Source organism: Gadus morhua, chromosome 12 (assembly GCF_902167405.1).
Source record: "Gadus morhua chromosome 12, gadMor3.0, whole genome shotgun sequence".
Lineage (NCBI taxonomy): Eukaryota > Metazoa > Chordata > Actinopteri > Gadiformes > Gadidae > Gadus > Gadus morhua.
Window position 1 is genome coordinate 13,783,581 of NC_044059.1, and position 285,471 is coordinate 14,069,051.

The following is a 285,471-nucleotide window of genomic DNA, read 5'->3' on the forward strand; positions in this document are numbered from 1 at the left end:
CCATTGATCTCACTCAGGCTCAGCTCCCATACTGCCTGCTGGCTGATGTCACTGTCACACTTCCCCTCCACCAACAGCCTCCACTTCTCAAAAGTGCTTTGAGACTCACAGATACTGATAATGTTCTCTCCTTCTGTGTTTTTATAGAAGGCATTGTACGCATCGAAGATGGGGTCTTTCTCACTCAACACGGGGGAAAGGAGAAGAAAGATAATGAGAGTTCTGGCCTGTAAGAGAACTTCTGGTTTACAAACAAATGAAACCAATTGCTCCATATCTCTGCATGCTTTTCTGAACCAAGTCTTGTAGTCAAACACCTTGCAGGACTCACTGTCAACGTCCTGTCGTCCATTGCAGAACACCCAGCTGGTCTGTTTGTAAAGGTTCAGTTTCTTAATCACATCCCCGGCCTCTCCCACATAGAGAGCTGGCTCATGCTTATTGGCCACCCGTGATTCTCCGTAGGAAAAGCAGAGTCTGTCGATAGCTGCCGAGTTTGGGTCGAAGTCTAGAACACAGAACAGTTTCAACGTCTTCAAAAACTCGAGATACTCCAACTGTTGTGGAGCACTCTTATTCACAACAACAACATATTCATTATAGTAGCCAAGAGAGTTCCCTCCACAAGTTAGCAAGTTCTTCAGCTTCTCCCCCTGGTTAGCTTCTCAATCCTCAAACCTTCCTTTGGGCCACACTGCTGGTTCAGTCGACCTATGTTCATATCAAAACATAAAGGCATGAGTCAATCAACAGTTGCCATGATTTGGGGATAAAGAGCAAAAAGTTCTTAACGATTAAATAAATGAATTGCTGAACCTATTGGTGTAGTTTTGTTCTCTGCGATACATTGCCATATGAAAAGCTACATGAATGCCGTTTGGGGTTATTAACAATCCTTATTTTCTGACTACAGTGGCTTGCAACTTACTTGTGTTGTCAATCAAGGGTTGGGAAACATTTATGCCAGAAAAACATTAGGCTGTACGAACTATTAATAAAGTATTTAATAAGATATAACACAACAGGGTGGCATTAAGATTTTTCTTTTTATCATAATTAATCCACATTGATGCACTCAAGAAAATCTTGAGACTACTAATTTCAAATTTAGTTACTGGTTGCTCCATCTCTGCTCATTCACCATGTGGCACAAACCTGAAACATTCATGTGATCATCACTTTGTTATTTTTCCTTTACTACGCGATACTCAAAGTGTCACAATTTGTGTAAATTGATGAGATGACCTTTATTGAACATGTACCTGTGATTTAGTCATGGTCTTATTTTCTGCCAGCTAATCAGTTAGCCAATTTATTAGATTCAAATTTACCAGAAAATGTACAATTTAACAGCCATATGAAATACAGTTGATTGGCGCATGTAGAAAGAGCCTACATGTTTAATATACGCATCGTGTTTTTTCACCTTCTTCCTCCTCTGAGTCTCCTCCGAGTTGGTATTTGGGGTTTTAAACTATTTTTTAAGGGCCGTCTGTTTCACCATTAGGGCTCCTTCACAACTATAGTTGGCTAGACTCTGTACCAGGCCAAGTCCACACAAAGACGATCTTTGGTGAAACCGCATCTTGTGCAAGTTTGAGTCTTGCGCAGTCTTGTGCATTTCGGCCGACCGTCCAGACGGAGGCGGCGGATCCTGAAACCGCACATTTCTGAGACCACCCTCGGAGGTGGTTTCAAATCTATCCGGACCTATGCGGTTTCGCGTTAGGATTCGAGCCGTCTTTAGCAACGGTGAATTGCATTGGCTTCTACGAGCAGTCGGCTTTCAGCCGCGAGCTTAGCGACCGTATGCAAAGTGCAAAACTGAAAACGACCACAATGGTAAAATTTCAATAGCGTCGCCATTATTGACTCTAGAGCCACAAAACTTGTTCCATAGAGGCATGGCCTCTTCATCGTCCTACTACAACCTTTAATTTTGAAAAATATATCTCTTATTTTTTAAGATTTTCATTTAGGAACAATTTCAATAGCGTTGCCATCGGTGGCGAAGCTAGACCTTTTTGAAAAAAAACTTGCCTTAGCCCACCCTATCGTTTCGTCCTCAAATCTAATATTCTACTGTTTTTTTTTACACAAGCAATGAGAGGATGGATGCTGTACACTAATGAACAGGCTCAAATGGGCTAGTGAAATCGAGTGCAACCTTCCTTCAGGAATCTCTAACCTCGGATTGGTGGGTGGGCGTCTCCTGTTTGACAAAACCAAAAATGCAGCACGAGCGCAACTAACATCGTTTCTGCTGTTTTGCCTGTCAAAGAGGCTAGCTAGTCTTTATTAGAAAATCCACGATTTCCAGCTGTGTTATAACGTGACCTGGTAATAATAATACTATAATTTTAAAACCTTGACATAATCTGTCAGATGTCTATTAAATGACAGTTGACCACAAGACGATTCTATATATGCCTCTTCTTGAATTGATTCATGTTTTAGTCAGCAGAGCCTTGTAATGCTGCGTAGCATGATAAGCATGATTAGGTGCAAGGAGCAGAAAATATCAAATATATGTTGATATGGGTGATAATTTTCTGTTGAAAAAAAAAGCTGGCATTAGTTTATCAGCTGAGGGCGTATTCATTGCCATAACAACGTGAGCTAATAAACAAGTACAACATGTTCTAATACTATGAGACTCAGGCAAACGCCCTCAGCTGATTAAAAGTGTCAGGGGGGTGTGAGCGGCAGAGGGGACTTAGTGCCTTATGCAGGGGTTGACACTAAGGTTTCAAAAGCACTTGCCCATCGGGCAAGTACAGGTCAGGTTCAACTTGCCTGAATGTAATGTTCACTTGCCCAAATTATAATCAGAATCGTGAACGGGCCTCTTTTTGCCAGGCACCCGGCCTGGTTTTGGGGGGGCTCAGAAAAATTCTCCTAGCTCAGACTGAAGCTGAATGTTAGCTTCAGCACATAAAAAATAACAAACTTCTCTTTGTTAACTTATTTATCGAGCGCTCACATCGTGCCATGAAGTGATTTCAGTCCGCCGTTCCAACCTATTAAAGCTATCGCCAAGTTATATGTAGACCTGCATGATTTTATGCAAATGTACATGACTAAATGTCAGAGGTAGTAGCAAAGATATGTCTTTTTAACTTTTAAGTTTCTTGTAGCTCTAACTGAATAATCACAATCGCGTTTCTAGTAGGGTTGTCAGTCACGATACTGGATTTTCTAACTTCAATACTATTCCTGGAAAAAGATCGATATTCTATACCATTTTTGATATCAGGGGAAAAGTTTTGTTCAGGAAAGAACATAACAAAAGTAAATAGATTATATCTCCACAACTGCAAGGGCGATAATGTCATCTTTGGGCCAAAAGAAAGATTGTTGTGCAAGTGAAATATTCAATGGGGATAATACTTGGTTAAAGTGAATAAAGCCATGGAACACAGCATAAGTGGAAGATAACATTTCCACCTGAAATAATTATCAGTATCAGTTGGTCGTTATCAGTTGGGAGCGCTGTCTTACTATGAGACACAAATAAAGGTAGATATCTTACAATTTTGACACTTGACACCTCTATTTAAAGTTCAGGGCAATTGAATGCACCAAGCCAAACACTCGCAAATAAATATATGGCCACTAGATTGCGCTGAAGAATATGTTTTCTGATTGAAGGCAATTTACCTATTTCCTAAGAAACCTTCTCTTATTCATTGATTGAAAACACCATGTTAAGTTGCAAAATTTGGCCGAGATACTGGATAATCTGTTTATGGTGGTTTTATTAGATCAGAATCAACTTTGTGGACAAAAATCACAAAGGTAATACTTCATTTTTGGTTGTTAAAAGAAAAGGGGACGTTTCTTCTTAAGTTGTTATTTGCGAGTTTTAGTCGCAGAATGATATGGTTTGGACTGTTGGAATAAGTGGAGGCTCAGCTTTCATGTAATATATAGTTTGTGAGGGTCCAATTTCGTGAAAAAGATCGCTATTGCTGTGTGCATGTGCACAGTTATGAAACCCAAAACCGTGTTCTTGACTTTCCTTGATAATTTGCCTCAATCCAAAGTACTTCCAAACTGCACTCCTCCATCACTACTCCATTTAACTTCTACCTAAACCGTTCGCGGAGGTGCTGCACTTGAGATGCTAGCTGTGTTGGCTAACCTTTAGCGAATCACTGCCAGAGACCGCACTGCGAGTGAGTGACAGAAGGCGGGGCTATATTCGCACTGAAGCGATGTGTGTCTGTTAACTCGCTTTTCCGAGAGAAGAGAAGACAGCGCGCTGATCAATTGCAAATACTTCTATTTTGTGTGGTTTTGAGGAACAAAAGGTTGTTCTGCCGTTTCTAAAAACATTTGAAAAAATAGCTTTTATATTAACATCCACCCAAAATCCACTTGCCCGTTCGGGCAACCAGAAAAAATCTCAACTTGTCCAAACATTTTTTTTTACTTGCCCCGGGCAAGCGGGCAACCGTTAAGGCCTATTTAGGGTCATTTTAGACGCAAAAACGTAAGCACGTAATTTACACAAGGGACTTGTTTTAGACAAGTTTTGATTTACGGTTCCCGTAAGGTTCCTTAAGGATTGCGCGTATTGCAAGGGGATTCTCCGCCAGAACAGTAGGGGGAGCAACGAACGAATCTGTGGGCGTGGAAGTGGAAATCGCTGGCTTGTTTATATTTATAATCATAGCCTCGGAAACGTATTCTCAGCAGGGGGTGCTGGAAAAAAAACTCAGCCTGGACTAGACTCGCAACTCGCAACATTGATAAAAAAAGATATATAGCAGCGCAGCTCAATTACACCAGTGCATGCGCGCACAGTCGAAAATCGATCGTTGTGTTCACACCATGGTTCACATTCAGCTGCTCACAGAACAAGTTTAGCGCGCCACCGCTCCCCTCACACTTTTTCATATAACTTTTTTTCAGCACTAGGTCATATGAGCATTAAATAAATGCTGCGTCTCAAAATGCCTTGGACAGCAGCGACGATGACCCGCTTTGCCACGGGCCGAAACAGTGCGGAGCGACCACAGCCAGAGCGAACACAGCGGGGCAGAGGAGTGTCAGGAATAGTCTTTTGTGTACACATCAGTACGGCCTATTTGCACTACTGTTTAGTGGCAATGCAGTGTTTTATTCTATGCCTTTTAATTTTCGTATATTATTTCATTGAATACAATTTATTTATTTATAAAAACAAGATCTGGTCTTCAAATCTTTTTTCCAAACATAGGTCGGGTTTGTGTTTATATTCGGACCAATACGGTACAGCGGGCGCTCACATGACGTTAAGCATTTCCTGGTGCATAATGTGACGCTTCAGAACCTAAAATCCCGTTTCTCCCCGTTGACACAACACATAACCGGCGTTTTCAGAAATCTCCACTTTGGCCGGAGTTTTTAGAAATAATCGTTTTCTGTGATAAGACAGGGCCTCAGACAGCCCAGCACCCCTACTTCCCGCGGTACTGTTTATAATTATCATAATTCGTTCTTGTGTTTTCTTCTTCTCCTTCTTCAAAAATCTTCATTCGCTTCTGTCACGGCCTTTTAAAAATGGCGCTATTATGCTGTAAAACCGGAAATGTGAGACTCCTGAAAGGATGTGGTTGGCTGGCCAATCACAGTCTTTGCGAGCTGCGTAGGGCCGTAGTGTTTTAGTCGCATAGTCAGGAATTTGGGCCGACGCACTTAAGCACGTAAGGGGGGATATTTTACCGCGCAAGGGGGGGTTATGTATCTTACGTGCTTACGCGTTACGTCTAAAACAGAGCATATATCGGCCTTTAGTGTCAACCCCTGTCTTATGTATTTATTTTAATAGGTTACTTATTTTATTTTAAATAAACATAAGACCAAGGGTCAGAAGTTTTACAAGAATTTTGATCTTACAAAGTTATGACAGAGGGACTTGGTGTCTTTATTCATGCTTGAAAGATGAACATATATTATTTTTTTTTGAAAGGGAATAAGCTGATGAAGCTGACAAGTGACCAATGTTTACTTTTTAAAAATATTATAATTAAATGCAAACCCCAGTGAATCATTTGCTCTTGTTTCTCTGTTTTGAGATTCACACATGCCCCTTTCACACCGCCGCAAAATCGGGGCCGGTTCCGGGCCAGTTCGGAGCTAGGGCCAGGGCTTTGGTTTCACACCGCCAAAGAACCGGCTCCGGCCCCTAAAAACCGGTTCAACTCTGGCCCCACTTTAGAGCTGGGCTAGAACTAGAACCGCTTTTACTCCGGGGGCAGGGGGCGGAGTTATCCGTACCTTCATAAACAGGAAGACAAACGAAGACCGGCATTTTTTAAAACACCGAAGTAAACAATGGACGTGAATCCGTGTATGGTTCTTTTTTTTCTGATTTTGTTTTAAATCGGAATATTCAAAGAACGAACCATACACGGATTGAATCGAAGACGAAATTGTTGTTGTTGTGTTTGAAACTGGCGCGAGGGTTCTTCTGCGCGCATTGTGTGGTGGTTCAACGCGCCAACGCAGCTAGATGAGTCCATGTCCATGCAAGTGAACGGAGCGTTCCCTCTTCGTCATAACTATCAAACCAAACATCCTTCACATTCACCGAGCGAACATTATGAAAGTAAAATGCACATTTCTCGCTAAAAATGTTTCCATAAACGCATTTGATGGCGTAACTATGTTACTATTTCCACCCAGAATAAAGAAAGATGTCGGCCGTATGCTTCTGTCCAAGCTCACTAGCCGATACGTTTGCAGTGACGTCATGACGTTGCTCACGCCGGCTCCATGGCTGGCTCTGGCCGGTGTGAAACCAACCGGTTCTTAACTGGGGTAAGGCTGGAACCAGTTTGGAACTGGCCCTAGCACCAGCCCGGAACTGGCTCTCGGTTCTTTTTGGTGTGAAAGCGGCAATAGACTTAGCAGTCTTGCTTAAATGTTAAAAATTGAGTTAATAAACTGAAGTTGGAAATAGTTTTAAGTTGTTGCAGATGTTATCTCCGTTAATTGTATTAATCTAAATAAATACATATTAGCCGGTTCTCAATAGTAGGCTATTTCAATTCAGGGAGGGCGTGATAAAATGTCTGTCTCCTAGGGGGGGAATAAAAGAAAAATGATTGAGAACCACTGGTCTAGAACATGTTGTACTTGTTGATTAGCTCACGTTGTTATGGCAATGAAAACGCCCTCAGCTGATAAAATAATGCCAGCAGTTATTTTTAAACTGAATATTAACACCCTTTTCTTTTGCTTCAGAACAACAAGATTTTTTGGCATCAGAAGTTTTATAAAATTGTATGGATCCATGAAAGTGAGGCGACATCATTTTGTACCAATGTGTTTCAGTAACATATTCAGGAAAATATGGTATTTTTTGAGTGAAACTTACACAAAATAAATTTAATATACCTCAATTTTGTTAATCAAGTTCACAACCATTGATTATTCCTTCATCCAAACAGTCTTTTTTCATTTGTTCAGAACTGCATTATTTACAGCAAATTAACTAAGGAAATAAAGGTTATGGAAATCTTGCACAGGACTTTATATACTTCATATACCCCTGTGGCTGAACCTAGACATAACCTAGACTCGCCCCTGGTTGCCATTATTGACTCTAGATCCCTAAAACGTTTTCCATATGCATGGGCTCTTTATGGTCTTACTGCAACCTTATGTTTTGAAAAATATATATCTACTTATTTCTAAGAAATTTATTTTTAGCAAAAATGTCAATATACATTTTTTTTAGCAACATTTTCAGTAGCGTCGCCATTATTGACTCTAGAGCCCCAAAACTTGTTCGATAGAGGCATGGCCTATTTGTGCTCCTACTACAACCTTTGTGATGGGGAGAGGGGAGGGAGTGGGAAGATGCATTGGTTTGAGGCACAGACCTTTTCGATTGTTGTAGTATTTGGGTTATGGGATTTTAATGTATAGGGTGGTTGTTAGGGCTGTAACCATACAAAAACTCACGATTCGGTTTGTATCACGATTTTTGACCCACGGTTCAATACATCCCACGATTTTTTGAAATTTAAAAAGCATTTTATTTAAACAACACTTATATACCAATTAACTTAATGTAACATTTAATAACAAATAATTTGGAACACTGACCAGATTTGAACAGAAAGAATAATATTAAAGTATAGCTAAATGAATAAAGAAATAACCAAGGATTGCAGTTGGAGGATGCTTTTTGCTGGTAGGCAAAAACCCTCAACTGTTTGGTTGGTTTAGTCAAATATCCTTATTAGCGCTTCTTATTAGGCTGTGTAGCTTAAATAATGACATAATCAGGCCGTATAGAATGCAACATGATTAAAAGCCTAACTTTCAATAGATGGGCAAAAACCTGAACGTCATGAATGTCGCAATAACGAGGCATAATGTTACGAATATATGTGTGTGCGCGAGAATGGCAGTGTGCGTATGCGTGCGTGATTGACGTCAGCGAGTGAGTGGACGAGCGAGGAGAGCGAGCGGTAGCGCGTGTGTCTAGTGAAGAAGCGAACGAGTCCGGTAGAATAAAGTACCCATCCTGTCAATAATCGGTGGCCGCTTCATTCCGACCTAAGCAGACAAACTGCCAGTCAAATCACACAAAACAATAGAGACAGGCAGGGCCGACGGACTGCGGGGACTGCGGGGACAGTTGTGGGGGGGCCCAACAATCGCTCCATACCCCCCCCCCCCGTCAACAACTTAGCGCAGGGGGGTCCATCAGTACCTATAGTATAGGGGCCCAGGATTTGGTGCAACGGCCCTGAAGACAGGATCACACAGGCAATTTTTTTCGCGTTTGGCCCACTCTGGATAAATGTTGTTCATATCGCATATGAGGACTTCGACGGCTGTGGAGAAATGCAATCCTCCGTAGCCACCAGGGCTGTAGTGGTCAAATTAGAGGTGGGTAAACTATCAATTTTGTGATCAGACCGACCTCGACACAACGCAACGTAAAGTGTTGCGACTCTGTAAGGCTAGCCTGGCTTTATATTCCATTATGTTATCAATTATAGTCATATTAAAATCAATCAATGACAGTCAATGAATGTGTTTGTAGTTATTCAAATTTCAACAGTAAAGAAAAGTATGTGTAGATTAAGAACTATCTATCTATGGCATGTGTGTGTATTAGTATGCATGCTTTTCACAGTAGTGCCCAGAGGGCCTCCCTGTCCTCCACGTCAGGTCCTGACTTGCAGGGGCGTGTTCTGGGGTTCATGGCTCCCCTGTGCTTCACCAGCCAGGACTTCACATACGTGTTGGATTGAACTTTGTGAGTGGTGGGCCATTCAGTTGAATAAACATCAAGGACGACACTGTGACCAAGTGCAGACTGCATCTCAGGGGGCACACTATGATGTTCATTAAGCTGAACCCCCTCTCACACTCAGCAGTGCTAACTGGAATGAGATGGTCGATATTCAGGAGTGGTGCAAGGTTTTCTGGAATGATGCTTGAGTTATCCTTAAAATCCCTATAGCCTTCAAGAATTTTTCTGCCATCAAGTCTGAACCTTTGGGCAAGTTGTTTCAACTTGGATTCCCCATACGGTTCCTAGGGTAACAGGCCAGTTTGCTGGGAAAATAACTTTAAAGAAAATAAATAATAAAATCAAAATATTTATAATAGGCCTATATCAAATAAAAATATTTATAAATATTTTTATTTTTATTGGTTTAACCGCCAACCGCCCGAATTTAATGAAAATATTTATTTTTTTCGCGTCATCCGCCCGATCCACAGTTCAGCCGCGGAGTCCACGGCTGCAACCGCCAACCTCGCATCTCCAAATTGAGGCTTTAACATAGCTACCGAGCTATAGCGAAGTTGATACGCCAAAACCGAAGTTTGATATGGATAGTAAAACTCTGACTGACTTTCGCTCATTTTGACATTTTGACATGGGCAGTACACGGATAGCATGACTACGCATTGGCCAATCTGAATGCTCGTAGTCATTTAATAGTTCTCAAGTAAAATTGATTTATAAATCACAAAAACAACTCATGTGAATTGATCATCTTAGTCTTACTTTGTAGTTGAGGCCTTTTTCGGGCATCTGTTGGAGTGGGAGCACTCGAAGGTCTCTTAAAAAATCGCCTGATATCCATGGCTAATTAATGACAGGTAGGCACTGGCAGGCATGATAATCCACAACGCGTAGGGCCATGTGTTTACATACTTCCTGTTTACATATTTTCCTGGATCCTGATTGGTGTCGCCGCCGCAGCCGCAAGGCACTGATTGGAGGGCCATAGACCATAATAGCATAGGCCTACAGCGCAGATGAAAATGATTCAGATTACAGCGTTTATTTGTTCAACAATATGAAACTTTGTTTCATATTGTGTTTTAAAATGATACCAGTGCCCTATACCACGAAGCTCGCTGAACATACCCAGGCTTTCTTGGGAAAACCTGGCTCGACAGAGCCGCAACTCGCAATCAGAGTTAAATGGTACCACGAAGCTCACTTTAGATTCAATTAGTTGAACCAGGTTTTCCGCTTTAGGTTCAGTGCGCGTTCAAGTGAAAGGGGCGTTTTTTGCGTCATTTTTCTCACCTTTACGATAGATCAAGCAGTCTATATGCGTATAAGTGAAAAGATTCTGCATATTGTCTGTAAAATAACTATGCCAAATGCAGAATTGTTCGCCATTAATCCAAATAGAATGATGATGATTTAAAAATGCATAAGCAACTTCCATCCTGCCTTATTCTATCATTTAGGGAATTCACTTTAAATACACCCTATTTAAGAAATGTATAGCATGTTTTCGACTGCTGAGAGGTAGCGGCTGTAGCGTAGTGGATTAGTATAAGACCCGAACGCCAGCGACCGGGGTTCAAATTCGCCGGTCTATCATCATGCATTTTACCCCCATAGATGTGATGCCAGCCCGGCCTTGAAAATATGGGTTCAAGTTCGAAATAAGCACAAAAATATAATTCCATAAGCTTTAGTGAATAAGTATTCCATATGCATGAGAATTAGGACTTTTTTAAGCTTCACATAAATTCGCGTCACTTGGGAGTCGAACCCCCCGCGCAGAAAATCAAGACTGACGCGCTACCTCCACTCTAGCACTCTGTCACTGAGACACAATGCGCAACAGTAATCATTGTCTACATAAGGTCCAAAAGGACGATCAAATAACGAACACCCTCTGATGAGAATCTGTATCTCTCATGAAGAACCCCAATTTCGTTGTTTGCACAATGACAATAAAGTCTGAAATCTGAATATCGTCAGACAATGCCAAGGGATCGGTTCTGTCCCGTAAAACCCTTGTCTCCGGAGAGACGCCTGTACGAGAAATGCGCCGGGGTCCACGGGAACACCCACAAATGGTGACGCCATTGTCAGAGGAGGGGCTAGGAAGCTGCGCACGCCGATTTAAGTAGCCGATCTCCGGCTAGACTAAGCCGAAAAACTGCTCCCGACCAGGTTTGGTTGCGAGCATAAGTCACCATGGTGATACAACGACGCTAAAAGAGATCGACTTTCGTGGTACAACTAAGCCAGGCTTGGAGCTCAACATACCTCGCTAACCCTCTAAGCGAGCTTCGTGGTACAGGGCCCAGGTGTTTTAAAATGATACCAAATTTATTTTCGATTATTCCAACGGCAGAATACAAGGCACAGGGAACTTTGAGGTGCGTAACCGCTATTTAGAGGTGCGTAAACGCTATTTCCTAAATTCCAGAGGTGCGTAAACGGCGTTTACGTGCGTTTACCCTCCACTACAGCCCTGGTAGCCACGGAGAGCTGGCATCTCGTCGCATACTTACGGCATCGATAGGAGGGGGCGCTGTCAGCAGACTATTATTTAGACAAATTATTAGCAAATTTCAATCTGACAATTTGACCGGAGAGTTAGAAAGGGCGTATCGCGCTTCTGCCTTCTCACACCGCGAGACAGGTTTGTGGCTTTGAGTGTCGCAATTTCGGTTTCGATAAGCGTATAGTTACAGCCCTAGTGGTTGTTGATATAAATATTTTTTGTTAAATAAATGTAAATAATGTTTTTAAAGATTATACTTGTAATATGTTCAATCTCTCCTTATTTCCCCTGCTCATTAATGTGCACAAATGTACTGTATGTATGTTGCCAGTAGACACCAAGAAACCTCCCGGCAGGGTGCGCTTTGCGAGCACACAAAAAAACATAACATTTCACCTCCGCTGCTGTAACTCCATCCTAGGGGAAACACTGTTCATTATTTTATTAGGGGTCCAAGCCAACAGGTTGGATCCCTATTGTTTTTGTAAGGATTTTTAGGGGTCCAAGCCAACAGGTTGGATCCCTATTGTTTTTGTAAGGATTATTATTAGGGGTCCAAGCCAACAGGTTGGATCCCTATTGTTTTTGTAAGGATTTTTCTTTTTATTATACTACCTCCCCCTAGAAGTTGTACCACAGCCCAAACCATAAATGGTGCCGACACGCCAATTGCATGACTAGATCCAGGTCCGGCACCGCTACTCAGATAACCAAATCCAGACACGTCGGTCACTAGGTGGCGCTATACCAAGGAATACGCGTTTGGGGCTCTAACTCCCACACCGAACCTCCCACAGTCAAAAACTTGTACCCACATATTCACTGGAGTCTGCTGCATCTTTTGGCATAGGCCACGCCCATTTGCGTCTATGAATATTTTTCGCAAAATCGCGAAAACCGCAAAACTGTTTTTTCGCTACTCCTCCCACATTTCTCGACCAATCAACACCAAACTTTGCACACGGCATCTTCAGACGCACACGCAAAGAAACCCTCTGACAGTTTTTTGATCCGACTTTCGACGACGAAACGGTAGCGTTTTGAATATTGATTTATTAGCTAAATTTGACGTGGAAAATCCAAAATCCAAAAAAATCCAAAATTAGACATCGGATCGAGTCCACATTTAACACACATGTCGGGGCTAGCCTTTATTTCGTTCGATAAAAAAATCGGAAAATTTCGCCATTAGGGGGCGCAATAAACAAGGAAATTGTATATCTTCTACAAAATTTAGCCGCGAAAACGCTACACTGACTTCTCGCTACTCCTACCACAGTCAAATCCTTTGTATCCACAAGTTCAGGGTAGCGTTTTGAACACATGCTTCGCGTTGTGCCGGCGAAACGCACATTTCTTGTCGCGTTGTGCCGGCGAAATGCACACTTCTTGGACCCCTGCATAACTGCTTGCAGTTCTAGTTATTATTATTAGGGGTCCAAGCCAACAGGTTGGATCCCTATTGTTTTTGTAAGGATTTTTATTATACTTCCCGCGCTAAAAGTGGGCCCACAGCCCAAACCGTAAATGGTGCCGACACGCCAATTGCATGACTAGATCCAGGTCCGGCACCGCTACTCAGATAACAAAATCCAGACACGCCGGCCACTAGGTGGCGCTATACCAAGGAAAGACGCGTTTGGGGCTATAACTCCCACACCGAACCTCCCACATTCAAAACCTTGTACACACATGTTCACTGGAGTCTGCTGCATCTTTTGGCATAGGCCACGCCCATTTGCGTCTAGAATTTTTTTTCGCAAAATCGCGAAAACCGCAAAACTGTTTTTTCGCTACTCCTCCCACATTTCTCGACCAATCAACACCAAACTTTGCACACGACATCTTCAGACGCACACGCAAAGAATGCACGAAACACTCTTTTGATGCGACCTTTGACGACGAAACGGTAGCGTTTTGAATATTGGTATATTAGCTAAATTAGACGTGGAATATCAAAAATCCAAAGAAATCCAAAATTAGACATCGGATCGAGTCCAAATTTTACACACATGTCGGTGCTAACCTTAATGTCGTTCGATAAAAATTTCGGAAAATTTCGCCATTAGGGGGCGCAATAAACGAGGAAATTGTATATCTTCTAATTGGCTGAAGGAATGTTCTTCAAACTCAAGGGAAACCATCAAGGGGCAAACCCGAGTCTATATAGAAAATATGGCCAAGAATTATTAATGTGGGCGGGAGTTATTTGGCAAAGGAAAATTGTCTTTGGAAGATTTCGCCACAGGGCGGCGCCAGAAAACTACGACATTGTCTATCTCCTATTTGGCCAATGTTCTGAAAACGCGTTTTAGGCTATAACTCCCACACCGAAGCTCCCACAGTCAAAACCTTTATATCCACATGTTGTTCACGGTAGCGTTTTGAATACTTGCTTCGCGTTGTGCCGGCGAAACGCACATTTCTTGTCGCGTTGTGCCGGCGAAATGCACACTTCTTGTTAGGGGTCCAAGCCAACAGGATTGGATCCCTATTGTTTTTGTAAGGATTTTTTTTATTATTATTATTATTCCCCCCTAGAAGTGGGCCCACAGCCCAAACCGTAAATGGTGACGACACGCCAATTGCATGACTAGATCCAGGTCCCTGAGTTCTAGGCAGACGACAAAATCCAGACACGCCGGCCACTAGGTGGCGCTATACCAAGGAATACGCGTTTGGGGCTATAACTCCCACACCGAACCTCCCACATTCAAAACCTTGTACACACATATTCACTGGAGTCTGCTGCATCTTTTGGCATAGGCCACGCCCATTTGCGTCTAGAATTTTTTTTCGCAAAATCGCGAAAACCGCAAAACTGTTTTTTCCCTAGTCCTCCCACATTTCTTGACCAATCGACACCAAACTTTGCACACAACATCTTTAGACGCACACGCAAAGAATGCATGAAACACTTTTTTGATGCGACCTTTGACGACGAAACTGTAGCGTTTTGAATATTGGTTTATTAGCTAAATTAGACGTGGAATATCAAAAATCCAAAGAAATCCAAAATTAGACGTCGGAACGAGTCCAAATTGTACACACATGTTGGTGCTAACCTTAATGCCGTACGATAAAAATTTCGGAAAATTTCGCCATTAGGGGGCGCCATAAACGAGGAAATTGTATATCTTCTACAAAATTTAGCCGCGAAAACGCTACACTGACTTCTCGCTACTCCTACCACAGTCAAATCCTTTGTATCCACAGGTTCAGGGTAGCGTTTTGAACACATGCTTCGCGTTGTGCCGGCGAAACGCACATTTCTTGTCGCGTTGTGCCGGCGAAATGCACACTTCTTGGACCCCTGCATAACTGCTTGCAGTTCTAGTTCTTATACTTCCTACCAAGAAAGTGGTACTACAGCCCAAACCGTAAATGGTGCACACACGCCAATTACATGACTAGATCCAGGTACGTGAAGACTATGCAGACGACCAAATCCAGACATGCCGGCCACTAGGTGGCGCTATACCAGGGAATACGCGTTTGGGGCTATAACTCCCACACCGAACGTCCCAGAGTCCAAAAACTTGTACACACAGATGCACTGGAGTCTGCTGCATCTTTTGGCATAGGCCACGCCCATTTGCGTCTAGAATTTTTTTTCGCAAAATCGCGAAAACCGCAAAACTCTTTTTTCGCTACTCCTCCAGCATTTCTCGACCAATCAACACCAAACTTTGCTCACGGCATCTTCAGACGCACACGCAAAGAAACCCTCAGACAGTTTTTTGATCCGACTTTCGACGACGAAACGGTAGCGTTTTGAATATTGGTTTATTACCTAAATTTGACGTGGAAAATCAAAAATCCAAAAAAACCAAAATTAGACATCGGATCGAGTCCAAATTTTACACACATGTCGGGGCTAGCCTTAATGTCGTTCGATAAAAAATTCGGAAAATTTCGCCATTATGGGGCGCAATAAACGAGGAAATTGTATATCTTCTAAAAAATTTCGCCGCGAAAACGCTACACTGACTTCTCGCTACTCCTACCACAGTCAAATCCTTTGTATCCACAGGTTCAGGGTAACGTTTTGAACACATGCGTTGTGCCGGCGAAACGCACATTTCTTGTCGCGTTGTGCCGGCGAAATGCACACTTCTTGGACCCCTGCATAACTGCTTGCAGTTCTAGTTAGGGGTCCAAGCCAACAGGTTGGATCCCTATTGTTTTTGTAAGGATTTTTATACTTCCCGCGGTGAAAGTGATACTACAGCCCAAACCGTAAATGGTGCACACGCGCCAATTGCATGACTAGATCCAGAATCGGCACCGCTACTCAGATAACCAAATCCAGACACGCCGGTCCCTAGGTGGCGCTATACCAAGGAATACGCGTTTGGGGCTATAACTCCCACACCGAACCTCCCACATTCAAAAACTTGTACCCAAATATTCACTGGAGTCTGCTGCATCTTTTGACATAGGCCACGCCCATTTGCGTCCACAATTTTTTTTCGCAAAATCGCGAAAACCGCAAAACAGTTTTTTCCCTACTCCTCCCACATTTCTTGACCAATCGACACCAAACTTTGCACACGACATCTTCAGACGCACAAGCAAAGAATGCATGAAACACTTTTTTGATGCGACCTTTGACGACGAAACTGTAGCGTTTTGAATATTGGTTTATGAGCTAAATTAGACGTGGAAAATCAAAAATCCAAAGAAATCCAAAATTAGACATCGGAACGAGTCCAAATTGTGCACACATGTTGGTGCTAACCTTAATGTCGTACGATAAAAATTTCGGAAAATTTCGCCATTAGGGGGCGCAATAAACGAGGAAATTGTATATCTTCTACAAAATTTCGCCGCGAAAACGCCACACTGACTTCTCGCTACTCCTACCACAGTCAAATCCTTTGAATCCACAGGTTCAGGGTAGCGTTTCGAACACATGCTTCGCGTTGTGCCGGCGAAACGCACATTTCTTGTCGCGTTGTGCCGGCGAAATGCACACTTCTTGGACCCCTGCATAACTGCTTGCAGTTCTAGTTCCTATTATACTTACCTCCCTAAAAGTGGGACCACAGCCCAAACCGTAAATGGTGCCGACACGCCAATTGCATGACTAGATCCAGATCTCTTCGGACTATGCAGACGACAAAATCCAGACACGCCGGTCACTAGGTGGCGCTATACCAAGGAATACGCGTTTGGGGCTATAACTCCCACACCGAACCTCCCACATTCAAAACCTTGTACACACAGATTCACTGGAGTCTGCTGCATCTTTTGGCATAGGCCACGCCCATTTGCGTCTAGAATTTTTTTTCGCAAAATCGCGAAAACCGCAAAACTGTTTTTTCGCTTCTCCTCCCACATTTCTCGACCAATCAACACCAAACTTTGCACACGGCATCTTCAGACGCACACGCAAAGAAACCCTCAGACAGTTTTTTGATCCGACTTTCGACGACGAAACGGTAGCGTTTTGAATATTGGTTTATTAGCTAAATTTGACGTGGAAAATCAAAAATCAAAAAAAAAAAAAAATTAGACATCGGATCGAGTCCACATTTTACACACATGTCGGGGCTAGCCTTAATGTCATTCGATAAAAAATTCGGAAGATTTCGCCATTAGGGGGCGCAATAAACGAGGAAATTGTATATCTTCTACAAAATTTCGCCGCGAAAACGCGTCACCGACTTCTCGCTACTCCTACCACAGTCAAATCCTTTGTATCCACAGGTTCAGGGTAGCGTTTTGAACACATGCTTCGCGTTGTGCCGGCGAAATGCACATTTCTTGTCGCGTTGTGCCGGCGAAATGCACACTTCTTGGACCCCTGCATAACTGCTTGCAGTTCTAGTTTGTATTCTTTTTGTAGCTTTAAATAAAGCCCCTTGATCAATTTAATTACTAACTACATTAAAAAGTATTTCTGCTCAATTTAAAAGGTTGAATCTCCTCGTGACTGAATGTTTATATACAGTGCGCAGGCTGTATGTGCGCAGGCTTGATGCGCTACACTTTTTTCTTTGCAGAACCAGCGCCTTGAATATTTACTACAGCGTTTCTACAACTCAATGCGGTTTCGGACCCCCGTACAGATCAGTAGCTTTACAGTTTGTTTGTTTGTTTGTTTAAACTATTCACGTCCTGTTTACCTCTGCTTCTGTCCCGGAGTAACTATCACCTGGCTGAATATAACTATTTCGAGTTTGTGGCAAAAGTGAACTTTCTAAAGTTGGGTCGGAGCACACCGAAGCGAACAGAACCAGAGTTCACTCTGAAGCAGACCGGGTTTGGTGGATTGGTCATCAGGCTTCGGATGAGCATTCACAACGCTCTAAAATAACCGTACTATCGGGGAAATCCCCCAGGGTTTGATTAATACACACCAAATAGGTGTGAGAGCACCAGTAGACTTTCAGGAGACCAAGAGCTAACACATATTCTCTGACAAGTTAATGTATACTCATAAATAATTTAATTTTGTGTTGTGTGATGCCTGCCAAGCTTTATATTAATCGGCCAAATAAAATTCCACTTGGCAAATGGTCTGTAAACACTAGTGGAAACCCTGGCCCAGGTCAACAGATTATTCAGGGGAATTCTAAGTTCAGCCTTTACAAGGGAGGTTCTCAGATCAGATCTCTTTATCCATTTTCTGTTTCAGGTCAACCTTAAGATCCTGGCGAGGGATCATCGGTTAAACCCGCAGCATGGCCTGCAGCGCCGTGTCCGGTCCGTAGTGTTGTAGCATGACGTCAGCCAGGTCTGTGGGGTCCTTGTCTTCCAGCCGGCTCTGGGGGATGGCATCATTGGAGCACATCCTTAGCTCTCTTAGATGGAATCTGAACTTCTTCAGATCACCCTTCCCCAGATCTTCCAGGATTCCCAGGAGCAAAGGTAGCGCAGGGTCCAGTTGGACAGGGTCCGGTGGCCCCGGATCTCTAGTGGGCAATGGGGCTGTCTGCAGAGACACAAAGACACGCAGTCACCATACCAGCCTGCTTCCTGAGGAGAGACGTGAGAATAAGGATCTGTATAACCTGAACGCAGCACAACGGGGCATAATAGTGCTCTCATAAACTGTCACTATGAAAATATCATCCATCCTTGTGCCGTGTGGAGATTACAAAATCCGGCTTTACTACAATTATACAATCTATTAAATTAAAGTGGTAATCTTGTTTGTTCTCTTCGCTATGGCGATAAATAAGCACTAGTCCTTAAGAGGGTAGACTGAAGCCGTAGACTGACTTTGTGCACCATTGTGAACAGTTAATTCTTTGCTACCGTTACCACAATTTTGTTCAAGAGTTCGAGGCGTTACATTTTCTTGAGCTATCACCGTCCTTGTGTGTGAATGTTATAATGAGAGGGTGGGCGGAGCTACAGCATCAGATAGGGTGGGCGGAGCTACAGCATCAGATAGGGTGGGCGGAGCTACAGCATCAGAGAGGGTGGGCGGAGCTACAGCAGCAGAGAGGGTGGGCGGAGCTACCGCAGCAGGGTGGGTGCTCGGTGTTGATTCTGTGGCGCTGCGCCACACATTGGTCTATGTATGGGAAACACTGCTTCCTGTAAATTTTACTCCAAAGGAGGAATGAAAACGAGATCTTGAGGAGAACCACTTTAAAATATACAATATGACCAGCTTCAGAAAAAAGTGAATTTTTTTAACTAATTACATGAAAAAGTGAGATTAATTTGTTCGAATCCAACTGATCTAGAGACCGAAATTATTAACATGAAAACGTTTGTGATGATTAATTCAAATCTAAATTGTGATGCAAGGACTAGGCAGTCTTACGGTCGTTGTCCTGTGGGCCTCTCTCCTGGGGGCCTCTCTCATGGGGGCCTCTCTCATGGGGGCCTCTCTCATGGGGGCCTCTCTCCTGGGGGTCTCTGTCTTCTGCAGAGTTGGGATCGCCGCCTCGCTGGCCTTCTTGCCCTTTTTATGGGGTTTCTTCCTTGAGCGAGGCTGTGAGGATGTAGCAGCCTCTTCTTGGGATGTACTGGTGTTCACGACGGCATTCAGGACAGGTTCAGGATTGTTCTTCAAACCTCGAAGCATTGCCAGAATCTTCACAGCAGGACCAGTGGGTACTTTTAGGTCTAGAAAGTCCTGCTTCTGGAAACACACAAGACAGTCCCCAGAGACGTGTCCCTCTAGGAGCTGATCTGCGTGTTTGCCATCTATCTGTGCGTACTCTGTTATCCACTGGTAAACCTGCTCTCTGCTCCATCGCTCCACGTACTCTGGAAACGGAGACTGAAAGGTGCGGCCTTGCTTCAACAGTTCCAGGTGTGCTGTAACTTTAACAGCGTGTTCTTCGGTCAGATCCAAAATGTCGCCCTTGTCAAAGTACTTGATATACTCTCCTAATACCTCTCCCTCAAAGAACCTGTGAGCGACAGTCGGGCTGACTTTTACCCGAGTTGTCAACCACTGACAAACCTCCTCCTTCGTCCATTTCTCAATCTCCGGTTCCAGCTCAGTTACAGCGTTGTCCATTTTGGATCACCTAGAGTGAATAAGAGTTGACAGTGAGAACACCTCTCTCGCTCTCATTTTAGATAAAATTCTTCCATGTTTCATAAAAGGGCTGTCAATTGATTGCAACAAATATTGACATTAAATCAGATCAACCTTTTCTGGGAAAGGGCCCCAAATTATTTATCTATTTAATTACAGTTTAAAATTATGTAATTGTTGCTTCATCAGTATCAATAAAATAGATTAGTTGTATTTTGCAGTCTATGCATGTATTATATATTATATATATAGCCTATTTGTTTTGTTAAATGTCATGAAGCCTAATAAGATACATTATGTACAAAGTTATAGCGTAATATAGTTTGGGGTGTAACACGGGTGAACACAGATGCCACAGTGGCTGACACGATAGTGACGCTAGCTCTAAAATCAAGAGGTTTCCAGTTCGATTCCGTCCATGGTCTGATTCATTTTTGCTCTTATAGTCCAGCTTATTGATTCAATCAGCCCCTTTTGAACATTTTAGTATGATTTAGTACGATAGTATGATAATTAAAGAACGTAATGACGGGCTGCGACACCTGGCTGGCTGCGGCTGGCTAAAGCGTCGCAACCGTCAAATCGCCAGCCACCGTCACCACCATGGCTGCTACCAAACCAGCTGTAGCTGGCTGCTTTCGGTCGCAACCAAAAGCCTATTTAATCAAATAACATCTTATTAAACAGAACAAATATATAGGGGGTGCTTTATTACACTGACGCACCCACCTGAATATTTGTTCTGTTCAATAAGATTATGTTTAGGGGCGGGACCATAGTTTCCGTTGTCCGGTAATTACTGGTCATTGACCGGATTTACATGAGTAGGACCAAAAATTCTAAATGTCTCCGGCCAGAATGACCAATGGAAATAATTCTCTCAGCACAATTTGAATTGTGTTTAAATATGGTACATTGGTCATTTGTTTAGCCAATTCATGTAAAACAATGCGGGTCGGGCCGATATTTCCCACCACTATCCTCGAGCCGGGTCAGGCCGGGCCTTTGATCGAGCGTTTGTGGGGTTTTTTTAATCATTACTTTATTGGCCTAATCTGAGGAGAAATCAATGCCATAAACAGAAATATTATAGGCCTTTATTACTCGGGTCTTCTCAATGCCGTGGAACGCTCCATTCACTTGCATGGGTAGTAGTCCGGTAACTTGTCAACCCCAGCATCTTCGGTTGCTAAGCGACGTCAACGTCTTATAGCGGACTATTTCACTGCTGATCAACACTACGAATGCTGCTTATGAATAAATTGTAAAAAGATACACCATGTGAAGTTATTTTTTCGTTTCAGCAAGTAGTCGTGTAATAAGCGGGATAATGTATAGAACGTCGCCGGTCATTATCGAAAAAAAGCTTATTTCCCGATAATGACCGGCGTTGTATACATTATCCCTTACATATATATTTAGCAGAGTAGGCCCAAATAACAAATGTGTACAAAGTTACACATGTATTAAAAAAAATTTGGGTTGAAATCGGGCACGGACTCATCATCAGATGCCAAATATCGAAAGAAGTAAAAAAAAAAAAAAGTAAAAATGAAACCTTCCAGGTCACATGATGATTCTTTCTAGCGGAGACACTGGGCGGGACAGAAGCTGAAATTCAGTTCAATTTATGCAAATGAGCGCGTCATGCAGACTGCGGTCGGCCATGTGATTGGACAATCGACCCTCAGTGAGTGTCGGCGGCGAATGTATGTCAATTTCGCCTTCATGCCAGGGATGGGCGATATGGCCTAAAATCCATATTGCGATATACATTGCAACCTATTGCGATAACGATATATATCAAGATATATAAATCATAATAGAACCATTTCAGAACAGGTTACATAGACTCTAAGGAAAGCCAAACTGCTAAATGTATAAAACAAAAGTAAGAAACTTAGTATGTCGTTTTGAGAACATTTATTGTGCAAAACTGTAATCATACAACATAATGTTGTTGCTGCAGAGACTTTAACAAAGAAAAAAATCTTCTGTGTAATGACGTATACTTCTCTTAATGAAATTAAAACTGGTGGTGTCTTGTTAATAAGGAAACGGATACTGTGAATTGGGGAAATACGTCCAGTATTAGGCATGGCTATTTTAAATAAAGAAAAATCTTCCAAGAGTGTGCACAGATACTAGATATTAAAACATAAAAGTGCAAAATGAACGCATACAATTTTGAAATGAACATGAAATGAGCGCAATCACCAGCTCCTCCGTTTCGCTTTCAGCCATATTTACTTAGATGACGACGATGCGTTGAAGCCGGTTGCAGCTCATGGCTCTTTAAATTTCGCGGGTCGCGGACGATGCGTTGGAGACGGTTGCAGCTCATGGCTCTTTATATTTCGCGGGTCATGGATAGATCGCGTCAAACATGCATTATCGTGATCGAGCAATATAACTAAAATCTCTATCGTAGGCCATTTTTTATCGTTTACATCGTATATCGTTTATATCGCGCATTCCTACTTCACGCTATGACTCTTTCCACGCAATCCTGAACACATTCCTCAAATTGAGACAAATTAAAGCCAATTCTAATTCACCAAACAGCTGTAATGTTAGAGATCGTGAGATCCCCAAAATTGACGTTAGACGTAACACCTAAGACGAAATTGTGATGCTATCGTTTGCCTTTGTAATCTTGGATATTTCCTATTTATTTTGTTTGATCATTAGGCTGTGTTAATAGGCCATCACTGTAAATAGTTAATCCTTCTTAATAATGCAATTAGGCCTACTCTATGCAACGACGCAATAGCCATCCCTCTCCAGTGTCTCCACTCAGCGCTGAGTCACCTGGAGAAAGAGGGGAGCTACGTCAGGATGCTCTTCATTGATTTCAGCTCAGCTTTTAACACCATAATGCCAGACATTCTGATCCCCAAATTAATCAACCTGGGGCTCCCACCACCCACCTGCTCCTGGATTAAAGACTTTCTGGTCAACCGACCCCAGCAGGTGAAACTGGGTCCTCACCTCTCCTCCTCCCGCACACTCAGCACTGGCTCTCCCCAGGGCTTTGTGCTGAGCCCACTACTCTACTCCCTCTACACATCAGACTGCAGTCCCACCCACCCAGAGAACATCTTTGTCAAATTTGCTGATGACACAACGGTGGTGGGCCTTAATCGTTTTTAACGGGGGAAAACAAGGCGGCCTACAGAGATGAGGTCCTGAAACTTGGTGAGTGGTGTGTTCACCACCAAGACCAAGGAACTCATCCTGGACTTCCGACGGAACAGAGCCCCCCCTGCCCCCCTGTACATCAACGGTGAAGGTGTGGAGCGAGTGCAGTCATTCAAATTCCTCAGAGTCCACATCTCTGCTGATCTCTCCTGGTCGGTCAACACCTCAGCGCTGGTCAAGAAGGCCCAGCAGCGGCTACACTTTCTGAGGGTGCTCAGGAGAGAGCATCTAAACGCACATCTGCTGGTGACCTTCTACCGTTCCACCATCGAGAGCCTGCTGACCTACGCTGTGTCAGTGTGGCACTCCAGCTGCACGGAGGCCGACAGGAAGAGACTGCAGAGGGTGGCAAAAGTCGCGCAAAAAATCATTGGCTTCCCTCTGCCTTCCTTAAAGATCCCATGCCATGCTATTTATGGATGCTTTAATATAGGTATTAGTGGGCTACAAACACAGTATTCAAAGACGTCCCCGAAATTCAGCCGTGGTGCAGAGTTACAGCCACTCCAAACCAGTCGCACATTGAGCTTCCCCCAAACGCGCTGTTTCGGTGGGCGTGTCAAGGCAGGTCAAGGAGGGGGGTGGGGGTGTGGCCCTGAGCAGCTTGTAGCCACAGTACAATGCGCTCTGGTTACGGTGGGCGTGTCAAGGCAGGTCAAGGAGGGGGGTGGGGGTGTGGCCCTGAGCAGCTTGTAGCCACAGTACCATGCGCTCGCCGCTCTGTTGACGGTGGATGTATCGCAATGGCTCGTAGAAACCCATATTATACATAGATATCTATATAATATAATATAATATAATATATGATGTATATTATCACCTGGCCCTGCATGCGCTCTGTTTACGGTGGATGTATCGCAATGGCTCTTATAAACCCATATTATACATAGATATCTATATCATATAATCTATAATATATATTATCACCTGGCCCTGAGCAGCTTGTAGCCACGGTACCATGCGCTCTGTTTACGGTGGATGTATCGCAATGGCTCTTAGAAACCCATTTTATACATAGATATCTATTTCATAATATATATTATCACGGCCAAAAGCTGTGTGAGCCTCCAGACGATCAAACGACCGCGTCTTCTTCAGATTGATGTGGAAGTGGAAGAACCAGAGACGTCGGAGAACCCGACGAAGTCCTTTGCGATTCATTATATCGTCTGCACACTGGTTTTGGCCGTGATAATATGTATTATTTGATATAGATATCTATGTATTATATGATATTATTTAGATGTAGAGCCCCAGGACTGTAACGCTGCTGGAGTTGTTATTAGGATCTAAACAACACGTCGGACTCTCGTCTCTGGTATTTCTACAACGAGACTCGTAGTGGGGGTTATCTCAGCCATGGTTGAGAATGAATTGGGGGAAAGGAACTTTGGCTTTGACTCCCTGAAGTACATGAACCACGACATGGAGGAGAAGGGGATTGTTGGCCGCGAATGTATCCCGCTTGAGCCCTGCTTCCCGCCGCCTCGGCAGCGGTCAGCGCTAATCCCCGCCTCCTGAAGCGGTGGTCCATCGGCAGCGAGGCTCCGGCGGGAGACGACCGCGGTCAACAATCCCTTTCTCCTCCATGTTGTGGTTCATGCCTACTTCAGGGAGTCAAAGCCAATGTTCCTTTCCCCCAATTCATTCTCAACCATGGCTGAGATAACCCCCACTACGAGTCTCGTTGTAGAAATACCAGAGACGAGAGTCCGACGTGTTATGCGCCATCACACCAACAGCAGAACGGTTATCCAAATAACAAGGGGGTGTACAACACTTGCGTTACAGTCCTGGAGCTCTATATCTAAATAATATCATATAATACATAGATATCTATATCAAATAATACATATTATCACGGCCAAAAGCTGTGTGCACGTCCAGACGATATAATGAATCACAAAGGACTTCGTCGGGTTCTCCGACGTCTCTGGTTCTTCCACTTCCACATCAATCTGTAGTAGACAGAACCGCGCGCTGCCTGCTGCCTGCTGCCGGCGCAAGGCACCACCGCCCGGCTGCCCGCTGCCGGGCGGTGGTGCTTCGCGGCGGTGGTGCCTCGCGCCGCGGCAACCGGCGGCAGGCAGCATGTCGCAGTTCATGTACTTCAATGTCGTTCTGCCATTGCATTCAAAATTCTGTAACTAGCCTGTTACTACTAACTAAGCAACTACCATACACGTATTAGCATTTAGCACTAGCTCAATCACGACTCCTTCAGAATTCTTGTGGGTGGTTACGAACCAACCAAGTGGGCAGGGCCATGAATAATAGTTTGACAACGCTACGTCACAGTGTCACCTTATCCAGATTGGCTCATTTCTTCTGCCTTTTTCCTTTCATTGCCTATTGCATTCAGCAGACACACTGCATAGATTTCAAACTTACCACAGCTCACAAACTTATTCAGACCTATGTTATTTAACAAACAACAGGAAAAATGTGATTTTAATGGCATGGGCTCTTTAAGCACGATCTACGGCTCCCGCTGTCTCAGCAGGGCCAGAGGCATCCTGAAGGACCCCCCCACCCCGGCTACCATCTCTTCAACCTGTTGCCCTCTGGCAGGCGCTTCAGGTCCATATAGGCCAGAACAAATAGACTCAGGAATAGCTTCTTTCCGAAAGCTGTCACCTTACTGAACTCAGATCTGCACTGATCTTTGTTGTCTGTTTGCAATGACGCAATAGCCATCGCTCTCCACTCAGCGCTGAGTCACCTGGAGGAAGAGGAACTGTATATTTAAATTTTCATTTATTTTTATTATATATTGCTTTTGTATATCATTATATATTCGATAACTATGTGTGCACTTTTAAGGAGCTTCTCGTTGCATTTTGTTGTACTTTGTAGAATGACAATAAAGCTTTCTATTCTATTCTATAGCTCCAAAACTAAACACCATACATTTGACAACATAATGAATAACACACACAGGCGAATCCGAGAAATACGTTTGACTAAAGTTAGTTTAATGTACATTACATTTTAAGTTACCTTCCCTGCGATCGCGCCGACAGATGCAGTCACGTAACCAATTTTGGCCTTTTTGGATTGGATCAGGGACTTAACCAACGTGATCGAATAATCTCTATGAAGGTCTTATTGTAGCAAGTCTTTAGCCTGCTACACTAAAGTCACAAATTGGTAACAGTAAATTTGAATCGCGTACCGTCGCACCGCATACTCGTGGTGAATCTCATATCCTGGTATGAAGCACTTCCATCGACAAAGTGGTGAACTCCCAAAAGCTGCCACTAGGGAGTGCGAAGCACGGCCAGGAGGTTGGTTGGGCGCGCCTAACCTTAACCGCGTTAAGGTTTCCACTCAAATCCAGTTAATTACATATAATGATAATATAATAATAATAATTATATTGTTATTCTATAATATTATAATGGTTCTTTCCTTAACTCTTACTCTATTCTAGAAGTTGTTTGAATCGCTGAAACACTGCACAAGTTAAACTAGTTGCCTACGCAAGCCTACCCCGACTTCCTGAATATAATGTAGGCCTAACATGGATAGATACATATATAATAATATGGACTAGGCCTACCTTTCTGCCTCCTCCTCGGACATCCGGAACCTAGAGGAACCCGCTGGGTCGGGATGAACCATGTTTTGCTAGGTTAAGGCTTCATGAACTCATCTGTCAGATCGACGCGTCCGCACCATGGTCCGCACACTTTGAACTTCCTAATCCATGAGAGGACTGAGTCACGTGGTTTTATCTCAGTCAAATAGAGCACAACAGTGACCCCGCCCCCTTTATGAACGGCTCTGGTTACTCCAGGCGAGGTCCCGGTCGGAGAGGTCCTGACAGGATAGGGCAAGAGGACATGGCCCGTGTGGAAACAATCAGGATTCAACAAATCACAAATGAGCAGGTATGTTTATTTCATGTCATACTTTAACAAAAGAAAATCAGGGGAGCCAATTGTCAGTATAAATGTGTAATAAGTAATTGTACATTTCCTGACCAGGTTCGAATCAGAAACCTGAACCTAGAAGCTTCCCACCATCTGATGGAGCTGTGTTTGGAACGGGAACCATCCCTCATCTTTGACCTCCTGGCCGCGTACATCCCTCATCCCACATCTGACCCACAACAGCAAGCCTGGTGCATTTGCACCAAATGCAAGGAGTTGCCTACGGATCTAGAGAGGAAATGCTGTGGACAACTCCTGGACTCCTGTGTCTCCATGCTGCCTCACATGGACGCATACATAATGCAGGGGGGGGGGTTCTGCGGCTGGCCAGGAGGATCTGGAATGATGTCCGTGCTGTGGCTGACCGTCCAGACCCAGGGGAGGACAACAAACAGTTTAGGTCTGCCCCTAGTGGCAGTTTGTTGTTTGGCAATACGGAGCACTGGCTCGGGGACACAGGGTCATCATCCCTAGTTGTTGTGTCTGGACAGCCGCGTGCCGTCCATATGTACGGAAGCCGAGAACGGCCATCGATTATTTTATTTTTTTATGCACTGTTATCTCGTGATAACGACTTATTATCTCGTTATCTCGATATAACAAAGATCGTTTTCTCGTGATAACGAGATATTTTTTCCCCTTCGTTTTCTCGTGATAACGAGATAGGACTCGAGGACTAATCTGAAAGCCATCTCTTACAGAAAGGCACAATGCAATTTCTGCCTGTGTTAGACCTTGGTTGAAGTAGGTCCTGATGCGTTGATCAATAATGTGATCTGCCATTTTCACCTCCCTGGGACACACCTGGATCAGACAGTGGAAGCTCTCGTAGGCTGAAATCAGCACGATCACATTAACCAGCGCCAAAAGTCTGTCTGTTATATCGAGATAACGAGATAATTAATTCGTTATCACGAGAAAACGACCTTTGTTATATCGAGAAAACAAGATAATTAATTTGTTATCACGAGAAAACGACCTTTGTTATATCGAGAAAACGAGATAATTAATTCGTTATCACGAGAAAACGACCTTTGTTATATCGAGAAAACGAGATAATAAGTCGTTATCACGAGATAACAGTGCATAAAAAAATAAATAATCGATGGCCGTTCTCGGCTTCCGTACATATGGGCAGGTGGGGCGGCGAACTCCCTGCAAAAGCATGCTCCCAAAAAAAATAGTTCCTCAGTAAATCATTGCTCCAAGTTTATTTTTAATAATGTCATTAGCACATTAACGATCTATAGTTTCTGTAGGCTTTCAGACTATTTTTGGTCTGTTGATATCAAATTGATGGTGGCGATTCTAGTTGAGTTTAACGTGTCATGCAATGTGGGGCGGCGGAGCTCAACGACCGCGTCCCTCCGTATGTTTCTCTCATAACCCTGCAGGCTTCAATAATAATTGCAATCAGCGCTATAAGACGCACATATGGTCGTAAAGTAGTCTGCCCCATGGTAATATTCTAGGACTGTTGTTGTTTAAAATCGAATTACTCCGCCTGTATCTTTCGGCATTGAAGACTATTTATTTATTTATTTCAGCAGGTATTCAAATTGCATACCTGATTTCCTCAGCTGTTATTGAGAAATATCTGATTTAAAAGTGTTGTTATTAAGAGATTTGCACACATCGTTGGGCCAAGTTCCAAATCTAAGGTCTGCTTGATTGATGACTTGTATTTCTATTTTTCATGTATTTGCAATGCACTGCGCTAAGCCTGTTGTTAAAATAAAATATGGAAGAAATAACTTCCCTATAAAGGGACATCATATGACGAGTGTTGCGGATGGCATTTCAAAAGCGTGCAGTAACATTAGGCTATTAGTTTATTTTTAATTCTTACTCACAATTAGTTTAGATAACATGTTTTAATGTAGCTCAAAATATGTAAAAAATATAGATAAATTGTGGGTGTGGTCATACGCCAGCAGTTTCTGCCACACCAAAATGAAGGGGCACCGCACGCTACTGGTATTGGATGTGTTTTAATAAAGCGCATCCAATACTAGGAATATCCGCTGGTGACGCCACTGAGGCTATAGTAGGCTAACGAAGCTCTACGAGTACCCCTGGAGTCCTCGCGTTTTCACGACGTTCGTTATCTGCTTTCGGTGAAAACTGTACGATGTTCATACGACGAACTTCACGATCCACTTACGCCCCGTGCCCACTACATGCGTCCGTTGCGTGATCCCCATTGACTTTAATGGGGACGGACGCGCAATGCATTGTGGATCCGTCCGTTCCGTTGGAGCCTTCGGCTCAGTCAAAAAGTTGAAAAATGTTCAACTTTTTCGGCAGCGACGGAACTGGAAAACGGGAAAACGGGTCATCTTGCATCGCAACAAGCAGGAAGTAGCGGGAAGAACACGGCGAAGCGATTTGATTGGCTGACGGATGCCTCTGCAAAGACTACTCCCCCATCAGTCAGCCACGCCTTCCCACGTCCGTTGACTGAAGGAGGTAGTGGGCACGGGGCGTTAAGGCCTATTTGGTTGGCGGTTGCCCGCTTGCCCGGGGCAAGTAAAAAAAAATGTTTGGACAAGTTGAGATTTTTTCTGGTTGCCCGAACGGGCAAGTGGATTTTGGGTGGATGTTAATATAAAAGCTATTTTTTCAAATGTTTTTAGAAACGGCAGAACAACCTTTTGTTCCTCAAAACCACACAAAATAGAAGTATTTGCAATTGATCAGCGCGCTGTCTTCTCTTCTCTCGGAAAAGCGAGTTAACAGACACGCATCGCTTCAGTGCGAATATAGCCCCGCCTTCTGTCACTCACTCGCAGTGCGGTCTCTGGCAGTGATTCGCTAAAGGTTAGCCAACACAGCTAGCATCTCAAGTGCAGCACCTCCGCGAACGGTTTAGGTAGAAGTTAAATGGAGTAGTGATGGAGGAGTGCAGTTTGGAAGTACTTTGGATTGAGGCAAATTATCAAGGAAAGTCAAGAACACGGTTTTGGGTTTCATAACTGTGCACATGCACACAGCAATAGCGATCTTTTTCACGAAATTGGACCCTCACAAACTATATATTACATGAAAGCTGAGCCTCCACTTATTCCAACAGTCCAAACCATATCATTCTGCGACTAAAACTCGCAAATAACAACTTAAGAAGAAACGTCCCCTTTTCTTTTAACAACCAAAAATGAAGTATTACCTTTGTGATTTTTGTCCACAAAGTTGATTCTGATCTAATAAAACCACCATAAACAGATTATCCAGTATCTCGGCCAAATTTTGCAACTTAACATGGTGTTTTCAATCAATGAATAAGAGAAGGTTTCTTAGGAAATAGGTAAATTGCCTTCAATCAGAAAACATATTCTTCAGCGCAATCTAGTGGCCATATATTTATTTGCGAGTGTTTGGCTTGGTGCATTCAATTGCCCTGAACTTTAAATAGAGGTGTCAAGTGTCAAAATTGTAAGATATCTACCTTTATTTGTGTCTCATAGTAAGACAGCGCTCCCAACTGATAACGACCAACTGATACTGATAATTATTTCAGGTGGAAATGTTATCTTCCACTTATGCTGTGTTCCATGGCTTTATTCACTTTAACCAAGTATTATCCCCATTGAATATTTCACTTGCACAACAATCTTTCTTTTGGCCCAAAGATGACATTATCGCCCTTGCAGTTGTGGAGATATAATCTATTTACTTTTGTTATGTTCTTTCCTGAACAAAACTTTTCCCCTGATATCAAAAATGGTATAGAATATCGATCTTTTTCCAGGAATAGTATTGAAGTTAGAAAATCCAGTATCGTGACTGACAACCCTACTAGAAACGCGATTGTGATTATTCAGTTAGAGCTACAAGAAACTTAAAAGTTAAAAAGACATATCTTTGCTACTACCTCTGACATTTAGTCATGTACATTTGCATAAAATCATGCAGGTCTACATATAACTTGGCGATAGCTTTAATAGGTTGGAACGGCGGACTGAAATCACTTCATGGCACGATGTGAGCGCTCGATAAATAAGTTAACAAAGAGAAGTTTGTTATTTTTTATGTGCTGAAGCTAACATTCAGCTTCAGTCTGAGCTAGGAGAATTTTTCTGAGCCCCCCCAAAACCAGGCCGGGTGCCTGGCAAAAAGAGGCCCGTTCACGATTCTGATTATAATTTGGGCAAGTGAACATTACATTCAGGCAAGTTGAACCTGACCTGTACTTGCCCGATGGGCAAGTGCTTTTGAAACCTTAGTGTCAACCCCTGCATAAGGCACTAAGTCCCCTCTGCCGCTCACACCCCCCTGACACTTTTAATCAGCTGAGGGCGTTTGCCTGAGTCTCATAGTATTAGAACATGTTGTACTTGTTTATTAGCTCACGTTGTTATGGCAATGAATACGCCCTCAGCTGATAAACTAATGCCAGCTTTTTTTTTCAACAGAAAATTATCACCCATATCAACATATATTTGATATTTTCTGCTCCTTGCACCTAATCATGCTTATCATGCTACGCAGCATTACAAGGCTCTGCTGACTAAAACATGAATCAATTCAAGAAGAGGCATATATAGAATCGTCTTGTGGTCAACTGTCATTTAATAGACATCTGACAGATTATGTCAAGGTTTTAAAATTATAGTATTATTATTACCAGGTCACGTTATAACACAGCTGGAAATCGTGGATTTTCTAATAAAGACTAGCTAGCCTCTTTGACAGGCAAAACAGCAGAAACGATGTTAGTTGCGCTCGTGCTTCATTTTTGGTTTTGTCAAACAGGAGACGCCCACCCACCAATCCGAGGTTAGAGATTCCTGAAGGAAGGTTGCACTCGATTTCACTAGCCCATTTGAGCCTGTTCATTAGTGTACAGCATCCATCCTCTCATTGCTTGTGTAAAAAAAAACAGTAGAATATTAGATTTGAGGACGAAACGATAGGGTGGGCTAAGGCAAGTTTTTTTTCAAAAAGGTCTAGCTTCGCCACCGATGGCAACGCTATTGAAATTGTTCCTAAATGAAAATCTTAAAAAATAAGAGATATATTTTTCAAAATTAAAGGTTGTAGTAGGACGATGAAGAGGCCATGCCTCTATGGAACAAGTTTTGTGGCTCTAGAGTCAATAATGGCGACGCTATTGAAATTTTACCATTGTGGTCGTTTTCAGTTTTGCACTTTGCATACGGTCGCTAAGCTCGCGGCTGAAAGCCGACTGCTCGTAGAAGCCAATGCAATTCACCGTTGCTAAAGACGGCTCGAATCCTAACGCGAAACCGCATAGGTCCGGATAGATTTGAAACCACCTCCGAGGGTGGTCTCAGAAATGTGCGGTTTCGGGATCCGCCGCCTCCGTCTGGACGGTCGGCCGAAATGCACAAGACTGCGCAAGACTCAAACTTGCACAAGATGCGGTTTCACCAAAGATCGTCTTTGTGTGGACTTGGCCTGGTACAGAGTCTAGCCAACTATAGTTGTGAAGGAGCCCTAATGGTGAAACAGACGGCCCTTAAAAAATAGTTTAAAACCCCAAATACCAACTCGGAGGAGACTCAGAGGAGGAAGAAGGTGAAAAAACACGATGCGTATATTAAACATGTAGGCTCTTTCTACATGCGCCAATCAACTGTATTTCATATGGCTGTTAAATTGTACATTTTCTGGTAAATTTGAATCTAATAAATTGGCTAACTGATTAGCTGGCAGAAAATAAGACCATGACTAAATCACAGGTACATGTTCAATAAAGGTCATCTCATCAATTTACACAAATTGTGACACTTTGAGTATCGCGTAGTAAAGGAAAAATAACAAAGTGATGATCACATGAATGTTTCAGGTTTGTGCCACATGGTGAATGAGCAGAGATGGAGCAACCAGTAACTAAATTTGAAATTAGTAGTCTCAAGATTTTCTTGAGTGCATCAATGTGGATTAATTATGATAAAAAGAAAAATCTTAATGCCACCCTGTTGTGTTATATCTTATTAAATACTTTATTAATAGTTCGTACAGCCTAATGTTTTTCTGGCATAAATGTTTCCCAACCCTTGATTGACAACACAAGTAAGTTGCAAGCCACTGTAGTCAGAAAATAAGGATTGTTAATAACCCCAAACGGCATTCATGTAGCTTTTCATATGGCAATGTATCGCAGAGAACAAAACTACACCAATAGGTTCAGCAATTCATTTATTTAATCGTTAAGAACTTTTTGCTCTTTATCCCCAAATCATGGCAACTGTTGATTGACTCATGCCTTTATGTTTTGATATGAACATAGGTCGACTGAACCAGCAGTGTGGCCCAAAGGAAGGTTTGAGGATTGAGAAGCTAACCAGGGGGAGAAGCTGAAGAACTTGCTAACTTGTGGAGGGAACTCTCTTGGCTACTATAATGAATATGTTGTTGTTGTGAATAAGAGTGCTCCACAACAGTTGGAGTATCTCGAGTTTTTGAAGACGTTGAAACTGTTCTGTGTTCTAGACTTCGACCCAAACTCGGCAGCTATCGACGGACTCTGCTTTTCCTACGGAGAATCACGGGTGGCCAATAAGCATGAGCCAGCTCTCTATGTGGGAGAGGCCGGGGATGTGATTAAGAAACTGAACCTTTACAAACAGACCAGCTGGGTGTTCTGCAATGGACGACAGGACGTTGACAGTGAGTCCTGCAAGGTGTTTGACTACAAGACTTGGTTCAGAAAAGCATGCAGAGATATGGAGCAATTCGTTTCATTTGTTTGTAAACCAGAAGTTCTCTTACAGGCCAGAACTCTCATTATCTTTCTTCTCCTTTCCCCCGTGTTGAGTGAGAAAGACCCCATCTTCGATGCGTACAATGCCTTCTATAAAAACACAGAAGGAGAGAACATTATCAGTATCTGTGAGTCTCAAAGCACTTTTGAGAAGTGGAGGCTGTTGGTGGAGGGGAAGTGTGACAGTGACATCAGCCAGCAGGCAGTATGGGAGCTGAGCCTGAGTGAGATCAATGGCACCGTGAAGGCTCTGGGACCCTTGGATCAGTCATCTGATACTTGGCTACTTCCCTCGTCTGACTCTTCCGTCATTGTTCTGACGCGGAAGCAGAAAGACCTGATGACTGCTCTTGATATTTTGTGTCTAAATCAATGTGAGAAAAGGGACGAGGAACACAGCGAATTGTTAGACGATTTTAAACTCAGAGTTGAAGAAGAATTTTTCAGAGGTGGTAAAGTGAAATGGTGGAACTTCTATCTTTGTGAGAAACCCAAAGCAAAGCCGTTCATCAAAAGAGACAAATATGAAAAGCTGGAGAAAATGATCAAAACTCATTCAGAAAATTCAGCAGACGTGTGTAAACTGCTGAACCTCTTTCACCATCCCGGGTGTGGTGGCACCACCCTAGCCATGCATGTAATGTGGGGCCTCCGTCAGCAATTCAGATGTGCTGTTTTAAAAGACAACACTTTGCCACAGACAGAAATCGCCATTCAGGTCAGAAAGTTAGTTATGTTGAATGAGAAACCATCTCCAGTTCTGTTGCTGGTTGATGATTCAAAGGACAATGTGAATGCCCAAAATCTTGTGACGTGCATCAAAGTTGCCATTGAGGAGAGCTGCTTAAGCCGAACTGCTGACGCACCGACCTGCCACGTTATCATACTTAACTGTGTTTGTTCTCAAAACCCACAGGACCTCTACCATCAACACTCTACACCAAGTGTGGTTATTACTAGTTCCATTACACCCAAAGAACAGGTGGAATTTGAGGAAAAGCTTCTAGAGCTCAGAGAAACTCATACAAAACCTGAAAACTTCTACAGCTTCATGATCATGAAGAGTAACTTTGACCCTAAATATGTTGAAGGTCTTGTTCATAATACCCTGGAAAACTTTGACTTCAGCACAAAGAAGGCCCAACTTTTTGGCTTTCTTTCATTATTAAAAACGTATGTGTTTGCATCTGAAATCTCTATCTCACTCTCCGAAGAGTATCTGGGACTTAAAATGTTCAACTGGAATGAAGACAATGTTCTGGAGAGAATGAAGCCATATTCAAATTTTCTCATCATAGACCGAGAGGAATGTGGAGGGTATAAATTTTTGCGCATCCTGCATCACTCCATTGCATCTGCCTGCATTGAAGAGCTGGAGAGGACATACCACTTGAAAGTGAGTCACATAATTATGTCAATACTTCATTGTGATCTGTTTTTCACGACCAAACCCAAAATCGGCAAAGGAAATCTAGAACGATCCATTCAACGTATTCTGATTGAACGGCAAAGCAGAAAATATGGGGATGAAAGAGATACATTTTCTCCCCTCATAGAGAAAATTCATAAACAGCAGGGTAAAGAAATGATCCAAGAAATCTTTACTAAAGCATCTTCCCGGTTGGTTGAAAGTGCTTCAATTCCACAGGCGCTGGCAAGGTACTTGTACCTCAACGAGCGTGATTTTCCGGAGGCGTTGAATTGGGCAGAAAAGGCGAAGAACATCAGAGAAAATTCCTATACCGTAAATACGATTGGACAAGTGTACAAGAACCAACTAAAATCCAACATACCAAGTAAAAAGAATGGTCCACCTTGTAATCCAGAAGACTTGGACGCAAATATTAATTCATCAAAGAAGGCTGTCACTGCTTTTAAAAGAGCCCAAGAGCTGGCAAACACAGAGGATGAACTGAATGAGGCACCGTGGGATGATGATGAATCTGAAGACAACGCTGCCAAATCATCGTACAACTTTGTTGGCTATATGGGGGTGCTGGAGGTGGCTTTTATGGTATATGAAATGTTGAGCAGATTGCCCTTCTTTGAGGAGAGTGACCCATCGAGAAAAAAGTACCTGCAGAATTTTCTAAAAGAAAGTCTCCCAATCACTAGTGTGCACATGGAAGATAATGAAGTCAATAACCGTTACATTCAAGTCATCAAAGCCCATCAGCTGTTTCTCATTAACCTCAAACCCGAGGTCAAAGAAATATTTGATATCCTTGATTGCTACTTCACATACACAAAGGGAAACAATTCAGGAAAATATTATTCAAAAAATCGGCAGCACATTTCTGATCACCATAACAAGTTTGTAAAGCTTTTTTGTGCTTCACCTGAGGAAAGACAACGAGAAAGAGACTGCAATCCAAACCTCAATGTTAAGATGCTGATTGAGGAACGGAGAACAGTGCTTGAGGAGATGCATGCTGACACTTTCGCTGGGATACTGCAGCACTTGGACAAGAGTGCTGACGCGGTGGAGAAAATTGTAAAATGCTACGCCTACATCCAAGAAAATGAGCAGCTTTCTCACCACAGACAAAAGACGAAGGAAAGAATCAACTTCATTTGGTCAAGCGTTATACTCTACCTGCTGGAACCCAAAAGTAAATGTGTGAAAAGTTACACTCAACTCTGCAACCTTCTTTTGGAAACTCTGCAGCAAGTTTCATTGGATTATCCCTTCCCTGACCCATACTACCTGGCACTGCTGTTGTTCTGGCCTGTTTCACCACAAGAAACAGAAATCAGGACCTATGTGACTGCAATCCAAAAGTCCTCTCGCAAGCATCTATCTATATTGTTTCGAAAGAGGAGTACTGTTTCCCACTTTTACTTGGGGAAGGAGAATGGGCTTGCAAGACTCGTTTCCAAACCGAAACTTGATGAATGTTTCACTATACCTCGCAATGCCTTGGTAAAACTTTGGCTAACCGGGGACATATTTAGGGAAACGGAAATAACAAGCCGTCTGCAGCGTGTCACTGGACTGATTGAGAAAGGAGAGGTGTATGCCATTTACGGAAAACTACAAATCCCAGTGCGACCAGCATACATTGGTACAACAAGGAGCGGATTAAGCACAGAAAAGGTTTCCTTCTACATTGGATTTGCTATCAATGGCCCCCTTGCTTATGATATCCAGTTTGAAAACTAGCACCAGAAGGTCCCTCAAAAATGCTCATGTAAAGACCAAAACCTTTCAAGAAGCTTTACAGACTTTACATGTCTGGTTTGCAGCTCCTCTGAGTCTGAAAAGAAATAAAATAAACTTCTTGTTCTCCTTCATTTTAAATCATTCATCCACTTCTATAAAATTAGTCAGGGGAAAAAAACCCTCTATTTTATATTTTATGATATTTTAAAGAGTAATCTTTTATTTTGGTAAAATAGTATTATTGTATTTTAAGATATTTTAAATAGTAACATTTGTATTTTAGGATATTTTCAAGGCTTCCATTTAAGCCCCACCCCTAAATATGCAATCAGAAATATGGGGATGCCATCGATGCTACGTCCATATTGTTTAGTCTGTTCTTGCTATCATTTATTTTGAATGACATAACTGGTTCACTCATTTGTACGTTGAACGTTAGTATTGTGTACTCATTATTTTAAGTTGATCTTGTACTTTTCTTAAGATATTTTATGTATGAATTCTTCTTGAATACATGTCTGGTTACTTCTTATTTAGTTTATTTTTTAGCTGCAATAAACGAGGAAATTGTATATCTTCTACAAAATTTCGCCGCGAAAACGCTACACTGACTTCTCGCTACTCCTACCACAGTCAAATCCTTTGTATCCACAGGTTCAGGGTAGCGTTTTGAACACATGCTTCGCTTTGTGCCGGCGAAACGCACATTTCTTGTCGCGTTGTGCCGGCGAAATGCACACTTCTTGGACCCCTGCATAACTGCTTGCAGTTCTAGTTTATTATTATTATTTGTTAGTCATTGTTAAATCATATCTAGACACTATTTTTTTATGTTGAATTATCTTTTTATGAATTTATATTTATTTTCATGACTTTAGTCTTCAAAATACACGTTATCGTTTGTACATTTTGTGTATCGTGCTTTACCTCCCCCAGAGCCCCTAGACTGTGAGATTGTAACAGGCCCCATGGGGAGGAATCATTGTGACCAACAGCGAGTGTACACTCTTTGTGTCCAGACATGTAAACATGAAAATATGAATAAAACTTGATATAACGTCCCTCAGCGTCCGTCCATCTCGCCTCAGAGCAGCAGGTTAAACGACACGCATACCGGCATGCATCCATTTTGTATTCTTTCCTGTATTTTCAGGTGTGGCACCAGACTCGTAGTCCTCTCCTGCCACCTAGAGGCCATAGTTTGTTACTACCGGCACTACCTTTCCTGGTCGTTGGGGGCTCCAACCAGAACCAGTCTGAGAAGAGAGAATTTGTTTATGTGTCTAAAGTTTAAATCCAGTTAATATTAAATTATTACATTGGATACACATGTTAGAAGAACACCTGGTTACAATGTTATATTTTAGTAGAACTGAGTGAGACTTGTGAAGTCTTTTGGGGCTGAAGGTAAACCCTTTGTGATGGGACTGGATCCCACAATAAGGCCCAATCCCGTTTCTTTGCTCACTGTCTCAACCCTACATCTCAACCCTAACCCTCATTGCTCATGCTCATTGCTACCCCTAACCGATCCCCTACCAAATGGGACAACCCTACCCTTTGACGTCATCATGGCCTCCCCGTGCCCCCTAGCAGATAACCAGACCCCTGGTAATGTTACAAGAGACAGACTGGCTGCCATTGTCTCGGGCAACGAGCAAGACCCATTGTAAAGATGTTTAACCTGAAATGGTATTTATATTTTGGCCTAGTGTGAGTGCACCCTTAGATAATAATCAGTTATGAACAAGAACACTTAAGAAGAAACACTTTATTTAAATAAGAAACACTGAACAACACATCTAAAAATACACACACAAGCATCTAAAAATACACACACACGCACACCTAAAAATACACACACACACACACACACACTCTCTCTCAGCTTTTGAGAGAATGGTGGAGAATCACATCTTCTCCACCATTCCGCCAACTTTGCCTCGCTCTCCTCATGCCTCGCCTGCTCCCTGGCACTCTCCTCTTGGAAGGGGTGTCTGGGGTGGTGGAAGAGGTGCCTGGGGTTGAGGAGCATGAGGGAGAGGTGGGGGGGCTGGTGGCAGTGGACTCAACGAAGTCCTGAAAGAAAACGAATAAGAAGGAATTAGGAATTATATGCCAGAACTGGGTGATATGGCCATATGTTATGTACAATATATAATAGCTATGTACACAATATAGTACTGCCAAAAAATACATTGATTAAGCATGTAATATTACTAATATAATATAATATATTAGTATATATAATATTACTTATAGAATGTTACTAATATAATATAATATATTAGTATAAAGCTTATTTTTAACCTGGAGTCACTAGAACATGGAAGACCTGGATATCATACGACATGATATCCAGCCCTGTCTTGCAGCCCGGCCGAGAACCCCGGTTCTCGGCCGGGCTGCAGAGCACGATCACGGGCTGCCGCCCGGCCGAGAACCGGTGTCGGGCGGCCCGCGAAAGTCCGACGGCCGGGCTGCAGAGTGGGCCGCCCGACCCCGGTTCTCGGCCGATCTGCAGAGCACGATCACGGGCTGCAGCCCGGCCGAGAACCAGGGTCGGGCGGCCCGCGAAAGTCCGACGGCCGGGCTGCAGCCCGTGATCGGACTTTCGCGATCTTCCAAGAGTCCGCGGCCGGGCTTCGAAGACCGCGGCCGGGCTGCAGAGTATAATCAATAAAATAATGAATAGTTAATTACAGAGAAAACACTTACATTTGTGTTTTTTCCAATCCTGTCGCATCTTTTCGCCCTCCATCTTGTCTAGGATATTTCTTGATTTTCCGTTTCCTCGTAAGGTATTGTGGGAGCAAGTCAGAACTGAAGCGCTTTGAGGGTGCCCATCGAAAATCTCAATTTTGAGGGGATGTTAGCCCTCCCCCTTACCCCTTAAGCTACATTTAAACAGTATTGGGACATGACTCCACGGCACGTGAACGCGCAACAGCGAGGGCTAGGGTTGAGATTTTCTATGTAGCAAAGGAATGAGATTGGGCCTAAGGCGTCAGTTTGGTACAGATTTCTAGCCTGGCTGTTGCCAGAACTAGCCTGGCTCCGTCCGCCCAAGTACTTCCGCTCGATTTTCCTTTCCCTTAAAGGAGCATATTCCTGACTATGCGACTAAAACACTACGGCCCTACGCAGCTCGCAAAGACTGTGATTGGCCAGCCAACCACATCCTTTCAGGAGTCTCACATTTCCGGTTTTACAGCATAATAGCGCCATTTTTAAAAGGCCGTGACAGAAGCGAATGAAGAATTTTGAAGAAGGAGAAGAAGAAAACACAAGAACGAATTATGATAATTATAAACAGTACCGCAGGAAGTAGGGGTGCTGCCGCACCCCCTGTCTGAGGCCCTGTCTTATCACAGAAAACGATTATTTCTAAAAACTCCGGCCAAAGTGGAGATTTCTGAAAACGCCGGTTATGTGTTGTGTCAACGGGGAGAAACGGGAATTTAGGTTCTGAAGCGTCACATTATGCACCAGGAAATGCTTAACGTCATGTGAGCGCCCGCTGTACCGTATTGGTCCGAATATAAACACAAACCCGACCTATGTTTGGAAAAAAGATTTGAAGACCAGATCTTGTTTTTATAAATAAATATATTGTATTCATTGAAATAATATACGAAAATAAAAAGGCATAGAATAAAACACTGCATTGCCACTAAACAGTAGTGCAAATAGGCAGTACTGATGTGTACACCAAAGACTATTCCTGACACTCCTCTGCCCCGCTGTGTTCGCTCTGGCTGTGGTCGCTCCGAACTGTTTCGGCCCGTGGCAAACGAGTCATCGTCGCTGCTGTCCAAGGCATTTTGAGACGCAGCATTTATTTATAGTAGGGCAGATAACATCCATTTTTCATTGAAATTGTGCAAAATGTGATACAAGCACCAAATTTGGCATAGTGGTTCCCAAGGGTCTACTTAGAAAATCTGCCTGACGTGCCATTCAAAAATCCAAGATGGCGGCCATTTTTCAATATGGACGCCAAATGTGTCTGCCGAAAATGTTTTTTCTCATATAAATCCATGTACTTTATGGATTTGAATGATCTTGTTGTGGATTTCTATGTTTTCTTGCATGCTGATTCAAATTTTTTCTAGAGAAAAAAAATAAGTGAATAACTTCACACTTTTTGGCTATTTAGATCAGCCTTTTTCTGCATTTTCGCTTGCCTAATGAGTGTTTTGCTATTTTTTACTATGTGCATGATGATAATTTCTAAATGTATAGAACAGTATTTACATTTAGTGCATAGGGTGTAGGGTGTTGTAGTAGAGGTAGGACCTTTGTTTCATCAGTCAGCCACATTCTCCTGATGGAATCCAGGCACTGATCCTCAGTACTTACCTAACTCTATGGCTCCAAGAAGTTGCTAGTGCCGACATGGCACTGCTCTGTGTTTGAGGGAGTATGCCATGCATTAATATATACATATATCTGACACACAGCAAATAATTTATGACAATAAATAGTGGTGATTATACCGCCATCTAGTGGTCATTTAAATTCGCTTTAGTAATCTAATTATAGCAGACTCTTCTGGTGTTTTGCCGCAAACTAACTCAAACACAAGAGGTTGCTGGGCAACGGATCTCTGCGCGTGCACAATCTGCTAAAGTCTCTGGCCTTTCTAACATACAGGTTGGTAAAAGGATAAACACTCGGCCCTGGTCATCAGAATGGCTTTAAATACCAAAGGTGAGACTGCATCATGGCAGACCAACTGGACCAAGTGTTGCCTCTGTCAAACAGAGAAAAGTGAATGCCTCACATCTCCACTTGCAAATCCTGCCCGAAGGGTAGAGGATGGATACAGCCTCTTAGGGAGGAATATTCCTCTATTTCATGCAGTGAATGCACTACCAATCAAGATGGACCCACGAAGGCTTGATGACGGCAGTGGGATAGAGGCAACCCTGAGGAAAAATCAAGCACAGTACCATGCTAGTTGCAGGCTTCTGTTCAGCAACAGTAAGTTACAAAGGGCAGAAAAGAAAACGTCTCCTGCGATGGATGAGAACAGCAGCAGCGGCAGCAACAAAATACCACGGAGATTGTCAGACCCCAAACGGATAGAATGTTTTATATGTGAGGAGGAGGGAGATCTGGATGACTTTAGACAAGCTATGACCATGAAACTGAACAAGAGGGTCAACAAGTGTGCAAAGACTCTCAATGATGGAAAGCTGCTTGCCAAACTGAGTGCTGGAGATGTGGTGGCGCAGGTACTGAAGTACCACAGTGCATGCTTGGCTGGTCTTTACAACCGAGAACGAGCTCACCTGCGTGCTGAAGAGCTGAGGGAAGCAGAAAACTCTGAGGTAGGAAAGAGGGATGCATATCCAATTGCCTTCTCTGAACTGGTAACATACATCATTGAGACAAAATCTGCAAGTGAGAGTTCAGCTCCATCAGCCTTCCGACTTGCCAACCTATGTATGCTCTACAGGCAGAGGCTGGAGCAGCTTGGCATCAACAGTCATGATGTTCATGCTACCCGACTGAAGGACCAGCTGCTTCAACACATCCCCGATCTACAAGCTGAACATCATGGACTTGATGTCCTACTGGCCTTTAAGAAGGATGTAGGGTCAATTCTTGCACAAGCAAGCAAATATGGAGAAGCTGTTCATCTTGCAAAGGCTGCTGGGATGATCAGACGTGAAATGCTTCAACACAAATCACAGTGGAATGGCACGTTCCATGATGGGTGCCTAGAAGATGCTGTCCCATCATCACTGCTTCAGTTTATTTGTATGATTGAGCATGGAGCAGACATCAAGTCACAACTCCAACATGGAGCCTCAAAGTCTGACCTTGCAATGGCTCAGCTCTTACAGTACAATTGTTTTGCCAAATACAAGGCCGGATCTCACGTCCACAGACATTCCAAGGACCGGGAGACACCATTTGTTGTGTACTTGGGCATGTCTGTGTTTGCAAAAACAAGGAAGAGGCAGTTCATAGACATGCTCCATGACAATGGACTCAGCATCACCTATGATAGAGTCTTAGAAATCTCAGCCCAGCTTGGAGAAGCTGTTGTAGCTCAGTACGTGGATGATGGAGTTGTCTGTCCACCAGTGTTGAGGAAGCAGGTGTTCACAACGTCCGCGGTGGACAACATCGACCACAACCCAACAGCAACTACAGCTCAAACTTATTTTCATGGTACCAGTATGTCTCTGTTCCAACACCCAAGCCCTGAACATCCTGGTGAGGAACAAGAGCCCGTGAAGCTCAGTGGAGATTACAGGGTGAAGAAAGTTCCTGAGCTTCCTGAAGCATTCACCAATGTTAAACCAGCGTACCTTACTAAGAACCCAAAACCTCCAGCTGTGCCAAGAAAATTATACCAAGCACTACATTCAATCCAGCCACACCTGAAGGAAGAGTACAGGTGGCTTGATGAGGTGTCTGTCACTGAGAGAGTGGGTGATACTCTCAGTATCACATGGGCAGCCCACCATGCAGCACAGAAGAGGAGCCAACCTTTTGAGCATGACATCACTGTTGCCTTTGATACGAGACCAGGCTCACTCGGTTGCAACAATCAAACATGCCATGGGGAAGATTCGAGATACAGTTGCTTTCCTCAACCAAGGGCAGACGCCGGTCATAGCTGCTGACCAACCACTATTTGCACTAGCAAAACAAATTCAGTGGCAGTGGCCTGAGTATGGAGAGGACCAATTTGTTATCATGTTTGGGGGACTTCACATAGAGAAGGCTGCTCTTGGTTCCCTTGGAAAACTACTGGAACAAAGTGGCTGGACCAGTGCTATCGCTGAAGCAGGGGTGGCCTCATCTGGTACAGCTGAGTCATTCCTGACTGTGTCAAGTATCACCAGGACAAGATTGGCCCACCAGATCACAGCATGCAGCCTGTATAAACTGAAGAAAGAAGCCTACCAAGACTACTGCTCTGAGGAGACTGACAGACCTACGCTCTCCTTTGAAGACTGGTGTGAGCAGCGGAGGCCTCAGAGTCCACAATTCCAGTTCTGGGATCTGGTTTTGGACATGGAGCTGGTTCTGCTCCTGTTGATACGCTCCTTCAGGGAAGGAAACTTTAACCTGTACCGTGAAGCACTCTCAGAACTGATCCCCTACTTCTTTGCAAATAACAACGTGAATTATGCTCGGTGGCTTCCAGTTCATTTCAGAGACATGATGTCTCTTGAGAAGCAGCATCAAGAAGTAGCCAGAGAGTTTCACAAAGGAAACTTTGTTGTCCACAAGTCCAGGAGAGATTTCTCTGCCATGGCCATTGACCAAGCCCATGAACAGAACAACGCAGCCATCAAGGGTGATGGAGGAGCTATTGGACTAACAGAGGACCCAGGGGCACTTCGGAGATGGATGGTGGCTGGACCTGAAGTGAGCCATCTAGTCTTTGCATATGAGGCTATTTCTGGTGTGAAAGACGCAACCATCAGCACCAAACACCATGAACAGACCTTAAGTGCCCAGACATCTTTCCTTGAGAGGGTGGAGGCACTGTTCAGTGTGATAAAAGAGATGGGCAACCCTTTCCAAGAAGAGTCTGCTGATTTGCTGGCACTTGACACAAAGAACATTGCAGATCCAGCACTAGCTGAACTGGTTGGTAGTCATCATGAGAGAGGCAAGGAGAAGTTCCAGTCATTTATGGAGGCCTTGGAGAATGAAGAAGAATGCACATTTTATCAGCCAATCAAAAAGAACAAGGCTTCTTTCTTTAAGCACGAGCAGGCAGCCAGCAGCTCCAAGGAGAAAGTGCTTAAAGATGACTGTCACTTGTTCTCCCAGCTCTTCATATCCTGCCAAAACAGACAGTGTGACTTGCAAGAATTCTTCAAGTATGAGAACCAGTCAGCACCTGGATCTCTCAGTGACAACGGCAGGCTTCGTATGTGCCAGAAGTCACAGCTAACTGAAATTCTTCAGGCCCTGGTGACATTGCCTGATGGCGAACCAAAGGCTGACACCATCATCATTGATGGATCAGCGCTCATCAATTCCCTACCTCCACGCAGCCCGAAGACTTTCAATGACTATGCAAAAGAAGACATCCTTCCAAAAGTGGAATCCTTTGGCACCAAATTCAAGCGAGTCGATGTCATCTTTGATGTGTACAAGAAGTCTAGTCTGAAATCTGAAACCAGGTCAAAAACAGGTCAAGGGATCAGAAGAAGAGTGACTGGAACCAAGCAGGACCCCAACAAACTGGAGAAGCTTCCTGTGGGATGACGACAACAAAACTGAGCTCTTCCACTTTCTCGCAGAGAAAATATGTCAGGCTGGAACCACAAGTATGGTCATCGTAACAAAAGGAGAAGATGTCATCAGCAACAAAATCAAATCCTTAGATGCTGCGGCCCCATGCTGTCATGAAGAAGCTGATACCCGGATATTTGTACATGGAAGAGATGCAACTGCAGAGGGTAGCAAGTCACTTGTCATCAAAGCCAATGATACTGACGTGCTCGTCATAGCAGTGTCTAAGCTGCCATCCCTGCAGAGGCTTGGTCTTGAAAAAAATGTGGATTGCCTTTGGGCAGGGAGCCAATGCTCGATGGATACCAGTCCATGAGGTAGTTTCCGCAATAGGACCTGAGAAAGCCAGTGGGATCCTGTATTTCCATGCATTCACAGGCTGTGACGTGGTCTCGTCTTTCCATGGGAAGGGAAAGAAATCTGCATGGCTGACTTGGGAAGTCTGTGATGAGGTTTCTAAAACCTTTACAAAACTCAGCAACTGTCCAACAGAGGTTTCTGAAGATGACCTGCAAAGCTGGAGAATTTTGTTGTCGTCATGTATGACAGATCAAGTGCAGCTACCGGTGTTGACGAGGCAAGGCTGAATCTCTTTGCCCGTAAGCAGAGGTCCTATGATGCGATCCCACCAACCAGTGCAGCCCTCATGGAACACGCAAAATGCGCTGCTTACCAGGCTGGTATCATATGGGGTCAAGCAAAAGTAACCAATCCAGAAGTCGTCAGTCCTGCCGACTGGGGATGGAATCAGAAGGGAGACATATGGCAGATCTGTTGGACAATGCTTCCACCTATTGCAGCCAGCTGTCAGGAACTGACCCAGTGTTCCTGCAAGAAAGGCTGCAACCGGAGATGCAAATGCTTTCGTTCAGGGCTCGCCTGCACTGCACTCTGCAGCTGTGTGTGTCAGCTGTAGTGCTACATATACAGCGGTGTACGTTGGTTTCAGTGTTTGGGCCACTGTAATAGTTTGCTTTGGAAGGACGATTTTTACAGTATTAAGGATTTTTATTATTATTTTCAAATTTTGTTTCCGTCCTGAATAACATGATCCAAATGCTAAATACCTTAATGCAAAATGGGTATATTTAATTTTTATATTTGTGTAAATAAAGTATTAGGAGTATTATTTGATGTGTTATGTTGCTTTTTTATATAAAGTGTTCATTTTCTACCATTTACAGTATTATAATGCTAGTGAAGGTAAAATAATTAGGTTCAGCATGGAAGAAAACATACAATTCAACACCAAGATCACTCAAATCCATCAAGTACATGCATATCTATGAGCAAAACCATTTTCGGCAGACACATTTGGCGTCCATCTTGAAAAATGACCGCCATCTTGGATTTTTGAATGGCACGTCAGGCAGATTTGTTAAGTAGACCCTTGGGAACCACCATGCCAAATTTGGTGCTTGTATCACATTTTGCACAATTTTTTTTTTTATCACATTCTGCCCCACTATTAATGCTCATATGACCTAGTGCTGAAAAAAAGTTATATGAAAAAGTGTGAGGGGAGCGGTGGTGCGCTAAACTTGTTCTGTGAGCAGCTGGATGTGAACCATGGTGTGAACACAACGATCGATTTTCGACTGTGCGCGCATGCACTGGTGTAATTGAGCTGCGCTGCTATATCTTTTTTATCAATGTAGCGAGTTGCGAGTCTAGTGCAGGCTGAGTTTTTTTTTTCCAGCACCCCCTGCTGAGAATACGTTCCCGCGGCTATGGTGACGCGACTCGGGCTCTGACGATACTGGAAAGCGGGAAAGCGGGTCATCTTGCATCGCAACAAGCAGGAAGTAGCGGGAAGAACCCGGCGAAGCGATTTGATTGGCTGACGGATGCCTCTGCAAAGACTACTCCCCCATCAGTCAGCCACGCCTTCCCACGTGCGTTGACTGACGGAGGTAGTGGGCACGGGAGGCTAACGATGCTTTCGGGAAACTGGGCCCTGATGCCCATGATCCTCTGTTTGTGTTTACAATGATAGTCACATTAATTCATAGTTACTTTATGTAGCCTACTGTCAGGCACTTTGTTTACGGTTTAGTCACCAAATTGCAATGTTCTTCATGGAAAGAGGGGTCGAATCCAAAGGAATAGCTTTAAAGAGACTTTCTTTGTATAAAGTATTTTCGGTATGGTAAACTGATGCTCTGAAGTAAAGAGAGATTGAAGATGTGTTCTAAGCACGTGCGAGAGTATTCTCCTAGCTGATCAAAGTCATAAACCCACGTATATCTAGTCGCTGCCTGGAGAGTTCTACCGGCCTCCACGATGTGAGGGCTTTTTATGGACTCAGCAGCGCGGACCGGAAGAATTGTGAGGAACCGGTGTGACGTAATCCTCGGCTTTCCTCGGCTTTCCTCGCCAGGTCTGTGGTGCTGCCCTCTGTGGCTAAAGTATCTATTGCAGCCTTCAGTAATGTCCTGCTCCCCTTGTGGCTATGTGTAGTATTTACGGCTAATATGTTTGGTCCTACCCCCTATTGGTTAAGTGAGGGAAATACAGCTTGTGTTCCTAAAATACGTAACACTTTACACACTTTATTTACTTTCATTGCTCATTCTTTTTGCATTGTTGAATAATGCTTCTAGTGCATCAACACTCTACATATATACAGACCTTGTAACAAGCCGGGATGTACCTAAAAGCTTTTAAAAAGCGCTTTTTCAGGGGCGGCGACGCTAGGGAATAGAACAGTGGCGTGAAGCCTAGTGGCCCGTTCTCCAGGCGCGTCTTCCATGGCAATAAGCGTCCCGTTCACACATGACTCATGACTCAGTGCAAGGAAGGCGGCTATACGTGTTGAAGGTAGGCTTTATTTTTTATTACACACTGAACCAAGAGAAGCAGAACACCAGTTGGTCCTCCTCTTCCTGCGGAGGACGCTGCAGTTCAGCGCCGCGGCCACAGGGGGGTGGCCGAGCTCAGCTGGACGAGACATGACGGCCTGAGAGACGTCTCTCACACGCTCTTATTCTCTCTCTCTGTCATCGGGTCTCTCTCCCCTAGTCTCTCCCTCCCTCTCGCCCCTAGTCTCTCTCCCCTAGTCTCTCCCTCCCTCCCCCCCTAGTCTCTCCCTCCCTCCCCCCCTAGTCTCTCTCCCCCCCCCCCAGTCTCTCCCTCCCTCTCTCCCCTAGTCTCTCTCCCCTAGTCTCCCTCCCCTAGTCTCTCTCCCCTAGTCTCTCTCCCCTAGTCTCTCCCTCCCCCCCCCCTAGTCTCTCCCCCCCCCCCCGCCTAGTCTCCCCCCCCCCCCCCGCCTAGTCTCTCCCCCCCCCCCCAGTCTCTCTCTCCCTCTCTCCCCTAGTCTCTCTCCCCTAGTCTCCCTCCCCTAGTCTCTCTCTCCTAGTCTCTCTCTCCCTCCCTCCCCTAGTCTCTCTCTCTCTCCCTCCCCTAGTCTCTCCCCCCCCCCCCCCCCCAGCCCGCTCTCCTCCAGCTCCTCTATCACCGCCATGTGCTGGAAGCCGGCGGGGGCGTGGTTAAAGCTCTCCACCAATCGGAACGTCTCCGGCCGCGGGCTCCCGTAGAACAGCTGCACCTGATTGGCCAGACACTGGGCCTGATGCACAGTCTGACACACACACACACACACACACACACACACACACACACACACACACACACACACACACACAGTTGTAACACAAAGCCGAGTTGTAAAAAAGACACACACAGACACACACACACACAGACACACACACAGAGACACGCAGGCACACACAGAGACACGCAGGCACACACAGAGACACGCACACATACATAGAGACACACACACACACACACACACACACACACACACCATCTTGGTTCTCGACGTTCAGAACCAAGATGGCGGCTGGGCGGGTCCAGAGGACGAGGAGGGCGTGTGATTGGCCGGACTCACCATGACCTTGGGGTCCCTCTCGGCGGTCATTAGGACGACGCCCCTTTCCTGCAGCTCAGGGAAGTGATAGAGGACCAGCTGGCTGGGGGCCCGCCCTCCCAGCACCTGGGGACCAATGGGAACACAGCCCGGAGTCAGCAGCCAATCAGAGCAGAGCACCTCTAGCCAGCTAGAGCAGGGCGTGAGGAGATGAGGAGGTAGAGGAGGTAGGACAGGAGGAGATAGGAGGAGGAGGGGGAGGGAGAGGAGGGAGAGGGGGAGGAGGAGGAGGAGACGAGGGGGAGGAGAAGGGGAGAGGGGGAGGAGGAGGAGGGGGGGGAGGAGGAGAGGAGGGGGGAAGGAGGAAGAGGAGGGGGAGGAGGAGGGGAGAGGGGGAGGAGGAGGGGGAGGAGGAGGGGAGAGGGGGAGGAGGGGGAGGAGGAGGAGGACGGAGAGGAGGGGAAAGGGGAGAGGGGGAGGAGGAGGAGGAGGAGGAGGAGGGGGAGGGGGAGGGGGGAGGAGGAAGAGGAGGTACCTGAGCATTGATCAGGGAGGTGAAGTGCAGCTGGTGACCGGACCACTCCCCCAGGAAGAACTCGTATCCCTCCGCCTGGGGCAGAGCGAACAGGAACTACAACCACACGGTGCTCTGTTAGAGTGTGTGTGTGTGTGTGTGTGTGTGTGTGTGTGTGTGTGTGTGTGTGTGTGTGTGTGTGTGTGTGTGTGTGTGTGTGTGTGTGTGTGTTACCCTGGGACAGGCCTCCGCTCTGCTGAACATGAGTCCAAACGTCTCCGTCTGGAAGACAGAGGAGGACATGAGTTCCAGAGAGGGTTGTAGAGAGGGTTCTAGAGAGAGGGTTCTAGAGAGGGTTGTAGAGAGGGTTCTAGAGAGGGTTGTAGAGAGGGTTCTAGAGAGGGTTGCAGAGAGGGTTCTAGAGAGAGGGTTCTAGAGAGGGTTGTAGAGAGGGTTCTAGAGAGAGGGTTGTAGAGAGGGTTCTAGAGAGGGTTGTAGAGAGGGTTCTAGAGAGGGTTGTAGAGAGGGTTCTAGAGAGAGGGTTCTAGAGAGGGTTGTAGAGAGGGTTCTAGAGAGGGTTCTAGAGAGGGTTGTAGAGAGGGTTCGAGAGAGGGTTGTAGAGAGGGTTCTAGAGAGAGGGTTGTAGAGAGGGTTCTAGAGAGGGTTGTAGAGAGGGTTCTAGAGAGGGTTATAGAGAGGGTTCAAGAGAGAGGGTTGTAGAGAGGGTTCTAGAGAGGGTTGTAGAGAGGGGGTTCTAGAGAGGGTTCTACAGGGAGGGTTCGAGAGAGGGTTCTAGAGAGAGGGTTCTAGAGAGGGTTCTAGAGAGGGGGTTCTAGAGAGGGTTCTAGAGAGGAGGTTCCAGAGAGGGGTTCTGCTGGCGGGGGACTCACCGATATGACGGCGCTGATGGTGTCCTTGGTGGAGTAGAACCTCATCCAGAGCTGGAACACATCAAGACCTTCTAGAACATCAACCCCTTCACAACAAGACATTCTAGAACCCTACCTAGCCAGTAGTACTGGTACTAGTAGAGAGGGTTAGTAATATAGGGTTAGTTGGGGTAGTACTGGTAGAGAGGGCTAGTTATAGTGTTAGTTAGGGTAGTACTGGTAGAGAGGGTTAGTTATAGTGTTAGTTGGGTAGTACTGGTAGAGAGGGCTAGTTAGGGTAGTACTGGTAGAGAGGGTTAGTTATAGAGGGTTAGTTAGGGTAGTACTGGTAGAGAGGGCTAGTTATAGAGGGTAAGTTAGGGTTAGTTATATAGGGTTAGTTATGGTAGTGCTGGTGGAGAGGGCTAGTTTTAGAGGGTTGGTTATAGAGGGCTAGTTATCGAGGGCTAGGTAGTACCTCTGAGATCTCCTTTCCGGTCTTGTCCTGGACCAGGTCCATGTCTAAGATGGACGCCAGCGTCTGGAACACGTGAGGCAGGTTGACGTTAGTTAAGGTTCATAGTCAATAAAGTTAAGGTTATACCACAGCTGGGACTAGTTATATAGTTTCTAGTACCAGCTGTGGTACTACTAGTTATACACAGTGTTGCGAACGCTACTTTTAAAAAGTAATTAGTTATAGTTACTCATTACTTGTTCGAAAAAGGTAACTGAGTTACAATATAATAATAAAACTAGATACCAGGGAAAGTAACTATTCGCGTTAATGTAAAAAATAATTGCTGTCAAAGAATTAAGAGAGAGAGAGAGAGAGAGAGAGAGAGAGAGAGAGAGAGAGAGAGAGAGAGAGAGAGAGAGAGAGAGAGACCCCTGGTGTCTCCTCACCTTGTCTTTAGTGAACCCTCCCGTCTCTCTTCCGCTAGCCGCCAGATGGTCTCTCTTCTCCAGCTGAAAAACACAAGATGGTGACCCTCACCTCCGCCTCCGTCACCCTCACCTACACCCTCACCGCCACCCTCACCTCCCTCCTCTACACCTCCACATCCTCCACCACCACCTCCTCCACCCTCACCTCCTCCACCCACACCTCCTCCACCCTCACCTCCTCCACCCTCACCCTCACCTCCTCGATCCTCACGTCCTCCACACTCACGTCCTCCACCCTCACCTCCATCCTCTACACCTCCACCCTCCTCCCACCGTCATCATCCTCCTCCCCCCGTCTCTCCACCCTGCACCACCACCCACCTCCTCCTCCATCCTCCTGACGAACTCCGCCTGGCTGGCGCCCAGCTGCTCCACCCTGGACTCATGTCTCTGCTCCACCCGCAGCTCCGCCCGCGTCTGGGACTCCTCCGGTTTGGCTCTGGAAAGATGAACGCCATATTAGAGTGAGACGGCTCCACCCCCTTTAGCTCCGCCCCCTGAGGTTCAGCCCCCGCTACAACCCCCCCCCCCCCCCCCCAAGTCTACTGGTGATGGAGAGGAAACCAGGGGATGAAACTAAGAAAGGAAATCAGGAGAGAGGAAACAAGGAGAGGAAACCAGGAGAGGAGACCAGGAGAAAATAAAACATAGTGTTATATTACTATGTATTAGTACTTTTTCATCGTCATGGCTACCAGAGAGGACGCTGGCGTTGTTTGTTCGCCGCTTCTCTGATCACGACTTTTTTCGATTTCTGTGACTGATAAAATAGTTTTCCTGTGCTTTTTTTTCACTTTTATTTTTTCATTTTTAACAAACTATTGTCACGAGCCTTTCCAGTTTTTCGGGACATTGATTTTTAGCCTCACCGACGTTGTTAGCTGGGTAGTTAGGCATCTAGCATTTTTTGACGTCTTCCAACTGTCAATATTGCCTCACCGGGAAAAGAGCCATCTGGTTCCAACAACAACCTATATCGCCTTGCCGGACAACTTTCAGCCACTCGCCTCCCGATCCCTGCTAGTGGGTCCCCCCTCTCTCATCTATCGAGTGGCGGCTGACGCTAGGCTGTTCCGTCGGTCCGTCGGTCAGACCTGATCACCTCGATCCTCCTCACTTTGTATGGTCTCCCCACAGTCAGTCTTTTCCCTGGTCCATCTCCTCCTGTCTTGTCGTGGGTAATCCTGGTCTACACTGCTGTCATCCATCTCTGTGCACCGGGCCCGCGGCTAGCCGCTATCGCTGAGCTGTTGCTCCCTTCGCCCGGCAGCATCATGCTCACCTATTCGCCTGCACAGCTGTTTGGTATGTTCAACTACTCCCTCCCATCATCCATCTCAGTCATCAAACAACTTGGACTCCTACGTCGTCGCCGTTACATCCACAGGAGCTCCCGCCGTAGATTTGTTTTGTCCCAGCACGGTCTCTGCGTCCCATTCACCCGGTCAACTGCACGCTCCGTCACGCCCCTACCACGTCATCAGGACTCAGCTGCTTCCGGACCTTTCAACGCTGCCGTTAGGCAGCAGCTCACCAGGCAGGTGAGCTCCCCTCTGTCCTCCCGCACAGCTATCCTGACTAATCTCAGACCTCTCCAACCTGCCCCGATCCCACCCCCCTCTGGCTGTGTCAACTTTGCCCTCCTCAACACTCGTTCACTCACCAATAAAGCCCCCATCATACATGAACTCATCCTTGATAATAACCTCGACCTCCTTCTACTTACTGAAACCTGGCAACAACCCAATGAATTTTTCTCCCTCAACCAAGCATCTCCCCCTGCTTTCAGCTACATCGCCAAACCCCGCCCCTCTCGCCGTGGAGGTGGTCTCGCCGTCATACATAAAGAGACCTATTTGATTAAAGAACTCACCCTCCCTTTAGTAATATCATCCTTTGAATTCATTGCTTTTAAAGCCCCCTCCGCCACAACAGTTATCCTCATCTACCGGCCACCCAAACCTAATCCCTCATTCCTCTCTGACTTCACTGAACTCCTCACACTAGCATCAACCCTCTCTCCACGTCTGCTGTTACTTGGTGATTTTAATATCCACATGGACTCCCCCACTTGCAAGCTCTCATTTGAATTCACCACTTTATTGGAAAATTTCTCTCTTGCCCAACATGTCACCTTCCCCACCCATGACAAAGGACACATCCTTGACCTTGTCTGCTCCATTAATCTCCCTGTACTCGACCTCCGGCCATGCCCCTTTCCCCTCTCTGATCACAACCTTTTACGGTTCTCCATCCTCTCCCCCATCTCCCGCACCCGCCCCCTTAGAGAAATCACCTTCTGTAACCTAAAATCCATTGACCCCCACCATCTCTCTGACCTGCTCTTCTCCACCCTCCCCCTGGACTCAACCCTCATCTCACCTGATGAGCTCACAAACCACCTTAATGCTACCCTGTCTTCCTCCCTCAACACCCTGGCCCCCCTCAAAACCAAAACTGTCTCCTTTAATACCTCCTCACCCTGGTTCACACCTGCACTCCGCAAATTGAAACAAACCGGCCGCCAACTCGAACGACTCTCCAAAAAAACCTCACTCACAGTCCACCATCAAGCCTACAAAATCCACCTCACTGCCTACAAAGACGCCCTTACCGCCGCCAAGTCTGCATACCTCTCCGCCATCTTTTCTGACCCCTGTCAAAACCCTCATCTCTGCCGACTCTGGTTCCCTCAACTTCCTCATCCTCCTTGACCTGAGGGCAGCCTTCGATACTGTAAACCACACCATCCAGCTCACCAGACTCAGCAACCTCGGAATCGAAGGAACTGCACTTAGCTGGCTTCACTCCTACCTCTCCGACAGATCTCACTTCATCTCCCTCCACAACCACACATCTGCCACAGCCACCGTCACACAAGGTGTTCCCCAAGGTTCTGTACTTGGCCCCCTCCTCTTCATCATCTACCTCCTCCCCCTTGGTCAGTTACTCCGCCATTTCTCCATGGACTTCCACTGCTACGCCGACGACACCCAGATTTACCTCAGCACCAAATCCCCCCACAACCCCCCCCTCTCCCACATTGAATCCTGCCTGTCTTCACTCACTCTCTGGATGCAAAATAACTTCCTGAAACTTAACAGCAACAAAACTGAACTCCTCCTCATTGGCTCCAAATCCACCCTCAGTAAACTCGCAAACCCCCCCCCCACTCACTATCGACGGCACCACGGTCTCCCCCTCCCCCCAGGCCCGCAACCTTGGCGTAATCTTTGATTCCACCCTCTCCCTTGAATCCCACATCCGCCACACTGTCAAAACCTCCTTCTATCACCTCCGTAATATTGCAAAGATCAGATCCTCCCTCACACCTCACGCTGCAGAAAGACTCATCCATGCCTTCATCTCCTCCCGCCTTGATTATTGCAATTCACTCCTCGCCGGCATCTCCACCACCTCCATCAACAGACTCCAACTGGTCCAGAATGCAGCAGCCCATCTCCTCACTCATACTAAAGCGTGGCACCACATCACCCCAGTCCTCAAGAATCTCCACTGGCTCCCCATCTCACATCGGATCCACTACAAACTCCTGGTCCTCACCTACAAAGCTCTCCACCATATGGCCCCCCCCATATCTCTCTGACCTTCTCTCCCTCTACCAACCCCCCCGGGCCCTCAGATCCTCCTCAGCCGGTCTCCTCTCCACCCACTAGGGCTTTGATTTTTGGCCAAAAATCATATTCGAAGTTTGTTTGTTTATTAATATTAGTATTCGAATATATTCGAATATTTATTAATAATATTTTGACCATTAAATGCCTTCAGTAATACCTGGGCTGAATCCGAATACTTAGTACATACTATTTATGTTCAGTGTCTACTACTTGACCGTACTACACTTGACAGTGTAGTACGGTCTACAGCTATGTGTAGAACGCCTAGAACGGTCTACGCGTTGAATGCCTCTGAACTCTTCCGAACACCGCCGTAACTCCACCGGATGTTTGGAGATGACGTGTCTCCCCTCAGATGCCGGCAAAATTACCTTGATAAGTTACCTGTTTTCCATCTTGTCATCGTTGCTATTAAATTAAAAATGTCTCTTTTTACTTAATTACTTACTTTACTTTTTTACTCTTTTTAATGTCTCTTTTTTTCGCCGCTTTCTATGACGTCTTTCTAAGCCGCTGTTGGTAGTGTCGGGTCAGCCATCTCTTCTTCGTTCGTTACCAGACTCGTAGTCTGGTAACGTAGTGACCTACCGTTGTATACTGTGGCGGTAGTACGCATTCGGAAACGTTTTCCGTGCTACACAATGCACACTGAGCATTCGGACGCGCTATATTTGTGGCGTACTACAAAATGCATACTATAAGTATGAGTATTCGGATTCAGCTCTGGATTGGGCTTTGCAAGGTTTGTTTACAGGCGTTGCTATGGTTACCGGTCTTGCGTGTTCCAACTGTTTCTGTTTCTAATAAATCGCTGTCTAATCAATACTTCATTCACTGCCTCTTCCGTGGTCATTACAATATTATGAATAGACTGCATGGGTTCTCCGACGCCTCTCCCTCTTGGCCTGCCCATAACAGGTTCGAATATTAAGGGCTGCCTAATATTCGTTCGAATTATTAGGGGTCCAAGCCAACAGGTTGGATCCCTATTGTTTTTGTAAGGATTTTTCCTATTATTAGGGGTCCAAGCCAACAGGTTGGATCCCTATTGTTTTTGTAAGGATTCTTCTTCTTTTTATACTTCCCGCGCTAAAAGTGGGCCCACAGCCCAAACCGTAAATGGTGCACACGCGCCAATTACATGACTAGAACCAGGTCCGGAACCGCTACTCAGATAACCAAATCCAGACATGCCGGCCACTAGGTGGCGCTATACCAAGGAGAAACACGTTTGGGGCTATAGCTCCCACAACGAACCTCCCAGAGTCCAAAAACTTGTACACACAGATGCACTGGAGTCTGCTGCATCTTTTGGCCTAGGCCACGCCCATTTGCGTCTAGGAATATCTTTCGCTAAATCGCGAAAACCGCAAAACTGTTTTTTCCCTACTCCTCCCACATTTCTTGACCAATCGACACCAAACTTTGCACACGACATCTTCAGACGCACACGCAAAGAATGCATGAAACACTTTTTTGATGCGACCTTTGACGACGAAACGGTAGCGTTTTGAATATTGGTTTATGAGCTAAATTAGAAGTGGAAAATCAAAAATCCAAAGAAATCCAAAATTAGACATCGGAACGAGTCCAAATTGTACACACATGTTGGTGCTAACCTTTATGTCGTACGATAAAAATTTCGGAAAATTTCGCCATTAGGGGGCGCCATAAACGAGGAAATTGTATATCTTCTACAAAATTTTGCCGCGAAAACGCTACACTGACTTCTCGCTACTCCTACCACAGTCAAATCCTTTGTATCCACAGGTTCAGGGTAGCGTTTTGAACACATGCTTCGTGTTGTGCCGGCGAAACGCACATTTCTTGTCGCGTTGTGCCGGCGAAATGCACACTTCTTGGACCCCTGCATAACTGCTTGCAGTTCTAGTTAGGGGTCCAAGCCAACAGGTTGGATCCCTATTGTTTTTGTAAGGATTTTTCTTATTAGGGGTCCAAGCCAACAGGTTGGATCCCTATTGTTTTTGTAAGGATTATTAGGGGTCCAAGCCAACAGGTTGGATCCCTATTGTTTTTGTAAGGATTTTTATTATTTTTAGGGGTCCAAGCCAACAGGTTGGATCCCTATTGTTTTTGTAAGGATTTTTATTATTAGGGGTCCAAGCCAACAGGTTGGATCCCTATTGTTTTTGTAAGGATTATTATTAGGGGTCCAAGCCAACAGGTTGGATCCCTATTGTTTTTGTAAGGATTTTTAGGGGTCCAAGCCAACAGGTTGGATCCCTATTGTTTTTGTAAGGATTTTTCTTCCTATTATTATTAGGGGTCCAAGCCAACAGGTTGGATCCCTATTGTTTTTGTAATGATTTTTTTAGGGGTCCAAGCCAACAGGTTGGATCCCTATTGTTTTTGTAAGGATTTTTAGGGGTCCAAGCCAACAGGTTGGATCCCTATTGTTTTTGTAAGGATTTTTATACTACCTCCCCGTGAAAGTGGAACCACAGCCCAAACCGTAAATGGTGCACACGCGCCAATTGCATGACTAGATCCAGAATCGGCACCGCTACTCAGATAACAAAATCCAGACACGCCGGTCCCTAGGTGGCGCTATACCAAGGAATACGCGTTTGGGGCTATAACTCCCACACCGAACCTCCCACAGTCAAAAACTTGTACGCACATATTCACTGGAGTCTGCTGCATCTTTTGACCTAGGCCACGCCCATTTGCGTCAATGAATATTTTTCGCTAAATCGCGAAAACCGCAAAAATGTTTTTTCGCTACTCCTCCCACATTTCTTGACCAATTGGCACAAAACTTTGCACACAACATCTTCAGACGCACACGCAAAGAATGCGTGAAACACTTTTTTGATGCGACCTTTGACGACGAAACGGTAGCGTTTTGAATATTGGTTTATTAGCTAAATTAGACGTGGAATATCAAAAATCAAAAGAAATCAAAAATTAGACATCGGATCGAGTCCAAATTTTACACACATGTTGGTGTTAACCTTAACGTCGTTCGATAAAAAATTCGGAAAAATTCGCCATTAGGGGGTGCAATAAACGAGGAAATTGTACATCTTCTACAAAATTTCGCCGCGAAAACGCCACACTGACTTCGCGCTACTCCTACCAAAGTCAAATCCTTTGTGTCCACAGGTTCAGGGTAGCGTTTTGAACACATGCTTCGCGTTGTGCCGGCGAAACGCACATTTCTTGTCGCGTTGTGCCGGCGAAATGCACACTTCTTGGACCCCTGCATAACTGCTTGCAGTTCTAGTTAGGGGTCCAAGCCAACAGGTTGGATCCCTATTGTTTTTGTAAGGATTATTATTATTAGGGGTCCAAGCCAACAGGTTGGATCCCTATTGTTTTTGCAAGGATTTTTCTTATTATTAGGGGTCCAAGCCAACAGGTTGGATCCCTATTGTTTTTGTAAGGATTTTTTAGGGGTCCAAGCCAACAGGTTGGATCCCTATTGTTTTTGTAAGGATTATTCCTATTATTATTAGGGGTCCAAGCCAACAGGTTGGATCCCTATTGTTTTTGTAAGGATTATTCCTATTATTATTCTTACCTCCCTCAAAGTGGGACCACAGCCCAAACCGTAAATGGTGCCGACACGCGAATTGCATGACTAGATCCAGATCTCTTCGGACTACGCAGACGACCAAATCCAGACATGCCGGCCACTAGGTGGCGCTATACCAAGGAATACGCGTTTGGGGCTATAACTCCCACACCGAACCTCCCACAGTCAAAAACTTGCGTCTACAATTTTTTTTCGCAAAATCGCGAAAACCGCAAAACTGTTTTTTCCCTACTCCTCCCACATTTCTTGACCAATCGACACCAAACTTTGCACACGACATCTTCAGACGCACACGCAAAGAATGCATGAAACACTTTTTTGATGCGACCTTTGACGACGAAACGGTAGCGTTTTGAATATTGGTTTATTAGCTAAATTAGACGTGGAATATCAAAAATCCAAAAAATACCAAAATTAGACATCGGATCAAGCCCACATTTTAGACACATGTCGGTGTTACCCTTAATGGCGTTCAATAAAAATAACGGAATTTTTCGCCATTAGGGGGCGCAATAAACGAGGGAATTGTATATCTTCTAATTGGCCAGAGGAATGTTCTTCAAACTATAAGGGAACCATCAAGGGGCAAACCCGAGTCTATATAGAAAATATGGCCAAGAATTATTAATGTTGGCGGGAGTTATTTGGCAAAGGAAAATTGTCTTTGGAAAATGTCGCCACAGGGCGGCGCCAAAAAACGACGACATTGTCTATCTCCTATTTGGCCAATGGAATGTTCTGAAAACGCGTTTTAGGCTATAACTCCCACACCGAAGCTCCCACAGTCAAAACCTTTATATCCACATGTTGTTCAGGGTAGCGTTTTGAACACTTGCTTCGCGTTGTGCCGGCGAAACGCACATTTCTTGTCGCGTTGTGCCGGCGAAATGCACACTTCTTGTTAGGGGTCCAAGCCAACAGGTTGGATCCCTATTGTTTTTGTAAGGATTTTTCTTCCTATTATTAGGGGTCCAAGCCAACAGGTTGGATCCCTATTGTTTTTGTAAGGATTATTATTATTATACTTCCCATCTAGAAGTGGTACCACAGCCCAAACAGTAAATGGTGCACGCGCGCCAATTGCATCACTAGATCCAGGTCCGTGAACACTACGCAGACGACAAAATCCAGACACGCCGGCCACTAGGTGGCGCTATACCAAGGAATACGCGTTTGGGGCTATAACTCCCACACCGAACCTCCCAGAGTCAAAAACTTGTACGCACATATTCACTGGAGTCTGCTGCATCTTTTGGCATAGGCCACGCCCATTTGCGTCCAGAATTTTTTTTCGCAAAATCGCGAAAACCGCAAAACTGTTTTTTCCCTACTCCTCCCACATTTCTCGACCAATCAACACCAAACTTTGCACACGACATCTTCAGACGCACACGAAAAGAAATACTCAAACACTTTTTGATCCGACCTTCGATTACGAAACGGTAGCATTTTTAATATTTGTTTATTAGCTACGTTTTATGTTGAAAATCAAAAATCCAGAAAAATACCAAAATTAGACATCGGATCAAGTCCAAATTTTACACACATGTCGGTGTTACCCTTAGTGACGTTCGAAAAAGATTTCGGAAAGTTTCGCCATTAGGGGGCGCAATAAAAGAGGAAATTGTATATCTTCTACAAAATTTCGCCGCAAAAACGCCACACTGACTTCTCGCTACTCCTACCACAGTCAAATCCTTTTTATCCACAGGTTCAGGGTAGCGTTTTGAACACATGCTTCGCGTTGTGCCGGCGAAATGCACATTTCTTGTCGCGTTGTGCCGGGGAAATGCACACTTCTTGTTATTAGGGGTCCAAGCCAACAGGTTGGATCCCTATTGTTTTTGTAAGGATTTTTATTAGGGGTCCAAGCCAACAGGTTGGATCCCTATTGTTTTTGTAAGGATTATTATTATACTTCCCCCCTAGAAGTGGTACTACAGCCCAAACCGTAAATGGTGCACACACGCCAATTGCATGACTAGATCCAGGTCCATGAACACTACGCAGACGACAAAATCCAGACATGCCGGCCACTAGGTGGCGCTATTCCAATGAATACGCGTTTGGGGCTATAACTCCCACACCGAATCTCCCACATTCAAAAACTTGTACGCACATATTCACTGGAGTCTGCTGCATCTTTTGGCATAGGCCACGCCCATTTGCGTCCATAATTTTTTTTCGCAAAATCGCGAAAACCGCAAAACTGTTTTTTCGCTACTCCTCCCACATTTCTTCACCAATCGACACCAAACTTTGCACACGGCATCTTCAGACGCACACGCATAGAATTGATAGACACTTTTTTGATCGGACCTTCGACGACGAAACGGTAGCGTTTTGAATATTGCTTTAAGAGCTAAATTAGACGTGGAAAATCAAAAATCCAAAGAAATCCAAAATTAGACATCGGAACGAGTCCAAATTGTACACACATGTTGGTGCTAACCTTAATGTCGTTCGATAAAAAATTCGGAAAATTTTGCCATTAGGGGGCGCAATAAATAGGAAATTGTATATCTTCTGCAAAATTTCGCCGCGAAAACGCTACACTGACTTCTCGCTACTCCTACCACAGTCAAATCCTTTGTATCCACAGGTTCAGGGTAGCGTTTTGAACACATGCTTCGCGTTGTGCCGGCGAAACGCACATTTCTTGTCGCGTTGTGCCGGCGAAATGCACACTTCTTGGACCACTGCATAACTGCTTGCAGTTCTAGTTAGGGGTCCAAGCCAACAGGTTGGATCCCTATTGTTTTTGTAAGGATTTTTCCTATTATTAGGGGTCCAAGCCAACAGGTTGGATCCCTATTGTTTTTGTAGTGTTTATTATTATTATTATACTTACCTCCCTGAAACTGTGCCCACAGCCCAAACCGTAAATGGTGCCGACACGCCAATTGCATGATTAGATCCAGATCCGTGGGGACTACGCAGACGACAAAATCCAGACATGCCGGCCACTAGGTGGCGCTATACCAAGGAATACGCGTTTGGGGCTATAACTCCCACACCGAACCTCCCACAGTCAAAAACTTGTACGCACATATTCACTGGAGTCTGCTGCATCTTTTGGCATAGGCCACGCCCATTTGCGTCTAGAATTTTTTTTCGCAAAATCGCGAAAACCGCAAAACAGTTTTTTCCCTACTCCTCCCACATTTCTTGACCAATCGACACCAAACTTTGCACACGGCATCTTCAGACGCACACGCAAAGAATGCTAGAACACTTTTTTGATCCGACCTTCGACGACGAAACGGTAGCGTTTTGAATATTGGTTTATGAGCTAAATTAGACGTGGAAAATCAAAAATCCAAAGAAATCCAAAATTAGACATCGGAACGAGTCCAAATTTTACACACATGTTGGTGCTAACCTTAATGTCGTACAATAAAAATTTCGGAAAATGTCGCCATTAGGGGGCGCCATAAACGAGGAAATTGTATATCTTCTAATTGGCCAAAGGAATGTTCTTCAAACTATGAGGGAACCATCACGGGGCAAACCCGAGTCTATATAAAAATTATGGTCAAGAATTATTAATGTGGGCGGGAGTTATTTGGAAAAGGAAAATTGTCTTTGCAAAATTTCGCCACAAGAGGGCGCAAAAAAACGACGAAATAATACATCTCCTAATCGCCAATGGAATGTTCTGAAAACGCGTTTTGGGCTAAAACTCCCACACCGAACCTCCCACAGTCAAAACCATTGTATCCACAGATTCACTGGAGTCAGCTGCATCTTTTGGCATACGCCGTTTCTCAGTTTCGAACACATGCTTCGCGTTGTGCCGGCGAAATGCACACTTCTTGGACCCCTGCATAACTGCTTGCAGTTCTAGTTATACTTCCCCCCGTACTTGTGGGACCACAGCCCAAACCGTAAATGGTGCGGACATGCCAATAGCATGACTGGATCCAGGTCCGGCACCGCTACTCAGATAACAAAATCCAGACACGCCGGTCACTAGGTGGCGCTATACCAAGGAATACGCGTTTGGGGCTATAACTCCCACACCGAACCTCCCAGAGTCCAAAAACTTGTACACACAGATGCACTGGAGTCTGCTGCATCTTTTGGCCTAGGCCACGCCCATTTGCGTCTAGAAATATTTTTCGCAAAATCGCGAAAACCGCAAAACTGTTTTTTCCCTACTCCTCCCACATTTCCTGACCAATCGACACCAAACTTTGCTCACGGCATCTTCAGACGCACACGCAAAGAAACCCTCAGACAGTTTTTTGATCCGACTTTCGACGATGAAACGGTAGCGTTTTGAATGTTGGTTTATTAGCTAAATTTGACGTGGAAAATCAAAAATCCAAAAAAAAACAAAATTAGACATCGGATCGAGTCCACATTTTACACACATGTCGGGGCTAGCCTTAATGTCGTTCGATAGAAAATTCGGAAAATTTCGCCATTAGGGGGCGCAATAAACGAGGAAATTGTATATCTTCTAAAAAATTTCGCCGCGAAAACGCTACACTGACTTCTCGCTACTCCTACCACAGTCAAATCCTTTGTATCCACAGGTTCAGGGTAGCGTTTTGAACACATGCTTCGCGTTGTGCCGCCGAAACGCACATTTCTTGTCGCGTTGTGCCGGCGAAATGCACACTTCTTGGACCCCTGCATAACTGCTTGCAGTTCTAGTTAGGGGTCCAAGCCAACAGGTTGGATCCCTATTGTTTTTGTAAGGATTTTTCCTATTATTATTATTATTATTATTATTATTATTATTCTTCCCCCCGTACTTGTGGGACTACAGCCCAAACCGTAAATGGTGCACACGCGCCAATTGCATGACTAGATCCAGGTCCGGCACCGCTACTCAGATAACCAAATCCTGACGCGCCGGCCACTAGGTGGCGCTATACCAAGGACAGACGCGTTTGGGGCTATAACTCCCACACCGAATCTCCCACATTCAAAAACTTGTACGCACAGATTCACTGGAGTCTGCTGCATCTTTTGGCATAGGCCACGCCCATTTGCGTCAATAATTTTTTTTCGCAAAATCGCGAAAACCGCAAAAATGCTTTTTCCCTACTCCTCCCACATTTCTTGACCAATCGATACCAAACTTTGCACACGACATCTTCAGACGCACGCGCAGAGAATGCAGGAAACACTTTTTTGATGCGACCTTTGACGACGAAACGGTAGCGTTTTGAATATTGGTTTATTAGCTAAATTAGACGTGGAATATCCAAAATCCCGAAAAATTCAAAATTACACATCGGATCGACTCCAAGTTTTACACACATGTTGGTGCTAACCTTAATGTCGTTCGATAAAAAATTCGGAAAAATTCGCCATTAGGGGGCGCAATAAACGAGGAAATTGTGTATCTTCTACAAAATTTCGCCGCGAAAACGCTACACTGACTTCTCGCTACTCCTACCACAGTCAAATCCTTTGTATCCACAGGTTCAGGGTAGCGTTTTGAACACATGCTTCGCTTTGTGCCGGCGAAACGCACATTTCTTGTCGCGTTGTGCCGGCGAAATGCACACTTCTTGGACCCCTGCATAACTGCTTGCAGTTCTAGTTATTATACTTCCCGCGCTAAAAGTGGGCCCACAGCCCAAACCGTAAATGGTGCCGACACGCCAATTGCATGACTAGATCCAGGTCCGGCACCGCTACTCAGATAACAAAATCCAGACACGCCGGCCACTAGGTGGCGCTATACCAAGGAAAGACGCGTTTGGGGCTATAACTCCCACACCGAACCTCCAACATTCAAAACCTTGTACACACATATTCACTGGAGTCTGCTGCATCTTTTGGCATAGGCCACGCCCATTTGCGTCTGGAATTTTTTTTCGCAAAATCGCGAAAACCGCAAAACTGTTTTTTCCCTACTCCTCCCACATTTCTTGACCAATCGACACCAAACTTTGCACACGACATCTTCAGACGCACACGCAAAGAATGCATGTAAACACTTTTTTGATCCGTCCTTCGATAACGAAACGGTAGCGTTTTGAATATTGGTTTATGAGCTAAATTAGACGTGGAATATCAAAAATCCAAAGAAATCCAAAATTAGACATCGGATCGAGTCCACATTTTACAGACATGTTGGTGCTAACCTTACTGTCGTTCGATAAAAATTTCGGAAAATTTCGCCATTAGGGGGCGCAATAAACGAGGAAATTGTATATCTTCTAATTGGCCAAAGGAATGTTCTTCAAACTCAAGGGAAACCATCAAGGGGCAAACCCGAGTCTATATAGAAAATATGGCCAAGAATTATTAATGTGGGCGGGAGTTATTTGGCAAAGGAAAATTGTCTTTGGAAAATGTCGCCACAGGGCGGCGCCAAAAAACGACGACATTGTCTATCTCCTATTTGGCCAATGGAATGTTCTGAAAACGCGTTTTAGGCTATAACTCCCACACCGAAGCTCCCGCAGTCAAAACCTTTATATCCCCAGGTTCAGGGTAGCGTTTTGAATACTTGCTTCGCGTTCTGCCGGCGAAACGCACATTTCTTGTCGCGTTGTGCCGGCGAAATGCACACTTCTTGGACCCCTGCATAACTGCTTGCAGTTCTAGTTATTATACTTCCCATCTAGAAGTGGTACCACAGCCCAAACCGTAAATGGTGCACACGCGCCAATTGCATCACTAGATCCAGGTCCGTGAACACTACGCAGACGACAAAATCCAGACATGCCGGCCACTAGGTGGCGCTATACCAAGGAATACGCGTTTTGGGCTATAACTCCCACACCGAACCTCCAAGAGTCCAAAAACTTGTACACACAGATGCACTGGAGTCTGCTGCATCTTTTGGCCTAGGCCACGCCCATTTGCGTCTAGAAATATTTTTCGCAAAATCGCGAAAACCGCAAAACTGTTTTTTCCCTACTCCTCCCACATTTCCTGACCAATCGACACCAAACTTCGCACACGACATCTTCAGACGCACACGCAAAGAATCCATGAATCACTTTTTTGATCCGACCTCCGACGACGAAACGGTAGCGTTTTGAATATTGGTTTATTAGCTAAATTAGACGTGGAATATCAAAAATCCAAAAAAATCCAAAATTAGGCATCGGATCGAGTCCACATTTTACACACATGTTGGTGCTAACCTTAATGTCGTTCGATAAAAATTTCGGAAAATTTCGCCATTAGGGGGCGCAATAAACGAGGAAATTGTATATCTTCTACAAAATTTCGCCGCGAAAACGCTACACTGACTTCTCGCTACTCCTACCACAGTCAAATCCTTTGTATCCACAGGTTCAGGGTAGCGTTTTCAACACATGCTTCGCTTTGTGCCGGCGAAACGCACATTTCTTGTCGCGTTGTGCCGGCGAAATGCACACTTCTTGGACCCCTGCATAACTGCTTGCAGTTCTAGTTATTATACTTCCTACCAAGAAAGTGGTACCACAGCCCAAACCGTAAATGGTGCCGACATGCCAATTGCATGACTAGATCCAGGTTCGTGAAGACTATTCAGACGACAAAATCCAGACACGCCGGTCACTAGGTGGCGCTATACCAAGGAATACGCGTTTGGGGCTATAACTCCCACACCGAACCTCCCACATTCAAAACCTTGTACACACATATTCACTGGAGTCTGCTGCATCTTTTGGCCTAGGCCACGCCCATTTGCGTCCATAATTTTTTTTCGCAAAATCGCGAAAACCGCTAAACAGTTTTTTCCCTACTCCTCCCACATTTCTTGACCAATCGACACCAAACTTTGCACACAAGATTTTCAGACGCACACGCATAGAATTGATACACACTTTTTTGATCGGACCTTCGACGACGAAACGGTAGCGTTTTGAATATTGGTTTATGAGCTAAATTAGACGTGGAAAATCAAAAATCCAAAGAAATCCAAAATTAGACATCGGAACGAGTCCAAATTTTACAGACATGTTGGTGCTAACCTTAATGACGTTCGATAAAAATTTCGGAAAATTTCGCCATTAGGGGGCGCAATAAACGAGGAAATTGTATATCTTCTAATTGGCCAAAGGAATGTTCTTCAAACTCAAGGGAAACCATCAAGGGGCAAACCCGAGTCTATATAGAAAATATGGCCAAGAATTATTAATATGGGCGGGAGTTATTTGGCAAAGGAAAATTGTCTTTGGAAAATTTCGCCACAGGGCGGCGCCAAAAAACGACGACATTGTCTATCTCCTATTTGGCCAATGGAATGTTCTGAAAACGCGTTTCAGGCTATAACTCCCACACCGAAGCTCCCACAGTCAAAACCCTTATATCCACATGTTGTTCACGGTAGCGTTTTGAATACTTGCTTCGCGTTGTGCCGGCGAAACGCACATTTCTTGTAGCGTTGGGCCGGCGAAATGCACACTTCTTGGACCCCTGCATAACTGCTTGCAGTTCTAGTTATTAGGGGTCCAAGCCAACAGGTTGGATCCCTATTGTTTTTGTAAGGATTTTTATTATTATACTTCCCGCGCTAAAAGTGGGCCCACAGCCCAAACCGTAAATGGTGCCGACACGCCAATTGCATGACTAGATCCAGGTCCGGCACCGCTACTCAGATAACAAAATCCAGACACGCCGGCCACTAGGTGGCGCTATACCAAGGAAAGACGCGTTTGGGGCTATAACTCCCACACCGAACCTCCCACATTCAAAAACTTGTACCCACATATTCACTGGAGTCTGCTGCATCTTTTGGCATAGGCCACGCCCATTTGCGTCTATAATTTTTTTTGCAAAATCGCGAAAACCGCAAAACTGTTTTTTTCCCTACTCCGCCCACATTTCTTGACCAATCGACACCAAACTTTGCACACGACATCTTCACATGGACACGCAAAGAATCGTAAGACAGTTTTTTGATCCGACCTTCGACGACGAAACGGTAGCGTTTTGAGTATTGGTTTATGAGCTAAATTAGACGTGGAAAATCAAAAATCCAAAGAAATCCAAATTAGACATCGGAACGAGTCCAAATTTTACACACATGTTGGTGCTAACCTTAATGTCGTTCGATAAAAATTCCGGAATTTTTCGCCATTAGGGGGCGCAATAAACGAGGAAATTGTATATCTTTTAATTGGCCCAAGGAATGTTCTTCAAACCCGAGGGAAACCATCAAGGGGCAATCCCGAGTTATATAGAAAATATGGCCAAGAAATATTAATGTGGGCGGGAGTTATTTGAAAAAGGAAAATTGTCTTTGGAAAATTTCGCCACAGGGCGGCGCCAAAAAACGACGACATTGTCTATCTCCTATTTGGCAAATGGAATGTTCTGAAAACGAGTTTTAGGCTATAACTCCCACACCGAAGCTCCCACAGTCAAAACCTTTATATCCACATGTTGTTCACGGTAGCGTTTTGAATACTTGCTTCGCGTTGTGCCGGCGAAACGCACATCTCTTGTCGCGTTGTGCCGGCGAAATGCACACTTCTTGGACCCCTGCATAACTGCTTGCAGTTCTAGTTATACTTCCCGCGCTAAAAGTGGGTCCACAGCCCAAACCGTAAATGGTGCCGACACGCCAATTGCATGACTAGATCCAGGTCCGGCACCGCTACTCAGATAACAAAATCCAGACACGCCGGCCACTAGGTGGCGCTATACCAAGGAAAGACGCGTTTGGGGCTATAACTCCCACACCGAACCTCCCACATTCAAAACCTTGTACACGCATATTCACTGGAGTCTGCTGCATCTTTTGGCATAGGCCACGCCCATTTGCGTCTAGAATTTTTTTTTCGCAAAATCGCGAAAACCGCAAAACTATTTTTTCCCTACTCCTCCCACATTTCTTGACCAATCGACACCAAACTTTGCCCACGACATCTTCAGACACACACGCAAAGAATGCATGAAACACTTTTTTGAACCGACCTTCGATGACGAAACGGTAGCGTTTTGAATATTGGTTTATTAGCTAAATTAGACGTGGAATATCAAAAATCCAAAGAAATCCAAAATTAGACATCGGATCGAGTCCAAATTTTACACACATGTTGGTGCTAACCTTATTGTCGTTCGATAAAAATTTCGGAAAATGTCGCCATTAGGGGGCGCAATAAACGAGGAAATTGTATATCTTTCTAATTGGCCGAAGGAATGTTCTTCAAACTCAAGGGAAACCATCAAGGGGCAAACCCGAGTCTATATAGAAAATATGGCCAAGAATTATTTAATGTGGGCGGGAGTTATTTGGCAAAGGAAAATTGTCTTTGGAAGATTTCGCCACAGGGCGGCGCCAGAAAACTACGACATTGTCTATCTCCTATTTGGCCAATGTTCTGAAAACGCGTTTTAGGCTATAACTCCCACACCGAAGCTCCCACAGTCAAAACCTTTATATCCACATGTTGTTCACGGTAGCGTTTTGAATACTTGCTTCGCGTTGTGCCGGCGAAACGCACATTTCTTGTCGCGTTGTGCCGGCGAAATGCACACTTCTTGGACCCCTGCATAACTGCTTGCAGTTCTAGTTATACTTCCTACCAAGAAAGTGGTACTACAGCCCAAACCGTAAATGGTGCACACACGCCAATTACATGACTAGATCCAGGTACGTGAAGACTATGCAGACGACAAAATCCAGACACGCCGGCCCACTAGGTGGCGCTATACCAAGGAATACGCGTTTGGGGCTATAACTCCCACACCGAACCTCCCACATTCAAAACCTTGTACACACAGATTCACTGGAGTCTGCTGCATCTTTGGCATAGGCCACGCCCATTTGCGTCTAGAATTTTTTTTCGCTAAATCGCGAAAACCGCAAAACTAGTTTTTTCGCTACTCCTCCCACATTTCTTGACCAATCGACACCAAACTTTGCACACGACATCTTCAGACGCACACGCAAAGAATGCATTAAACACTTTTTTGATGCGACCTTCGACGACGAAACGGTAGCGTTTTGAACTATTGGTTTATTAGCTACGTTTTACGTCGAAACGCAAAAATTCAAAAAATACCAAAATTAGACATCGGAATCGAAGTCCCACATTTTAGACACATGTCGGTGTTACCCTTAATGTCGTACGATAAAAAATTGGAAAATTTCGCCATTAGGGGGCGCCATAAACGAGAAATTGTATATCTTCTACAAAATTTCGCCGCGAAAACGCTAACACTGACTTCTCGCTACTCCAACCACAGCAAATCCTTTCTATCCACAGGTTCAGGGTAGCGTTTTGAACACATGTTTCGCGTTGTGCCGGCGAAACGCACATTTCTTGTCGCGTTGTGCCGGCGAAATGCACACTTCTTGGACCCCTGCATAACTGCTTGCAGTTCTAGTTAGGGGTCCAAGCCAACAGGTTGGATCCCTATTGTTTTTGTAGTGTTTATTATTATTCCCCCCTAGAAGTGGGTTCCACAGCCCAAACCGTAAATGGTGCCGACACGCCAATTGCATGACTAGATCCAGGTCCCTGAGTTCTAAGCATACGACCAAATCCAGACACGCCGGCCACTAGGTGGCGCTATAACAAGGAATACGCGTTTGGGGCTATAAACTCCCACACCGAACCTCCCACAGTCCAAAAACTTGTAGAATCGGAATCGTGAGACAGTTTTTTGATCCGACCTTCGACGACGAAACGGTAGAGTTTTTGAATATTTGTTTATTAGCTAAATTAGACGTGGAAAATTAAAAATCCAAAAAAATCCAAAATTAGACATCGGATCGAGTCCAAATTGTACACACATGTTGGTGCTAACCCTAATGACGTTTCGATAAAAATTTCGGAAAATTACGCCCTAAGGGGGCGCTATAACGAGGAAATTGTATATCTTCTAATTGGCCGAAGGAATGTTTCTTCAACTCAAGGGAAACCATCAAGGGGCAAACCCGAGTCTACATAGAAAATATGGCCAAGAATTATTAATATGGGCGGGAGTTATTTGGCAAAGGAAAATTGTCTTTGGAAATTTCGCCACAGGGCGGCGCCAAAAAACGACGACATTGTCTATCTCCTATTTGGCCAATGGAATGTTCTGAAAACGCGTTTAGGCTATAACTCCCACACCGAAGCTCCCACAGTCAAAACCTTTATATCCACATGTTGTTCACGGTAGCGTTTTGAATACTTGCTTCGCGTTGTGCCGGCGAAATGCACATTTCTTGTTCAGTTTCTACCCGTATAGCGTAGCTGTGACTCCGTCAATAATAAATCGTCTTCTGATTAGAACTAAACCTACATTCCGTTTGTGATCTGTCCATAGCTGAATGTGGTAGCCTACTATGCTGCTTTGACATAAAGCATGTTGGTGTTCAACAGGTCTGTTGTAGTGTAAAACATTCTAAAACTGGTGTAAAATGTTGCCGGCCATATTAATACGAAAACCATGAACATTGCCCAGCATTTATTATGACGTCATCATATACTTTCTTTCAGCACCCCCAACTCTGACTGACTTCCCGCGTCCCTGGCCGTCTTTCAGAACCTTTCATTACCGGTGTTACACCGAATTCTGCGACCCACCGAAAAGTGTGACCCCAGGGGGCGCTGTTGCACATTTTCTGCAACATGTGTGTGCATTATAACAAAAACATAAATAAAACATAAGATCTCCTGTGGGTCTATCTTTTCTTGATACCAACATTAATTCTTAACAGCATTTTACACAGCCTATAATAGGAAATGCTCAAAGGTAAATCAACGTAATTTAACACTGACTGTAGCTTTTTATGGGTAAAGAAGCCACGGTGAAGGACCTTACTAAACGCCCTATCCATTGTATGGGTCTGTAAAATGCTAATCAAATCATCAAATGCATTTATTAAGCACCTTTAATAAAAAGGTAAATGGTTGGGGGGGGAGATCTATGTTTTATGTATGTTTTTGTCATGCCTGTCTACGCTTCAAACTTGTGCATATTGCAGAAAATATACAACAGCGCCCTCTGGGGTCACACATTTCGGTGGGTCGCAGAATTCGGTGTAACACCGGCACTAAAGACAGAAAAAAGAGTTCATCCGCATTGTACCCAGCACTCAGGGGTGGGTAGTAACGTGTTACAAGTAACGCAAATGAGTAAAAAATTACTTTTTTCGGATAAAAAGTACTTTTCACGTTCCTTTTTTAAGTCTGTAATTTTACTCTTACTCGAGTAAATATTTGATTTAGAATTCTACTCTTTACTCAATTACATTTTCCATCGTGCCTTCATTAAAATGAGTATTTTGATAAACATATTATCTTCGTTGACTGTAATACAAGCGTACACGTTAGCGACGCCCCCTCCCTAGATTGCAATATTGTAGCGATTCCATTGCCGGGGAGACAGCTCACAATTACATTGGGGCTGAGGACTCGAGCCAGACCATGCTATGCGTAGGCTGAATCGCAATTGCGTCAAAACAAATCTGTGTGGAAATTGCAATAAGTGAAAGATACAATTTCGCACGTTGAGCACACATTGGTGTGACTCGTTTATTTAGTCAAAGAGAAAAGCCGGAAATCAAAACGTGCTGCAGGTAAACAAATCCCGCATGGGCTCTGACGTCATGAGACGCCGTAATCCTTAAAGGGACAGCGATCCCTGAACCACCAAAACAGTAAATGGCATGCAGTAAACGACAACACAATTGAAAGAACAACACATAACAAAACGCTGTAGTGTTTAATGTTTAATTGGTAACTGTTCCTACAATGCTTTTGTCAAAGCTGAAGTTAAATTACATGTTTAGTGTAAATTTGTTTGATGGCCTATGTTTGTTTAATGAACAATACACAATGAAGCAACTTGTGAAGAAATGTTTGAGAGTGCATCTTTCTTACACATACACACGTTAGGTCTTTTTCACTGATCCGAGCACTGCAATACAAAAATGTGAAGTAACTTGTAATTTGAGTAACTTTAAAACAAATTACTTTTTTACTCTTACTCAAGTAGGTTTTTACAATTGGAATATTTTCTTTTACTCAAGTACATTTGAAGGAAGTAATTGTACTTTTACTTGAGTATAGATTTTCAGCACTCTACCCACCTCTGGCAGCACTTCTGAAAATGTACTTCCGAATGCGTCTCTGTCCCCAGCACATTTCAAACCAAACTGACGCCAATGGGTTTGGCAAGTAGGACCAGCAAGCAAGGCCTACAGCACAGTAATTCCCTACCTATTATTGCGAGGCAGGAAGATTGTTCATGGCATTCCTGTGGCAAAGGCTGCACACGGTGACCCACTTGAGCTGTTATTCTGTCATTAAGCCCTCTCTGTAACTGTTTCAAGAGCCCTGATTGAGCAGGAAACCGTTGTGGTCTGGGTGTGTGAGAACTGTTTTACTATCTGTTTTACAGGCGTACAGTATGCAGTAGGGATGGGCAAAATGATTCTTTTCTGGGAACTAGTTCTTTCAGTTCAGTTCACTATAACGATTGTTTATTTGATTCGTTCGTTTTTGATTCGTTCGTTACGTCAGATTACGTCATTTGGTGTCTGCCGCCCCCCCCGCGAGACGGCCGTGAGCATAATTTAAACCACTTCTAGGCTCTAAACCCCGTGGAAATTGAGAAGATACACTATATAGTATAATCAAACGTCCCACCAATATTTATACCACTTGCTTACTCTCTATATTTCATTCATGGTTTTACATTTATAATTTTATTTTACCTTACATTTAATTCTTCATTGTTCAGGCATTACAGAACTTTCATGGTCATAAATAAAAAATACGAACTGCAGTTTAATTTCTTTGTTTGGTTCTTAAATTGACGTAGAATGGAGCAAAGACTCCTGGGATTGGGAAATGCGATTATCTCAATAAACAGATGGAGGTCAAGTCTATTTTCGAAAAATGTAGGGGGATATATGAGTGGCCCCACGTGGAATGGTATGACCCAAGATACGTCAGACAGAAAGCGCGCATATTTCGACGTACTGCCTTGTCATTGGTTTACCCAGGTGCCATTTCCAACACCATTGCTGCCTCTCATTGGCTGAATCTTTGAGAACGTTGTAGACTCAATCAATATAAGTCGCGGGGAGACGAAGCCCTGTTCGTTTGTATATTTTATTTACGTGACCATATTTTTGGTTTATGTTTAAAAAAAAGAATTCAAAGAACCAGTTCTTCTTGTTTTGGGGAACCAGTTCTTGTCGTTCACGTTCGGGATTCGTTCGTTGTAACGAATCGGTCGCGACCGACACATCCCTAGTATGCAGGCATATTGTCAGAACTCATTACAAAGCAGAATAAACGGGCCCAGTTCACATTGGTACCGCAAGGTTCGTAGCTTTCTATGTCTTCAAAGACCCAGCAGTATGTTAAGCATAGTATAGACCCAACAGTATATTATTACAACCAAGTGGGCGGAAAAATATACGTACTGTTGAGATATTTTGAAGTCATTTTTAAAAAGTTTGAGGAGTTCGAGTTTCATTTGTTTTTCTGCATTGGGAGAATTTTATATAACACACAATTACGTTCATTTAATCTTCACCATTCTTAATCTAATTAGTCATCCTCCTCCGTTAGGGTACAATCTGTTTTCGGTAATCCATCCAATTCACTTTTCATCTATCTCTTTCTCGTCAGCCGTACAGCACTTCCAGACGATCACACAGATACTGTCTGTACTTCTCTAGGCTTCCAAGATCACAGTAGTTTGCTAGCCCTTTTAACCCCAAGCACCCCTGCTTAATGATCCTCAGGCCTGCATCGTTAAAGGGAGGAAGTCCATGTAAGGCCTTTGGGGGTGGAGCCAGCTGGTTGCCATATATACCACTCCACTCGCTCCTCCCTGCAGTCTGCCACAATATATATAAATAATGAAAAGAGCAAATCAAAAGAGGCATTTATTTATTTTTGACCACTATATATACTATAGGACCACTTTATATACAGGATACTGCAGCAGCATTCAAGTAATCTTTGAAACAAACTGATGGATTAATATATTATCTTTTTAAGGGGATTTTGAAGTATGATTAAGACCATAGCTTTGAAAAACCTCCTGTTTTTTTTTTTTTATAAACCAGGGTCAGCTAGGCTTGATGGGACATGAGGGACTTGCTGGTCGTCCAGGAACCAGAGGAGAGGTTGGATTACCCGGGCTCTCTGGAGAGAGAGGATCAGAGGGGCAGAAGGTAAATCAATTAATATATGTATAAAAAGAAAAATGTTGGCTTCATCTTAATCTCTAGTTTCATTCCCGTTCCAGTTAGATGAATCAGAACACTAGTTTTCCTGAAGTTTCTGTCACACCTGAAGTCTTGTGATCCTGATAAATGTCTGGGTCCAGGGAAGTACCCGGCCTGATTGGGGAAAGGAACCTCTGGAATAAAAGGAATGGAGGGGAGCATGGGTGACCAGGGTAGAAAAGGAGATCCCGGACAAGAAGGTCAACTTGTAAGTATCACTGCAAGCTAAAAAACATTAAAAAACATCTTGCCAAATACCTTTGGTACTTAAGAAAAAATATTGTCCTCTGAGAAATGCCCTCTGTTTACATTTATGCTCATCTTTTAAAGGTCCCCTATTTTACCAAAAGGTGTGGGCGCCATTAATAAGTCATTACAAGCTGTTTCAAAATTCAAATCTTCTTACTTGGTGAAATCAAAGTAGTCAAATAGCGGCCTTTTAATATCATTATATAGTTGATCTCATACGAATGGGTGATGCCCATTGTTCTAAAATTCAGCAGAATGTGGTCCTCCTTGTTCGTTATGGACTTAAACTTGCCTCCCCTTATTCCTGATTGGTCCTGTCATTTTTATGACTTTTGGAGAGGCTTTCAACAGGCTCAAAGCCAGACTGATCTGCAGAGAGAAACAGAGTGTGACGATTATATCCACTTCAACATTTTTGTGATTACTCCTGAAGGAGTTGATTCTGTGATTCTTTGGAGGATTTTTTTATTTCCTCCTTGATATATGTTTCCTTGAACACGTTCTTCAAAAATTGTCTAAATTTGGCTGTGGGGGCTTAGTAAGCCATGCTGAAGTGAGCTTTCAAATTGCATGTCTCACATTTTTCCTACCAGAGTGGCTGGGCGGGACACAGTGATGGAAACATTCCACCGGGCAAGGCCAAGTTATGTAGGCTATGGTCCTTTCACTCCAGGGACCCACATAATGAGGTCCACCACCACTTTCATAACCGTAACCTTGATGGGAAAAACCAAACATGCCAACTTAATCGATTTCCTGCTTACCCACTCTCCATAACCAGCTGCCACTGCCATTTATCTGAGCCACTCATGGCCGTGGGTCAGATCTACCTTTTTTTTCTATGCCTTTTCAATTGCTTGGAAGATTAAGTATAAGCTAAACCCTGCAACCAGAAAGCAGAACTGGTGGGAGTATGTGAACAATTGGTTTTGCAAACATGGCGATTCTCGCCATTTTGGATGACAGAGTGATGCTGACACTAGATATCTGTCTTTGGGAATGTGTTGATTTGTGTTTTGTGGTCAGATGTGTGTAAGTCCGATGTACCTAGTGGTTTTAGCCCACCAGGTTTCCTAGTCTGAGGGTTGTGTTATGTGTTTCCTTTCTTTACTGACATGAGAGGAAAGGATCTGTCTGGGACATGAAACCATTTGGTGTCAAAGAGAACATTGAAAGAGAAAACATTAAATGAATGGTACGTTAGAATTTACGGAGGAAACAGATGAAGGTTGTTCATGTATCTCATACTTTTTCAATGTTACACGTTCAAGTTCAAGTTCAAAAAGTTGTATTTTCCAACATGTTGCCATATTAGATAATTGTCTTTAATTGAAGGCAGTCTGTTCTCCCTAATTGTGTGTATGTGGTGCTTGCGTAAGAAGTATGTTGTGTGTGTGTATTGTCTTGGGTATGAAGGATTTTGTATAGAGATTTTTTGGCCAGAGGCACTCTGTATCTTCTGCCTAATAGAAGCAGCTCAATACAGCCGTGGACGGGGTTGGAGGGATCCAGGATAATGGAATTGGTCTTCCTTTCCACTGCCTTAGTGTGCAAGTCTGAAATCTGTTTTTGTGGGATACTGGCTATCTTGCTTACCTTCTATTTGTAATTTGTTATCAAATATAGACATTGTAGACCAATCTATGTGTTTTCTTTTAACCCACATATTATTAAATATAATATATCAACAGATACTTTACATGAGCATATACCATTTTTTGCTTGCAGGGTGAAACAGGAAGATTTGGAATCATTGGTTTACAAGGGTTTCAAGGGCCAAAGGTAAGCGACTAAACAAGAAAAAAGAGTTTGAATAATCAGGTTCATTGGATACAAAGGATGACGATGTTTTATCCATAATATAAAAACTAAGATGGAGTAATTTTTTAAGTCATGTTGAATGAACAATGCACTTCTAATTATAGGTGAGGTTAGTAAATACAAATAATAAACGAAAGAAACAAGATGAATAAAAGATAACTAAAATGCAATATGGGTCCTCTTGTGATAACACATATTTTTTGGATCAGGGGGCCAACTGGTGATTTTGGATATAAAGGAATCCCCGGTCCCGAAAGGCCCAACGGGTATTCTGGTAAGTATAGTACATTTACAATGCATTACATTATTCATGAATTAATGATTTAGACACTGGCGGGCTGTGATTCTTATACCACCAGTGGCGTCTGTGTTGGGAATTTGGCCCACGTCAATCGTTTTCTGTCTAAACTGTGTAGGAATAAAGAGTCATCCGAATTTATGACAATTAGAGTCAAATATATTTCTCTACCAAGTAGGCGGAATGTTCTCTCCTCAAGCAGAAGTCCATTGACAAAGCAGTGTTGTCAGGATACTGAGAACAGCTCTGCCCCCAATAAAACGAATGTATTGGTTAACCAAACTATGGATGAACCTCCTCAGCATGTCATAAAAAGGGGTTGTAGCCGTGCCCTATCAGTTGGAACCCTGGCTTCTCAAACTTCCCAAGGGGGTTTGAAGAACAGGCGCAAAGAAACAGAATGTGAAAATCTTCCCATTACACGTCCTACCTATATCATTTTATATATTTTTAATAATTGTATAAATAAATAAGATACGACTAACAATACTTTTTGGGCCGAGTATATACAGAAACGCAGTAGAGCAGGCACCTTACAGACAGATAATGTATATAGCAAGAATAAATGCAATTGTTAAAGCAAGAAACCAATTAACACAATTCAACAGGTTTTCTTTCCCTTTGGTCAGAGCTGCACAGCACACATCTATATATATATATATATATAGCAGAATCATCAATATAAAGCTGATATGATGACAAAATGACAATATTTTTACACAAAATCCATCCTCCTCTCTTTCCTCAAGAAGAGCTCAATGACTGTTGAGGTTATCTGTGTGTTTCAACAACAACAATTAGCCCTTTTCGATTGCCATGGAGGCTGAGGCTGAAAGTCGTGTCGGTCATATTTCTGGAATAAGTTTTAATTCTCTTTAGTGCAAAGAATGTCCGCTCGTCCGCAGATGACACAGGGTTAGTCACCGCCAAATATGCCAATGTGTAGGCCTACAGCTCAGGTTTTTCTTTGTAGATCTGACCAAATTAGACCCTTTCCCACTCAATGGTGTCACAAAACTCCTTCACCCTTGTCAGACAGCATTGTACATCCAATGTTTTGTTCTATAGTATTGCAAAAAGTAAATCCGAGTACTCAAAAAAGTGGCGAAGCAAAAGACACACAAATCGAAATCATCCAGACGTGCATTGAATCCATCAGCACAACGCTCGTCAAACTCATCATGATGCTCCAGTATGTGGTTAAACAGTTCCTCTAGTCTAGGGCAACTCTCTTCTGAAAGACTGAACTGACTAATCTCAATGTGTATTGCCACCATGTTGGTGCCACACGAGGAAAACGCCGCGATCGTTAGTAGTTGTGTTTGCTGAGAGGATCCGGAGAAAATGCAGCTAGGCCACTGAGTTTGGCAAAAAAATATCTTGCATTCTTTTAACTTGTGGGCATTACAATGCACGTACATTGCCTCTTCTTGTATGTTCTTGACGCGCGGTTGTAAGCCCGACCTGCTCCGGACCCTGACATATTCGACCTGTCAATCATTTGGCACTCTGCCAACCATTGGTATGTCAGGGATGTTGCCAGCGATGCAACGATTGATGGGGGAGATTGTGGGGTAGGGTGGTGGTGGAGTGCTATCGCAGCGCAGCGCAGCATAGCGTTGTACGCCACAGCACAGCGTTCTAACCCACAGCGCAGCGTTCTACCGCACAGCGCAGCGTTCCATCACACAGCGCAGCTTTCTACCGCACAGCGCAGCGTCAGGCAGCACAGCGTTACCGCACAATACAGCGTTCTACCGCACAAGGCAGCGTTTATTGCTCAGCAAAGCATTCTATCACGCAGCACAGCATTCTATCGCTCTGCGCTGCTTTCTATCGCTCTAGTTTTAGTTAAAGGGACAGACAACGAAAACGTGCCGGTTCACTTTGTTTCAATATTGAGTTTTTTGCACCCCCAACCTTATCTTTCGCGGTGCAAGAAACCTTGTGCCCCCCAGAGATGGCACCAGTACTCACGTCTGTTGTCTCGTCCACCATTACAGCAACAAAGGGTGATTTTTTAATCACCCTTTTTATCTCTTCTCCCATCATTTCAGCAATAGCATACATCAGGTTATTTTGTATTTTGCCTGATGTCACAGAAAACACTTTGTTAGTGGACAGTTGATAATGTAAGTCGTCTTGTTCTCAGCAAGAAAAGAAAGAACCAAATAGTTGCATCTGTTTGTTGATCAGTGCGCCCGCACTGTTGATTCTGACAGACTCAAGGCAGATTTCTTTGACATGGCAAAAAATGATGAAAGAAATATGTTTGGATAAGAGCTTTATCTCAAACATACAATGCTGGAAGTAGAGTAAACGAGAGAAAAGCTACAAAAATACAAAAAAAAACATTTGGAAATAATACATAATCTCATGAAAATAAATATCATAAAATGCAAGTCAGTGATTCTAGTAGTGTTAAGTCAGCAGAGAAGGCCTTGCTGGCCCTGACGGCCCACCACTGGATTTAGACACATACTTTCAACGGGAATTCAAAATATCCCATCATAAGTTGGTAGTAGTGAAACCATTTGTACAATTCAGAAATTAAAGGACAATATTGGATTATAAGTGACGTTTTTGGACAAATAATTGAATTTAGCTGGTCAGAATTGGTATTATTTAGCATAATTATCACCAGCCAGTCCAATTGAATGAGAAAGGAATTGCAGGAAACTACAAAGTCCATGAAGTGACATTTACAGAGAAATAACATAAGTTGTGTGCAAGATAAGTTATCTGGTTTTCACAAGCACAACATTACTTCACATGCCCCAACTTCTGGTGGTCTCAACATGTCTTTAATGAATTTGAATGCAGGAAGGGCAACCATGTGTTTCTGGGATCTACTTTAATTGCCTTATCAGCACCTGCAAACTAATCAGTATCTAATGTTGCTGCAGTGAATTGAGGATCGTAATGGTTGTTAATTTACTTTTCACCACAACAAGATTAAATTGTCTGTTTGCTTTTTCTGTTGTCTTTGTCTGGACTTGTTTCAGGGATTCTCTGGACCTGTTGGACCTGAGGGAACCATTGGCCCCATGGGCAAACCTGTAGGTGTATGTTTAGCTTATATGTACAAAACATGCTAAAGTAATTACAAGCAAGTATAGGAATATAGTACATTCACTTACAGATCAACCGGTTTTAGGCGGTATCGTATGCACATTACATGTATAAGATAATTCCTTGTGTCAACTTTTTGAAATATATACATTTGTTGTTGCTAATTGGGCAACAGTAACAGTACTATTCAATAATTTTCATGCCATTTATTGTAACCACCTGTTTTAAATAAGAGAACCACAATTCCATTGTTAACCGTACAACAAAAGACAATGTTCGAATATTACCACTTATTGCCCAAGCTCGAGGGGGAAACGCATACACATTTCGGTCCAAACTGTTAACAGCAAAAGTTATGATATTATTTGAATGCGACTTTTTTTTTTCCCATAGGGATTAAGGGGTCACAAAGTAAACAATGGTGATATGGTGAGATATGAATGAATAGCGTATTTATATTTCTGGTGGGAAATGTTATTACCATTGCTTTCACAGCAGATATCTGCTGTGGTCTCAAATTCCTATTGAGAATATTTTACGTGAAAGATTCCATGAAACTCTCACAAGCACAGCGGGATGTATAAAGACGTGGAGGTGATGATGAACACGAATGTCTGTTTGGAGACACATGCAATCCGAGATAAATCCCGGTTACCTCTGTTTACATGACCTGATGTGCCTTAAGTGACAGCACATTTAGGGATGGCAGTAGTGGTCTCCACAATAAATTCTGTCAACCCCCATAAGCCCACAACCCTAAAACCCTTGTTATGTAAACCGTGTGATTAAAAAGAGACACACACACACACACACACTTTGAAACACACATGCACACAGACAAATACACACACATATTCACATTCACCCACACATAATGCACTGCTAGTACTCAGATAGGTTCCTGAACTGCCAGAAGGGGCGGTAAATTCCAGATTTTTAGAAGGAAGGATCTAACACACTGCAGAAGTTTGAGTTTGAGCCAAGCTCAAATCTTCATGTATAATACAGCTAACATGCATAAAGAGTAGCATAAAAGGCAACTCGGTAACTACACGTCGACCACAGAATGCACGCAACAGAGCGCATCAATTACAGACATTAAGCTGCTACACAAAGAAGGTATCTGCACCCGTGCGGCTCTACTCGATTAGAGCCTTTTCTATTTTTTCCTATCAACTAATCTAAATAAAATTAGATAAAAGTTCTCATTTTAACAGAGGCAATGCGATGCAGCAGCGAAACATTGTGGTTTTTTTTACATTGATTATTAAAATAAATAAATCAACTCAATGTGTTACCATGTTCCCGTAGTTAAAACGATCAAGTTTATGAATGCAATACCAGTTAATATAGGCTACACTTCCAAACTCTGCATAACCAACTGCATTTACGCTTGCCAAAACTCCATATGAACAAAGTGAAACCAATCTTCTATGTTGAAATCATACTTAGAATGCACCCAACTAAATGTTACAAATACAGAGTCTATAGGGGCCACTCACACCCGTGCCCGAGCTCATTTGCATACTAAAGTCTAGAACGTTTGGCTCGTGTGATCACGCCATCCGTATTCCAGCAGGGAACAGCCCCTTGGCCACGGCACACCTTGGGAGAGGTGTGCCTAGGCCAAAGTACAGATGCTAATGAGATGACACGCGTGGATACGCAACGTGAGCTGGATGACGTAGTCCTTGCGCGACCCTTCTTTCATTATAGGTCCATGCCCTTCTTCCCTACAACAATCATTTTAAACAATGGCGGCAAGCAGTTCAAGTTTACGTTGGTGAGATAGTGAAGTTGAGTGTTTACTTGAAATTTGGGCCGACGACAGCATTCACATTGTTGTTCTCCATTGTTGTTATGGCGGCGAGGACGCTTGGTGATGACGTATTTATCGTATTACGACGTGATGACGTGTCTATGAAGGAGCAATCGTGCCCAGGCCACGGCCTTTGGGAGTAGTGTGACCACGGGGAGGGAGGAGGGGGGGAATCGTGCTGAATCTTCCTACAGCACGGAACAGGCAAACTTGCCTAGTGTGAGTGCGCCCTATGTAAGAGGAAATAAACCCTGATCTAACCTACGTGAAAAGTGGGGTTTGTTTCCCTTTTATGTCGGCCTAAAATAAATAATTGAAATGGAGATTATTTATGTTCCTGATATACAGTATTCGAATTAGAATAACACAAGCATAACAACGGAAACAATTGCAAGAACCACAACACAACGGAAGTGAGTGTCAACGGACGTTGAACATGAAAAGGACCGTCGTAAATTGCACATGATGTTTGTAAATTTAATTTAACAGTTTGTTGCAAACAGTGAAGTATTTAGTTTTGCATGGAACCCCTAAGTGAACTGCATCTTTAGTCTGGCATGATATACGTCACTAACACCGACATGTACACCTGATGTGTTTTATCCAGCGTCCTCTGGTCCGTTTATTAGTTGGGAAGCGGAAGACCAATTGCTTCTGTGACTACATCCCGGGAGGAAAAGCATAGGCATCGCGTTAACCAGTGGCTAAGGGTACTTTTTGACATGTAATCTTTCTTATAATGTTTTTTCACAATCTTATGCCGCAACAGTTTGCAAACTGTGACTTTCTTGAATTGCAAAATTATATTTTTATCGACAAACATCATCGATATAATTCATTGCTCAAATAAAACAGGATTAAAAAAAAATGTCTCACGCCGTTGAATACCGATCGACCACAGTGGAAGGGGCTGGAGGCTCTCTGTTTTTGCCTGCACATGTAGATCAGGAAAGTTCTTGCCCATTTGAGAAATATGATTACAGATTACAATTCACCCTGCATTCTCAAACAGTATTCTGCAGTTTGGATAGAACAGCGGAACAACGATGAGTGAAGGTTACATTGGAAACAATTCCTTATCCAGACTATTTCAGTATATGTATATCATAACGGTCCACAGGCAATAATAATCGTCTCATTTCAATGCCAACGTCCGTGGCGCGCAATTTGGTCATGTTGTGGCTTTTGCATTTATGTTTTGGCTTTTCCATTTGTGTTTTCCACTAATGCACCTGTTTTGGAGTTGCAGTTTTGTTCAACATTTCTCGGTCAAGGTAAAGATGTGAAATTGAGGTTGTCAGAGCAGAAACTACTGGACAGTGATAGGAATTTAAAATATATACAACAAATAATCGAATAAAATTAGAATATGCAAATGGACAACATCCAACTATACAGAAAATAAATACACGCTGTATCCATAGCACAAATAAAAAAAATAGCACAAGGTTAATAATTTTTCTTATCGATTTTCATTTCAATTTTGCTTTGATTGCAGGGCCCTCAAGGTCCACATGGGAATCCAGGTCCCAGAGTAAGTATTTGAATCTTAACATATAGGGCCCTATTTTAGCAGCCCTGAAAGGCGAAAGGCAAGTAGCTTTGTGGGCGGATCTCTGGCTCTGTTGCTATTGTACCAGCGGATAATGACTTTTGCGCCCAACGCAAACTAAAATGGGTTTGGTTTGAAGTAATTAATTAATTACCTGTTGGTGTGATTTGGGCATAACATGCAATAAACCAATGAGAGTGCCATCTTCATCTCCTTTAAGAGACGGCTGATTTGAACTTGACAAGTTGATATTTTGACAGCGCGTTTGCAGTCTCCGCTGAGACAGATGATGACCACATGAATATCAAACTTCAAAAGGCTCCGTTTATGGCCAAATAATAGGCCTAATTCACATGTTTTCTTCTACAACTTCAGAAACATCATCATGTACATTTCCGCAAAGAGAACTTAATGCCGCGTTTCCACTGCAGGGTGCGGAAGGGATCGGATCGCAATTGTGCGGTAGGGAGGGGGCGGTATAGCCCAGCTCAGTTCCGAGGTCGCGTTTCCACTGCCGACAGTACCCTTGGTGGTAGGCCGGATGTCGATCGCCGCGGCAGCTACGTAAACATCGTAAACAACGTCTTCCTCCCAAGAATGCAGACGAACGTCTCCACCTCCTTGTTCGCCCAAGCAAGCTTTTTACGCGACATGTTAATTGTAATGAATAATACCTCGAGGCTACTGTTTGTTTGTTTTTATCCCCGCGTCACCCGGAAGTGACGATTCCTGTCGACCAATCAACGGAGGGGGGGGTGTAGCTAGAATTTCACGGGACCCTTTCAGGCGTCTGGTCTCGTTTTGGGTACCGCAACGGAGGAGTCCCCGAGAATGGGGCCGGAACGGGTACGGCAAAGTCCGGGTCACGCCCACTTTTGGCGGTGGAAACGCGACCCGACCCGCACCTTTGCGATCCGATCCGTTCCGCACCCTGCAGTGGAAACGTGCCATAATGGCGCATTTCCACTGCAGGGTGCGGAACGGATCGGATCGCAAAGGTGCGGGTCGGGTCGCGTTTCCACCGCCAAAAGTGGGCGTGACCCGGACTTTGCCGTACCCGTTCCGACCCCATTTTAGGGACTCCTCCGTTGCGGTACCCAAAACGAGATCAGACGCCTGAAAGGGTACCCTGGAATTCTAGCTACAACCCCCCTCCGTTGATTGGTCGACAGAATCGTCACTTCCGGGTGACGCGGGGATAAAAACAAACAAACAGTAGCCTCGAGGTATTATTCTTTACAATTAACATGTCGCGTAAAAAGCTTGCTTGGGCGAACAAGGAGGTGGAGACGTCGTCTGCATTCTTGCGGAGGAAGACGTTGTTTACGATGTTTACGTAGCTGCCGCGGCGATCGACATCCGGCCTACCACAAAGGGTACTGTCGGCGGTGGAAACGCGACCTCGGAACTGAGCTGGGCTATACCGCCCCCTCCCTACCGCCCCTTTGCGATCCGATGAGTTCCGCACCCTGCAGTGGAAACGCGGCAGTACACTTAGCCCATGATATGCGGTCCTGTGGCCGCAACTGTGGGTCTATTTAATGATATGCGTCAATACAATAACAAACATCGTTTGTTACCAGTATTGTATACATTATCATTATCGACTTGTGTTCATAATATGCATGTGTCCCCCCGTTAATATTGCCATGGACTGTATTATGTATTACGTGTTTAGTTTGCGTGTGTTTAAACAGATGGGTGCACACATATTGTTGAACTGCGCGCCAAACATCACCCGCATTCAATTCAATTCAATTCAATTTTATTTGTATAGCCCTTAATCACCATTGCAGTCTCAAAGGGCTTAACAGGCCAAATATTTATGACACCCCCCTTTACCCATGACCCCACACGGGCAAGAAAAAACTCCCTTGAAATCAGCAAGGAAGAAATCTTGAGAAGAAACGCATAGTAGGGGATCCCTTCTTCCAGGGATGGTCAGGAGTGCAATGGGTGCCACAATTGACATACAGGTAAATACATGCACATCATATTAAAATGGTGATTGGGTTCTGGCCGGTTATCCATGAGGAGAGTCCAGGCATCCAGTCCAGTACCCGCAACAAGCTAGAACAGACAGAATAGTGAATTAGAACGGAAAAGTACATAGTGGGAATGTATACTGTAATAAGAAAAGCACAAGCAAACAGAGTGGTGTTCACTTCGCTTTTTTCATCTGTCGTTTTCACACTCCTATGTTCCAAATGCAAGATTGTAGAGGTGCGTTTTGAGCTTTCCTTTGAATAGCTCCACAGAGTCAGCTTCCCTGATCGCTGATGGCAGCCTACTCCATAGGAAGGGGGTTCGATAGGCAAACGCTCTGTCCAGCTGATTTATTTTTAACCTTCGGCAATGAAAGAAGGCCAGCTACCGAAGACCGGAGGACCGAGAAGGACTATAAGGAATGATCAGGTCCTTAAGGTAGGATGGAGATAATCCAGGCAAGGCTTTATAGGTTAGCAGTAGCACCTTAAGTCTGATCTGAAAGTTATTGGTAGCCAGTGCAGAGAGGCGAGAATATGGTGTGATATGATCAAACCTTCTCGTTCGCATTGTGTACAAGCTGTAGACTTTTTGTGGTAGAGTTCGGTAATCCCGAGAACAGTGCATTGCAATAGTCCAGTCTTGACGAAACAAATGCATGAATCAGTGTCTCTGCATCCGCTGCGGATAACATTGGTCTGATTCTTGCAATGTTTCTCAGATGGAAAAAGGCAATTCTAGTTATACTTCTTATATGGGTTACCCTTCCTTTTACAGTCCCCTAATTACTAGGTACCCGGTACATACATGGTAAATTATAGTGTATTAGTGGGTAATTACCACTGGTAATAAGAAGGTAAATACAGAGGTAGTTACCCGGTAAATACATGGTAAATCATAGTGTATTACTGGGCAATTACCACTGGTAATAAGAAGGTAAATACAGAGGAATTATCCGGTAAATTATAGTGTATTAATGTGTAATTACCACTGGTAATAAGAAGGTAAATACAGAGGAATTGCAGCTGATGTTACCAAGTAAAACCTCCACTACTACCCATCAACTCAACTAAGTAGCGTGTAGTTGTAACTGTTTTAGGTTGGTAATAACTCCGATATTGTGTACTTCCTAGGAAATTAGGCAACCAATTCTTAGAAACACCTATGATCCAAGGTTTATGTTGGTAACAGCCCAAATTTAATGATGTACTATCTAGAAATTAGCATAGTACTTTCCAATGAAATACTTTTTCTTAGTTATTATTCATAGCTACACCCATTTAGAAAGGGTTTATTCAATTACCACTATGGAATTACTTACCTGGTAACAACCTCTGCAGGAAGTTTTCCTCTAGTGTCATGGTACCATCTTCTTAAATACTGGGTACGAAGCCGTTTGTTTCCATGGTATTACCAGGTTCTTACCATATAATTTATAATAGATACATTCCATTATCCATGCAGTCAACACAAACATGTACCATGTACGTTCTGCAACGTTACCAAGTAAAACACGACAATTTACCCAGTAAGTAAGCTGAAACTGTACTGTAAAAGGAAGCCTCGTTTGTTCCCTGGTATTACCAGGTTCATACCATATCATTTATAATAGATACATTCCATTGTCCATGCAGTCAACACAAACTTGTACCATGTACGTTCTGCGACGTTACCAAGTAAAACACGACAATTTACCCAGTAATTAAGCTGAAACTACTGTAAAAGGAAGCCTTGTTTGTTTCCATGGTATTACCAGGTTCTTACCATATTATTTGTATACATTATTCCCTTTTCCATGCAGTCAAACACAAACTTGTACCATGTACGTTCTGCGACGTTAACAAGTAAAACACGACAATTTACCCAGTAATTAAGCTGAAACTGTACTGTAAAAGGAAGCCTTGTTTGTTTCCATGGTATTACCAGGTTCTTACCATATAATTTGTAATACATTATTCCCTTTTCCATGCAGTCTAAACAAACTTGTACCATGTACGTTCTGCGACGTTACCAAGTAAAACACGACAATTTACCCAGTAAGTAAGCTGAAACTGTAACTGTAAAAGGAAGCCTCGTTTGTTTCCATGGTATTACCAGGCTCTTACCATATAAGTTGTAACTGGTTATTCCCTTTTCCATGCAATCAACACAAACCATATATGTTCTGCACCATCGTTCACCAGTAGTTAAGCAATTTAATTGTTGTTATAAAACCCCAAACCACTGTTGATGAAAGAAATATTAAAATTAAACAAAATCAAAGGCTTATCTTTCAAACAATGCATTATCTCACCAACAGGCACTGAACACTGAAGAAATCGGACAAAAAAAAAGAGCCGTCCACATCAACTCAATTTAAATGTTACTGATGGTGTTTTCATAAAACATACGACAGTGTTATGGCAAGTGACCACAAGGAAGACTGCTTCAACCTCTACAATTTGAATAAGTGGTGAATGCTATGCAGCAATCTGCCTATGGGAGCATCTTTGTGGTCATTCGCAAACCAATGAGTCCACTCGATGAATGAGAGATGACTCTTTAGTGTCTTCTCTGTGAGGGCATCCCTGCAGTCTCCACATCTGGGATTTGAAGGCTGACCAAGACCTGACCAGGTACCTCCAAATCTCCCCTTCAAGAATCAGAAGACAAGAAAATAAACATTCGGACTGTCAATTAATGAACATTTCTAGAACATGTAGAACTCAAAGATTATTTTGTTTATCAGTTAAGAAAGGATGCTGGTCCTCTGGCCATTGTGTTTGTCATATTGAAAAGAGAAAAAGGCATAGCCATAAATACAGTTAATAGGACGGGAGGGGACAGGCAGTTAGCTCCGGTTAGCCCTTTAGCATCGAGGCTAGCGGAGCTTCTGTCACCCAATTTATTAAAATATCCGGATTTAATCGGGCTCCTCTCCCATAAGTACAGTTAATAGGACGGAAGAGACAGGCTCTGTTAGCCCCGGTTAGCGCGATGCTAAAGAGCAGCTCTACCGGAGCATGCCACCTCAACAGGTGCAAGTTAGCCTCAAGTTTGATATCTGCCGGATATTCGGTTTACCACCCAATCGGATTCATCAACATAAGTGCAATACATTACGGGCTTAGTATGTTGAGGACGGTTTAGGACACCGTATCGCGAAAAATCACAAACACATGTTGTCGCCATCAATGTCTGTGCAACAACGTCATTTACGTGCTGGCTGCTACCTGTTTTAGGGACCGTCAACAAATAACACTCACCGACTGTTGGCAGAGACGTTACCATGGAATTGTTTCAGGAAATGAATCACACAAATATATTGCAATATAGTTCATCATAATGCAGTTAATAGTTTAATATTCGACAAAAATCGACCAAACTATATTTGAAATTATTAATTGCATCCCGTTTAACAATAATGCAATATATTAGCAAAGTTACCTGCAGTAAGTAGCAGCCCACCATTGGCAACTACTACTACAATCAGGTGACAAAATGTATTTTTTAGTGATTTTTATGTTATTTTATATGATTTATTTCCAGAAACAATTCCATGGTAACGTCTCTGCCACCAGTCGGTGAGTGTAACTTGTTGACGGTCCCTAAAAACAGGTAGCAGCCAGAGAACGTAAATGACGTTGTTGCACAGACATCGATGGCGACAACATGTGTTTGTGATTTTTCGCGATACGGTATCTTAAACCGTCCTCAACATACTAAGCCCGTAATGTATTGCACTTATGTTGATGAATCCGATTGGGTGGTAAACCGAATATCCGGCGAATATCAAACCGGAGGCTAACTTGCACCTGTTGAGGTGGCATGCTCCGGTAGAGCTGCTCTTTAGCATCGCGCTAACCGGGGCTAACAGAGCCTGTCTCTTCCCGTCCTATTAACTGTACTTATGGGAGAGAGCCCGATTAAATCCGGATATTTTAATAAATTGGGTGACAGAAGCTCCGCTAGCTCGATGCTAAAGGGCTAACCGGAGCTAACTGCCTGTCCCCTCCCGTCCTATTAACTGTATTTATGGCTATGCCTTTTTCTCTTTTCATATGACCAAACACAATGGCCAGAGGACCAGCATCCTTTCTTAACTGATAAACAAAATAATCTTTGAGTTCTACATGTTCTAGAAATGTTCATTAATTGACAGTCCGAATGTTTATTTTTCTTGTCTTCTGATTCTTGAAGGGGAGATTTGGAGGTACCTGGTCAGGTCTTGGTCAGCCTTCAAATCCCAGATGTGGAGACTGCAGGGATACCTCACAGAGAAGACACTAAAGAGTCATCGCTCATTCATCGAGTGGACTCATTGGTTTGCGAATGACCACAAAGATGCTCCCATAGGCAGATTGCTGCATGGCATTCACCACTTATTCAAATTGTAGAGGCTGAAGCAGTCTTCCTTGTGGTCACTTGCCATAACACTGTCATGTGTTTTATGAAAACACCATCAGTAACATTTAAATTGAGTTGATGTGGACGGCTCTTTTTTTTGTCCGATTTCTTCAGTGTTCAGTGCCTGTTTGTGAGATATGCATTGTTTGAAAGATAAGCCTTTGATTTTGTTTAATTTTAATATGTCTTTCATCAACAGTGGTTTGGGGTTTTATAACAACAATTAAATTGCTTAACTACTGGTGAACGATGTTGCAGAACATATATGGTTTGTGTTGATTGCATGGAAAAGGGAATAACCAGTTACAAATTATATGGTAAGAGCCTGGTAATACCATGGAAACAAACTAGGCTTCCTTTTACAGTACAGTTTCAGCTTACTTACTGGGTAAATTGTCGTGTTTTACTTGGTAATGTCGCAGAACGTACATGGTACAAGTTTGTGTAGACTGCATGGAAAGGGAATAATGTATTACAAATTATATGGTAAGAACCTGGTAATACCATGGAAACAAACGAGGCTTCCTTTTACAGTACAGTTTCAGCTTAATTACTGGGTAAATTGTCGTGTTTTACTTGTTAACGTCGCAGAACGTACATGGTACAAGTTTGTGTTGACTGCATGGAAAAGGGAATAATGTATTACAAATAATATGGTAAGAACCTGGTAATACCATGGAAACAAAACGAGGCTTCCTTTTACAGTACATTTTCAGCTTAATTACTACAGTTACAACTACACGCTACTTAGTTGAGTTGATGGGTAATAGTGGAGGTTTTACTTAGTACTTCAGCTGTAATTCCTCTGTATTTACCTTCTTATTACCAGTGGTAATTACACAGTAATGCACTATAATTTACCGGATAATTCCTCTGTATTTACCTTCTTATTACCAGTGGTAATTACCCAGTAATACACTATGATTTACCATGTATTTGCCGGGTAACTACCTCTGTATTTACCTTCTTATTACCAGTGGTAATTACCCAGTAATACACTATGATTTACCATGTATGTACCGGGTAAATACCTAGTAATTAGGGGACTGTAAAAGGAAGGGTTACCCTTATATGTTGGTCAAAGCATAGTTGAGGGTCAAACAGGATACCAAGATTTTTGACGGACGCACTCTGTGGGATGGCGAGACCATCCAACCACAGAGAGACATCCTCAAACTCTTTCCGGTCCCGCTTCGAGCCGATAATTATCAGCTCTGTCTTCCCTGTGTTAAGCTGTAGGAAGTTTTGTGACATCCAGCCCTTCACAGCAGCCAGACAGGACTCAACCCTTTGAATCTAGGCCGAGTCCCCGGAATCTACAGGAATGTAGAGCTGGGTGTCATCCGCGTAGCAGTGGAAACTAATTCCGAAGCTGCGGATAACGTCGCCCAGGGGAAGCATGTAGATTGCAAAAAGTAATGGACCAAGGACCGACCCTTGTGGTACGCCAAAGCGTAATTTACAGTGCTTTGATTCTGAACCCTCATGAAGCACAAATTGGGTTCTATCTGTGAGGTACGATTCAAGCCAACCAAGAGCCGTACCCCCGAAACCAACATAGTGCTCAAGACGGTGAAGAAGAGTGCTGTGGTCGATCGTGTCGAAACGCAGCGCTCAGGTCCAGCAGCACAAGCATTGAGCTTGTATTTTTATCCAAAGCAAGAAGGATGTCATTTACAACTCTTGTAATAGCAGTTTCAGTTGAGTGGAAATTCCTGAACCCCGACTGGAAAGGTTCGAAGAGATTGTTCCTCGTCAGATAATCAACGATTTGCTTTGCTACAATCCTTTCCTGTACCTTGGACAGGAAGGAAAGATTCGATATAGGCCGATAGTTTCCTGACAAATTCAGATCTAGGCCAGGCTTTTTGAGTAGCGGTTTTATCACCGCAGCCTTGAAATTGGAGGGAACAATTCCTGTTGAAAATGAGAGATTTATAAGCGAGAGGATTGCAGGCCCCACCGTGGGAAGAAGTTCCTTGAGAACCCTGGAAGGGAGAGGATCCAACATACAAGTTGTTGGCTTTGATGCCTTTATCACCCTTTCAAGTTCCACCAAAGGAATTGCCATGAACTCCAGGGAGAGTTGCGTCAGAGTTCCCCACCCTACTTGGCAGGACCCCATCCTGCCCCACAGGATCTGTAGGACAAGCCGCGCGGCAAGCATTAATTGAATCGATTGATTGAATCTTATTCTCAAAGAAATCCATGAATTCACCTGCCACAATCGAGGAGCCTACGGTCTGAGTCTGTTTCTGAGTGAGCCTCCTCACCGTGTCAAAAAGAAACTTGGGATTGTTTCTATTCAAGTTGATGATACTGGAAAAGTAGGCGTTCCTGGCAGTAGTCAGCGCACCCTTATAGGTGAGCAGACTGTTATGCCATGCAAGATGAAGACCTCAAGTTTAGTCGAGCGCCATTTGCGTTCAAGGATCCTGCAGCTACGCTTCAGAGTGCGCGTTTCTGCATTAAACCAGGGGGCTGGTTTTTTTCAATGTTCGCATTAATTCATTATTTTAAATATTCACTCGCGGTAAAACTATGTTTTCTCACGTTCAACTACTCATCAATCCTAAAAGTTATGTGCTTGTACACGATATCTGTCTCAAGAAAAGATGTGGTTGCTGTACGGTGTTTTTGTTTTTTTCCATTGTTTAAAGTACGAATTCTTACCGCTGTATCAGCTTTCCCAAATAATTTAACCAACGTTTTCATTTACCCTAAAATAAGATTTTGTTTTGGAAGGCTGGGATATACTTTGCACAAGTTTATTATTGTCATTATTATTATTTGAACGCATTGGCATTAGGCTACTAGTGTTCATTCATGCAGCCCTTATGGAAAAAAAAGAATCCACAATCCACATGCTATTTCTATGCAGTACAAACATATGAACATCTTTGATATCCTAATGTTTAAAATACGCTAATTGTTTGCATGTTGGTGTGTGTATAGCCTACGTGTGTGTAAGCTTATGTTGAAATTCCGACCTGCCATGGCACGTCAAAATAGCCACACCCACTGTGCTATCTGCTAGCTAGGGCATTTAGACCAGTGGGGTATACCACAAAGCTCGCTGAACATACCCAGGCTTTCTTGGGAAAACCTGGCTCGACAGAGCCGCAACTCGCAATCAGAGTTAAATGGTACCACGAAGCTCACTTTAGATTCAATTAGTTGAAACCAGGTTTTCCACTTTAGGTTCAGTGCGCGTTCACGTGAAAGGGGCGTTTTTTGCGTAATTTTTCTCACCTTTACGATAGATCAAGCAGTCTATATGAGTATAGGTGAAAAGATTCTGCATATTGGTCTGTAAAATAACTATGCCAAATGCAGAATTGTTCGCCATTAATCCAAATAGAATGATGATGATTTAAAAAATGCATAAGCAACGTCCATCCTGCCTTATTCTATCATTTAGGGAATTCACTTTAAATAGGCCTACACCCTATTTAAGAAATGTGTCGCATGTTTTCGACCGCTGAGAGGTAGCGGCTGTAGCGTAGTGGATTAGTAGGCCTATAAGACCCGAACGCCAGCGACCGGGGTTCAAATTCGCCGGTCTATCATCATGCATTTTACCCCCATAGATGTGGTGCCAGCACGGCCTTGAAAATATGGGTTCAAGTTCGAAATAAGCACATATAATTCCATAAGCTTTAGTGAATAAGTATTCCATATGCATGAGAATTAGGACTTTTTAAGCTTCACATAAATTCGCGTCACTTGGGAGTCGAACCCCCGCGCAGAAATTCAAGACTGACGCGCTACCTCGACTCTAGCACTCTGTCACTGAGACACAATGCGCAACAGTAATCATTGTCTATATAAGGTCCAAAAGGACGCACAAATAACAAACACCCTCTTATGAGAATCTGTATCTCATGAAGAACCCCAATTTCGTTGTTTGCACAATGACAATAAAGTCTGAAATCTGAATATCGTCAGACAATGCCAAGTGGATCGGTTCTGTCCCGTAAAACCCGAGAGACGCCTGTACCAGAAGTGCGCCGGGGTCCACGGGAACACCCACAAATGGTGACGCCATTGTCAGAGGAGGGGCTAGGAAGCTGCGCACGCCGATTTAAGTAGCCGATCTCCAGCTAGACTAAGCCGAAAAAACTGCTCCCGACCAGGTTGGTTGCGAGCATAAGTCACCATGGTGATACAGCGACGCTAAAAGAGATCGACTTTCGTGGTACAACTAACCCAGGCTTGGAGCTCAACATACCTCGCTAACCCTCTAAGCGAGCTTCGTGGTACAGGGCACTGGTATTTGCCGATCAGTGGTGCGATTGCTTTTTGGGACACAAAAATAGCACCATGTATCATTTGCGCCGGACTGCTTTTCGCCGACACGCCTCTCAAGGGCGCAAGTGTAGTGGCGCGGTAGAAACTAGCAACGATACATGCGTCAGTGTAGAAAGTTAATGGCGCTGCGTGCAAGATAGGGCCCATAATAAAGTCAAATTACAATTCTGTGGGAAAAAAAATTGGTCCCGCCGAAATGGTTTATACAAGGTAATGTGGAAACAAATGTGTTAATCACACGAGCATCGATTAAGGGATATTTTCTATCTGTTTTAGAATACCAGAGTACAATCATATCACACATTTGTCTATAACTAAGATTCCACCTTAAATGTTGGCATTTGCCTGCAATCCCAGTGGCATAATTTTTCTAATGCATCCCTCATGTTTGTGTGGTTTATTTTTCTTCATCCCAAGGGCCTCCTGGTCATCCCGGTGCCAAGGTAAGAACTTTGCGGCTTTAAATGTGTTTGTTGAACCATAAAAGACATGAAATAACATTTACACAATTGTGCTTAATAAAATAAAATGTCTGATTAGGCATTATCATATGACATGTACGGATTACGTTTGTGTTGGATCTCCCAATTCATGAAATTCTAGTTCTGCTATGCATTCAAGATACAGTATTTTATAATTTATTTTTTTTGATAATTTTTTTATTTGGAAATGTATATGAACGCAGAATACACTGAGCATACATTTTAACAGACATATCCATAGTTTTTTTTTTTTACATACACATACAAACAACATCCCACCCCCCCCACCCACTTGAACATGTAGTACACACACCTAGAATAGCAAAAAAAAAAAAAAAAAAAAAAAGATAGTAGGTAGAAAAAAAAAAAAAAAAAAAGTTTAAAAAAAAAAAAAAGCTGTACGCTACTTGTTATAGGGTCCTAGTGCAAGAAATATTGCTATGGGGTATCAGGTATAGTTTTGAGTTTCCCTATGTATTTCAAAACCAGATCCCAGGTGGAGTAGAATTTGTCCCTTGACCCCCTAAGTGAGTATTTAATTTTCTCTAATTGTATAAAGTGCATCAGGTCACACATCCACAAAGACGCTTTGGGAGGGTTTTTTGATTTCCAATGTAATAATATTCTTCTGCGTGCAAGCAGAGTCACAAAGGCCAAATGTTTTTATAACTTTCCTTTGTGAGTGTCTTCGGTCTGTGATACCAAATATAGCTACTGCTGCATTCGGTTGGAAATCAGTATTGAGCGCCTCAGATATTGTTTTAAAGATCATAGACCAGTAAGTGACCAGAGCAGGGCATGACCAAAACATATGGGTTAAGTTGGCAGGGGTGTGATGGCATCTGTTACAACTAGCATCTGAATTAGGATATATTTTAGCTAATTTTGCTTTGGAAAAGTGAGTCCGGTGTAGAACTTTAAATTGTATTATATTTAATTTTGCACAAGAAGTGCTGTCATTCACTCTTTGTAAAGCACAGTTCCACATGTCATCTTCCATGTCTTCCCCCAATTCATCTGCCCAGTCCGCCCTTATCTTTGCGATGGTTATGGTTTTAAAGAGAAGCTATACAATCATATATTCTAGATATTAGCCTTTTGAGTTAAACGGGGAATCTAGCATATCATCTAAGCCAGACATTGAAGAGAGAATTGGAAAGTTGGGGTCATGGCTCATAAGGAAGTGGCGTGCTTGAAAATATCGAAATAGGCTAGATCGAGGAAGGCCAAATTTTTGTGATAAGTCGTTAAAGCTGGCAAATACACAATTTATGTACATATCTTTAAATTTAGAAATGCCTTGTCTTCGCCAAAAAAGAGAATGTAGCGTCTATTTTAGCTGGGGGAAGAGGTGGTTATTGCATATAGGGCTTAAGCTAAGAATTTGTTTGAAACCAAAGTACCGTCTCAGTTGAAACCAGATCTTCAAAGTGTTGATGACAATTGGGTTGTTTGTGAACTGGGACATAGAAACGGGGAGACTGGAAGTGACCAGAGCCGTGAGAGATGTTGAGATGCATGATGTAGCCTCATAGTGGCACCAGTCTGTATCTGGAGTATGAAGCCAAAACATTATTTTTTGAACATTTGCAGCCCAGTAGTAGTAGAACAGATTAGGAAGAGCTAGGCCTCCCTGTAATTTAGGCCTCTGTAGAAGCTCTAAACGTACCCTAGGGTTCTTGCCATTCCAAATAAAGAAATAAAAGCGCTATCAATACCTTTAAAGAAAGACCTAGGAAGGTAAAGTGGGATACATTGAAACAGGTAGAGGAATTTGGGGAGCACACTCATCTTGATGCAATTCACTTTACCTGCCAAGGACAAGTGGAGTGTTCTCCATTTCTTTAGATCTAATTTGACTTTATCAAGTAGAGGAGCAAAATTTTCCCGATAGAGGTTTTTCATATCTCTAGTTATATTAATGCCCAGATATTTAAAGCCGTTTCTAGATGTTTTAAACGGTAGAACATTCTCCTGAATTTGAAGAGCCATGTTGTTAACAAGGTAGCATTCACTTTTACTAAAGTTCAGTTTATACCCGGAGAATTTACCAAATCTTAACAGAGCATGGAGGATATGAGGTACACTAAGAATAGGGTCCGAGACAAATAATAGTAAATCATCGGCATATAAGCTTAGTCTATGCTCTTCTCCTCCTCTAAAAATTCCACTTATTGATGGCAATGATTTGAGTGAGATGGATAAGGGCTCTATGGCCAAGGCAAATAACAGTGGACTAATTGGACATCCCTGACGGGTCGCTCTCGACAGGGTGAAGTACTGTGATTGCCTGCCGTTTGTAACCACAGAGGCCTTGGGTGAGCTGTAAAGAAGTTTAATCCATGAGATAAAATTTGGACCATACCCAAATTTCCTTAAACACGTGAATAAATATTCCCACTCAACCCTGTCAAAAGCTTTCTCTGCGTCCAGCGAGATGACCACCTCAGGTACCTCATTGGACGCAGGGGAGTGAATAATATTCAAAAGCCGTCTGATATTTGTAAATGAGTGTCGCCCCAAAATGAAACGGTTTGGTCAGCAGAGATCACATCAGTCATTGTGGTTTCTAGGCGTAGGGCAAGAGTTTTAGCTAGGATCTTCACGTCACTGTTTAGGAGGGAGATGGGGTCGATATGAACCACATTCTGTATTCTCTTTACCTGGCTTAAGCAGGAGAATAATCGATGCCTCAGTGAGTGTTTGTGGTAATGACCCACGGGATATAGAATCCATAAACATTTCAAAAAGAATTGGGGATAGTTTCTTAGAAAAAGTCTTAAAAAATTCTATTGGATAGCCGTCGGGGCCAGGTGTCTTACCACTTTGCATTGCCATTATTGCGTAATAATTTCAGACAGTTGCAATGGGAGTTCGGTCTTTTGTCTTATCCGTTACCTTTATGGAAGGAGCCTCGAGATCGCAAAAGAAATGTTCCATATCAGTTCTATCACTAACACAGTATTTTATAATTTAGATTTAATTTGTTCAATTTGCGTTTATAGCACCTTTTTTTTTTTTGCCAAGAACACAATAATGGAAATGAATGAATTAATCTGCATTACATTTTTCCTGAGCATTGCTGGGAAAGATCTGTGAAAGGGATTTAGCGCATCGTGTATCGCATGGTAACAGTTCACGTCCTGTTTTAGTAACCTTTTTCTTTTCATGCTAATGGTTTCCAGAAATAATAGTTAAACTGAGGGGATTTTGTCAGATTTCATTTGCTTGGCTCTGGGACATTTGCATCTTCAAAGTGTTAAGGAACAAGAATGAACAAGGTTTATTTCAATGGATTTCCTAATATTGTTTATATTTTCTTAAAGGCCCACTATGCAACTTTTTTGGCCAAAATTACATTAAGTATGCAGGTTGAGAGTTATGCTGATGGTTCTGCATCCATTTCTGGGTCGATTGGTGGGTGTGTCATTTACCCATGTCGCCTCTCCAGTGAAAAAGCGCATATGCAGCTTGATCTGTTCGGACCGACACAATCCAGATGTGACGCAGCGGAAGTATCCTCGAAAATGTAGTCAGATTGTAGTTTCGAAAATGCTTTACGGCACAGACACACACCCAAACATGGCACCGGCTAGATATAAACAGCCAGTTGCGAGGCAATTGTTGCATTCATCATGGATCAATCGACTAATGGTACGGCCACACCAACCGCGTTACTCGCGTTGGATAACGCGAGTAACGCGCCTAACCTGACGCTTGATCATTGTGTGTCACAAAAATGGTCAACGCGCCTGTGGCTTGCGCTAGAGTCCGAGGTAGGAAACCCAAACGCCGCCGTGTTTTGGGTGCATGATAGAGTTTAGATCGGGTTAGATTAAATAATCTCGGATATAAATAACGATCTCATCTCATCTCATCGTCATCCGTTTATCCGGGGTCGGGCCGCGGGGGGAGCAGCTCAAGCAGGGTGCTCCAGACTTCCCTTTCCCGGGCCACATTGACCAGCTCTGACGGGGGATCCCGGGGCGTTCCCAGGCCAGTGTTGAGATATAATCTCTCCACCTAGTCCTGGGTCTTCCCCGAGGTCTCCTCCCCAATGGACGTGCCTGAAACACCTCCAAAGGGAGGCGCCCAGTGGGCATCCTTGCCAGATGCCCGAACCACCTCAGCTGACTCCTTTCTAAGTAAAGGAGCAGCGGCTCTAATCCGAGTTCCTCACGGATGACTGAGCTTCTCACCCTATCCCGCGACCGCCAGCCACCCTTCTGAGAAAACTCATCTCGGCCGCTTTTACCCGCGATCTCGTCCTTTCGGTCATCACCCAACCCTCATGACCATAGGTGAGGATAGGAACGAAGATCGACCGGTAGATCGAGAGCTTTACCTTGCGGCTCAGCTCTCTTTTCGTAACAACGGTGCGGTAAAGCGAACGCAATACCGCCCCCGCTGCTCTGATTCTCGGCCAATCTCACGCTCCATAGTACCCTCACTCGCGAACAAGACCCCGAGGTACTTGAACTCCTTCACTTGGGCTAAGGACTCATAAATAACGATAATCGGGTTAAATAACTTCACATGTGTGTCTGGTGTGTTTCCAGCATTCGTAGTGTTGATCAGGAGAGAAATAGTCCGCCAAGACGTTGAGGTTGCTTAGCAACCAGAGACTCTGTCCATGCAAGTGAACGGAGCGTTCACTCTTCGTCATAACTATCAAACCGAACATCCTTCACATTCACCGAGCGAACATTATGAAAGTAAAATGCACATTTCTCGCTAAAAATGTTTCCATAAACGCATTTAATGGCGTAACTATGTTACTATTTCTACCCAGAATAAAGAAAGATGTCGGCCGTATGCTTCTGTGCAAGGGTCACTACAGTAACGAATTGCTTTACGGCACAGACCCCCAAACACGAACCCGGCTCGATATAAACACCAAGTAACTAAGGGATTGTTATATTCATCATAGATCAGCCGACTAAAAAGAGACAGAGAAACCCAATGTCGGAGGAACAGAAGAAGAGAAAAGGGAGACTGACCGACAGAGAGGCCAGACACGAGTTAAACGTTGGGCAAGCTTTTCAGGAATAGCGTGAACTGAAAGAAAAAGAAAACTGCAAATCAGACGCCGACTCGGCCGTGTTGCTTTTGAAATTGAAAGTACCCTTGGGTGAACTTTGTCTTCGTGGTATTCTTGATTCTGATAGTCTCTGTACAAATGTGTTTTGCTCAACCATTTAGTTGTGAGCCCTGTAAAAATTGTTTTCTCGACCGTTTTGTTGTGAGCCCTGTATGTTTCTAGCTTGCTTGCAACCATATAAACACCTTTGTTTCCATGGGTGTTTTGCTGTTCGTCTGTCCCCCAGATACAGACTGAATCCCCGAATCCAGGTTCTTGTTTATTTCGATTATTATGTTGGCCAAACCTCTTACACTGATTGTTCTGTTCCACCTAAGGATAAAACAAGTTATAACCTAGGGTATAAATTCTCCCGGGTGAACTATAAAAAAGGATGGATTTATGTTTGTTGCAATGCAAAATACACCCTTTTAAAAATGTATAACCTTGCCTACACTTTATGACATGTACTGTCGGACATGGCTCCACGCATTCGCCGGCTTCTTTGAAAACAAATGCACATGGCTCGCGTAGAAGTGCATGGGGAAGGGACGTCAACGAGTTGTTACGACAGTGTTGTGAAATATCTACTACGAAGCTGTAGGGGGCGCTGTGTAGAGTAATGTGCGTGCCAAAACCAAGAAAACAGCGAAGATATTCCCGAAGTTGCATAGTGGGCCTTTAAGAGCCTTGTGATAGCCCGCTTCTTCCATTTCAAACAATTACAATTAACTAATTTATTTTTTGTATTTAACTGTTGTTATACTGAACCTACAGCTTCGAAAATATGATGACTCACCAGTCCATACACTCTTCGACTCCAACGCTGATCAAAGTACAGAGGTAAAATACTGAAATATTGGTAATTTGCTGATTGAATGGATTTATTCATTTATGGAGAATTAGTTTGGCCTAATTATTTGATGAATAAAGAGATCCCATCAATTCTATTTTCCATCCTGAATGGAAGATACAGCTACCCTCTGGACATTACTTTGAGTTGATCCTTGTTGTCACTAATGCCTGGTTTCCACCGAGCGGTGCGGTACGGTGCGGCTCGGAGCGGGACAGCTCTTTTACGCTAAATCTGGCTCGCGTTTCCACCTCAAGGTTTTTCTGGACAACGGAAAAGTCGCGTTCTTCTTTTCTATAATGTCACGAGGCTTACGTGGCTGCCGTGGCTATCGCCATTCAGCTTAAACCCTGCCCTACCATATGTGTGGTCAAACAAAGTTAAGGCCATTGCCGATACTTATTGGTTGCCTCATGCGATGGGACACACACGTTGGGCATGTGACATCTCTTGTCATCGCTCAAAATCTATCACATCTATCACATCCCATGTCCTTCGTCCTCTTTCCACGCAGAGTTTCCAGAGCACAGAAAAGGCTCTGCCTGACCACAACTCAGACATCTTCAAGACACTGCACTACCTGAGTGATGTGATCGAGAGCATCAAGAAGCCACTGGGCACCCGCGAGAACCCTGCCCGCGTCTGCAAGGACCTGCTTGACTGTCAGCAAAAGATCTCTGATGGTGAGACAGTTCTGTTTTGGTTCTGTTAGTTTACGTATTACATTTTTGTTCATTTAACTATATACATATATACATATATACGTTATACTCCAAAGAAAAATAGATAATTTTATTTTAAACAATGTCGAATAATTTAGTTTATCAGAATAATGTATCTACTGTTTTTATGTAAAACTTTCTAAACACTCCTTTTACATGGTGGCATTAACGCTAATGGTCTCATTCTCTTTATCGCTTACCCTTTCCCCTTATCTCTACAGGGCGTTTCTGGATCGATCCAAACCTTGGCTGTACGTCGGACGCTATTGAGGTCTTCTGTAACTTCACTGCTGGGGGACAGACCTGTTTGACCCCTCTGGCTTCCAACAAGGTGTGTGTGTGTGTGTGTGTGTGTGTGTGTGTGTGTGTGTGTGTGTGTGTGTGTGTGTGTGTGTGTGTGTGTGTGTGTGTGTGTGTGTGTGTGTTGTGTGTGTGTGTGTGTGTGTGTGTGTGCATGACTTTGTTGATAACCCTATCAACAAAGTCATCGGTGAACCAAGTGCACAAATGACACCGGTATATAATCACATAGGACTCTAGACTCTGTTCCTGTGGATTCTTCTCACCCAGTTTCGCAGTGACAGAGAACTCTGAATACTGGCATACGTAACTCACATTCAATTTATCACATATTCAGATAATGCTCTGAACGTGGGCTGTTTGAGTGCTTCTACAAAATAATGTCTGGAGTTGAAAGCTGGCGATGCGCTGGCTCATCCAAAAAAATTGCATGAGCTTTGCGGACTGTGCATTCTAGAGCTTGCACTTCTGCATGGTCAAACAGCTGTACTGGGAGGGTGAGCCTTGTCTTCATACATCCCTTGAACAGAGAGGACGGTGTCGCCATATGGGTCTGCAAGCCAGGGTCAGTATAGACATGTACCTGCCTAGCTTTAGGGACATGAATGCAAAGGCCTTCAGCAAAAATAATAATTACAGGTAATGAGGTCTTCTCTGAACTGGCGAGCCCGAGGGCAGCTACCATTGTGCCTCAATACCTCATCGGGTGAGGGCACCAGTGAGGAATTTAGCTCTACCAACTCGGTTTTGATCTAGCCCAAAATTGCTGGTATCCTACATTTTCACCAAGGCCCTGCTACCATTGATGTGGTTGGAAAGGTTCCAGTTATTTTGTAACTGCCTAATGTCACATGGAAACAAGCGAACACTGCAAACAGAAGTCTGACTCCAGGCTACCCTACCAAAATCAATGCTAAATGTTCGAAGGACAACAATTTGGACACGATATCCTAAAACATGAGCTGTATGCAGTCTGCACTACATCAGTCTGGCCTTGAACCCATTGAAAGCCAAAAGAATTTTAAAAATTTAGCGGAAATTGCTTGGAGGAGGAACTTTCAGTTTATGACGAACAAGGAGCACAGCAGGTCCTGGGATTTTCAAAAACATTGTGGTGTCCAAGGAAAGGTTTGCCATTGGCACAAAATTCTATATGAAATAGACAGAATAACTATGAAAAACATGAACAGAGGTCCCTGTTGTGTGTGATTGGAGCTTGCAGCAGTGTGCATCAAAAAGAATAATGCATATAAAATGTGTGTTTTTAAAAGTTGTTTAACAATAATCAACTGAGGTTGCAAAATATTGAACTGAGGGGATAATGCACCCTATTGCCCCTCGTAGACCTTGGTCTGAGTGTAGGATATTGAAGCAGACCTGCTCACTTGTTCCAATCCACAATAAAACGCAAAGGAAAATTAAGCTGGTTCCCTGTTGTATTTCAAAAGTCGTTTCTTTCCAGATTACAGAACGGTAAGTCTCAGCCTCTGAGGGACGAGGTCTCACAGACGAGAGCCAACGCTCAATGAGTTGTGTTCCTAAATTTAACTGTTAACTGATATCTAATATAATGTGATTATCTAGGGTGGACGCATGGGCATTGGGGGTCACAAATAACTTTGTTGATTTCAATTGTCGAGTGCAAATGCATAAGGAAGATGAATTCAGTGTAAAGCAATGCCTCTGGCAATCAGTAAGAATGAAAATGAACAAAACATTTTGCCACTGGTTTGTCGTTTAACTCTTAATTTAAAATCTGTATTATTTTGTCCTGCAGAAGGTATTTGGTGTGGGGAAAGTCAAAATGAAGTTTCTTCATTTACTGAGCATGGAGGCCAGCCACGGCATCAACGGTCCACTGTCTCACAGAACCGCTGTATAACACTGCAGTCAACTCCAGTGCAAACAGGCACATCCCAATTGTCAGAAGCCACCTGAGGTTCCGCGGATGGAACGGACAGATATTTGAGAAAGACATTCTACTTGAACCTCATGTGCTACAAGACGGTTGCAAGGTAAAGAAGAGTACATTTCTTTCATACTAGGGTATGCGCTCCTCTCAGGCCCTGTCCACATATGGACGAAAACCATCTTTTCCCCCGTTTCCCTTGGAAGTGTTTCAGGAATTTCTCCGTAATGATGGACTCATTGTAAAACAAATCTAGCTGTAGAAACGCTGTAGAACATGTTCGAGGCCTATATGTGATGCTGTTTCTCCACCCAAAAAAAGAAGAAGACGAGGCGGAGCATGCGCATCAAGCATGCGCAATGTATACAAACATACTGTCGAGGAGGAGAAACCAAAGAACATCAACCACAGCAGTTGTGGGGCTGTATTAAAAGCAAAAACAATATATAAATCAAATCAACACACACGGTGGCGGAGTGGTAATCGGGAGAGTCTGGAGAATTCCCGTTGGGCCGTTAACGTTTCAGAGCTGTCGGGCTGATTACTGCGGGATAACAATATTGCGTTTATAAAAGTTCCTTGCAGCGCCGTCCGGCAGCCTGAGCTGTGCACCCGCAACATCTCACTCGCTCAACGAACTCGCTCAACTTCGCAACCAAGTCGATTTTGCCTAGAGGGGAGTAACTGAGCGGCCCCTCCAAAGTGGTACAGCCCAGGTGAGCCTTGAACTGCGATTGGTCAGAAAGACGTAACATTTAATGGCAACATTGAACTCTCCTGCAGCACATTTTCACCCGCTCCGTATCCTTGCTTGCCCCAACAAGTTTGTGCGGCGTGCTTGTTTTTTTCCGGTGTAGCTAAATCTGGTATGGTGTTGTATTTTTTCTAAACGTGACTTGTTGTTGCTAGACAGCAGGTGAAAAAAAGACAACGTTTGCGAAGCCAAAAGAGAAAAGTTAATCGCGCAATAAAAAAATTAACGCTGTTAAAATTGTTTGCGTTAACTGACCGCACTAATATATATATACTGTTTGCATTTCAACCATTTTCAAAATTCTATTGCATCTTGAATCGAAAACATCGCAGAGATTCCTTTTCCTTCAAGTTATTCTTTCCATATTTTGGATTTCATTGATTAATTCCTTCCATTTAGTTATTTGCGGTACGCCCGGTTTCAACAATTTTTTGTTATTTGTTTAATTGCTGTTACTCTCAATATCTTAAAAATATATTTATCTGTTGAAAGAGGCTGTGTAGAATAAACTGCTATTATCAGTCTATTTAGAATTATGATTTCTGACAACACCACAAATTATCCTTCCAGGTCCAAGATGGCAGCTGGCACCAGTCGCTATTCAGCTTCCAAACTCAGGACAGCCGTCAGCTGCCCATCACAGACATCCAGGAGCTCACCTCATCACAGCCCCCCAGCCAGCAGCATATAGAAGTTGGACTGGTCTGCTTCCTTTAGGGCCAACGTTTTCTTAGCATATTTACACAGATATTTAAAATTGGCCACTTTGATACGGCTAGCAACCAGAGAGGCTTGAAACACCAAGCCAGGAGGATGGGTTCCCGATCTGCATGGAACTCCCTCATCCAATGACCCGTGGACATCCATGGAGTTGCTTTGATGGAAGATCCACGCAAAGAAGGCCAAAAGGAGAACAGTGTATCTGATTTTTTTTAAGCAATTCAATTTGGTTTTGTATTGTTTTGGTGTGTGTCTGTGTCTGTGCGTCTGTGATGTTGGTGTGTCTGTGTCCGTGTGTGTCAGGTACATAAAGGTGCTTGGGTTGACTGCATTCTTGACTGAAATAACCCTATGAGAACTCGGGGTCGAGCCTGTCTTTGCAGCTACCTTAACAATCCCAATAACCCCAACGCCCCCACCCCCACACACACATATCCCCTGTCCCACCAAATCACCAATCAATCCTTAGCAGGGGTGTCTAGCCTAAAAGGACAGTTCCACACCTTTGAATAGGAGCGACATCTGTAACTATTAGTTCTCAAGAGTGCAATAAATAGCATGTCGAAGAAAAACGTGTGAACTTTTTAAATATTACATTTTAAATCAAAGGCTATTTTTGTCTTCATGGTTCTTTTAGTTATTGTTGTTGTCCTTAAAGACATGTTCATCTTCATAGATGGTGCTCTACCTCTACCCATTTATTTTTTTCTTCTAGGTTTTTATAGCTGTATCAAGTTAAGTATTTTTGCCTCTCCCCCCTTCATTTGTAATTACCGGTTATATCAAGTTATCTTTTCTGTTGTATACATAATTGTTTTGATTTGGTCATTTATAATTTATGAACCATTTTTGACAGCATTATTTCATTTTCCTGCTAATTGGTACTTTCAGCAGTGGAAACTTATCATTGGTGCAGCAGCAATAATGAAATCAACAGTGAGGTTTTCTCTTTTTTAGTATTGCCTCTGTATATATTGATAATCAAACATAGTTATGTATGTTTGATTATTTATATCCCAGTTGTTTCTGTTCACATTACTGCACCACAGTAAGTTATTTTCTCAGAGAACTATTTGACCAATGTTAACTTGTCCACACATATGTCATGTTATAATGGTTGGACTGGCAGCTACCGTAAGCCAGAACCAGAATCCAAAAAAGAAAAAGAGTCATCATTTTTGTAAGTTATATATCTATGGACAGAAGTGTAATTAAATCTAATGGTCTGGAGGATAAAGACAGATGGAAATATGTGAATATCAGTTATGTTGACATTAAATAAAGGAAAAATGTTATCCATCAATAGTTGAATAATCTTTGTGTTATCTGTATGACTTTTCCGGTAGCCTATTGCATAGCCTAACACAGAAAAATAGTTAAATATCACATATTAGTTCAATAAGGTAAATATAATGGGGTCTAATAATGTCCCTTTACTTCATGGGCCTTTTGCAAATTGCTTAAATCAAGTTACAATGTTAATCGAAAGCATCTAGACTAGTGGACTGGCTTCGCCTATTGTTTTTTCCTAGTTTGCTCCTCCATTCTCTGTTTGCGTTCTTTCTTGCCAAACATCAAACTAAACAGGAGCATGCAAGTCTTCTTTTAAACCGTCTCCCCCCCCTCTCCCACACACACTAGAAGGAAAACATCTTCACGCTTCTTTGTGTTATCCTTGACCGTTTTCTCTCATTAATATATGTGTTGGGTTGCAAATGTATTTACAAGTTCTATTATAATAATTATTAAATAAATCAATCAATCACTATGCACAACAGAGCATCATCATGTGTGATACAACTATTACTTTTGACCCTCTGTTGGCCATTGTTCAGCGTGACATGCATCTTGTATTCTTGAATGCTAAATGTTATATGCTGAGATCAAAGTTTCTTGATCTGACTTCTTCGTGCGTTTAAATGTGGTGTAAGACAATTGGCAAGGCAAGGGCCAAACAGGTATATTTGTGTGACATAATTTACATGAACACCAGGGGGCCCTATAGTATCGTGTCCAACCAGAAATCCCCCTAGCCAAGCGTTCTACAGCCAGGAGCGGAAATCGGGCGGAAGTACTGTTGTTAAAGGAGGTTGTTGCATTCTGATGTTGCTAACCATAACCACTATGTCTTCCTTAGAAATTCAAAACGAAAGAGGGGGTCTTGGAGAAAACACATCGGGAGCGAAAAGAAAAAATTCTCTATCAACGTATGTAACTTCTTTTGTGATTTTTTCGCAAACTGTTTGGTCTTAGCTATCGTGCTGCAAACGAATTCCCATTGCACGTTGCGAATGCAACGGCGTGGAAGGTAACACATGTGTTTGGATAGTGTCCATCTTTGTCAAATAAACGAAATGACAACTGAGGGACACAAACAACCACGTGTTATCTGCCACACCGTACTCTCCTCTCTGACATACAAATAGACCATATCCTAATTTAAAATAAGACTTATTACCAATGTGTCAAAGTCTCTAACTGTATGGACATGCTAAAATAATTGTAACGCTACAACATAAAAATAATGTAGTATTCGCAGCATTGTGACCCTTGTTGGTATAAACGGTCATGAATGATAGGAGTCGCAGCTGTTACAATCGATAGTACCTTATTTTTTCCATTCTTTTTTACAGTTGTGGCGTATGTGGAGCAGATGAGGCCAAGTATAAATGCCCAGCCTGTGTGAAACAGTCCTGCAGGTAAGTCTTATATTTTGATAGGAACAGTAACCAACGCACATTTCCTTGCCCACGTTCGTTGCCTGCATTTCGTTGCAATCTAGCCTGGCATATCATGTAAAATTATAATGGTGACCACTAATGAATAATCTAGGTCTGGACATAGTAAAAAGAGCCCCTACAACATGGTCAGAGCAGGCAAACAAATGAAGAAACCGATATATTTACTATTATCATTACTAAAATAAAAGGCAAACTCTTCTAATAATACATTAAGGGTAGACATTACTGCTAACTTCAACTTGCAAGATGTCTCTTTGAAAGAGAACAAAAGTTGATGGAGTACCATGGTTTTCCAAGGTATTTTTCAAATTACCTCACTGAAGATATATATAATTTTTTTTTTCCAAAATTATAGAATATTTATTGCTATTAAATTACCACAGTCATTTCCGGCGAATAGGCTGGTCAACTTTGTGAATCATTTTCTATGCATATACACTCTTGTGAAACGGGTTTTATTATTTTTTTTAAAGGGACACTAGAAATTTTATTTGCATTCAAACGAAATATTGCTCTAGGGCATCGCTTATTTCAAATGTGCGTTGCTACCTGTTTGCATCTACGGTAGCTGGTCCCAAGAAGCTATGACAACATGTCATCCAACAATAACTCATTGAGTTTCTTTCGGGTGATGAGGTACGTTAATTGAAACAAACGCGTTAATGCTACAAACAGTAACATTGACTTACCTGTCGAGATTAAAGCAGGCAACCTCCCCCTTTCTGGTCAACGAGCAATGAGTCTTTCAACCGAAATCAATGGATTTACAATATGACAAATAAAACACCCCAGTAACTTTATTTCGCTACAATACTTGATTTGGAACATCAAACGATCACCACTAACCACTCGCACCCACATTTCTGAAACAAACCTTTAAGGTGCGTTCACACCAAAAGACACATTTGTCACCTAAGTTTTGTCGTGCGATAAATCCTAAACTGTCGCTGTGCAAGTTTTGTCAGGCGAATTTGCTGCGGTTCACCCCGGACTGCACCTCATGGAAACGGTTGGCCTGTTGAACGCTGATTGGCTCTTACGTTACACATGTCACTCAGTGGCCACGCTGTGGAACGCTGATTTGGCTGTCATCATGCAAATGTCACGGCAAAGTTGAAATATTTCAACTCGAGCTAATTTGTCGCGCTACAAATCCTTGTGAACGCGCTCGCACTGTGTAGAGCGAAAGTTGTGGCGCGACAAGTCAAAACTTTTTGCCGGTTTTCTCTAGCGAATAATTCGCCCGATTCACGTCTCTACGGTATCTTTGTATGGGATTGTGTCGCCCCTTTGAATTTGTCGTGAGTGCTCCTTTTAAGGTTGTTTTAAAGACATGTTTGTGAATGCCCGTAGCCAGCCATTGTGAAGCAGGCAGGGGTGATTCAAAATTAGCCAATACCCGAGACGGGACCATTAGTCCAAATTTCGGTGTCAACCATTCTATTTCATCCTTGACAAACCAGAAAGGGGGCTCAATGTTCCAAATACCGCAATTGTCCTTTAAGGAAAAAGTAAGGATACCCTAATAGCTGGTATTGCCCCCTTTGGCTAAAATGACCTAAATTAGACATTTCATGTCATTGTCTACCAGTCCTCTGACATCGGTTGGGAGAAAGTCTATCCCACTCCTCCATGCAGAATTGTTTTAGCTGCTTGGTGTTTGAGGGGTGCTTGCATGCACAGCCAGTTTCAATTCACCCAACAGATTTTAGGATTAAGATTCAGACTTCGACTTGGTCATTCCAGAACTCTGACCTTCTGTCTTATGAGCCATTCCTTGGTGGATTAACTAGAATGTTTTGGATCATTGTCATGTTGCATGGTCCACATCTGCTTATATTTTCTGATAGATGGTCCTCAAGCACCCTCTGGTATAATAAATAATTCATGGTTGATTATATGTTGGTCAGCTGGGCAAGCCCTGCTTCTGCACAACCAGGGCATTTCCACCTCATGCTTCGCAGTTGATATGAGGTTGTTGTACTCATATGCTATCTATGGTTCGTGCCAAACATGCCTTCTGTTACTGTGCATGATAACTATATTTTGGATTCATCTGTCCAAAGTAGAGCGCTCCGATGATAATTTTTTGGCCTAGATTACTGTTTACCCGATCACCAAAATCATGATCTGACATTTGCCAAACACAGAATAGCAGGGGAATGGGAATCTTCCATATCGTTTATCTATAATCTGGATGGCGGCAAACTCCAGTTTCTGTTCCAATGCTCTCGTTGGATCCGCCATGACTGAAACAGGCCGCTAAATGCGTTCACCAAACCTATTTTTTGCCAATATTAACCGATCATGATCAGCATCCAATCAATCGGAGCAGCTGTAGTCTATAGCACATTGTTCCAGAATTCCTAGTCTTTCTCTAGGTGTTCTCTGGTAAACTTTACTCTTGCTTTGATGTTTCTTTTACTTCCTTGCACACCTCGTTCTTTCATTGCGGACCTCCCATGCAAGTCAAACGTATGCAGTCTTTCTAATGCATGTCCTTTGTAATCAACTGTGGATCCATGATGACATTTTAGGATTCTCAGACTTTTTTAAGCATCTTGTGGTCTGTTCTTGGGCTGAACTTGCTAGGACGGCCTGACCTTGGCATGTCGGGAATTGTCTTAAATGTCTTCCACTTGTAAATTATTTCACGGACTGTGGAATAGCTGATTTCTGATTGCTTGCTGGTCTTTTTCAATTCCTTCCCAGACTATGCATCTACTACCTTTTTCTGAAGGCCTCAGAGAGCTCCTTTGATCTCGCCATATTGCTACCACTCAATTTAACAATCAAGAGTAGAGCTGGGAAGATTAGTCCGACATATCAGCTTCAAACGTAATCGGCTTCAAAGACGTAATCGGCTTCTAAAATTCGTCGACATGAATAATTTCCGTTGACGCGTCGCCTCCCACCCCCCCCCCCCCCCCCCTCCCACACTCTCACTCCAGTCGTGGCGTTAAATATGCACCAGAACGCTAGTCGCCAATTGTGTAAATTCATAACAATGGCGGCGGCAAGCAGTAGCGGGAGCACAGAGGCTGGTGGTATAAAACTCGGCCAAAAGCCGAGCTCCGAGGGTTTGTTTACCAGCGTTGCTATGGTGACCGGTCTTGCGTGTTCCAACGGTTTATTAGGTATCTAATAAGCTGTCTAATCACTTCATTCACTGCCTCTTCCGTGGTCATTACGATATTATGAATAGACTTTGTCAGGTTCGGATTTTATACTCTGGTGAAAAGAGAACTTATGTTATGTAGTTCTAGTCTAGCTGTTGACTGTCGAAATTCCACGATCTAGCAACCAATTCTAAGTAGTAAGAGAACTTTTGTCATGTTATGTAGTTCTAGTCTAGCTGTTGACTGTTGAAATTCCACGATCTATCAACAAGTTCTAAGTAGTAAACACACACTACAAGTTGACAATTTAAATTACATAAATCCTTTTCGAAGTTGGGTCTCTGAGGTGGCAGTGCATTATTTTTCAGTTTGCACAATGAGGGAGGGAGGAAGGAGTAGAACAGTATTTTTATGTTTGGTATATTCCTCCTGATTGACTTATTTCGTTCATTTGTTGGATACTACATATGGCATCAAAATGCACTATTTTGCAGTTTGCACAATTTAAGTGCCGTGTTTGCACAATGTTATTGCACAAAAAAGTGGAATGTTTAAAGAAATGTTTAATAAATGTTGATATTTTAACAACAAATGTTTTGATATCCATATTGTGTGAAAAGTTACATTGATGAAGTAATGTGAAATAATCGGTAACTGAAAAAATAATAGTTAGATCAATGGTAAAATTAGTCGTTAGATTAGTCGGCCAATCGAAAAAAATAATCGCTAGAATAATCGTTTGAAAAATAATCGTTGGGACAGCTCTAATCAAGAGCAAACCTATAAAAACGGGGCTCCTCCAAAAATCCTCTCCAACGATGTTCATATAATTTGCACCTGATGTGGTGCAGTTCATTCTAATTTAAAGCATTTAAGTAAGAAAACATTTGGGTGTCCTAATCTTTTTAAATACCGATAAAAGGTTTTTTAAGGGTCAATACTAGGGCTGTGCAATTAATCGAATTTTTATCACGATTTCGATTCTTGGGCCAAACGATCTCCAAATTAATAAAATCGAGTTGGAACGATTCTTCTGGAATTTTTCGTTGTCTGAGGTTTTGTGAAAGAGATGCGCATGCGCAATTCAGTCCCTCCCCCAGGGAATTCAACGCGGCCCTGCGAGCTGTGTGTTTGTGGTGACCTTTTTCAGAAAACAGCGCGAGCGGAGATGGCAGAGGGGGGACAAGCGTTTACTCGATTAAAAGGGTAAAACGAGTTCTCTAATATGGCAACACTTCGGGTTCGAAGAACGATTCTTGGAACGATTCTTTTGGAATTTTTCGTTGTCTGAGGTTTTGTAAAAGAGATGCGCATGCGCAATTCAGTCCCTCCCCCAGGGAATTCAACGCGGCCCTGCGGGCTGTGTGTTTGTGGTGACCTTATTCAGAAAACAACGCGAAGCGAGATGGCAGAGGGAGGACAGCGTTTACTCGATTAAAAGGGTAAAACGAGTTCTCTAATATGGCAACACTTCGGGTTCGAAGATGCCGACGAGGCACAGGCCCACAAAATGTGCTACAATGTTATATCTGCACCCCTTGGAAACACGACAAACTTGTTTAATCACAGAAGGGCCCCGTCCACACTAACCCGGGTAAATCTACAAACGCTTAATTATTTATCCGCTGAGCCCTTCCGTCCACACTAAAACTGAGAATCCGACACTGAAACACGATGCTTTTCGATCGCTGAGGGGGATAAATGTGGAGGCTTTCAGAAACGATGACGTTCGGTCGCCATGACACTGTGCCATGACGCTGCCACAAGCTTGCGCTCGAGACCGAGACGCTCATCCCAAAAAAATGGCAGGTGAAATGAAAATGATCTCTCTGTACAATACACTAATTTATCTCCAGATACAACTCGAAATATTGGCTCAAAACTTATTCGTTGCTCCAATGCCGGAGGCAGCGCTGTACTTGTTGTTCTTAAGTGATGGTAAAAAAACCCGAAATACAGCAGTTGAAACCGTACTTGGAGCGGCGTTTCTGGACAAGACCGCTTCGAAAATGATTAACCAGCTGATGAACTGTAAATATCAGCTGATCGCGCGGCTGTGATCTAAACAGAGGCGTGGCGAAGTTGCGTACCATGACAACAACTGTTTATCAAAATAATTTCAGTATGGAACGTGGATGCAAAACATTCCGAAAAACGATAGTGTGGACGGCTATCTATTTCATTGCGGATGTAGGTTTTTACATTTACCCGGGTTAGTGTGGACGGGGCCTGCGACGCAATCACAAGGTCCCTTATGACGAATTGGCAAAGAAACAAAAACACAAGACCACAACCCGACGACAGCAGGACAGATGTTAATTACAACTTGTAAATAAGACATTGTTCTGTCTTATTTAATTTTCTAGCATATTTATTTATTCATTCAAAGTTTTATAGAAATTACAGAACAGCTGGATACATATTTATTTGTACATTATTTTCAATTTGCAAATTTTCTATTTCTTTATTCAGAAGTTTGTGTACTGTGTAGTTTAATTCATTTTGATATTATCACGGGTGACGGGGCGGATCTGGTGCTGGTCATCACGGGTGCGGGTCTCATAAAATGGACCCGTGCAGGACTCTTGCCTTGGCTATTGGAAATAACCAAAATATCGGAAAGCGGAGTTGGTTGGGTCGCATTTGCCATGTCAGCATCATGGACAGCATCGTAGCTCAGCTGACTCGGACAACCATCTGACCTACTAGATCTATGGATCTACCATGCGACTTTTTGGGCTAGTTTGTACATTAGCTGCAGAGACTTTAACAAAGAAAAAGCGTTGTATTTGGTTTCTTTCCTTTAGTCCTAAACCATTCTAAAAGGCACTACACTGAGTTTTAGTCCTTGGTTCTTAAATGCCACCCAAGATGCAGAGAACAGGAAAAACTGGTGTCTTTTTAGATAAGGAACAGACTAGGGCTGCACGATGTGGGCAAAATATGAAATCCTGATATTTTTTGGGCTGAATGGCGATATACGATATTTATCTATTTTTTCTATAGAGTGGGTTAGATGGCTTTGTCGCATTGTCCTGCGTACTACGGTGAGGGTTTCGGTGCGCCCTAACTTTAATCCCCCGACCCCTCCCTTCTCCATTCCATTTGGGAACATGTTTGGTTAAATTTCCCCTTGTTTCGTATATTTTTTATTAATTAATTAAGGGCGCCACCAGAGGTCGCCCCCAACACATTTGCCGCTCTAGGCGACGCCTAGGTCGCAGTATGCCGAGCGCCGGCCCTGGTTTCAGGGCACAAGAAGCTGTCGCGGCCGGTGATGCAGCAGCACAGCCACAGAGTTTTACGCATTCCTCATACTGCAACTTTGTGCCGCTGCTGTAAATGGTGGAACAGATTTGTCGTGCTTCCACTTTTAGCCGCAAAGGTTTTGCTAAACTCTCTACAGATGACCTGCAGCTGCTGCGCATATGTTTTTTTTAAACCCGAACCATTTCCATATTATGGAGCCGTTGTTTCTCCTCTTTGAAATTTTTTGTCTCATGCCGCCGTCTCGTTTTCTTTGCACACGGCACGTTCGGAAGGACAGAGTTGGAGGGGGAGGGGTCGCGCTCAGTCTCCAAGGCAAACGCACACGCTTGAGGCGGAAACTGGCCATTTTAACGCATATATCGATATAAACGATATTGTCAAATCTTGTATCCCCTTGGAAATTATATCGCTATATCTTACATAGCCGATATACCCTGCGGCCCTAGAACAGACACTGTACTGACAATTAGGGATGGGCTTGATTAATTGATGAGCCATCATTGATTGTTAAGAAATTTGTAGATCATGTAATATTTTTTTATCGATCAAAAGGAGGTTGTGTTCCTTAGTGTTAGAGCGAAACAGCCAGGCCGTTGCTTGTCTGATCAATACAGATTTTGTCTTTTTGAATTGATTCCCGTGTTTAGTGCGCAATAAACATGTTCGGATCCCTTGGTGCGGACCTTTTGGGCTGTTGCGAATACAAACCGTCGAACTCGGGAACAGACCAAACAGCCGGTCCCGAGACCCAGCCGGAGAGGTGGTCTCGGTTGCTTCAAAATTAACCCTGGTGCGGTTCGCTTGAGATGCTTAAGCGAACACACCTTGGTCCGATCAAGTACTATAAATCATACGCCTCTTTGGACGTAACAGGCACCCACTCAGCGACGCGCATTATGGGAATTAGTGTTTGATTAGCGGTAACTCCAAGATTAGCAGCACGTTGTCGGACCATCGGGTGAAAATGAGTCGTGGCTCAACATGGAGCAAAGAGGACATAAGAGTATGCTGGAGAAATGTACATAAAATGCTGATGCATTTAACACATTTCGAGTCAGGATGAGGGAGAAGGAGTTGGACCGGTCCGCAGATCAATCTATATCGTGCTGGATATCCTGATTGTTTTACTTTCACCGGCGCTTTCTCCCCCTTTTTTTTTTTTCTCTAATGCTTTTCCCCGCTCCAGACCTTTTGTCCAATGATTTAACTTTCTTTCAACACATGCGGGTTTGTTGACAAATTCTTGCACTGTTGCGAAAATTGCAATCTGAAATGGAAATGCACCAAACCAATATTGTAACATTTATTTTGGCGTCATCAAACATGCATTATCGCGATCGAGCGATAGAATTAGGATCTCTATCGTAGGCCATTTTTAATCGTTTATATCGCTCATTACTTATTGGCATGTATGCGCGCTTGTCTCTGTGTGCGTGTGCGAACGAGTGGACGTACTAATACTGTGGAACACACCCCTGCACACCTTCAGAAATGCGTATGATATCGCTGTTGTCGTTTATGTCCCATAGCTTTTTGTGTGTTAGAAAACACAAAGAAGAATCTGGATGCAGTGGATTTAGGGCCAAGACTGCGTTTGTGGCCCTCTCCAAGTTTGACGAGATGAACCTTCTTAATGGTGAGCTTACCCTTCACTTCTCATGGAAGTAAACTAACTACTAGAGCCCGACTGATATAGGAGTTTTTAAGGCCGATACGAATACTTTGTGATTTAAAAATATGATATGCCGATATATCGGCCGATATATATATATATATATATATATATATATATAATATATATATATATATATATATATATATTAAAAAAATCCAGAAACGAGCAACAAAAACCAACAGATTTCCCTAACATTGGTTATTTGTAGTTATCCTTTAAATCCTTTTCACTCTCAGCTAACACGTAACAACAGCAAAACTGGACATGGTAGTCATGAATTAAGTCATGCTTATCGACTTTAGAGAATTGATGGGGATGTTCTTTTAATTGTTATTCAAGCAATGTATGTCTCGTGACACTTGCCAACTTACCATGAACACACTTGCACACATGAACAACACCGATGATCTCCGTCGATCTCTGTCATTCAGTCTGCCTAACTCTGGCTGAATCAGCGGGTTTGGGGTCGGATACCGATAAACTATTCAATACCGAATAGTTTGAAAAAATGCCTAATATCGGCCGATAATATCGGCCTGCCGATATATCGGTCTGCCGATATATCGGTCGGGCTCTACTAACTACCTCCTAAATTCCTGCTCGATTCACAGAACTCAAATGTATTAACTGTGGAATATACAAGGTAGACCCTTTGTATGATGCATTTGGCTAGACGTAAAGAGATAAATAAATGAAATGAAACCAATGCTCTTGTCTTTTATGATGCATCCTTTGGTGTACCTCAGACTACCGGTTCCTGGAGGATACAACACGTTTGGCTGGAAGCTCCTCCAGAGACAACCCTGATCCGCACACCTCACATGACTTTTAAAGTAAGTCTCATCATTGGTTTTGACAACATTTCTTCATTCATTTGAATGATTTCCCTATACAACCTTATTGTGTGGGATGTTATATTTATTGTGTAGAACCTAAGTGAAGCACATTTTGGCATAGATTTTGTAAATTGAACTATTTAATTTATGAGGCAGATGGTTGTAATTCAACGTAAACATCACAGTAGGGGACACGCATCTTTATTAAAAATGTATCTTCAACAATCTCTTTGTTGATCAAGCTCAAAATGTCCTACCCTGTCATTAGATTGAGTTTGATTGTGATGAGTACACTAGGTATGCTACACCACTGTGTTTATGATACTTTGGATTACTTCTGTGCAAATTTAGCAAGAACAGCATGGTATATAGAACTGTTGATGAGAGAAATATATATATGCGTATGTAATGTATGTATGTGTGTGTGTATGCATTGACATTAAGCTTTTTAAGGCTGTTATGTTTAACTTGCCCAATAGCAAAACATAGTTGCCCAAAATGGAAAGGCCTATAAAGAAAATGAATAAAACCAACAAGTATTTTTTGAATTATAATAATTGTTTCAAATACAAAACTTAACAATTATGGCTATAAAGCTCTCAAACGAGCTAGCCCAACAGAAAGAAACACTAGGGCCTCAAATGTATCAATCAAAATATTTTTCGCTATAATGCAAAATTATCAGCAAATAATCACCTGTAGTAGGTAACGGCTCACCATTGGCAACTAATACAGCAATCAGAAGGACAACATTTATTTATTTTCTATTGATTTGTGGTGATTTCTTTCCTGAAACAATTCCATGTGAAGTCTGTGGGGTGTTATTTCTAGACGGTCCAGAAGAAACGGATGGCAGCCGGAACGTAGATTTAAGTGCTGTTCTCGCACTGATATCGATAGCATCACGTCGCTGTCATTTTTTTGTCCTTACCTGCCCTCAACATACTACACCCGTAATGTAATCATAACCGCCATCGGTTAACATTTAACCGTTTTCAAGACGGACCCACAGAACTTCCTTTGCCTTTTTTGTTTCATATCCTGGCAACGTCTCATTTTCAGGTGTCCTCATTTATTTATTTCCGTTACATTTACCTGGCACTTGGACAGTTTTCGGAGTCTGAAGGAACATAACGAAAGTGACTATTTTTCTTCTATTCCGTTTGTGGCGGTTGGTTATACGGAATTGACTGAACACAAATTATTGTTATGATTCTTATGCTGTATGAGGACGTTTATTTTGTAGGCATAGTTAGTGTATTTGATAAAAGAAATCACTTGCCCGATTTGGCATCTATCTATGTATCACATTTAAGTGGCCCAATCGGAGTTCACCTGCCGCGGGCAAGCGTTAATGTCGAGGCCGGTTATTCGGTCTTGCTCTCGCTCTCTCTCTCAGGCCAAGAAGCTGACCGCCTGCGCCAGGAAAATGAACATAACTCTGAAGTTCCTCCCCGTGGCCTTCACGAAGAGCAGGGACAACTCAACTATGTTTTTGACCAAGTAAGAGCGACTAAATACAAGGGTCTTCAGGTTTTAACTGCTACTTTTCATAATGCTGTTATGTTTTAGTTTTTTCACTTGCAAGGAGCTGACATGCGTGAGTAATGTATAATGGGATTTTATAATTCAGTAAGAGCATTATCCAATATTGATTTGGACGCTGGAAAATGCTTGATGTATGCATTTTATAGGGCTGGCCCGAATTATTCGAATACTCGTTCGGAAAATTTGTATTTGAAGCTTAAATCATTATTCTGAGCTTTGTTGTTGTTTTTTCACGTACGTGACGTTACCAGAGCGAGGGAGGCAAACTATAAGCGACACCAAGCAGAAGCGGGAGAGGTGGAGGAAGAATAGATATCTTGTTTTCCCTTTACTTTATAACACAACATCAGCGGGATCTCAGGAGGAAAAGTAATGCTTAGTGAAATGCTAACCTTAGCGTAGTTGTTTGTTTACGTTCGCTGTACAGCGCCGCGCCAATCAACTGTGACTGGCTTGCTGCAGAGCGTGAGCGTCTTGGGAATACCCGGTCAATATAATGGATATAATATGGATACGTAAGACAATCAATATTCGGTATTTGTTATGGATTTATTGTACAAATTCCCTGAAAAGATGCACGTTCCAGGATGAATTGAAAAGCTCCCGTAAAAACTGAGATGCTAGAGGACAGCTGATTTGGAACGGAACAGCTGTTCGCTTCCACAGGGAAAAACTAAGAAACTCCAACTTACTTAGGACTACTAATTAACATTCAAAAGCTATTAAATCTTCAACTAAATAGGGAGATACTGTCAAAATCGGTTCCAGGGAGTATATAGGGATTATTAACGTTGTTTTTTGATGGTGTGTTTTTCTGGAACGAGTATTCGAATATTCGCTCGGAAAAACCAACGAATATTCGAAGCCTGAAAAATGGCATTCGGGCCAGCCCTAGCATTTCAGCGATCCGATTGCCCAACACAATTGTTCATGCCAGGTAAAAGGAGGTCATACTTGTTTAAGCATTTAGTATTACTTATGATTGTGTAAACCAGGGTCGGCAACTGGCCCGCCAGGACATAATATCTGGCCCGCCAGATTATTCAAAAGTTATATGAATATATTAGATAATTGATTAATCGCATTAATGTCATAGTTAACTCGCGATTAATCGCAAATCTTTTTTCTATGCTAAATATCCCTTGATTTCTTTGTCCATTAATTGTTCTTATTGTAATGCTCTTATCAACATGGAGAAGTGCATCGGCTAGCCTTCTGCAAATGTTTTTTATTGCTAATACATTGGCATATACTGATCAAAACAGGACGATACAAAAAAAAAAGTGCAATTAAACGATGAACATACAAACATACTGCCTTGAACATAGCAGTCAGGCTACTGCTTCTTTCTTTTGAGCCAAAGAAAAAAAAAAAAAATAATAATAATAAATGGCGTTAATCGAGCGATAAAAAAATTAACGCCGTTAAAATTGTTTGCGTTAACGTGAATAACGCGTTTAACTGACAGTACTAGAATATATCGTCGCTGTCCGATGAAAACCGCGTATGTCCATTTTTGCAGATTTTGAGATTTTACGATGATAGTTATGTCCAGGTTCATTTCCGTATACAGTATGCGTCATGAACCTAATTGACCAATGAAAAGTTGTGAAACACGTCATCTAATTTTCAAGTATATCCATTTGGTGTCAAAGCTGTCAATCCCGCCGTGTATCTCCCGCCCTGTGGAGTCATCTCATTAGCGTCTCTGGAAGCGCATCATCGGGTAGCCGAATAACACTTTGAAGTTAAGGTATTTAGTTTATTTGTCAACTGTTCTCAAGTTTATTCTAGTTGCAATATAAGATGAAGTAAGTTTCACTGAATATTTTTTAATGTGAACCGTACTGACGAACGTAAATAAAGTAGGCTAAATAGGGCTGTAACGTAGCCTGGCTCTGCCCGCCTAAGTACTTCCGCTCAATTTGAATTTCCCTTCAGTACTCTCTGTACAACAGTACTCTCCTGGAACCGTCACCTTATCGTGGTGGAGAGGTTTGCGTGTCCCTGTGAACCTGAGAGCTGTGTTGTCTGGAGCCTTGTGCTCCTGGTAGGGTCTCTCATGGCAGAGTGGTCTCAGGTGAGGGGCCAGACTAAGAATGGTTCAAAGAGCTCCAATGAATAACGTAAAAAGAGGAGATGTGACCCGGCCCGGAGGAAGCCCGGGGCCCCCGTCTGGAGCCAGGCCCAGACGGAGGGCTCGATGGCGAGCGCCTGGTGGCCGGGTTTGCCACGGAGCCCGGTCGGGCACAGCCCGAACAAACTACGTGGCACCCCCCCTCTCTTCATCCCATGGGCCCACCACCTGTGGGAAGACCCGTTGGGGTCGGGTGCGCAGCCACATGGGTGGCAGCGAAGGTCAGGGGTCTCGACGGACCAGACCCGGGCGGCAGAAGCTGGCTCTGGGGACGTGGAACGTCACCTCGCTGTGGGGAAAGGAACCGGAGCTTGTGAGGGAGGTGGAGCGCTATCAGTTAGATCTGGTGGGGCTTACCTCCACGCACAGTCTCAGCTCTGGTACCGTACTCCTGGATAAGGGTTGGACTCTATTCTTCTCCGGAGTTGCCGAGGGCGTGAGGCGCCGGGCGGGTGTGGGGATACTCATAAATCCCCGGCTGAGCGCCGCGGTGTTGGAGTTTACCCCGGTAGACGAGAGGGTCGCCTCCCTGCGCCTAAGGGTTGTAGGGGGGAAAACTCTGACTGTTGTTTGTGCTTATGCACCAAACAGCAGCTCAGAGTACTCGGCCTTCTTGGAGACCCTGAATGGAGTCCTGTATGGGGCTCCAGTAGGGGACTCCGTAGTTCTGCTGGGAGACTTCAACGCCCACGTGGGCAACGATGGAGACACCTGGAGAGGCGTGGTGGGGAGGAACGGCCTCCCTGATCTAAACCCGAGCGGTCGTTTGTTATTGGACTTCTGTGCTAGTCATGGATTATCCATAACAAACACCATGTTCGAACATAAGGGTGCTCATAAGTGTACCTGGTACCAGAGTACCCTAGGCCGAAGATCGATGATCGATTTCGTGATCGTGTCATCTGATCTGAGGCCGCATGTTTTGGACACTCGGGTAAAGAGAGGGGCGGAACTGTCAACCGACCACCATCTGGTTGTGAGTTGGATCAGGGAATGGGGGAAATTTCCGGATAGACCTGGTAAGCCCAAACGAGTAGTGCGGGTGAACTGGGAACGTCTGGAGGAAGCCCCCGTCCTAGGTATCTTCAACTCACACCTCCGGCGGAGCTTTTCTGGCATTCCTGTGGAGGTTGGGGGCATTGAGCCATAGTGGGCGGTGTTCAAAGCCTCCATTGCTGAAGCTGCGGTGGCTAGCTGTGGCCTCAGGGTCTTAGGCTCCTCAAGGGGCGGTAACCCTCGGACACCGTGGTGGACACTGGTGGTCAGGGAAGCCGTCCGACTGAAGAAGGAGGCCTTCCGGGATATGATATCCTGGAGGACTCCTGACTCGGTTGCAAGGTACCGACAGGCTCGAAGGGCTGCAGCGGCTGCCGTGTCGGAGGCTAAGCAGCGGGTGTGGGAGAAGTTCGGAGAGGCCATGGAGAAGGACTTTCGGTCGGCACCAAAGTGTTTCTGGAAGACTATCTGGCACCTCAGGAGGGGGAAACGGGGAACCATCCAAGCTGTGTACAGTAAGGATGGGACTCTGTTGACCTCAACTGAGGAGGTCGTCGGACGTTGGAAGGAACACTTTGAGGAACTCCTGAATCCGAATAACACGCCCTCTATGTTGGAGACAGAGCTCGAGGTTGATGGTGTTTCGTCGTCAATTTCCCTGGTGGAGGTCACTGAGGTAGTCAAACATCTCCGCAGTGGCAAAGCCCCAGGGATTGATGAGATCCAGCCAGAAATGCTAAAGGCTCTGGGTGTTGAGGGGCTGTCATGGTTGACACGCCTATTCAACATCGCGTGGGAGTCGGGTACAGTGCCAAAGGAGTGGCAAACCGGGGTGGTGGTTCCCCTGTTCAAAAAGGGGGACCAGAGAGTGTGTGCCAATTACCGGGGTATCACACTTCTCAGCCTCCCTGGTAAAGTCTACTCCAAGGTGCTGGAAAGGAGGGTTCGGCCGATCGTCGAACCTCAGATTGAAGAGGAACAATGCGGTTTTCGCCCCGGACGTGGAACTACGGACCAGCTCTTCACTCTCGCAAGGATCCTGGAGGGGGCCTGGGAGTATGCCCTTCCGGTCTACATGTGTTTTGTGGATCTGGAGAAGGCGTATGACCGGGTCCCCCGGGAGAAACTGTGGGAGGTGCTGCGGGAGTATGGGGTAAGGGGGTCTATCCTCAGGGCCATCCAATCTTTGTACTCCCAAAGCGAGAGCTGTGTTCGTGTTCTCGGCAGCCAGTCAGTTTCGTTCTCAGTGGGTGCTGGTCTCCGCTAGGGCTGCGCCTTGTCACCAATCCTGTTTGTGATATACATGGACAGGATATCGAGGCGTAGTCGTGGTGGGGAGGGGTTGCAGTTCGGTGGTCTGAGGATCTCGTCACTGCTTTTTGCAGATGATGTGGTCCTCATTGGATCATCGGCCTGTGACCTTCAGCACTCACTGGATCGGCTGGCGGCCGAGTGTGAAGCGGCTGGGATGAGGATCAGCACCGCTAAATCTGAGGCCATGACTCTTAGCAGGAAACCGGTGGATTGCTTACTCCGGGTAGGAAATGAGTCCTTAGCCCAAGTGAAGGAGTTCAAGTACCTCGGGGTCTTGTTCGCGAGTGAGGGTACTATGGAGCGTGAGATTGGCCGGAGAATCGGAGCAGCGGGGGCGGTATTGCGTTCGCTTTACCGCACCGTTGTGACGAAAAGAGAGCTGAGCCGCAAGGCAAAGCTCTCGATCTACCGGTCGATCTTCGTTCCTATCCTCACCTATGGTCATGAGGGCTGGGTGATGACCGAAAGGACGAGATCGCGGGTACAAGCGGCCGAGATGAGTTTTCTCAGAAGGGTGGCTGGCGTCTCCCTTAGGGATAGGGTGAGAAGCTCAGCCATCCGTGAGGAACTCGGATTAGAGCCGCTGCTCCTTTACTTAGAAAGGAGTCAGCTGAGGTGGTTCGGGCATCTGGTAAGGATGCCCACTGGACGCCTTCCTTGGGAGGTGTTTCAGGCACGTCCAGTGGGGAGGAGACCTCGGGGAAGACCCAGGACTAGGTGGAGAGATTATATCTCAACACTGGCCTGGGAACGCCTTGGGATCCCCCCGTCAGAGCTGGTCAATGTGGCCCGGGAAAGGGAAGTCTGGGGCCCCCTGCTTGAGCTGCTCCCCCCGCGACCCGACCCCGGATAAGCGGATGACGATGAGGATGAGGGACTCTCTGTACAAATGAAATGAAATGAAGTGAAGAGTACGAGAGTCTGGTAGAACCAGGCTAGCTGTAACGTGTATCGAAACCGAAATCACGACACTCAAAGCCACGAACCTGTCTCGCGGTGTGAGAAGGCAGAAGCACGATACGCCCTTTCTAACTCTCTGGTAAAATTGTCGGATTGAAATTTGCTAATTTGTCTAATAATAGTCTGCTGACACCGCCCCCTCTTATTGATGCCTTAAGTTTGCGAAGAGATGCCCTCTCTGTGATGACAGCTTTCCGTGGATACGGAGGATTTCATTTCTCCACAGCCGTCAAAGTCCTCATATGCGATATGAACGACATTTATCCAGAGTGGGCCAACCGCGAAAAAAATTGCTTGTGTGATCCCTGTCTCTATTGTTTTGTGTGATTTGACCGGCAGTTGGTCTGCCGGAATCGTGAACGGAATCGTTCGCTTCTTCACTAGACACTGTCTAGTGAATAGGCGAACGATTCCGGTAGAATAAAGTACCCATCCTGTCAATAATCGGTGGCCGCTTCATTCCGACCTTCATAACGAGGCATAGTGTTACGAGTAGCGTATGTGTGTGCGTGAGAATGGCAGTGTGCGTATGTGTGTGTGTATGTGTGTGATTGACGTCAGCGAGTGAGTGGACGAGCGAGGAGAGCGAGCGGTAGCGCGTGTCTTTTTTTTTTAGTGAAATGGCAGCTTCATTTTTCCTTTTCTTTTCTGCAATACAGTGTTAAATAAATATTATTTTGATGATATGAGACAATAGCTTTCCTTTACAGTAGGCCTAACTTTATCGCTAGAAAAAGTTTCCCCCTTGTCGCCTGAGACGTAGGTCAAGGAGTGGAGGAGTGACACAATTACGGTAGGTCTAACGTTACAACCTCTGTATAGCTTGTTAGTGTACTGATTCATTATCGCTTCATAGTTGGCAGGAGATATAATTATGAAGGGACAATGAATCAGTACACTGATTTTCATACTGACAAGATTAATAGGCTATGCTCAGTTTATTAATAGCCTTAGGTTGGACGTAGGCAATTAATAAACTTAGCGTAGCCTATTCATCTGTCAGTATGAAACGCGACTTGCCCATTCATGATCGGAAGAACGCGTATCGACCACCGTTACTGTAAAATATACACGTATATATGTCCATTTAAACTCGATTTTGGTAAAATGTGAACTATACCATCACACTGGCAATATTGCGACTACATTTAAAGATGACGTACCAAGTATGACAACGCTACGTTCAACTGCTTTGAAATTAGGGTGTTTTTTTCATTTCCTGAAAAGTAACCGTTTTGGATGTACGCGAGTTTCATCGGACAGCGACGATATATATATATATATTTTTTTTTTAAGAATATCGAATATTGATATATTTTAGCTTTAATGTAAAGTGCTGGATGCAGTGAACTTTTTTTATTTTCACAACTGTTTTTGAATTTAATTTTAAGGGACACACTCGTCACAGTCACGCGTAAGCTGCGAGGGGCTGAGCGGGAGTTATTGGAAATTATGCAATATTAACTGAAACGGAACCACCCCCTTTATAGGCCTATATACAACAACCATGGCGACCCGACATTACGTATTTTTGTGTGATACTGCACGTAGAGAAAGGCAGGAGCTGTTGACAAAAGTCTACAAAATATTTTAGCTACTACTTCCATGTCTGCAGCTCTTCCACAGATATCTCTTCCGCAGGCATTTTCCAGCCAGTCCTTATGAACAAAAGTAGCCAGCTGTGGAACGAGATAACAAACATCGTCACTGTTTACCTTTGTAAAGACATGCTTCCCTTTCAAAATGTCGATGGAAAGGGCTTTAAAAAGATGGTCAAAACCCTCGATCCCAGGTACGCGTTACCTGCCCACACACACCAACCAAATTGAGATGCCCAAACTACAACTCTACTGTCTATGCCCCATATCATACTGTGATATACATTTAGTCCATACCTTACTACCCTACTCTGCGCTTCTCATTCAGCTGTCACTTCAGTTGTTTCCAACCATTTACAATTTTTTAAATGGTGTGCATGTTTACATTGTTAACTCAATTTACTCTTTTGAACTCTGTTCAAATCCCTTCACTTGTTTGAAGCCATTTAACTTTAATTTCTTTAAATCTTAAACTATGTGGCTTTATTAGGGCTGTAACGATACACCAACTCACGATTCGGTTTGTATCACGATTTTTGACCCACGGTTCGATACATCCCACGATTTCATCAACACTTGTGTAACAATTAACTTAATGTAACATTTATTAACAAATAATTTGGAACACTGAACAGATTTGAACAGAAAGAATACTATTAAAGTATAGCTAAATTAATTAATAAATAACCAAAGATTGTAGTTGGAGGTTGCTTGCAGGTAGGCAAAAACCCTCAACTACCGTTAGTTTGGTTGGTTTAGTCAAATATCCTATTAGCGCTTCTTATAAGGCTATGTAGCTTAAATAATGACATAATCAGGCCGTATAGAATGCAACATGTTTAATAGCCTAACTTTCAATAGATGGGAAAAAACATAAACGTCCAACATGAACGTCGCAATATGAGGCATAGTGTTACGAGTAACGTAGGCCTGTGTGTGTGCGCGAGAGTGCTAGTGTGCGTATTAGGTATGGGCATTCGATTAGGTTGTCTTAGTCAATCGTCGGGAGAATTAAAGTTCAATTAGTCGATTAATCGTTAATATTTTACATTAAAATTAAATAAAAATTATATACAAAATGAAATAAATACAAGTACAGCATGTTTTCCTCATTGGGATCTTTATTATTAGATAAACAACTCAGTTAAACCAGATCCGTTCAATAGTTATGCGCTACTCTGCTCTAAGCAACGGAGCATGCGGCTTGAAGCCGGTGCTCATAAACATAACTAAAAACAAACACAACCCTAGTTTCTTCCCAAAATAATAATAATATCAAAAAAAACAATCATATTATAACTTAACCAACCAGTCTACGGATTTTTGTTGAGAAAGATGAGCATGTTGACATGCTCTGGGGTCAGACGCGACCGCAGCCTGGTGACCGTCAGTCCAGCCGCCGAAAACACCCGCTCTGAGGGGACCGACGTTGCCGTGATGCACAAATACCTCCGTGCTAACTTGGCAAGGCGGGGGAACAACTTTCCACAATCCAGGGGCTCAGAAAGTTCTTTATTTCTGCTTCGATGCTAACCTCGCCTTGAGTGGTAGGCCTATAGTGCTCCCCAAGAAGTATTTTTTTATATCATAATGGTTCTACACCCGACTTCGCCGTGGCCTTGTCCGCTTCATGATTACATCGCCGTGTTCCAATATCCATACCATCCGTACTTACTAGTCTAAGTTTGAGTACGTAGGGCGTTCCGATTCAGATCGGGCGAAAATAAGTGTACTCAAAACGGTCAAATCGCGAAGTGTGTGGCGATGTACACTTTTCGTACTCAACGGCAGCCATCTTAGCTACGTAGCGGAAGAGGGCGGAGCCAGGCTGAGCCATAGTCGGCGCATTTTCCACATAGCCTGCATTAATAGTCATTTTGTAGTTTTTATAGCTTTTTATAGCTGCTAGGCGTAAAGGGTTCACCGTTCAAAGCGGGATGTTTATTGAGGGGTAGGAGCCGAAAATTTAAATATTGCCCCCCTGTGGTAAAATGTTTAATTGCACACTGCATTAGTTTAATCGATGAAAAATGTACGTAATCGACGAAATTCTTAACGATCAATTAGTCCATCGTCGATTAATTCGAGGTGTGTGTGTGTGTGTGTGTGTGTGTGTGTGTGTGTGTGTGTGTGTGTGTGTGTGTGTGTGTGTGTGTGTGTGTGTGTGTGTGTGTGTGGTGTGTGTGTGTGTGTGTGTGTGTGTGTGTGTCGTCAGCGAGCGAAGAGAGCGAGCGGTAGCGTGTGAAGAAGCGAACGAGTCTGGTAGAATAAAGTAGCCATCCTGACAATAATCCGTGGCTGCTTCATTCCGACCTATAAGCAGACAAACTGCCGGTCAAATCACACAAAACAAGAGACGGGGATCACACAGGCAATTTTTTTCGTGCTTGGCCAACTCTGGATAAATGTCGTTCATATCGCATATGAGGACTTCGACGGCTGTGGAGAAATGCAATCCCTCCGTAGCCACGGAGAGCTGTCATCACAGAGAGGGCATCTCGTCGCATACTTGCGGCATCGATTAGAGGGGGCGGTGTCAGCAGACTTATTTAGACAAATTATTAGCAAATTTCAATCTGACAATTTGACTGGAGGGTTAGAAAGGGCGACTCTCAAAGCCACGAACCTGTCTCGCGATGTGAGAAGGCGATCCGCCTTCTCACATCGCTGTCAGCATATTCTCATGTCTTCTGGATCCCAATGTGACCTTAGAACATATATTATCCTTATACAAACAGAGATGATGCACACGTGTAAATGTAAGCATTGTCTTCAGAGAGTACATCAAAATGGGAGTAGACTGGACTCTTACTGGTGTGACACATCAGATGGGAATGGACTGGACTCACTCACTGGTGCCACATGGCAAATAACATCTAGGCTAAAGGTGATCAGCTGTTTTCCACTATTAAAGTATCTATATGATATGTAGGCTTAATAATAATAATCATAGTTTAACATAAAATGTAAGGTTAATTTCTACCACATATCCCCCCTTTGAGGCTTGCCCAAGCCTCAATAAAAGAAAACAATAATAACATCTCTATTACTTAAATTTCCCCATGTCCCCTTTATCTATTAATTGGTCTATGAGATTATGGGCCGGCGATTGGATCAGAATAGCACCACATCTGGCTACATAGAAAAAACACAGCTAATCTAAAGCAGGAGTTTCAACCTGCATCCAGGGATCGCAACCTGGTGATGAAAAAGATTGCCAAATGTGGTGTATTATGTCCAATATTTTTGACTCCCGCAAAGTATTCATAAAAAGATCATAAAACCTTTCTAAACATAACACCACAATGTTTCCACATTTAGAATACAACCAAATCAAATGTGTACCTAAAATACCCTCATAAAAATCATAAAAATTATAACAATATGTTTTCAGCATGCATTGAAAATCATCATTCTCCAAAATATGTGACATAATAATAAACTAAAAATTAATAATTTTGAAAATATGCGTCATGGTAATGTACCCAAACATGGACATTTCAGCATTTGAAATCTTGAGATGGTCTGTAGGTTTGCACGGAACTGAAAGGCTCAGGTGATCTTCATGTATTGGTGCGCAGGATACAGGTGGGGGGTTTTGGACAAGGTCATAGATGTTGCTCCTGTTGGCTGAAATCAAGCCTTGTAGATCACGAGGCCGGCTCACATGAAGAGGTTACTAGCACATTTCATGAGCCTCCACCTGGTGTTTGAGATATCACAGTCCAATGTTCGTCCCTCCTTGGCAAGGGCATATGTTCCCAACCGTCCAGTAGGATTGGGTCGGGCCTCCTTTGGATCCTCATTTGTGCTCACAGGTTCAACTGGATCTCCATGTACTCTTGGATGACACCTGGTGCTCCTTTAGCGCTCACTGCTCACAGGCTCTCCATCCGTCCTGAGAAGGGGTTATTAATTCCAGAGTTCTCTGCCAACTCTAATCTGAGGCACTATAATCCATCCAGCGCCCTGGCCACCGACCCATCCAGAGCTGTGTTGTTGGGGATAAAAGCACAACATGTCGCCCCTATCATCCCACACACCCCTCTTGGTTCTGCCAATGCATAACCAAGACTAGCTTAATTTGATAGATCATTCGGGAGATGGCACCTAATTGTTCTGATAGTCCTTCTGCTGTATCCATGGTAAATTTGACAAAACGTTGCTGACTTTATATAGATTATACAATCAATATTTTTGTGAATGGTTGAACACAAAAACAGAATTCATTCAAACCCCTGCCACTATTTAATTGCATCATGTGGCTGTTACTCCTTGCTTGGCGGAGGTAGTTTGTAGGCTCCGGTGTGTCTGCATCTGGCTCTGGAACTTTGCGTTTCTATTGTAGAAATACAAACTCATGTGCAGCAGTTAGTTGTTCAAAAACATATTTCCTTTGATTCTATTTTTAATTGTTCTTATGGAAGTCCCTTATGGGGCCGTTGAAATGTAAATGAAAGCATTAATCTAACCGTAAGCATTATGTGCAAAGTTAGCTGTGTCATTCTATTTAGCTTTTATGTGATAACTCAGTATTGCTATAGATATTGATTGATGTCTAATTGATATCTCTCAGAGATATAAGGTACTCACCTTGCTTCTGGAAACATTGGACCCGAAATTTGTATGTGTTTTAAATATGTTTGTATCATAATTGATAATGCCTCAGTTGCATTCCTTCTTAAATGGTGTGTGTGTGTGTGTGTGTGTGTGTGTGTGTGTGTGTGTGTGTGTGTGTGTGTGTGTGTGTGTGTGTGTGTGTGTGTGTGTGTGTGTGTGTGTGTGTGTGTTGCAGGGGTTGACCCTAAGGTTTCAAAAGCATTTGCCCATCGGGCAAGTACAGGTCAGGTTCAACTTGCCCGAATGTAATGTTCACTTGCCCAAATTATAATCAGACGGAAGCTGAATGTTAGCTTCGACACATGTTGTATTTAAAAAATAACAAACTTCTCTTTGTTTACTGATTTATCGAGCGGTCACATCGTGCCATGAAGTGATTTCAGTCCACAGTTGCAACCTATTAAAGCTATCGCCAAGTTATATGTAGACCTGCATGATTTGATGCAAATGTACATAACTAAATGTCAGAGGTAGTAGCAAAGATATGTCTTTTTTATCTTTCAAGTTTCTTGTAGCTCTAACTGAATAATCACCATCGCGTTTCTAGTAGGGTTGTCAGTCACAATACTGGATTTTCTAACTTCAACACTATTCCTGGAAAAAGATCGATATTCTATACCATTTTCGATATCAGGGGAAAAGATTTTTTCAGGAAAGAACATACCCAAAGTAAATAGATTATATCTCCACAACTGCAAAGGCGATAATGTCATCTTTGGGCCAAAAGAAAGATTGTTGTGCAAGTGAAATATTCAATGGGGATGATACTTGGTTAAAGTGAATAAAGCCATGGAACACAGCATAAGTGGAAGATAACATTTCCACCTGAAATAATTATCAGTATCAGTTGGTCGTTATCAGTTGGGAGCGCTGTCTTACTATGAGACACAAATAAAGGTAGATATCTTACAATTTTGACACTTGACGCCTCTCTTTAAAGTTCAGGAAAATCAAATGCACCAAGCCAAAAACTCGCAAATAAATAAATGGCCACTAGATTGCGCTGAAGAATATGGTTTCTGATTGAAGGCAATTTACCTATTTCCTAAGAAACCTTCCCTTATTCATTGATTGAAAACACCATGTTAAGTTGCAAAATTTGGCCCAGATACTGGATAATCTGTTTATGGTGGTTTTATTCGATCAGAACCAACTTTGTGGACACAAATCACAAAGGTAATACTTCATTTTTGGTTGTTAAAAGAAAAGGGGACGTTTCTTCTTAAGTTGTTATTTGCGAGTTTTAGTCACAGAATGATATGGTTTGGACTGTTGGAATAAGTGGAGGCTCAGCTTTCATGTAATATATAGGCCTACAGTAGTTTGTGAGGGTCCAATTTCGTGAAAAAGATCGCTATTGCTGTGTGCATGTGCACAGTTATGAAACCCAAAACCGTGTTCTTGACTTTCCTTGATAATTTGCCTCAATCCAAAGTACTTCCAAACTGCACTCCTCCATCACCACTCCATTTAACTTCTACCTAAACCGTTCGCGGAGGTGCTGCACTTGAGATGCTAGCTGTGTTGGCTAACCTTTAGCAAATCACAAAAATTACAAATCAAAATCCAAAAGGGTCCATAGAGTACAACAGTAGCATGACTGCAAAATAAAAAGTCCATTGTTCTGTCATGAGTGACAGAAGGCGGGGCTATATTCGCACTGAAGCGATGCGTGTCTGTTAACTCGCTTTCCGAGAGAAGAGAAGACAGCGCGCTGATCAATTGCAAATACTTCTATTTTGTGTGGTTTTGCGGAACAAAAGGTTGTTCTGCAGCCTCATTCTTAAGAAAACAGGTTATTGGATAACCAAAAACAGAACAATATACATAGTGCATCTCTGGAAAGTGCAACTGTCATTAAAAGGTTCAATAAAATACTTTTTTAAACGAACAGAGCATGTAAACTGATAAAAGAAAGCAAGAGAATACAACTACAACAATGTATCTCTAATTTGTGCAAATCTCATGTGAACAAATTACAAAAGAACAAATCACATGACTGGGTCGGGCCAGGCCAGCAGTTAGCCTACTCCAGATTTCTGGCTAGGAAAACAAGCCTGTCCACGGTGTCAGGGTTTAGCGAGGCCCTATGACGGGTGACAATGTTCCCACTACAAATAAAAACCCTTTCAGAGGGGGATCTGGTGGCTGGCACACAGAGGTATTTTTTTGCCAGGCAACTCAGAGCTGGAAAGGCCACCTCATGGTCTTTCCACCACTGGAGAGGGTTGGCCTAAGTAGCAGGAGTGCTAATTTTCAACAGCCTCCCTTGTGACAGTGGTGTTTCAATATGGTGTGGTCTTCTTGAAGAAGCTGGACAGGGTTTTCCTCTTCTTGGCTGGTGGCTCATCAAGCTGAGGCTCAGCTGCTGAGCCATGCAGCTCATGTGAAGTGCCACCCTGATCACGGAGCAAAGCCTCTGCTTCTTGGACTGCTGTGCATTTCAGCCCTACAAGCTTCTCTTTGGCGACGTAACTCGCCCTGAATCGTGGATCCAGTAGGGAGGCAATGTCCAACAGGTCTCTGTTTTTTCGCTCTGAATATTTACTATTCAGGTACTCAAAAATGTGAGTCTTCATGGACTTGCACTACTCCGTCTCTTCCTCCTCAGGTGCCAGGAGACTTATATTCAGCAAGTGTAGCACTGGCCTCACATAGGAGAGGGTGACGTACTCCTCTCCAGACAGGGCATCAGTGAAGTCCTGAAGTGGACTCGGGGCCTTCTTCACTGACTCCATGATGTCCACATCTATGGGGGGGGGGGGCAGGCAGAGACTGTGTGTGAGCCGGAGGCAGGGCGGGAGAGACATAGGCAGTTACGAAGCAGGCGGGAGGCGTGGTTCAAAACTGCTGTTAGTTGGAACAAATGTGCTCTAATTTCAACGCAAATTAAATTATATCAATGTTGACGATATGGTCTCGTTCCATATCGCGTTTGAAAAAATATCGATATATTTTAAATATCGATATATCGCCCAGCCCTAGGTCCGATATGATAAGTCTACTTTCCTGATGGCCTGTTTTTTCATATATGGCTGTGAGCAGGGTGCGATTTGTGAAAAAACCAGAGGGGGGGATAATTTTGAGACATTTTCTTCAGGAAAAATAACCACACAACAGTGTGAAAACTTATGAAAACAGTTGATCTTGTGACCTTCTGTATCTAAACCTTACACTTAGGCTTCATAACGTAGGCGGTAGGCCTATTTTGAACGTGAACTTAACCACTGCATTTGCAGAAATATTTTCTCATAGCTAATATTGTTTTTAAATGTGCCAAATCAAAAAATATATATATTTTTCCCGATATCAGTTCAACAGAAAATATGAAATACCACAATGTGCTGTCAAGACGTTGTTTTTTTTTTTTATGGGTTAATCGGGTAGACTATAGGTCAGACTACGAAAACAGTCCGCTCTGATGACGCACTTCAGCCTCTTTTTTTAGCTTTCCTGTTGGCGGATCGATAACAGCGTGGTGACCCTGCTTCAACCACATCTCTGCAAATCTGCGGGCCGGGAAGGAGGCAACATCTGGTGCATTTACAGAGATGAAAAGCAGATTGTGCAGTGTGGACACATTCATTCTGTTTCTGCCATCTGTAAGAATGTGGTTCATGGCGCTGAAACCTCTTTCACACTCGGCTGTGGACACTAGGAGCGTGGAGACAGCGGTGAGAACTTTGCGCATGCTCTCTCCTGTGACACCGTGACATTTAAACTCATGGAACTCCTTCAGGAGTATGGGACTGGTTGCGGCCTCAACAGCAAGAGTTTTGTGTATGGCGAGAAGTTTTTCATCGCCGTAGAGGATGCGCTCGTCTTCATCAGATGGCCAGTTTGATGGATTTAGAGCGGCGGCGGCAGAGATTATCCCGTTGTCATCCAGCCTGCGCTCACGCGCGACGCCTCTGACTCGCTCCCGGTAGATCAAAATCACAGCACAATCAAAATGAAGACGGACCCTGTGTATTTTGGTTGTTAATTATTACGATGTAATGGTGAAAATACTTTGGGTGGGGGGGATAATTTTTATCCCCACCGAGGATAAAAATAATTCAGCAGAGGGTAGGACGTGTAAACCAGAGGGGGGGATAATCCCCACCATCCCCACCGGCAAATCGCACACTGGCTGTGAGTGGTCTGTGGCTGTCAATGATCTTACCACTCATCTTTATGATCCTGTTGAGGGGACATTTGTTCACCAAACTCAGTATTCTCTGTATTACTTTTGAAGGTGAACTTGTGATCAATGACGGAGCCGAGGTATTTTTATTCTTCCAGTCTCACGATTATCTGGCCATCTAACTGAAGAGCAGGGGGGCTGGTGGAGGAGCGCCTGAAATCTATGACCATCTCATTGGTTTTAGAGATGTTCAAGGTGAGATGGTTATCCCTGCACCAGAAAGAAGTTGTCGGTTGCTGCACTTGAGTTGGTTGTATGATGTCGTCAGAGAATTAAATGTATACCATGTCAGGATTCTCACTTTTGCTGTCGTTAGTGCAGAAGGTGAACAGGACTGGGGAGAACAGATCATTGAGGACATGTGGAGATGGTTCTGACTGAGCTGTAGTGGCTGTTGAATCTCACTAGCTGTTGTCTGTCTGTGAGGTAGGAAAGGACCCACAAAGTCAGGTGTGGACTGGCACCCAATTTCTGGAGCTTGTGGCCCAAGAGGTTAGCTTGAACAGTATTGAATAGGGGTTAACGTTACACAAAAGTCACACTTCGGTACGTACCTCGGTTTTGAAGTCACGGTACGGTTCATAGTTAAGGGGGAAATCCCTGTTTAACAACGGGGAATGGCCGTAGATCAGCAGCAATGTAAACACCAAAACGTGAGCTGGGTTTGCACTAGGGATGGGCAAAATGATTCTTTTCCGGGAACTAGTTCTTTCAGTTCAGTTCACTATAACGATTTGTTTGTTTGATTCGTTCGTTTTGATTTGTTGGTTACGTCAGATTACGTCATTTGGTGTCTGCCCCCCCCCCCCCCCCCGCGAGACGGCCCTGAGCATAATTTAAGCGACTTCTAGGCTCTACCCCCCGTGAAAATCGACAAGATATACTATAGTATAACCAAACGTCCCACCAATATTTATACCACTTGCTTACTCTCTATATGTCATTCATGGTTTTGTATTTATAATTTTATTTTACTTTACATTTAATTCTTCATTATTCAGGCATTACAGAACTTTCATGGTCATAAATAAAAAATACGATCTTTAGTTTAATTTCTTTATTTATATTTTTGTTTTATGTTAAAAAAAAAAAGAATCTAAGAACCAGTTCTTCTTGTTTTGGCGAACCAGTTCTTGTCGTTCACGTTCGGGATTCGTTCGTTGTGAACGAATCGGTCGCGACCGACTCATCCCTAGTTTGCACAGTTCGTTTTTTTTTCCACTGCAACGGTGATAGTAACACCTGGATGGTGCCTTTTCAAATGCGTGTGCTAGGATGTGCATTTCTGGCAAAAAATACTATTCAATATTCGCTGAGAAGTATTCGAATAATATTCGGAAATCTGTGAAAATCACGCGCACCTCAGATACACGCACACACAATGACAGAGCTTTCATGATTTGTATGAAATCAATCCGTTTATTTAACAGCGCCATCAACATCAAAAAATATATATATTTCAACGTGGGCTTAGGCAGATAGACCTACATGCGCCAGCCTGCATGACGGTGAACTCGACACGTCAAAGAAATAACTTCACACGGTGTGTCTTTTTACAATTTATTGTGAATTATCAAACAATAATTCACCAACGGAAGTTGTGAAGGCCCATGCAAGTGAACAGAATGTTCAACAGCATTGAGAAGAGCTGTTTAATAAATAACGATGGTCACATTCATTATTCGATATTCTACGTGACTGCTGACTTTTTGACCATTCGACGATCGTTGCCCATCCCTAGGGTGTGCATGTTAAAGTGCTGTACGTAGACACGGAGAGCCCTCTCCGTAGCTTACATGCGCATCCAATATTTTTTAACTATCCGTCAACGCCATGGTCCTATTGGTCGACGCAACAGAGACGGCAAGGGCTAAGATTGGTCCTCTAACAAAATCATTTCCGGAATCACTTCTCCGGTTTGACATTGCACCTTAATTACTTTGTACATTGTTTACTTTGCACCTTAAGGACCAATAAAACACCAAATAAGATTCGAAAAGCTTTAGAAGTTTATTTACAACACTGCTTACATGGTTTGTAGTCAACATATAAGATAGATCGGGCGGGGAATTGCATTGCGTATCCGACATCCCGACGGAGTCGGAGTAGTATACTTTGGCTAAATGGTCCGGGTGGAACTCCCGACTTCATTCGCCATATTAATGCTATGTAGCCTTTACAAGCCTTTACATTCGCCATATTAATGCTATGTACGCCACATTTACGTACCGCGGTACACCTCTGTAAACGCACCGATGTGCCTGTACCCAACCTGGTCTCACAGGAATCCGTGAAAATACTACGGTTGGACGCTTAACTCGAAATCCGTGGACACATCACGGCAACACGCCAATTTCCGTGATGTGGCCACGGAATTCGCTCCAATGCAAGTTAATGACGCTGATGTTCCATGGCTCACACACGGATCCCCGTTTCAACGAGCGAGTCGACCACGGGGGCTTAACTCAAAACCCGGGGTGGTCTCACTGAAACACTTAAATGGTCCTTGTTGTGTCCACGGAAGTTTCTCCAATGCAAGTAAATGACAATGATATTCCGTGGCACACACACAGATTCCCGTTTCAATCTGTGTGTGTGCCACATTTGACCACAGCGGGGGCTTAACTCAAAATCTGTGACGGTTCAGTACGAATACGTGTACCGTTACAACCCTAGTATTGAATGCACTTAAAGTCAATGAACACCAGCCTGGTGAAGTTCCCTGGTTTCTCCAGGTGCATTTGGACATTGTGCAGCAGTGTCAAAACTAAATCATCAACCCCTCTTCCTGTAGATAAATGTAATTGGGTCAGTAAAGCCACTCACCTCCATCTGCAGTTTAGTGAGAATGAGCCTTTCGAAGCTCTTAATCACTTTTGATATCAGGGCATCAGGGCGAAAGTCTTTTTTGCAGGTGGGGTTGCTGTGTTTGGGTACTGGAAAGATGATGGAGACTTCCAGATGGCAGGGATGGAGTGCTGTGGATGTTCAGTAATTCAAGACAAAATTGTCTCATTTAAAATAAAATGTCATAGATGAAACATACTTTGAAGTGTCAGTCACATTGGCCAACCGTCTTTGGCCCAGCTCTTTTTGGAGCCTTATGGAGTGGGTCATCTGTTCTAAGAGATGTAGGTTATTAAAAAATAGGGCCGTCTGAAACCAAAATTTTGTAATGGCCCTTTTGCTTGCTGCCAACAAGACCTTTAGGAGGCAAGTATCATCTTAACTTTGCCTGTCAAAGATATAGGGATGTGAATATAAAACTGATGCCAAAACCCAGGGTTTTTTAAACGATTGTCACTAGGGCTGGGTATCGTGGCCAATTTCCTAAATCGATTACATTTCGATTCATAAGGTTATGAATCGATGAATCACGATTCGACTCAATCTCAAAAATTCGAAATAATGAAAATGGCTCAACTGTGTTACAAAATACAAATGTACTTTATTTTTTCTCTTCATCTTAAACAACGGGTTTTAATTGCAAACTTGTAAATTGGACTGTTTAAACTTGAGCTGTAAACAAAACCGTCAAGTCTCCAAAGTGCATTTTTGAAATTAGAAGGGAATTGCAAGTGAAAGTGTACTTGAACTACAACATTCCATCACTGCAAATGGTATTAAGGTATTGTTTATTAAAGTGCGAAAATAATAATGGTTACAAAACAACACTTTTTTTTTAACTCTTTACACAATTAATCAAGTTCCTGTAAGTATCTGACTTTGAAAGATGGTGCAATCTACGAGAGAGACGCAGAGGAACTGTCCTTACGAGGCTTTTGTCTGGATAAAAAGTGGTCAGCAAAATAAAGAATATGTAGGCGTTTTTGCACTTAAATGCACTTTGCACGTAAATAGTTAATCGTGTTTGTAGCCTACATTCAGACGTGAACTTATTCTTGCATGCGGTTGTGTCTTTCATAAAAAATAAAAACATTCGGGAGTATGCAAATTATTATTATATATTAGACTATGTCATCCAGCTCAGGTTTCGTATCCGTGCGCGTGTCGGCTCATTAGCATCTTTACCGTGGCCTGAGCACACTTCGGAGAGGAATTGAACTGTACTTGAGTATGGTTGGCGTGCTCACACTAGCCAAACGATCTAGACTTCAGGGGCGCACTAGCTGTAAAACGGACTTGGGGATGGTACAGATGGCCTAGTGTGAGTGTGCCCTTAAAGATAACTCTATATTCTTCCACTTGGCTCCCTAAGAAGGGTTACATCAGTAAACAAGAGGTCTCAACTGGGCTGATAAATAATCATCTCTTAAAGAAGGGAGTTGTAGTGTAGAAAATTTAACCTGTGGTCTTTGTCCTAAATTAATTGTGATATATACTTATTCCATATACTTGTTCTATTCAAATTGTTTTGGAGGGATCGCTACTGGAAGAGATAGGAATAGGTATATTAACCGGGGGAGATTTTTCATTTGAACCAATCTGATTCTACTGGCAAAATCAAGAGGGAGCAAGCCCCACCCTTCCAGGGGTCATATATATATTTTTATTTATGCAGTTGTAGTTAATATCAAAATAAAGTGATCTTTGGGTAGGCTTACTCGTAGATACCTGATATGGGGCGAGTACCATTTGAAAATATATTTTGCAATGACTTCTTGCGTGGGGGTGTAATTGCATCGCATAACCTGAGTTTTCTGTACGTCATAGACATATCCTGAATATACCCTATATATTTCTAGCATTTTCAAGTAAAAGTAGGCCAGTACCTGGGTGAGTGATTGTGACCTGTACATCATCTGCGTACAAACTATATACGTGTAGAATAATTAGTGGGACACACGGTTCGGGACGCAAGTGATCGGCTGGCTATGCAAAAGAAAAAGAAAGTTGTGCATTCACATGATCGGCGCATGTTTAGAGGACAATTCCGGTATTTAGCACATTGAGCCCCCTTTCCGGTTTGTCTAGGATGAAATATAGTGGTTGACACCGAAATGTTGACTATTGGTCCTGTCTCGGGTATTTGGCTCATTTCGAATCGCCCCTGCCTGCTTCAGAAGGGCTGGCTATGGTCAACCACAATCCTGTCCTTAAAACAACCCTAAATGTTTTTTCAGAAATGTGCAACTCACCGAGTAGTTGGTGTTGTTCGTTGATGTTCCTAATTGAGTATCGTAGTGAAATACAGTTTCTGTCGTTTTTTTTTTTATTTGGCATTTTGTAAATCCCATTGAAACGGGGACCGGAAACGGAAAGGGGCCTTTGTTTGTTTGGTTGTAGTCCTTTCGCTCGGTTCTCCACATCAACAGTAGGGCTAGAACCAAGCTCATTGGTTTCCAGTCAACGAGCAATGAGTCTTCCAACAGAAATCAATGGATTTATAAAATGCCATATAAAACACGACAGAAATTGAAAATTTTCGCTACGATACTACTTTTGAAAAAAAGATGAGGATGTCTGCATTGCCTGGGGAGAGTGTAGACTCTCCCCAGGCAATGCAGACCTCCTGAATTTAAAGTTGTAAATCCAGGTCTGCTGTGCTTCCTTTAAACACATGTTTTTTATTAGGGGTCCAAGCCAACAGGTTGGATCCCTATTGTTTTTGTAAGGATTTTTAGGGGTCCAAGCCAACAGGTTGGATCCCTATTGTTTTTGTAAGGATTTTTATTAGGGGTCCAAGCCAACAGGTTGGATCCCTATTGTTTTTGTAGTGTTTATTATTAGGGGTCCAAGCCAACAGGTTGGATCCCTATTGTTTTTGTAAGGATTTTTATTATTATTATTATTCCCAACTAGAAGTGGTACCACAGCCCAGACCGTGAATGGTGCCGACACGCCAATTGCATGAATAGATCCAGGTCCCTGAAGACTATGCAGACGACAAAATCCAGGCATGCCGGCCACTAGGTGGCGCTATACCAAGGAATACGCGTTTGGGGCTATAACTCCCACACCGAACCTCCCACAGTCAAAAACTTGTACACACAGATGCACTGGAGTCTGCTGCATCTTTTGGCCTAGGCCACGCCCATTTGCGTCGATAATTTTTTTTCGCAAAATCGCGAAAACCGCAAAACAGTTTTTTCGCTACTCCTCCCACATTTCTTGACCAATCGACACCAAACTTTGCACACGGCATCTTCAGACGCACACGCAAAGAATGCTAGAACACTTTTTTGATCCGACCTTCGACGACGAAACGGTAGCGTTTTGAATATTGGTTTATGAGCTAAATTAGACGTGGAAAATCAAAAATCCAAAGAAATCCAAAATTAGACATCGGAACGAGTCCAAATTTTACACACATGTTGGTGCTAACCTTAATGTCGTACGATAAAAATTTCGGAAAATGTCGCCATTAGGGGGCGCCATAAACGAGGAAATTGTATATCTTCTAATTGGCCAAAGGAATGTTCTTCAAACTATGAGGGAACCATCACGGGGCAAACCCGAGTCTATATAAAAATTATGGTCAAGAATTATTAATGTGGGCGGGAGTTATTTGGAAAAGGAAAATTGTCTTTGCAAAATTTCGCCACAAGAGGGCGCAAAAAAACGACGAAATAATACATCTCCTAATCGCCAATGGAATGTTCTGAAAACGCGTTTTGGGCTAAAACTCCCACACCGAACCTCCCACAGTCAAAACCTTTATATCCACAGATTCACTGGAGTCAGCTGCATCTTTTGGCATACGCCGTTTCTCAATTTCGAACACATGCTTCGCGTTGTGCCGGCGAAATGCACACTTCTTGGACCCCTGCATAACTGCTTGCAGTTCTAGTTATTATACTTCCCGCGCTAAAAGTGGGCCCACAGCCCAAACCGTAAATGGTGCCGACACGCCAATTGCATGACTTGATCCAGGTCCGGCACCGCTACTCAGATAACAAAATCCAGACACGCCGGCCACTAGGTGGCGCTATACCAAGGAAAGACGCGTTTGGGGCTATAACTCCCACACCGAACCTCCCACATTCAAAACCTTGTACACACATATTCACTGGAGTCTGCTGCATCTTTTGGCATAGGCCACGCCCATTTGCGTCTGGAATTTTTTTTCGCAAAATCGCGAAAACCGCAAAACTGTTTTTTCCCTACTCCTCCCACATTTCTTGACCAATCGACACCAAACTTTGCACACGACATCTTCAGACGCACACGCAAAGAATGCAGGAAACACTTTTTTGATGCGACCTTTGACGACGAAACGGTAGCGTTTTGAATATTGGTTTATTAGCTAAATTAGACGTGGAATATCCAAAATCCCGAAAAATTCAAAATTACACATCGGATCGACTCCAAGTTTTACACACATGTTGGTGCTAACCTTAATGTCGTTCGATAAAAATTTCGGAAAATTTCGCCATTAGGGGGCGCAATAAACGAGGAAATTGTATATCTTCTACAAAATTTCGCCGCGAAAACGCTACACTAACTTCTCGCTACTCCTACCACAGTCAAATCCTTTGTATCCACAGGTTCAGGGTAGCGTTTTGAACACATGCTTCGCTTTGTGCCGGCGAAACGCACATTTCTTGTCGCGTTGTGCCGGCGAAATGCACACTTCTTGTTCCTATTATTAGGGGTCCAAGCCAACAGGTTGGATCCCTATTGTTTTTGTAAGGATTTTTAGGGGTCCAAGCCAACAGGTTGGATCCCTATTGTTTTTGTAAGGATTTTTATTAGGGGTCCAAGCCAACAGGTTGGATCCCTATTGTTTTTGTAAGGATTTTTATTATTATTATTATTATACTACCTCCCCGTGAAAATGGAACCACAGCCCAAACCGTAAATGGTGCACACGCGCCAATTGCATGACTAGAACCAGGTACGGCACCGCTACTCAGATAACCAAATTCAGACACGCCGGCCACTAGGTGGCGCTATACCAAGGAAAGATGCGTTTGGGGCTATAACTCCCACACCGAACCTCCCACAGTCAAAAACTTGTACGCACATATTCACTGGAGTCTGCTGCATCTTTTGGCATAGGCCACGCCCATTTGCGTCTAGAATTTTTTTTCGCAAAATCGCGAAAACCGCAAAATTGTTTTTTCCCTACTCCTCCCACATTTCTTGTCCAATCGACACCAAACTTTGCACACGGCATCTTCAGACGCACACACAAAGAAAGCTCGAACACTTTTTTGATCCGACCCTCGACGACGAAACGGTAGCGTTTTGAACATTGGTTTATTAGCTACGTTTTACGCCGAAACGCAAAAATTCTAAAAATACCAAAATTAGACATCGGATCAAGCCCAAATTTTAAACACATGTCGGTGTTACCCTTAATGGCGTTCAATAAAAAAAACGGAATTTTTCGCCATTAGGGGGCGCAAAAAACGAGGAAATTGTATATCTTCTAATTGGCCAGAGGAATGTTCTTCAAACTATAAGGGAACCATCAAGGGGCAAACCCGAGTCTATATAGAAAATATGGCCAAGAATTATTAATGTGGGCGGGAATTATTTGGCAAAGGAAAATTGTCTTTGCGAAATGTCGCCACAGGGCGGCGCCAAAAAACGACGACATTGTCTATCTCCTATTTGGCCAATGGAATGTTCTGAAAACAAGTTTTAGGCTATAACTCCCACACCGAAGCTCCCACAGTCAAAACCTTTATATCCACAGGTTCAGGGTAGCGTTTTGAATACTTGCTTCGCGTTGTGCCGGCGAAATGCACATTTCTTGTCGCGTTGTGCCGGCGAAATGCACACTTCTTGGACCCCTGCATAACTGCTTGCAGTTCTAGTTATTATTATACTTACCTCCCTGAAACTGTGCCCACAGCCCAAACCGTAAATGGTGCCGACACGCCAATTGCATGATTAGATCCAGATCCGTGGGGACTACGCAGACGACAAAATCCAGACATGCCGGCCACTAGGTGGCGCTATACCAAGGAATACGCGTTTGGGGCTATAACTCCCACACCGAACCTCCCACAGTCAAAAACTTGTACGCACATATTCACTGGAGTCTGCTGCATCTTTTGGCATAGGCCACGCCCATTTGCGTCTAGAATTTTTTTTCGCAAAATCGCGAAAACCGCAAAACAGTTTTTTCCCTACTCCTCCCACATTTCTTGACCAATCGACACCAAACTTTGCACACGGCATCTTCAGACGCACACGCAAAGAATGCTAGAACACTTTTTTGATCCGACCTTCGACGACGAAACGGTAGCGTTTTGAATATTGGTTTATGAGCTAAATTAGACGTGGAAAATCAAAAATCCAAAGAAATCCAAAATTAGACATCGGAACGAGTCCAAATTTTACACACATGTTGGTGCTAACCTTAATGTCGTACGATAAAAATTTCGGAAAATGTCGCCATTAGGGGGCGCCATAAACGAGGAAATTGTATATCTTCTAATTGGCCAAAGGAATGTTCTTCAAACTATGAGGGAACCATCACGGGGCAAACCCGAGTCTATATAAAAATTATGGTCAAGAATTATTAATGTGGGCGGGAGTTATTTGGAAAAGGAAAATTGTCTTTGCAAAATTTCGCCACAAGAGGGCGCAAAAAAACGACGAAATAATACATCTCCTAATCGCCAATGGAATGTTCTGAAAACGCGTTTTGGGCTAAAACTCCCACACCGAACCTCCCACAGTCAAAACCTTTGTATCCACAGATTCACTGGAGTCAGTTGCATCTTTTGGCATACGCCGTTTCTCAGTTTCGAACACATGCTTCGCGTTGTGCCGGCGAAATGCACACTTCTTGGACCCCTGCATAACTGCTTGCAGTTCTAGTTATTATTATTATTCCCAACTAGAAGTGGTACCACAGCCCAGACTGTAAATGGTGCCGACACGCCAATTGCATGAATAGATCCAGGTCCCTGAAGACTATGCAGACGACAAAATCCAGGCATGCCGGCCACTAGGTGGCGCTATACCAAGGAATACGCGTTTGGGGCTATAACTCCCACACCGAACCTCCCACAGTCAAAAACTTGTACGCTCATATTCACTGGAGTCTGCTGCATCTTTTGGCATAGGCCACGCCCATTTGCGTCGATAATTTTTTTTCGCAAAATCGCGAAAACCGTAAAACTCTTTTTTCCCTACTCCTCCCACATTTCTTGACCAATCGCCACCAAACTTTGCACACGGCATCTTCAGACGCACACGCAAAGAATACTGGAACACTTTTTTGATCCGACCTTCGACGACGAAACGGTAGCGTTTTGAATATTGGTTTATGAGCTAAATTAGACGTGGAAAATCAAAAATCCAAAGAAATCCAAAATTAGACATCGGAACGAGTCCAAATTTTACACACATGTTGGTGCTAACCTTAATGTCGTACGATAAAAAATTCGGAAAATGTCGCCATTAGGGGGCGCCATAAACGAGGAAATTGTATATCTTCTAATTGGCCAAAGGAATGTTCTTCAAACTGTGAGGGAACCATCAAGGGGCAAACCCGAGTCTATATAAAAATTATGGTCAAGAATTATTAATGTGGGCGGGAGTTATTTGGAAAAGGAAAATTGTCTTTGCAAAATTTCGCCACAAGAGGGCGCAAAAAAACGACGAAATAAAACATCTAATCGCCAATGGAATGTTCTGAAAACGCGTTTTGGGCTATAACTCCCACACCGAACCTCCCACAGTCAAAACCTTTATATCCACATGTTGTTCACGGTAGCGTTTTGAATACTTGCTTCGCGTTCTGCCGGTGAAACGCACATTTCTTGTCGCGTTGTGCCGGCGAAATGCACACTTCTTGGACCCCTGCATAACTGCTTGCAGTTCTAGTTATTAGGGGTCCAAGCCAACAGGTTGGATCCCTATTGTTTTTGTAAGGATTTTTCCTATTATACTTACCTCCCTAAAAGTGGGACCACAGCCCAAACCGTAAATGGTGCCGACACGCCAATTGCATGACTAGATCCAGATCTCTTCGGACTATGCAGACGACAAAATCCAGACCCGCCGGTCACTAGGTGGCGCTATACCAAGGAATACGCGTTTGGGGCTATAACTCCCACACCGAACCTCCCACATTCAAAACCTTGTACACACAGATTCACTGGAGTCTGCTGCATCTTTTGGCATAGGCCACGCCCATTTGCGTCTAGAATTTTTTTTCGCAAAATCGCGAAAACCGCAAAACTGTTTTTTCGCTACTCCTCCCACATTTCTCGACCAATCAACACCAAACTTTGCACTCCGCATCTTCAGACGCACACGCAAAGAAACCCTCAGACAGTTTTTTGATCCGACTTTCGACGACGAAACGGTAGCGTTTTGAATATTGGTTTATGAGCTAAATTAGACGTGAAATATCAAAAATCCAAAGAAATCCAAAATTAGACATCGGATCGAGTCCAAATTTTACAGACATGTTGGTGTTAACGTTAATGTCGTTCGATAAAAAATTCGGAAAATTCTATTGTTTTTGTAAGGATATTTTTTTATTATTATTCCCGCGCTAAAAGTGGGCCCACAGCCCAAACCGTAAATGGTGCCGACACGCCAATTGCATGACTTCATCCAGGTCCGGCACCGCTACTCAGATAACAAAATCCAGACACGCCGGCCACTAGGTGGCGCTATACCAAGGAAAGACGCGTTTGGGGCTATAACTCCCACACCGAACCTCCCACATTCAAAACCTTGTACACACATATTCACTGGAGTCTGCTGCATCTTTTGGCATAGGCCACGCCCATTTGCGTCCATAATTCTTTTTCGCAAAATCGCGAAAACCCCAAAACTGTTTTTTCCCTACTCCTCCCACATTTCTTGACCAATCGACACCAAACTTTGCACACGACATCTTCAGACGCACACGCAAAGAAAGCACGAAACACTTTTTTGATCCGTCCTTCGATAACGAAACGGTAGCGTTTTGAATATTGGTTTATTAGCTAAATTAGACGTGGAATATCAAAAATCCAAAGAAATCCAAAATTAGACATCGGATCGAGTCCAAATTTGACACACATGTTGGTGTTAACCTTAATGTCGTTCGATAAAAAATTCGGAAAAATTCGCCATCAGGGGGCGCAATAAACGAGGAAATTGTATATCGTCTGCAAAATTTCGCCGCGAAAACGCTACACTGACTTCTCGCTACTCCTACCACAGTCAAATCCTTTGTATCCACAGGTTCAGGGTAGCGTTTTGAACACATGCTTCGCTTTGTGCCGGCGAAACGCACATTTCTTGTCGCGTTGTGCCGGCGAAATGCACACTTCTTGGACCCCTGCATAACTGCCTGCAGTTCTAGTTATTAGGGGTCCAAGCCAACAGGTTGGATCCCTATTGTTTTTGTAGTGTTTATTATTATTATTATACTTACCTCCCTAAAAGTGTGCCCACAGCCCAAACCGTAAATGGTGCCGACACGCCAATTGCATGACTAGATCCAGATCCGTGGGGACTACGCAGCCGACAAAATCCAGACATGCCGGCCACTAGGTGGCGCTATACCAAGGAATACGCGTTTGGGGCTATAACTCCCACACCGAACCTCCCACAGTCAAAAACTTGTACGCGCATATGCACTGGAGTCTGCTGCATCTTTTGGCATAGGCCACGCCCATTTGCGTCTATAATTTTTTTTCGCAAAATCGCGAAAACCGCAAAATTGTTTTTTCCCTACTCCTCCCACATTTCTTGTCCAATCGACACCAAACTTTGCACACGGCATCTTCAGACGCACACGCAAAGAATGCTCGAACACTTTTTTGATCCGACCCTCGACGACGAAACGGTAGCGTTTTGAACATTGGTTTATTAGCTATGTTTTACGCCGAAACGCAAAAATTCTAAAAATACCAAAATTAGACATCGGATCAAGCCCAAATTTTAGACACATGTCGGTGTTACCCTTAATGGCGTTCAATAAAAAAAACGGAATTTTTCGCCATTAGGGGGCGCAATAAACGAGGAAATTGTATATCTTCTAATTGGCCAGAGGAATGTTCTTCAAACTATAAGGGAACCATCAAGGGGCAAACCCGAGTCTATATAGAAAATATGGCCAAGAATTATTAATGTGGGCGGGAATTATTTGGCAAAGGAAAATTGTCTTTGGAAAATGTCGCCACAGGGCGGCGCCAAAAAACGACGACATTGTCTATCTCCTATTTGGCCAATGGAATGTTCTGAAAACGAGTTTTAGGCTATAACTCCCACACCGAAGCTCCCACAGTCAAAACCTTTATATCCACAGGTTCAGGGTAGCGATTTGAATACTTGCTTCGCGTTCTGCCGGCGAAACGCACATTTCTTGTCGCGTTGTGCCAGCGAAATGCACACTTCTTGGACCCCTGCATAACTGCTTGCAGTTCTAGTTATTAGGGGTCCAAGCCAACAGGTTGGATCCCTATTGTTTTTGTAGTGTTTATTATTATTATACTTACCTCCCTAAAAGTGTGCCCACAGCCCAAACCGTAAATGGTGCCGACACGCCAATTGCATGACTAGATCCAGATCCGTGGGGACTACGCAGACGACAAAATCCAGACATGCCGGCCACTAGGTGGCGCTATACCAAGGAATACGCGTTTGGGGCTATAACTCCCACACCGAACCTCCCACAGTCAAAAACTTGTACGCACATATGCACTGGAGTCTGCTGCATCTTTTGGCATAGGCCACGCCCATTTGCGTCAATAATTTTTTTTCGCAAAATCGCAAAAACCGCAAAACTGTTTTTTCCCTACTCCTCCCACATTTCTTAACCAATCGACACCAAACTTTGCACACGGCATCTTCAGACGCACACGCAAAGAATGCTTGAACACTTTTTTGATCCGACCCTCGACGACGAAACGGTAGCGTTTTGAACATTGGTTTATTAGCTACGTTTTACGCCGAAACGCAAAAATTCAAAAAATACCAAAATTAGACATCGGATCAAGCCCAAATTTTAGACGCATGTCGGTGTTACCCTTAATGTCGTTCAATAAAAAAAACGGAATTTTTCGCCATTAGGGGGCGCAATAAACGAGGAAATTGTATATCTTCTAATTGGCCAGAGGAATGTTCTTCAAACTATAAGGGAACCATCAAGGGGCAAACCCGAGTCTATATAGCAAATATGGCCAAGAATTATTAATGTGGGCGGGAGTTATTTGGCAAAGGAAAATTGTCTTTGGAAAATGTCGCCACAGGGCGGCGCCAAAAAACGACGACATTGTCTATCTCCTATTTGGCCAATGGAATGTTCTGAAAACGAGTTTTAGGCTATAACTCCCACACCGAAGCTCCCACAGTCAAAACCTTTATATCCACAGGTTCAGGGTAGCGTTTTGAATACTTGCTTCGCGTTCTGCCGGCGAAACGCACATTTCTTGTCGCGTTGTGCCGGCGAAATGCACACTTCTTGGACCCCTGCATAACTGCTTGCAGTTCTAGTTATACTACCTCCCCGTGAAAATGGAACCACAGCCCAAACCGTAAATGGTGCACACGCGCCAATTGCATGACTAGAACCAGGTACGGCACCGCTACTCAGATAACCAAATTCAGACACGCCGGCCACTAGGTGGCGCTATACCAAGGAAAGATGCGTTTGGGGCTATAACTCCCACACCGAACCTCCCACAGTCAAAAACTTGTACGCACATATTCACTGGAGTCTGCTGCATCTTTTGGCATAGGCCACGCCCATTTGCGTCTATAATTTTTTTTCGCAAAATCGCGAAAACAGCAAAACTGTTTTTTCCCTACTCCTCCCACATTTCTTGACCAATCGACACCAAACTTTGCACACGGCATCTTCAGACGCACACGCAAAGAATGCTAGAACACTTTTTTGATCCGACCTTCGACGACGAAACGGTAGCGTTTTGAATATTGGTTTATGAGCTAAATTAGACGTGGAAAATCAAAAATCCAAAGAAATCCAAAATTAGACATCGGAACGAGTCCAAATTTTACACAGATGTTGGTGCTAACCTTAATGTCGTACGATAAAAATTTCGGAAAATGTCGCCATTAGGGGGCGCCATAAACGAGGAAATTGTATATCTTCTAATTGGCCAAAGGAATGTTCTTCAAACTATGAGGGAACCATCACGGGGCAAACCCGAGTCTATATAAAAATTATGGTCAAGAATTATTAATGTGGGCGGGAGTTATTTGGAAAAGGAAAATTGTCTTTGCAAAATTTCGCCACAGGGCGGCGCCAAAAAACCACGACATTGTCTATCTCCTATTTGGCCAATGTTCTGAAAACGCGTTTTAGGCTATAACTCCCACACCGAAGCTCCCACAGTCAAAACCTTTATATCCACATGTTGTTCACGGTAGCGTTTTGAATACTTGCTTCGCGTTGTGCCGGCGAAATGCACATTTCTTGTCGCGTTGTGCCGGCGAAATGCACACTTCTTGGACCCCTGCATAACTGCTTGCAGTTCTAGTTATTATACTTCCTTCCGTAAAAGTTGGCCCACACCCCAAACCGTAAATGGTACCGACACGCGAATTGCATGACTAGATCCAGGTCTGTGATGTGTACGCAGACGACAAAATCCAGCCACGCCGGTCACTAGGTGGCGCTATACCAAGGAATACGCGTTTGCGGGTATAACTCCCACACCGAACCTCCCACAGTCAAAAACTTGTACGCACATATTCACTGGAGTCTGCTGCATCTTTTGGCATAGGCCACGCCCATTTGCGTCCATAATTTTTTTTCGCAAAATTGCGAAAAACGCAAAACTGTTTTTTCCCTACTCCTCCCACATTTCTTGACCAATCGACACCAAACTTTGCACACGACATCTTCAGACGCACACGCAAAGATGCATTGATCACTTTTTGGATCCGACCCTCGACGATAAAACGGTAGCGTTTTGAATATTGGTTTATGAGCTAAAATAGACGTGGAAAATTAAAAATCCAAAAAAATCCAAAATTAGACATCGGATCGAGTCCAAATTGTACACACATGTTGGTGCTAACCTTAATGACGTTCGATAAAAATTTCGGAAAATTTCGCCATAAGGGGGCGCAATAAACGAGGAAATTGTATATCTTCTAATTGGCCAAAGGAATGTTCTTCAAACTCAAGGGAAACTATCAAGGGGCAAACCCGAGTCTATATAGAAAATATGTCCAACAATTATTAATATGGGCGGGAGTTATTTGGCAAAGGAAAATTGTCTTTGGAAAATTTCGCCACAGGGCGGCGCCAAAAAAAGACGACATTGTCTATCTCCTATTTGGCCAATGGAATGTTCTGAAAACGCGTTTTAGGCTATAACTCCCACACCGAAGCTCCCACAGTCAAAACCTTTATATCCACATGTTGTTCACGGTAGCGTTTTGAATACTTGCTTCGCGTTGTGCCGGCGAAATGCACATTTCTTGTCGCGTTGTGCCGGCGAAATGCACACTTCTTGTTATTATACTTACCTCCTTGAAAGTGGTACCGCAGCCCTAACCGTAAATGGTGCCGACACGCCAATTGCATGACTAGATCCAGATCCGTGGGGACTACGCAGACGCCAAAATCCAGACATGCCGGCCACTAGGTGGCGCTATACCTAGGAAAACACGTTCGGGGCTATAACTCCCACACCGAACCTTCCAGAGTCCAAAAACTTGTACCCACAGATGCACTGGAGTCTGCTGCATCTTTTGGCCTAGGCCACGCCCATTTGCGTCTAGAATTTTTTTTCGAAAAATCGCGAAAACCGCAAAACTGTTTTTACCCTACTCCTCCCACATTTCTTGACCAATCGACATCAAACTTTGCACACGGCATCTTCAGACGCACACGCAAAGAATGCATCGATCACTTTTTTGATCCGACCCTCGACGACGAAACGGTAATGTTTTGAATATTTGTTTATTAGCTAAATTTGACGTGGAAAATCAAAAATCCAAAAAAATCCAAAATTAGACATCGGATCCAGTCCAAATTCTACACACATGTTAGTGCTAACCTTAATGACGTTCGATAAAAATTTCGGAATATTTCGCCATTAGGGGGCGCAATAAACGAGGAAATTGTATATGTTCTAAAAAATTTCGCCGCGAAAACGCTACACTGACTTCTCGCTACTCCTACCACAGTCAAATCCTTTGTATCCACAGGTTCAGGGTAGCGTTTTGAACACATGCTTCGCGTTGTGCCGGCGAAACGCACATTTCTTGTCGCGTTGTGCCGGCGAAATGCACACTTCTTGGACCCCTGCATAACTGCTTGCAGTTCTAGTTATTAGGGGTCCAAGCCAACAGGTTGGATCCCTATTGTTTTTGTAAGGATTTTTCCTATTATTATTATTATTAGGGGTCCAAGCCAACAGGTTGGATCCCTATTGTTTTTGTAATGATTTTTAGGGGTCCAAGCCAACAGGTTGGATCCCTATTGTTTTTGTAAGGATTTTTTTTATTATTATTTTTCCCCCCTAGAAGTGGGTCCACAGCCCAAACCGTAAATGGTGCCGACACGCCAATTGCATGACTAGATCCAGGTCCCTGAGTTCTACGCAGACGACAAAATCTAGACACGCCGGCCACTAGGTGGCGCTATACCAAGGAAAGACGCGTTTGGGGCTATAACTCCCACACCGAACCTCCCACATTCAAAAACTTGTACCCACATATTCACTGGAGTCTGCTGCATCTTTTGGCATAGGCCACGCCCATTTGCGTCCATAAATTTTTTTCGCAAAATCGCGAAAACCGCAAAACTGTATTTTTGCTACTCCTCCCACATTTCTTGACCAATTGAAACAAAACTTTGCACACGGCATCTTCAGCCGCACACGCAAAGAAACCCTCGGACAGTTTTTTGATCCGACTTTCGACGACGAAACGGTAGCGTTTTGAATATTGGTGTATTAGCTAAATTGGACGTGAAAAATACAAAATCCAAAAAAATCCAAAATTACACATCGGATTGAGTCCACATTTTACACACATGTTGGTGCTAACCTTACTGTCGTTCGATAAAAATTTCGGAAAATTTCGCCATTAGGGGGCGCAATAAACGAGGAAATTGTATATCTTCTAATTGGCCAAAGGAATGTTCTTCAAACTCAAGGGAAACCATCAAGGGGCAAACCCGAGTCTATATAGAAAATATGGCCAAGAATTATTAATGTGGGCGGGAGTTATTTGGCAAAGGAAAATTGTCTTTGGAAAATGTCGCCACAGGGCGGCGCCAAAAAACGACGACATTGTCTATCTCCTATTTGGCCAATGGAATGTTCTGAAAACGCGTTTTAGGCTATAACTCCCACACCGAAGCTCCCTAAGTCAAAACCTTTATATCCACATGTAGTTCACGGTAGCGTTTTGAATACTTGCTTCGCGTTGTGCCGGCGAAACGCACATTTCTTGTCGCGTTGTGCCGGCGAAATGCACACTTCTTGGACCCCTGCATAACTGCTTGCAGTTCTAGTTATTATTATTAGGGGTCCAAGCCAACAGGTTGGATCCCTATTGTTTTTGTAAGGATTATTATTATTATTATTCCCCCCTAGAAGTGGTACCACAGCCCAAACCGTAAATGGTGCACACACGCCAATTGCATGACTAGATCCAGGTACGTGAGTTCTAGGCAGACGACCAAATCCAGACATGCCGGCCACTAGGTGGCGCTATACCAAGGAATACGCGTTTGCGGCTATAACTCCCACACCGAACCTCCCAGAGTCCAAAAACTTGTACACACAGATGCACTGGAGTCTGCTGCATCTTTTGGCATAGGCCACGCCCATTTGCGTCTATAATTTTTTTTCGCAAAATCGCGAAAACCGCAAAACTGTTTTTCCCCTACTCCTCCCACATTTCTTGACCAATCGACACCAAGCTTTGCACACGACATCTTCAGACGCACACGCAGAGGAATCGTGAGACAGTTTTTTGATCCGACCTTCGACGACGAAACGGTAGCGTTTTGAATATTGGTTTATGAGCTAAATTAGACGTGGAAAATCAAAATTCCAAAGAAATCCAAAATTAGACATCGGATCGAGTCCAAACTTTACACACATGTTGGTGCTAACCTTATCGGCGTTCGATAAAAAATTCGGAAAATTACGCCCTCAGGGGGCGCAATAAACGAGGAAATTGTATATCTTCTAATTGGCCAAAGGAATGTTCTTCAAACTCAAGGGAAACCATCAAGGGGCAAACCCGAGTCTATATAGAAAATATGTCCAACAATTATTAATATGGGCGGGAGTTATTTGGCAAAGGAAAATTGTCTTTGGAAAATTTCGCCACAGGGCGGCGCCAAAAAACGACGACATTGTCTATCTCCTATTTGGCCAATGGAATGTTCTGAAAACGCGTTTTAGGCTATAACTCCCACACCGAAGCTCCCACAGTCAAAACCTTTATATCCACATGTTGTTCACGGTAGCGTTTTGAATACTTGCTTCGCGTTGTGCCGGCGAAACGCACATTTCTTGTCGCGTTGTGCCGGCGAAATGCACACTTCTTGGACCCCTGCATAACTGCTTGCAGTTCTAGTTATTATTATTTCCTGCTAGAAGTGGGCCCACAGCCCAAACCGTAAATGGTGCCGACACGCCAATTGCATGACTAGATCCAGGTCCGTGAACATTACGCAGACCACAAAAATACAGACACGCCGGCCACTAGGTGGCGCTATACCAAGGGAAAACGCGTTTGGGACTATAACTCCCACACCGAACCTCCCACAGTCAAAAACTTGTACCCACTTATTCACTGGAGTCTGCTGCATCTTTTGGCATAGGCCACGCCCATTTGCGTCTATAATTTTTTTTCGCAAAATCGCGAAAACCGCAAAACTGTTTTTTCGCTACTCCTCCCACATTTCCTGACCAATCGACACCAAACTTTGCACACGGCATCTTCAGGCCTACACGAAAAGAAATGCTGCATTACTTTTTTGATCCGACCCTCGACGACGAAACGGTAGCGTTTTGAACATTGGTTTATTAGCTACGTTTTACGCCGAAACGCAAAAATTCAAAAAATACCAAAATTAGACATCGGATCTAGCCCACATTTTAGACACATGTCGGTGTTACCCTTAATGGCGTTCAATAAAAAAAACGGAATTTTTCGCCATTAGGGGGCGCAATAAACGAGGAAATTGTATATCTTCTAATTGGCCAGAGGAATGTTCTTCAAACTATAAGGGAACCATCAAGGGGCAAACCCGAGTCTATATAGAAAATATGGCCAAGAATTATTAATGTGGGCGGGAGTTATTTGGCAAAGGAAAATTGTCTTTGGAAAATGTCGCCACAGGGCGGCGCCAAAAAACGACGACATTGTCTATCTCCTATTTGGCCAATGGAATGTTCTGAAAACGCGTTTTAGGCTATAACTCCCACACCGAAGCTCCCACAGTCAAAACCTTTATATCCACATGTTGTTCACGGTAGCCTTATGAATACTTGCTTTGCGTTGTGCCGGCGAAATGCACATTTATTGTCGCGTTGTGCCGGCGAAATGCACACTTCTTGGACCCCTGCATAACTGCTTGCAGTTCTAGTTCTTATACTTCCTACCAAGAAAGTGGTACCACAGCCCAGACCGTAAATGTTGCCGACATGCCAATTGCATGACTAGATCCAGGTCCGTGAAGACTATTCAGACGACAAAATCCAGACACGCCGGCCACTAGGTGGCGCTATACCAAGGAAAGACGCGTTTGGGGCTATAACTCCCACACCGAACCTCCCACAGTCAAAAACTTGTACGCACATATTCACTGGAGTCTGCTGCATCTTTTGGCATAGGCCACGCCCATTTGCGTCTATAATTTTTTTGCGCAAAATCTCGAAAACCGCAAAACTGTTTTTTCCCTACTCCTCCCACATTTCTTGACCAATCGACACCAAACTTTGCACACGACATCTTCAGACACACACGCAAAGAATGCATGAAAACACTTTTTAGATCCGACCTTTGACGACGAAACTGTAGCATTTTGAATATTGGTTTATGAGCTAAATTAGACGTGGAAAATCAAAAATCCAAAGAAATCCAAAATTAGACATCGGAACGACTCCAAATTTTACACACATGTTGGTGCTAACCTTAATGTCGTTCGATAAAAATTTCGGAAAATTTCGCCATTAGGGGGCGCAATAAACGAGGAAATTGTATATCTTCTAATTGGCCAAAGGAATGTTCTTCAAACTCAAGGGAAACCATCAAGGGGCAAACCCGAGTCTATATAGAAAATATGGCCAAGAATTATTAATGTGGGCGGGAGTTATTTGGCAAAGGAAAATTGTCCTTGGAAAATTTCGCCACCGGGCGGCGCCAAAAAACGACGACATTGTCTATCTCCTATTTGGCCAATGTTCTGAAAACGCGTTTTAGGCTATAACTCCCACACCGAAGCTCCCACAGTCAAAACCTTTATATCCACAGGTTCAGGGTAGCGTTTTGAACACATGCTTCGCGTTGTGCCGGCGAAACGCACATTTCTTGTCGCGTTGTGCCGGCGAAATGCACACTTCTTGGACCCCTGCATAACTGCTTGCAGTTCTAGTTAGGGGTCCAAGCCAACAGGTTGGATCCCTATTGTTTTTGTAAGGATTTTTCTTCCTATTATTATTAGGGGTCCAAGCCAACAGGTTGGATCCCTATTGTTTTTGTAAGAATTTTTCCTATTATTAGGGGTCCAAGCCAACAGGTTGGATCCCTATTGTTTTTGTAGTGTTTATTATTATTAGGGGTCCAAGCCAACAGGTTGGATCCCTATTGTTTTTGTAAGGATTTTTCTTATTATTCCAGCAGCTAAAAGTGGTACTACAGCCCAAACCGTAAATGGTGCACGCACGCCAATTACTTGACTAGATCCAGGTCCGTGAGGTGACGGCAGACGACAAAAACCAGACACGCCGGCCACTAGGTGGCGCTATACCAAGGAATACGCGTTTGGGGCTATAACTCCCACACCGAAACTCCCACATTCAAAAACTTGTACACACAGATGCACTGGAGTCTGCTGCATCTTTTGGCCTAGGCCACGCCCATTTGCGTCTAGAATTTTTTTTCGCAAAATCGCGAAAACCGTAAAACTGTTTTTTCGCTACTCCTCCCACATTTCTCGCCCGATCAACACCAAACTTTGCACACAACATCGTCAGACGCACACGCAAAGAATGCATGAAACACTTTTTTGATCCGTCCTTCGACGACGAAACGGTAGCGTTTTGAATATTGGTTTATTAGCTAAATTAGACGTGGAATATCAAAAATCCAAAGAAATCCAAAATTAGACATCGGATCGAGTCCACATTTTACACACATGTTGGTGCTAACCTTAATGTCGTTCGATAAAAATTTCGGAAAATTTCGCCATTAGGGGGCGCAATAAACGAGGAAATTGTATATCTTCTACAAAATTTCGCCGCGAAAACGCTACACTGACTTCTCGCTACTCCTACCACGGTCAAATCCTTTGTATCCACAGGTTCAGGGTAGCGTTTTGAACACATGCTTCGCTTTGTGCCGGCGAAACGCACATTTCTTGTCGCGTTGTGCCGGCGAAATGCACACTTCTTGGACCCCTGCATAACTGCTTGCAGTTCTAGTTATTATACTTACCTCCCTAAAAGTGTGCCCACAGCCCAAACCGTAAATGGTGCCGACACGCCAATTGCATGACTAGATCCAGATCCGTGGGGACTACGCAGACGACAAAATCCAGACATGCCGGCCACTAGGTGGCGCTATACCAAGGAATACGCGTTTGGGGCTATAACTCCCACACCGAACCTCCCACAGTCAAAAACTTGTACGCACATATTCACTGGAGTCTGCTGCATCTTTTGGCATAGGCCACGCCCATTTGCGTCTAGAATTTTATTTCGCAAAATCGCGAAAACCGCAAAACTGTTTTTTCCCTACTCCTCCCACATTTCTTGACCAATCAACACCAAACTTTGCAAACGGCATCTTCAGACGCACACGCAAAGAATGCTCGAACACTTTTTTGATCCGACCTTCGACGACGAAACGGTAGCGTTTTGAATATTGGTTTATGAGCTAAATTAGACGTGGAAAATCAAAAATCCAAAAAAATCAAAAATTACACATCGGATCGAGTCCAAATTTAACACACATGTTAGCGCCACCCTTAACGACGTTCGAATAAAAATTCGGAAAATTACGCCCTAAGGGGGCGCTATAAACGAGGAAATTGTATATCTTCTAATTGGCCAAAGGAATGTTCTTCAAACTCAAGGGAAAACATCAAGGGGCAAACCCGAGTCTATATAGAAAATATGGCCAAGAATTATTAATGTTGGCGGGAGTTATTTGGCAAAGGAAAATTGTCTTTGGAAAATTTCGCCACAAGGCGGCGCCAAAAAACGACAACATTGTCTATCTCCTATTTGGCCAATGGAATGTTCTGAAAACGCGTTTTAGGCTGTAACTCCCACACCGAAGCTCCCACAGTCAAAACCTTTATATCCACAGGTTCAGGGTAGCGTTTTGAACACATGCTTCGCGTTGTGCCGGCGAAACGCACATTTCTTGTCGCGTTGTGCCGGCGAAGTGCACACTTCTTGGACCCCTGCATAACTGCTTGCAGTTCTAGTTAGGGGTCCAAGCCAACAGGTTGGATCCCTATTGTTTTTGTAAGGATTTTTCTTCCTATTATTATTATACTTACCCCCCTAAAAGTGGTACCACAGCCCAAACCGTAAATGGTGCACACACGCCAATTACATGACTAGATCCAGATCTCTTCGGACTACGCAGACGACAAAATCCAGACACGCCGGTCACTAGGTGGCGCTATACCAAGGAATACGCGTTTGGGGCTATAACTCCCACACCGAACCTCCCACATTCAAAACCTTGTACACACAGCTTCACTGGAGTCTGCTGCATCTTTTGGCATAGGCCACGCCCATTTGCGTCTATAATTTTTTTTCGCAAAATCACGAAAACCGCAAAACTGTTTTTTCCCTACTCCTCCCACATTTCTTGACCAATCGACACAAAACTTTGCACACGACATCTTCAGACGCACACGCAAAGAATGCATGAAACACTTTTTTGATGCGACCTTTGACGACGAAACGGTATCGTTTTTAATATTTGTTTATTAGCTAAATTAGACGTGAAAAATCCAAAATCCAAAAAAAACCAAAATTACACATCGGATCGAGTCCAAATTTAACACACATGTTAGCGCCACCCTTAACGACGTTCGAATAAAAATTCGGAAAATTACGCCCTAAGGGGGCGCTATAAACGAGGAAATTGTATATCTTCTAATTGGCCAAAGGAATGTTCTTCAAACTCAAGGGAAACCATCAAGGGGCAAACCCGAGTCTATATAGAAAATATGGCCAAGAATTATTAATGTGGGCGGGAGTTATTTGGCAAAGGATAATTCTCTTTGGAAAATTTCTCCACAGGGCGGCGCCAAAAAACGACGACATTGCCATCTCCTATTTGGCCATGGAATGTTCTGAAAACGCGTTTTAGGCTATAACTCCCACACCGAAGCTCCCACAGTCAAAACCTTTATATCCACATGTTGTTCACGGTAGCGTTTTGAATACTTGCTTCGCGTTGTGCCGGCAAAATGCACATTTATTGTCGCGTTGTGCCGGCGAAATGCACACTTCTTGGACCCCTGCATAACTGCTTGCAGTTCTAGTTAGGGGTCCAAGCCAACAGGTTGGATCCCTATTGTTTTTGTAAGGATTTTTCCTATTATTATTTTTCCCCCCTAGAAGTGGGTCCACAGCCCAAACCGTAAATGGTGCCGACACGCCAATTGCATGACTAGATCCAGGTCCCTGAGTTCTAGGCAGACGACAAAATCCAGACACCACGGCCACTAGGTGGCGCTATACCAAGGAAAGACGCGTTTGGGGCTATAACTCCCACACCGAACCTCCCACATTCAAAACCTTACACGCACAGATTCACTGGAGTCTGCTGCATCTTTTGGCATAGGCCACGCCCATTTGCGTCTATAATTTTTTTTCGCAAAATCACGAAAACCGCAAAACTGTTTTTTCCCTACTCCTCCCACATTTCTTGACCAATCGACACCAAACTTTGCACACGACATCTTCAGACGCACACGCAAAGAATGCATGAAACACTTTTTTTATGCGACCTTCGACGACGAAACGGTAGCGTTTTGAATATTGGTTTATTAGCTAAATCAGACGTGGAATATCAAAAATCCCCAAAAATCCAAAAGTAGACATCGGATCGAGTCCAAATTGTACACACATGTTGGTGCTAACCTTAATGGCGTTCAATAAAAAAATCGGAAAATATCGCCATTAGGGGGCGCCATAAACGAGGAAATTGTATATCTTCTACAAAATTTCGCCGCGAAAACGCTGCACTGACTTCTCGCTACTCCTACCACAGTCATATCCTTTGTATCCACAGGTTCAGGGTAGCGTTTTGAACACATGCTTCGCGTTGTGCCGGCGAAACGCACATTTCTTGTCGCGTTGTGCCGGCGAAATGCACACTTCTTGGACCCCTGCATAACTGCTTGCAGTTCTAGTTATTATACTTCCTACCAAGAAAGTGCTACTACAGCCCAAACCGTAAATGGTGCACACACGCCAATTACATGACTAGATCTAAGTACGTGAAGACTATGCAGACGACAAAATCCAGACACGCCGGCCACTAGGTGGCGCTATACCAAGGAATATGCGTTTGCGGCTATAACTCCCACACCGAACCTCCCAGAGTCCAAAAACTTGTACACACAGATGCACTGGAGTCTGCTGCATCTTTTGGCCTAGGCCACGCCCATTTGCGTCTAGGAATATTTTTCGCTAAATCGCGAAAACCGCAAAACAGTTTTTTCGCTACTCCTCCCACATTTCTTGACCAATCGACACCAAACTTTGCACACGACATATTCAGACACACACGCAAAGAATGCATGAAACACTTTTTTGATCCGACCTTCGACGACGAAACGGTAGCGTTTTGAATATTGGTTTATTAGCTAAATTAGACGTGGAATAGCAAAAATCCAAAGAAATCCAAAATGAGACATCGGATCGAGTCCAAATTTTACACACATGTTGGTGCTAACCTTAATGTCGTTCGATAAAAATTTCGGAAAATTTCGCCATTAGGGGGCGCAATAAACGAGGAAATTGTATATCTTCTAATTGGCCAAAGTAATGTTCTTCAAACTCAAGGGAAACCATCAAGGGGCAAACCCGAGTCTATATAGAAAATATGGCCAAGAATTATTAATGTGGGCGGGAGTTATTTGGCAAAGGAAAATTGTCCTTGGAAAATTTCGCCACAGGGCGGCGCCAAAAAACGACGACATTGTCTATCTCCTATTTGGCCAATGTTCTGAAAACGCGTTTTAGGCTATAACTCCCACACCGAAGCTCCCACAGTCAAAACCTTTATATCCACAGGTTCAGGGTAGCGTTTTGAACACATGCTTCGCGCTGTGCCGGCGAAACGCACATTTCTTGTCGCGTTGTGCCGGCGAAATGCACACTTCTTGGACCCCTGCATAACTGCTTGCAGTTCTAGTTATTATACTTCCCCCCGTACTTGTGGGACTACAGCCCAAACCGTAAATGGTGCACACGCGCCAATTACATGACTAGAACCAGGTCCGGCACCGCTACTCAGATAACAAAATCCAGACACGCCGGCCACTAGGTGGCGCTATACCAAGGAAAGACGCGTTTGGGGCTATAACTCCCACACCGAACCTCCCACAGTCAAAAACTTGTACGCACATATTCACTGGAGTCTGCTGGATCTTTTGGCATAGGCCACGCCCATTTGCGTCTATGAATATTTTTCGCTAAATCGCGTAAACCGCAAAACTGTATTTTCGCTACTCCTCCCACATTTTTTGACCAATCAACACCAAACTTTGCACACGACATCTTCAGACGCACACGCAAAGAATGCACGAAACACTTTTTTGATGCGACCTTTGACGACGAAACGGTAGCGTTTTGAATATTGGTTTATTAGCTAAATTAGACGTGGAATATCCAAAATCCAAAGAAATCCAAAATTAGGCATCGGATCGAGTCCAAATTGTACACACATGTTGGTGTTAACCTTAACGTCGTTCGATAAAAAATTCGGAAAAATCCGCCCTTTAGGGGGCGCAATAAACGAGGAAATTGTATATCGTCTACAGAATTTCGCCGCGAAAACGCTACACTGACTTCTCGCTACTCCTACCACAGTCAAATCCTTTGTATCCACAGGTTCAGGGTAGCGTTTTGAACACATGCTTCGCGTTGTGCCGGCGAAACGCACATTTCTTGTCGCGTTGTGCCGGCGAAATGCACACTTCTTGGACCCCTGCATAACTGCTTGCAGTTCTAGTTATACTTACCCCCCTAAAAGTGGTACCACAGCCCAAACCGTAAATGGTGCACACACGCCAATTACATGACTAGATCCCGATCTCTTCGGACTACGCAGACGACAAAATCCAGACACGCCGGTCACTAGGTGGCGCTATACCAAGGAATACGCGTTTGGGGCTATAACTCCCACACCGAACCTCCCACAGTCAAAAACTTGTACGCACATATTCACTGGAGTCTGCTGCATCTTTTGGCATAGGCCACGCCCATTTCCGTCTGTAATTTTTTTTCGCAAAATCGCGAAAACCGCAAAACTGTATTTTCCCTACTCCTCCCACATTTCTTGACCAATCGACACCAAACTTTGCACACGACATCTTCAGACACTCACGCAAAGAATGCATGAAACACTTTTTTGATCCGACCTTCGACGACGAAACGGTAGCATTTGGAATATTGGTTTATTAGCTAAATTAGACGTCGAATAGCAAAAATCCAAAGAAATCCAAAATGAGACATCGGATCGAGTCCAAATTTTACACACATGTTGGTGCTAACCTTAATGTCGTTCGATAAAAAATTCGGAAAAATTCGCCATTAGGGGGCGCAATAAACGAGGAAATTGTATATCTTCTAATTGGCCAAAGGAATGTTCTTCAAACTCAAGGGAAACCATCAAGGGGCAAACCCAAGTCTATATAGAAAATATGGCCAAGAATTATTAATGTGGGCGGGAGTTATTTGGCAAAGGAAAATTGTCTTTGGAAAATTAAAAATTTCGCCACAGGGCGGCGCCAAAAAACAACGACATTGTCTATCTCCTATTTGGCCAATGGAATGTTCTGAAAATGCGTTTTGGGCTTTAACTCCCACACCGAAGCTCCCACAGTCAAAACCTTTGTATCCACATGTTGTTCACGGTAGCGTTTTGAATACTTGCTTCGCGTTGTGCCGGCGAAATGCACATTTCTTGTCGCGTTGTGCCGGCAAAATGCACACTTCTTGGACCCCTGCATAACTGCTTGCAGTTCTAGTTATACTTCCCCCCGTACTTGTGGGACTACAGCCCAAACCGTAAATGGTGCACACGCGCCAATTACATGACTAGAACCAGGTCCGGCACCGCTACTCAGATAACCAAATCCAGACACGCCGGCCACTAGGTGGCGCTATACCAAGGAAAGACGCGTTTGGGGCTATAACTCCCACACCGAACCTCCCACAGTCAAAAACTTGTACGCACATATTCACTGGAGTCTGCTGCATCTTTTGGCATAGGCCACGCCCATTTGCGTCCATAATTTTTTTTCGCAAAATCGCGAAAACCGCTAAACTGTTTTTTCGCTACTCCTCCCACATTTCTTGACCAATCAACACCAAACTTTGCACACGACATCTTCCGACGCTCACGCAAAGAATGCACGAAACACTTTTTTGATCAGACCTTCGACGACGAAACGGTAGCGTTTTGAATATTGGTATGTTAGCTAAATTAGACGTGGAAAATCAAAAATCTAAAGAAATCCAAAATGAGACATCGGATCGAGTCCAAATTTTACACACATGTTGGTGCTAACCATAATGTCGTTCGATAAAAATTTCGGAAAAATTCGCCATTAGGGGGCGCAATAAACGAGGAAATTGTATATCTTCTACAAAATTTCGCCGCGAAAACGCTACACTGACTTTTCGCTACTCCTACCACAGTCAAATCCTTTGTATCCACAGGTTCAGGGTAGCGTTTTGAACACATGCTTCGCGTTGTGCCGGCGAAATGCACATTTCTTGTCGCGTTGTGCCGGCGAAATGCACGCTTCTTGGACCCCTGCATAACTGCTTGCAGTTCTAGTTAGGGGTCCAAGCCAACAGGTTGGATCCCTATTGTTTTTGTAAGGATTTTTATTATTATTATACTACCTCCCCTTGAAAGTGGAACCACAGCCCAAACCGTAAATGGTGCCGACATGCCAATTGCATGACTAGATCCAGGTCCGGCACCGCTACTCAGATAACAAAATCCAGACATGCCGGCCACTAGGTGGCGCTATACCAAGGAATACGCGTTTGGGGCTATAACTCCCACACCGAACCTCCCACATTCAAAACCTTGCACACACAGATTCACTGGAGTCTGATGCATCTTTTGGCATAGGCCACGCCCATTTGCGTCTAAATTTTTTTTTCGCAAAATCGCGAAAACCGCAAAAATGTTTTTGCCCTACTCCTCCCACATTTCTTGACCAATCGACAACAACCTTTGCACACGACATCTTCAGACGCACACGCAAAGGTATCGTGAGACAGTTTTTTGATCCGACCTTCGACGACGAAACGGTAGAATTTTGAATATTGGTTTATGAGCTAAATTAGACGTGGAAAATCAACAATCTAAAGAAATCCGAAATTAAATATCGGAACGAGTCCAAATTGTACACACATGTTAGTGCTAACCTTAATGTCGTACGATAAAAAATTCGGAAAATTTCGCTATTAGGGGGCGCAATAAACGAGGAAATTGTATATCTTCTAATTGGCCAAAGGAATGTTCTTCAAACTCAAGGGAAACCACCAAGGGGCAAACCCGAGTCTATATAGAAAATATGGCCAAGAATTATTAATGTGGGCGGGAGTTATTTGGCAAAGGATAATTCTCTTTGGAAAATTTCGCCACAGGGCGGCGCCAAAAAACGACGACATTGTCTATCTCCTATTTGGCCAATGTTCTGAAAACGCGTTTTAGGCTATAACTCCCACACCGAAGCTCCCACAGTCAAAACCTTTATATCCACATGTTGTTCACGGTAGCGTTTTCAATACTTGCTTCGCGTTGTGCTGGCGAAACGCACATTTCTTGTTTTTAGGGGTCCAAGCCAACAGGTTGGATCCCTATTGTTTTTGTAAGGATTTTTTTTATTAGGGGTCCAAGCCAACAGGTTGGATCCCTATTGTTTTTGTAAGGATTTTTCCTATTATTATTATTCTTCCCCCCGTACTTGTGGGACTACAGCCCAAACCGTAAATTGTGCACACGCGCCAATTGCATGACTAGATCCAGGTCCGGCACCGCTACTCAGATAACCAAATCCAGACGCGCCGGCCACTAGGTGGCGCTATACCAAGGACAGACGCGTTTGGGGCTATAACTCCCACACCGAATCTCCCACATTCAAAAACTTGTACGCACAGATTCACTGGAGTCTGCTGCATCTTTTGGCATAGGCCACGCCCATTTGCGTCTAGAATTTTTTTTCGCAAAATCGCGAAAACCGCAAAAATGCTTTTTCCCTACTCCTCCCACATTTCTTGACCAATCGACACCAAACTTTGCACACGACATCTTCAGACGCACGCGCAAAGAATGCAGGAAACACTTTTTTGATGCGACCTTTGACGACGAAACGGTAGCGTTTTGAATATTGTTTTATTAGCTAAATTAGACGTGGAATATCCAAAATCCCGAAAAATTCAAAATTACACATCGGATCGACTCCAAGTTTTACACACATGTTGGTGCTAACCTTTATGTCGTTCGATAAAAATTTCGGAAAATTTCGCCATTAGGGGGCGCAATAAACGAGGAAATTGTATATCTTCTACAAAATTTCGCCGCGAAAACGCTACACTAACTTCTCGCTACTCCTACCACAGTCAAATCCTTTGTATCCACAGGTTCAGGGTAGCGTTTTGAACACATGCTTCGCTTTGTGCCGGCGAAACGCACATTTCTTGTCGCGTTGTGCCGGCGAAATGCACACTTCTTGGACCCCTGCATAACTGCTTGCAGTTCTAGTTATTATTATTCCAGCACTCCTCCCTAGAAGTGATACTACAGCCCAAACCGTAAATGGTGCCGACACGCCAATTGCATGACTAGATCCAGATCCGTGGGGACTACGCAGACGACAAAATCCAGACATGCCGGCCACTAGGTGGCGCTATACCAAGGAATACGCGTTTGGGGCTATAACTCCCACACCGAACCTTCCACAGTCAAAAACTTGTACGCACATATGCACTGGAGTCTGCTGCATCTTTTGGCATAGGCCACGCCCATTTGCGTCCATAATTTTTTTTCGCAAAATCGCGAAAACCGCAAAACAGTTTTTTCCCTACTCCTCCCACATTTCTTGACCGATCGACACCAAACTTTGCTCACGGCATCTTCAGACACACACGCAAAGAATGCTTGAACACTTTTTCGATCCGACCCTCGACGACGAAACGGTAGCGTTTTGAACATTGGTTTATTAGCTACGTTTTACGCCGAAACGCAAAAATTCAAAAAATACCAAAATTAGACATCGGATCAAGTCCGAATTTTAGACACATGTCGGTGCTACCCTAAATGGCGGTCAATAAAGAATTCGGAATATTTCGCCATTAGGGGGCGCAATAAACAAGGAAATTGTATATCTTCTAATTGGCCAAAGGAATGTTCTTCAAACTCAAGGGAAACCATCAAGGGGCAAACCCGAGTCTATATAAAAATTATGGTCAAGAATTATTAATGTGGGCGGGAGTTATTTGGAAAAGGAAAATTGTCTTTGGAAAATTTCGCCACAAGAGGGCGCAAAAAAACGACGAAATAATACATCTCCTAATTGGCCAAAGGAATGTTCTGAAAACGCGTTTTGGGCTATAACTCCCACACCGAACCTCCCACAGTCAAAACCTTTCTATCCACAGATTCACTGGAGTCAGCTGCATCTTTTGGCATACACCGTTTCTCAATTTCGAACACATGCTTCGCGTTGTGCCGGCGAAATGCACACTTCTTGTTATTAGGGGTCCAAGCCAACAGGTTGGATCCCTATTGTTTTTGTAAGGATTTTTATTATTATTATTATTATACTACCTCCCCGTGAAAATGGAACCACAGCCCAAACCGTAAATGGTGCACACGCGCCAATTGCATGACTAGAACCAGGTACGGCACCGCTACTCAGATAACCAAATTCAGACATGCCGGCCACTAGGTGGCGCTATACCAAGGAAAGATGCGTTTGGGGCTATAACTCCCACACCGAACCTCCCACAGTCAAAAACTTGTACCCACATATTCACTGGAGTCTGCTGCATCTTTTGGCATAGGCCACGCCCATTTGCGTCTATAATTTTTTTTCGCAAAATCGCGAAAACCGCAAAACTCTTTTTTCCCTACTCCTCCCACATTTCTTGACCAATCGACACCAAACTTTGCACACGGCATCTTCAGACGCACACGCAAAGAATGCTGGAACACTTTTTTGATCCGACCTTCGACGACGAAACGGTAGCGTTTTGAATATTGGTTTATGAGCTAAATTAGACGTGGAAAATCAAAAATCCAAAGAAATCCAAAATTAGACATCGGAACGAGTCCAAATTTTACACACATGTTGGTGCTAACCTTAAGGTCGTACGATAAAAAATTCGGAAAATGTCGCCATTAGGGGGCGCCATAAACGAGGAAATTGTATATCTTCTAATTGGCCAAAGGAATGTTCTTCAAACTATGAGGGAACCATCAAGGGGCAAACCCGAGTCTATATAAAAATTATGGTCAAGAATTATTAATGTGGGCGGGAGTTATTTGGAAAAGGAAAATTGTCTTTGCAAAATTTCGCCACAAGAGGGCGCAAAAAAACGACGAAATAATACATCTCCTAATCGCCAATGGAATGTTCTGAAAACGCGTTTTGGGCTATAACTCCCACACCGAACCTCCCACAGTCAAAACCTTTATATCCACATGTTGTTCACGGTAGCGTTTTGAATACTTGCTTCGCGTTCTGCCGGTGAAACGCACATTTCTTGTCGCGTTGTGCCGGCGAAATGCACACTTCTTGGACCCCTGCATAACTGCTTGCAGTTCTAGTTAGGGGTCCAAGCCAACAGGTTGGATCCCTATTGTTTTTGTAGTGTTTATTAGGGGTCCAAGCCAACAGGTTGGATCCCTATTGTTTTTGTAGTGTTTATTATTAGGGGTCCAAGCCAACAGGATTGGATCCCTATTGTTTTTGTAAGGATTTTTAGGGGTCCAAGCCAACAGGTTGGATCCCTATTGTTTTTGTAAGGATTATTATTATTATACTTCCCATCTAGAAGTGGTACCACAGCCCAAACAGTAAATGGTGCACACGCGCCAATTGCATCACTAGATCCAGGTCCGTGAATACTACGCAGACGACCAAATCCAGACACGCCGGCCACTAGGTGGCGCTATACCAAGGAAAGACGCGTTTGGGGCTATAACTCCCACACCGAACCTCCCACAGTCAAAAACTTGTACCCACTTATTCACTGGAGTCTGCTGCATCTTTTGGCATAGGCCACGCCCATTTGCGTCTAGAATTTTTTTTCGCAAAATCGCGAAAACCGCAAAAGTGTTTTTTCCATACTCCTCCCACATTTCTCGACCAATCAACACCAAACTTTGCACACGACATCTTCAGACGCACACGAAAAGAAAAACTCAAACACTTTTTGATCCGACCTTCGATTACGAAACGGTAGCGTTTTGAATATTTGTTTATAAGCTAAATTAGACGTCGAATATCAAAAATCCAAAGAAATCCAAAATTAGACATCGGATCAAGTCCAATTTTTTGAGACATGTCGATGCTCCACTTAATGGCGTTCGATAAAAAAATCGGAAATTTTCGCCATAAGGGGGCGCAATAAACGAGGAAATTGTATATCTTCTCATTTGCCAGAGGAATGTTCTTCAAACTCAAGGGAAACCATCAAGGGGCAATCCCTAGTCTATATAGACAATATGGCCAAGAATTATTAATGTGGGCGGGAGTTATTTGGAAAAGGAAAATTGTCTTTGGAAAAATTCGCCACAAGGGGGTGCAAAAAAACGACGACATTGTCTATCTCCTATTTGGCCAATGGAATGTTCTGAAAACGCGTTTCAGGCTATAACTCCCACACCGAAGCTCCCACAGTCAAAACCTTTATATCCACATGTTGTTCACGGTAGCGTTTTGAATACTTGCTTCGCGTTGTGCCGGCGAAACGCACATTTCTTGTCGCGTTGTGCCGGCGAAATGCACACTTCTTGGACCCCTGCATAACTGCTTGCAGTTCTAGTTATACTTACCTCCCTAAAAGTGTGCCCACAGCCCAAACCGTAAATGGTGCCGACACGCCAATTGCATGACTAGATCCAGATCCGTGGGGACTACGCAGACGACAAAATCCAGACATGCCGGCCACTAGGTGGCGCTATACCAAGGAATACGCGTTTGGGGCTATAACTCCCACACCGAACCTCCCACAGTCAAAAACTTGTACGCACATATGCACTGGAGTCTGCTGCATCTTTTGGCATAGGCCACGCCCATTTGCGTCTATAATTTTTTTTCGCAAAATCGCAAAAACCGCAAAACTGTTTTTTCCCTACTCCTCCCACATTTCTTGACCAATCGACACCAAACTTTGCACACGGCATCTTCACACGCACACGCAAATAATGCTTGAACACTTTTTTGATCCGACCCTCGACGACGAAACGGTAGCGTTTTGAACATTGGTTTATTAGCTACGTTTTACGCCGAAACGCAAAAATTCAAAAAATACCAAAATTAGACATCGGATCAAGCCCAAATTTTAGACACATGTCGGTGTTACCCTTAATGGCGTTCAATAAAAAAAACGGAATTTTTCGCCATTAGGGGGCGCAATAAACGAGGAAATTGTATATCTTCTAATTGGCCAGAGGAATGTTCTTCAAACTATAAGGGAACCATCAAGGGGCAAACCCGAGTCTATATAGAAAATATGGCCAAGAATTATTAATGTGGGCGGGAGTTATTTGGCAAAGGAAAATTGTCTTTGGAAAATGTCGCCACAGGGCGGCGCCAAAAAACGACGACATTGTCTATCTCCTATTTGGCCAATGGAATGTTCTGAAAACGAGTTTTAGGCTATAACTCCCACACCGAAGCTCCCACAGTCAAAACCTTTATATCCACAGGTTCAGGGTAGCGTTTTGAATACTTGCTTCGCGTTCTGCCGGCGAAACGCACATTTCTTGTCGCGTTGTGCCGGCGAAATGCACACTTCTTGGACCCCTGCATAACTGCTTGCAGTTCTAGTTATACTTCCTTCCGTAAAAGTTGGCCCACACCCCAAACCGTAAATGGTACCGACACGCGAATTGCATGACTAGATCCAGGTCTGTGATGTGTACGTAGACGACAAAATCCAGCCACGCCGGTCACTAGGTGGCGCTATACCAAGGAATACGCGTTTGCGGGTATAACTCCCACACCGAACCTCCCACAGTCAAAAACTTGTACGCACATATTCACTGGAGTCTGCTGCATCTTTTGGCATAGGCCACGCCCATTTGCGTCCATAATTTTTTTTCGCAAAATCGCGAAAAACGCAAAACTGTTTTTTCCCTACTCCTCCCACATTTCTTGACCAATCGACACCAAACTTTGCACACGGGATCTTCAGACGCACACGCAAAGATGCATTGATCACTTTTTGGATCCGACCCTCGACGACAAAACGGTAGCGTTTTGAATATTGGTTTATGAGCTAAAATAGACGTGGAAAATTAAAAATCCCAAAAAATCCAAAATTAGACATCGGATCGAGTCCAAATTGTACACACATGTTGGTGCTAACCTTAATGACGTTCGATAAAAATATCGGAAAATTTCGCCATTAGGGGGCGCAATAAACGAGGAAATTGTATATCTTCTAATTGGCCAAAGGAATGTTCTTCAAACTCAAGGGAAACTATCAAGGGGCAAACCCGAGTCTATATAGAAAATATGTCCAACAATTATTAATATGGGCGGGAGTTATTTGGCAAAGGAAAATTGTCTTTGGAAAATTTCGCCACAGGGCGGCGCCAAAAAAAGACGACATTGTCTATCTCCTATTTGGCCAATGGAATGTTCTGAAAACGCGTTTTAGGCTATAACTCCCACACCGAAGCTCCCACAGTCAAAACCTTTATATCCACATGTTGTTCACGGTATGGTTTCGAATACTTGCTTCGCGTTGTGCCGGCGAAATGCACATTTCTTGTCGCGTTGTGCCGGCGAAATGCACACTTCTTGGACCCCTGCATAACTGCTTGCAGTTCTAGTTAGGGGTCCAAGCCAACAGGTTGGATCCCTATTGTTTTTGTAAGGATTTTTCTTATTATTATTCCCGGCTAGAAGTGGTACCACAGCCCAGACCGTAAATGGTGCATACGCGCCAATTGCATCACTAGATCCAGATCCGTGAACACTACGCAGACGACAAAATCCAGACATGCCGGCCACTAGGTGGCGCTATACCAAGGAATACGCGTTTTGGGCTATAACTCCCACACCGAACCTCCCAGAGTCCAAAAACTTGTACACACAGATGCACTGGAGTCTGCTGCATCTTTTGGCCTAGGCCACGCCCATTTGCGTCTAGAAATATTTTTCGCAAAATCGCGAAAACCGCAAAACTGTTTTTTCCCTACTCCTCCCACATTTCTTGACCAATCGACACCAAACTTTGCACACGGCATCTTCAGACGCACACGCAAAGAATGCATGAAACACTTTTTTGATGCGACCTTTGACGACGAAACGGTAGCGTTTTGAATATTGGTTTATGAGCTAAATTAGACGCGGAAAATCAAAAATCCAAAGAAATCCAAAATTAGACATCGGAACGAGTCCAAATTGTGCACACATGTTGGTGCTAACCTTAATGTCGTACGATAAAAATTTCGGAAAATTTCGCCATTAGGGGGCGCAATAAACGAGGAAATTGTATATCTTCTACAAAATGTCGCCGCGAAAACGCTACACTGACTTCTCGCTCCTCCTACCACAGTCAAATCCTTTGTATCCACAGGTTCAGGGTAGCGTTTTGAACACATGCTTCGCGTTGTGCCGGCGAAACGCACATTTCTTGTCGCGTTGTGCCGGCGAAATGCACACTTCTTGGACCCCTGCATAACTGCTTGCAGTTCTAGTTATACTTCCTTCGTTAGAAGTGGTACTACAGCCCAAACCGTAAATGGTGCACACCAGCCAATTACATGACTAGATCCAGGTCCGTGAGGTGACGGCAGACGACAAAATCCAGACATGCCGGCCACTAGGTGGCGCTATACCAAGGAATACGCGTTTGGGGCTATAACTCCCACACCGAACCTCCCACATTCAAAACCTTGTACCCACAGATTCACTGGAGTCTGCTGCATCTTTTGGCATAGGCCACGCCCATTTGCGTCTATAATTTTTTTTCGCAAAATCGCGAAAACCGCAAAACTGTTTTTTCCCTACTCCTCCCACATTTCTTGACCAATCGACACCAAACTTTGCAAACGACATCTTCAGACGCACACGCAAAGGAATCGTGAGACAGTTTTTTGATCCGACCTTCGACGATGAAACGGTAGCGTTTTGAATATTGGTTTATGAGCTAAATTAGACGTGGAAAATCAAAAATCCAAAGAAATCCAAAATTAGACGTCGGAACGAGTCCAAATTGTACACACATGTTGGTGCCAACCTTAATGTCGTACGATAAAAATTTCGGATAATTTCGCCATTAGGGGGCGCAATAAACGAGGAAATTGTATATCTTCTAATTGGCCAAAGGTATGTTCTTCAAACTCAAGGGAAACCATCAAGGGGCAAACCCGAGTCTATATAGAAAATATGGCCAAGAATTATTAATATGGGCGGGAGTTATTTGGCAAAGGAAAATTGTCTTTGGAAAATTTCGCCACAGGGCGGCGCCAAAAAACGACGACATTGTCTATCTCCTATTTGGCCAATGGAATGTTCTGAAAACGCGTTTTAGGCTATAACTCCCACACCGAAGCTCCCACATTCAAAACCTTTATATACACATGTTGTTCACGGTAGCGTTTTGAATACTTGCTTCACGTTGTGCCGGCAAAATGCACATTTCTTGTTGCGTTGTGCCGGCGAAATGCACACTTCTTGGACCCCTGCATAACTGCTTGCAGTTCTAGTTATTATTATTCCAGCACTAAAAGTGCTACTACAGCCCAAACCGTAAATGGTGCACACACGCCAATTACATGACTAGATCCAGGTACGTGAAGACTATGCAGACGACAAAATCCAGACATGCCGGCCACTAGGTGGCGCTATACCAAGGAATACGCGTTTGGGGCTATAACTCCCACACCGAACCTTCCACAGTCAAAAACTTGTACCCACATATTCACTGGAGTCTGCTGCATCTTTTGACATAGGCCACGCCCATTTGCGTCTATAATTTTTTTTCGCAAAATCGCGAAAACCGCAAAACTGTTTTTTCCCTACTCCTCCCACATTTCTTGACCAATCGACACCAAACTTTGCACACGGCATCTTCAGACGCACACGCAAAGAATGCATGAAACACTTTTTTGATGCGACCTTTGACGACGAAACGGTAGCGTTTTGAATATTGGTTTATGAGCTAAATTAGACGCGGAAAATCAAAAATCCAAAGAAATCCAAAATTAGACGTCGGAACGAGTCCAAATTGTACACACATGTTGGTGCCAACCTTAATGTCGTACGATAAAAATTTCGGATAATTTCGCCATTAGGGGGCGCAATAAACGAGGAAATTGTATATCTTCTAATTGGCCAAAGGTATGTTCTTCAAACTCAAGGGAAACCATCAAGGGGCAAACCCGAGTCTATATAGAAAATATGGCCAAGAATTATTAATATGGGCGGGAGTTATTTGGCAAAGGAAAATTGTCTTTGGAAAATTTCGCCACAGGGCGGCGCCAAAAAACGACGACATTGTCTATCTCCTATTTGGCCAATGGAATGTTCTGAAAACGCGTTTTAGGCTATAACTCCCACACCGAAGCTCCCACATTCAAAACCTTTATATACACATGTTGTTCACGGTAGCGTTTTGAATACTTGCTTCACGTTGTGCCGGCAAAATGCACATTTCTTGTTGCGTTGTGCCGGCGAAATGCACACTTCTTGGACCCCTGCATAACTGCTTGCAGTTCTAGTTATTATTATTCCAGCACTAAAAGTGCTACTACAGCCCAAACCGTAAATGGTGCACACACGCCAATTACATGACTAGATCCAGGTACGTGAAGACTATGCAGACGACAAAATCCAGACATGCCGGCCACTAGGTGGCGCTATACCAAGGAATACGCGTTTGGGGCTATAACTCCCACACCGAACCTTCCACAGTCAAAAACTTGTACCCACATATTCACTGGAGTCTGCTGCATCTTTTGACATAGGCCACGCCCATTTGCGTCTATAATTTTTTTTCGCAAAATCGCGAAAACCGCAAAACTGTTTTTTCCCTACTCCTCCCACATTTCTTGACCAATCGACACCAAACTTTGCACACGACATTGCCAGACGAACACGAAAAGAAAAACTCAAACACTTTTTTGATCCGACCTTCGACTACGAAACGGTAGAGTTTTGAATATTTGTTTATTAGCTACGTTTTACGTCGATACGCAAAAAATCAGAAAATACCAAAATTAGACATCGGATCAAGTCCAAATTTTAGACACATGTCGGTGCTACCCTTAGTGGCGTTCGAAAAAGATTTCGGAAAATTTTCGCCATAAGGGGGCGGAATAAACGAGGAAATTGTATATCTTCTACAAAATTTCGCCGCGAAAACGCTACACTGACTTCCCGCTACTCCTACCACAGTCAAATCCTTTGTATCCACAGGTTCATGGTAGCGTTTTGAACACATGCTTCGCGTTGTGCCGGCGAAACGCACATTTCTTGTCGCGTTGTGCCGGCGAAATGCACACTTCTTGGACCCCTGCATAACTGCTTGCAGTTCTAGTTTTGTTTACTATCCATGTAAGTGAATAATAGAAGAAGGAATAATGCCTCAGATTGCGCTATATTTTGTTTTTAAAATTTTTAAGATATTATTCATACATTGTGCAAGGATATCTTGAGTACATTTTTTATTTTATATGGAAATGAGCCCAGGGCTCTAAACTAACATTTTTCACTGGTTGCACTGGTGCGCCTAACTTTTTTTCTTAGGTGCACCAGCACAAAAGTTAGGTGCACCCAAATTGTCGACCATATCGCATTCAACACTGCAGTTTTACAGGTTCACGTTTTTTTAAAATAGCTGTCCATGTAGGCAATATTGACTTGTAAATGATGAACTAAGAATCTGGTCAACCTAATGTTCTTTATTTGAATATTTGCACAAGAAAGGTAATTTCACTGAAACATTTTGGTGCTGTAAGTGCTTCACTGAGCTGCAATTTAAACTTAAAACATCTGAAGATAAATTAAATAAAAAGAAAATCTAAATTAAAAGTGCAAGTGTTTTAAACTGAAACTTCAAACTGAACATCTCATGGCTCCAGGTCTTATGGACTATCCTCAATTGCAGTCACATGCCCCTCTGATGGCCAACTCATGTAGTTTGGCCTTCTTGATCTTTGGCAATAGCCCGGGCTATTATTTGTTTTCTATCACTGAACTTTCGAACAAAACTCTTGCTTAGCAACGATGGGAAATAGCCTACTATCAAATGCATTATTTAAACCAGTATGAATATTACCGTAGGCCTATATGTTTACCAGGCAATTGAATAACGCCTGCACACACACGCAGGCACGCACGCACGAACACGCAGAGTGGTAATCGGGAGAGTTGGGAGAATTCCCGGTGGCCCGTTAACGTTTCGGGCGGCGCCGCGTCAACGTCGCAACCAATTCCGTTTTGTCTAGAGGGGAGTAACTGTGCGCCCCCTCCCGAAGTGGAACAGCCCAGGTCGGCCTTGAACTGCGATTGGTCAGAAAGACGTAACAGCTAATGACAACATTGAACTCTCATGCAGGCTCGAACAGAGTGACACACAAACACACACACACACACACACATAGTTTTTCACCCACTCCGTATGCAGCTTATTCCATGCTTAAAGCACCCAGGCTACTATGCGGCGAGCTGGGGCTCTCATGTTCTCCCCTGCGGTGTATACCTTGTCCGCATCCCCTGCCATCCAGTTGTCATACGATTCATGCAGACTGGTTTTGAACGGCTGATTCCATGGATGTAGCTTACTTTGCGTGTGCCGTGTTTTCCCGCCGATGTGGCAAAGCTGTATGGTTATGCTGTTGAGAGCTTAAATAAATGCACGATATAAGTTGACTGAACAATTATTGAAGTTTAACATTTTGTTCAGCAAATTTGACAACTGACAGATGCAATATTGTAGCCAGTAGGGGTGCAACGGATCACAAAGCTCACGGATCGGATCGGTCACGGTTTTTGAGTCACGGGTCGGATCATTTTCGGATCAACAACAATAAAGATAACAAGACAAATGTGACTTTAAATAAAAAGTCACATTTAAAATAAAATAACTGTGTAAAAACAAAATAAAGTGAAAAATTAGGTAATAATCCTTCTTCCTTTAAGCATGGTCAATATTTAAAAAAATTGCAATTTGAGGCATTATTCCTTCTTCTTTTTAACATGGTTAGGATAGTAAATAATCCCTAACCCTGGATTTACAATTCAGGATGTCTGCATTGCCTTGGGAGTTTAGAGTCTACACTCTCCCAAGGCAATGCAGACATCCTTATCTTCTTTTTTTTAGTTTGGGGTTTTATTTGGCATTTTGTAAATCCATTGATTTCGGTTGGGAGACTCATGCTCATTGCAAGGGGGGTTGGTTGTAGTCTTTTCGCTCGGTTCTAGCCCTACTGTTGATACGCAAAAAGACTACAACCAAACCTAAAGACGTCCGGTTCCGGTTCCGGTTTACGTTTCAATGGGATTTACGGAACGCCAAATAAAACACAACAGAAACTGTATTTCGCTACGATACTTGATGATGTTGTTAATACCGGAATTGTCCTCTAAACATGCGCTGATCACGTCAACGCACAACTTTTTTTTTTAATCAGCCGATCCGCGGATCACTTGCGTCCCGAACCGTGATGGTTGATCCGTACGGATCACGGGAAACCCGTGAACCGTTGCACCACTAGTAGCCAGTGAAAATCGCAAAATTCTGACGAGCATTCTTAAATGAAGTAGAATAAACAGGAATATCTGGACCACGGCCAATCAGAGGGGGGTCCCGCTCTTCATTATCTCTGATTGGTTTGGACCATGATATGGGCCTTTCAGAGTCGCAGAGTTTTTTTCTTTTTGAACCGCTGGTTGCACCGGTGCGACCTCAGATTTTTTTTAGTCGCACCATTGAGAAATTAGGTCGCATGTGCGACCAAATTGGTCGCACTTTAGAGCCCTGGAGCCATTTCTATTTTATTCACTATCCATGTTTAATGGAAGGAATAATGCCTCAGTTTGAACTTTATATTTTAAAATATTTTAAGATTTAGTTTATACATTGAGTTAAGTTTTTATTTTAGCATTTTTTTAAATGATTTGCTATGCTTAAAGGCCCACTATGCAACTTTTTTAGCCAAAATTACATTAAGTATGCAGGTTGAGAGTTTGCTGATGGTTCTGCATCCATTTCTGGGTCGATTGGTGGGTGTGTCATTTACCCATGTCGCCTCTCCAGTGAAAAAGCGCATATGCAACTTGCTCTGTTCGGACCGACACAATCCGGATGTGACGCAACGGAAGTATCCTCGAAAATGTAGTCAGATTGTAGTTTTGAAAATGCTTTACGGCACAGACACACACCCAAACATGGCACCGGCTAGATATAAACAGCCAGTTGCGAGGCAATTGTTGCATTCATCATGGATCAATCGACTAATGGTACGGCCACACCAACCGCGTTACTCGCGTTGGATAACGCGAGTAACGCGCCTAACCTAACGCTTGATCATTGTGTGTCACAAAAATGGTTCAACGCGCCCAACGCGCCTGTGGCTGCGCTAGAGTCCGAGGTAGGAAACCCAAACGCCGCCGTGTTTGGGTGCATGATAGAGTTTAGATCGGGTTAGATTAAATAATCTCGGATATGAATAACGATCTCATCTCATCGTCATCCGTTTACCCGGGGTCGGGTCGCGGGGGGAGCAGCTCAAGCAGGGGGCTCCAGACTTCCCTTTCCCGGGCCACATTGACCAGTTCTGACGGGGGGATCCCGAGGCATTCCCAGGCCAGTGTTGAGATATAATCTATCCACCTAGTCCAGGGTCTTCCCCGAGGTCTCCACCTAGTCCAGGGTCTTCCCCGAGGTCTCTTCCCCACTGGACGTGCCTGAAACACCTCCCAATGGAGGCGCCCAGTGGGCATCCTTGCCAGATGCCCGAACCACCTCAGCTGACTCCTTTCTAAGTAAAGGAGCAGCGGCTCTAATCCGAGTTCCTCACGGATGACTGAGCTTCTCACCCTATCCCGAGACGCCAGCCACCCTTCTGAGAAAACTCATCTCGGCCGCTTGTACCCGCGATCTCGTCCTTTCGGCCATCACCCAACCCTCATGACCATAGGTGAGGATAGGAACGAAGATCGACCGGTAGATCGAGAGCTTTGCCTTGCGGCTCAGCTCTCTTTTCGTAACAACGGTGCGGTAAAGCGAACGCAATACCGCCCCCGCTGCTCCGATTCTCCGGCCAATCTCACGCTCCATAGTACCCTCACTCGAGAACAAGACCCCGAGGTACTTGAACTCCTTCACTTGGGCTAAGGACTCATAAATAACGATAATCGGGTTAAATAACTTCACATGGTGTGTCTGGTGTGTTTCCAGCATTCGTAGTGTTGATCAGCAGAGAAATAGTCCGCCAAGACGTTGAGGTTGCTTAGCAACCAGAGACTCTGTCCATGCAAGTGAACGGAGCGTTCACTCTTCGTCATAACTATCAAACCAAACATCCTTCACATTCACCGAGCGAACATTATGAAAGTAAAATGCACATTTCTCGCTAAAAATGTTTCCATAAACGCATTTAATGGCGTAACTATGTTACTATTTCCACCCCCAGAATAAAGAAAGATGTCGGCCGTATGCTTCTGTGCAAGGGTCACTACTCTCTGTCGGTGATGTCGGGTCAAGCTCCACGCTGATTGGCTATCGTGGCTAAGCGTCACGCGTTGGAGCGTTGAAAGTTCTGAACTCCGGGCGTTGGTGCTTTACGGCACAGACCCCCAAACGCGGAACCGGCTCGATATAAACACAAGTAACTAAGGGATTGTTATATTCATCATAGATCAGCCGACTAAAAAGAGACAGAGAAACCTGTCTCTTTTTAGATTTAGATTATTATGTTGGCCAAACCTCTTACACTGATTGTTCTGTTCAACCTAAGATATAACAATTATAATCTAGGATATACATTCTCCCCGTCAACTATAAAAAAGGATGGATTTATGTTTATTGCAATACAAATACACCTTTTTAAAAATGTATAACCTTGCCTACACTTTATGAACATCTACTTCGGACATGGCTCCACACATTCGCCGGCTTCTTTGAAAACAAATGCACATGGCTCGCGTAGAAGTGCATGGGGAAGGGTCGTCAACGAGTTGTTACGACAGTGTTGTGAAATATCTACTACGAAGCTGTAGGGGGCGCTGTGTAGAGAAATGTGCGTGCCAAAACCAAGAAAACAGCCAAGAAATGCCCGAAGTTGCATAGTGGGCCTTTAAAGGAAGCAGGATTATTACCAAATTGTTCACATTATTTAGTTTTTTTGCACATTTGAAGATTTTATTTAAAGTCACATTTGTCTTATCCTTTTTGTTGTTGATCCGAAAATTATCCGACCCGTGACTCAAAGAAACGTGACTCGAACCGTGAGTTTTGTGATCCGTTGCCCCCCTAATAATAATGTGTAGGGCTCTCCTTATATTGTCATGCGTTTGTCAGTTTTTTATGAATCCTGTTTGGTCCTCATCTATTAAGAAAGAACTCGCAACTTCCCTCCTTTGTGGAAGTTGGCATATTGTTTTTTTATTGGTATCATTACTATGTCGTAGTCAATGGCGCGCACAGACACAGCGGCTTACAGCTCTCCCTATTTGTGCCTTTTTTTGTGTTTTTTCTTGTGTTGTACGTTCGCTTACTTAATCTACTGAGCACTATAGTCGTCTGGTCTTACTGGACATCGGTTTCCAACTGAAGATGACCATCTCCAGCGACTTTCATCGCACTCACACTTTCTGTTGCATTTGAACGCATCAACCATATTACTGAGCCGACCTGAACACATCACATTTGACACTGTTTGTGACCATTGGTCAGTTTCTTTTTTTTAAGCTAACTAGCTCTATATCCTGCCAATTTTAACATGGATTTAAAAACTGCATTACTATTTTTAACTGACAGGACTTTCTACACCGTCCGGTTGTGTGATTACTACCGCTGCTTTGAATGACTGATGCACAACGTCTGCAGCAGCTGACAGTTTTCGGTTGGACTACTAGACGGATACTGAGTTTAAGGAGTTTTTTTAACCCAAAGACAGTGAAGGGGCAACACTTTTATGTAGGCCTACAGTCCAGTGTTAAGATATGACCAAAATACAAGCTGTGGTCGCTCACACTAAAGCTCGATGTGGGCGTGCATGAACCATGATCCAACCTGTCAGCGGCTGGCTGTAAAGGGAGCGTGTCTATGTTCCCCGGGTCCTATGTTCCCCTCTTTGTATGAGACTGGGGAAAAGAGGACCCTTTTTTTAAAAAAGGGTCCTATTTTCCCCGCTTTTCCCAAAAAGGGTCCTATGTTCCCCGGTCTGTTACTTTTTCCACCATTACTGTCAAATTCCGGCCGAGATAAATACCATTTGATGTCTTTACCTTTTGTGGAAGAGGGAGAGACGTCGGAGAACCTGACGCAGTCTATTCATACGCCGGTAAACAAACCCTGAGAAGCCCAAGCCCTAAGAGAGCTCCCATGGTATTATTGGCCGTGATATTATTATACAATTATATTATATTATATGCTATTATATAAAGAGCTCCAGGAGTCGCAAACGGCAACAATCACTTTCTCCTCCATGCTGCAGTTCACCCCGGACTGCGCTGCACTGAGTTGGCCGGTTGAACGCTGATTGGCTGTTACGTTACACATGTCACTCAGTGGTCAAGCTGTTGAACGCCGATTGGCTGTCATCACGCGAATGTCGCGTCAAAGTTTAAATATTTTTTAAGTTTGGTTGATTTTCCCAAAAAGGGTCCTATGCTCCCCGGTATGTATGGCTACAGGGGAACATAGGACCCTTTTTGGGAAAAACGGGGAACATAGAACCCGGGGAACATAGGACCCGGGGAACAAATAGGGATGACGCCGCTGTAAGCGGTGCTGCGCCTACGGGTAACTTATTAATCGCGCGACACAACGAATCGACGACCAAATTCGTTGCCAACGCATTTAGTAATCGATTGTTATCGATTTTATCGATTTGTTGTTGCAGCCCTACATGGATGTATTACTACATCATGGCTGCTGTAGCTAAATCAAACTATACATTTAAGTAATCTTAATTGGGCTTTATATTCAATCAGTTCATAAATGTAAGTACAACTCACTAGTATATCAGTTAAGTCAACTTATAAATTTAAGTAATCTTGATTGCATTCAGTTCATAAATGTAAGTACAACTCACTAGTTTTGTAGTTGCATCAACAAAAAAATGTATGTTACTTATAATGCTATTTATTTAAGTTTAATCAACTATTGAATTTATGTAGTATTGACTCGAGGTTAAGTTATGTCACCTAACGGTTTCAAGTAATATGGACTGAAGATGGAGTTGAGTCAAATAGCAACATCTATTTAAGTTAACTTATTGTCTTAGTTGTCTTGACATACCATTTCAAGGCAGCATGGACCTTCGCTTTTTTAAGTTGAAACAAGTTTGTGCCGTGTTCCAATACCCGTACTATCCGTACTTACTAGCCAAATTTTGAGTACGTAATACGTTCCAATTCAGATCCGGCGAAAAGAAGTATACTTCAAGGACCCGGATGTCGTACTCAAAACGGGCTAATCGTGAAGTGTGGATCGAAGGACACTTTCCGTACTCAACGGCAGCCATCTTGGATACATAGCGGAAGAGGCGGAGCAAGGCTGAGCCAAAGTCGGAGCATTTTCCACATAGCCTGCATTAAAGGGCAACTTCACCCATTTCACATAAGCTTTGTATTTTTAGAACCCCCCGCATATTTTTGAATGGTCTAGCATCATTCCCTTATTTTCTGGAGAGACTGGAGAGATCCGTATAGATCTCCAACACTTCCTGTTTTTAATGACGCAATATGACGATTTTTGCGTACAAGAAAACAGGAAGTGTAAGAGGGGATGATTCTTGTAAGACTACAACCACTAGTCCCACCCCCCTCTAGGGGGTGGGACCCACTGACGCTACAGACCTATTAGAGCAGTGCCAGTGGGTGGGACTTCACCAGCAGAAACTAACATCCACAGCGTCTGAAGCTAAGATAACAGGCTGTTGATAAAACTGAAGTACATTGGCGGAGGGTACTGGATCTGACATAGAAGTTCACCATTTCGAAAGAAATACAAATGAGGACTACCGTATTTTCCGCACTATAAGGCACACCGGATTATAAGGCGCACCTTTAATGAATGGCCTATTTTAGAACTGTTTTCATGTATAGGGCGCACCGGATTATAAAGGCGCATAGAATAGAAGATACTGCAGTCAAACGTTTGACTGGGGTTGCGTTATGCTTCGACTAGACCGAGCTGTGCTAAAGGGAATGTCCACAAAACAGTCAGATAAAGTCAAACTTTATTAAGCGTTCTGACAACTCCAGTCACTCCCATGGTAACGATGTTCAAACGTTAATGTGCATATTAACAATATCTCATCAATATCTGATCAATATCAATATCTCTTAACAATAAGCTCACTTTTTCAGTTCATTCCCCGTCTACGAATCCCTCGAATTCTTGTGTGTCCGAATTGAACAGTTAGGCGAGTACGGCATCCAACATGCCCGGATCCCTCTCGTCATTATCCGAGTCAGTGTCGCTGCTGTTGCCTGGCAGTTCAGTGATTATTCCTGCCTTCGTGAAAACTTAGACCACAGTTGAGACTGTTATATCAGCCCAGGCATCCACGATCCATTGGCAGATAGTGGCGTAAAACGCCTGGCGCTGTCTCCCCGTCTTGGTGACGTGTGTTCGCCTTCTTGGCCCCGTCCACACGAAGCCGATTTTTTGGGTGAAACCGCATAAATAAACGCTTTTGGTGGACACGGGCTACGGCCACACCAAACGCGTGTAACGTGCCTAACTTGAAGCTTGATCATTGTGTGTCACAAAAATGGTTCAACGCGCCAACGCGCCTGTGGCTGCGCTGGATTTAGGAGTCCCAGGAAGGAAACCCAAACGCCGCCGTATTTGGGTGCATGATAGAGTTTAGATCGGGTTAGATTAAATAGATTAAATAAATAACAATAATCGGGTTAAATAACTTCACATGGTGTGTCTGGTGTGTTTCCAGCATTCGTAGTGTTGATCAGCAGATAGTCCGCCAAGACGTTGAGGTTGCTTAGCAACCAGAGACGCTGTCCATGCAAGTGAATGGAGCGTTCCCTCTTCGTCATAACTATCAAACCAAACATCCTTCACATTCAAGGAGCGAACATTATGAAATTAAAATGCACATTTCTCGTTAAAAATGTTTACATAAACGCATTTAATTGCGTAACTATGTTACTATTTCCACCCAGAATAAAGAAAGATGTCGGCCGTATGCTTCTGTGCAAGCGTCACTACTCTCTGCCAGTGACGTCGGGTCAAGCTCCACGCTGATTTGTTCCATTAGTAGATGGAACAAGGAGGTGTCCGATAGGCGGAGATGATCAGCGGGAGTGGCCGCCAGCGAAGCTGTGCATGGTGGGAGTTGTTGTATTCAATCCACAAGCGCCAAAAAGTCACTTTCTGCCTTTTCTTGGTCAAGACTGCACCAAATTAGAATTTTATTTTATTATTCGACTACATATAGGACCCAATTTCAATACATATTCATGCCTCCACCGGTGAAATGCTCCTTTAAGAGTCATTTTGTAGTTGTTATAGTTTTTATAGCTTTTAATAGCTGCTAGGTGTAAAGAGTTCACCGTTCAAAGCGGGATGTTTATTGAGGGGGAGGAGCCGCGGTGGCAGTCGTGATCGTAATTTCCGGTTAGTGCACCACGGAGCACTCGATTTGGAACAGCACTCACATCTGAAAAATTAACGTACTCAGTGAGTACGGATAGTATACTTCCTTTAAGTATACTCATGGAAGTACGGGTATTGGAACACGGCATTGGTTGTGTGGTGTGATCTGGAAATTGTTAGACCTATTGTATGTTTATTTTTTTGCATGTGAATTTTTTATGGGCAAATTGTTGTTAGTTTCCTATTGTTCCGAGTTAATGAAATTGAAGAAAAGACAATATTTTTATTTGACGGCAATTGTTGTAATACAGTTAATGGGAATTTACTATGGTCAAAAAGTAGTCATGATTTCATACACGTCTTCTCAAATTAACTTGGAGAGCTATTCCTCGATGCTCGTTCCTTGTGTGGTGTGATATACAAGTAGTGAAAGACTTTTTTCTTTTCTTCTAGCATTTGTTATTGTCAAATTGAAGTCTATTGCAGACTATTGCATATCGTTAAATAAAAATTATGAAATGCAATTAAGTTGTATGACTTTATTATGGTCCAAAGATATGACGGGAGAGGCATTCGGCCCCCAAGGTATTTCAAATATGGCCCCCTTTGAAAAAAGTTTGAACACCCCTGCTATAGACCCTATAGTATCTGGTATAAAGGCTGGGACGAATCTCGACTCATAAATATGTACAATGCATAACGTTTGCTCTCTGGCTCATAGCTGAGCGGACTAGAATACCTCCTGTTGCCAAGTTGAAGCTAAGGGCTTTCCTATTTACTGGAGGGAACAACGTTTCCGTTGCATAAGAACCTTACTGGAGGGTAATGATTGTTCCAGCAATTAGTCGAACCCTCAGGCATTAACAGGGAAACAAAAGTTATGGCTTGTGAAAACTTTATATTTGTAAAACGCATGAAATTATAAATGAATGGTCTTAATTTATTTTCTTTGGCAAATGACCATGGTATAAGCGGGATAATGCCCTTTGAGGTGTCCAACATTAGTTCCATCTGTTAATTCTTGTATATTTGAATGGGAAATGTTAACGTTCCAAATGTTAAAAATCGACTGACCCTCGGGAACGAATAATCGGAGTGTGTTAGAGCCCGACCGATATAGCGGCAGGACGATATTATCGGCCAATATTAGGCATTTTTCAAACTATTCGATATCGGCATTTATAATGACCGATAAATTAATATTTAAAAAAAAAGTTTGTCCACCAGAGGATGGACAAACCCCCCAAACCCGCTGATTCAGCCAGAGTTAGGCAGAGTGAATGACGGAGATCGACGGAGATCATCGGTGTTGTTCATGTGTGCAAGTGTGTTCATGGTAAGTTGGCAACTGTCACGAGACGTACATTGCTTGAATAACAATTAAAAGAACATCCCCATGAATTCTCTAAAGTCGATGAGCATGACTTAATTCATGACTACCATGTCCAGTTTTGCTGTTACGCGTTAGCTGAGAGTGAAAAGGATTTAAAGGATAACTACAAATAACCAATGTTAGGGAAATCTGTTTGTTATGTTGCGCGTTTCTGGATTTTTTTTAATATATATATATATCGGCCGATATATCGGCATATCAGATTTTTAAATCACAAAATATTCGTATCGGTATCGGCCTTAAAAATCCTATATCGGTCGGGCTGTTGTGTGTGTGTGTGAGATAGAGGGCAGGGATGTGGATGTGTGTATTTCAGAATTACAGAGAATGTGAGGGTAGATAGCCTTGTATCACAAAACTCCAATTGTGTAAACTACTTTTTTACTACATTTCCGCAGCCCGGCCTCGGGCTACGGAAATGGCAATATAAGCAAACGGAGCCGCACTGTACCGCAACGAACAATAGCGCACCGCTCGGTGGAAACAAGGCATTCGACTGAGCAGGTTCGTTGGTTCTCGTAGCATAGATTTGAGGGGATAACCCCACCCTCCTGGCTGTGGAGCAGCCATGACTCCTGCTTATGGTTCATAGCGCAACCAGGGCTTCAGCCTATTCGTGAATAGACGTAGGCGGGATCCAGATCCTTAGCTAGTCACACCCACTCAGAGGAGGACTTTTCTCCTCTCTCCCATTGAACCACATGTTATTCAGCGGCCGCCAACACTTTCGGGGAAATTAAGTCAATGGAGGCTGAGGGAGGAACGTCCTCCCTGAAGTAATTGTCAACAGGCGATAGTAAGTAAGTAAGCTTTATTTGTACAGCGCCTTTCACAGACCAGGGTCACAAAGCGCTTCAGTTAAAACAAAAACAATAACAATACACAGTTAAGAAGTACATACAAATTTAAGTTTAAAAGGCAAAGACAACTAGGTGACAAACATAGCAGCCCCAAGACAGCTAAGCAAAAGCATGAGCAAACAAATAGGTCTTTAGTTGCTTTTTGAAGGAGTCAACAGACTCCATCGAACGCAGAGAGAGTGGAAGATCGTTCCAGAGCCTGGGAGCAACAGCCTGGAAGGATCTGTCTCCTCTGGTCCGGAAACGAGTGTGTGGCAACGTCAACAGATTCTGATCCACAGACCTCAGAGCCCGAGTTGGGGTGTAAGGCTGGATCAGATCACTGATGTAAGGCGGAGCCTGGCCATGCAAAGCTCTGAACGTTAAAACCAAAATTTTAAAATTGATCCTGGACGAAACTGGCAGCCAATGAAGAGCTTTAAGAATAGGGGTTATATGAGTCCTCCTATTGGTGCGAGTCAGAACTCTCGCTGCAGAGTTTTGCACTAACTGCAGGCGAGACAGCTCCTTTTTGTTTAGACAAGAAAACAAACTATTACAATAGTCTAAACGCGAAGACACAAATGCATGAGTGATCAGCTCCAAGTCATTTTGTGAAACCATTTTCCTGAGTTTCGAAATGTTCCTCAGTTGAAAAAAGCAATTTTTGGTCAGCTGTTTACAGTGCTGCACTAATGACATGTCTTTGTCAAACACAACACCCAGGTTTCTTAGGCTCGGTTTGACAGACTGGCCCAAGTCAACCAGGTACTGGTTAATCCCTGGAATGGAATCATCAGGGGCAATAACCAGTGTTTCTGTTTTGTCCTCATTAAGCTGCAGGGTGTTATCACTCAGCCAATGTTTTATCTCCGCCAAGCACTGAACTAAGGAACTTAGCCTCTGGAGCTCAGTTGGCTTGAAGGAACAGTAAACCGATAGGGGGTGCTAATGTCCCTTTACCCAGGGAAACAAACATAACATGTACAAAGGCATTAAAGTAGCCCTATTTAAGGGCATTAATTAATTAAAGCAGTCTGGACCATCTACATTTCTTATTCTCAAAAATGTTAAGGAGGATCCTCCTCCTCTCCTCACTGGAGAAGACTCCACTGCGCTATGTGTGTATGCAAACGGCAAAGGGGGCTACACGGCAGGCTCTGTGGAAATGCGACCCTCGCTTTTCTGTGTATTTCAGGATAAGGATAACCAAGATAACACTTTGGATACGTTGTTAATGTAACGTTAACATGACTTGAAACTCACTCAACTTGAATTCTTTGAATAAATCTGGATGTCTGTCTTTGAGGTGCTTCGTTAAGATGGAAGTGTTTCCACCTTTCGTTTGAAAAGCTTGATGGCACCGTTTGCATATAGGTTTTTGGCAAATCTATTATGAATCCCTGATCGTCCGCCTCAAACGCAAAGTACTTCCAGACACGACTCTTGCTATTCATTTTTTCGACGAGTTGAGGCGGAGCAGTCTCACTCGCTGCAGTTGCCATCTTCCGTGTTCCTTTGGCATTTAACGGCAGACTACAACACTTGTAGGTGTATATGCTGCCCACGTGACGTCTGGAGGAATTGCATCCCTGGTACTGTAGAAAAACGAGTACTGTCACGTTTTTTTTTTATTGTCGCATCGACTTGGTACCAAATTATCTTTTCTCGTGACATCCCTAGTCCGTTCTATCTGACCTTGCATCTTGTATTTTCCGGCTTATTTCAATCTTCAAATCATCCATTTTTTTTTTTATATCTTCTCCGGAGCACGTGCGGAATTCGGAGAGATCTCTTTAGTTCAGCCTGAAGTGCTGCCATTCCCGCAGTCTTCACCTTGTTCATCACCTCACGTATTGAATCTAAAGTTGCCTTCTCTCCGAGGCCTCCAACTTTTTCTGTTGGGAGTTCGCTTTCCACAACTTCTATCTCAATTATGCAGTCATTCCTTTTGTGCAATTCAAAACCTTTTCTCTGGTTTTTCCCCTCGTCCATTATTACGTCGATGTAGGGCTGTACTAGCCTGGCTATTGCCAGACCAAGATCTTTTTTCTCTCTCGATTGCCGGAAATGAAAGGTTCTGAAAGACGGCATACGCATGTAGCTTATTACTAAGGAATAAAATGTATACAAAATCTGTCTGGCACGTTTTATGAAGAAAACGCATCGGACATATGACCCAATATGTTCTGCTCCGTGTATCCAATGTTGACAACGTGACATGACATGGCTAAGCTAACAACATAAACAAGGAGCTAGGAAAGGAAATTAACTGCGTGTTAAAATTCAGAAGGGCCAAACGTGTGGCTACACACAGCACTACAAAAGTCGTCAAGAATGAAAAAGAAAAACATATTTGTTGCACAGCTGAACCACATCATGAGCTGGCTGTTCTCAATTCACAACAAGCATTCCATCAAAACAGGCCTACATCAGGCATTCTGACAAATGCATGCACTCCCCCCCATAATTATTCCAGATTTCAAGCAAAGCAAGAATGACCAAAAGTCACTTTGTCATCAAGAGACTGACTCCACGACTATCAATAGCAAGTTAAAACAGCCGACCACTTGTGTGCAAAAAATACAAAAAACCTCACCACAGCACCCAGTAGGGCCGAGATTGTTTATTGACCTGTGGCATGTGCCACCGCGACCAACTGCCGTTCTGAAACGGTAACTGCCGTCGCGACCACTGACATAACATGGCATATGCCGTTCTGGAACCGTAACTGCCGTTCTGAAACGGTAACTGCCGTCGCGACCACTGACATACCATGGCATATGCCGTCCTGGAACGGTAACTGCCGTCGTGGAACGGTAACTGCTGTCCTGGAACGGTAACTGCTGTCCTGGAACGGTAACTGCTGTCCTGGAACGGTAACTGCCGTCCTGAAAGGGTAACTGCCGTCCTGAAAGGGTAACTGCCGTTCTGAAACGGCAACTGCCGTTCTGAAACGGTAACTGCCGTCGCGACCAATGACATACCATGGCATATGCCGTTCTGAAACGGTAACTGCCGTCGCGACAAATGACATACCATGGCATATGCCTTTCTGAAACGGTAACTGCCGTTCAGGAACGGCATATGCCATTCTGGAACGGTAACTGCCGTTCCCAACAATGGTATGTGACAGCAGCATAAATCCTCCGTATAATTTCAAGACAGGTATTGCCGTAAATTTGAAGCTATATATATTTGGTCTTTATTGACACTATCATAACATAACGCCGTAAATAAAGGCAAGGCATGGCAACTTTATTTATATAGCACTTTTCATACACAAGGCAGACTCAAAGTGCTTCACATATAAACATTGTCATACAATAAAAGAAAATAATAAATAAGTAAAAGAAAACATATGCAAAGAAATGGGTAAATAAAGTGATTTATACGTTTCTCTCGTCCGTGCTGTTAGGATATTTCCGATCTGTTTGTTGTTGTCTTTTGTAATGACAAATGCTTTTGAAAGCAGCCGGACTTGCTCCGGTGACGGTAGTTGGCCTAGCCACCTAAACAGGTCTGTTTAGGTGGCTATAGAGCTATAGTCTATTGCTGTGTTCCAAAAAAAAAAAAAAAAAAAAAAAATTGCCTCTCACCGCTCGCTCTCCTCGCTCGTCCACTCACTCGCTGACGTCACACACATACGCACACTACCGTTCTCGCGCACACACATACGCTACTCGTAACACTATGCCTCGTTATTGCGACGTTCATGTTAGATGTTCATGTTTTTTCGCATCTATTGAAAGTTAGGCTATTAAACATTTTGCATTCTATACGGCCTGATTATGTCATTAGTTAAGCTGCATAGCCTAATAAGAAGCGCCAATAGGATATTTTACTAAACCTCCAAACTAGTTGAGGGTTTTTGCTCCAACTACAATATTTGGTTATTTATTAATTTAGCTATACTTTAATAGTATTCTTTCTGTTCAAATCTGTTCAGTGTTCCAAATTATTTGTTATTAAATTTGACATTAAGTTAATTGTTATATAAGTGATGTTGAAATAAAATGCTTTTTTTGAAATTTGAAAAAATCATGGGATGTATCGAACCGTGGGTCAAAAATCGTGATACAAACCGAATCGTGAGTTGGTGTATCGTTATAGCCCTAATATAAATTAATAGCAGTAATGTTGCGCAATCACGAGAGCGGAACCAACAAAACATTTGTTTTGCGGCCGTGACTCAGATGCACGTCGTTCAGGTGCGCCAGAGGTCATTTTTGTTTCTGTCCAAAAAGCCTACTGATAGTGGAAATATGTTCAAATACATTTTTCCACTAGTGTTTATTGTGTCGTTGGTCTTAAATTTCCTTTCAAGTGGCATTAAAAAAGTCTTAAAGTCTTAAATATAACTTTCATTAAGCTGTAGGAACCATGTAGTAAATCATGGAGACAGTTATTGATGTGTGTGTGCTACTTAATTAATCACTATGAACACATGTTTTTAAGTAGGCCAAGTTAATGAAACCATGTCCTTACTATTATTCCTTTTAGATGGAAGTTCTTTGGGTGGCAGCTAGGGAGGATAATCCACCAAGGCCTCTGAGAGACAGAGTGGATCCACTAGCACTCCCTGATCATGTCTTAATCAGACAGTATAGGCTCTGTAGGCCAGCCATTCTTTTTCTAGCTGATAGCTTCTGTTGATCTGAAAAGAGAACGAACGACGCGTAGTGTTGTGGAGGGGTGCATTGGGGTAGTGAAGTCAAGGTTTGGGTATATTGACCGTTCTGGTGGAGTGCTCCAGTACACTCCTGAGAGGGCATGTAAAATTATTACCTGTGCTTTTATCCTCCACAACATCTGCATTATGTACCGCTTGCCAATCCCTGATATCCCAGATGATGATGACCCCGAGGGAGATGTCCCAGTCCCTGCCCCATGTAACACTGGCATGCAAGTGAGACAAGACCTCATAAGGAGGAGATTCATGTGAAAAAAAAACACAATAAACAACACATGAAAACCTCTGAGTGATGCTATTTTATTCTAGGTTGCACATTCAATTATTTTTTAAATCAAACTTGGCTTGGGCAAGGCGAAGCTTCTCCCTCTCGACAAGCAGCTTTCCCCTCTTCACCTGCAGAAGTTGCTCCTGAGTAATCCTCAGCAATTTTACTTCCTCCAAAAGCTGACACTGAAGGGAGACCATGTCCTCCGTGTTGCTTCTGGATGTGGCAGGTGTGGCAGGCGTATGAAAGGTTTCCGAGATTAGCTGTAATAATGTCAGGTCATCCCCGGGACTCTGTAACAGCTGTGAGTGGAACGATTGTAAATTAAACAGTATCAAAATATATGGTTAGGTAAAACAGTTAGTGTCAGATACACTTATTAACTTACATTTTGAGTGAGAAAACGTCCTAAGTGAGAAAACGAAGAAGTTCGTAAGACAATCGACAATTCTTTAGAAATGGTGAATAGCGTTGAAGAATATTCTAAGGAACTTCTTATATATTTTCTTAAGTTTTATCTTAAGAACACTTTTGTGAATCCGGGCCCTGGCTCTGTGGTGCACTAACCGGAAACTACGATCGCAACTTCCGCCGTGGCTCCTTCCCCGCATTAAACATCCCGCTTTGAACGGTGAACTCTTTACACATAGTAGTTATAAAAAGCTATTAAAACTACAAAATGACTCCATTAAGGCAGGATATGTGGAAAATGCATGGACCTATTAAAAAAAAATGCGCCGACGTTGGCTCAGCCTGGCTCCGCCTCTTCCGCTACGTAGCTAAGATGGCTGCCGTAGAGCACGAAAAGCGTAAATCAATCCACACCCCGCGGTTTGACCGTTCTGAGTATACCATCCGGGTCCTTTCACTACACTTCCTATCGCCCTGATCTTAATTGCAACGCTCTACGTACTCAAACTAAGTATAATGACTGCGGATAGTATTGATATTGGAACACAGCAATAGACTATAGCTCTATAGCCACCAGTGGAGGCTTCTCCATTGAGGAGAGGGAGGAAGATCCTCAACATTGTTGAGAATAAAAAATGTAGATTGCCCAAACTACTGCAATGAATTAATGCCCTTAAATATGACTACTTTAATGCCTTTGAATATATAATGTTCATTTCCCTGGGTAAAGGGACATTAGCACCCCCATCGCCTTTTGAAAATTAGTTCAGGGAGGAAGGTCCTCCCTCAGCCTCCGTTGACTCCCATTCATTTCCCAGAATGTACTGGCGGCCGGTGAATAACATGGGTTTCAATGGAAGAGAGGAGGAAAGTCCTCTGAGTGGGTGTGACCTTACAGGTGTCTGATTCGCGCAAAAATCTAGTCGCGCTGCGCTATGAACCAATCAGCAGGATCCCTGGCTGATGAGCAGTGTTGCCAGATTGGGCAGATTTCCCACCCAATTGGGCTACTTTTCCCACCCAATTGGGCTACTTTTAACCGCTTTAGGCTGGGAAAATTATCATTGGGCGGGAAATGTACCCAATCTGGCAAAGCTGTCTAACGAACAAACCCGCTCTGCCTGCATTGCCGCTCAGTCTAAGAGACGCAAAGCAGGTGAAATCATCTGAAGGCTAACGAGATTCTAATATTTGCGAATAAACGGTACAATGGAAACATTGGAAACAGAGGACATTGTTCATGTTTAATTACACAAAGCATTCCATTCATTGAGTTACAGTGCTAAGTTAGCGACCAAAGAAAAAGGTAGACCACTTCGCAAAATCGAGATCACCAAAAGTAATGGCAATGTCAGTGTTGTGGGTGCTACATGGTTTGCTAGGTACTCATGGCTTACTGGTAGCATTACTAGCAATCGACTGTATTGCTGGCCCTGTTTTCTAATGAATAATGGCAAATCTCCAACGTGGGCTGTTTATTTTTTCCCTGATGTGAAAAATCTTTTCTTAAAACAATTGTACCTGAAAATAAACATAACTAAATTACAACCAATAACTTCAGTCATTGAGGGCAAAAAAAGGCCCAGATTTTTTTATTTACTTTTACAAATCAATAGTAGGCCTGATTTGACTAATGGGCTTTGCATCCTTTCCTTCTGCCCTTGTAGTCCATTTCAAAGACATGCTGCCCACCAGCTTTCAAATTACAGTGATGCCACTGGTGGCTTTGTATCACATTTATTCACATAACTATCCCTCCCTACTATTTTGTAGTTCACCAAAACACCCTGAAACAACTTGAGTCTAGCATTCTTATGCCACCATACACCAACAGTGCAAGCAGGCCAATGGCAACCAAGCGCGCGGTCCTTCCTCCCTCACTTTAAAAACTACCAGCCGCCACTGATAGCCACCTAAACAGACCTGTTTAGGTGGCTAGGCCAACTACCGTCACCGGAGCAAGTCTGGCTGTTTTCAAAAGCATCTGTCATTACATACAACAAACAGATCGGAAATATCGTAACAGCACGGACGAGAGAAACGTATAAATCCCTTTATTTACCCATTTCTTTGCATATGTTTTCTTTTACTTGTCTATTATTTTGTTTTATTGTATGACAATGTTTATGTGTGAAGCACTTTGAGTCTGCCTTGTGTATGAAAAGTGCTATATAAATAAAGTTGCCTTGCCTTTATTTACGGCGTTATGTTGTGATAGTGTCAATGAAGACCAAATATATATAGCTTCAAATTTACGGCAATACCTGTCTTGAAATTATACAGAGGAGTTATGCTGGTGTCACATACCATTGTTGGGAACGGCAGTTACCGTTCCAGAATGGCATATGCCGTTGCCGTTCCACCTGAACGGCAGTTACCGTTTCAGAACGGCATATGCCATGGTATGTCAGTGGTCGCAACGGTAGTTGCCGTTTCAGAACGGTAGTTGCCGTTTCAGAGCGGCAGTTGCCGTTTCAGAACGCCGTGTAATAAACAAAAATAATTGACAGCTAAACGTTAGGAAGGCCCATGCAAGTGAATGGAGCAGTCTACAGCATTATGAGCCGTGTAATAAGTAAGGGATAATGTATAGAACGCCGGTCATAATCGGGAAAATAAGCCCCGACAGGGCGACGGGTCCCCAGCGTCCCCAGTGTAATCGACGTCTATGGCTCCAGCAAAAACGTATCGAAACTAGAAAGAATTGTATAGCTGTTCTCCAGACCCTTCTGCAGGGCAAACTCAAATCGCGGGTAGAACGTGCGGGGCTACCCAGTCTAGGGCTGTACGGTTTGGACTACAAATTATTTCACTGTTTTGACTTGAGGCGTAGTCGGAAACGGTATTATATCACGGTATGTTTGTTTTATCTTCTTATTTCTATATAAATGCCTCGGCAGGGGTATCAGCCAATCAGCGTTCACTCCCTGAGGGACGTAAAATAACATCCAATTAGCATTTGCTCTCTGCAGTCCATGCGTGTGACAGCACCAGAGACCCAAAACAACACCCCAAATCTAAGGAAAAGTTGTTTTTATATGTCCCGTTTAAGCAATTTCACATCTATTTTGTTTTTAATATTTAAGTTCTTCCTGTATTTCTTGCCACTACATTACAATCTCTAACTGTCCATGCAAGATTGCCCCTTGGCACAGTATAGTACATGGCTCAAGGGGCTGAATGTTTTGTATAGCACACCCAGAAACGGCAAAAGTCCATCCACATGTTTGAATAGTTACTGCCCAAGCAGCACTACAGAATAAGTGACCATTATGTGATATCCATCAGCTGGTGTCCTAATATTGAGTGTATGTCATGGTATCCATGGGGACTTGTGTGCTCATTTTACACACCAACAGGGAGAGAAAAGTTTCGTTAATGTTTGTTGGTCAGACATGTTTGTTGTCAAACTCATAAAATGAGTTTACTCTATCTTCCCTCTGTTCATCCCCTTTAGAGAGAAACGCTTTCTTTGGCACCTGGAGCTCATCTTTCCCCAGAGCAATACACGGTTCAGTGAGAGGAGGTAAGTCAAATTTAGCACATGCATGTTTCTTAACCATCACGAGCATCATGTAACTTGAAGTACAGGCGAGTTACTTGAACCTTATGTTTAACAGTTTGCGGATTGAACACATTGAGCCTACTATTGGGGCGAGTCTTTAACTCATGCCATTACATTTTCATTTTGGAACTTACGATTATAAGTGGATGAGGCTTTAAAGGTGACATATGTTTTCCAACAAGTAAACATAGTACGAGCTCCAGATTATTATTTATTTTTTTAATCTTGCCTACCGCCTCCGTTTCAGCTGTTGCCGTTTGCGGACTCCCGGAGCTCTATCTATATAATAATAATAATAATCATCACGGCCAAAAGCTATGTGCGCCTCTGAATCCTAAAGACTGCGTCTGATGTCTCTGGTACTTCCACAACAAGTAAAGACTTGTAGTGGGGGTTATCTCGGCCATGGTTGAGAAGAATTTGGGGAAAGGAATTTTGGCTTTGACTCTCTGAAGTCCAGATTAGAAAGAAGAAAGGGATTGTACTCCTGGAGCACAATCGGCTAATAAGAGTGCTGCCAGAGCTCCCCCGCCGGAGCTGAAGGACTGCCACCGGAGAGCTCCGGCGACAGTCCAGCAGCTCTGGCGGGGGGAGCTCGGCGGCAGCTCCGGCAGGGGGAGCTCGGCGGCAGTCCGGCAACTACACCGGACTCCCTGCCAGGCCGTCACATGGCAAACGGCCAAATTAGACATTTCTTTTTTGGAATCTCCCTGCTTCTGATATGCTTGAACAATTCTGCCAGCGCTCGTTCGCTGGTCCACAAAAAAAAGCAAAGGTATGTACAGACTTAAAGTTTGTATGCATGTGGCAGCACCAGACACCCAAAATAACACCCCAAATCCCAGGAAAAGTGCTGTTTTCATAATATGTTCCCCTTAAGAAAGAGGATCCAAGTGTCGTTCTACAGTTGCCGGTCTCAGCGTTATATATCGATTAGTGCAGCCAAATCCGAAACATACAATTCTGGCTACACACAATACTTGAGATCATTGGTTCTCAAACTGTGGTACATGTACCACTGGTTGTGTGTGATGCACTATTTAGTATGCAGAGGGATTTAAGAAAAAATGTACAATTAAAAAAATATGTATGATAAACAATGTCTAAATACTAGGACGAATGATAATGTATTAAACATAAGATCATTAAAATGAGGTTTAAAATAAGTTGTGCCTTTCCCGTAATATTTGTTTCAATATCAACCTGTTTAGTAGTCAGGGTTGTAGCGCGCCTAAACATCAAAGATTACAAGCTAAACTGAAGACCAGATATAATCTCTAAATTTATGAAGGGTTCAAAAACGTATGTTCGGGCAGGAGGAGAATATTTCAAGCAGAACTGTAAATAACTGACAGTGAACCGTGCACAGGTATGTGGTGGTATGCGATGATGTTTTTCGAAATGTTTCCATGAAACCATGCCATCTCAAACGTTATCTTACAACCAAAATTAACGGTGCTGAAAGAAAAAACTGGATTAAGAAAACGTGTCGGTACACAAAAGTCACGGTTCGGTACGTGTCTCGGTTTTGAAGTCACGGTACGGTACAGGACGATACGGTTGAAGTTAAGGGGAACATTTAAAAAAACTCTGTCAACAACGGAGAATCTCCGTTGATCAGCAGAAATGAAAACACCAATAAACTTGGTTATGGCATTGGTATTTCTGAATTCCCAGACAGGGATTGTTGAAAATAGTGTTGTGAGCTGGGTTTTGCACAGGGCTAGTTTTTATTCACCAGCAACGGTGATAGTAGCACCTGGATGGTGCCTTTTCAAATGCATGAGCATGTTAAAGTGCTGTACGGAGAGCGGAGCCCTCTACAGAGTTACGGGCTACGTAGCCGGAGAGCCTGTCGGAGATCCTCTCCGTAACTTATCCAATATTTTTAACTATCCTTCGACGCAACGGAGACGGCAAGGACGGCAAGGACGAATACGATTTGAAAAGCTTTGGAAGTTATTTACAACACTGCTTACATGGTTTGTAGTCAACTTGTAAGATTGATCGGGCGGTGAATTGCATTACGTGTCCGACATCCCGACGGAGAACTGCGAATGCTCGAGGGGTCTCCGTAGTTACGGAATCAGGATTAGGGAGTCAGAGTAGTATACTTTGGCTATACGGTCCGGGAGGAACTCCGACTTCATGTATTAAAATCTGCATCTCAAAGCATTTACATTAGCCATGTTAACGCTATGTACGCCACATTTACGCACCGTGGTCCACCTCTGTAACCACCCAGAAGGGCCTGTACCGTGACGGTTCGGTACAAATACGTGAATTGTTACACCCCCTCACCCCTACCACTAAAGCCTACCCTTTAACCCTACCCCTCGCAAATTCTTCCCCTATCAAATGGGAAAACCCATCGACATCAGACATCAGTAGCCGTTGACGTCGTTTACTTAAATAGACCTGACAAGTTTGTTGCCGGTTGTTTTGTGTTTCACAATACCGGCTTCAGCTGTTGTGTTTTTTCTTGCCTGGGTTTAAAACATATTTTTGCTGTCTGAGAAGGCATCAACAATCATATTTTATCAATAACTTTTTCAAAGGGGCCAAAAAAAGAGAGACCCTGGAACATATGGCAATCATTGGCCCATTTTGTTCAACAAAATTGGACATGGTAATATATCCAGTACTGTCATGAAATATCAATGTTGTAAAGTTCTCTATTAACCAAGTTCGCGATAAGCACATAGTAGCGATTTTGGGTGGTTGTGCTTGTTACAAAGAAAATGCCTATGCTAAATTGAAACGGCATAATAATAATAATAATGCGATGGTCATCATTTATTTAATGATTTTTAACATAGAAAACACTTCAATTTGTGGTTTTTAATCCTGTCGTATCTTTCGGCATTCATCCTTCCTAGGATTTTTCTTGATTCTTTATTTTCTCGCAAGGTATTGCAGGAGTAAGTCACAACCCGCGTTTGTTAGTCTGCCCATTGAAATTCATACTTTCAAGGGGTTTTAAGCCCTCCCCCTTGGCCCCTACCCCTCGATAAAATGACAATTGGGACAACGCTACCTTTCGCGTGAACGCGCAAAAGTGAGGGGTGAGGGTTTGGGTGAAGGGGTAAATTGGGAATCAGCGCAAGTCCACGATTCAATTGTCAAATATTACTCATTGATGGCCGACGAGAACAATTGGATGAGAAACCCATTAAGCATTGAAACATCTGAAATGCCAGAGGACTTCACTGTTGGACAGCAGGAGACTTTAACAGAATTATCATGTGACAAAGGTTTGAAGCAAATTCAACAGCCAGGTTGATGCTGAGTCACACCTGAGGCTGAAGCTGACCTCGATAGATCCAGATATTGCACAACTGTGTTCGCAGAGGCAGGCGCCCCCTTCTCATTAGGGGGGCAGTTATGAATGTGCTGGCCGACTTTGATTATTTATATTCAACCTAACATTTCTCAAACCGGTTGTTGGTACACAGTTGTTCTTAATGTAATGACTTGCTGTGTGTTTATTTGTCAGTTATAGTGCTACCCCTTTGTTCAGCTGGTATAAAAGGTTTGAGCACCACTCCCTTACAGTATTGTAAATTTACTTAACTCCAAAGTTTCACTATTCACTTTTTGTAGTTTACAATGGGTACCAACCATGAAATATTTTGCATCACTTGGGTACGTCTTAGCGTTGTGTGACTTGTGGCACCCATTGTAATCTAAATCTTCTATAATGTTGGCAAATGAAACTTCATTACTAAAATCTTTCAGACTAACCCAACGGCAAGCTCAACCTCGCCTATAATACGAGGAACACTCATATTTTCGTAATGGGATATACCAAGATATCAGGAGCGGAGTTTGCTTGATTAGCATTTTCTTTCCGCTAACCGCGGTCAATTGCTTGCAGAGTTACATAAGCCTCGCTCGTGTTCATGCAAGGGCAATTCACTTTTTTTGCACTCTACAAAGATAATTCGGCACAAATTTCAGCGCTGTGAATTTTAGGTTACCTGTGATGTGCCACTGACGGGATTCCCCCGCCGAAGTAGTGCAGAATTCTGTATTTTAAGCCAAAAATGCGTTAAATCCCTGAGTGATTTTTTTCTTTGTTGATGGAACTTGTTTGGAATAAGCGACTCTTTAGAAAACCTTGAAAATCTTTGGGAAGTAATTAAAAACGTGTTTGTAGACAAACTAATATCTTGTATGGATATCTACGTACAAGCTTTTTCTTTTAAGCATAATTTCATTAACCATTTATTTGCTTGCTTGTGATTCTCTTTCAAGGGTTTCTGATGGGCAAACTATCCAGCAGATCCTAACTTCATATGTACATCCTTCAAAGTCAGACCCCGTCAAACGCCAAAAGTAAGCTTTCTACTTATTTTTATTATTTAAACGCAAGCTTTATATTTATCTGTATGACATATATGTGTTAAGGTTAAAGTGCACAATTTAAAGTCAATTTTGTAATTGATTAAAAATAAGCCTAGTTTGTTTAGCAAATGTTTCAAGTGTCTTGTCCCTCCTCATCTCATCACAATACAATTGTTTATGGTTATTTTAATTACTCAGTTCTCACTTTTATTACATTGTTATGGTGGCTGTTCCACCATAACAACTTCCCTTAAATTACTTATTGTCCACACTAGCAGTTCAGGCTCAATTTAGTGCTTAACACACTTTAGTATAAATATCCTAACCTAGATCACCAAAAACTAGCTTTTTAATACATTTAATGTCTCACATTGTTTTACTTGGGAACCGTTGGCCAACTGAACCTTTGCACCCCTAGTGGGTTGAATATACCCCATGTGTTCCTTTGGATCTTCAAGACTAAACTCACTCAACAGAGGCTTTTTCGTTTTTAGCATGTCATTTAGGGGACTTTCAATATCAAATAATCCTCCTAGGAATTAATATTATTCCTATTGCAAACCTTTGATTCTTCCTTTTTTGTCTGCTTTTTTTTACCAGGTAAACTTGTGCGGGTATTAAAAGGGATTTGCCTAGGTCATTACATTATTGAATATTTTGAAATTATAAAATGATTGAAGAGGTTTGATATCTGGGGGTTTGCTGAGGCCCATCAAAACCTTTTCACTTCCTCCTATGAAGCATACACTACAGTTCAAAATTTGACAGTAGGGCCGAGATCGTTTATTGGCCTGTGGCATGTGCAACCGCGACCACCGACATACCATGGCATATGCCGTTCAGGAACGGCATATGCCATGGTATGTCAGAGGTCGCGGTTGCACATGCCACAGGCCAATAAACGATCTCGGAACGGCATATGCCGTTCCGAACAATGGTATATGATACCAGCACGCCCCACCTCCTCCCTATAATTTCACGACAAGTATTGCTGTAAATATAAAGCTATATATATTTGGTCTTTATGACACTATCACAACATAACGCCGTAAATAAAGGGATTTATACGTTACCCTGGTCCGTTCTGTTGTTAGGATATGTGCGATCTATTTGTTGCTTTTGAAATGAGAGATGCTTTTGAAAAAAGCCGGACTTGCTCCGGTGACGGTAGTTAGCCTAGCCACCTAAACAGGTCTGACTAATCGATAAGAGATTTAGAGCTATGACTACAGAGGTCAGGTCTCTATATCTACCAGTGGGTGGCACTGTAGCCTATGGCAAGACATTCATAATTTTTTTCGCTTGTGTTTATCAAGGTGTCGTAGTAGCGATCGATATCAGAGATATAGAGCTATAGTCTATAGCTGTGTTCCAAATCGTTCCCTATACACTCACTCACTATTCCCTATATAGTGTTCAGGATTTGTGCACTAATGTAGGGAACGAACAAACGAGAATTCGGACACAACGCAGAACATTTCTAAACGTCCTTTGCATCAGTGAATGCGCCGGGTATTTGTGTGACGCAGACAGATGCGCCCACATCATGTAAACAAACCGGGCACTCACGAGGAAAGCTGGTGGTTGTATTGATGTTGAATGTTACAAATCCTTGTTCAAGTTTTTTTAAATTAATTTTGAATGTTAAATTTTCTATGTTAAATCCCAAGTAACTAGTTGACATTTCTAATCGAAAGCCGGAGACTCCATCGTTAAATGTATTCGTTTTCTCGGTTATTCAGCTTCTTCTTCTCCGGAAAAACACTACCGCATTGCATTATGTATACGGGAGTAACATGTAGGGAAAATCGTATGTACACACAAATTTTGGGTATTTTAAGGGCACTATATAGTGCATGAAATTAACCACTGAAAATTCGAACACCACTACAAAATGGCGAGCACCCGATATAGTGCACTATATCCATGACAGGGAATCATTTCGAACACAGCTTATGACTACAGAGGCAGGTCCCTATATCTACCAGGGGGTAGCACTGTAGCCTATGGCTAGACATTCATAAATTTTTTCACTCGTGTTTTATCAAGGTGTCGTAGTAGCGTAGCCTATATAGCATATAGGCCAACCATTTTTCCGCTGGCATGCCAATCATGTAAAATGGTAATTAACAGTTTACACTGACACCTACCGTTTTTCCACTGGGATGCCACTCATGTAAAATGGTAATTAACAGTTCATACTGGCACCTACCGTTTTTTCCACTGACATGCCACTCATGTCCTGTGGTATTTGCCAGTTCATACTGGTACCTACTGTTTTCCACTGGCATACCACTCATGTATAAGTACTAGGGATGTGCATTTCTGGCAAAAAATACTATTCAATATTCGCTGAGAAGTATTCGAATAATATTGGAAAATTGGTCAATCGAGAACCCCCCACGCACTCACACAAGCACCTCGGATACACGCACACACAATGACACAGGGAGAGGCTTTTGTGATTTGTATGAAATCAATCTGTTTATTTCAACAACTGCGACATCAACATCAAATTATTTCAACGTGGGCTTAGGCAGATGTCTACATGTGATGCCTAGATGTAAACAGAACGCTATTTATTTATTTTACTGAACACAGCCTGCAGGACGGTGAACTAGACACGTCTTTAGCATATGGAAAAAAAAAATAACTTCACACGGTGTGTCTTTCTGCAAAGTATTTTTTACCAGCATTCGTAGTGTTAATCAACAGAGAAATAGTCCGCCAAAGCATGGACAAAAACATTGACGTCGCTTAGCAACGAGGACGCTGAGGGATTATCAGTCAACTTCACTCCCGCTCTACGCGCATGTCATGTGCAGAAAGAAGCGAGAGCGACAAGAGCCGCAATCATGTCTTGTTGTGCACAAACCTTTTAAATAAGACTATCAAAACGCAGAAGATTTACAGGATACCATCAACTAGCATCCCAAAAAAAAAAATCTGCAACGTTCACTTCATATCAGGTAAGCCTTAGCTAACAAGCTAATCAGTACCGTTGGTTTTATAATAAACACAATTATTGAGTCCTACACATACAGTATGTTCATAATAAACGATTGTAAGCAATAGAGTAATCGCTCAAATTGGAGTAGAGCTAGCTTGAAAGCAAACGTATCTTGTTTCAGTGTTGCTGAGTTGTGTTGCTAAACTTTTGTAACTGTTGTAACTGTTTATAAATGATGCAGGCTTCCACATGCTAGGCCAGTGACATCTAGCCAACCATGAGGTTCTATAATTTCCGTAAATCACTGGAATATACTTTTTGCGTACAGGAGGTATATGATGACTATGCTGTTGGACGCGTGGACTCAATAACTCTGATGTTCCTCTGGTTGCGCTCTTTGAGATTCACCATTTATTGATCAATTCATTCAACAGATCCAAAGGGTGCATTATGGTATGGTGAAAAAAAACAGTTTGCTCATCCAGCCTCACAATCACCTCCACCTGTGCTGTTGAGCTCTAAGAACATATTGTGGGATCCATATGCCATTTGCGCTACCCAGTGTGGAAACCACAAAACACATATCATTGAAATAGCTGTAACAGGCACGGACGTATTGATTTCCTGAATGATTATGGGAGATTAATGTTATGAATACTCTATAGACATTTCAGTTTTGTTGATATTGCGTAGGCCTACATGCGTTTACTGTTGTTGGTGTTGTATGTTAGCCTATATGGAGCAATCTTGCATATTTATGAATTTCCCAGCTCAATAAAGTTCTATCTTTTTATTTGAACTGCCTGTATGTCCTCTTATTATATTACGGTTTGTACCTTGGTTATCAGCTATCATAAAATGGTGTCCAAATGGCTGCATGTGTAAGAAATAGGATTTGAACCAAAAGTTACAATAAAAAAGCTACTGTGCTCGCTCAGACCATTAGACCTATTGCTTATGATGCTAACCATGCTAGCAAACCTTCTTTGTCCATGTAGAAACCCTGTAGAAAACGAGAATATTATTACGTGCACGTTATGCACTCTTCTTTAATCCAGGTCCAGGTGCATGCACTAGGGCGTGGTTTCAGACCTCCATTAGGCGGAAGCAAATTTCTCCTTGATGTTATGATGTGATTGGTTACCTTCCGGAAGACCTGCGAAGGGCAGTCAAGCTCCACCACGCGGGCAGATTTGACCAGGCATATGGGGGCGTGGCAGGAGTGCCTCTACGTAGATGATTTCCCGGAAATGTGAACAATTGAATCGCAAACGTTGTTCAGAGTGTTTAGCGCTCTGCACAGCCACCCCAGACTGTCAGCAGGGAATCGTCGAAATGCATGTACGTCATTATTTGACACTTTAGTATGGTTAAACATGACTATCAATCATTATAACAACGTTTGTAGCGCATAATGGGTCCCCTTTAATATGTCCATGCTTTGGCAGACTATTTCTCAACACTACGAATGCTGGTAACAAATACATTGTAAAAAGGCACACCGGTTGAAGTTATCTTTTTAGCCATAGATTCCATATGCTAAAGACTAGTCTAGTTCACCGTGATGCAGCCTGTGTTCAGTAAAATAAATAAATAGCGTTCTGTTTTCTGCCCACGTTGAAATAATTTTGATGTTGATGGCGCATACAAATCATAAAAGCCTCCCTGTGTCATTGTGTGTGCGTGTAGCCGAGGTGCGTGCGTGCGTGGGGGGTTCTTGATTGACCGATTTTCAAATATTATTAGAATACTTCTCAGCGAATATTGAATAGTATTTTTGCCAGAAATACAACAAACAGATCGCACATATCCTAACAGAACGGACAAGAGAAAGGTATGATCCCTTTATTTACGGCGTTATGTTGTGATATAGTGTCAATAAAGACCAAATATATATAGCTTTACATTTACGGCAATACTTGTCGTGAAATTATAGGGAGGAGGTGGGGCGAACGGCATATGCCAGTGGTCGCAGTGGCACATGCCACAGTCCAATAAATGATCTTGGCATCTCTCAAATTTGAGTCACTTAGAAATGTCATTATTGTTTAAAGAAAAGCACAGTTTTCTTCAATGACGAAGTTAAATTAATCAGAAATACAGTCCAGACATTGTTAATGTGGTAAATGAATATTAGATCTGGAAACGGCAGATTTTTGGTATATCACCTATGGAATATCTCCATAGGTGTACAGAAGTCCATTTCCAGCATCCATCACTCCTGTGTTCTAATGGTACATTGCTTAGCTTGTTTAAGTGTGTAAAAATACTTATGAATAGAACACCCTTGTGCAATTATGTTTTTTTTCTTTGGGACATACTGAGATTATTTGCGGGAATCTTGGCTAGAAAAATATTGTCAAATCCTATGTTTTTGCCATCTGTTCTTTTTGTGATTGCCTTCTACGAGTCACTCAGATGTCACATCCAAGCGGGACCAGTATGTGTGGAGCTCTGTATTGGCAGCTGTCTACTGTGGCATCTAAGGGAAAGTTTAGCTTCTCAGACTCTTATAGTATAAAGCCACGGTGTGTGTGGATGGTGAAGCTCCGTCTCAGCAGTGATATATGTAATGTCGGATGGAGGGTTAGGATTCCAGGACATTTATATTATCGCTACAGTTTGTGGCGTATTTAATATACAATGACGCTCATACACAACGACTACAAACTAATACTACTACAAAATTAAAAAAGTCAGCGTGGGTCGTAACCATGGGGATAACACGCCCCCTACTTTTCTAGAACTCTCAACCGAAAACATATTTTTTTAAATCAGTTTGAATTCCAGCAGAAACAGTGGGTTCACTGGCTCTTTAAATTTGGCGAGCTATAGTATAACACAATAACGTCACCAGTTGCTTTGAGTATCTTCCTCTATAAGTTCATTCCATAGCAGTGTTCCATGTTTTTTCTGTAAAGGATGTCACCATTTCGTGGACTTTCTGTGGTTAGTATCAGCACTGTATATATAACACAGTTGCTACAATAAAAAATGTAGGCTTCTGTTTATCTGCTAAACTCCCTGTCCTTTGCTGTGACAATACACTGTAACCATGGATACAACACTATGGTTGTGGTGACCAGCACTGGTCAGGCAGTCGCCTGCATGCAAGGCCTGAGCCCCTCTAATTGCATTTGGCAGTAGTGTGTGCAATGATGTTACCTCAACTGTAGACTGGATTTACAACTCTTTGCTTAAGTGAACCCTTAGTGACATGGAGTGGACTTAGACACGTATTAATTTATCAAAAAGTTCAGAATCCGATTAACTACCAAGGACCTCCATGGTCCTCTTCAATCCTTGGCTTGTTTTTTCTAGCAACATGCATAAACAACCTGCACAACAAACATAGCTTAATGGCATTAACATTTGAGACACAACACGAAAAAATGAAAAGGAGTAATTTGCAGTTGCTACAACTTGGTTTTTGGAACATGTTTATCTTTTGGGTCAGAGGTGTGTTGGATCTGTGTTGTATTTTTTTTTCAGATTGAAGATGTATGCACAAACCACATTCGATGAAACAAAGGTCTTCATGAAGGTGGAGGGAGAACAAGCTAACTCTCTTAGGTACAGTATTTCAATTAATAGATTAGTGCTGCATGCAGCCCTCAACTATCAAGTTTGATTCTTTCTTTCTTTCTCATTCTCTACAAACTTTGGGACCTATCTCCTTCCTAAATTTTTCACCTAGACTCCATTAAAATGTTAATATTCTGAATAGCTTGGAATCGCGCTGCTTTTCCGATATTTGGATATTTTATACTATATTTTTTATTGATGCCACCTCCCCAACACGCCCCATCAAAGGACAGTGTGGTGGCTACAACAGACTGATAAAACATCTTTAGTAGCCTGCCACAAACGTCAAAAGACCTGAGTGTCCTGAGGAAGAAGAGCTCTGTTTCTTCCGATAGAGGGCATCAGTGTTGTCTGTCCAGTCCAGTTTAATGTTTATGCGCACTCCGAGGAGCTCCGTCGGAAGTCCACCACCAGCTCCATGGTCTTGACGATGTTGTGCTGGAGGTGGTTCTCCTCGGACTATCAGAAGAAGCCCTCCACCCCACCTCTGTACTCGTCCTCACTAATGCAACCCATGAGGGAGCAAGGCATCTGAGAACTGCTGTAGGTGGAACATTCCAGAGTTGATGGTGAAGTCAGAGGTGTAGATGTCGAAAAGAAAAGGTGAAAGTACTGTTTCTTGGGGTGCGCCAGTGTTGCTCATCACCACATCTGACACATACGCACGTACTGTGGCCTGGTGGAGAGGTAGTCTCCAATTCAGGCCACATATCTACCCGTATCGCTGAGTTTCTTCACAATCAGGAGAGGCTGGATGGTATGGAACGTGTGTTTCCCCGGCCTCTCCAGTCGTGAGTAAGCCCTGTGCAGCAGATGATTATGGTGTCGTTCACGCTGAGATTGTGCCTGGTTACTGAAAACTGCAGTAGGTCCATGGAGTCGAACACCAGGGCCTAATGGTGCTTCCGAACCTGTCTTGAAAATCTTTACAATGTGTGAGATCAGTACCACTGGCCTGTAATCATTGACCACTAGTTGAAATGGGTAAAGCGCTAGCTTTCATACCGGGGTATGACATGCCTCAGCCAATTATCGACTTTCTCACCACCATGCATAATCAGACAATTGCAATTGTCCAGTTGACCTGTTGCTAAGCTCCACCCTTAGAACGCAGATGAGCCAATGACATTCCAGCCTCAACTATACTCGGAAATCAGCTCGGACACTCCATTGAAACAGGGAGGAGGCATAATATAACAATTTAATGGTGGATTTATGTTTGTACCAAAAATAAACAGTCGGTCTGCCGAGAGGCTGCATAATGTAGTATATGATAGTCAAATTATGGCTTCAATCATATTAAGCTGTGCATGTAAACGTACGGAGTGTAATTTTTTTTGTGATTCGTTTGTAGGTGTGTCTGGCGGAATAATAATAGCAACACTAATGAATACAATAATGAAGCTGTCTGCTTGGGTCAGGCTCTACAGTGTACCAGGAGTCTTCATCTTTTGGAAGATGTACTGCACATAGCAGACACACCATATGTGTGCCACGAAACCCCCTCATTGATTAGTGGCAGCTGTGCCAGAACAAAACAATAGGTATGCCGAGGGCAGAGTAATTCTTGCCCTTTGCTCATTCACTCTGAACACTTTGTAGAGAACAGAAGTGTGCGTGTTTCTGCACCTAACCAGCCGATCATGAGGGACCAGGGCTCTTGAAGCAATACACTATCCACACAAAGATACTCTTGTTGATGTTGATAATGGTATCGGAGCTTGTACAGCCTAGATGCCATTGCAGAACTTAACTTTCCAGGAGCACGTTTATTATTAGCAGACATTTGCCGAAGACAAACTGCCTTATTCATTATAGTTAGAACTAGAAAATGCATTTCCTGGAGAAAATTCGATGAGTGCTGTAGTACAAGGAGAGGTTGAAATATTTTCAACCTCTTAAATCAAGTGAAGGGATTTGAACAAAAGTTTAAAAGTCTCAAAGGACTTAACAATGTCAACATGCGCACCATTTAAGAAAATGCCAATGGTTGGAAACAAATAAAGTGACAGCTGATTGAAAAGCGCAAAGCATTGCTAAAAATGCAGAAATGTAAAATGAATTTTGTGTGTGTGTGTGTGTGTCTTTAAGAAATACCGAGCAGGTGTGTGATTAAAAAGAGGCCCAATATAGCGGGAAAAAACGTCCAATCTGGCAACACTGCCTGAACGTCCTCCAAAAGCAGCCCATTCCAACAAGAAAAAACGCCCAATCTGGCAACGTCCTCTCGTTCCAGCGTCAACGTAAATCAATGAGACCTACTGAAAACGAAGCTAATGAAACTAAACTGTGGATTCTGAAGAAAGTTAATGATCGAAAATTCCGTTTGGATATTATTGAAGATACAAGTGTGTAGATTGGTTAAATGGTTTGAACGAGGTAAACTGTTGAAAAATGATTGAGTTACGATGTCTTAAGAAGTGCAGCTGAAAACGAAGCCGGTATGAAACTAAAACTGATTCTGAAAAAAAGTTTAAATGATGTCATAATTCTGTTTCGATATTATTGAAGATACTAGTGTGTCGATTTGTTAAATGGTTTGAGCGAAATTCAAAATTGATTTTAGTTAGTTTTGTAAAAAGTGGAAGTAATGGGAAGTCCTCCCATTGACTCCCATGTTAAAATAAAGATAGTATTTAAAAGTAGAATATCTTAAAAAAGTATCAAATATTTAAAGAATCTGAAAAGCGCGCGATTCTGTAGTGGAAAATTGTAGGAAGCAGATGGGTCCCAAAGTATGTAGAATAATAAAAAAAGCTTAAGAATGAAACCCTAGAAGAACAATAGTTGAGCGCTGCATGCAGCACTCGCCTAATAAGTACTTTTACTTAGAACACCCATCAGCGCCTTTCCACATAAAGGATAGCTACGTGGAAATGTGTCCACATTTTGTGCTGATCACATGTTTTGATAATCAGATGATCCTTTGCCCGCCCACATTCTTAATTTTCCTGACCTGTTAATGTCACGCAGCAGTTATTTTCTTGGATTGGCTAGTGCAGAAGGTCTATGCTTGATTCTCAGACTGCCTGTCATTTCTTTAAAAAAAATGGTGCATCTCACAAGCAACCCTCGTCAACAACAGAAAACTTGTGTCGGGAGCGTGAGGTGGCTGTCACCCATATTCAAGAATGACTTTCATGTTCTTAGGGACAGCCTAAAGCAAGACGTGTTTGAATTGTATAAGCTTTTTAGTAAATCCGCTTTCCAACCAGCCACCAACCCAAACCAAAAAAATATTTAACTATTTAGCATCAAGATTTACGACCAACCCTCACTAAGGACATGGCCACTAAGAGACCAAGAGCAGGCTTTGTATCCCAGAAGATGAGAGTTGTGGGATCGCATAGCTGTTTTAAGGCTTGCAGGGTGGTATTGTATGGTAGGCATGTATGGTATTGGCAGTGCCATGCCACTACCATCTATCCTGGAGTGAGTCTTCCCCATCGACATCCCGCAGGGTGGAAAGAAATTTACAGTAGTTGTCAAAAAAAAAAAAGACTTACACCTTGGCATTTAGAAGTTCACTGTAGAAAGAAAATGCTTAAAGTAATTAACTCGGTAACTAATCCAGTTATTTTCGTAGGATGTTGTCAAACGTAGAGTATTTTAATTTCTCTTTCCGCTTTTTATCGTACAAGGTACCATGAGCTGGACCTGGGGGAAAAGCCTTCGGGACCACTTGAGCTACAAAATGCTCATATAATATCCAGTGCTTCACATAGTGCTCCGGAGTAATTTCCAGGACTACCCACGGAAAGGATCAGGTAAAAGAATACTTTTATGCTTTGAATTACATCTACTTTCAATTAAATTGTGTACCCACCTATCGATACTTTCCCAAATTGATTCTGCATTTCGCTTTGCCCTTCTTTATGCTATGTTGAGTTTCAACGCACATCTTAAATTTTTTAAACCCAACTACACAAAAGGAATAAGCAATAGTCTGGTACCACATCTTCATCTCTTCGACAAACACTATTTGTCGAAGGATGTACACCCAACTATTCATTATGCTGTTGTTTTTTTCACAACATGCTACAATAAGTAATGAGTAATGAGTGTCCTCTATTAAGCATCAGACATGCATAACATGTCAGATCTCAATAAAATCGGTCAAAAATATTCCTATAGACGACATACAGCATTAACTATTATTTTTTCAAGGGCCTACCGATAATGTGGAATTGGGGTAATTACCACCTGCCCTTGTTTCACTGTCATAATGTTGATCACAAGCCAATATAATAAAATACACAATTAGTTTATCTTTTGTTGGATTACTAAATTCAAAACTGACACTATTTTGGCTCTATGGGTAAATTGTTTTAAAGCAATAGGCACGTTGAAAAATGTATCTAATTGCACTTTCGGAGTTCAATTGATTGGGACATATAAACTACAGAATTAAACCCAAATCAAACACGAATCAAACAGAGCATGGAATTGATTTCTTGAAAGCAAAGTGGATTGTAATCACATTTCTCTACACCAAAATATGGGTACATGCTCTGTTCGCTTAAATCGCAATATAACAAGGTTGGACATGCCACGAATTTGGATATATGCCTTTGGAACCCCAATTTTCCGGTACACCAATATTCTAGCGGTGATTTCTCCATATAATTGCCTATAAAATGTGCAAGGGAGGATCGAACGATCACGGCAAAGCATAAAACCCTAACCCTAACTGGAGGAATAGACTCAAGCCGACCCCATGCAGTGTATCGTTACAATCGATGGATTTCCGTAAGATGAGGCAATCATTGCAAACTCTGCTTGGCGAACCATTCTGCGACGGTGAAAAAAAACGTTTTAACGTGCTCCCGGGAATAACTAGGGCTAGGCCATCGTTTCCTGGTCCCAAAAGACTGCATGTTATCGTGCGTAATAAACATGAGTGGTTTTATATGCCATAGAATCATGTTATTTTTTATATCGCATTCATTGTCTTTATTGCCCCCCTTTTTAAAAATGATTAATAGAAAAACTGTTCCTTAATGGCCTAACTTTTATTATTTTTTCGAACTGCTAAGGAGCGTTATGTGGGGGTAGAACACGGGAACATAACCATTACACCTACCTTGATGTATTGGATCTTTACGGTATCTCCCACATTTTAAAATAATTTTACAGAATGCATTTATACATTTAGCCAGCTCGAAGGAATCATTTCAATAATGTGTTTCATTTTATTCTAAGACTTAAAGGTGCCTTTATCTTATATCGGGAACATTTTAGAGCTGTGATTGTTACATACATGCATTCCCCTAGAAGCATAGCTATTCCATGTGAAATGTGCCAAACATTTTTGGTAAAATCATAGATCTACCAAAAAAATAGAGGGAAATGCTTGTTATTCGAGTGAACACACAATTTTGAATCCTCAAGGTCAGCCAGAACACATGTAATATGCATGTCACACGTTATCACATGCTTGAAAATATTCTGGCATTCTTGTATGTGCCACACTAAAATATATGAGAAAACGCAATAGTGGAAACCTTTCCAACATCACCGCTGTCAGACCCAGACAGGTAGACTGACTGAAGCTATATTTGTCCGTTTTTGTGCTTTCACACTGATAGGGTGCTAAGATGGTTGTACTCCTAGATATAGAAACTAGGGATATCCCGTTACCACTTTTTCACTTCTTATACCGCAGCCATGGCAAACTGCTGAAACCGATATCGGTCAGATAGTTTGTTTTTACTCTTGAACAAATAATAATATAATAATAACGCAATAATAAGATTCTGACAGACAAGTAAGATACCGGCAGACCCTGACGAAGACCATTAAGACCTTTTTTGTTTGCGTACCAGGGATTAAAATTAACGACGTCCCGTCGTCCCGGGGACGTAATTAATTGCCATCGGGAGGATTTTTATTCTCTCTCGGGTTGACCTCGGGACGAAGAGAGTTATGTGGGCACTGACTTCATTTCCCTGTTTTAAGTTTTCAACACTTTCTGCGAACCAGAACGTGTTTGCGTCGTGGAACAAGACTTATTTAATGGAAAAAGGACTGAGCTTCGTTCAATTGGCTGGAGCGCTTCGCTCTGCATTTGCGTTGTTCAGTGAGACAGAGGTGGGTAAAATCCCCCGTTCGTCAGCCCCGCGCCTTCTCCAGCTTTCTTGGTTCACTGGAGAAGGCGGGGCTGCGCACGTAGTCTAGACCTCTTTAGAATAATTTTCAAAGTCGACCACCCACGGGAGACCTCCCGATCTCCACCTCTGCTCAGAGCGAATTAAAGTCGCCGGCCGAACGGCCTGGGGGTCTAACCCCGTAATATACGTATATAAACTATACCGCATTTCACATTAATCGCAATTATTACACGGGTCTTTTCATGCCATGGAACGCTCCGTTCACATTGCATGGGCAAGTGAACAACTTCACAACTTCCGGCGGTGAATTATATTTGATAATTCACCGTTGCTAAGTATAAACCATGAGGTATAATTGACCGCTGTCAAGGAAAACAACAGATTTTTCGCCTCTAATGACGTCTTTGGGTACACTGGATCCGCAAGGTACCAGGTAACTTGTCAACACTACGAATGCTGGTATTAAAGGTCCCAATGACATGAAAATCTCACTTTATGAGGTTTTCTAACATAAATATGAGTTCCCCTAGCCTGCCTATGGTCCCCCAATGGCTAAAACTTGCGTTTGGTGTAAAACGAGCACTAGCTGTTCTGCTCGCCTTTGAAAAAACTGAGGCTCAAGTGCGCTGATTTGGAATGTCTGTATTCATGAACGTCATCAGAATCTCAGCTCCTCCCCTTACTCTGCCTGGGCCCGCCCAGAGACGTTGGCCCGCCAATGAGACTCGACTGTGTGTGTGTGTGTGTGTGTGTGTGTGTGTGTGTGTGTGTGTGTGTGTGTGTGTTGTGCGTGTGTGTGAATACACACACTGTAACGCAAGTGTTTCTTGTCGGTTCTTTGACGTGTCTTGTATTTCCACAACGAGACTGTTGTGGGGGTTATCTGAGCCATGGTTGAGAAGGAATTGGGGGAAAGGAACTTTGGCTTTGACTGGCTGAAGTACATGAACTGCGACATGCCGCCGGTTGCCGCGAGGCACCATCGCCCGGCAGCCGGCAGCAGGCTGCCCGCAGGGGCAGCGGGCAGCGTGGAAGAACCAGAGACGTGGAAGAACCAGAGACGTCGCAGAACCCGACAAAGTCGTTTGTGATTCATAATATCGTCTGGAGGCGCACACAGCTTTTGGCCGTGATAATATGTATTAAATGATATCGATGTCTATGTATTATATGATATTATTTAGATATAGAGCTCCAGGACTGTAACGCAAGTGTTGTACACTTCCTTATTATTTGGATAACCGTTCTGCTTTGGCGTTATGGCTCATAACACGTCGGACTCTCGTCTCTGGTATTTCTACAACGAGACTCGTATTGGGGGTTATCTCAGCCATGGTTGAGAAGGAATTGGGGGAAAGGAACTTTGGCTTTGGTTGGCTGAAGTACATGAACTGCGTCATGCCGCCGGTTGCCGCGAGGCACCATCGCCCGGCAGCAGGCAGCGCGCGGTTCAGTCGACTTCAGGTTGATGTGAAAGTGGAAGAACCAGAGACGTTGCAGAACCCGACAAAGTCGTTTGTGATTCATTACATCGTCTGGAGGCGCACACAGCTTTTGGCCGTGATAATATGTATTAAATGATATCGATTTCTATGTATTATATGATATTATTTAGATATAGAGCTCCAGGACTGTAATGCAAGTGTTGTACACTTCCTTGTTATTTGGATAACCGTTCTGTCAGACTCTCGTCTCTGGTATTTCTACAACGAGACTGGAATTGGGGGTTATCTCAGCCAAGGTTGAGAATGAATTGGGGGAAGGAACTTTGGCTTTGACTCCCTCAAGAACATGAACCACGACATGGAGGTGAAAGGGATTGTTGGCGGCGAATGTCTCCAGCTTGAGACCCGCTGAGGGACCACCGCCGGAGGCGGAGGTGCCTAAGCGCTGCCCGGAAACGATCCCTTTCTCCTCCTTGTCGCGGTTCAGTCTACTTCACATTGATGAGGACGTTGAAAGAACCAGGAACGTCGGAGAACCCAACGCGGTCGTTTGAGATTCATAATATCAGCTCAACACAGCTTTTGGCCATTATAATATATATTATATGATATAGATATCTATGTAGGCTATATGATAATATTTAGATATAGAGCTCCAGGACTCCCGTGTGTTCTGTAAATTTACAGAACACGGCTAAAGGCTGTGTGCGCCTCGCCATTGCGATACATCCACTGTAAACAGAGCGCATGGTACCGTGGCTGCAAGCTGCTCAGGGCCAGACCCCCACCCTCCTCCTTGACCCGCCTCGCTCCTCCTCATTTGCATTATAGCTACCGAAACCAAAACGGCGCATTTGGGGGAAGCTCAATGTGCGACTGGCTCGGAGTGGCTGTAACTCTGCACCACGGCTGAATTTCGGGAACGTCTGTGTTAGTTGCCCACTAATACCTATATTAAAGAATACATAAAATAGCATGTCATGGGACCTTTAAAGAAAATATTTGTGAGCCATTATATGTCCAGTGGTGGTGCAACAGTTCACGGGTTACCCGTGATCCGTACGGATCAACCCTCACGGTTCAGGACGCAAGTGATCCGCGTATCGGCTGATAAAAAAGAAGAAGAAAGGAAGTTGTGCGTTAACGTGATCAGCGCATGTTTAAAGGACAATTCCGGTATTTAGCACATTGAGCCCCCTTCTGGTTTGTCTGGGATGAAATATAGTGGTTGACACACCGAAATGTTGACTATTGGTCCTGTCTCAGGCATTTGTCTCATTTCGATTCGCCCCTGCCTGCTTCAGAATGGCTGGCTTTGGGCATTCACAAACCTGTCCTTAAAACAGCCCTAAACATTCATTTTCAGAAATGTGCAATTCACCGAGTGGTTAGTGGCATACGTTGATGTTCCTAATCTAATCTAATTCTATCGTAGCAAAATACAGTTTCTGTCGCCTTTTAGTTTGCGTTTCGTAAATCCCATTGAAACGGAAACCGGACCGAAAGCGGAAATGGGCTGTTTATATTTGGTTGCAGTCCTTTCGCTCGGTTCTCTGTATCAACAGTAGGGCTAGAACCGAGCAAAAAGACTACAACCAGCCCCCTTTCTGTTTCCGGTCAACGAGCCATGAGTCTTCCAACAGAAATCAATGGATTTACAAAATGCCAAATAAAACACGACAGAAAACTGTATTTCGCTACCATACTTGATGGAAAAAAATAAGAAGATGAGGATGTCTGCTTTGCCTTGGGAGAGTGGACTCTAAACTCTCCCAGGCAATGCAGACGTCCTGAATTTAAAGTTGTAAATCCAGGTCTGCTGTGCTTCCTTTGGACAGTTTTTTTATTATTCACTATCCATGTTAAAAAGAAGGAATAATGCACTTTATTTTGTTTAAAAAAATATATATTCAAGGACTCAGCCAGCCTATGTTGTTGGGAAGCACTCAGGAAGCCTTACCTTGCTAGTACTATGAAGTTTAATAACTTACTCCATACTATGAGCTTACTATGTAGATGAAATGGTTTTGGGGAACACTTTCCTATTGAACTGTTGAGGTCCCCTAAGAGGTAGGTTGCTAAGGAAGTTAGCAACTATGCTTTTGGGAAACAAACCCCTTATAAGCTCACTGAAAAAGATTGTTTATGTTAGCATTTAGCTTCTACCGTAAGTACATTCGATATGTAAGAAGCAGCTACCCTCTAGCCATTTAAAACGGGGGGTCCCCAAACAAAAACGCCCGATGTATAATAATCATATTTCTAATCGAATCATTTTAAGATTGGACGTCCGAAATAGTTTGCTTTTATGATCGCCACAGCGTAGCAATCACATAAGCTGTGATCCGCTCAAGCTTGAGTGCGTAACTGCCGAAAGGATGTTGTACTTTTTTCTTTAAGGTTGAAATACTGCCACTGTCATGACTGTTCAACAGGTAGCTCTCGTGCGCATGCGAATAATTGGCTACTACTGTTATCACGTGCACACTGCGCCACATCGGTTCATATTTTTCATCCCCTCCGATATCTGATCCAGCATACTGGGCCATTATCGGCCCGATAACTTGATCGGGACATTCCTAATAGAAACGTTCTAATAATTGTGTAGATAGTGGGCAGGAAAGAGAGAGAAGTAATTGCTCACTCTGGCAGTCTTGTATTCAATGACGTCAACCTAATGTTTGAGCACCTATGATCCTGTTAGAAATATTTTTTATGCAATCCCCGGGGCCAAATACAGCTCACCTGGCTTAACTCATGGAAAACATCTTCTTAAAGATCTGATTTATATATTTTCCATGGTTGTGTGTTATGGCCAGTGGTGGGCCAGCAGGGCCTTCTCTGCTGGCCCTGTCAAAATCTAAATAATATACAGTATATATTTTTTTTCTAAATTACATTAATTTTCGTCTTGAACGCATCTTAATTCCATATTTTTTTCAGTACTTACAACATAATTCCAGAAGGAAAACCTGTTGTTTTTGTAAGGCTGAGCTCAACTGAATACGCATCACAGCTAGGTTACATGGACCGGCGGGGCCAGCACTAAAAGTATTGCTACCTTTCGCTGAAGCTGCCACCTCCCATTGGATAATAAATTTGACTGACGTGTGTAATCAGCCAATCAAATGTTGAGGTGTAGTAATAGAACGACCCCAGGGCCCAGCAATATGCCGGCGCTGGCCCTCGGTGATGTTATCAGCGAATTTTTAATAGTTGTCGGTACAGAGTTGATAGTGAACTACTATGGCCACCGCCTTCACAGCACCTTTGGAGAGAAGACAGATTTAATTTCAAGAGGAAGACCTACACCGAAGCCTGATGGGCTGACGCCAGGCCGGTAAAGGTTTTCTGCGGCACTTTACGGAGTGCAACTACAGGCCGCTATGACTAGCTAACGGCTAGCCACCGTTCAGAACAACCTATTCTACTCGCCGTGTTTGCTGTTCAACATCAGTGAGGGGAAATGGAACAGCGCCGGATTTAGCATTCTTAACAGCTTCACCAGGCAGCTTTAAAACTCAGACCATGGGTGATGGGTGAATTTTACTTGCATTGCGTAGTAGCGATATTGTTGTTGTGGGACTTAGTTCATAACACATTTTTTTGAATGGTTTGAAACACAAATATATTGCTGGAATTTGGGCAGTAGGCTTAATGGTAATTGGTTTGTGTGGATGCCAACTTAATAAGCATATGAAATTAACCCGTTCACTACTACTCCTTTGGGCTTAATATTCTGGCCTGGATTAGCTGTTGTAAAATATGTGGCATAAAGGCCTACTTGTACTTTACATTTTGTTAATGAACTGGCGTTGCACTTGTAATAGTGTCGCTATAGGCTACTTCATTGAATCCGTTGAAGTTGCGAAAGCATCCGGTGAAAATGACATACCAGAGCTGCAAACTTGTCACTTTTCGGCGACAATCGCCCGTTTTCTTGGTCAATTTGGCCATTCACGTGAAATCGTGTAGAACCGGAGAGTTTTGTTTTGGGGGGGAGGGGGGGGGGTCCAGAATTGCGAAAAATTATTGGATCGTTCTTATAATTGACATTTCTCTGGGCCAATCGGAATCTCAGCACTTGCTTCAGAATCTTTCTTATAATTGACATTTCTCTGGGCCAATCGGAATCTTGAAGCGGCACAGCGCCAACTGAGCTCGCCATTGGATGCGACGGTCCGCCTACCGCTCATGCGCGGCGCAAACAACGCAAGAGAGCTTGCGAAACCCTCGTCCAGAGGGGTGTTCCACGAACGGAGGTTTACCAAACACTGAGTTTAACGCTGAACTCTAGGTTGATTTACCCTGTGCCGACTAACCCAGAGTTTTCGGTTCCACAGCAGCGGTTTATGCATTAGTTTAATCAACTCGGTTGGTTAACACAGGGTTGTGCGCGTCACCCGCCAAACCTAAAAAGACGTGATGTATGGATCATGGAAACCCTGTTCGAAATGGCGAAACGGGCCGCTTATTTCAATGAAATGGAACTTCAGGTTCTCCTGGAGAGCTATGACCGAGGAGAAGGACATTATCACAAGAAAAGGGAACGCTAAAGCCTCTGCAAACCCGGAGAACCAAAGCCTGGCAGCGGATCGCTGACCGCGTAAATGCGTTAGTTACACCTCAAAAGCATGATCCTTAATATTTGAGCCATGAATATATAAATATCCCAGTTAAGCATTCTTAAAGATCCTACCACATAACCCCTTTCTTCTAAAAAAAATATGTACTCCGATGGCTTCCAAGCGGTCAGCGGATCAAGTAGGCCTATAGAAATGAAGTATAAAAAACATAAGAAACTGGTAAGCTTTTGCCACCATCGTATTGGTATAGAATTTAAATTAGCCATTTTTTTAAGCAAATCGTGAATAGGCCGACAGTCGGCAGACTGGATCTGGGCCCTCAAATTGTCTTGACCTCGGTGGAGGAGCTGTTATAAAACATAAATTCAGGGCGCCCTGGCATGGAGGTGGTACCTGGAGGTAGGGCCTACCTACCTCCTCAGAGAGTCAGGGGCCATACCCCACTGGTTGAATGTAGGTTTTTGTGTTTTCTTGTATTTTAGATTTTTTTGCCTTCGAAGTAACACATGCAAACCATGTGCTTGCCACAGCGCATACTATTCCAAATGTTTATTTTTTGGGTAACTGGGTAGAAAACCTAAAAGTGACAATTCATCAACTTCACAGAATAATAATAATTTTTTGTCTCTCCAATAATAAGAGACAAAAAAAAAGATGGTGACAGTTGTAAATAAAATATTTTTTATAAGCCTTAAGGATGTTTTGACATTGATTTTTGATAAAGAGTTTTGTTAAGTCACGCTTAGAGTAGTGTCATTTGTATATTACAACAAAAAAAAAATCCCCCTGTGACACTGTCACCTTTTTTTCTCTGAGGAGTTTGCAGGTCTGATAACTGAACACTTGTTTTTTGTGTCACGTGTGTGATGTGCAAATCTGGTTGCGGAGTGACATAAGGAAAGATCTGATGGTGATGCTGCATTACTCTAGCTCTGCTGTTGTGGTTGCTAAAGATCAACTGTCTTGTTTGTGGATGTTATGCAGTAGCGCATATTGTGGCTGTGTTGGCTGTATTGGGCACCTAATATGAAATTTGTGTGCATGTCTTAGTGTTTGGGGGTTGGCCGTTGGTGGTGTTCGTTACTGAAGGCCCTGACTTAAACCCAACGGTACGCTACTGGTTATTGGTGTTGACTCTGTCGTTTGCGAACCGGTTCGATTGGACGAGTCTTTAGGACGAACGAACCGAACCGGTTCGTTTTCTCTCGTTCATCTCGTTCACCATTCGATTCACCGGAAACTCGAACGAACAGAGTTTCCGGTAGCACTGACTCCACTGAGTCTGACTCAGCTGAGACCGTGCAATGGCGTGCTTTCCATGATGCGATTTACCGCTACCCGGAAACCAGGCTGAACGAACAAACGATTCGCGAACGACTCCTCCCAGTTCAGTCGAGTTTCCGGTAGCACTGAGTCTGACTGACTCAGCTGAGATCCGTGCAATGGCGTGCATTCCATGATGTGATTCATGGTTACCGGAAATTAGGCCTGATTCGCGAACTACTCCTCCCAGTTCAGTCGAGTTTCCGGTGAATCGATTCACCGGAAACTCGACCGAAACTGGGAGGAGTCGTTCGCGAATCGTTTTTTTTCGTTCAGCCTGGTTTCCGGTAGCGGTAAATCGCATCAGTGGAATGCAGGCCATTGCACGGTTCTCAGCTGACTCAGTGCTACCGAGGAAACTCGACTGAACGAACGAACGATTCGCGAATGACTCATCTTGGCGAACTGATTTCACGTAAACTGGGTCACAGAAACGAATCATTAAATCCACCACTGCTGGTTATGGCCAATAATTATATTATCTATAACTATATATCTTGCAAACATAATGGAGGGATGCTGAAAAAAGTATGAATAAAAAAATTGCCATTCCCTTCTGTGCATGAAATGCACAGAAGGCTTTGGCACAGTATTGTGCCAAACTATAGGCAAACCATATGATATCCCTTGCCACACTGTTCTAGCGCTACCCGCTTCTCACCTTTCATGGACCCCCTTTGTGCCACCACAAATGCTGTGAACTCAAACTTTTCCTTTGTATTTTCCTATGGAGTTTTCCACAGTGCTGATTCTTCGGCCACATTCATGCTTTGTGTATACAACTGGGCCCTTTCATTTCAGCTAAAACCATGTCAGACTGCAGTCGATTGGCGACAGAGAAGGACCACGGGACCAACAAGGTGGCCAAAGCTTTGCTGTCCTTGCGCCAGTCAGGATTTGATTGCCAGTCCGGTTAAACAGGTAGTTACAGATGAAATCAAACCCCCATGGAAGAAACGGGCCAAGAGGGAAGTCGGGGAAGGCAAGGATCTGGAGGAAGGAGAGCTCACAGAGAGCAGTGAAGATGGGGGTGAGCAAGGAGAAGAGAGGGATGGAAGAAATATTGAAGACATACGAAAGATAAAAGCCTAGTTCAAACGTGCTTGAATGTTGCAACTTGCTGATGACAGGATGGGTCCTGTTAATACTGTATATAATGCAGAGAATAGCGATCAGTCTTACTGATGTCATCTTTACTGTATAGGACATGGCGTAGCAAGCTCAGGAATCTTCTTTTTGAATAAGTGTGTTGATAATGGAAGTCTGTGGGTCAGAATGATTAGCATAGTTAATATTAATTTGTATTAAAATGCTGCAAGAGAACTGCTAAAAGGGCCATGCTTGCCTTAATAAGCGTGAACATAAAGTTCTTCATATAATTGATAGGATGGTGAAACTAAAATGTCCTGCCTTGTGTTATGGAAATATGTTTATATAATTTCTTATTTTTTTGCATTATATCTTAAAGTGTTCATTGTATTCTTGTTTTGCCATTTAGAAAAATTAACTGTTTTATTAGGACGGAAGGTGATAATCTTTTTCCGAAATATTGCAAGGAAACACAATACAGGACCATACACTGTTTTTATTTGACCTTTATTCATCCAGGTAGGTCCCATTGAGATATAATATCTCGTCTTCAAGGTAGTCCTGGCCAAGATAGCCGACAGTACAGTTACAGTACAGAGATGACATAGGCCACAGGCCACAGACAGACTGAAAAGCAAAGCATGAGCAAACAAAAAGCACAGCAAGAAGACAAGTACAGTTTAGGTACAGAGAGGACAGACAACAAGCAAGAATACATTTAAAAGTCTGTTTCTAGTCTTGGAAAAAGCTAGAAACAGTGACACTGTTCGATTAAAGTTGATTTTAAGAAGAGATTTTTAATAACATCTATGGAGGGTAATGACTTCAGATTTATTATGTTCTGAAAGTAATTCCAGGCGTATTCTGTACGTATTCTGTAATTCTGTACGTCTAGCTGGGATGTTTAGGAGCAATTTGTTTACCGACCTAGTACTGGTGTGGCGTGTAAAGTTTACAGACTACAAATGTAGGGTGGAAGTTTACCAACCAATGCTTTAGCAATAAAAATCATGGCTTTTCCTCCTGAGTGACCGGTGAAGTCAATTTGACCATTTCATATAATTTGCAGTGGTGTGTGTTTTGTTTTTTGCTTTAGTATCTGTCACAAATGTAAAGCTGCATGATACACTACATCCAACTTAAAAAAAAAAAAAAAAAAAAAAAAAAAAAAATGGAATAGGTAGGAAGCTATTTTGGACCAGCTATAAAGGGCCCACTATGCAGGGATCGGCCATTTCTTCGCTGTTTCTCGGTTTGCGCTCGCGCACTTTTCTCTACACAGCTCCCCCATAGATATATATAACAAATGCGTCACGGCAATGTGAGTACCAGATGTGTTCGGCTGCCAGATCGGCTCGGGTCCTGCGCTTACAGATGACGTATCGACACAAGCCAACAGACAAAACCCGGAAGGGTTGTTTATAAACGGTGCTCTGCTCAATCAGTTTTGGTTTTGATTTCATTGAACGGAGCCCATTCTCTCACAAAGCCATTGGAAACAGTCTAAAAGCACTGATGAATGCATATTTTTATTTTCACATAATGTTAAAGTAAGGATTGGCATTGTTAAAGTAAGATATTAAGACAGTATTTTCTAGTTTCTATCACTGAAAATGAAAAACTTGGACAGTCATGATTGATGAGATTTTATTTGCTCATACAAAACAGAATAATAAGACAATATATTGATAAAACTGAGGAACAGCTAAATGTAAATCCATAAAAAACGGCATGTTTTAGATCCAATGGTGAATTGGGGATGAATTCATGATGTGTTCATATTAGATATTCATCCTATTCCTTAAATTGATTTTTTTTTTATGATTTTCCAGATCTTCATTGAATTGTGTCCTTGCCTATACAACTAATAACAAATTTAACGTTTCCCATCGTTTCCACTAGGGGTATCTTTGCTCTATAATTTAACAAACATCTGGAAAATAGTACAAATTTCAAGGTAGGCCTATAAGAATGTATATAATGTGTTACCACATTCATGAATATATCCTCATTGGCCATGGATCAAAACATGATGTTTTCATGGATTTATATTGAGCTGTAAGTGTGTATATGAATTGCAGTGTATGTGTTTGGATACACACACGGGCACACACTGACATTTGTATATTATATATTTTTTTATTCATGTGGCCTGCAGTGGCGATATCGCACAGGTGTATTCCCACAGGCTCTGAAAACAGCAGTAATCAAGCCATATCTAACTTACAATTTTTAAAGCAAAATCATTGAAAAAGCTGTTTATCAACAGCTAAATAACTACTTTCAATCACTGGATGTGCCAACATTTCTTCAATTGAACAATGAAAAAACTGAAGTAATGGTCTTTGGTGCAAGGGATGAACAATTAAAAGTCAGTGCACAGCTGTTATGTTAGAAAGCACACACCAAGACAAAAAAATCTTGGTGCAGGTCAGACTCAGACTTGAAGTTCTAAAACCACATTAAATGCCATACTGAACTAACTGACTAAGGTGTAAATGTGAGATGCATTTTTGACTGATAGATGCTTCTGCTTTAATTTTTAGGGATTTATAAATATCAACATGAGAAAAAAATGTCTGACAAAATCCCAATCCACAATGTAATGGCTTTTTAAAACTTTTGAAAGGACTGATTAAATACATTTTAATACCAATATCATGTAAGGTATTTAAGCATTTGTATGACTGATTTATTCTACACATTTGCATAGCAATCAAATGACTTGCCTGTAGATGTATGAAAATCAATGCATGTTAAAAACATCAGTCATCAACAGTCATCAAGTCACTTCTAAGAATAGAACAATAAAGATACATCACTCATGAACAATTATAGGCCCATATCTAACTTACCATTTTTAAGCAAAATTATTGTTAAGAGCTGTTTATCAACAGCTAAATAACTACTTACTTCTTAGCAATGAATACCTTTACATATCGCCAGGTAGTCTGGCTGAACGGAAGTGGACAGCGCCTATTGCCTAGCGTCGGATTTGGCCTTGACGGCGCTGTAAAGTTGGCATGTTTGGCTCTTTCCCGTCGAAAATTGCAAAGAACTGCAAAGATTTGCTTGCAGCATTGGCTGAGGAAGAAATATGTTTCTATTTGCATGGACACCGCTGCTGCTTCCCGGGCTTAGCCCCGCCCTAGACGATTGTGATTGGTTTAAAGAAATAAAAACAGGCCCGCCCAGTTCCCCACGATAGACGGCTCGAGGTAGCGTGGCTCCAGACCATTCTACTTGCTGTAGTTTGGGTCTGGCTTTGCGAGACTAATCGCCAGGAGACCGATACAAGCATTGAGGAAGTGCATTGAACAAATCAATAACTGGATGTGCCAAAATAGGGTGTATGCATGCACTAAGCTGTGTGACGTACTTCCTGTTTCAAATAATACAGCTCGGCCGGTTTCGGTCTGTGTGTTTGTCGCGCTAGCCAGCTGACGTTGATACACTTTGGACATGAATCAAGAACCGCAAACATTTAAAACTGTTAATTTTTATAGGCAGGAAGAAAACTAACGCCGAGCACTGCTGTGTCCCCCACTGTACAGCGTCAGCCAAATCCAAAGGGGTATGGCTTTCCGAGCCAAACTGACGTGAGTCAATGGATTGTAAACATACGCCGGGATAAATATGTCATCACCACTCACTCTAAGATCTGTAGCAGACACTTTAGTTCTGACAAGATGATTGGAGCCAACTACTCTTCAGGGTCGAAGGAGACCTTACAAAAAGTGCCGTAGCGACCATTTGTGAGTGGAACCCGGTAGGCCTATACAGTCGAAACCCCAAGGCGCGGCGTGTGGGAGAGTGGATCGGTTCGTCGAAAATTCCCCTCCGGAAGATGAAGTTGATCTCCTTTTCGACGATCAAGACTACTGCTCTGTCCCTGAACCGGCTGCCATGGATATGTCCGCATCCGGCGCTGAATGCGTCTCAAATGAAGTACAGGAGCTACAGGAGTTACGTCTCCAGCGAGAGTTTGAACTGCAGCGGTCTGGCTGGCTCCGACGCAGACATCCGAATTTACATTTACATATAGGGCATTTAGCAGACGCTATTATCCAAAGCGACTTACAATAGTACATTGTCATATAGAAGTGCATCATATATCGCTGTCGGTACAGAAAGGATGTTCATAGAACCTGGCATTTACACAAAGGAAGTTACTTTTTCACAGTCACATTTTTTGTATTAGCCTATGTCATTAGCCTAGTCCCTACGTGACGGGGATATGTGTCAGGCAGGGACATTGTTGGTTAGAAAATTGCTTTACGTTACAGATTAATAGTAGGCTATTATTAATTCTTAATAGGTCTGTGAATGATAAATAGCACACAAGTAGTGGCATGTTGAGAGATGGTGTAATTGGAGTTGGGGATGTCTCATGTACTTATCAGAATTTAAGATACATGAATGTGACCGCACCAATAGTACAGAAACAAACAACAATTATAATACAGATTTGTGTAAAGACTTACAGAGACTTGTTTCCAGTTCAAGTCTACAAAAGTTTATTTTTAATAGTTTAAAAAAGTCATGTTATTATTCTATGAGATGAAAATAGATAGATAGAGTAGATAGAAAGATAGATAGATATATACTTTATTAATCCCGGGGGAAATTCAAGTATCCAGTATCAGCTGAAAACACACATAAAACAGTGCAGATGGATGTGGCAAAAATACAGATATAAATACAATATAAATAAATAAATAAAATGTCCATTGTTGTTATCTATTGTCCTCCCTGCCTTTACTGGGAGCTGTTGTACAGTCTGATGGCCAGGGGGACGAAAGAGTTTTTTAGTCTATTAGTGGAGCTGGACTGGGACAGCAGTCGGCCACTGAAAAACACTCCTCTGCCTGGTGAAGGTGTCATGCAGAGGGTGGTGGGTGTTGTCCAGGATGGACAGCAGTTTGTCAAGGGTCCTTCTCTCTGCACTGTCACCAGAGAGTCCAGCTCTGTTCCCACTACTGAGCCAAGCACTCCTCACCAGTCTGTCCATTCGACCAGCGTCTCTCCTCCTGCTGCTTCCTCCCAGCAAACCACAGCATAAAAGAGCACGCTGGCCACCACAGACTGGTAAAACATCTGCAGTAGTTTTTTGCAGATGTTGAAAGACCCCAGCCTTCTTAGGAAGTACAGACGGCTCTGCCCTTTCCTGTATAAAGCTTCCATATTTGCTGTCCAGTCCAGCTTGTCGTCCAGCTGCAGTCCAGATATTTATAGGTCCTGACCACCTCCACATCGACCCCCTCGATGGACAACGGGTAGGAGATGTGGTTTCTTCCTTCTGAAGTCCACCACCATCTCCTTGGTCTTGGAGGAGTTTCAGCTGCAGATGGTTGGACCTGCACCACCTCACGAAGTCCTCGACCAGGCTCCTGTACTCCACCTCCCTTCCATCCTTGATACAGCCAACTATCGCAGTGTCGTCTGAGTATTTCTGCACATGGCAGAGCCCAGAGTTATGCTGGAAGTCGGATGTATACAAGGTGAAGAGGACGGGAGAGAGCACGGTGCCTTGTGGTGCTCCGGTGCTGCTGACCACAGTGTCTGACGTGCAGCCCTTCAGTCTAACGTATTGTTGTCTCTCTATTAGGTAGTCCGTAATCCATGTAACCAGGAGTGGGTCCACTCTCATCTCTGTCAGCTTGTCTCTCAGCAGGAGGGGCCGGATGGTGTTGAAGGCGCTGGAGAAATCAAAAAAACGCGATCCTCACAGCGCCGCTCTCCCTGTCCAGATGAGAGTGGGCCCTATGGAGCAGATAGAGGATGGCATCCTCCACGCCCACCTTCTCCTGGTATCCAAACTGCAGTGGATCTTGTGCGTGGTGGACCTGGGGTCTGAGGACATGGAGCAACAGCCGTTCAAAATGTCCTTCATAATGTGTGATGTTAGTGCTACTGGTCTGAAGTCACCCGGCTCCCTGGGGTGTTTTTTCTTAGGAACCGGGATGAGACATGAAGTCTTCCAGAGCACTGGGACCCTCCCCAGCTGCAGGCTCAGGTTGAAGAGATGCTGGAGTGGCTCCCCCAGTTCAGCAGAACAGGCTTTAAGCATCCTTGGACACACTCTGTCCGGGCCTGCTGCTTTCCTTGGATGAAGCCTCCTCAGGCTCTCTGCTCACCTGATCTTTGGTGATGGTGGTGTGGAGGGGGGTTGAACTGTCCATGGGTGTGGAGGGTGGGGGTGGGGGTGGTCTGCAGTCTGAGGTGGTGGAATTGGGGGAGGTGATGGACATGGTGTGGGTGTGAAGTGGACCATCGCTGTTGTGGGAGCTGGAGTGTCAAACCTGTTAAAAAACAGGTTTAGCTGGTTTGCTCTTCCAGCATCCCCCTCTCCTGTGATGCTGCCCTTCTTCTTGCAGCCTGTGATGGTTTTCATGCCATCCCAGACCTCCCTCATGTTGTTATGCTGGCAGCTTCTGTTCTACCTTCCTTCTGTATTCCTCCTTCGCCTCTCTCAGTTGGACCTTGAGTTCCACCTGTATGCGCTTCAGCTCGTCTCTGTCACCTTCCTTGAATGCCCTCTTCTTCCTGTTCAGGATGTCCTTGACATTACTGGTGATCCAGGGCTTGTTGTTGGGGAAGCAGCGTACTGTTTTGATAGGGACCACAACGTCCATACAGAAGTTCAGGTAGTCAGTAGTGCAGTGTGTGACCCCCTCTATGTCCTCACCATGTGCTCCCTGCAGCACGCTCCAGTCAGTACATTCAAGAGCAGTCCCTCAGAGCCTCTGCTGCTTCAGGAGGACCATTTCCTGAAGGAGCGTTTGGTCGTAGACTGTCTCTGGATCTGTGCTTTAAAATAGGAGCACTGAAAGCGACAGCGCCAGAATGTGACCGTCTCCAACTCCACCAATGCTGGTCCAAGAACAAAAGTACTATTAATAAACCATTGGAAAATGTATGAATTGATAACACCCTACTTATCTGCGTGCAAGTACACACGGCAAACCACCAAACCGCTCCTCCCAAAGATACGGCCCGGACAGGAACACTACTCTAAAAAAGAAAGAGCACAGAGACCACATTGGGATATCCAGACACATCAGGTCGTCTACAGGAAGTTGGGGTAGTTATTGAACTGCACCCAAAGAGGCTACACACATCATATATATATATATATATATTAGAGCTGTCAGTTAAACGCGTTATTAACGGCGTTAACGCAAACCAATTTTAACGGCGTTAAAAAATTTATCGCACGATTAACGCAATTATTTCATCTAAAAAAAAAAAAAATTCTTTGGCTCAAAACGAAGAAGCAGTAGCCTGACTGCTATGTTCAAATGACATTTGTTCAAAGCCGTCGTTTAATTGCACTATAGGCTCTTTTTTTGTATTGTCCTGTTTTGATCAGTACTATATGCCAATGTTGTTATAAATTGGCCTTGTGCCAATTTGCACAAGGCAAGCCGATGCACTTCACCATGTTGATAAGAGAATTAAAATTAAAAGAATTATGGGACAAAAAAATCAAGGGATATTTAGCATAGAAAAATAATTTGCGATTAATCGTGAGTTAACTATGACATTAATGCGATTAATCACGATTAAATATTTTAATCGCTTGACAGCTCTAATATATATACATATATATACACATATATACACACACCCATATATAACGCACACACAGCACATATATATATATATATATATATATATATATACACACACACACACACACACACACACACACATATATATATATATATATATATATATATATATATATATATATATATATATATATATACATACACATATACATGTACATATATATAGCACATACACATATACATATATCCCATACATAGACCATTGTGTGGCGCGGCGCCACAGAATCAACATCGAGCGCCACGAATTGATTCAGTCTTTTTTTTTTTTTTTTATATATATTGGTTCAGGTAGGTCTTGAGTTTATTTTGTACTTGAAATAACAACCTCCAGCTTTAGTTGTCTGTTGCAATTCATTCCTCGAATGTCGCAGAATCAAAAGTTCAGGTAAAAACTAAACTTGTGCGCTGATGCCAGCGTCGCGCTGGGGCGCTGGCGCCGCCCGCGTCGCCGTGCCGTGCCGCCGTTCCGTGTGCCCCCCCCCCCCCCCGCGCACCACACATTGGTCCTTGGTCTGCGGGAAACACTGTATACACATACATATACAGGTATATATATATATATATATATATATATATATATATATATATATACACGATAAAATCTTAGTTGACATTATTTTGGTAACAATGTATACTTTTGATGTACACTTTTAATTGACATTTTTATGTGATGTCTTTTGTGAATAGATTTGCCCGCTACAACCACCTGATGGCTTTTTGGGTCTTTGATTGAGCCTTGTCTCTACAAGATGGTCCGTGTCTCCAGAGCCAAATCAGCTGCCCAGAAAAAATAAGTGGTCGCACCTGCACGTGCATCAACAGTACTTTATAAGTAGTTACAGATGTAATTATACGTGATTCCATTGCATTTGTTGTTTGAGCTATAATTTTTTTCTTTTCCTCTCAAAGACAGCTGCTCCAGCCCATAGATTAACTTTCTTTTTTCATCACTTTTTAAAGTGGACTCCAAGAATCACACAATTATTCCAATGTACCTGTACTACGAAAATAAATAACTTGAATATTGAAAAGTTGTAGTCTTGTACTCTACACTTAGCTACTGCTTAACCGAACAAACACCACTGAACAGGGATGAACACAGCTTCCTGCCTAGACTCAAACTGTGGTGCCTCGCTCTTCCTCATCGACCTGTAGCACAAGGCTCTCACGCTGACCTGCACTGTCAGCTTGTCTGTATTGGACACTGGATGAAATAACACATACAAATTCATTAAGCTTCAATTGTACTGGGTTACTCCATCATCACATCTATAACATGTTACTACATGGAAAGAAACGTTAGGTAGCTGAGTAATGTTACTTTTATGTACGCAAAACCGTGGCTATAAATGTAACTATTATCACTCAACATCAAGGCTGATATAAAACACTGGTTAAGAAATCTTGTTGGAATTTGCTGTTTCTGCATCGTAATACACATTAGAAAGTAACTGTTAACTGACGGACTACACTTTGACAGTAGCTAGCGTCTGTTAGACTTAGTTTTCTTACCTTCGTAGCTGTGAATATAGGTCACAGCATACAGCCTAAATCCCTTCTCCAATTTGCTGGTCGGAGTTTTCGTTTCCCTACATAATCGATGTACATCAGTGATGTATTGTCGGCAGCTCTTGTAAACACAGGGTGTAGAACGTCGCCATATTTGACCAGAAGCTGTGAAGCTGTTACTCCAAGTAGGTCTCTAAATCGACGCCACTTCGACCTGGGCGGGACTTTACGTCCTACGTCACTCGCTATGGGTGTGCATGTGTGCGCATAGCCGTCACTCGCGATGGGTGTGCATGTGAGAAAGGTTTTGTCTTTAATGTATATGGGTTGGTAATAACGGTTCTGATGATTTTTCTGATGGAAAAGTGGTCTTTTATTTACATAATCTTTGTTCAGTGAGCGCATAAACCCGTTTGTTAGTTAGCAGTTAAACAAAATGCAATCTCTTTGTTTACAGTTACCAATGACCAACTGATGATTGGGGGTTCGATTCCCTAATGATGCAAGGCTTTTTCTTTCATTTTGGACTGCACACACATCGCGAGTGACGGATACTCGCACAATGTACACACATCACTGTCTTTACAATTTCTGGGGCAACCGAAGTTTAAAGATTGTCAAGTGGTTAACTCTTGAATCGCATGTACTAAGACCTGATGGGTTAGTGGTCAGAGAACAACTCATTAACGCGGGGATAAGGGGTTCGATTCCTTAATGAAGCTAGCTTTTTTCTTTCATATTGCTGGACCGGCCCAATTGTCGATCCAGCGAGTAGTAGATTTCGAGGAGAGGGTTACTGATCCCACCTGCCTCTGACGTCCTCACAGGACGTGAGCTAACAGTCAGGGTTAGGTGCCTTGCTCAAGGACACCTCGACACTCTGCTAGGAGGAGCCGGGGATCGAACCAACAACCTTCAGGTTACCAGCCAACCCGCTCTACCTCCTGAGCTACTGCCGCCCCGACAGCGTATAGACAGACAAGAGTCGTGGCTTTAAACACAGTAACGTGTATTTGTGAAAGGCATGTTTTATTACGTTTTTATTAAGTTTGTTTGCATTCTATACAAAGTGAATGGAGCGCTGTGGCGCTGTTTGTTTCCCCCCATGATGGCCACCATAGAACGAGCAATGGGCGTGTTTGGCAATGGGCGTGTTTGGCCGGTGGGCGTGTCTGGCAGAGCAATGGGTGTGTCCGGCTGCAGATCATAGCGGACTCTCTAAATCAGGGGTTTTCAAAGTGTGAGAGAGTGAGCCCCCCCTCAGAGAAAATAATTCAGCTGAGGCCCCCCCCCCCCCCCCCCCCCCCCCCCCCCCCCCAAAAAAAAGTTCGAAAGACCTGTGTTTTGAAAGCTATCTTAATTATTTTACACATTTTAAACATCTCTGGGTAACACTTTATAATAAGGTGCCATAATAAACAGCAAGCTAGTCATTACCTAACCCTTTATTAATATTTGTTAATTGTTACTAAAATATCTATTTGGCACAAGTTAATAGTTTTTTCATCATTAATTAAATATTAGTTGTTTGCATAACCCTAACCCAACGCTAACACACGACCCTAACCCTAACACACAACCCTAACCCTAACACACGGCCCTAACCCTAACACACAGCCCTAACCCTAACACACGGCCCTAACCCTAACACACAACCCTAACCCTAACACACGGCCCTAACCCTAACACACGGCCCTAACCCTAACACACGGCCCTAACCCTAACCCTAACCGCGACACTCTGCGGTCAGTGGAAAAAAACGATTAACTAGTGGCAAATAGATATTTTTGTAATAATTAACAAATATTAATAAAGGGTTAGGTAATGACTAGTTTGCTACTTATTATGGCACCTTATTATAAAGTGTTACCCATCTCTGATCATAATTTTAAAACATTTGAAACATATTTTTTAAACTTTTGAAACATATTTTTTAAACATTTTAAACATATTTCTGAAACATTACAACTTCTTTGTGCGTTTTTAAACACATTTCTTAACACAATTTAACAACTTTATCCAAGCATGTTTTAGCTTAACCTTTTTTAAATACATTTCAACATCTTAATCTGTGTAAACTGCCAGTTTACACAGTTTCATTCAGGGTCCCCGACTCTGAATTTTCAGAGTCGAATCGGATCTGCTTTTTCAGTCCAGAGATTCGACTATTCGGCGGGGTTTGTTTACCGGCGTTGCTATGGTGACCTAAATTATTATAAGCAACTGAAAACGATGCCGGTTTGAAACTAAAACTGTGATTCTGAAAAAAGTATAAATGCTATCAAAATTCCATTTGGATAGTATTGAAGATACAAGTGTGTAGATTTGTTCAATGGTTTGAACGATGGTAAACGGTTGAAAAATGAATGAGTTACGATGTCTAGAAGTAAGTGTATCAGAATGGGCTGACGTCTTCAATGAAAACAGCTGAAAACGAAGCGGTATGAAACTAAAACTGTGATTCTGAAGAAATTTTAAATGATAACGAAATTCTGTTTAGATATTATTGAAGATACAAGTGTGTAGATTTGTTAAATGGTTTGCACGAAGAAAAACGGTTGAAAATTGATTTAGTAAGGTTACTTCTACAGTACAGGTTTTTCTTCGGGTTTATTTTTTTCTCACGTCGCGCCCCCCCTGAAGAACTCTGGCGCCCCCCAGGGGGGGCGCGCCCAACAGTTTGAAAACCACTGCTCTAAATCGACGCCATTTCGACCTGGGCGGGACTTTACGTCACTCGCTATGGGTGTGCATGTGTGCGCATAGCCGTCACTCGCGATGGTTGTGCATGTGTGAAAGGTTTTGGCTTTAGTGTCTATGGGTTGGTAATAAGTTGGTTCTGATGATTTTTCTGATGGAAAAGTGGTCTTTTATTAGGGGTCCAAGCCAACAGGTTGGATCCCTATTGTTTTTGTAAGGATTTTTAGGGGTCCAAGCCAACAGGTTGGATCCCTATTGTTTTTGTAAGGATTTTTCTTCCTATTATTATTAGGGGTCCAAGCCAACAGGTTGGATCCCCATTGTTTTTGTAAGGATTTTTCCTATTATTATTAGGGGTCCAAGCCAACAGGTTGGATCCCTATTGTTTTTGTAAGGATTTTTATTAGGGGTCCAAGCCAACAGGTTGGATCCCTATTGTTTTTGTAAGGATTTTTATTAGGGGTCCAAGCCAACAGGTTGGATCCCTATTGTTTTTGTAAGGATTTTTATTAGGGGTCCAAGCCAACAGGTTGGATCCCTATTGTTTTTGTAAGGATTATTATTATTATTAGGGGTCCAAGCCAACAGGTTGGATCCCTATTGTTTTTGTAAGGATTATTATACTACCTCCCCGTGAAAGTGGAACTACAGCCCAAACCGTAAATGGTGCACACGCGCCAATTGCATGACTAGATCCAGAATCGGCACCGCTACTCAGATAACAAAATCCAGGCACGCCGGTCCCTAGGTGGCGCTATACCAAGGAATACGCGTTTGGGGCTATAACTCCCACATCGAACCTCCCACAGTCCAAAAACTTGTACACACAGATGCACTGGAGTCTGCTGCATCTTTTGGCATAGGCCACGCCCATTTGCGTCCAGAATTTTTTTTCGCAAAATCGCGAAAACCGCAAAACTTTTTTTCGCTACTCCTCCCACATTTCTCGACCAATCAACACCAAACTTTGCACACGGCATCTTCAGACGCACACGCAAAGAAATGATAGACAGTTTTTTGATCCGACCTTCGACGACGAAACGGTAGCGTTTTGAATATTGGTTTATTAGCTAAATTAGACGTCGGATCGAGTCAAAATTTTACACAGATGTTGGTGCTAACCTTAATGTCGTTCGATAAAAAATTCGGAAAAATTCGCCATTAGGGGGCGCAATAAACGAGGAAATTGTATATCTTCTAATTGGCCAAAGGAATGTTCTTCAAACTCAAGGGAAACCATCAAGGGGAAAACCCGAGTCTATATAGAAAATATGGCCAAGAATTATTAATGTGGGCGGGAGTTATTTGGCAAAGGAAAATTGTCTCTGGAAAATGTCGCCACAGGGCGGCGCCAAAAAACGACGACATTGTCTATCTCCTATTTGGCCAATGTTCTGAAAACGCGTTTTAGGCTATAACTCCCACACCGAAGCTCCCACAGTCAAAACCTTTATATCCACATGTTGTTCACGGTAGCGTTTTGAATACTTGCTTCGTGTTGTGCCGGCGAAACGCACATTTCTTGTCGCGTTGTGCCGGCGAAATGCACACTTCTTGGACCCCTGCATAACTGCTTGCAGTTCTAGTTATTATTATTCCCCCCTAGAAGTGGGCCCACAGCCCAAACCGTAAATGGTGACGACACGCCAATTGCATGACTAGATCCAGGTCCCTGAGTTCTAGGCAGACGACAATATCCAGACACGCCGGCCACTAGGTGGCGCTATACCAAGGGAAAACGCGTTTGGGGCTATAACTCCCACACCGAACCTCCCACAGTCAAAAACTTGTACACACATATTCACTGGAGTCTGCTGCTTCTTTTGGCATAGGCCACGCCCATTTGCGTCTAGAATTTATTTTCGCAAAATCGCGAAAACCGCAAAACTGTTTTTTCGCTACTCCTCCCACATTTCTTGACCAATCAACACCAAACTTTGCACACGGCATCTTCAGACGCACACGCAGAGAAATGATAGACACTTTTTTGATCCGACCCTCGACGACGAAACGGTAGCGTTTTGAATATTTGTTTATTAGCTAAATTAGACGTGGAAAATTAAAAATCCAAAAAAATCCAAAATTAGACATCGGATCGAGTCCAAATTCTACACACATGTTGGTGCTAACCTTATTGACGTTCGATAAAAATTTCGGAAAATTTCGCCTTTAGGGGGCGCAATAAACGAGGAAATTGTATATCTTCTAATTGGCCATAGGAATGTTCTTCAAACTCAAGGGAAACCATCAAGGGGCAAACCCGAGTCTATATAGAAAATATGGCCAAGAATTATTAATGTGGGCGGGAGTTATTTGGCAAAGGAAAATTGTCTTTGGAAAATGTCGCCACAGGGCGGCGCCAAAAAACGACGACATTGTCTATCTCCTATTTGGCCAATGTTCTGAAAAGGCGTTTTAGGCTATAACTCCCACACCGAAGCTCCCACAGTCAAAACCTTTATATCCACATGTTGTTCACGGTAGCGTTTTGAATACTTGCTTCGTGTTGTGCCGGCGAAACACACATTTCTTGTCGCGTTGTGCCGGCGAAATGCACACTTCTTGGACCCCTGCATAACTGCTTGCAGTTCTAGTTAGGGGTCCAAGCCAACAGGTTGGATCCCTATTGTTTTTGTAAGGATTATTATTATTATTAGGGGTCCAAGCCAACAGGTTGGATCCCTATTGTTTTTGTAAGGATTTTTATTAGGGGTCCAAGCCAACAGGTTGGATCCCTATTGTTTTTGTAAGGATTATTATTAGGGGTCCAAGCCAACAGGTTGGATCCCTATTGTTTTTGTAAGGATTATTATTAGGGGTCCAAGCCAACAGGTTGGATCCCTATTGTTTTTGTAAGGATTTTTTTTATTATTAGGGGTCCAAGCCAACAGGTTGGATCCCTATTGTTTTTGTAAGGATTATTAGGGGTCCAAGCCAACAGGTTGGATCCCTATTGTTTTTGTAAGGATTTTTATTATTATTATACTTCCCGCGCTAAAAGTGGGCCCACAGCCCAAACCGTAAATGGTGCCGACACGCCAATTGCATGACTAGATCCAGGTCCGGCACCGCTACTCAGATAACAAAATCCAGACACGCCGGCCACTAGGTGGCGCTATACCAAGGAAAGACGCGTTTGGGGCTATAACTCCCACACCGAACCTCCCACATTCAAAACCTTGTACACACATGTTCACTGGAGTCTGCTGCATCTTTTGGCATAGGCCACGCCCATTTGCGTCTGGAATTTTTTTTCGCAAAATCGCGAAAACCGCAAAACTGTTTTTTCCCTACTCCTCCCACATTTCTTGACCAATCGACACCAAACTTTGCACACGACATCTTCACACGCACACGCAAAGAATGCATGAAAACACTTTTTTGATCCGTCCTTCGATAACGAAACGGTAGCGTTTTGAATATTGGTATATTAGCTAAATTAGACGTGGAATATCAAAAATCCAAAGAAATCCAAAATTAGCCATCGGATCGAGTCCACATTTTACACACATGTTGGTGCTAACCTTAATGTCGTTCGATACAAATTTCGGAAAATTTCGCCATTAGGGGGCGCAATAAACGAGGAAATTGTATATCTTCTACAAAATTTCGCCACGAAAACGCTACACTGACTTCTCACTACTCCTACCACAGTCAAATCCTTTGTATCCACATGTTCAGGGTAGCGTTTTGAACACAGGCTTCGCGTCGTGCCGGCGAAACGCACATTTCTTGTCGCGTTGTGCCGGCGAAATGCACACTTCTTGGACCCCTGCATAACTGCTTGCAGTTCTAGTTATTATTCCCCCCTAGAAGTGGGTCCACAGCCAAAACCGTAAATGGTGCCGACACGCCAATTGCATGACTAGATCCAGGTCCCTGAGTTCTAAGCAGACGACCAAATCCAGACACGCCGGCCACTAGGTGGCGCTATACCAGGGAATACGCGTTTGAGGCTATAACTCCCACACCGAACCTCCCACATTCAAAACCTTGTACACACAGATTCACTGGAGTCTGCTGCATCTTTTGGCATAGGCCACGCCCATTTGCGTCTATAATTTTTTTTCGCAAAATCGCAAAAACCGCAAAACAGTTTTTTCCCTACTCTTCCCACATTTCTTGACCAATCGACACCAAACTTTGCACACGATATCTTCAGACGCACACGCAAAGAATGCACGAAACACTTTTTTGATGCGACCTTTGACGACGAAACGGTAGCGTTTTGAATATTGGTTTATTAGCTAAATTAGACGTGGAATATCAAAAATCCAAAGAAATCCAAAATTAGACATCGGATCGAGTCCACATTTTACAAACATGTTGGTGCTAACCTTAATGTCGTTCGATAAAAATTTCGGAAAAAATCGCCATTAGGGGGCGCAATAAACGAGGAAATTGTATATCTTCTACAAAATTTCACCGTGAAAACGCTACACTGACTTCTCGCTACTCCTACCACAATCAAAACCTTTATATCCACATGTTGTTCACGGTAGCGTTTTGAATACTTGCTTCTCGTTGTGCCGGCGAAATGCACATTTCTTGTCGCGTTGTGCCGGCGAAATGCACACTTCTTGGACCCCTGCATAACTGCTTGCAGTTCTAGTTATTATTATTCCGACGTGCTAATCCTAAAAGTGTGCCCACAGCCCAAACCGTAAATGGTGCCGACACGCCAATTGCATGACTAGATCCAGGTCCCTGAGTTCTAAGCAGACGACAAAATCCAGACACGCCGAACACTAGGTGGCGCTATACCAAGGGAAAACGCGTTTGGGGCTATAACTCCCACACCGAACCTCCCACAGTCAAAAACTTGTACCCACATATTCACTGGAGTCTGCTGCATCTTTTGGCATAGGCCACGCCCATTTGCGTCTATAATTTTTTTTCGCAAAATCGCGAAAACCGCAAAACTGTATTTTCGCTACTCCTCCCACATTTCTTGACCAATTGACACCAAACTTTGCACACGACATCTTCAGACGCACACGCAAAGAATGCACGAAACACTTTTTTGATGCGACCTTTGACGACGAAACGGTAGCATTTTGAATATTGGTTTATGAGCTTAATTTGATGTGGAAAATCAAAAATCCAAAGAAATCCAAAATTAGACATCGGAACGAGTCCAAATTGTACACACATGTTGGTGCTAACCTTAACGGCGTTCGATAAAAAATTCGGAAAATTACGCCCTCAGGGGCGCAATAAACGAGGAAATTGTATATCTTCTAATTGGCTGAAGGAATGTTCTTCAAACTCAAGGGAAACCATCAAGGGGCAAACCCGAGTCTATATAGAAAATATGGCCAAGAATTATTAATGTGGGCGGGAGTTATTTGGCAAAGGAAAATTGTCTTTGGAAGATTTCGCCACAGGGCGGCGCCAGAAAACTACGACATTGTCTATCTCCTATTTGGCCAATGTTCTGAAAACGCGTTTTAGGCTATAACTCCCACACCGAAGCTCCCACAGTCAAAACCTTTATATCCACATGTTGTTCACGGTAGCGTTTTGAATACTTGCTTCGCGTTGTGCCGGCGAAACGCACATTTCTTGTCGCGTTGTGCCGGCGAAATGCACACTTCTTGGACCCCTGCATAACTGCTTGCAGTTCTAGTTAGGGGTCCAAGCCAACAGGTTGGATCCCTATTGTTTTTGTAAGGATTTTTCCTATTATTATTATTCTTCCCCCCGTACTTGTGGGACTACAGCCCAAACCGTAAATGGTGCACACGCGCCAATTGCATGACTAGATCCAGGTCCGGCACCGCTACTCAGATAACCAAATCCAGACGCGCCGGCCACTAGGTGGCGCTATACCAAGGACAGACGCGTTTGGGGCTATAACTCCCACACCGAATCTCCCACATTCAAAAACTTGTACGCACAGATTCACTGGAGTCTGCTGCATCTTTTGGCATAGGCCACGCCCATTTGCGTCTAGAATTTTTTTTCGCAAAATCGCGAAAACCGCAAAAATGCTTTTTCCCTACTCCTCCCACATTTCTTGACCAATCGACACCAAACTTTGCACACGACATCTTCAGACGCACGCGCAAAGAATGCAGGAAACACTTTTTTGATGCGACCTTTGACGACGAAACGGTAGCGTTTTGAATATTGGTTTATTAGCTAAATTAGACGTGGAATATCCAAAATCCCGAAAAATTCAAAATTACACATCGGATCGACTCCAAGTTTTACACACATGTTGGTGCTAACCTTTATGTCGTTCGATAAAAATTTCGGAAAATTTCGCCATTAGGGGGCGCAATAAACGAGGAAATTGTATATCTTCTACAAAATTTCGCCGCGAAAACGCTACACTAACTTCTCGCTACTCCTACCACAGTCAAATCCTTTGTATCCACAGGTTCAGGGTAGCGTTTTGAACACATGCTTCGCTTTGTGCCGGCGAAACGCACATTTCTTGTCGCGTTGTGCCGGCGAAATGCACACTTCTTGGACCCCTGCATAACTGCTTGCAGTTCTAGTTTTTATACTTCCCGCCATAGAAGTGGTACCACAGCCCAAACCGTAAATGGTGCACACGCGCCAATTGCATCACTAGATCCAGGTACGGCACCGCTACTCAGATAACCAAATCCAGACACGCCGGCCACTAGGTGGCGCTATACCAAGGACAGACGCGTTTGGGGCTATAACTCCCGCACCGAATCTCCCACATTCAAAAACTTGTACGCACATATTCACTGGAGTCTGCTGCAACTTTTGACATAGGCCACGCCCATTTGCGTCTATAATTTTTTTTCGCAAAATTGCGAAAACTGGAAAACTGTTTTTGCCCTACTTCTCCCACATTTCTTGACCAATCGACACCAAACTTTGCACACGACATCGTCAGACGAACTCGAAAAGAAAAACTCAAACACTTTTTGATCCGACCTTCGACTACGAAACGGTAGCGTTTTGAACATTTGTTTATTAGCTACGTTTTACGTCGATACGCAAAAATTCAGAAAATACCAAAATTAGACATCGGATCAAGTCCAAATTTTAGACACATGTCGGTGTTACCCTTAATGGCGTTCAATAAAAAAAACGGAATTTTTCGCCATTAGGGGGCGCAATAAACGAGGAAATTGTATATCTTCTAATTGGCCAGAGGAATGTTCTTCAAACTATAAGGGAACCATCAAGGGGCAAACCCGAGTCTATATAGAAAATATGGCCAAGAATTATTAATGTGGGCGGGAGTTATTTGGCAAAGGAAAATTGTCTTTGGAAAATGTCGCCACAGGGCGGCGCCAAAAAACGACGACATTGTCTATCTCCTATTTGGCCAATGGAATGTTCTGAAAACGCGTTTTAGGCTATAACTCCCACACCGAAGCTCCCACAGTCAAAACCTCTATATCCACATGTTGTTCACGGTAGCCTTATGAATACTTGCTTTGCGTTGTGCCGGCGAAATGCACATTTATTGTCGCGTTGTGCCGGCGAAATGCACACTTCTTGGACCCCTGCATAACTGCTTGCAGTTCTAGTTATTATTATTATTCTTCCCATCTAGAAGTGGGCCCACAGCCCAAACCGTAAATGGTGCCGACACGCCAACTGCATGACTAGATCCAGGTCCGTGAACACTACGCAGACGACAAAATCCAGACCTACCGGCCACTAGGTGGCGCTATACCAAGGAATACGCGTTTGGGGCTATAACTCCCACACCGAACCTCCCACAGTCAAAAACTTGTACGCACATATTCACTGGAGTCTGTTGCATCTTTTGGCATAGGCCACGCCCATTTGCGTCTAAAATTTTTTTCCGCAAAATCGCGAAAACCGCAAAACTGTTTTTTCCCTATTCCTCCCACATTTCTTGACCAATCGACACCAAACTTTGCACACGACATCGTCAGACAAACAGGAAAAGAAAAACTCAAACACTTTTTTGATCCGACCTTCGATTACGAAACGGTAGCGTTTTGAATATTTGTTTATTAGCTACGTTTTACGTCGAAACGCAAAAATTAAAAAAATACCGAAATTAGACATCGGATCAAGTCCAAATTTTAGACACATGTCGGTGCTACCCTTAATGGCGTTCAATAAAGAATTCGGAATATTTCGCCATTAGGGGGCGCAATAAAGGAGGAAATTGTATATCTTCTAATTGGCCAAAGGAATGTTCTTCAAACTCAAGGGAAACCAGCAAGGGGCAAACTCGAATCTATATAGAAAATATGGCCAAGAATTATTGATGTGGGCGGGAGTTAATTGGCAAAGGAAAATTGTCTTTGGAAAATTTCGCCACAGGGCGGCGCCAAAAAACGACGACATTGTCTATCTCCTATTTGGCCAATGTTCTGAAAACGCGTTTTAGGCTATAACTCCCACACCGAAGCTCCCACAGTCAAAACCTTTATATCCACATGTTGTTCACGGTAGCGTTTTCAATACTTGCTTCGCGTTGTGCCGGCGAAACGCACATTTCTTGTCGCATTGTGCCGGCGAAATGCACACTTCTTGGACCCCTGCATAACTGCTTGCAGTTCTAGTTGTTATACTTACCTCACTAGAAGTGGTACCACAGCCCAAACCGTAAATGGTGCCGACACGCCAATTGCATGACTAGATCCAGATCTCTTCGGACAATGCAGACGACCAAATCCAGACACGCCGGTCACTAGGTGGCGCTATACCAAGGAATACGCGTTTGGGGCTATAACTCCCACACCGAACCTCCCACATTCAAAACCTTGTACACACAGATTCACTGGAGTCTGCTGCATCTTTTGGCATAGGCCACGCCCATTTGCGTCTAGAATTTTTTTTCGCAAAATCGCGAAAACCGCAAAACTGTTTTTTTCGCTACTCCTCCCACATTTCTCGACCAATCAACACCAAACTTTGCACACGGCATCTTCAGACGCACACGCAAAGAAACCCTCAGACAGTTTTTTGATCCGACTTTCGACGACGAAACGGTAGAGTTTTGAATATTTGTTTATTAGCTTAGTTTTACGTCGAAACGCAAAAATTCAAATAATACCAAAATTAGACATCGGATCAAGTCTAAATTTTAGACAAATGTCGGTGCTAACCTTAATGGCGTTCAATACAAAATTCGGAAAATTTCGCCATTAGGGGGCGCAATAAACGAGGAAATTGTATATCTTCTAATTGGCCTAAGGAATGTTCTTCAAACTATAAGGAAACCATCAAGGGGCAATCCCGAGTCCATATAGAAAATATGGCCAAGAATTATTAATGTGGGCGGGAGTTATTTGGCAAAGGAAAATTGTCTTTGGAAAATCTCGCCACAAGGGGGCGCAAATAAACGACGAAATAATATATCTCCTAACTGGCCAATGGAATGTTCTGAAAACGCGTTTTAGGCTATAACTCCCACACCGAAGCTCCCACAGTCAAAAACGTTATATCCACAGATTCACTGGAGTCAGCTGCATCTTTTGGCATACGCCGTTCCTCAATTTCGAACACATGCTTCGCATTGTGCCGGCGAAATGCACACTTCTTGGACCCCTGCATAACTGCTTGCAGTTCTAGTTATTATACTACCTCCCCGTGAAAGTGGAACTACAGCCCAAACCGTAAATGGTGCACACGCGCCAATTGCATGACTAGATCCAGAATCGGCACCGCTACTCAGATAACAAAATCCAGACACGCCGGTCCCTAGGTGGCGCTATACCAAGGAATACGCGTTTGGGGCTATAACTCCCACATCGAACCTCCCACAGTCCAAAAACTTGTACACAGAGATGCACTGGAGTCTGCTGCATCTTTTGGCATAGGCCACGCCCATTTGCGTCAATAATTTTTTTTCACAAAATCGCGAAAACCGCAAAACTGTTTTTTCGCTACTCCTCCCACATTTCTTGACAAATCGACACCAAACTTTGCACACGACATCTTCAGACGCACACGCAAAGGAATCGTGAGACAGTTTTTTGATCCGACCTTCGACGACGAAACGGTAGCGTTTTGGATATTGGTTTATGAGCTAAATTAGACGTGGAATATCCAAAATCCCGAAAAATTCAAAATTACACATCGGATCGACTCCAAGTTTTACACACATGTTGGTGCTAACCTTCATGTCGTTCGATAAAAATTTCAGAAAATTTCGCCATTAGGGGGCGCAATAAACGAGGAAATTGTATATCTTCTACAAAATTTTGCCGCGAAAACGCTACACTGACTTCTCGCTACTCCTACCACAGTCAAATCCTTTGTATCCACAGGTTCAGGGTAGCGTTTTTAACACATGCTTCGCGTTGTGCCGGCGAAACGCACATTTCTTGTCGCGTTGTGCCGGCGAAATGCACACTTCTTGGACCCCTGCATAACTGCTTGCAGTTCTAGTTAGGGGTCCAAGCCAACAGGTTGGATCCCTATTGTTTTTGTAAGGATTATTATTAGGGGTCCAAGCCAACAGGTTGGATCCCTATTGTTTTTGTAGTGTTTATTATTAGGGGTCCAAGCCAACAGGTTGGATCCCTATTGTTTTTGTAAGGATTATTATTAGGGGTCCAAGCCAACAGGTTGGATCCCTATTGTTTTTGTAAGGATTATTATTCTTCCCCCCTTGAAAGTGATACTACAGCCCAAACCGTAAATGGTGCACACGCGCCAATTGCATGACTTGATCCAGAATCGGCACCGCTACTCAGATAACAAAATCCAGACACGCCGGCCCCTAGGTGGCGCTATACCAAAGAATACGCGTTTGGGGCTATAACTCCCACACCGAACCTCCCACAGTCAAAAACTTGTACCCACATATTCACTGGAGTCTGCTGCATCTTTTGGCATAGGCCACGCCCATTTGCGTCTAGAATTTTTTTTCGCAAAATCGCGAAAACCGCAAAACAGTTTTTTCCCTACTCCTCCCACATTTCTTGACCAATCAACACCAAACTTTGCACACGGCATCTTCAGACGCACACGCAGAGAAATGATAGACACTTTTTTGATCCGACCCTCGACGACGAAACGGTAGCGTTTTGAATATTTGTTTATTAGCTAAATTAGACGTGGAAAATTAAAAATCCAAAAAAATCCAAAATTAGACATCGGATCGAGTCCAAATTCTACACACATGTTGGTGCTAACCTTATTGACGTTCGATAAAAATTTCGGAAAATTTCGCCTTTAGGGGGCGCAATAAACGAGGAAATTGTATATCTTCTAATTGGCCATAGGAATGTTCTTCAAACTCAAGGGAAACCATCAAGGGGCAAACCCGAGTCTATATAGAAAATATGGCCAAGAATTATTAATGTGGGCGGGAGTTATTTGGCAAAGGAAAATTGTCTTTGGAAAATGTCGCCACAGGGCGGCGCCAAAAAACGACGACATTGTCTATCTCCTATTTGGCCAATGTTCTGAAAAGGCGTTTTAGGCTATAACTCCCACACCGAAGCTCCCACAGTCAAAACCTTTATATCCACATGTTGTTCACGGTAGCGTTTTGAATACTTGCTTCGTGTTGTGCCGGCGAAACACACATTTCTTGTCGCGTTGTGCCGGCGAAATGCACACTTCTTGGACCCCTGCATAACTGCTTGCAGTTCTAGTTAGGGGTCCAAGCCAACAGGTTGGATCCCTATTGTTTTTGTAAGGATTATTATTATTATTAGGGGTCCAAGCCAACAGGTTGGATCCCTATTGTTTTTGTAAGGATTTTTATTAGGGGTCCAAGCCAACAGGTTGGATCCCTATTGTTTTTGTAAGGATTATTATTAGGGGTCCAAGCCAACAGGTTGGATCCCTATTGTTTTTGTAGTGTTTATTATTAGGGGTCCAAGCCAACAGGTTGGATCCCTATTGTTTTTGTAAGGATTATTATTAGGGGTCCAAGCCAACAGGTTGGATCCCTATTGTTTTTGTAAGGATTATTATTATTATTATTATTCTTCCCATCTAGAAGTGGGCCCACAGCCCAAACCGTAAATGGTGCCGACACGCCAACTGCATGACTAGATCCAGGTCCGTGAACACTACGCAGACGACAAAATCCAGACCTACCGGCCACTAGGTGGCGCTATACCAAGGAATACGCGTTTGGGGCTATAACTCCCACACCGAACCTCCCACAGTCAAAAACTTGTACGCACATATTCACTGGAGTCTGTTGCATCTTTTGGCATAGGCCACGCCCATTTGCGTCTAAAAATTTTTTCCGCAAAATCGCGAAAACCGCAAAACTGTTTTTTCCCTATTCCTCCCACATTTCTTGACCAATCGACACCAAACTTTGCACACGACATCGTCAGACAAACAGGAAAAGAAAAACTCAAACACTTTTTTGATCCGACCTTCGATTACGAAACGGTAGCGTTTTGAATATTTGTTTATTAGCTACGTTTTACGTCGAAACGCAAAAATTAAAAAAATACCGAAATTAGACATCGGATCAAGTCCAAATTTTAGACACATGTCGGTGCTACCCTTAATGGCGTTCAATAAAGAATTCGGAATATTTCGCCATTAGGGGGCGCAATAAAGGAGGAAATTGTATATCTTCTAATTGGCCAAAGGAATGTTCTTCAAACTCAAGGGAAACCAGCAAGGGGCAAACTCGAATCTATATAGAAAATATGGCCAAGAATTATTGATGTGGGCGGGAGTTAATTGGCAAAGGAAAATTGTCTTTGGAAAATTTCGCCACAGGGCGGCGCCAAAAAACGACGACATTGTCTATCTCCTATTTGGCCAATGTTCTGAAAACGCGTTTTAGGCTATAACTCCCACACCGAAGCTCCCACAGTCAAAACCTTTATATCCACATGTTGTTCACGGTAGCGTTTTCAATACTTGCTTCGCGTTGTGCCGGCGAAACGCACATTTCTTGTCGCATTGTGCCGGCGAAATGCACACTTCTTGGACCCCTGCATAACTGCTTGCAGTTCTAGTTGTTATACTTACCTCACTAGAAGTGGTACCACAGCCCAAACCGTAAATGGTGCCGACACGCCAATTGCATGACTAGATCCAGATCTCTTCGGACAATGCAGACGACCAAATCCAGACACGCCGGTCACTAGGTGGCGCTATACCAAGGAATACGCGTTTGGGGCTATAACTCCCACACCGAACCTCCCACATTCAAAACCTTGTACACACAGATTCACTGGAGTCTGCTGCATCTTTTGGCATAGGCCACGCCCATTTGCGTCTAGAATTTTTTTTCGCAAAATCGCGAAAACCGCAAAACTGTTTTTTCGCTACTCCTCCCACATTTCTCGACCAATCAACACCAAACTTTGCACACGGCATCTTCAGACGCACACGCAAAGAAACCCTCAGACAGTTTTTTGATCCGACTTTCGACGACGAAACGGTAGAGTTTTGAATATTTGTTTATTAGCTTAGTTTTACGTCGAAACGCAAAAATTCAAATAATACCAAAATTAGACATCGGATCAAGTCTAAATTTTAGACAAATGTCGGTGCTAACCTTAATGGCGTTCAATACAAAATTCGGAAAATTTCGCCATTAGGGGGCGCAATAAACGAGGAAATTGTATATCTTCTAATTGGCCTAAGGAATGTTCTTCAAACTATAAGGAAACCATCAAGGGGCAATCCCGAGTCCATATAGAAAATATGGCCAAGAATTATTAATGTGGGCGGGAGTTATTTGGCAAAGGAAAATTGTCTTTGGAAAATCTCGCCACAAGGGGGCGCAAATAAACGACGAAATAATATATCTCCTAACTGGCCAATGGAATGTTCTGAAAACGCGTTTTAGGCTATAACTCCCACACCGAAGCTCCCACAGTCAAAAACGTTATATCCACAGATTCACTGGAGTCAGCTGCATCTTTTGGCATACGCCGTTCCTCAATTTCGAACACATGCTTCGCATTGTGCCGGCGAAATGCACACTTCTTGGACCCCTGCATAACTGCTTGCAGTTCTAGTTATTATACTACCTCCCCGTGAAAGTGGAACTACAGCCCAAACCGTAAATGGTGCACACGCGCCAATTGCATGACTAGATCCAGAATCGGCACCGCTACTCAGATAACAAAATCCAGACACGCCGGTCCCTAGGTGGCGCTATACCAAGGAATACGCGTTTGGGGCTATAACTCCCACATCGAACCTCCCACAGTCCAAAAACTTGTACACAGAGATGCACTGGAGTCTGCTGCATCTTTTGGCATAGGCCACGCCCATTTGCGTCAATAATTTTTTTTCACAAAATCGCGAAAACCGCAAAACTGTTTTTTCGCTACTCCTCCCACATTTCTTGACAAATCGACACCAAACTTTGCACACGACATCTTCAGACGCACACGCAAAGGAATCGTGAGACAGTTTTTTGATCCGACCTTCGACGACGAAACGGTAGCGTTTTGGATATTGGTTTATGAGCTAAATTAGACGTGGAATATCCAAAATCCCGAAAAATTCAAAATTACACATCGGATCGACTCCAAGTTTTACACACATGTTGGTGCTAACCTTCATGTCGTTCGATAAAAATTTCAGAAAATTTCGCCATTAGGGGGCGCAATAAACGAGGAAATTGTATATCTTCTACAAAATTTTGCCGCGAAAACGCTACACTGACTTCTCGCTACTCCTACCACAGTCAAATCCTTTGTATCCACAGGTTCAGGGTAGCGTTTTTAACACATGCTTCGCGTTGTGCCGGCGAAACGCACATTTCTTGTCGCGTTGTGCCGGCGAAATGCACACTTCTTGGACCCCTGCATAACTGCTTGCAGTTCTAGTTAGGGGTCCAAGCCAACAGGTTGGATCCCTATTGTTTTTGTAAGGATTATTATTAGGGGTCCAAGCCAACAGGTTGGATCCCTATTGTTTTTGTAGTGTTTATTATTAGGGGTCCAAGCCAACAGGTTGGATCCCTATTGTTTTTGTAAGGATTATTATTAGGGGTCCAAGCCAACAGGTTGGATCCCTATTGTTTTTGTAAGGATTTTTATTATTATTATACTTCCCGCGCTAAAAGTGGGCCCACAGCCCAAACCGTAAATGGTGCCGACACGCCAATTGCATGACTAGATCCAGGTCCGGCACCGCTACTCAGATAACAAAATCCAGACACGCCGGCCACTAGGTGGCGCTATACCAAGGAAAGACGCGTTTGGGGCTATAACTCCCACACCGAACCTCCCACATTCAAAACCTTGTACACACATGTTCACTGGAGTCTGCTGCATCTTTTGGCATAGGCCACGCCCATTTGCGTCTGGAATTTTTTTTCGCAAAATCGCGAAAACCGCAAAACTGTTTTTTCCCTACTCCTCCCACATTTCTTGACCAATCGACACCAAACTTTGCACACGACATCTTCACACGCACACGCAAAGAATGCATGCAAACACTTTTTTGATCCGTCCTTCGATAACGAAACGGTAGCGTTTTGAATATTGGTATATTAGCTAAATTAGACGTGGAATATCAAAAATCCAAAGAAATCCAAAATTAGCCATCGGATCGAGTCCACATTTTACACACATGTTGGTGCTAACCTTAATGTCGTTCGATACAAATTTCGGAAAATTTCGCCATTAGGGGGCGCAATAAACGAGGAAATTGTATATCTTCTACAAAATTTCGCCACGAAAACGCTACACTGACTTCTCACTACTCCTACCACAGTCAAATCCTTTGTATCCACATGTTCAGGGTAGCGTTTTGAACACAGGCTTCGCGTCGTGCCGGCGAAACGCACATTTCTTGTCGCGTTGTGCCGGCGAAATGCACACTTCTTGGACCCCTGCATAACTGCTTGCAGTTCTAGTTATTATTCCCCCCTAGAAGTGGGTCCACAGCCAAAACCGTAAATGGTGCCGACACGCCAATTGCATGACTAGATCCAGGTCCCTGAGTTCTAAGCAGACGACCAAATCCAGACACGCCGGCCACTAGGTGGCGCTATACCAGGGAATACGCGTTTGAGGCTATAACTCCCACACCGAACCTCCCACATTCAAAACCTTGTACACACAGATTCACTGGAGTCTGCTGCATCTTTTGGCATAGGCCACGCCCATTTGCGTCTATAATTTTTTTTCGCAAAATCGCAAAAACCGCAAAACAGTTTTTTCCCTACTCTTCCCACATTTCTTGACCAATCGACACCAAACTTTGCACACGATATCTTCAGACGCACACGCAAAGAATGCACGAAACACTTTTTTGATGCGACCTTTGACGACGAAACGGTAGCGTTTTGAATATTGGTTTATTAGCTAAATTAGACGTGGAATATCAAAAATCCAAAGAAATCCAAAATTAGACATCGGATCGAGTCCACATTTTACAAACATGTTGGTGCTAACCTTAATGTCGTTCGATAAAAATTTCGGAAAAAATCGCCATTAGGGGGCGCAATAAACGAGGAAATTGTATATCTTCTACAAAATTTCACCGTGAAAACGCTACACTGACTTCTCGCTACTCCTACCACAATCAAAACCTTTATATCCACATGTTGTTCACGGTAGCGTTTTGAATACTTGCTTCTCGTTGTGCCGGCGAAATGCACATTTCTTGTCGCGTTGTGCCGGCGAAATGCACACTTCTTGGACCCCTGCATAACTGCTTGCAGTTCTAGTTATTATTATTCCGACGTGCTAATCCTAAAAGTGTGCCCACAGCCCAAACCGTAAATGGTGCCGACACGCCAATTGCATGACTAGATCCAGGTCCCTGAGTTCTAAGCAGACGACAAAATCCAGACACGCCGAACACTAGGTGGCGCTATACCAAGGGAAAACGCGTTTGGGGCTATAACTCCCACACCGAACCTCCCACAGTCAAAAACTTGTACCCACATATTCACTGGAGTCTGCTGCATCTTTTGGCATAGGCCACGCCCATTTGCGTCTATAATTTTTTTTCGCAAAATCGCGAAAACCGCAAAACTGTATTTTCGCTACTCCTCCCACATTTCTTGACCAATTGACACCAAACTTTGCACACGACATCTTCAGACGCACACGCAAAGAATGCACGAAACACTTTTTTGATGCGACCTTTGACGACGAAACGGTAGCATTTTGAATATTGGTTTATGAGCTTAATTTGATGTGGAAAATCAAAAATCCAAAGAAATCCAAAATTAGACATCGGAACGAGTCCAAATTGTACACACATGTTGGTGCTAACCTTAACGGCGTTCGATAAAAAATTCGGAAAATTACGCCCTCAGGGGGCGCAATAAACGAGGAAATTGTATATCTTCTAATTGGCTGAAGGAATGTTCTTCAAACTCAAGGGAAACCATCAAGGGGCAAACCCGAGTCTATATAGAAAATATGGCCAAGAATTATTAATGTGGGCGGGAGTTATTTGGCAAAGGAAAATTGTCTTTGGAAGATTTCGCCACAGGGCGGCGCCAGAAAACTACGACATTGTCTATCTCCTATTTGGCCAATGTTCTGAAAACGCGTTTTAGGCTATAACTCCCACACCGAAGCTCCCACAGTCAAAACCTTTATATCCACATGTTGTTCACGGTAGCGTTTTGAATACTTGCTTCGCGTTGTGCCGGCGAAACGCACATTTCTTGTCGCGTTGTGCCGGCGAAATGCACACTTCTTGGACCCCTGCATAACTGCTTGCAGTTCTAGTTTTTATACTTCCCGCCATAGAAGTGGTACCACAGCCCAAACCGTAAATGGTGCACACGCGCCAATTGCATCACTAGATCCAGGTACGGCACCGCTACTCAGATAACCAAATCCAGACACGCCGGCCACTAGGTGGCGCTATACCAAGGACAGACGCGTTTGGGGCTATAACTCCCGCACCGAATCTCCCACATTCAAAAACTTGTACGCACATATTCACTGGAGTCTGCTGCAACTTTTGACATAGGCCACGCCCATTTGCGTCTATAATTTTTTTTCGCAAAATTGCGAAAACTGGAAAACTGTTTTTGCCCTACTTCTCCCACATTTCTTGACCAATCGACACCAAACTTTGCACACGACATCGTCAGACGAACTCGAAAAGAAAAACTCAAACACTTTTTGATCCGACCTTCGACTACGAAACGGTAGCGTTTTGAACATTTGTTTATTAGCTACGTTTTACGTCGATACGCAAAAATTCAGAAAATACCAAAATTAGACATCGGATCAAGTCCAAATTTTAGACACATGTCGGTGTTACCCTTAATGGCGTTCAATAAAAAAAACGGAATTTTTCGCCATTAGGGGGCGCAATAAACGAGGAAATTGTATATCTTCTAATTGGCCAGAGGAATGTTCTTCAAACTATAAGGGAACCATCAAGGGGCAAACCCGAGTCTATATAGAAAATATGGCCAAGAATTATTAATGTGGGCGGGAGTTATTTGGCAAAGGAAAATTGTCTTTGGAAAATGTCGCCACAGGGCGGCGCCAAAAAACGACGACATTGTCTATCTCCTATTTGGCCAATGGAATGTTCTGAAAACGCGTTTTAGGCTATAACTCCCACACCGAAGCTCCCACAGTCAAAACCTCTATATCCACATGTTGTTCACGGTAGCCTTATGAATACTTGCTTTGCGTTGTGCCGGCGAAATGCACATTTATTGTCGCGTTGTGCCGGCGAAATGCACACTTCTTGGACCCCTGCATAACTGCTTGCAGTTCTAGTTATTATTATTATTCTTCCCATCTAGAAGTGGGCCCACAGCCCAAACCGTAAATGGTGCCGACACGCCAACTGCATGACTAGATCCAGGTCCGTGAACACTACGCAGACGACAAAATCCAGACCTACCGGCCACTAGGTGGCGCTATACCAAGGAATACGCGTTTGGGGCTATAACTCCCACACCGAACCTCCCACAGTCAAAAACTTGTACGCACATATTCACTGGAGTCTGTTGCATCTTTTGGCATAGGCCACGCCCATTTGCGTCTAAAATTTTTTTCCGCAAAATCGCGAAAACCGCAAAACTGTTTTTTCCCTATTCCTCCCACATTTCTTGACCAATCGACACCAAACTTTGCACACGACATCGTCAGACAAACAGGAAAAGAAAAACTCAAACACTTTTTTGATCCGACCTTCGATTACGAAACGGTAGCGTTTTGAATATTTGTTTATTAGCTACGTTTTACGTCGAAACGCAAAAATTAAAAAAATACCGAAATTAGACATCGGATCAAGTCCAAATTTTAGACACATGTCGGTGCTACCCTTAATGGCGTTCAATAAAGAATTCGGAATATTTCGCCATTAGGGGGCGCAATAAAGGAGGAAATTGTATATCTTCTAATTGGCCAAAGGAATGTTCTTCAAACTCAAGGGAAACCAGCAAGGGGCAAACTCGAATCTATATAGAAAATATGGCCAAGAATTATTGATGTGGGCGGGAGTTAATTGGCAAAGGAAAATTGTCTTTGGAAAATTTCGCCACAGGGCGGCGCCAAAAAACGACGACATTGTCTATCTCCTATTTGGCCAATGTTCTGAAAACGCGTTTTAGGCTATAACTCCCACACCGAAGCTCCCACAGTCAAAACCTTTATATCCACATGTTGTTCACGGTAGCGTTTTCAATACTTGCTTCGCGTTGTGCCGGCGAAACGCACATTTCTTGTCGCATTGTGCCGGCGAAATGCACACTTCTTGGACCCCTGCATAACTGCTTGCAGTTCTAGTTGTTATACTTACCTCACTAGAAGTGGTACCACAGCCCAAACCGTAAATGGTGCCGACACGCCAATTGCATGACTAGATCCAGATCTCTTCGGACAATGCAGACGACCAAATCCAGACACGCCGGTCACTAGGTGGCGCTATACCAAGGAATACGCGTTTGGGGCTATAACTCCCACACCGAACCTCCCACATTCAAAACCTTGTACACACAGATTCACTGGAGTCTGCTGCATCTTTTGGCATAGGCCACGCCCATTTGCGTCTAGAATTTTTTTTCGCAAAATCGCGAAAACCGCAAAACTGTTTTTTTCGCTACTCCTCCCACATTTCTCGACCAATCAACACCAAACTTTGCACACGGCATCTTCAGACGCACACGCAAAGAAACCCTCAGACAGTTTTTTGATCCGACTTTCGACGACGAAACGGTAGAGTTTTGAATATTTGTTTATTAGCTTAGTTTTACGTCGAAACGCAAAAATTCAAATAATACCAAAATTAGACATCGGATCAAGTCTAAATTTTAGACAAATGTCGGTGCTAACCTTAATGGCGTTCAATACAAAATTCGGAAAATTTCGCCATTAGGGGGCGCAATAAACGAGGAAATTGTATATCTTCTAATTGGCCTAAGGAATGTTCTTCAAACTATAAGGAAACCATCAAGGGGCAATCCCGAGTCCATATAGAAAATATGGCCAAGAATTATTAATGTGGGCGGGAGTTATTTGGCAAAGGAAAATTGTCTTTGGAAAATCTCGCCACAAGGGGGCGCAAATAAACGACGAAATAATATATCTCCTAACTGGCCAATGGAATGTTCTGAAAACGCGTTTTAGGCTATAACTCCCACACCGAAGCTCCCACAGTCAAAAACGTTATATCCACAGATTCACTGGAGTCAGCTGCATCTTTTGGCATACGCCGTTCCTCAATTTCGAACACATGCTTCGCATTGTGCCGGCGAAATGCACACTTCTTGGACCCCTGCATAACTGCTTGCAGTTCTAGTTATTATACTACCTCCCCGTGAAAGTGGAACTACAGCCCAAACCGTAAATGGTGCACACGCGCCAATTGCATGACTAGATCCAGAATCGGCACCGCTACTCAGATAACAAAATCCAGACACGCCGGTCCCTAGGTGGCGCTATACCAAGGAATACGCGTTTGGGGCTATAACTCCCACATCGAACCTCCCACAGTCCAAAAACTTGTACACAGAGATGCACTGGAGTCTGCTGCATCTTTTGGCATAGGCCACGCCCATTTGCGTCAATAATTTTTTTTCACAAAATCGCGAAAACCGCAAAACTGTTTTTTCGCTACTCCTCCCACATTTCTTGACCAATCGACACCAAACTTTGCACACGACATCTTCAGACGCACACGCAAAGGAATCGTGAGACAGTTTTTTGATCCGACCTTCGACGACGAAACGGTAGCGTTTTGGATATTGGTTTATGAGCTAAATTAGACGTGGAATATCCAAAATCCCGAAAAATTCAAAATTACACATCGGATCGACTCCAAGTTTTACACACATGTTGGTGCTAACCTTCATGTCGTTCGATAAAAATTTCAGAAAATTTCGCCATTAGGGGGCGCAATAAACGAGGAAATTGTATATCTTCTACAAAATTTTGCCGCGAAAACGCTACACTGACTTCTCGCTACTCCTACCACAGTCAAATCCTTTGTATCCACAGGTTCAGGGTAGCGTTTTTAACACATGCTTCGCGTTGTGCCGGCGAAACGCACATTTCTTGTCGCGTTGTGCCGGCGAAATGCACACTTCTTGGACCCCTGCATAACTGCTTGCAGTTCTAGTTAGGGGTCCAAGCCAACAGGTTGGATCCCTATTGTTTTTGTAAGGATTATTATTAGGGGTCCAAGCCAACAGGTTGGATCCCTATTGTTTTTGTAGTGTTTATTATTAGGGGTCCAAGCCAACAGGTTGGATCCCTATTGTTTTTGTAAGGATTATTATTAGGGGTCCAAGCCAACAGGTTGGATCCCTATTGTTTTTGTAAGGATTATTATTCTTCCCCCCTTGAAAGTGATACTACAGCCCAAACCGTAAATGGTGCACACGCGCCAATTGCATGACTTGATCCAGAATCGGCACCGCTACTCAGATAACAAAATCCAGACACGCCGGCCCCTAGGTGGCGCTATACCAAAGAATACGCGTTTGGGGCTATAACTCCCACACCGAACCTCCCACAGTCAAAAACTTGTACCCACATATTCACTGGAGTCTGCTGCATCTTTTGGCATAGGCCACGCCCATTTGCGTCTAGAATTTTTTTTCGCAAAATCGCGAAAACCGCAAAACAGTTTTTTCCCTACTCCTCCCACATTTCTTGACCAATCAACACCAAACTTTGCACACGGCATCTTCAGACGCACACGCAGAGAAATGATAGACACTTTTTTGATCCGACCCTCGACGACGAAACGGTAGCGTTTTGAATATTTGTTTATTAGCTAAATTAGACGTGGAAAATTAAAAATCCAAAAAAATCCAAAATTAGACATCGGATCGAGTCCAAATTCTACACACATGTTGGTGCTAACCTTATTGACGTTCGATAAAAATTTCGGAAAATTTCGCCTTTAGGGGGCGCAATAAACGAGGAAATTGTATATCTTCTAATTGGCCATAGGAATGTTCTTCAAACTCAAGGGAAACCATCAAGGGGCAAACCCGAGTCTATATAGAAAATATGGCCAAGAATTATTAATGTGGGCGGGAGTTATTTGGCAAAGGAAAATTGTCTTTGGAAAATGTCGCCACAGGGCGGCGCCAAAAAACGACGACATTGTCTATCTCCTATTTGGCCAATGTTCTGAAAAGGCGTTTTAGGCTATAACTCCCACACCGAAGCTCCCACAGTCAAAACCTTTATATCCACATGTTGTTCACGGTAGCGTTTTGAATACTTGCTTCGTGTTGTGCCGGCGAAACACACATTTCTTGTCGCGTTGTGCCGGCGAAATGCACACTTCTTGGACCCCTGCATAACTGCTTGCAGTTCTAGTTAGGGGTCCAAGCCAACAGGTTGGATCCCTATTGTTTTTGTAAGGATTATTATTATTATTAGGGGTCCAAGCCAACAGGTTGGATCCCTATTGTTTTTGTAAGGATTTTTATTAGGGGTCCAAGCCAACAGGTTGGATCCCTATTGTTTTTGTAAGGATTATTATTAGGGGTCCAAGCCAACAGGTTGGATCCCTATTGTTTTTGTAAGGATTATTATTATTATTATTATTCTTCCCATCTAGAAGTGGGCCCACAGCCCAAACCGTAAATGGTGCCGACACGCCAACTGCATGACTAGATCCAGGTCCGTGAACACTACGCAGACGACAAAATCCAGACCTACCGGCCACTAGGTGGCGCTATACCAAGGAATACGCGTTTGGGGCTATAACTCCCACACCGAACCTCCCACAGTCAAAAACTTGTACGCACATATTCACTGGAGTCTGTTGCATCTTTTGGCATAGGCCACGCCCATTTGCGTCTAAAATTTTTTTCCGCAAAATCGCGAAAACCGCAAAACTGTTTTTTCCCTATTCCTCCCACATTTCTTGACCAATCGACACCAAACTTTGCACACGACATCGTCAGACAAACAGGAAAAGAAAAACTCAAACACTTTTTTGATCCGACCTTCGATTACGAAACGGTAGCGTTTTGAATATTTGTTTATTAGCTACGTTTTACGTCGAAACGCAAAAATTAAAAAAATACCGAAATTAGACATCGGATCAAGTCCAAATTTTAGACACATGTCGGTGCTACCCTTAATGGCGTTCAATAAAGAATTCGGAATATTTCGCCATTAGGGGGCGCAATAAAGGAGGAAATTGTATATCTTCTAATTGGCCAAAGGAATGTTCTTCAAACTCAAGGGAAACCAGCAAGGGGCAAACTCGAATCTATATAGAAAATATGGCCAAGAATTATTGATGTGGGCGGGAGTTAATTGGCAAAGGAAAATTGTCTTTGGAAAATTTCGCCACAGGGCGGCGCCAAAAAACGACGACATTGTCTATCTCCTATTTGGCCAATGTTCTGAAAACGCGTTTTAGGCTATAACTCCCACACCGAAGCTCCCACAGTCAAAACCTTTATATCCACATGTTGTTCACGGTAGCGTTTTCAATACTTGCTTCGCGTTGTGCCGGCGAAACGCACATTTCTTGTCGCATTGTGCCGGCGAAATGCACACTTCTTGGACCCCTGCATAACTGCTTGCAGTTCTAGTTGTTATACTTACCTCACTAGAAGTGGTACCACAGCCCAAACCGTAAATGGTGCCGACACGCCAATTGCATGACTAGATCCAGATCTCTTCGGACAATGCAGACGACCAAATCCAGACACGCCGGTCACTAGGTGGCGCTATACCAAGGAATACGCGTTTGGGGCTATAACTCCCACACCGAACCTCCCACATTCAAAACCTTGTACACACAGATTCACTGGAGTCTGCTGCATCTTTTGGCATAGGCCACGCCCATTTGCGTCTAGAATTTTTTTTCGCAAAATCGCGAAAACCGCAAAACTGTTTTTTCGCTACTCCTCCCACATTTCTCGACCAATCAACACCAAACTTTGCACACGGCATCTTCAGACGCACACGCAAAGAAACCCTCAGACAGTTTTTTGATCCGACTTTCGACGACGAAACGGTAGAGTTTTGAATATTTGTTTATTAGCTTAGTTTTACGTCGAAACGCAAAAATTCAAATAATACCAAAATTAGACATCGGATCAAGTCTAAATTTTAGACAAATGTCGGTGCTAACCTTAATGGCGTTCAATACAAAATTCGGAAAATTTCGCCATTAGGGGGCGCAATAAACGAGGAAATTGTATATCTTCTAATTGGCCTAAGGAATGTTCTTCAAACTATAAGGAAACCATCAAGGGGCAATCCCGAGTCCATATAGAAAATATGGCCAAGAATTATTAATGTGGGCGGGAGTTATTTGGCAAAGGAAAATTGTCTTTGGAAAATCTCGCCACAAGGGGGCGCAAATAAACGACGAAATAATATATCTCCTAACTGGCCAATGGAATGTTCTGAAAACGCGTTTTAGGCTATAACTCCCACACCGAAGCTCCCACAGTCAAAAACGTTATATCCACAGATTCACTGGAGTCAGCTGCATCTTTTGGCATACGCCGTTCCTCAATTTCGAACACATGCTTCGCATTGTGCCGGCGAAATGCACACTTCTTGGACCCCTGCATAACTGCTTGCAGTTCTAGTTATTATACTACCTCCCCGTGAAAGTGGAACTACAGCCCAAACCGTAAATGGTGCACACGCGCCAATTGCATGACTAGATCCAGAATCGGCACCGCTACTCAGATAACAAAATCCAGACACGCCGGTCCCTAGGTGGCGCTATACCAAGGAATACGCGTTTGGGGCTATAACTCCCACATCGAACCTCCCACAGTCCAAAAACTTGTACACAGAGATGCACTGGAGTCTGCTGCATCTTTTGGCATAGGCCACGCCCATTTGCGTCAATAATTTTTTTTCACAAAATCGCGAAAACCGCAAAACTGTTTTTTCGCTACTCCTCCCACATTTCTTGACCAATCGACACCAAACTTTGCACACGACATCTTCAGACGCACACGCAAAGGAATCGTGAGACAGTTTTTTGATCCGACCTTCGACGACGAAACGGTAGCGTTTTGGATATTGGTTTATGAGCTAAATTAGACGTGGAATATCCAAAATCCCGAAAAATTCAAAATTACACATCGGATCGACTCCAAGTTTTACACACATGTTGGTGCTAACCTTCATGTCGTTCGATAAAAATTTCAGAAAATTTCGCCATTAGGGGGCGCAATAAACGAGGAAATTGTATATCTTCTACAAAATTTTGCCGCGAAAACGCTACACTGACTTCTCGCTACTCCTACCACAGTCAAATCCTTTGTATCCACAGGTTCAGGGTAGCGTTTTTAACACATGCTTCGCGTTGTGCCGGCGAAACGCACATTTCTTGTCGCGTTGTGCCGGCGAAATGCACACTTCTTGGACCCCTGCATAACTGCTTGCAGTTCTAGTTAGGGGTCCAAGCCAACAGGTTGGATCCCTATTGTTTTTGTAAGGATTATTATTAGGGGTCCAAGCCAACAGGTTGGATCCCTATTGTTTTTGTAGTGTTTATTATTAGGGGTCCAAGCCAACAGGTTGGATCCCTATTGTTTTTGTAAGGATTATTATTAGGGGTCCAAGCCAACAGGTTGGATCCCTATTGTTTTTGTAAGGATTATTATTCTTCCCCCCTTGAAAGTGATACTACAGCCCAAACCGTAAATGGTGCACACGCGCCAATTGCATGACTTGATCCAGAATCGGCACCGCTACTCAGATAACAAAATCCAGACACGCCGGCCCCTAGGTGGCGCTATACCAAAGAATACGCGTTTGGGGCTATAACTCCCACACCGAACCTCCCACAGTCAAAAACTTGTACCCACATATTCACTGGAGTCTGCTGCATCTTTTGGCATAGGCCACGCCCATTTGCGTCTAGAATTTTTTTTCGCAAAATCGCGAAAACCGCAAAACAGTTTTTTCCCTACTCCTCCCACATTTCTTGACCAATCGACACCAAACTTTGCACATGACATCTTCAGACGCACACGCAAAGAATGCACGAAACACTTTTTTGATGCGACCTTTGACGTCGAAACGGTAGCGTTTTGAATATTGGTTTATGAGCTAAATTAGACGTGGAATATCAAAAATCCAAAGAAATCCAAAATTAGACATCGGATCGAGTCCAAGTTTTACACGCATGTTGGTGTTAACCTTAATGTCGTTCGATAAAAAATTCGGAAAATTTCGCCATTAGGGGGCGCAATAAACGAGGAAATTGTATATCTTCTACAAAATTTCGCCGCAAAAACGCTACACTGACTTCTCGCTACTCCTACCACAGTCAAATCCTTTGTATCCACAGGTTCAGGGTAGCGTTTTGAACACATGCTTCGCGTTGTGCCGGCGAAACGCACATTTCTTGTCGCGTTGTGCCGGCGAAATGCACACTTCTTGGACCCCTGCATAACTGCTTGCAGTTCTAGTTATTAGGGGTCCAAGCCAACAGGTTGGATCCCTATTGTTTTTGTAAGGATTTTTCTTTTTATTATTCCAGCAAAAATAAACCTAAAAGTGTGCCCACAGCCCAAACCGTAAATGGTGCCGACACGCCAATTGCATGACTAGATCCAGGTCCGTGAGGTGACGGCAGACGACAAAATCCAGACATGCCGGCCACTAGGTGGCGCTATACCAAGGAATACGCGTTTGGGGCTATAACTCCCACACCGAACCTCCCAGAGTCCAAAAACTTGTACACACAGATGCACTGGAGTCTGTTGCATCTTTTGACCTAGGCCACGCCCATTTGCGTCTATGAATATTTTTCGCTAAATCGCGAAAACCGCAAAAATGTTTTTTCGCTACTACTCCCACATTTCTCGACCAATTGACACAAAACTTTGCACACGGCATCTTCAGACCTACACGAAAAGAATTCCTGCATTACTTTTTTGATCCGACCTTCGACAACGAAACGGTAGCGTTTTGAATATTGGTTTATTAGCTAAATTAGACGTGGAAAATCCAAAATCCAAAAAAATTCAAAATTACACATCGGATCGACTACAAGTTTTACACACATGTTGGTGCTAACCTTAATGTCGTACGATAACAATTTCGGAAAATTTCGTCGTCGTCAAAGGTCGCATCAAAACTACCTCCCCTTAGAAGTGGTACCACAGCCCAAACCGTAAATGGTGACGACACGCCAATTGCATGACTAGATTCAGGTCCGGCACCGCTACTCAGATAACCAAATCCAGACACGCCGGTCACTAGGTGGCGCTATACCAAGGAATACGCGTTTGGGGCTATAACTCCCACACCGAACCTCCCACAGTCCAAAAACTTGTACACACAGATGCACTGGAGTCCGCTGCATCTTTTGGCCTAGGCCACGCCCATTTGCGTCTAGAATTTTTTTTGACCAATCGACACCAAACTTTGCACACGACATCTTCAGACGCACACGCAAATAATGCATGAGACACTTTTTTGATGCGACCTTTGACGACGAAACGGTAGCGTTTTGAATATTGGTTTATTAGCTAAATTAGACGTGGAATATCAAAAATCCAAAGAAATCCAAAATTAGACATCGGATCGAGTCCAAATTTTACACAAATGTTGGTGTTAACCTTAACGTCGTTCGATAAAAAAATCGGAAAAATTCGCCATTAGGGGGCGCAATAAACGAGGAAATTGTATATCTTCTACAAATTTTCGCCGCGAAAACGCTACACTGACTTCTCGCTACTCCTACCACAGTCAAATCCTTTGTATCCACAGGTTCAGGGTAGCGTTTTGAACACATGCTTCGCTTTGTGCCGGCGAAACGCACATTTCTTGTCGCGTTGTGCCGGCGAAATGCACACTTCTTGTTATACTACCTCCCCTTAGAAGTGGTACCACAGCCCAAACCGTAAATGGTGACGACACGCCAATTGCATGACTAGATTCAGGTCCGGCACCGCTACTCAGATAACCAAATCCAGACACGCCGGTCACTAGGTGGCGCTATACCAAGGAATACGCGTTTGGGGCTATAACTCCCACACCGAACCTCCCACAGTCCAAAAACTTGTACACACAGATGCACTGGAGTCCGCTGCATCTTTTGGCCTAGGCCACGCCCATTTGCGTCTAGAATTTTTTTTGACCAATCGACACCAAACTTTGCACACGACATCTTCAGACGCACACGCAAATAATGCATGAGACACTTTTTTGATGCGACCTTTGACGACGAAACGGTAGCGTTTTGAATATTGGTTTATTAGCTAAATTAGACGTGGAATATCAAAAATCCAAAGAAATCCAAAATTAGACATCGGATCGAGTCCAAATTTTACACAAATGTTGGTGTTAACCTTAACGTCGTTCGATAAAAAAATCGGAAAAATTCGCCATTAGGGGGCGCAATAAACGAGGAAATTGTATATCTTCTACAAATTTTCGCCGCGAAAACGCTACACTGACTTCTCGCTACTCCTACCACAGACAAATCCTTTGTATCCACAGGTTCAGGGTAGCGTTTTGAACACATGCTCCGCGTTGTGCCGGCGAAACGCACATTTCTTGTCGCGTTGTGCCGGCGAAATGCACACTTCTTGGACCCCTGCATAACTGCTTGCAGTTCTAGTTATACTTACCTCCTTGAAAGTGGTACCGCAGCCCAAACCGTAAATGGTGCCGACACGCCAATTGCATGACTACATCCAGATCCGTGGGGACTACGCAGACGCCAAAATCCAGACATGCCGGCCACTAGGTGGCGCTATACCTAGGAAAACACGTTCGGGGCTATAACTCCCACACCGAACCTTCCAGAGTCCAAAACCTTGTACCCACAGATGCACTGGAGTCTGCTGCATCTTTTGACCTAGGCCACGCCCATTTGCGTCTATGAATATTTTTCGCTAAATCGCGAAAACCGCAAAAATGTTTTTTCGCTACTCCTCCCACATTTCCCGACCAATTGACACAAAACTTTACACACGGCATCTTCAGACCTACACGAAAAGAATTCCTGCATTACTTTTTTGATCCGACCTCCGACGACGAAACGGTTGCGTTTTGAATATTGGTTTATTAGCTAAATTAGACGTGGAAAATCCAAAATCCCAAAAAAATCAAAATTACACATCGGATCGACTCCAAATTTTACACACATGTTGGTGCTAACCTTACTGTCGTACGATAAAAATTTCGGAAAATTTCGCAATTAGGGGGCGCCATAAACGAGGAAATTGTATATCTTCTACAAAATTTCGCCGCGAAAACGCTACACTGACTTCTCGCTACTCCTACCACAGTCAAATCCTTTGTATCCACAGGTTCAGGGTAGTGTTTTGAACACATGCTTCGCGTTGTGCCGGCGAAACGCACATTTCTTGTCGCGTTGTGCCGGCGAAATGCACACTTCTTGGACCCCTGCATAACTGCTTGCAGTTCTAGTTATTATTAGGGGTCCAAGCCAACAGGTTGGATCCCTATTGTTTTTGTAAGGATTTTTCTTATTAGGGGTCCAAGCCAACAGGTTGGATCCCTATTGTTTTTGTAAGGATTTTTATTATTATTATACTTCCTACCAAGAAAGTGGTACCACAGCCCAGACCGTAAATGGTGCCGACACGCCAATTGCATGAATAGATCCAGGTCCCTGAAGACTATGCAGACGACAAAATCCAGGCATGCCGGCCACTAGGTGGCGCTATACCAAGGGAAAACGCGTTTGGGGCTATAACTCCCACACCGAACCTCCCACAGTCAAAAACTTGTACGCACATATTCACTGGAGTCTGCTGCATCTTTTGGCATAGGCCACGCCCATTTGCGTCCAGAATTTTTTTTCGCAAAATCGCGAAAACCGCAAAACTGTTTTTTCGCTACTCCTCCCATATTTCTTGACCAATCAACACCAAACTTTGCACACGGCATCTTCAGACGCACACGCAAAGAAATGATAGACACTTTTTTGATCCGACCCTCGACGACGAAACGGTAGCGTTTTCAATATTGGTTTATGAGCTAAATTAGACGTGGAAAATCAAAAATCCAAAGAAATCCAAAATTAGACATCGGAACGAGTCCAAATTTTACACACATGTTGGTGCTAACCTTAATGTCGTACGATAAAAATTTCGGAAAATTTCGCCATTAGGGGGCGCCTTAAACGAGGAAATTGTATATCTTCTAATTGGCCAAAGGAATGTTCTTCAAACAATGAGGGAACCATCAAGGGGCAAACCCGAGTCTATATAAAAATTATGGTCAAGAATTATTAATGTGGGCGGGAGTTATTTGGAAAAGGAAAATTGTCTTTGGAAAATTTCGCCACAAGAGGGCGCAAAAAAACGACGAAATAATACATCTCCTAATTGGCCAATGGAATGTTCTGAAAACGCGTTTTGGGCTATAACTCCCACACCGAACCTCCCACAGTCAAAACCTTTATATCCACAGATTCACTGGAGTCAGCTGCATCTTTTGGCGCACGCCGTTTCTCAATTTCGAACACATGCTTCGCGTTGTGCCGGCGAAATGCACACTTCTTGGACCCCTGCATAACTGCTTGCAGTTCTAGTTAGGGGTCCAAGCCAACAGGTTGGATCCCTATTGTTTTTGTAAGGATTTTTTTTATTATTATTTTTATACTTCCCGCCATAGAAGTGGTACCACAGCCCAAACCGTAAATGGTGCACACGCGCCAATTGCATCACTAGATCCAGGTACGGCACCGCTACTCAGATAACCAAATCCAGACACGCCGGCCACTAGGTGGCGCTATACCAAGGACAGACGCGTTTGGGGCTATAACTCCCACACCGAATCTCCCACATTCAAAAACTTGTACGCACTTATTCACTGGAGTCTGCCGCATCTTTTGGCATAGGCCACGCCCATTTGCGTCCATAATTTTTTTTCGCAAAATCGCGAAAACCGCAAAACTGTATTTTCGCTACTCCTCCCACAATTCTTGACCAATTGACACAAAACTTTGCACACGGCATCTTCAGACCTAAACGAAAAGAATTCCTGCATTACTTTTTTGATCCGACCTTCGACGACGAAACGGTAGCGTTTTGAATATTGGTTTATGAGCTAAATTAGACGTGGAAAATCAAAAATCCAAAAAAATCAAAAATTACACATCGGATCGAGTCCAAATTTAACACACATGTTAGCGCCACCCTTAACGACGTTCGAATAAAAATTCGGAAAATTACGCCCTAAGGGGGCGCTATAAACGAGGAAATTGTATATCTTCTAATTGGCCAAAGGAATGTTCTTCAAACTCAAGGGAAACCATCAAGGGGCAAACCCGAGTCTATATAGAAAATATGGCCAAGAATTATTAATGTGGGCGGGAGTTATTTGGCAAAGGAAAAATTGTCTTTGGAAAATTTCGCCACAGGGCGGCGCCAAAAAACGACGACATTGTCTATCTCCTATTTGGCCAATGTTCTGAAAACGCGTTTTAGGCTATAACTCCCACACCGAAGCACCCACAGTCAAAACCTTTATATCCACATGTTGTTCACGGTAGCGTTTTCAATACTTGCTTCGCGTTGTGCCGGCGAAACGCACATTTCTTGTCGCGTTGTGCCGGCGAAATGCACACTTCTTGGACCCCTGCATAACTGCTTGCAGTTCTAGTTATTATTATTATTAGGGGTCCAAGCCAACAGGTTGGATCCCTATTGTTTTTGTAAGGATTTTTCCTATTATTATACTTACCTCCCTGAAACTGTGCCCACAGCCCAAACCGTAAATGGTGCCGACACGCCAATTGCATGACTAGATCCAGGTCTCTTCGGACTATGCAGACGACAAAATCCAGACACGCCGGTCACTAGGTGGCGCTATACCAAGGAATACGCGTTTGGGGCTATAACTCCCACACTGAACCTCCCACAGTCAAAAACTTGTACCCACATATTCACTGGAGTCTGCTGCATCTTTTGGCATAGGCCACGCCCATTTGCGTCCAGAATTTTTTTTCGCAAAATCGCGAAAACCGCAAAACTGTTTTTTCCCTACTCCTCCCACAATTCTTGACCAATTGACACAAAACTTTGCAAACGGCATCTTCAGACCTAAACGAAAAGAATTCCTGCATTACTTTTTTGATCCGACCTTCGACGACGAAACGGTAGCGTTTTGAATATTGGTTTATGAGCTAAATTAGACGTGGAAAATCAAAAATCCAAAAAAATCAAAAATTACACATCGGATCGAGTCCAAATTTAACACACATGTTAGCGCCACCCTTAACGACGTTCGAATAAAAATTCGGAAAATTACGCCCTAAGGGGGCGCTATAAACGAGGAAATTGTATATCTTCTAATTGGCCAAAGGAATGTTCTTCAAACTCAAGGGAAACCATCAAGGGGCAAACCCGAGTCTATATAGAAAATATGGCCAAGAATTATTAATGTGGGCGGGAGTTATTTGGCAAAGGAAAAATTGTCTTTGGAAAATTTCGCCACAGGGCGGCGCCAAAAAACGACGACATTGTCTATCTCCTATTTGGCCAATGTTCTGAAAACGCGTTTTAGGCTATAACTCCCACACCGAAGCACCCACAGTCAAAACCTTTATATCCACATGTTGTTCACGGTAGCGTTTTCAATACTTGCTTCGCGTTGTGCCGGCGAAACGCACATTTCTTGTCGCGTTGTGCCGGCGAAATGCACACTTCTTGGACCCCTGCATAACTGCTTGCAGTTCTAGTTATTATTATTATTAGGGGTCCAAGCCAACAGGTTGGATCCCTATTGTTTTTGTAAGGATTTTTCCTATTATTATACTTACCTCCCTGAAACTGTGCCCACAGCCCAAACCGTAAATGGTGCCGACACGCCAATTGCATGACTAGATCCAGGTCTCTTCGGACTATGCAGACGACAAAATCCAGACACGCCGGTCACTAGGTGGCGCTATACCAAGGAATACGCGTTTGGGGCTATAACTCCCACACTGAACCTCCCACAGTCAAAAACTTGTACCCACATATTCACTGGAGTCTGCTGCATCTTTTGGCATAGGCCACGCCCATTTGCGTCTAGAATTTTTTTTCGCAAAATCGCGAAAACCGCAAAACTGTTTTTTCCCTACTCCTCCCACATTTCTTGACCAATCGACACCAAACTTTGCACACGACATCTTCAGACGCACACGCAAAGGAATCGTGAGACAGTTTTTTGATCCGACCTTCGACGACGAAACGTTAGCGTTTTGAATATTGGTTTATGAGCTAAATTAGACGTGGAAAATCAAAAATCCAAAGAAATCCAAAATTAGACATCGGAACGAGTCCAAATTTTACACACATTTTGGTGCTAACCTATCTGTCGTTCGATAAAAATTCCGGAATTTTTCGCCATTAGGGGGCGCAATAAACGAGGAAATTGTATATGTTCTAATTGGCCCAAGGAATGTTCTTCAAACTATAAGGAAACCATCAAGGGGCAAACCCGAGTCTATATAAAAAATATGGCCAAGAATTATTAATGTGGGCGGGAGTTATTTGGCAAAGGAAAATTGTCTTTGGAAAATCTCGCCACAAGGGGGCGCAAATAAACGACGAAATAATATATCTCCTAGATGGCCAATGGAATGTTCTGAAAACGCGTTTTGGGCTATAACTCCCACACCGAAGCTCCCACAGTCAAAAACGTTATATGCACAGATTCACTGGAGTCAGTGGCATATTTTGGCATAGGCCACGCCAATTGGTTTTGAACACATGCTTCGCGTTGTGCCGGCGAAATGCACATTTCTTGGACCCCTGCATAACTGCTTGCAGTTCTAGTTATTATTCCCCCCTAGAAGTGGGCCCACAGCCCAAACCGTAAATGGTGACGACACGCCAATTGCATGACTAGATCCAGGTCCCTGAGTTCTAGGCAGACGACAAAATCCAGACACGCCGGCCACTAGGTGGCGCTATACCAAGGGAAAACGCGTTTGGGGCTATAACTCCCACACCGAACCTCCCACAGTCAAAAACTTGTACGCACATATTCACTGGAGTCTGCTGCATCTTTTGGCCTAGGCCACGCCCATTTGCGTCTATAATTTTTTTTCGCAAAATCGCGAAAACCGCAAAACTGTTTTTTCGCTACTCCTCCCACATATCTTGACCAATTGACACCAAACTTTGCACACGACATCTTTAGACGCACACAACAATTTAAATAATAACACGTTTTTGATCCGACCTTCGACGACGAAACGGTAGCGTTTTGAATATTGGTTTATTAGCTAAATTAGACGTGGAATATCAAAAATCCAAAGAAATCCAAAATTAGACATCGGATCGAGTCCAAATTTTACACACATGTTGGTGTTAACCTTAACGTCGTTCGATAAAAAATTCGGAAAAATTCGCCATTAGGGGGCGCAATAAACGAGGAAATTGTATATCGTCTACAAAATTTCGCCGCGAAAACGCTACACTGACTTCTCGCTACTCCTACCACAGTCAAATCCTTTGTATCCACAGGTTCAGGGTAGCGTTTTGAACACATGCTTCGCGTTGTGCCGGCGAAACGCACATTTCTTGTCGCGTTGTGCCGGCGAAATGCACACTTCTTGGACCCCTGCATAACTGCTTGCAGTTCTAGTTAGGGGTCCAAGCCAACAGGTTGGATCCCTATTGTTTTTGTAAGGATTATTATTCTTATACTTCCTACCAAGAAAGTGGTACTACAGCCCAAACCGTAAATGGTGCACACACGCCAATTACATGACTAGATCCAGGTACGTGAAGACTATGCAGACGACCAAATCCAGACATGCCGGCCACTAGGTGGCGCTATACCAGGGAATACGCGTTTGGGGCTATAACTCCCACACCGAACGTCCCAGAGTCCAAAAACTTGTACACACAGATGCACTGGAGTCTGCTGCATCTTTTGGCATAGGCCACGCCCATTTGCGTCTAGAATTTTTTTTCGCAAAATCGCGAAAACCGCAAAACTGTTTTTTCGCTACTCCTCCAGCATTTCTCGACCAATCAACACCAAACTTTGCTCAGGGCATCTTCAGACGCACACGCAAAGAAACCCTCAGACAGTTTTTTGATCCGACTTTCGACGACGAAACGGTAGCGTTTTGAATATTGGTTTATTAGCTAAATTTGACGTGGAAAATCAAAAAAAAAAATAAAATAAAGAATTAGACATCGGATCGAGTCCACATTTTACACACATGTCGGGGCTAGCCTTAACGTCGTTCGATAAAAAATTCGGAAAATTTCGCCATTAGGGGGCGCAATAAACAAGGAAATTGTATATCTTCTAAAAGATTTCGCTGCGAAAACGCTACACTGACTTCTCGCTACTCCTACCACAGTCAAATCCTTTGTATCCACAGGTTCAGGGTAGTGTTTTGAACACATGCTTCGCGTTGTGCCGGCGAAACGCACATTTCCTGTCGCGTTATGCCGGCGAAATGCACACTTCTTGGACCCCTGCATAACTGCTTGCAGTTCTAGTTATTATACTTCCTACCAAGAAAGTGGTACCACAGCCCAGACCGTAAATGGTGCCGACACGCCAATTGCATGAATAGATCCAGGTCCCTGAAGACTATGCAGACGACAAAATCCAGGCATGCCGGCCACTAGGTGGCGCTATACCAAGGAATACGCGTTTGGGGCTATAACTTCCACACCGAACCTCCCACATTCAAAACCTTATACACACAGATGCACTGGAGTCTGCTGCATCTTTTGGCATAGGCCACGCCCATTTGCGTCTAGAATTTTTTTTCGCAAAATCGCGAAAACCGCAAAACTGTTTTTTCGCTACTCCTCCAGCATTTCTCGACCAATCAACACCAAACTTTGCTCAGGGCATCTTCAGACGCACACGCAAAGAAACCCTCAGACAGTTTTTTGATCCGACTTTCGACGACGAAACGGTAGCGTTTTGAATATTGGTTTATTAGCTAAATTTGACGTGGAAAATCAAAAAAAAAAATAAAATAAAGAATTAGACATCGGATCGAGTCCACATTTTACACACATGTCGGGGCTAGCCTTAACGTCGTTCGATAAAAAATTCGGAAAATTTCGCCATTAGGGGGCGCAATAAACAAGGAAATTGTATATCTTCTAAAAGATTTCGCTGCGAAAACGCTACACTGACTTCTCGCTACTCCTACCACAGTCAAATCCTTTGTATCCACAGGTTCAGGGTAGTGTTTTGAACACATGCTTCGCGTTGTGCCGGCGAAACGCACATTTCCTGTCGCGTTATGCCGGCGAAATGCACACTTCTTGGACCCCTGCATAACTGCTTGCAGTTCTAGTTATTATACTTCCTACCAAGAAAGTGGTACCACAGCCCAGACCGTAAATGGTGCCGACACGCCAATTGCATGAATAGATCCAGGTCCCTGAAGACTATGCAGACGACAAAATCCAGGCATGCCGGCCACTAGGTGGCGCTATACCAAGGAATACGCGTTTGGGGCTATAACTTCCACACCGAACCTCCCACATTCAAAACCTTATACACACAGATGCACTGGAGTCTGCTGCATCTTTTGGCATAGGCCACGCCCATTTGCGTCTAGAATTTTTTTTCGCAAAATCGCGAAAACCGCAAAACTGTATTTTCGCTACTCCTCCCACATTTCTTGACCAATCGACACCAAACTTTGCACACGGCATCTTCAGATGCACACGCAAAGAAATGATAGACACTTTTTTGATCCGACCTTCGACGACGAAACGGTAGAGTTTTGAATATTTGTTTATTAGCTAAATTAGACGTGGAAAATTAAAAATCCAAAAAATTCCAAAATTAGACATCGGATCGAGTCCAAATTCTACACGCATGTTGGTGCTAACCTTAATGTCGTTCGACAAAAATTTCGGAAAATTTCGCCATTAGGGGGCGCCATAAACGACGAAATTGTTTATCTTCTACAAAATTTCGCCGCGAAAACGCTACACTGACTTTTCGCTACTCCTACCACAGTCATATCCTTTGTATCCACAGGTTCAGGGTAGCGTTTTGAACACATGCTTCGCGTTGTGCTGGCGAAACGCACGTTTCTTGTCGCGTTGTGCCGGCGAAATGCACACTTCTTGGACCCCTGCATAACTGCTTGCAGTTCTAGTTTTTATACTTCCCGCCATAAAAGTGGTACCACAGCCCAAACCGTAAATGGTGCCGACACGCCAATTGCATGACTAGATCCAGGTCCGGCACCGCTACTCAGATAACCAAATCCAGACATGCCGGCCACTAGGTGGCGCTATACCAAGGAATGACGCGTTTGGGGCTATAACTCCCACACCGAACCTCCCACATTCAAAACCTTGTACACACATATTCACTGGAGTCTGCTGCATCTTTTGGCATAGGCCACGCCCATTTGCGTCAAGAATTTTTTTTCGCAAAATCGCGAAAACCGCAAAAGTTTTTTCCCTACTCCTCCCACATTTCTTGACCAATCGACACCAAACTTTGCACACGACATCTTTAGACGCACACAACAATTTAAATAATAACACGTTTTTGATCCGACCTTCGACGACGAAACGGTAGAGTTTTGAATATTTGTTTATTAGCTAAATTAGACGTGGAAAATTAAAAATCCAAAAAATTCCAAAATTAGACATCGGATCGAGTCCAAATTCTACACGCATGTTGGTGCTAACCTTAATGTCGTTCGACAAAAATTTCGGAAAATTTCGCCATTAGGGGGCGCCATAAACGACGAAATTGTTTATCTTCTACAAAATTTCGCCGCGAAAACGCTACACTGACTTTTCGCTACTCCTACCACAGTCATATCCTTTGTATCCACAGGTTCAGGGTAGCGTTTTGAACACATGCTTCGCGTTGTGCTGGCGAAACGCACGTTTCTTGTCGCGTTGTGCCGGCGAAATGCACACTTCTTGGACCCCTGCATAACTGCTTGCAGTTCTAGTTTTTATACTTCCCGCCATAAAAGTGGTACCACAGCCCAAACCGTAAATGGTGCCGACACGCCAATTGCATGACTAGATCCAGGTCCGGCACCGCTACTCAGATAACCAAATCCAGACATGCCGGCCACTAGGTGGCGCTATACCAAGGAATGACGCGTTTGGGGCTATAACTCCCACACCGAACCTCCCACATTCAAAACCTTGTACACACATATTCACTGGAGTCTGCTGCATCTTTTGGCATAGGCCACGCCCATTTGCGTCAAGAATTTTTTTTCGCAAAATCGCGAAAACCGCAAAAGTTTTTTCCCTACTCCTCCCACATTTCTTGACCAATCGACACCAAACTTTGCACACGACATCTTCAGACGCACATGCAAAGAGTGCATCAAACACTTTTTTGATCCGTCCTTCGATAACGAAACGGTAGCGTTTTGAATATTGGTTTATTAGCTAAATTAGACGTGGAATATCAAAAATCCAAAGAAATCCAAAATTTGACATCGGATCGAGTCCACATTTTACACACATGTTGGTGCTAACCTTAATGTCGTTCGATAAAAATGTCGGAAAATTTCGCCATTAGGGGGCGCAATAAACGAGGAAATTGTTTATCTTCTAATTGGCCAAAGGAATGTTCTTCAAACTCAAGGGAAACCATCAAGGGGCAAACCCGAGCCTATATAGAAAATATGGCCAAGAATTATTAATGTGGGCGGGAGTTATTTGGCAAAGGATAATTCTCTTTGGAAAATTTCGCCACAGGGCGGCGCCAAAAAACGACGACATTGTCTATCTCCTATTTGGCCATGGAATGTTCTGAAAACGCGTTTTAGGCTATAACTCCCACACCGAAGCTCCCACAGTCAAAACCTTTACATCCACATGTTGTTCACGGTAGCGTTTTGAATACTTGCTTCGCGTTGTGCCGGCGAAATGCACATTTCTTGTCGCGTTGTGCCGGCGAAATGCACACTTCTTGGACCCCTGCATAACTGCTTGCAGTTCTAGTTAGGGGTCCAAGCCAACAGGTTGGATCCCTATTGTTTTTGTAAGGATTATTAGGGGTCCAAGCCAACAGGTTGGATCCCTATTGTTTTTGTAGTGTTTATTATTATTCCCCCCTAGAAGTGGGTCCACAGCCCAAACCGTAAATGGTGCCGACACGCCAATTGCATGACTAGATCCAGGTCCCTGAGTTCTAAGCAGACGACAAAATCCAGACACGCCGGCCACTAGGTGGCGCTATACCAAGGAATACGCGTTTGGGGCTATAACTCCCACACCGAACCTCCCACATTCAAAAACTTGTACCCACATATTCACTGGAGTCTGCTGCATCTTTTGACATAGGCCACGCCCATTTGCGTCTACAATTTTTTTTCGCAAAATCGCGAAAACCGCAAAACAGTTTTTTCCCTACTCCTCCCACATTTCTTGACCAATCGACACCAAACTTTGCACACGACATCTTCAGACGCACGAGCAAAGAATGCATGAAACACTTTTTTGATGCGACCTTTGACGACGAAACGGTAGCGTTTTGAATATTGGTATATTAGCTAAATTAGACGTTGAATATCAAAAATCCAAAGAAATCCAAAATTAGACATCGGATCAAGTCCAAATTTGACACACATGTTGGTGTTAACCTTAATGTCGTTCGATAAAAAATTTGGAAAATTTCGCCATTAGGGGGCGCAATAAACGAGGAAATTGTATATCATCTACAAAATTTCGCCGCGAAAACGCTACACTGACTTCTCGCTACTCCTACCACAGTCAAATCCTTTGTATCCACAGGTTCAGGGTAGCGTTTTGAACACATGCTTCACGTTGTGCCGGCAAAACGCACATTTCTTGTCGCGTTGTGCCGGCGAAATGCACACTTCTTGGACCCCTGCATAACTGCTTGCAGTTCTAGTTATTCCTATTATTAGGGGTCCAAGCCAACAGGTTGGATCCCTATTGTTTTTGTACGGATTATTATACTTCCTTCGTTAGAAGTGGTACTACAGCCCAAACCGTAAATAGTGCACACAAGCCAATTACATGACTAGATCCAGGTCCGTGAGGTGACGGCAGACGACAAAATCCAGACATGCCGGCCACTAGGTGGCGCTATACCAAGGAATACGCGTTTGGGGCTATAACTCCCACACTGAACCTCCCACAGTCAAAAACTTGTACCCACATATTCACTGGAGTCTGCTGCATCTTTTGACATAGGCCACGCCCATTTGCGTCTATAATTTTTTTTCGCAAAATCGCGAAAACCGCAAAACTGTTTTTTCCCTACTCCTCCCACATTTCTTGACCAATCGACACCAAACTTTGCACACGACATCTTCAGACGCACACGCAAAGGAATCGTGAGACACTTTTTTGATACGTTTTGAATATTGGTTTATTAGCTAAATTAGACGTGGAATTTCAAAAATCCAAAGAAATCCAAAATTAGACATCGGATCGAGTCCAAATTTTACAAACATGTTGGTGCTAACCTTATTGTCGTTCGATAAAAATTTCGGAAAATTACGCCCTAAGGGGGCGCAATAAACTAGGAAATTGTATATCTTCTAATCGGCCAAAGGAATGTTCTTCAAACTCAAGGGAAACCATCAAAGGGCAAACCCGAGTCTATATAGAAAATATGGCCAAGAATTATTAATGTGGGCGGGAGTTTTTGGCAAAGGAAAATTGTCTTGGGAAAATTTCGCCACAGGGCGGCGCCAAAAAACGACGACATTGTCTATCTCCTATTTGGCCAATGTTCTGAAAACGCGTTTTAGGCTATAACTCCCACACCGAAGCTCCCACAGTCAAAACCTTTATATCCACATGTTGTTCACGGTAGCGTTTTGAATACTTGCTTCGTGTTGTGCCGGCGAAACACACATTTCTTGTCGCGTTGTGCCGGCGAAATGCACACTTCTTGGACCCCTGCATAACTGCTTGCAGTTCTAGTTGTTATTTATATCCGAGATTATTTAATCTAACCCGATCTAAACTCTATCACCCAAACACGGCGGCGTTGGGGTTTCCTACCTCGGACTCCAGCGCAGCCACGGCCGACAACTTTCTTTATTCTGGGTGGAAATAGTAACATAGTTACGCCATTAAATGCGTTTATGGAAACATTTTTAGCGAGAAATGTGCATTTTACTTTCGTAATGTTCGCTCGGTGAATGTGAAGGATGTTTGGTTTGATAGTTATGAGGAAGAGGGAACGCTCCGTTCACTTGCATGGACATGGACTCATCTAGGCGAGTGACGTAGGCGCGTATAGCGCGTATAGCGCGTATTGCGCGTATGCGACCATTTTTGACACAAAATGGTCAAGCAACATTTTACGCGCGTATCTCGCGTAAAAAGTACGCGAGATACGCGTCTGGTGTGGCCGCACCATAAGGCCAAGTCAATTTGTAATACAATGGGTGGTTATTGGACATGTCTGCAGGTTTGTAAGACATGGTGGCTGTAAATAGTTTACACAACAAAGAAGTCAGTCGAATGGCCTGGTCACAAAACCAGACTTACTGGCTCCAGTGGGAACTTGAATACGAATTAACTTAACCTCTCTCAGTTAAGAGAGGAAGGGATTTGTTTTAAGATACAGGGAGAATGAATACAGTTCCTTCTAATGTAATAATTATATAAACAAGGTTAATATAATTTGTATGTGATTGTATATTTATAGTTATGATTGATATTTCCACGACAGCACCGTTGTTACGAAAAGAGAGCTGAGCCACAAGGCAAAGCTCTCGATCTACCGGTCGATCTTCGTTCCTATCCTCATCTATGGTCATGAGGGTTGGGTGATGACCGAAAGGACGAGATCGCGGGTACAAGCGGCCGAGATTAGTTTTCTCAGAAGGGTGGCTGGCGTCTCCCTTAGGGATAGGGTGAGAAGCTCAGCCATCCGTGAGGAACTCGGATTAGAGCCGCTGCTCCTTTACTTAGAAAGGAGTCAGCTGAGGTGGTTCGGGCATCTGGTAAGGATAAGAAACACCATGCAAATTAAATTTAAATGAAGTGAAATTTCGAGGTTGGAAACTGGGCGCCTTACAGAGCACACACGCGCGCCCGCATTCATTCATTCTTTTTAACACTCACTCGCGGTAAAACAATGTTTTTCATGATCAAATAGGTCTACTCATCAATCCTAAAAGTTATGGGCATGTAGGCCTACACGATGTCTGTGTCAAGAAAATATGTGTTTGCTGTACGGTGTTTGCAGATGCATTGATTTAAAAGTACAACTTATTACCGCTGCATCAGCTGTTCTTTCCCAAATAATTTACCAAGAATGTGCGGCTAGGTAGATGAGAGAAGCAAAGTGTATGCGCAAGGTGCACAAGCAATCCGTATGCATCGCATGCGCATGTATGCATGCACCCTTAAAATAGCGTCTGAACAACGCGCCACTGACTTTAAACCAGGTATTTCCTGGTCAGTAGCGCAATGGTATTCAGAGACGGCAAAATACCGTTTGCGCCAGAACACGCCTCCTCCTTCCGCCGAACCGCCCCTTGCGGCGCATGATCAATCCCTAATTTACCGGCGAGTGGCGCTGGTGGAAAAAGAACGCTCTGCGCCAGTTGTAAACTAGCAACGACACATGCGCCAGTGACTAAGTCACTTGCGCCGGATGCAAGATAGGGCCCTAAAAGCTTACCTACGCGGCCAAATCATTGGGTATGCTTCACACACTAAAAAAGCTAGGATGGCTAAATTAGAAGATCTGTCCGTCCAGATTTTGCAGCTAGACAACCAATATACCTCAGCACCCACTGATGAACTTTACCGACAACGGATTCGTCTACAGACAGAGTTTGATTTAGCTTCCACTTCAAAAGTGGAACACTCAAATCTTGGCATACATTTTATGAGTTTGGCGACAAGGCAGGCAAACTTCTCGCTCACCAAGCCCACCAGGCTGCCGCCTCGTGCCAGATAATCCATGTTAAGACCACCTCGGGCGTAGTGACCACAGACCACAAGGAGATCAATCATTCTTTTTTGTCATTCTATACCAATCTGTACACTTCCGATTGTGACAATAGCGCTTCCGATTCTTTTTTTCACAATTTGACCGTGCCATCTCTTGTTGACTCTCAGGAAGGTGACCTTGATTCCCCTCTGACGTTGACGGAGATTTCAGATTCCATTTTAAGTATGCAATCTGGGATATCCCCCGGACCGGATGGGTTCCCAGTGGAGTTTTTCAAAAAGTTTGCCTAGGATTTATCCCCGTTAATGCTGTCTATGTTTAATGAATAATATTCATCTGGTCATCTCCCTGAAACCTTGAATCAGGCCTTTATTTGTCTCCTTCACAAAAAGGGCAAAGGTCCTTTGTGTTGTCAGTCTTACAGACCAATTTCCCTTCTGAATTTAGATTATAAAATCCTGGCCAAGACTCTTGCTAGGCGGCTCGAGAAAGTTCTCCCAGATTTGGTGCTGTCTGACCAAACCAGATTTATTCGTAGCAGACACTCATTTTCTAATATTTGGAGGCTTTTTGATATCATTTACACTCCCACACGGTCTGCAGTCCCCGAAGGTTTAATAAGCTTAGATGCAGGGAAAGCTTTCGACCGGGTGGAGTGGGAATATTTATTTATGGCAATGAGGAAATTCGGCTTTGGCAAGGATTTTATTTCTTGGGTTGAACTGTTATATGCCTCTCCCTTAGCTTCCGTTAATACAAATAATTTACAATCAAAATATTTCCCACTATATAGAGGCACGAAACAGGGTTGCCCCCTGAGCCGTCTTCTATTTGCCTTGGCAATATAACCCCTTGCTGCTACCCTACATCAGTTCCAGGCGATTGAAGGGATAACCCGAGGGAATACTACACACAAAATTTCTCTTTACGCCGAAGATCTTCTTTTGTATATGGCTGTTCAAGTAGCATTGCCGCATGTTCTGTCAACATTGGAACAATTTGGAAAGTTTTCTGGTTACAAATTGAATTTACAAAAAAGTGAACTACCCCATTAATTCAGAAGCTCCTTCTGCTGTTTTTCCATTCAAGACAGCGCCCTCTCATTTTACATACCTTGGAGTAGTAGTACCCACTCCTTCTGTAAGTTATCTAACCTAATTTTTACACCTTTACTCGATCGGTGGTGCAAGCAGGATATAGGCCGGTGGCGTGCACTGCCTCTTTCATTGGCTGGCCGGATTGATCTAGTAAAGATGAACATTCCCCCCAGATTTCTTTACTTATTTCAATGTATTCCGATTTTCATTCCAAAGCGAATTTTTTTGACACTGGATCAAGTCTTAAAGAGATACTTCACCGGTGGGAATATGAAGGTTTTATGAATTAATTAATTCAATCTATTATAAATGTGAAAAGAAAATTGAAATCGGTTCATCCTAGCCTGAAAAAAGGCAGAAAGAGTGTTTTCATGGTCTCTCTGGCTCAAAGTAAGAAAACCTCCAACTACCACAGTGCATTGCGCTCGCTGCCCCGCCCACCTGTCGGTCTCCCGTACGTGAGCTCCCGCCCCCTCTCATTCCTTATTGGTGGAAAAATTTGCCACCAAAAGTGTGTTGTAGTCCTCGGCCCTTCTAGCGGGACAAGAGGTTTCTCCCGAAATGACGTCAAACGCGTCATTTGACGTCATTTCGGGAGAAAATTAAATGAGAAAAAATGGGCCAAGGGGAGACTGGTTTAGACTGATATTTATTCATATATTTATTTATATTACAATAGCGATTTTATAATGATAGAACGCCGGTTCTAAATGGGTGAAGTATCCCTTTAAGTGCTTTTATGGGATGGTAAGATCCCTCGTATTCGTAAATCTTTTTTACATAGACCGAAAAAATTGGGAGGGATGGCAATGCCTAATTTCCTTTATTATTACTGGGCTAGCAATGTTCAGAAGGTTATGATATGGATTAAGTGTGGTTCTGGTGTGGAAGCTCCTCCTTGGGTTGAATTGGAATCTTTTAAATTGCAACTCCACCCGCTGGTAACGGCTCCTTTACCTCTTAATTCTGGCTCCTTTGAAAACCCTGTTGTTGCCCATACCATAAAGATCTGGGTTGAATTTCGGAAACATTTTGGATTGCAAAGCGCTTCACTACAGGCTCCTATCCTTTCAAACCATCTTTTCACCCCCTCCGTGTCAGATCTGGCTTTTCGGGCCTGGCATGGCAATGGAATTAGGCTTGTTCAAGATTTATATCTAAACAAGATATTTGCTTCCTTTAAGCAACTGTCGGAGAAGTACTTAATGCCCCGTTCCCATATGTTTCGGTATCTGCAGATAAGACATTTTGTACAAAGCGGTCATCATCTCTTCCCTGCTCACCCACCAAGCCCACCTATTGATATCTTTTTAGCAGCGGACACTGATCTCACGGATCATCTCCTGGATTTATGGGGTAATTGATGCTATTAATCCTCAAACTCTGATGAATTCATTCAGTCATTTGAAGGTGATCAGTGGGATTTAATCCTTGGGCGAGTGCACTCCTCATCTCCCTCTGCCAGGCATGGTCTAATTCAGTTTAAGATAGTTCACCGTCTTCATCTCACTAAAGAGAAACTAGCAAAGATATATCCAAACACCGATCCCACGTGTGAGCGATGTAAATCTTCTACCGCCACCTGGTTACAGATGTTTTGGTCATGCCAGCCCATCATTGCTCTTTTTGGGGTAATGCCCAGAGATACAATATGGCCGGCTTGGTTGCATGATGTGGTCGCTTTTACAACTTTGCTAGCTCGCCGCCTTATACTTCTCAACTGGAAGAGACCAGTCCCACCATCTCATACTAGATGGCTAAAAGGGATCATGTTCTGTTTAAAGCTCGAAAAGATCAAATTCACATTGAGGGGAGCTGCAAATAAATTTGAAAAAGTATGGATGCCTTTTCTCACGTATTTTGACAACATTACCCAAATTACAGACTTGGTGGATTCGTAATGTATAGAGTACTGCCTTGAGTGTTTATCTTATCCCCTATCAGAAAGAGTGTTTTTTTATTGTTTTATTATTATTTTTATTTTTTTTGTTATGTTATATGATGTTATTCATATGCATTTAATTGTACATGAGGAGGGGGGGTTGGGAGATATCAATATATTTCATTGCTGATTTTGTAATTGTTTTTAAAATGTAATGCAATGTTGCCATTGCTTTGACAATTGAGTCATTTTTGTAAATGCTAAAGATAGGTATTAGCATAACCCTAAAAGCACACATCATACAATAAATTACAATACATTAGTTCACAGCTGCATGCGTATATAGATTTTTTAATAATACGCTCTCTTTCGCCGGTAACGCAGTCGTTCGCAAAGCCTTTCTTTTTCATCGTTTATTCTATTCGTCTATAACTCATGCTCCAATCTTTCATCGATCGATGCTTACGATTTTGTGGATGCAACGGAATACTATATGATGCATTATTTTAGCAAAAATTAAGATGATCGTGAAGAGGTCTGCCTGTTAAGGCCTCCATTTGGTCTGTGTTCAAAACAAACTACAGTGACAGCGGCCACACTTGTCCCGCCTCGTGCAAACTTAGACCCTACGTCATATTCCGCCCCTTGCAAGCCCACCCCCCTAAACCCCCCGTTGATTATACTGATTATTAAACGACATTGATGTCCTCATATAAAGCATGAAGCTTGAATCACCTGTGTGAAAATGGCTTATAAGTAGAAAAATTATTATGCTTGCTTCATAACGTAAGGAGAAAATTATAATGGTTGCTTCATTACGTAATAGGTGAACCAAAATGTTAGACGTTGTAACATTATAGGCAAAATGTTATTATAATATGCGCTCAGAAATTTGTTAAATTATTGACTGGGACTAGAGGTTCAGTAAAAACTCTAGTAATAAATAAAAGACGTGTGTTTGTGCGTGTATGTGCAGATTAATGGTTGTGGTTGTTTCAGCAATCACATCTCTCATTATTAACTCTCTGTTGCCCCTCCCAACTCCATCCGACCTTTTCCTTACCCCATCCTTCTATCTCACCCCCTCCCTCTACCTCACCTCCACCCCTCTACCTCACCCCCACCACTCTACCTCACCCCCATCCCTCTACCTCCCCCCATTCCTCTTTCTCCTCTTCTCCAGCCCACCGAAAAGAGGGTGCAGAAAACAAGGCTACGCCCCCCAAAGTCTTTGCTCCCGGTAAAGATACATATACCCTACCTCCCTCCTTCCCTCCCCTCACCTCCTCCATCACAGCCTCCTCCACTTAGTCTTCCTACGGAACCAGCATTGAAATTATCCTGTGCAGTCTGCAATTTTACACAATCTCCATTTTGTGTTTCGTTTTTGTTTTTGTTTGTTTTTATGATTCCTTTGAAATGAAGTTTTTTTTCAAGGTCAGGTGAGTATTTTTCAATGTTTTTTTGGGGGTGTATTGGAAAAGTTATGATGTTCCAGTAATCAAAGGGATGCATGGCTTCACTTAAGATTTGTCCTCAAGTGTGCGACCGACTTAAGAATATGACCCACTTCACTAATACAGTCATAAAGCAACAAGAATAACTTTAACACCCAGAATAACTAGCCTGGAAATCCAGACCCACATCTAGAAAGCTGGCACTGAGTAATGAAAATGCCCCAACTCGAGGGGCGGCACCAAGCATGCATTTGAAAATATCACTGACGCAATTGCATAACACTACGAACAATCAGAAGAATACACGAGGTGACGTATCCAGAGCCCCATACGCTAAGCTACCACCGGAGCTATCCGATAGATTAGACTCTTGCCGTAACCGGTCGGTAAAACAGCAAAAACGTCATTCTTGCAAAGGAAAGCTTTGAGCGCCGTCTTCTGTTCCTCTATTAGAGGAAAAGCCAAGTCTAACTCTTTTATTGTAGCAACCAAAGCCGTTTCAAACAACTGCTGTTCATCCGTAGCCAACTGCAATGTATACTGACTGATTCCGGACTGCTTCCTTCGCAGCGCTGTCGTCATTTGTTTAGCTCGCTTCTGGCCCGCCTATATCAAATACACCTCTGTGATTGGTTAAATTTTGTTATTTTGATCCAGTGGAATCGGGGGGTTTTACTCATTCTCAGAGTGACTCTCTTAGTAAATTCTAATTGTGCCCACGCGGGAACTCTGGATTTCCAGAGTACCTTCTGTAAAACTATAACACTTCCCATGCAGAATCCCATAAACAGAGAGAGAGAGAGACATTGAGATTTCCCTCATTTACAGTGGTAACAAGCATACACAATCAACACAATTACAAGGATAACATATAACAATTACGATAAAATATACATATAAAGTTTATATAATACAAAAGAGCAGGAATAAAATAGGATGAAATACTTAATGAGAATTAAATCAGCTAAAACAATTACAGTGGGATGTGTACAATTCAGAAATCATAGATTTAATTTAACCAAAAGTAGGAAGATCAGTCATTTTTAAGTTGCTCTGGAGAGCATTCTATGAGATAGGAGCACTGAATGAAAAGGCAGTCATTCCTAGGCTGGAGTGAGCTCGGGGAACCTTTAGGAGGAGCAGCTCACTGGACTGGGTACAACAGGTCTCTGTGTCCAAGCATGTTCCATATGTAAGGTTTCCCAATGAAAGCTTCAAATATAAAGAATCTCAGGGAAATAGCGTGCACGCACCTCCAAATAGCGTTTACACCTTAGTGCGTAGCTTATCCACTTTTACGTGGATAAACATTTCATGTGTTGTACCTACACAAGCACAAACAATTTATCTGTATCATTTTTGCGCTGCATTATGGTACGTGTCTGTGTGAGCAATCACTGCCTGTTGCGCCGGCTATCAGGAATCGGCAGTTTGTCTCTATTGCTCAGTGGCTCTATACACCTTGATGCGGTTTGCGGCACGTTGAGTCGTAAATTGGATATTAGGTGATATCTGAAGTGTCCCTGCAGCGTCTCTCCTAACAAAGATGCAAACACAAGGCCTCGATTACAAAGTAAGTCCAAAGAGCAATACTTCACGTTTTTTTAAGGTTGTTTTGGTTTGCAAACCTCATTCTCAACCTTTTTTGAGCAAACGCCCCCCTGACCTTCCCCTGATCCTCTGGCGCCCCCCCCCAAATGTACAACCCCACTCACACTCGTGTTATATTGCCTTAAGTACCATATTAAGCGCTATATACATTTTATTAGGGGTCCAAGCCAACAGGTTGGATCCCTATTGTTTTTGTAAGGATTTTTAGGGGTCCAAGCCAACAGGTTGGATCCCTATTGTTTTTGTAAGGATTTTTAGGGGTCCAAGCCAACAGGTTGGATCCCTATTGTTTTTGTAAGGATTTTTAGGGGTCCAAGCCAACAGGTTGGATCCCTATTGTTTTTGTAAGGATTTTTAGGGGTCCAAGCCAACAGGTTGGATCCCTATTGTTTTTGTAAGGATTTTTAGGGGTCCAAGCCAACAGGTTGGATCCCTATTGTTTTTGTAAGGATTATTATTAGGGGTCCAAGCCAACAGGTTGGATCCCTATTGTTTTTGTAAGGATTTTTATTATTATTAGGGGTCCAAGCCAACAGGTTGGATCCCTATTGTTTTTGTAAGGATTTTTATTAGGGGTCCAAGCCAACAGGTTGGATCCCTATTGTTTTTGTTATTTTTATTATACTTACCCCCCTAAAACTGGTACTACAGCCCGAACCGTAAATGGTGCAGACACGCCAATTGCATGACTAGATCCAGGTCTCTTCGGACTACGCTGACGACCAAATCCAGACACGCCGGTCACTAGGTGGCGCTATACCAAGGAAAGACGCGTTTGGGGCTATAACTCCCACACCGAACCTCCCACAGTCAAAAACATTTGCGTCAATAATTTTTTTCAGCAAAATCGCGAAAACCGCAAAACTGTTTTTTCCCTACTCCTCCCACATTTCTCGACCAATCAACACCAAACTTTGCACACGACATCTTCAGACGCACACGAAAAGAAAAACTCTAACACCTTTTTGATCCGACCTTCGATTACGAAACGGTAGCATTTTGAATATTTGTTTATTAGCTACATTTTACGTCGAAACGCAAAAATTCAAAAAATACCAAAATTACATATCGGATCAAGTCCAAATTTTAGACACATGTCGGTGCTACCCTTAATGGCGTTCAATAAAGATTTCGGAATATTTCGCCATTAGGGGGCGCAATAAACGAGGAAATTGTATATCTTCTAATTGGCCAAAGGAATGTTCTTCAAACTCAAGGGAAACCATCAAGGGGCAAACCCGATTCTATATAGAAAATATGGCCAAGAATTATTAAAATGGGCGGGAGTTTTTGGCAAAGGAAAATTGTCTTGGGAAAATTTCGCCAACAGGGCGGCGCCAAAAAACGACGACATTGTCTATCTCCTATTTGGCCAATGGAATGTTCTGAAAACGCGTTTTAGGCTATAACTCCCACACCGAAGCTCCCACAGTCAAAACCTTTATATCCACATGTTGTTCACGGTAGCGTTTTGAATACTTGCTTCGTGTTGTGCCGGCGAAACGCACATTTCTTGTCGCGTTGTGCCGGCGAAATGCACACTTCTTGTTATTATTAGGGGTCCAAGCCAACAGGTTGGATCCCTATTGTTTTTGTAAGGATTATTATTATTATTATTATTATTATTATTATTATTATTATTCCCCCCTAGAAGTGGGCCCACAGCCCAAACCGTAAATGGTGACGACACGCCAAATGCATGACTAGATCCAGGTCCCTGAGTTCTAGGCAGACGACAAAATCCAGACACGCCGGCCACTAAGTGGCGCTATACCAAGGGAAAACGCATTTGGGGCTATAACTCCCACACCGAACCTCCCACAGTCAAAAACTTGTACGCACATATTCACTGGAGTCTGCTGCATCTTTTGGCATAGGCCACGCCCATTTGCGTCTATAATTTTTTTCGCAAAATCGCGAAAACCGCAAAACTGTATTTTCGCTACTCCTCCCACATTTCTTGACCAATCAACACCAAACTTTGCACACGACATCATCAGACGCACACAAAAGAAGAAATATCAACACTTTTTGGATCCGACCTTAGACGACGAAACGGTAGCGTTTTGAATATTGGTTTATTAGCTAAATTAGACGTGGAATATCAAAAATCCAAAGAAATCCAAAATTACACATCGGATCGAGTCCAAATTTAACACACATGTTAGCGCCACCCTTAACGGCGTTCGAATAAAAATTCGGAAAATTACGCCCTAAGGGGGCGCTATAAACGAGGAAATTGTATATCTTCTAATTGGCCAAAGGAATGTTCTTCAAACTCAAGGGAAACCATCAAGGGGCAAACCCGAGTCTATATAGAAAATATGGCCAAGAATTATTAATGTGGGTGGGAGTTATTTGGCAAAGGAAAATTGTCTTTGGAAAATTTCGCCACAGGGCGGCGCCAAAAAACGACGACATTGTCTATCTCCTATTTGGCCAATGGAATGTTCTGAAAACGCGTTTTAGGCTATAACTCCCACACCGAAGCTCCCACAGTCAAAACCTTTATATCCACATGTTGTTCACGGTAGCGTTATGAATACTTGCTTCGCGTTGTGCCGGCGAAATGCACATTTATTGTCGCGTTGTGCCGGCGAAATGCACACTTCTTGGACCCCTGCATAACTGCTTGCAGTTCTAGTTATACTTACCCCCCTGAAACTGTGCCCACAGCCCAAACCGTAAATGGTGCCGACACGCCAATTGCATGACTAGATCCAGGTCTCTTCGGACTATGCAGACGACAAAATCCAGACACGCCGGTCACTAGGTGGCGCTATAACAAGGAATACGCGTTTGGGGCTATAACTCCCACACCGAACCTCCCAGAGTCAAAAAACTTGTACACACAGATGCACTGGAGTCTGCTGAATCTTTTGGCCTAGGCCACGCCCATTTGCGTCTGGGAATATTTTTCGCTAAATCGCGAAAACCGCAAAACTGTTTTTTCGCTACTCCTCCCACATTTCTCGCCCGATCAACACCAAACTTTGCACACGGCATCTTCAGACCTACACGAAAAGAATTCCTGCATTACTTTTTTGATCCGACCTTCGACGACGAAACGGTAGCGTTTTGAATATTGGTTTATGAGCTAAATTAGACGTGGAATATCAAAAATCCAAAGAAATCCAAAATTAGACATCGGATCGAGTCCAAATTTTACACACATGTTGGTGTTAACATTAACGTCCTTCGATAAAAAATTCGGAAAATTTCGCCATTAGGGGGCGCAATAAACGAGGAAATTGTATATCTTCTACAAAATTTCGCCGCGAAAACGCTACACTGACTTCTCGCTACTCCTACCAAAGTCAAATCCTTTGTATCCACAGGTTCAGGGTAGCGTTTTGAACACATGCTTCGCGTTGTGCCGGCGACACGCACATTTGTTGCCGCGTTGTGCCGGCGAAATGCACACTTCTTGGACCCCTGCATAACTGCTTGCAGTTCTAGTTAGGGGTCCAAGCCAACAGGTTGGATCCCTATTGTTTTTGTAAGGATTTTTATTATACTTCCCATCTAGAAGTGGTACCACAGCCCAAACCGTAAATGGTGCACATGCGCCAATTGCATCACTAGATCCAGGTCCGTGAACACTACGCAGACGACAAAAACCAGACACGCCGGCCACTAGGTGGCGCTATACCAAGGAATACGCGTTTGGGGCTATAACTCCCACACCGAAACTCCCACATTCAAAAACTTGTACGCAGATATTCACTGGAGTCTGCTGCATCTTTTGGCCTAGGCCACGCCCATTTGCGTCTAGAATTTTTTTTCGCAAAATCGCGAAAACCGTAAAACTGTTTTTTCGCTACTCCTCCCACATTTCTCGCCCGATCAACACCAAACTTTGCACACAACATCGTCAGACGCACACGCGAAGAATGCATGAAACACTTTTTTGATCCGTCCTCCGACGACGAAACTGTAGCGTTTTGAATATTGGTTTATTAGCTAAATTAGACGTGGAATATCAAAAATCC

The 285,471-nt window shown here is 43.3% G+C and overlaps 5 protein-coding genes across 8 annotated transcripts; 3 read left to right on the plus strand and 2 right to left on the minus strand.

The window, feature by feature from the left end:
• Nucleotides 1-18,212: 18,212 nt before the first annotated feature.
• On the minus strand, nt 18,213-27,190 carry LOC115555345 (uncharacterized). The gene is made up of 3 exons (XM_030372158.1): nt 27,050-27,190; nt 19,561-20,275; nt 18,213-18,717 (listed from the first exon to the last, which is right to left on the minus strand). Exons 2-3 carry the CDS (start codon nt 20,263-20,265, stop codon nt 18,454-18,456), a joined length of 969 nt encoding a protein of 322 aa, XP_030228018.1. The 5' UTR covers nt 20,266-20,275; nt 27,050-27,190; the 3' UTR covers nt 18,213-18,453.
• On the plus strand, nt 23,164-37,912 carry LOC115555882 (sterile alpha motif domain-containing protein 9-like). The gene is made up of 4 exons (XM_030372926.1): nt 23,164-23,418; nt 23,509-23,832; nt 27,477-27,822; nt 33,726-37,912. Exons 1-4 carry the CDS (start codon nt 23,164-23,166, stop codon nt 37,310-37,312), a joined length of 4,512 nt encoding a protein of 1,503 aa, XP_030228786.1. The 3' UTR covers nt 37,313-37,912.
• A 7,762-nt stretch (nt 37,913-45,674) lies between these two features.
• On the minus strand, nt 45,675-52,253 carry atpaf1 (ATP synthase mitochondrial F1 complex assembly factor 1). Its single transcript, XM_030372927.1, has 10 exons — nt 52,110-52,253; nt 51,747-51,809; nt 51,319-51,381; nt 50,862-50,912; nt 50,206-50,253; nt 49,993-50,088; nt 49,479-49,583; nt 48,983-49,166; nt 48,454-48,526; nt 45,675-45,744 (listed from the first exon to the last, which is right to left on the minus strand). The coding sequence occupies exons 1-10, from the start codon at nt 52,119-52,121 to the stop codon at nt 45,675-45,677; spliced, it is 765 nt and encodes a 254-aa protein (XP_030228787.1). The 5' UTR covers nt 52,122-52,253.
• Nucleotides 52,254-74,995: 22,742 nt separating this feature from the next.
• On the plus strand, nt 74,996-106,752 carry LOC115555884 (collagen alpha-1(XXIV) chain-like). Its single transcript, XM_030372928.1, is given in 9 exon segments — nt 74,996-75,081; nt 77,113-77,166; nt 77,415-77,479; nt 100,934-101,034; nt 101,559-101,727; nt 101,988-102,097; nt 103,844-103,915; nt 103,917-104,081; nt 105,300-106,752. Coding segments are annotated over 9 exon segments (969 nt in total). The 3' UTR covers nt 105,447-106,752.
• Nucleotides 106,753-107,508: 756 nt separating this feature from the next.
• Nucleotides 107,509-229,012, plus strand: znhit6 (zinc finger HIT-type containing 6). 4 transcript variants are annotated; one of them, XM_030372418.1, is made up of 10 exons: nt 107,509-107,656; nt 108,083-108,148; nt 116,109-116,215; nt 117,001-117,087; nt 118,490-118,593; nt 194,845-194,913; nt 199,210-199,290; nt 205,742-205,822; nt 209,476-209,601; nt 228,709-229,012. In XM_030372418.1, exons 3-9 carry the CDS (start codon nt 116,213-116,215, stop codon nt 209,570-209,572), a joined length of 522 nt encoding a protein of 173 aa, XP_030228278.1. In that variant the 5' UTR covers nt 107,509-107,656; nt 108,083-108,148; nt 116,109-116,212; the 3' UTR covers nt 209,573-209,601; nt 228,709-229,012. The 4 variants fall into 4 exon arrangements, 3 of the variants coding, with proteins under 3 accessions (XP_030228278.1, XP_030228277.1, XP_030228279.1); XM_030372417.1 differs by lacking the exon at nt 228,709-229,012 and adding an exon at nt 220,100-221,559; XR_003978880.1 differs by lacking the exons at nt 205,742-205,822; nt 228,709-229,012 and adding an exon at nt 220,100-221,559.
• The last annotated feature ends 56,459 nt before the right edge of the window (nt 229,013-285,471 follow it).

Coding starts and splice junctions, on each gene's coding strand:
- LOC115555345 (XM_030372158.1), bottom strand. CDS start 20,265: ATGGACAACGCTGTAACTGAGCTGGAACCGGAGATTGAGAAATGGACG. Junction 18,718..19,560: donor AGGCCCACAGGACAACGACC/GTAAGACTGCCT, acceptor GTGTCTCTGCAG/ACAGCCCCATTGCCCACTAG.
- atpaf1 (XM_030372927.1), bottom strand. Junction 51,382..51,746: donor GAGGGTTCACTAAAGACAAG/GTGAGGAGACAC, acceptor CACGTGTTCCAG/ACGCTGGCGTCCATCTTAGA. Junction 49,167..49,478: donor AGAGGGACCCCAAGGTCATG/GTGAGTCCGGCC, acceptor TGTGTGTGTCAG/ACTGTGCATCAGGCCCAGTG.
- LOC115555882 (XM_030372926.1), top strand. CDS start 23,164: ATGCCAGACATTCTGATCCCCAAATTAATCAACCTGGGGCTCCCACCA. Junction 23,833..27,476: donor ACAGGAAGAGACTGCAGAGG/GTGGCAAAAGTC, acceptor TTTCCTGACCAG/GTTCGAATCAGAAACCTGAA. Junction 27,823..33,725: donor GAGGACAACAAACAGTTTAG/GTCTGCCCCTAG, acceptor AGGATTGAGAAG/CTAACCAGGGGGAGAAGCTG.
- znhit6 (XM_030372418.1), top strand. Junction 117,088..118,489: donor CACCTCACATGACTTTTAAA/GTAAGTCTCATC, acceptor TCTCTCTCTCAG/GCCAAGAAGCTGACCGCCTG. Junction 118,594..194,844: donor TCAACTATGTTTTTGACCAA/GTAAGAGCGACT, acceptor CATCCCCTTTAG/AGAGAAACGCTTTCTTTGGC.